General features: G+C 40.7%; 1 protein-coding gene and 2 pseudogenes across 6 annotated transcripts; 2 read left to right on the top strand and 1 right to left on the bottom strand.

The window, feature by feature from the left end:
• Nucleotides 1-69,006: 69,006 nt before the first annotated feature.
• Nucleotides 69,007-69,981, top strand: LOC110566335 (bis(5'-nucleosyl)-tetraphosphatase [asymmetrical]-like; annotated as a pseudogene).
• Nucleotides 69,982-82,627: 12,646 nt separating this feature from the next.
• Nucleotides 82,628-239,513, top strand: Tmem164 (transmembrane protein 164). Of its 6 annotated transcripts, none has more exons than XM_060374990.1 (7): nucleotides 83,276-83,459; nucleotides 84,174-84,835; nucleotides 152,006-152,055; nucleotides 169,577-169,643; nucleotides 203,153-203,231; nucleotides 233,377-233,477; nucleotides 235,188-239,513. In XM_060374990.1, the coding sequence occupies exons 2-7, from the start codon at nucleotides 84,449-84,451 to the stop codon at nucleotides 235,392-235,394; spliced, it is 891 nt and encodes a 296-aa protein (XP_060230973.1). In that variant the 5' UTR covers nucleotides 83,276-83,459; nucleotides 84,174-84,448; the 3' UTR covers nucleotides 235,395-239,513. The 6 variants fall into 6 exon arrangements, with proteins under 6 accessions (XP_060230978.1, XP_060230973.1, XP_060230976.1 ...); XM_060374991.1 differs by lacking the exon at nucleotides 83,276-83,459 and adding an exon at nucleotides 83,684-83,834; XM_060374992.1 differs by lacking the exon at nucleotides 83,276-83,459 and adding an exon at nucleotides 83,725-83,857.
• On the bottom strand, nucleotides 174,283-175,050 carry LOC110566338 (POU domain, class 5, transcription factor 1-like; annotated as a pseudogene).
• Nucleotides 239,514-241,151: the final 1,638 nt, after the last annotated feature.

The raw sequence follows: 241,151 nt of genomic DNA on the forward strand, positions 1-241,151 counted from the left end.
GGCTCAATTTAAAGGCAATTGGGAGATTTCCAAAAGGAGTAAGGTGACCTTTCATTTGATTGATTAGTGGTGACTCAGGAGGCAGGAGGGGATTTAGGATTGACTAAACATTTAGGAACTTTCCAGAGTTGCTAAGGACTTTTCCTTAAGTTTGCTGAATCGTTATACTTAGCTCAAGCCCATGTGTTAAACATTAAGCTGATTGGCTGCCTGCGAGTTTCAGTTTTTCCAGAAACTCTTTTTCTATGTTCTGAAAAACAGAAACTCAGGCCTAGCTAGGCAAATTTGAAAATGAAGCCTGTCATGGAGTCAGATTAGCCAAACAGATATGGGCCTTCCAGTGTTCTCTTGTAAGCTTTGGAGTTATTAGACCTCTCATTGGAACTTCAATCAGACTAAACTAGGACTCCTGGCTTTCCCATTAGAAAATAATTCCAGGAATAGCCAGTTTACAAAGCAGAGCTGGAGATTTTATTAAAGATGTTTTAATATAGGCATAAGCCTGAAGATTAGGAGAAAGAGAGGTGAACAAAACAATGAGCATCTAAGAGCATGGGAATAACTTCTCAAAGATGAGTCTCAGAAAGTATGACAAACCCAAAAGTGGGTACAGGCTCTTCAAAGGAGAGCCAGAGATCACTGTTCCAATAGCCATAAACAGGGTTTCTGTGGGGTTTGAAGTTATTATCTTATCATTAGGTTCTTGGGGTTGGGGCCCAAGGTAAAAGCCTAGCCCAAAGAGATAGAGGAAGGTGAAAGGCCATGTCTTTACTGTAAACTAAGTTAAATTTTGTTTGAGATTTTTTTCAAGCAATGTGTGGGGAAAGCTCCATACATTTTATCTTTTAACATAAAATATCTATATATCAAAGGAATATTAACTCTTACACAAGCAGCCTTTACAGCAAATATTGTTAATTTGCTAGAATTCTTGCCTTTCAGCTGCCAAGAGCTGTTAGCAGACCTTTGTATAATCAGCTCTGTCCTTTCTCATGCCTTTGTAATTTCTGTTTTTCTATCCCACCTCAGTCACATGTGCCAAATCACAGTATGAATCTCTTGCCTAAAGGATCCGGCAGTGGATCTTGCATGGAGTTTCGAGTCATCTTTGTGCACATAGCATCATAGTCATCCCTACCCTCTTTCTCTGCTGCACATCCTTGCAGAAGCGCTGGCATTCCAGCTCTTCAAAGATTACTTCCTAGATGAAAAGCAACAGAACAGAGAGCACCTGGACTGCAGAGTCAGGCAACTCCCCAGAGGGTAACCTCTAACTAAGCTTTGAGGAAAATGGGGACTCTGGCTGAGGGTGGGTTGTTTGTTTGTTATCTCAAATACTCTCAAGCTTGCCAAAACCTAGGCAGGCTTCCATGGCCAGATGGTCTATTATTCACCATGCTTTGTATCACCTGAGCCTCTTTCCCCTGCTGAGCTGCAGCAGGCTGTACTCTGTCAGTTTGTAAACCTGTGTTCAGATTTTTAGAGGGTTCAGAAAGGCTGAATGCAGAAAGACAGTCCAGTAAATAGCTCTCTGGGTGGATTATTGAATACTCTCATCTCCTGGGTCTCTGTGACCTTCCAGCCTGATCCCTGTCTGATCTTCAGTGAAGCAAATCAGAGTCTTAGTGATAGGAATCAAGGACAAGGTAGCCCTATTTCATAAGCAGTTAGTTAAGTGTTATGGCCCAGGAAAAACAAGAATGTCTGCATATCCTAGGCAGACTGATAGTCAGCTCTAATGAGCACCAAGGTTTTACCATAAACAATCAGATGAGCTTGAGCACTGAAATCCAAAAGGAATGGCTCATCAAAACAGCTGATAACCAATTGCCTTTGTTTTTTACATCCTGGCTCTTCCCCTTGGAAAATTTGGTGGATGTTTTTCCTGCCTGTGGGCCTTTCTGAACCTGCATAATTTCTTTCACCCAACACACCAAACAATCAGAACTCCCTAGCACATTCAAATTAACCAACCAGATTCATCCAAACTCGATGCCTAATTTGAATACTGATGGAACCAAAATGGCTGGTTGTCAGGATGTAAAAGCAATCTCTGATCCAGAATGCTATTTGACAACTTATTTTCAAGTCCTCTCTCTGCTACAATAAATTTTGTTTGTTAACCCTTCCTATGCTATCCTTCCATGTCATTTTTCATAATAATGAACTGGGCTCTGACAGAGGAAACAAAGAACATTAGCTTCAATTCCTAAAGGTGTGTGGGACACACTATAGTAGTCACATTTCTCTTTTCTACGATAAGCTTACCTGACAAAACAATTTAAGGAAGGAATAGCTCTTCGATATGAATTTGAAGTTCACCCTCATGGAAAAGTCATGGCTGCAGAATTATAAGGCACCTGGTCTCATTGCTTCTGTTGGGAAGAAGAGATAGATGAATGTTGATGTTCAATTCACTTTTTCTGATTCAGCCCAGAGATCCCAGCCCCTGGACTGGCTGAAGCTGCCCACATTTTTGGATGATTCTTCCTACTTCTGCTAACCTAACCTAGAAACTTTTTCACAATTTTGTCTTCTCAGTGGTTCCAGATCCTGTCAAATTGACAATATTAACTCTTACACATACCCACGGTGCCATACACTCTGCTTAGATCACTTGACAGGCACTCTCTTGAAAAGGAGCTCCTCAATTCCCACAGGAAGGATGTCTTTAGTAAGTTTGACACATGCATTTAGACATTAGTGTGTTTCAGAATCACTTGATGAGTTTCTATAAGCAGAAGCCCCAGAGGTTCTGGTTTGTTCAATTAGAGTAAAGCCTAGTGTGATGCATAGTTTAATGTCAATTTTATATAAGCTAAAGTCATCAGAAGGCAGAGAATCTCAGTTAAGAGGTGTTTCCTGTAGGATTTGGGGCTCTGATAAATGAACCACTCTGATCTTAAAAGGCACTTCTCCTCAAACTAAGATGTGCTTTGCTTGTATTTTGATGAAAGAGGAAAGGATGGAGAGAAAAATAAAAGTTTTTCAGTCCACAGACAGAAAAGTGTGTGACCATCTCTCTCTCACACACACACAAAACCACACACAATATGCACACACCCATTAGTAATGTCAAAATTGACTGACCACATGGTATAATTTAAGGTCTGTGAAAAGTATCACTTTCCTCATTAATCATTCCATGTTTACAGCTTCATTGCTTAAGCTCTGGAACTTTTCAACTTTCAAGTGTTCCTGTCAGAATTCAAATATGCTATGGGTTAGGAATGTAAACTCACTGGTGCTCACCTTACTTGGTATGTGTGATACCCTGGCTTTGAGCCCAAACACTTTCAAAACAAAAGATTTTTTAAATGCACTTTTAACATGAACCCACAGATATCCTTAAATTGTGGGTGTTGTTTTAGTATGTCTTCTGTCTTCAGATTAACCAAATGTGTTTAAACACATGTACATACTCCTGTCTGTTTGCAAAGTCTGGTTCTTTCAGTCTAGGAAATGTGCATTTTAAACAAAAATACCCCAGAGATTGTCATTAGGTCCATACTTCTAGACACCATACTTCTAGTATTAGGAAAATAGCTCAATGTTTGAATGTATGCTTAGCATATGTGAAATCTTGGTATCAAGCCCTGAGGTGGATAACACACACACACACACACACACACACACACACACACTATAAATCATGACACTCCCACAAAACCTTATTATTCTCCAGGTATTATTCTACTCCTTAAAAGTAGGTGCAAACCTGTAGTTACGTTACATATGAATCTATTTCCAAGTGTGGGATCTTACTTTTTATCAGATTCTAAAAGATTCATTGACTTGAAAAAGGAGCACAATTATTTACTCAGTTATAGTTCAGCAAGGAATGACAAAACAAATTCAGAGTATAGGGGTAAACAAGCAAGAAACTTCCAAGGTATAGAAGGGATCCAAGGCAGGAAAGGATCCTCAGTAGCAATGTTTGCATGTGCCAGCTAAGAAATGAGAGAAGTTATAAAAAAGCACCATAACTGAACTGCAAGACCTTTAGGCTAGGGAACAATACCTGCAACATATATCACAAACAGGTATTTTCTTTTGGAAACATATCTCAGTTAGTAGAGTTACATAGCATACATGAAGCACAGTGTTCGGCCCCCAGTACTGCATGAAAACTGAACATGGTATCACACATCTATAATTCCAGCACTCCGGAGGTAGAGACAGGAGGGTCAAAAGTTCACTATCATCCTCAATTGCATATGGATATCAAGGCCAACTTTGGCTACATTAGACCCTTTCTCAAAGGACCCAGAAGAACAACAAAGAATTATATCCTTTAGCATTTAAAGAACTACTGAAAATAATAGGGGAGTGGAAAATACACAAAACCCCAAGGCAAGAAAAAATATGGATGGGATTGAACAAATAGGTCTCAGAAAGGGAAATGTAAATGGATACTAAACATATGTAAAAATGGTTAATTTTGTTCATTATGAAAAAAGTTAAAAACATTATCCCAAAGAGATCTTGAGATGGTATCTGTTTTCTTTTCATTCCTTTCTTTCTTTTAACCCAAGGACTCATACTCTCTCACTGAGCAATATTCACAGCCTCAACAATATCATTTTTCATATGTCAATTTGAGAAATATTAAAAAGTTGGTAACATATGCTGATGTTAGATTTGTAGATTAGAAATTATCTATGGAAGACAACTTTACAATGTATACACAAACATGTACACACACATGCACACACATGTAAACACACAGAATTGGAAATTACAGTATCCAGAAGCAAATTTTATTGTTTTAGATTTATTTCTTTATTTTGTGTATATGGGTATTTTGCCTGTATGTACATCTACATACCAGAAGAGGGACTCTGATCCTGTGAGACTATAGTTAGAGACAGTTGTGAGTTGTCATATTGTGTTCTGGGAATTGATCCCAGGACCTCTGGGACAACATCCAATGCTAGTAACCATTGAGCCATCTCCAGCCCCCAAAATTTATTTTTTATTCATACTCTGGAATCTTTGGCATCGTTTGTGTGTAATACCCATTGGAAAGAACTAAAATACTTAAAAACCTAAATAAAAGCAAGCAAGCAGGCTCTAGTCAGTTGGGAAGCATGAGTTGGTACAATGTGAAACTGAAATAGAAACTCCCATCTCAACAGCATGGTCCACTATGGAAAAGGCTAGCCCATATCAGTGGCACTGTGATACAGCTTCTGGTTCACAACCAGGCACACTGGTTATTCCAAACCACTTGAGAGGTATATCATCTTCTTCAGCTGTGGTGATGCATACAATGAGATTGAAAACCCTTAGACCACAGGCCATGAGACCTTTAATGGAACAGCACCTCAACATCTCCTCCACACATTATTATCTACTTGTTCCAAAGCCTAGTTCATAGGGCAGATCCAAAGAAACTTCCTAAGCTCCCTTTTCCAAGGCCACAGCTTGAAGCCCTATCAGTTACAGCTTGTTTCACTTTTCTTTGTTCCGAAAGCATTTTTTCTTAAAGTGTTCTCACAACATTTAATGCTATTTACTGAATTGTTTAGGGTTTTTGGTTTTGGGTTTCATATTTTCTGTGTATGTCTGTCTGTATGTGTACCATTTGCATTCAGTGCCCGTGGAGGCAGAAGAGGACCTCAGGTCTCCTGGAGCTAGAATTACAGGTGGTTATAAACTGACCAACATGGTTGCTGAAAATCAGCTGACCCATTATTCCAACATGTGGCTTAGGTATTAATTGGTATAACATTCACTCCTGCTAGACTGAAAACACAAAAAGTTTGCTAGGGCACTCCTTCATTCATCCTTGCTGGGCCTCATCAAGACCCATGCAACATCCAACAGATAGAAGCTGGCCGACGAATATAGATGATAAACAGTCCAGGCAATGCTGCTATCAACACAGGGCAGGAATGTGTTCTAGATTTCACCACAAATAACTTCACTGGGCAACCTTCCTGGTGAATTACTTCATTCCCTCTGATGTTTGAAGGAATGTCCCTCACCAGAAAGCCCTTAGCTGACTCAGCACATCCCCTGCAATCTTAGCTGCCCTTTTCGGATTCCCCAGGCCTAGATGAGAACTGATTCTTTCACGCATACCTTCCCTCCTTGCCAACGCATTGCAGCCCTCAGTGAGCATGCACACACATTTTCCAGTGAGCCACACGTACTTTCAAAACTCCCTTAAGGTAGCAGCTATCTACCATTCAGCTAGGATCAGCACACAAAGTAAAACTTGTCTGTGATCCTAGATGGAGAAGATTCACAGCCCTTAGGATGGAACAGTCTTCTCCCTCATATATTACAGAAGGTCTCTCAGGGACAATGGCATTCTAGGTGTGCTGTACATGTGATGTGCCACGTATGAACACCTGGCACTGAATGGCAAGTCTACTGGCCTTAGAGTTAAGCTTTAATGAATGGTAATGAGCAAGTTTGCTCTACTGCTAACAGAGGCAGACAGATCTCAATAAACAGAACATCAGCCTAGCAAAAGCCTTAAGTCACTGGGCACCATTCCGTCTTTATTTCTCCTACCTTCCTATACTAATCAAACTGACTTTTGAGTTTGAGGAAGTAAAAGAAAAAGAGAAGCAATCAAACTCCTACTCAGATTCGTGTTTCAAACCAGGACTACTAGAGCGTGTCCTAAAGTCAGGCCACTTCTAGTGGGTGGTCTCAAACTGTGACAGATGTTTTGTCTCTCTTTGAACTCCCTTCCTTCTCCTGATAAACACAGAGACAGGCATGTAAACAGACAGATATACATACTTAAACACACACACACACACAAACTGCTGAATTGAAGCCAGTACTAACTGGGAACAAGAGAAGAGAGGCAGAGTACAGCATGGCATGCTTAAATCTTCCTCCTAGGCCTGGCCAATTTTCCATTGAGAACAGAGCTGGAAACCTATGTATTACAAGGTACATATTTGTTGGGGTCAGGTTACAGTCAAAGTGAGAAAGCACAGGTTATAAGTGATGTTTTTAAATATATTAACAGAAGGTGTGTGGTCTACAATCATGTCACCAGATCTCACCTTATTTGGAAGAGCCACCTGCTCCCTTCCACACAAAGCTACTTTTGATTTTCCAGGTCTATTTTCAGTTGGAGGTGGGAGTGGGGAAAGGGATGATACAGGATGGAACATGTAGGGAGGGTTTCTTTCCATGTTTCTTTTTTCTTTTTTTCTGTAACTACTTTAGGCAGCAAAATGGGAGTCAGCTAATACAGAATTACCAGTTCAAGGGTAACTACTGGACCATTAATAAAAGGCTGAAGTAATAATGGGCATAAAACATTTGTATCTCAGTCTTTTCTATTTTTCCTTTTGTTTTTGTTTTTGTTTTTGTAGTGCAGGGAACTAAATCCAGTGCTTACAGAATACCTGGAAAACACTTTACCACTGAGTTACCTACCTCTTCATCCCTTTTCTTTTGAATTGCTTTAAGTGGGTGGTAGATGATTCCACCATGAGAGCAATTTGGAAACAGAGCTGAAGGCACCAGCTCTCTGGCTTTTGCCCACATTGTATTAGTCAGTAAATTCTATCCATAGTCTGTTTCCTCCCTGAATATGTCCTGCTCCCTCTACATTTCTTTGTGTCAGAACTAACTCTCAGAAAAGGAACTGTGATATGTTAATTCCAACTGAGGTGTGACACTCTGGGAAGGCTGAATGTATTACCTCTTCCAGGGAGATTTGCATTTTAATAATAATAAAAAAAACCTAGTGCTTCTTCAATCAGTAGAATTCATAGAGGAGGGGAGCTACTCAGGCATAGTCTAGTGAGCAAAGAAGTTTTCTCCATACCTCGAGCAAAGGAGATTTGCTACTGTTTCACCACCCACATCAGGGGAATGATTGTACTATTAGTACTCTAGCCATGACATGATGGTTGAATAAAATAATTAATGACTATAAAGAATGTAGCAGTGTTTGGCATATAAGACCTCCCCAAAGATTAGATCTTTATTTCCTTTTCAATTTTTATTTTCTGTGCTGCTCGTGATTAAACCCAGAATCCTTGTGCATGTTAAATATATGCTCTGCCACTGAGCTGAGCTGCTCTCCTTCCCAGATACTTACCTTATAGGACTCATTCATAATACCAGCCCTGACAAAACCCTTATCCTTACCCTATATGCTGATAGACTTAGCTTTTTGTGTGTAAGTTGCATCTCCAGTAGCACAATGAGCTAGAGAATGTCTAGAGAAGTAGCCAGCTTGGAATCAAGGGCTATGAAATAATAGAGCTCTCAAAAGATCGCTTCCTTGTAGTGGAAAAGGGTAGAGAGGAAGCCATTAAAAATGTGATGCTTGATGCATGTAGGGAACAGTACAATATATTGCTTAAGGATTTAAGAGTCTGAAGTTTGAATTCTGGCTGTTCTACCTACTAGTTTTTATTTAAGGTTGTTTTGTTTTTGTTTTTTATGTGTATGTGTATATCTCTCTCTGTATACATATGTATGTATGCAGGTGTCTTTGGAAGCCAAAGGCTTCCACAATTGGTGTTAGATACAGTAATAAGCTGCCTGACATGATGATGAGAATCATTTACGTTCACTCAAGTGCTCTAAATCACTGAGCCTTTTCTGTATCACATACTTACCAGCTTTTTTTAAAGATGTATTTATTATGTATACAGTGTTCAGTCTGCATGTATGTAGGCACACCAGAAGAGGGCACCAGATCGCATTATAGATGGTATTGAGCCACCATGTGGTTGTTGGGACTTGAACTCAGGACCCGTGGAAGAGCAGACAGTGCTCTTAACCTCTGAGCCATCTCTCGGGCCCAAGTTTGTTTGTTTGTTTGTTAACTCAGACATGAGTTCCAGGCCATCCAGGGCTACATAGTGATACCTTGTTTCAAAACAAAAAACATCTTCATTATTTTTCCCTTAGCTAGATGAATGGTAAAAAGGGAAGCATTTACAATTTCATTTTTTAATTAAAAAAAAAACATTTATTTATTTAACATGTATATATTTGGCTCACATGTATGTTTCTTCATCGTTTTGAGTTCCTGGTGCCATGGATCCCCTGGAACTGGAGTTATAGATGATTATGAGCGACCCTGTATATAAGGAGAGTCAAACCTGGGTCCTCTGGAAAAACAAGTGCTCCAAACCATAAGTCATATCTCTAGTCCAGGAGATCCATTTTCAAGAGTTTACTTATTTGTTTATTTATTTTTATGTGTACAGGTGTTTGGCCTCTATATTAGTTACTTTTCCATTGTTGTGATAAAACAAAATGACCAAGGCAACTTATAAAAGATTGCATTTAATTGGGCTTACAGATACATGCTTGATGTTGACAGAGGTCAAAAGACAGTGTCGTACTCCCTAGAACTAAAGTGACAGATGTTTGTTAGCACCTTGTGGATGCTGGGAATTGAACTTCATCCTCTTGAAGAACAGCCAGTGCTCTTAGCTGCTGAGCCATCTCTCCAGCTCCATATCTGTGGTTTTTTAGGGTGATCTCTGTGACATACTACAGTTCACCTATGCTGTTTCCTGGCCTTCCTTTACCTGGTTGAGCCCATCATTAATGTCAGCTTGATACTACTTTCTCAGAAAATATTTTACTGATACTCTAGAAAGACTCCATTATTTTTGTGAAATATTTGTCTTCTACCCTAGTTAAAATTTCATATTGTCATATTCCTACCACAGGGGGCAGTGACCTGTGGCTTAAATCTATCCCAGTTTGTTTTTATAAAAAAAAAATAGAAAGAAAAAGAAAAGAAACTGTACTCATATACATTCATAGCAGTTTATCTACATATTATCCATGACTTCTTTCATGTTATAAGTAGCATATTTGAGCAGTTTAGTTGAAAAACAGAGCATATGGCCTAAAAACTAAAAGTAATTACTATGTGCCCTTCTATGGAATATGTCTGTCAGGCCTTGCCTAGATCAAAGATATTCAACAGATAATTATTTTATGAACATATATTATTTATGTCTGTAACACTGTCAAACACTGTTTTAAGTGTCTTATATTCATTAATTCATTTCTTGTAACAACTTAATAACATAAGTGATATTGTGATTTGCATATTAGCAGAGATAATGGGAAATAGACACATTTAGTATGTTGCCCAATGTCACAGATGTTGTAAAGGTTATAAAACTCAAGAATTCAGATATTGTGCTATATGCTTGAAATAGCACTTGAGAAGTGGAGGCAGAAAAAGTGAGAGTTTAAGGTCAGCCTCAGGTCATAGCAAGGCTGAAATCAGGCCACACTATGTAGACTTTGGAAGAACTGGAAGAACTTTGAGCTCATCTCAAAGAAGGGAATAAAAGAGAAAAGAAAAGAAGAGAAAAGGAAATAAATGAAAAAGGATAAGAAAAGAGAAAAGGCCAAGTACAGTATCACATTAGATAATTCAAGGCTAGAGGATCAGGACTTCAAGACCATTCTTGCCTACGTAGTGAGTTCAAGGACATTCTGGGATGTATGAGACCCTGTCTAAACACAAAACAAAACAGAAATTCTAGGTATTGAGTGAGGCTCCAGAATCCATGCAGTCAATTCTGTGTAAACAGAACAGGGATCTGGCATAGCTGTTCTGATGTTCTCATGAGAAACTTGCTTGGTTTTCAGAAGGAATGATGTGCTTAAAGTAACAAGAGAGAAAAAAAAGTATTAACTGGACACAGTCTCTAGGACAATTGTTCTCAACCTTCCTAACACAGTGACCCTTTTATACAGCTCCTCTCTTTGTGGTGACCCCCCCCAACCATAAAATTATTTCATTACTAGTACATAACTGTAATTTGGTACAGTTATGAATCATAAAGTAAATATCTATATTTTCTGATGGTGTTTGAGCATCCCAACCTACAGGTTCAGAACCTCTTCCCTAGGACTTGACTATTATCTACCTACTTGTGATTAGGTAGCACAACTGATAAAACTTTTTGGGTCACTCTGTTGTGATACCAGCTTCTTTTAACTTTCCTCTCTTCTGTTCTAGCCAACTATCTCCAACGCATCTAACCACAAAAGGGGACAGTAACAAATGGCAGGTTTGGAACAAATTTGTTCCCTTCTGAAAAACAAAAGGCCCAGAGAATACAGAGGTTGTGTTGAGCATCCCTCATCTGTTCCTGGACTGGTTCTGTTATATCATAACTCTGAGTGGGGAGAGCAACAAATGCTATTTAGTGCAGTTATGATGACAAGATCCTATCCTGGGCCACAAATAAATCCTTGCTCTTGGCTTGACCTTTTTATGTACTAGAAGTAAGAGATTTGTTAAGAAACAGGAGAACTGAGTATAACTATGTGGGAGCAGCTAGCAGATGCAGAGGGATATGGGAGGGATGAAGAATTCATGTTCCTCTTCTTAGCAGGGCGAGGGCAACAAAATCCCAGGATTCTGTATCAATTTTGGGATCCTGGCACTGGGACTCTGGATAGAACACATTGGGAACTTAAAGAGCCTAAAGACTGAGGTGATTTCCTAATCAGGAAAAAAGCTGAAGATGAAATCCAGATAGATAATCCAACATTATCTATCCAGGTAGATAATCCAACCAATTTCAATGAATACAACAAAGGGACAGAACTGGGACTCTGAAAAACCAGTCCCTCCCACAAAAAAAAATCTCACAACAGTGTGAGACCCTGTCTTAAACAAAACAAACAAGCAAACAGAACCCTTCCCCTTAGGCACAAGGAAGGCAGAGTAAAAGCTAACACAGATTCCCTGAATTCTTTTTTCAGTGATAGAGAAACCCTTCTTTGGATCACTTGACCTTGGCTTTGACCAAAACTGACCTCACCATCACCAGTACCACCAAAAAGGAATTGGCTTAGTTAGGTAAATAAGAGCACAGATTCTATCATCAGACTATCATTCTAGGTTACCAATGAGCCTTGTTTATCAGTTATGTGACCTGTGGCAACTCAATTTACCTCTGTACTTCTTTCTACATATACAAAAGGTAAGTAACAATGCCGCCCATTCTTACTATGTTGGTGTTGGGATCAGCAAGCAGGCACTTGGGACAGGCAGCCCCTGGGACCTGACAGACCAGTTATCAGGCATTTGAAAAGACACCCAGAACACCTGCTGACCACCTGGAACCACCCATGCATGCTCTAAATCACCCTATAAAGAGAACAGGAGCCCCCCCCTCTCTCTTCTCTGCCTCGCCTTTCTGCGACCCCTTACCCCCTTTTCCCTAATAAACCTCCAACGTGGAACGATCTCATGGTGTGATCTGTGAACCCGCGTGTAACCTCTATAGGCGCACGTCTCCGCGCACATTTCCTAACAGTTGGGTTCGTTAGCAAGAAGCAAATGAGAATGCAGTGAGGATCATTTTACAGATATAGGCTACATTTCCAAAGGGAATTGCTTTTATAGGGAACATAAGCTTTGAGGGTTGCTGATGTGATAGGGCAAAACCACATTTGATTATGCCTCTTAATGAAGATTCCTGGGAAGGAAGAATTATTGGAGTCATTAGAAATATCCTCTTTGTTACAAAAAAAAAATTGATTCTTGGACAGAGGAGGGGGATTTTCCTCAAAGTCCTGTGACATGTTGGTAACAGCTAAAACTGGAATTCAGATCTCCCCACCCTTAGGCCAGTGTTTTGCTAACCAAGATTTGTCAGCTATAAGCAAATGTGGAGTGTCCTGTGTGGAATACTAAGGTCTGTAGCTAGGGCAGACAGCAGGCCATATACTGGATAGAGAAGTCACAGTAGCCTGGGATAAATGTCAGATCTCTTCAGACATGGAATGGGGGACTTTCATGAAACATCAAAATTAGATAGAGAATTGGGTGAGAGACCAAAAGATTAAAAATTAAGATATTATTTAAGGCCTGAACTAACTGTGTGAAGAAGTCCAGGAGTGCCCTGAGGGGAAGGAACGCCTTACTGCATTCTTTCCCCATCCACTAGAGATACAGTTGCTAGGAAACTGGCCCATCCCCCTAGGGAGGGACACAGGTCATTAATGGTCTGGGGACCTTCCTATAGCCAATCAATTCAAAATGTAGCATTTTGGCCAATAGATGCTTGCCAGGCAGGAATCGCCCTGCCTTGGGCATGCTGGGAGGGACCAGAATCTTTAAATCACCCAACCAACCTGAGCACGGGGCGCTCAGCTCCCACCATTTCAGCGGTGGGGTGTGTGGGCCCAGGCTGCAGCTTGTAATGATTTATAATAAAAAGAACCTCATGGAACTCAGGAAACTAATCATCCATCAATGCAAAAATGCAAGCGGTTCTTCTTGACCATTGCACAATGGGGTCATCCCTGCTGGTCAGCTAGGAGTGGCACCGGGAGACAAAGATCTTAGGTTTTTAAAAGACACAAGGCAGGAATAACCTGGGGTTACCTTTTTGGCGATTTAGGATTGGATGAGGTGTTTAACTTTTAAAATAATTGGTTAGTTCTGGTCACCCTTAGGTCCAGTCAGCCCTGTCGTAAATATCTGATCTTCAAGTCAGTTTGGAATTTCCTGCCATCCATAGTTAAATGTGGGAGGGTGATTAACTCATCCTATGTCACATAGGATGAGTGGGGGTTACAGGCTTTGGATCAAAGGAGAAGGATTGGGGCCATTTGGCCCAGTTTCCAAACAAAGCCCATCTCACCGGTGCCAGCCGATGATTTTTTCTCCATTTAGTAGAGATCTCTGCTTGTTCTCTTCCTTATCTCTGCCCTCAGAGATGGCTAATGTCAGGAACTTTTACATTCCTTGGCTCTCTGGAGAAGCACTAAGAGACTTTAATTAAGATGGGCCTAAAACTTGCAAATATAAGTTATAAGGCAATTAAAAGAAACATAGGTTACAAAAAAAAAAAAAGAACCTCATGTATTTAGAGTGGAGTCTGTTTATTCCTAGTCTTTTGGGGTTCTCGAATGGGCAGAACATGGGCTCGGTGGTGCACACCTGTGATCCTAGCACTCAGGAAGACAGAAGCAGGTGAATCTCTGTGAGTTCAAGGTCAGCCTGGTCTGCAAAGCGAGTCCACAGCAGCCAAGGCTACACAGAGAAACCTCATCTCAAAAAAAACAAAACAAAACAAAAAGATAGGAGCTGGGTATGTAGCTCAGTTGGTAGAGTGTTGGCTTAGCATAAGCAAACCCCTGACTTCAATTCCTAAAATCATATAAACTGGGCTTGGTGACATATACCTCTAATCATAGTACTTAAGTGTTTAGGACAGGAGGATCATAAATTCACTACATAATGAATCTGAGGCCAGCCTGAGACATGTGAGACCACTCTATCTTAGAAAAGAAAAAGAACTGAACAGAATCAACCTCTATACTAACCATTCTGAACCGTTGTCTTCTTTCCTTCCACAGAATGAAGAAAGGCCAACATTTTGGAAAAATCAAAATCTTTGGAGTTGTATGGATCTTCTTTAATGGGCTTCTGGAAGCAAAGCATGTGTACTTAGTGGCCTGTTACTGAAGGTTAGATTACTAAGGAACATGAATCAGAGCTGGCAAATCTCAGTGGACTCCCATTTTTATTCTGCATGTTCCTTTCACAGCGTAAAACAGAAACAAGCAAACAAAGCCTCCTTGAACAAATCAAAGTCTTCCAGAGTTTCTTTGACAATACAGAAGGTTTAGTTTTTCAGTTATGACCACTACTAGATACTTACTGTCCAAAGTTGGTATCAGTGTAATTATCATCAACCTCAAGTCATTATGCACTAAGTTTATTTTCTAGTGCTGTGATAAACATGACCAGACTATAGTTTGTCCCCTGAGGAAAGTCAGGGCAGGAAATCAGGTAGGAACCTGGAGGGAAGAACTGAAGCAGAGACCATGGAAAAAGGTGAGAGGTGGAGCCAAAGAAATGGCTCAAAGAATGCTGTTTACTGGCTTGCTTCCCATGACTTACTCAGCCTGCTTTCTTATATTGCCCAAAACCACCTATACAGGGCTAGTACTTGGCCATCTCTCATCAATCATTAATCAGGAAAATGTTCCACAGACTTGCCTACAGGCCAATCTGATAAAGGCATTTTCTTAACTAAGATTTGCTCTCTCCAGATGACTCCAGCCTGTGTGAAACTGAAAAAAAAAAAAAAGAAGAAGAAGAAAAGAAAAAAGAAACCCACCAAACCTCACCAGGACACACATTTTTCTGTAGCAACTCCAACATCTGTTTTCACTTTCTTAGCTAAATAAAAGAAAAGGGAGATTTAATACATAGCTAAGGATAACCTTGAGGGAGGGTAGCCTTGAACTTTTGATCTCCCTGATTCCATCTGCTGAGTACTGGAATTGCAGGCACACACTACACAGCTAGCTTTTGCTTCCTTTATTGCTTCATCTTCCTGTGAGAGTTGATGGATGAGGAGGGATTGTTTGCCTACTATCCTTATTTCTGAGCTCAGTTTAAAAGGAGCAAATTGCACAATTGAAGCCTTCTGGAAAGATATCAAGGTAGCCTGGGAGTTTTGAACTGTAGGTGTTAAGCGTACTAGACAAAGGAAATGCCATTTTCATAACATTATCAGACACTCTACAGTTCTAATTTTGATAAGAACAAGACAATTGTTAAGTGCAGTTCTCCTCATTCAACCACTTAATCAGCCATAGCTGTAACAACCTCCTTTTTGCTTGGTCATCAATCATTTGTCTCCTGAGATCTTAAGAGGCAGAGAGCGAGAGCTCTTAGAAAGCAGGTACTGAAGAAACTTAAATTGTTTGGGCTGTTATTTTTCCTTAACTCTGAAACATATGCAGCCCAAGAGAACTGAGCATCCCCAGCTGGAGCCCTCCTACCTCCCAACCCCATTTCCAAGCAAGAAGATGAACTGGGATTTTGCCAGTATCGCAGAGGTTAGCCAAGAATGCTGGACTGTTGGAATCATCTAATAGCTTTTCTCCAGAGCTTTATCTATACATTTCATTATCCTAGGGTAGTCTTTCTCAAAGTATCGTTCTTGGAACATATCTGCTAGTATTAGCTGGAAAGCTTGTTTAGAAATGCTTCATCTCAGACAACTGAATTAGAATCTTTGGCAATGGGGTTCCCAGGAATCTGCATTTTTCCTCAAGTTTACTGGGAAATGTTATCCCTCAAAATAACTCCTATTTGCTAAGAGCAGCTCTAGTTTTTCTTTTTGTTTATTTGGTTTTGAGACAGACCGTATTGGATAGACTGGCTTCAAACTGACAGCAACTGAGAATGATCTTCAACTTCAGATCTCCCTATCACCAACTCAAGGTTGCTGATATTACAGGTATGTGCTTCCATCCTCAGCAGTGATGGGTATTGATCCTGTGGTTTCTGCACAGGGCAAGCATCCTATCAGACAAGCTGTCATAGGCCTTTGGAGAGCTCTGGTGTTGTGGTCCCTGAACCTTGTCCTCAAATCAAAACATGGTGGCAATGACTGGCACTCTGTATTTACTGAACAGTTATTATATGCGAAACACTATACCAAGTGCCTACCACATGAGGGAGAAAATATTATATGTATCTCAGTGATAATGGAACCAAGAATTTGAGAAATGAGGGGAAAACAAATAGCATGTTGCAGATCTGGGATTCAAATGGAAAGCCATATCTATCGGCGAAGGCTACGGTCTAAGCTAGCTAAGAGTTACTGTACTCTGCCTCCAGGAGCCCTTCTGAAGCTTTTTCTCACCCAGCTGGTAAGAATGAACTGTTAGAATCCAGCTTACCTCTGCTCGGGTCACAGTATCTGCAGCAGCCTGCCTCCTCTTTGGCATACTGTCAGGACTTTATCTGTGACTAACACCCTGGGGCCAGTATTTCTCACCTAGCCAGTGAGTTAACATCAAAGGAGACAGAGGCCATGTATTCTGCTCCCCATTCTTCTTCCTTGCCTTCTGTCTGGGAATCAGAGAGCCTGACTGCAGGCTTGTGCTGTGAACTTCCCCACCCTCTGAAATGTATGAAAAAGAAATGCCATTTTTTGACCCATGGGCTCTGAATCCTCTCTTCAGAGACACGACCTATGCCGTTTCTGGGGCTGGAGTCTGAACTCTCCTCTCATGCTATTGTCTTTCTGTGCGTCCATGTTATAATAACTTTTCTAATAAACTCCTTACGATCTCCCTGAAACCTACCAGGGCATAGTCATCCTGAATACACCATTGCGATGTAGAGAGATCACTACCGGGGGGAATGTACCCTATCTATAACATCCTTTTGTGAACCGATCTTTTATTTCTTACATTTTTCTTAGGCCTATACACAGTCTTTGGCATTCAGCCGTGTTTGCTGAAAGTAATTGGCTTCTCTGTTTACCTGAGTTTGCAGCATTCTGGGCAATGATATGTCTTTGGGTTGACACTGTTACAAAACTGCTTTTCAGGCATGCTTTCCAAATAACAGATTTTTTTTTTGATGTAGCACTGAGTGCTTGTCTCACAAGTGCCAACCTCCCCAACACACTGTATACTTCAGTCAGGATCTAACAATCGCCACTATTTACAAAGTAACTGTTAGATATTTGCTTATCTACTTAACACAAGTCCCAGAAAAAATGCAATTAAAAAAAAAAAGCTCTTAATTTTACTCAAATTGCTTAGCATTGGGTTCATCTTGAGATGTGACAGCTAGCTAAGAACAATATAAAATAAATATCATTGAGCAGAAATAACACTGTTATTATTGAATAAATTTGGTGCTATCATTTTCAGTAGACTGATCACAGCTTGCATCAATATCAAACCACAAGCTGGAGAGATGGCTTAGTGGTTAAGAACACTGGTTGCTTCTTACAGATTAGACCTGGGTTCAGATCCCAGGACCCATATGTCAGCTCACAACTCCAGTTCCAAGGCATCTAATACCTTCTTCTGCTCTCTGAGGTTACTAAGCATGCATGTGGTATACAGGCATACATGCAGGCAAGACACATAAATTTTTAAAAATTGTCTAAAAGCAAAAAAAAAAAAATATATTTTTCAGAGACATGGTTTCTTTGTGTAGCTCTGGCTGTCTGTCCTAGAACTCACTCTGAAGACCAGGATGGCCTCAAACTCAGAACTCAGAGATATACCTGCCTCTGCCTCCTGAGTGCTGGGATTAAAGGTGTGCACCACTATCACTTGTCAAAAAAAATTATTTTTTAAAAGTCAGACACTGTACTCCATGAGTATGCTGTCCTTTCTAGAAACAAAGACAAATTAGGTCTCGTATTTTTAGGAAGGGTACTCATTTTTGGCTTTTAATAATGTCAAGAATATAAAGAGTACAGCTCTATTGGATTACAACAGAGTAGGAATCTAAACCTGTGACTGAATGTACAGTCTCAGAAGAACCCATTCCTGAACCTCATCTGAAAGAGAGATCTTGGACTAAATAATAGACTTTTAAAGGCTTTCTTTCTATAAACATTTAAATCAACATACTCAAAGCCGGAGCTCAAGAGTTGGCTTAGCAATGAAAAGCACAGGCCGCTTTTCCAGAGGACTGGGGTTTGATTCCCAGGTCCAGCAACTATTTGTAACTCCAGTTCCAAGGACCAGATTTTCTCTTCTGGCCTCTGTGGGCACAGGGCATGTAAGTGGTGCAGAAAACACGGATGTAGGCAAAACACCCATAAACATAAAATCAAATTAAAATTAAAGAAAAAAAGAAACTATTTACTTGGTAATAGCCAATGAAGAGAAAGCCATTGAAGTGAAGAGTCATAGGGACAGTCAGACAAAGTGATTTGAATCCCTAGAATAACTATTCTCACCTTCTCCTATAGTAATAGGAGTTTTAGCTACATGGGACAGTATAGGTTAAGACTGTACTTCTCAGCATCCCTTGTATCTAGATGTGATTAAGTGATCAGGTATATGTCAGCAGTAATAACCTTCTGTCACTGATATCACTAAGCTCACTGAGCTCTAGTTCCAGCTCTTTTTTCTTTTTCTTTTCTTTTTTTTTGTTTTGTTTTGTTTTGTTTTGTTTTGATACATGGTCTCACTGAGTTACTCATGTTGCCCCTGAACTCTTTTTAACACAGGTGGGTCTTAAATTTCTCATCCTCATGCCTCCTCAGCCCCCTAATAAGGGATTATAGGCCTGTTCCAAGAGTCTGGCTTCTTTTTAAATGATTTATTCATTTTTATTTTATGTGCCTGCATGTAAGTCTATGTGTCAGATCCCTTGGAACTGGAGTTACAGACAGTTGTGAGCTGCTATGTGGTTTCTGGGAATTGAACCCAGGCCCTCTGGAAGAACTGCCAGTGCTCTTAACCACTGAGCCATCTCTCCAACCCTCCTCCTCTTCCTCCACTTCTTCCTCTTCCTCTTCTAACCAAGATAGTTTGTGGTCTTTGTTTTCAGAACAGGTGAATGTACAACAGTTGAATTATGATAGGCAGCTACTAGAAAGATTGCCCTGGAAAGCTGGGTATGTGTTATCCAAGCAGACATTTCTATGGAGTCAGATCAAGCTTCTGGCAGGAAGAGGTATCACTGATATGACTGAACTCATTACTACTGAACTCATTTCAGGCACTGATCCCAAGCAATGATAAAACTGGTTGCTCGTTTGTTTTGTTTTGTTTTCCTTGTTCATAGGTTTTTGTTTTGTTTAAGTTCCCCTTTCTCTTTAAATTGCTTCCTCCCCTTTGATCATCTGTTTTGTTTTTCTTTATTTTGTTGTGAGTTGTCCTGCTTGAGCCAGGTCTTTTTTATCTCGGGCTGGCCTTCAAGTCATAGCTTAGGATGATATTGAGCTCCTCATCTACCTGTCTCCATTTCCTGTGATTATGGGTATGTGCCAGCAATGCCCAATTTCTTGCTGTTCTGGGGAATCAAACCCAGGGCTTTGTGTGTGTTAGGCAAACAGTCTACCAATTGAACTACAACTCAGCCATTTTTAATGATTTATATCAGCATATTTTTGTTTATCCATATAGGATATCATAAAAATAAGGATAACCTTTTTAGTATCAGATTAATGTGATTTTGACCAAACCTTAGCCACACTGAGGTTTAGTTTCTTTGCAAAAATATAGTCAAATCATTGATTTCAAGAAGTAGTTGTAAGGGACATGTGAGTCAGGATCTTTGAAAAGATCTAGGCATACACTAGGCAATCAATGAGTACTGTTTTTACTAATAGTAACAATAACAAGCCAGGTGTGGCAGAGGCAGGCAGATAGCTGTGAGCTTGAGGCCAGCCTGGTCTACAAAGCAAGTCCAGGACAGCCAAGGCTACACAGAAAAACCCTGTCTTGAAAAGACAAATAAAAAATATATAACATATATATAATATAGGATATATGAATATATATGTATTATATATACATATGTATATATATATATATATAACATAGATACATTATGAAGTGACCATTACATATGTGCTTGGCACTGTGCTAGCTTCTACATAACTTGCTGATTTTCTTTTTTTTTTTTATTAATGTGTGTGTGTGTGTGTGTGTGTGTGTGTGTGTGTGTGTGTGTGTTTACAAGACATGGAAGCCTCCGAAAGCTGCTTGGTTAGAGCTTTTTGATGGAATGTGGATTACTGGTTTCACTTAGTAGAGAGCAGAACCTTGTCATGGATCTGTAAAGGCTTTGGGCAGGAGAGAGTGGCAGGGAAAAGTGAGTCCATTTATTCTAGTTTGATGCTAATTTCCTTTTCTGTCAATCAAATTCATTCACCGAGTTTTTCCAAAATGGCATCTGTCAACTCTCTTAAAGAACATCTGGCATCTCAAACATATAAGCCTGTTTCTATTCTTTTAGATTTATTTTATGTATTTGGGTGTTTTGTCTTCATGTATGTATGTATGTATGAATGTGCACCGTGTACCTTCACCTTCACGACTCCTGCAGAAGTCAGAAGTGACAAAAAAATCCCTTGGAACTGGACTTACAGACAGTTGTGAGCTACTATGTGAGTTGCTGGGATTTGAACCTGAATCTTCTGCAAGAATAACAAGTATTCTCAACCACTGAGCCATCCCTCCAACCCCCTCAAGCATGTAAGTCTGAAATCTCCTTAGCCATATCCCTCATTCTCTCCTCTCTCTAAATGTGAACTGACTATTAGTTTCAATGCCAGCCAGCCATTCACTGACTAAGCCTCAACTTCCTCATTTGTGAAATGAACTTATTAACAATATTCACTTCTATATTTTATGAAATAATGCATGCAAACTGCTTAGCATGGTGCATGCCACATAACAATCAGTAAGCATTAGCTATTTTCATTCATGCATTAATTCATTCACTCCATGAGTGTTTGTTAAGTGTTAAGCCTTCCAAAACTTTACAGTTTCACTGGGAAAACAAGACAAAACACAACCTATGAAACATTACGTCTATTTTTGGTTGCGAGCCTAGCCTTTAAAGGCTGAGCCACCTCTACAGCCTGAAGTGTTACATATAAAGTTGAGTGGGCTATGTGACAAAGAAATCAAGATAAGGGAAGAAAAAGAAGACATCATTAAGAAGCAGAATCATACTTCAGAAACTTTTTTCTTCCTTTATTCTCACTTCCACCAAACCTTAGAGCTCTTTATGGATCAGTTTGAAAGCCAGTGGACCTCAATGAATAGGGCTTGATTATGTAAAGGGGAAAGAACAACTTGGGCGGTAGTTAATGGAAAAACAGCAGGCTGGCACAGGTATTAAGGGTTTGAAATAACTACACACAGAACTTGTTCTCAATTGCCGCGGCTCAGAGTTTCCTAACCACTGTGCTAGGATTACAAGGAAAGCCCCAGAACAGTCAGCCTGAGGTGCAAGCAGCCTATTTTCATTTTCTCACAGAATGCCACAGGACTGTTATTGTTTGCTATGCTGGCCAGCGCCTGCAAAGGGAAACACAACTTTAGATTCTCAGAAAGTAGTATATCGAGGAAGATTGAAGCATAGCCCACAGCTAAAAGGAGGGAAAACGAAATTTGGAGTAGGTTATCGAGAGTTGCCTAGAGTCTGAATCATGCTAGCAAAGGTCAGATTCAGGGTCACTGTACCATTTTCCTGCACTAGCCATATATGGTAAAGAGCTGTTGCCCTTCAGCCTGCTCTGTAAATGCAGTGTAATCTTTACTAACAAAAGAAAGGAAAATCAAAATTCAACTCCCAATCACCCAAACCAGACCTCTGGTGAAAGCCTCTGTTTTAGTTTGCTTTCTGTTGCTCTAATAAACAGGGTGACCAAAAACAATTTGGGGAGGAAAAGGTTAGTTTTAGCTTACAGGTTATAGACTGCCATGGAGGGAAGCCAAGGCAAGAACTCAAGCAAGGACTTGAAGCAGAGACCTTTGGATGGAATACTGCTTACTGGCTTCCCCTTCAGGCTCTCTTTGTTAGCTTTCTTATATATCCCAGGTCCACCTTTCTAGGGAATGTGTGGCTCACAGAGTGCTGGTCCCTCACATATAAATTAGTAATCAAAACATCATATGAAAGAAAGGGGAGATAGAAAGACCTGAAGGGAACAGGAGCTCCACAGGAAGAGCAACAGAACCAAAATATCTGGGCCCAGGGCTCTTTTCTGCGACTGATATTCCAACCAAGGACCATGCATGGAGATAACCTAGAACCCCTGCACAGAAGTAGCCCAAGGCAGGTCAGTATCCAAGAGAGCTCCCCCATAATAGGACCAGGGACCATCTCTGACATGAACTCATGGGCTGGCTCTTTGATCACCTCCACCTGAGGGGGAAGCAGCCTTACCAGGCCACAGAAGAAGACAATGAAGCCAGTCCTGATGAGACCTGATAGGTAGGGTCAGATGGAGGGAGAGGAGGACCTCCCTTATCAGTGGACTGGGGGAGGGGCATAGGGAAAGAAGAGGGAGGGAGGGATTGGGTGGGGATGGGGAAGGGGCTACAGCTGGGATACAAAGTGAATAAACTGTAAAAAAAATGCTGACAAGCTGGGTCATGGTAGTGCACACCTTTAATCCCAGCACTAGGGATGCAGAAGCAGGCAGATCTTGGAGTTTGAGACCAGCCTGGTCTGTAGAGCAAGTCTCAGGACAGCCAGGGCTATACAGACAAACCATGTTTCAGAAAAAAAGAATAATAAAAAAAAGAAAATGGTAACAGAGAAATAAGATGGGAGATATTCCACAATTTAGCTCCCAGTTATTTATGGAGTCATTTTTGAGTAGCTATGACCCAGGAACACAAGTTTAAAATTACCCCACATTCTGTGTTCCAATGTAAAAGCAGTTTCATAAAAATTTTAGAGTTTTACAGAACAAAGAAAGTCATAAATCAAAGCATGTTTAAAATACACTGGTGGGCTCATGTGAGAGGCAGTTACATGACAGTGGAAGCTATTCTATAGGCCCAATACACTATCTGATCGCATTCTTAGTTTTGGGGTTGGTGGAAGCTAGAGGTCTGCTAAGTTAATAGATTACAAAAGGTTTTTATTGATAAGTCACAAGATATTAGTTCCAACAGAGAGGTGGGCAAGGAATGACTATTCTGGAGTGTTAGAACTAGCCCAAGATAAGGCAATTAGCCTCTCAACCTACAATATTCCAATCTCTCTATTGTACTGGAATTCTAATCAATCAATCAGTTTCTGCAGATATGGCTTCTTTTCATAGTTTTCATTTGCACTAGTCATCACAACCTTTGAAGGTAAGATCACTGTCTGTACATCTGGAATCAAATAAAAGACCACATCCATATGATAGGTTGGTTTACATTCTTTCTTTCTTCCTTACTCTTGGGAAAGGGGCTCCAGAGTTCTATTTCACTGTTTTTGTTCTCTTTTGTTTAGCTTATGAAATGAAATAGGTATTTGGTTCCTTCTTGACAGATATGTGTTAGGCTTTCTTCCCAACACTCTCTTTTTCTGTGTTATCAATGTTCTTGATTAGAAACAACAAAAATGAAAAAAACAAAACAAAACAAAAAACTAACCACTGTAATAAACAAAGAAAGCCAAAGATAAATTTGTTGAAAGGATGTCATGAGTTGATAGCCTTCCAAAATCAAGAAGATGCTGGAAGACTAGGATTGGAAGATGACATGAGCTAAGAGAGTTCCAGAGGCCATCAGAAGCTTTTAGCAGAAACAGTCTGTCTAGGACACTATAGTCAAAGCTCAGCATCCTCAAAACTTGTATAGTTATCCTTTTGAGTGTGTCTTATTTTACTTAATGTAATGATTTTCCTCTACGTGGTATAATTTCATTTTTCCTGTAGTTGAATGAATTACCATTGTGTATATATATATAGTACATATACATATACCACACTCACATATGTATGTGTGTATGTATACACACACACACACATTATATAATACTATAATACATATACATATTTTATATATATCAGTTTTATGTTATGTGTATGAGTGTTTTTCCTGCACCATGTGTGGGCCTCATAGCCACAAAGGCCGGAAGAGGGCATCAGATTTCTCAGAACTGGAGTTACAGATGGTTGTAAGGCACCATGTAGGTGCTGGGAATAAATCCCAGGTTTTCTGTAAGAGCACCCAGATCCATCTCTCTTGCAAGATAGCACATTTTTTATCCATTTACCTCTTAATGGACACCTAATTAGATTCCATCTCTTGACTTCTGTAAATGGTACGAATAGCTGTGCAGTATTTATGTAGTATGGGTACTGAATTTCCATCAATTACATACCAAGGAGTTGTATAGCTAGACCATATGGTAGTTTTATTTTTAGTTTTTTTGATGACAGCAAGTGGTAGCACACTATTACTTGCAAAGATGTGTTATCAAACTGTGACGTAAATTTTGTGCATATTTTATGAGCTTTTTCTTTAACTTTTAAGAATTCATAATTTGATTTGATTTTATAACATCCAGCTCCTAACTGGACCCTCAAACTTAATTATAACCAAGTATAGTGGGACATGCCTACAATACCTGTACTCAGGAAGTGGAGGCACAAAGGTCAGGAGTTCAAGGCCAGAATGAGTGATATAGTGAGCTTGAGGCCATAATGGGGACCTGTGTCACAAAAGAAAAACCAAATTTAATTATGATTGGAAACTGATTTCTATGGACACTACTCTCAAGTCCAAGAAAAGAGAAAGGCATAATTCAGTTCTTAATTTAAACAATAACAAGAAAAACACAAATACATACTTCATCATCTTAGTGATCCATTGTGCCTTCTCTCTTATCCTAATCTTCAGGTAACTTTGATTTGCTTTCCTACACTAAAGATTAATTAGTGTTTGCTTACATTTTATTTATTTTTTAATTTTTTATATTAATTACAGTTTATTCACTCTGTATCCCAGCTGTAGCCTCCTCCCTCCTCCCCTCCCAATCCCACTCTCCCTTCCTCATCTTTTCCTATGCCCCTCTCCAAGTCCACTGATAGGGGAGGTCCGCCTCCCCTTCCCTCTGACCCTAGCCTGTCAGGTATCATCAGGACTGTTCACATTTTAAGTAAGTGGAGTCACATATGGAATCACATATTCCATTGTGTGGATTATTTTACTTAGCATAATTATTTTGAGATTCATCATTGTTTCTTGCAGTAATAGTTCCTTCTTTCTGTTGGTGAACTGCATTCTGTTTTATGGATAAGACATAATTTGTTGATCTATTCACCTATAGATTCATATTTGAATTATGTACAGGTCCATTTTGTATCAAACATCAATCAGGTGTTACAGTGAAAGTATTTTGCAAATGTTTCTAGCCAATTAACTTTAGATAAGATTTTAGATCCTCTCCCTGTCTCAGGCTAGCTTTAAACTTGTTATGTCATCAAAGATGACTTGATCTTCTGATCCTGATCCTGCCTCCACATTCCATGTACCACGAAGTCAAGTTTTCAGCTTGAACTTCCTGATGGCCTACTCCATAGATTTTGGACTTGTCTATTCAGTCCCCACATATTCCTTGCTGTGAATTCCTTAATAACTATTTCCCACTAGCTTTGTTTGTGTAACCGAACACTGATTGATACATGTTGCCTCTAGCTTTTAAGCTATTACAAATAAAGCTCAGATGAGCCTTTGGGTACAAATTTTTCATGCCAAGTGTGAAGATGCATGCCTTTAAAAAAAAAAAAAACTTGATTGACATGGTTGTTCTGCCTTGCCTGTGTGAGGGTGTCAGATCCCACTGGAACTGGAGTTACAGACAGTTGTAAGCTGCCATGTGGGTACTGGGATTTGAACCTGGGCCCTTTGGAAGAACAGCCAGTACTTTTAACTTCTGAACCGTCTCTCTAGCCCCTGGTACAAGTTGTTATATGAATATATGTTACTCTTCTTATGGATAAATACTTCCGAGTACAATGGTAGAATCATATAATAGGTATATGTTTAAGTTTTCTGTACCCAAATTAATGTACCATGTGTATTTTCTTTCCCCTTCTTCTTTTCTTTCTTTCTTTCTTTCTTTCATTGCTTTTTTAATTTAATTTAATTTTTTATTATTAGTTACATTTTATTAACTCTGTATCCCAGCGGTATCCCTCTCCCTTATTCTCTCCCAATCCCACCCTCCCTCCCTCATCTCCTCCCTGCCCCTTTCCAAGTCCACTGATTGGGGAGGACCTCCTCTCCTTTCAACTGACCGTGTTTTATCAGGTATCTTCAGGACTGGCTGCAATAGTCCTCCTCTGAGGCCTAGCAGAACTGCTCCTCCCTTGGGGGTGGGGAGTCAAAGAGCCTGCCATTGAGTTCATGTCAGAAATAGTCCCTGTTCCCCTTACTATGGGAAGCCAATTGGTTACTGAGCTACCACAGGCTTCATCCGAGCAAAGGTTCTAGGTTATATCCATACGTGGTCCTTGGTGGAGTGTCACTCTCAGAAAAGACCCCTGTGCCCAGATATATTTGGTCCTTATGGAGCTCCTATCCTCTCCACGTCGTACTAACTCCCCTTCTTTCATATGATTCCCTGCACTCTGCCGAAGGTTTAGTTATGAGTCTTAGTATCTGTTTTGAAACACTACCAGGTAGAGTCTTTCAGATGCCTTCTGCAGTACACTCCTGTAATACGTCCAATGCACATCCCATTTGTCTTTCTAAGTGAGAATTGATCATCTTACCCCAGGTACTCTTTATTGTTTATCTTCTTTAGGTGTGTAGATTTCATTATGTTTATCATATCTTGTAGGTCTATATAAGTGAGTATATACCATGTTTGTCTTTCTCCTTCTGGGATACTTCACTCAGAATAATCTTTTCTAGATGCCACCATTTGCCTGATAATTTCATGATTTGCTCCTTTTTGATTGCTGAGTAGTATTCCATTGTGTAAAAATACCACAATTTCTATATCCATTCCTCCGTTGATGGACATCTGGGTTGTTTCCAGGTTCTGGCTATTACGAATAAAGCTGCTACAAACATGATTGAGCAAATGTCCTTGTTGTGTACTTGAGCAAAGTTTGCAGTGGTATAGCTGGGTCTTGAGGAAGCACTATTCCTAATTGTCTGAGAAAGCACCAGATTGACTTCCAAAGTAGTTGTACCAGTTTACATTCCCACCAGCAATGGAGGAGGTTTTCCCTTTCTCCACAACCTCTCCAGCATGTGTTGTCACTTGTTTTTCATCTTAGCCATTCTGATGGGTGTAAGGTGAAATCTCAGGGTCGTTTTGATTTGCATCTCCCTGATGGCTAAGGACGTTGAGCATTTCTTTAAGTGCTTCCCTGCCATTCTACAATCCTCTACAGACAGTTCTCTGTTTAACTCTGTACCCCATTTTTTAATTGGATTACTTGATTTGTTGCTTTTTAACTTCTTGAGTTCTTTATATATACTAGATATTAGCCCTCTGTCAGATGTAGGGTTGGTGAAGAACCTTTTCCAGTCTGTAGGTTATAATTTTGTTTTGATAACAGTGTTTTTTGCTCTACAGAAGCTTTTCAGTTTCATGAGGTCCCATTTATTGATTGTTGCTCTTAGAGCCTGTGCTGTTGGTGTTCTGCTCAGGAAGTTTTCTCCTGTGCCAATGAGTTTTAGGGTCTTCCTCACTTTTTCTTCTAACCGATTTAATGTGTCTGGTTTTATGTTGAAGTCTTTGATCCACTTGGACTTTAGTTTTGTGCAGGGTGATAAATATGATCTATTTTCACTTTTCTGCATATAGACATCCAGTTGGACCAACACCATTTCTGGAAGATGCTGTCTTTTTTCCAATGAATTGTTTTGGCTTCTTTGTCAAAAAATCAACTTTCCATAGGTGTGTGGGTTTATTTATGGGTCTTCTATTCGGTTCCATTGATCCACTATTCTGTTTCTATGCCAAACCATGGAGTTTTTATTACTATTGCTCTGCACTACAGCTTGAGATCAGGGATGGAGATACCTCCAGATGATCTATTGTTGTACAGGATCATTTTGGAGATTCTGGGTTTTTTACTTCTCCATATGAAGTTGATAATTTTTCCTACAAGTTCTGTAAAGAATTGTGTTGGTATTTTGATGGGAATCGCATTGAATCTGTAGATTGCTTTTGGCAGGATGCCCATTTTCACAATGTTAATCCTACCAATCCATGAGCACGGGAGATCTTTCCATCTTCTGATATCTTCTTCAATTTCTTTCTTCAGAGACTTGAAGTTTCTCTCAAATAGGTCTTTCACTTACTTGGTTAAAGTCACCCCAAGGTACTTTATGTTATTAGTGTCTATTGTGAAGGGTGTTGTTTCCCTGATTTCTTTCTTGGCCCTTTTGTCTTTGGTATACAGGAGGGCTTCTGATTTTTTTGAGTTAATTTTGTATCCAGCCACTTTGCTGGAGGTATTTATCAGTTGAAGGAGTTCTCTGGTTGAATGTTTGGGGTTGCTCATGTATACTATCATATCATCTGCATATAGTGAAACTTTGACTTCTTCCTTTCCAATTTGAATCCTTCATCTTCGTTGGTTGTCTTATGGCTCTAGCTAGGACTTCAAGCATCATGTTGAAGAGATATGGAGAGAGTGGGCAGCCTTGTCTTGTCCCTGATTTCAGTGGGATTGATTTAAGTTTCTCTCCATTGAGTTTGATGTTGGCTATAGGCTTGCTGTATATTGCCTTTATTGTGTTTAGGTATGTGCCTTGTATCCCTGATCTCTCCAAGACTTCAAACATGAATGGGTGTTGGACTTTGTCAAATGCTTTTTCAGCATCTAAGGAGATGATCATGTGGTTTTTCTCCTTCAGTTTGTTTATGTGGTGGATTACATTGTGGATTTCCATATATTGAACCACCCTTGCGTGCCTGGAATGAAGCCTACTCGGTCATGGTGGATGATATCTTTGATGTGTTCTTGGATTCGGTTTGCAAGTATTTTATTGAGTATTTTTGCATTAATTTTCATAAGAGAGATAGGTCTGAAGTTCTCTTTTTTGTTGGGTCTTTGTGTGGGTTAGGTATCAAGGTGACTGTGGTTTCATAGAATGAGTTCGGTAATGTTCCTTCTGTTTCTATTTTGTGGAATACTTTGGAGAGAATTGGAGTTAGCACTTCTTTGAAAGTCTGGTAGAATTCTGCACTGAATCCATCTGGCCCAGGGCTTTTTTTGGAAAGGAGACTGTTGATGACTGCTTCTATTTCCTTTGGGGATATAGAACTACTCAATCTTTCTACCTGATCTTGACCTAATTTTGGTAAATGGAATCTATCAAGAAAATTGTCCATTTCTTTTAGATTTTCGAATTTTGTGGCATATAAGCTTTTGTAGTATGACCTAATGATTGTTTGGATTTCCTTGGTGTCCTTCATTATGTCCCTCTTTTCATTTCTGATTTTGCTGATTTGCATAGTTTCTCTCTGACTTTTAGTTAGTTTAGCTAGAGGTTTGTCTATCTTGTTGATTTTCTCAAAGAACCAGCTCTTGGTTTCATTGGTTCTTTGAATAGTTTTATTTGTTTCTAATTGATTGATTTCAGCCCTGAGTTTGTTTATTTCCAGCCATCTGCTCCTCTTGGGTGTATTTGCTTCTTTTTTTTTTTTCCCTAGGGCTTTCAGTTGGGCCATTAAATTGCTTGCATGAGATGTCCCAAATTTCTTCTTGAATGCACTTTGTGCTATGAATTTTCCTCTGAGCACTGCTTTCATTGTGTCCCATAAATTAGGGTATGGTGTACCTTCATTTTCATTGAATTCTAGGAAGTCTTTAATTTCTTTCTTTATTTCTTCCTTAACCCATCTATCATTGAGCTGCAAGTTGTTCAGTTTCCATGTGCTTGTAGGCTTTTTTCTAATTCCATTGTTGTTGAGGTCCAGTTTTAGTCCATGGTGGTCAGATAGAATACAGGGGATTATTTCAATCTTCTTGTATCTGTTGAGGTTTGCTTTGTGACCAACTATATGGTCTATTTTGGAGAAGGTTCCATGAGGTGCTGAAAAGAAGGTATACTCTTTTGAGTTTGGGTGGAAAGTTCTGTAGACATCTATTAGGTCTATTTGATTTAGGACCTCTGTAAGGGCCTTTATTTCCTTATTAAGCTTCTGTCTAGATGATCTGTCCCTTGGTGATACTGGGGTGTTGAAGTCTCCCACTATCAAGGTTTTAGTAATGTTTCATTTATGAATGTAGGCGCTCTTGTATTTGGGACATAGATGTTCAGAATTGTGATGTCCTCTTGGTGCATTTTTCCTTTGATGAGAATGTAGTGTCCTTCCTCATCTTTTTTGATTAATTTTGGTTGACAGTCTATTTTATTAGATATTAGGATAGCTACCCCAGCTTGTTTTCTGGGCCCCTTTGCTTAAAAGACATTTTTCCGGCCCTTTACTCTGAGGTAGTGTTTATCTTTGTTGTAAAGGTGCGTTTCTTGGATGCAGCAGAATGTTGGATCCTGTTTCCACACCCATTCTGTTAGTCTGTGTCTTTTTATTGGAGAGTTGAGTCCATTGATGTTGATAGAAAATAGTGACCAATGAATGTTCATTCCTTTTATATTGGAGTCGGTGGTCTTACTGTGTTTCATTGCTTGTTTTTTTTTTTTTTTTTCATTTTTGTTGGGATATTATCTGTATGCTATGTTTTCTTGGGTGAAGTTGTTTTCATTGGATTGGAGTTTTCCTTTTAGTATCTTCTGTAGGGTTGGTTTGCTGTGTAGATATTGCATAAATTTAGTTTTGTCATGGAATATTTTTTTCTCCATCTATGTTGATTGAAAGCTTTGCAGGGTATAGTAGTCTGGGTTGACATTTGTGGTTTCTTAGAGTCTGCATGATACCTGCCCAGGCCCTTTTGGCTTTCATAGTTTCTGATGAAAAATCCGGTGTGATTTTGATAGGTCTACCTTCATATGTTATTTGGCCTTTTTACCTTGCTGCTTTTAATATCTTTTCTTTGTTCTGTAGATTTAGTGTTTTGACTATGATGTGACGTGATGTGTTTCTTTTCTGGTCTATTCTATTTGGTGTTCTGTAGGCCTCTTATATATTTATGGACATCTCTTTCTTTAAGTTGGGAAAATTTTCTTCTGTCATTTTCTTGAAAATATTTTCTGGACCTTGGAGTCTGGAGTCTTCTTTTTCAGCAATTCCTATTATAGATTTCATCATTTCATGGTGTCCTTGATTTCTTGGATATTTTGTGTTTGGGACTTTTCTGATTTTACTTTTTCTTTGAGAGAAGTTTCTATTTCTGCGAGTGTATCTTCTTCTCCAGAGATTCTCTCTTCCATCTCTTGTATTCTGTTGGTGATGCTTACCTTTATGGTTCCTGATCTTTTCTCCAAGTTCTCCAGCTCAAGGGTTTTCTCAATTTGTGTTTTCTTTATTGATTCTAATTCTGTTTTCGTGCCTTGCACCATTTCCTTCATCTGTTTGAATGTAGATTGCTGTCTCTCCTCAATGGTCTCTATTTTTTTGTTCATTTCCTCTCTATATGCCACTAATTTTATCACTACTTGTGCCTCTATTTGTTTGGCTATGTTTGCCTGTGTTTCATTAAGAATTTTGTCCATTTCCTCTTTCTTTACCTCCAATTGACTGGCCAAATGTTTGATAGATTTGTTCATTTCTTCTTTAACTGTCTGAATTTGCATGGTTATTGCTCTGAGAGAATTGTTTGTTTCCTCTTTATGAGCCTCAAATAATTGGGCAAGCATAGCTTTAAAGTCATTTTCCTGTGCTTCTGATGAATTGGAGCATCCATCAATTTTGGGGGTTGCTGGTGAAGTCATGATGTCCTGATTTATATTGGATGTGTTCTTTTGCCTATCTCTGGCCATTGGCTTATCTGAAACCTTCCCTGCTTGTTTTTGGATTCTGCAGTTCAGAGTGGTACTGTCTCTCTCTGCTGTCTGGAGAGTTCTTCAGGAAGCTGAGAGAGGTCCTCTGGCCTCAGTGTGTGTGTTGCTGGACTTGCTGTACCCGTGGGAGAAAAGTACGCAGGCACAAAAGGAGCAAATGCAGGCACATGCATGCGTGCATGCGTGTGTGTGTGTGTGTGTGTGTGTGTGTGTGTGTGTGTGTGTGTGTAAGTGTGCGTGGAAGTGTGCCTTGATGGACAGAGTGATAGATAATGTTGAACCCTTGAGTGTGTGAGAGGGGCTCTGCACTGTATATGTAGCAGGCGCTAGTGATGGTCGCAGGGCAATTTCTGGCATTAACTGCCTTAACTCCTCAATTGGACCCTCGGAGCAGGGGCTTCAATGTCCCAAGTGACCCTCTGTTTCCCAAAGTGGGTATGTGGGTGGGAGGGGTTCGATGCCTGGCTTCTGTTTTAGAAGGACCCTGGATCTGGAGCTCTGCAGATACTCAAAAGTGCACTCACTCTCAAGCAGGTCACCTCGGCAGGGATCAGGGTATCCCGGCTTTCTGCTCTCTGGTTTGACCCTGCTTAGTCTTATGCAGGAGGACTGATGTGCTCCACTAGCTCAGTGCTGCTACCGCTTCAAGGTTAGGAAGTCTCACTGCAGCTGGAGACTGGGATGCCAGTCCAGATGTCTTCTGGGAAGTCCTGGGGACCCTCTACTGTGCTCTCCAAGCCTGGGAGGCCCAGCGCCTGGTGTGCTTAGCTTGTATGGCTTGGTGTGTATATAGCTTAGCCTGCTTGGCTTTGATGAATATATAGCATATTATCTGTCACTGAGGGTTTTGGCAGGCTGTGAAGTCAGTGGCTGACCCTGTGGGGCCAATATAGTGGCTAGCAGACCCTGGACCCTGGGATGATGGTGCCTCGGGTCTAGACCCGAAGTGCAGGGGCCTCAATGTCCCAAGTGACCCTCTGTTTCCCACAGTGGGTATGTGAGTGTGAGGGGTCCGATGCCTGGCTTCAATTTTAGAAGGGGCGTGGATCTGGGGCTCTGCAGACACTCAAGGGCATACTCACTCTCAAGGTGGTCACATCGGCAGGGATCGGAGTAACCAGGCTCTCTGTTCTCTGGTTTGGCCCTAGTTGGTCTTATGCTGGAGGACTGATGTGCCCCGCCAGCTCAGTGCTGCTCCCCCGCCAGGTTGCAAACTTCCACTGTAGCTGGAGACTGGGTTGCCAGTCCAGATGCTTTCTGGGAAGTCCTGGGTGCTCTCCACTGTGTTCTCCAAGCTTTGGAGGCCCAGCACCTATTGTGCCTAGCTTGTATGGCATTTCTGTCTGGCTTTGGTGAGTATATAGTGTATTATCTGTCACTGAGGCATTGGACAAGCTGTATAGTCAGTGGCTGAGCGACCCTGCGGAGCAAGTATGACCTGCTTTTATTTTCAAGACAAGTTTTTCTCTGTGTAACAGCCCTGGCCATCCTCAAAGTCACTCTATAGACCTGACTGGCCTTGAACTCACAGAGATCTGCCTGCCTCTGCCTCCTGGTTCTGGGATTAAAGGCGTATACCATGGCCTGGCCATATGTATTTTCTTAAAGGAATTTTTGTTACTTTTTTTTCCTCTTTTCTTTTTGTTTTACTGGTGCATTTGTTTGTTTTTGAGTCAAAGTCACTCTGTAGCCAGGCTGTGTTACCTCAGCCTCTTGAGTGTTGACTTTAGGGATATGGACCAACAAAGTCAGCTCTTCTGTTGCATGAAGGGGGAAGCTAATGTCAAGGATTTGATACTTATCCTCTTTTCTACAGTGTCCTAAATACTGCTATACTAATAGCAGTATTAGTAGAGTAAATGCTATACTAATAGCATCTGTGTTTATATGTTGTCTTTGTTTTCATTCTGTTTAAAATATTTCCTAGTTTCCTTGCCTTCTTCTTTGACCCATCAGCTATTTAAAGAGTTATTCCATTTTTAAAGATGTAGAAGTTTTGTAGGTGCCTATCTGTTACCAGTGTGCTAATTAATCCCAAAGCGGTTAGAGAATACACATTTTATGATTTGAACTTTCATAAATTACTGAAACTTAATTTGTGGCCCCAAATATGGTCTATCTCAGTAAAGAATCCATGTATATTTGAAAGAGATTTTATTTGTGCTCTTGTTAGATGGAACATTCTATAAATGTCAATTATGCTCAGCCGATTGATGGTGCTATTGAGTTAACCTTATGTCCTTACTGATTTCCTGTCTTTTTATCTTACGGATTATTGAGAAGAGTTATTGAAATATCCAATTAGATCTATGATTGCTTATTTCTCCTAGAAATTTCATCAATGTCTGTTTCATGTGTGTTGAATCTCTGTTATTAGGCAGTTGGGCTCTGTCCATTTTTTCCAGTATATTCCTCTCTGTTATTCAAATTGGTTAATTTGTGTTAATTTTACTTTAAATCCACTAATTCTTCTTTTCATTTTATCCACTCTGGTACTGAACCCATTCTTTGACATGCTTATCTTTCTTTTGAGATCTTTGAATTCTAAAAGGGCACGTGGATCTCCTTTGTATATTTGCTTCTTACTTGTCAGACTCATGTTTGTAACTGTTTATTGAAACATTGTATGACAAATATTACAAACTCTTTATCAGATAATTATGACAAATAAAACCTCTTTTTAATTCTTCAGAGTAAGAATTTTTTGTTAATGTTTGAGACTTAACATAATTACAACCTTTTCTCTATCACTTTACTGCTTTCAAGCTCTCCCAAGTCCCCTCCCCTGCTCTCCTTCAAGTCCATGGCCTCTTTTTTCACTAATTCTTACTGTATGCATATATGTATATGTGCATACATATATATTACTAAATATAACCTGTTGAGTTTGTATACTGTTAGTTTTAGGCATGATTTCAGGGCTGATCATTTGACACTAGAAAATCAATTGGTATGTTCCTCCCTGGGGAAGAGCACCTCTCCTATTCTCAGCTTTCCTAGATTACCTATAGTTCATTGTGTAGGGTTGAGACTTTTTTGTCTTCTTCTCATCCACATTGGCATGTTCATTTTTCTCATCCTTATACATCTCATATTTGGATGATCATATTGGTGAGACTTAATGGATGTGACTTCTGATGTTACTATGATATATAATCTCACAGCAAACTCCCTGGTCCTCTGGCTCTTAAAATCTTTCACCTCCCTCTTCTGTAATGTTTCTTGAACCTCAGATACAAAAATGGTTTGTAGATGATACACCTATTATCTTGATGTTGGTATTTATTGACTGATTTTTACATTTAATTTGAGATCTTCCTAACTCTTAGCATGACACAATTTTTGTTTGAAATCTGAATAGTCCAGGTATTTTGTCCTACTACATATTATTTAAGCCCCTGTTTTCACTGGTTTCTTTCAAGAATCAATACTTGTGTACTTCCATATTTCTGTCATGTCAGGAATGCTATTTTTAGTTCCTCATTCAACCTCTGTTGACACCCAAGAATGGGGACTACTCGTTGGGTGGAAACAGGAAGTCCAGATCTCTATGGACCCTTCATTTATACTCTAGCTGAGAAAGATAAGAATGATTTGTTACTGTTGTTCACATGAACTCCACTGATAGAATAAGTAGGAGTAATTTTATTATCATTCATTGCCATCCTGACTCTTTGATAAGCCTCTTCTGATATTATTCACACTTGGGAAAAGCAGGCAGGTATTGTAACTCTGATATATCAATAGGGTAGAAACCCAGACTTTTCATATGGTTTCCACAGACAATGTGGATAGAGTTGTTAAAAACTAGCTCTGATGGATCCTCTTTCTCTGTGGCCTAAAGGCCACCTAGCCAGGGGGAGGTGATCAAAGAACAGGCTCCCCTTGCTAAGAGACCTGATAGGCTAGGGTCAGACAGTAGAGGAGAAGGACCTCCCCTATCAGTGGAGTAGGGGAGGGGCATAGGAGATGAATAGGGAGGGAGGGTGAGACTGGGAGGAAATGAGGGAGGGGGCTACAGCCAGGATACAAAGTGAATAAATAATAATAATAATAATAATAATGAAAAAATAAAAATTAAAAAAACCAACAAACCCTGATAGAAGTTTCAAGTGGCTACTTTGAAATCTTCTTGGCAGTGTGGATTGAGGAATCTAATTATTACCTTCTGAGCCTAGAAACAAAGGGCCACCAATACTCGTACAGGCAATGGTGGTATCGTAGATTTTCCAGTAGTGCATGACTAGTTTGGAGAACTTTCATATAAAAGTGTTCTGTCTTACTAGGCTACCTGTTTTTCTGATCCTATTGCTAGAGAGACCAGAAATTTTCCCTGTTAGTTTCTGGCTCCCTCAGTTATGAGAGACTTGAAGCTGAAGAAAAGCAAGGGTAACTAGACACCCCATAGTTCTTTGTGTTCTTTAGATCAAAGCCAATCTGTTGTCCCTATTTTTTTTAATCTTCTTGTATTTGTTTGTCCAGAGCTTTTAGTTTTAGAATGGGGAAAAGATATCTTCTCTAAATTCCTGAAGCAGAAGGCTGATAATCCTTTACTTTTGTTTTTCCAAAGCTGTTTTAACTTGGTATGGAATTATAAATTCACATTTTTTAACATTTTAAAGATGTTGCTTAAATGTCTACTTGTTTGTATTACTTCTGGTGAAAACCCTGTTATCCTTATTTTTGTTTTTCTGTATGGAATGTTTTCCTGTGTTGGAGATTTTCTGTTTATCACTGATGTTGAACAATTTGATGATGAGGTGCTTGGTGGTTACCTTTCCATTTGTTGTGCTTGAGGTTATATGAGATTATTATATCTGTAGTTTTATAGCTGTGATCAAATTTGAGGTTGTTATTTCCTCAAATATTTTTGTGTCTCTCTACCTTGCTTCTCCTTTGGACATCCCATTACACATATTGCTTGTCTCACAGCTCACTGCTACTCTGCTTTTTTTTTTAATATAAATTTTCTTCTGTCAGTGTGTTTCATTTTGAATCATTTTTATTACTGTGGAAAACTGCTTAGAAAATGGTTTTCAGTGATCCTCACCTCCTAGTTTTATGCTCTTGTTTAATACCCTCTCTTGTAATTTAGGCTGGATCTAGCGACTTTCTTCTAATGAATAAAGATTGCTTTTCTAAGATTAGGTTGTAAAGTCTCTGAGATTTCCAATGACAAGAGTCATATAAGAAGGAAAGGAAGATTGCTTCTGGCTAACCACTATTAATGACCCAAGACCCTCAATCCAAAATCTTGTGAGAAACTGTTCTATAAACTGTTCTATAAAGTTTGAAGACAGATGCTTCTCCAGTTGAGCTATAAAACAACTGTAGCCTGTAGGAGACCCTGAAATCTATTGAAGCTGTCAATGGAATCTTAATGTACAGATATTGAGACATTTTAAACAGTATTTCATGCTTCTATATTTAGGACTAATTTGTTATACATAAGTAGATACAGGCTAAAGAGCAGGCAGGGTACTAGGAGATATAGCCCCATTTATAAATACATGGGAAATTAATATCTGCTTTGGAATCTCAACATGGATGAAAACTGGAAGGCTATTAGAGGATCATGCTAATAATTGGCTAAATTGAATTGAGCAAATGGAGAATATGTTATTAGAATTTAGAGGAAGGGTGAACTTATTATGTGGAAACAAAGTTTAGTGATGTGATCATGGATAGCATAGCATATACTTAATAACCTTTAATTTCAAGCAATCTTTTGAAGATAGTACTCTGTTTCCTTTTCTCAGTTAAACAGTGAGAGAAGAGTGAAGAATTGAATGGAGATTTGTTTGTTTGTTTGTTTTCAGTTCTGTGAGACAGGGTTTCTCCTTGTAGTCCTGGTTGTCCTAGACTTGCTTTGTAGACCAGGCTAGCATCAAACTCAGTCATCTGCCTGCCTCTGCCTCCTGAGTGCTGGGATTAAAGAGATATGACACCACTGCCAGACCAAGTGGAGAATTTTTTAATATCTTGATTTTATTGATATTTTAGATTCAATTTCATCCCTTTCCTGTGGTCTTATTCCTTTACTTCTTCAAATTTTGGGTTTGATTTTTTTTTTTAATTTAGTCATATTGCTACTTTGCTTATTGGAATCTTTCAATATTTCCATCTTTTAACCGTTGAAGTTCAAAGATGATCTTGAACTTCTCATCTGCCTTCATCCACCTTCTAAGCACTGTGTCACCATGCTCAGTTTATGGTGTGCAGGTGATTGAACCTAGGTCCTTATATATGCTAGGTAAATCGCCTCTGCCAACTGTGCTACATCTCCAGCCAGGAGAGGAGAATTTTTAAATATGAAGGAACCAGAAGTAGATCCAGGGAGTGAAAGATACTGAAGTGAAGAAATGGTGTCCTGAAGCCATGGCGATTGTGATGGTTAATCTGTTTGTTGGCTTAGTCGGACCTTGAAACTATTAAGAAATGAACTGCCAGGCACACTTGTGAGGGAGTTTCTTGATCAGATTACTTGAAGAGGGAGAACTCACCCTAATCATGGGTGGTACCTTTCAGTGGCCTGAATAAAAAGAAGTAAGGGAAAAGCTTTGGTTTTTCTTTATTGCCTTAACCTTCCACTATAGAGGACAAGAATCCTGCCATAGCTGCCACTGCTACTGCTACATTCTTTTACTGCTATCAGAACCCAATTTCTTCAGGATTCAATTGTGAACTGAAGACCTTGCTAGGAAATCATTTATTCAGGCCTTTGGGGCCAGTCTATGGCTACTGAGGCATCCAGCTTCATGAACTGAGCAGGTACCATATCTTTAGGGTCTCCAATGTGAAAACAGCCATTTGTTGGACTACTCTCTATGGTGGATTGATTGATAGATGTCTCCCATAGGCATTTGAACACTTGGCCTCCAGTTGGTAGTGTTTGGAGTGGCTTAGGAGGAATGACCTTACTGGAAGAAATATGGCCCTGGCATAGACTTTGAGGCTTCAAAGTCCTGAGCCATTCCCAGAGTACCCTATCTGCTTCCTGCTGGTGGTTTAAGGTATGAGCTTTCAGTTTTCTCTTTCAAGTCCCCATGCCTACTTGTTGCCATACTCCCTTACTGTCATGTTGATGGGCTCTTATCTCTCCGGAGCTATTAGCCAAAATAATCCCTTCCTTCTATAAATTATCTTCATCATGGTGTTTTATCCCAGCCATAGAAAACTAAGTAATATATATACCACATCAGATAAAACAGTCAAAAAATCTCCTTTTAATATATATTCATTTTATCAACTCAGTTCTTCTATAGAACACTAATACAGTATCATACAGTTATGATTCAAGAATTCAAGAGACAGAGTTAGAAGGATCATTGAGAGTTTGAGACCAGCCTGGTCCTCATATTTTGATTCCCAGACCAAACAGGGCTGCACAGCAAGACTCTGAGAAATAAATAAAATAAACAGAGAAAGAAAGAGAGAGAGAGAAAAAAAGAAAGAGTAGAGAAAAAGAAAAGAAATTGTTTTTTGTGCAAAAAATGGTCCACAGATACATGAGTATACATACAGTTTTGTGACCTTTGTTAAGAATTGAAAATATTATTCAGTAATACTAAGGACCTATGAAAGCAATTAAATATCTGCTTGATGCTCAGATCTTCTCATTAAACAATAGTGGCTCTTACCACACCAGATAACATTTTCCTTGATCTGGATTAACAGAGTTCCAGTATAGAAAATGAAGTGAAGATGTTTTAGATTCAATTTCATTCATTTACAAACAATCTTCTGTAAGCCCAATTCCAGAGGGTCTGATGCCCTCTTCTGACCCCTATGCACCAGGATGTGATACACATATATGTGCAGGCAAAACTTTTAGACACATAGAAACAAATAAGTATATATTTAAAGATAATTGTAGGTATGATGTGTCTGTTGTAAAATTTAGTGACATTTATAAAAATTCCACAGACTCTAAAAATAAGGATATAGATTTCAATATTACTGGCAGTAAGTAAGCAGACTGAAGAAACTACACATTTGCAACCATGTGCTACTTTTTTTTTTTTCATTTTAAAATAAAGGAATATTCAGAGAATGGAAGCAAAAGCTTGTAGAATGGTGCCGACTGCTGTGGAAAATTATTCCCAAGCCATGAAACCTAATTAAGAAATGTCCAACAGTTGAAAGGCTGGATTTCAGAACTGCTATGGACCAAAAACTCCTATGTGGATCTGATTTCAGCCCATTTGAAACAGGGATACCTTAGCAGTTTTCCTATTCTGTCTGAATTACCTTTATCTGTGAGAAGTTTTTCTTTGTTTTGCATGGGATAAGAACCTATTTGCTTAGTTTTACAAAGTTCCAGATGTTACTATATCTGAAGAATTTCAAACACCCCTAAATCAAATTGAGATGACAAGGCTCTTGGGTTCTGAGCTGAACTGATAATGAGAACAGGTTTTGAGGGACATGCGGAGTAGGTGAATGAATTTTGCATGTGAGGGACATAAATTATTGGAGAAGCTGTGTGGAGAGCTGCTTATTTGTCAAGCTGATTTGTTATTGAGTATTCAGTAAAAAACATGTTCTCATCCTGGCCTTCCCCTTGAGACAGAGATAAGCAGGTTTTTTCCACCAAGTTCCTTAAACTTGTTTGTGTGAGCTTGGACCATATCTGCTACAGGGAAGTGGTTTAAGAAAACAAGTTTGGTGGTTCCATTAACTTCTTGTACTGATGTGACTTGTTCTTGCTTTGCCTATAAAAAAGGAATTGTGAGATAAACTTCTGACTGCAGTTCTTACTGACAGTCCTCTAGAGCTGATCCCTTGTGTTATTTATTTCAGTCCTCACTCCCCACTCAGGTACTGTTCAACTCCAGCAAAGCAGAGGGCAGACTGCAGATGTGACTCCAGATGATCCTGCTCCAGGTGATCCTGACCTCTATTATGAATGCCCTTCCTCTGGGTAGATGTTGAACCTAGTGACTTTTCCAAAGCAAAGAGTATTTAGAAAAAGTGAAAGAAGCCAGGTATAGTGGTGCATGCCTTTGCCCAGCACTTGGTGGGCAGAGAAAGGAATCTCTGTGAGTTAAAGGCTATCCTGGTCTACATTGTGAGTTCCAAACCATCCAGAGCTACATAGTGAGACACTGTCAAGAAAGAAAGAAAAGAAAAGAAAAGAAAAGAAAAGAAAAGAAAAGAAAGAAAGAAAGAAAGAAAGAAAGAAAGAAAGAAAGAAAGAAAGAAAGAAAGAAAAGATTGCCCTTCGAAGGTTAGCTTACAAAGCATTGTGTTATCAACTCTCTGTTTACTCTTTTGTTGCCCTCTCTCTCTCTCTTTCTCTCTCTCTCTCTCATTGACTTCTCTGCTGAAGCCAGGTGATACAGTATGAGGTTCCACATGGAGAGACTTATGTGGCAACTGGAGGTGGCATTGAGAGAGCAAGAGCAGAACTTAATCCATCTTGTTTTTCAGACACCATTTTGAATTGTCCTATCCTTTAGGTGACTCAAGTTCTCCCACCAGGAACTTGGCAAGTAAAAAAATTCACAGAAGGAAACTGGCAATTGAAAAATCACAGGAGGAACTTGACAAGAGCAAATAGGGCCACAGGAGGAACTTGGCAAGAATAATTAGGCCCTGCACCTGGAGCCAATCAGTGAAATAAAACTCCATACATAGTTCTGAGCATTGCCCATGTCAAGACTGTTTCCCCCTTACAGTTTGGCCAACTGGCATGAACCAATCAGTTTAAAGGTCAATCTATCCACACCCCTCTTACCTAATCCTGTAACACCAAGGCTTGGAATTCCCCTCTTGTGATTTTTCCATTCAAAAACTCTACCCACCTGAGGCTTGGGGCCGCTCTTTATGAATTTCTGCATCAGGGACAATTGAGTACCTAAGCTCAAGCTTGAATAAAGACCCTTATGTGTTTGCATCTGACTCATATTTCTGGTAGTCTCTTGGAGGGTCTTGTAATCTAGGCATAACAGCATATGGCCAACAGCCAACAAGTAACTGAGGCCCTCTGTCCAACAGCCTATCAGAAATTAAATTCCAACAACAATATGAAATCAGACATAGATTCTGCTCCTTTTAAACCTTCACATGATCAAGGTCCTAGCCAACATTTTGTTTTCAACCTTGTAAGAAACTCTAAATAGCAAATGACCTTGTTGTGTACTTGGGCATCTTTTAGATATATGCCTAGGTGTGGTATAGCTGGATCTTGAGGAATCACTATTCCTATTTGTCTGAGAAAGCGCCAGATTGATTTCCAAAGTGGTTGTACAGGTTTGCATTCCCACCAGCAATGGAGGAGGGTTTCCCTTTCTCTGCATCCTCTCCAGCATGTGTTGTCACTTGAGTTTTTGATCTTAGCCATTCTGGTGGGTGTCAGGTGAAATCTCAGGGTCGTTTTGATTTGCATCTCCCTGATGGCTAAGAACATTGAGCATTTCTTTAAGTGTTTTTCTGCCATTCTACAGTCCTCTACAGAGAGTTCTCTGTTTAACTCCATGCCCATGTTTATAGCAGCTTTATTCGTAATAGCCAGAACCTGGAAACAACCCAGATGTCCCTCAGTTAAGGAATGGATACAGAAATTGTGGTACTTTTACACAATGGAATACTACTCAGCAATTAAAAATGAGGAAATCATAATATTTTTAGGCAAATGGTGGGACCTAGAAACGATCATCTTGAGTGAAATATCCCAAAAGCAGAAAGACACACATGGTATATATTCACTTATATAGACCTATAAGATAGGATAAATATACTGAAATCTACATACCTAAAGAAGATAAACAAGAAAGATAACCCAGGGTAAGATGATCAATCCTCACTTAGAAAGACAAATGGGATGGACATTGGATGTAAGAGAAAACAAGTAACAGGACAAGAGCCTACCACAGATGGCCTCTGAAAGACTCTATCTAGCAGTGTATCAAAGCAGATATTAAGACTCATAACCAAATCTTTGGCAGAATGCAGGAAATCAAATGAAAGAAGGTGGAGTTAGTAAGACCTGGAGAGTACCAAAAGCGCCACAAGGACCAAATATATCTGGGCACAGGGGTCTTTCATGAGACTGTTTCTCCAACCAAGGACCATGTATGGATATAATCTAGAACCCCTGCTCATATATAGCCCATGGTAGCTCAGTGTCCAAATGGGTTCTCTAATAAGGGGAACAGGGACTATTTCTGACATGAACTCAATGGTGAGCTCTTCCACACACCCCCCCCCATGAGGGAGGAGCAGCCTTGCTAGGCCATGGAAGAGGATATTGCAGCCAGTCCTGAAGAGACTTGATAAGCTAGGGTCAGATGGAGGGGGAGGAGGTCCTCCCCTGTTAGTGGACTTGGAAAGGGGCAAAGAGAAGATAAGAGGGGAGGGTGGGATTGGGAGGGAATGAGGGAGGATGCTACAGCTGGGATATAAAGTAAATAACCTGTGATTAATATAAAAAATAAATAAATTAAAAAAGAAACTCTAAATAAGGAGATTCAGATGAATCATATTCATATTTCTGATCACCAGAATTTATATTTAAGAGGGAAGTGTGGTATGATGGTGCCCAGCCTGTAAAATTGGCTCTACAAAGAGTGAGACAGGAAGGTTGCAAGTTGAAGGCCTGTGTTACATAAAAAGTGTGAGGTCCAAATGAGCTATATAGTGAGGCATTGTTTATGAAAGTAGAGGTAAAAAGATAATAGCATGTGTATAATAAGGCTACGTTTTAGGGGTAATTTGTTAAACAGCAATAGATAATTAATAACTTGCTGCATTTTATTAATAGACAACTAATACAACTGCTGATTTTTTCCCCTATTACTTTGCACAGGAAGCTATAGTTTTCTTTTGTCTTTACTGGGTTTAGCTATGCGTGTAATAGTGGTTTTGCAGAAAGGCTTTGGAAGCCTGTTTTTTTCCTTTTATATTGTGAAAGTTTGTGGAGTATTAATACTAGGTGTTTGTTGTTGTTTTGTTTTGTTTTTAGTATGTGCATCAATCCAATGCTGGACTTTCCTTGGCTGGTAGACTTTTTTTTTCCTTTTAGAAAGGTCATACTTTTCCAAAAATATGTCCATTTCTCCTAGATGTTCCAATTTGTGGCATATAATTTTTCAAAATATCCTGTAATAATTCTCTAGATTTCAATGATATTTTTGCCTCCAATTTTACTTACTTGGACTGTAATTTACGTTTGTGATTAGGTTGTGGTAAAGAGAGAGAGAGAGAGAGAAAGAGAGAGAGCTGTTGGGTGGAGTCTTCTATACATGCCTATTAAGTCATTTTGACCGATATTGTTTATTTTTATTTTTAAATTGTGTTTGTGTGTGTGTGTGTGTGTGTGTGTGTGTGTAGCTCATGTGTACAGTGCTCAATGAGACCAGAAGGTGGCATCAGATTCCCTGAAGTTGGAGTTACAGGCAGTTGTGAGCTGCCTGTATTAGGAACAGAACTCTTGGTCCTCTCTAAAAGGGGTGTGCTGGATAGTTTTATGCCAACTTGACTCAAGTTAAAATCATGTAACAGGAGGTATCCTCAATTAAGAAAATACCTCCACAAGGTCAGGCTACAAACAAGCCTGTAGCACATTTTTGTAATTAGTGATTGATGGGGGAAGGTCTGTTGTGAGTGGTGCCATCCCTGGACTATTGAACCTGGGTTCTATAAGAAAGCAGGCTGAACGAAGTTATGGAGGCAAGCCAGTAAACAGCACTATTCCATGGCCTCTGTATCATCTCCTGCCTCCAGGTTCCTCCCCTGTTTGAGTTCCTGTGTGACTTCCTTCAATGATAAACAGCAATATGGAAATGTAAGCCAAATAAACCCTTCCTCCACAGTGTACATTTTAGGCCATGGTGTTTCATTGCAGCAAAAGAAACCCTAACTAGACAAGTGGTATGTACTCTTTTTAAAATTTATTTATTTTATATATATGACTACTCTATCTGCATGTATGCATGCAGGCAGGAAGAGGGCATCAGATCGTAGTATAGATGGTTGTGAGCCACTCTGTGGTTTCTAGGAATTGAACTCAGAACCTCAGGAAGAGCAGACAATGCTCTTAATCACGGAGCCATATATCCAGCCTGCAGTATGTACTCTTAACTGCTGAGCCATCTCTCTAGCCATACATACCTCCAGAGTTTAATGTAACTCTGACATTTCTTTGTTAACGCTTTGTCTACCTTATTTGTTGGTAAGAGTTGGAAACTGAAGTCATCCACTATTCTTGTATCGTGGCCTATCTATTTATATTCTGTAGATTTTGAATAATAAAATTTAGCTCAATGATGTTTAGTGCACATGTGCATATGCATTCATAGAAATTCTAACCACTGTATCTCCTTTGATTTCTCTCTTTGTTACTATGTAATGACTTTTTGTCTTCTGATTTTGGCTTTTTCTGATATGAGTGTATCTACTTCCACTTCCTTTTGGATTCCATTTGCTTGGACTATCATTGTCTATGTTTTTACTTTCAATTTGCATGTAGCTCCTGCTGGGAAGGATTTCATCCAGCCAGCTTATTTTTGTCTTGATTACTAAACCAATCATTTATCTGGTCTGTGTCTTTTAATTGAAAATTAACAGTATTTACATTCAGAATTATTAAAAGTCTCTCCTAATTCCTATCTTCTTGCTGCTTTTCTTATCCTTGCTTTGAAGTTCTGCTCATTTGTTTTTCTCTGTATTTTTTACAGTTGTGGTTATTTACTCAGTTAATCCTGCTTGATTATTTCCAATCTCTCACTTCTCCTTTTTATTATTATAACTTCACTGTGTCCTTTTTATCATATTCGATGTTTTTCATCTTTGTAGGAAAAAATTCATTTAAGTATCTTCTATACTCCTCATTTAGTGGTCACAAATTAGGTTTTTGCTCACCTTGGGAGACTTTTATTACTTATTTTATTCTGTGATATAAGTTTTCTGGATAATGTTACCAAGGCTGGCATTTCTTTTCTCTCAGGACTTGAAAAACAACATTTCATACCCTTCTATCTTTAAGAATTTATGTTGAGAAATATGCTGTTATTCTGCTGAACTTACCTGTTTGAATGACTTGAAACTTTTCTTTTGCATATTCTTTCTATGGTTCTGGTCTTTTGGCAGTTTAACTATACTATGACATGAAGAGGTTATTTTGTGATCATTTCTACTTGGAATTCTACATGTCTCTTCTGCTTCAATATACACACCTTTCTAAGCATTAAAGATTGGGCTGGAAATCTGGCTCAGTGGTTAAGAGTGCTTGCTGCATAACCATGAGGATCTGAGTCGGTGTGTTCTTTTATGTTCCTGGAACCCCAGCATTGTGAAGGGGTAACAAGAAGATTGCTGGGCCTTTCTGGCTACCAGCATAGCCTATATATATATATATATGATTTCAATTCAGGAATAGACTTTATCTCAAAGGAATACAGAAAAGATTCACAGAATAGGACATTTGAACTCCTCTTCTAGCCTCCATACATGTGTGTATACTCAGAGTTACACACACAATACATACAAATGTACTGAATAGATTTTCTCACATCAGCCATTGTTTAAGCTCTTTTGTTTATGCCAGGTATCATAAATTTGATCTTTGCTGTGCTGTAGATTGCTTGTCTGTGTTTTATATTCTATTATTGGTTCTTTATTTTTAAATTTAATAATTCATTAAACTTGTTTTTAATCCCTGGTCTTCTATCTTCCACTGTATCTAAGTGAGACCTTCAATTGAATGTTTTATTTGACTTATTTTGGAGACAGTGTCTTGTGTTTCCCAGGCTAGCCTCAAATACATCATATAGTCCACAATGACATTTGACTTCTAATCCTCCTGCTTCTACCTCCCAAATGCAGAGGTAACAGACTTGTACCATCACATCAGGTTTTATGTGGTCTAGGGGATTGAACACTGGACTTTATACAGTATAAGCAAGTACTACCAATTGAGTAATTAATTGAGCAAGTAATACCAATCTGTATTTTAAAATCTTATTTAACATTATATTTCCCTGATTTACATTTGTTCTTTTTCAGAATCCCTATTTTTATAAATTATTTTTTCATGCTCTCTAGCATCTTTCTTAATTATCTGAGTGTTCGTTTGTATCCTCTTTATAATCACAGATAATTTCTAACAATTTTTTTTAATTATGTGAGTGACATTTTGTTTGTTTCAATATGTGTAATTCCTGAAAAGTTCTGAATCTCTAGAGGAGTGATGTGGCCTTCTTGATTTCCTGTTTCCTGTGTTCTTTTCTGAATTTTTGTAATCAGTTGGGAAAGATATATTTTTCTATTTTAGCTGAGCTTTCTTCTCTTAAGGAGTGCCCAATTCCCAGTACTGTTTACAGAGGGAAACAAGTGGCTGAAACAACACACAAAAAATAAGACCAATTAACAGAGCTGGAAAGATGGTTCAGCAATTAAGAACACTGCCTGTTCTTCTAGAGGACCAAGGTATGATTCCCATTCTCATGCTTCACAGCCATCTGTAACTCCATTTCCAAGGAATCTGACATACTCTTTTGGCTTCTTCCAGAACAAGGCATGCACATGGTACACAAACGTACGTGGAGGCAAAATACTCACCCACAGAATACAATAATAAAAATACATGAAATAAACAAAAATTTTAATAGCTGTATCACAATTAGCAATAAAATATAACAAACTAGAGGGCTCCAAGACGGCAGGGAACAGTACACACAGTTTCTGAAGGGCAGAAGATCCGAAACTCTAAAATTAGTGAATGGATGGGCAGCTGAAGCCAGAGCATCAGCTATGAGGCTTTCCCTGACCAACCCCTGAGCTGGCACAGTTGGAACCAGTCCCTCTCCCCCACCCCACCCCAAATCCCAAATCCCACACCCGTGGACCTCTCAGGGCCTGAGAGCAACAAACTATCAACCCTCTACACTTACACTTACTTGCACCTTCCCTGACTTGGGCATCAGCTGCTGGGAATTCATAACCACATAAACGGGTGCCTACTTACTCTAAAGGCCAAACTGGTGACCCATATTTGAAAGTAAAAAACCATGGGCTCTCTTAGATTACTGCATAGGACTGCAAATGAGTTCACAGGCCCTCTGCTCTTTACATACATGCCTGCCAGTGAGTTAGCAGGCCCTCAGCTTTTTCCACACCACCTGCTAGTGAGTGCTTCTGTGATGGCTAGAGGCAAGCATAAGAACACATCAAACAAGGCATACCTGAAAGCCCTAGAAAAATAAAAAACAATAAAAGAAGCAGACACACCTAAGAGGAGTAGAGAATTGGGAATAATTAAACTTAGAGCTGAAATCAATAAATTATAATCAAATAAAACACTCCAAAGAATCAATGAAACCAAGAGCTGGTTTTTCACAAAATCAACAAGACAGACAAATACTCAGCCAAACTAACTAAAAGGCAGAGAGAAACTATCCAAATCACCAAAATCAGAAACGTAAAGGGGCCATAACGACAGACACCGAGAAATTCAAAGAATCATTAGGTCTTGCTTCAAAAGCCTATATGCCACAAAATTTGAAAATCTAAATGAAATGGATAATTTTCTTGATAGATTCCATTTACCAAAGTTAGACCAAGATCAAGCAAATATATTAAACTTTCCTATATCCCCCAAGGAAAAGTCTCCTTGCCAAAAAATCCCAGGGCCTGATGGTTTCAGCTCAGAATTCTACCACACCTAAAAAGAACTGACGCCAATACTCTTCAAACTATTCCACGAAATAGAAACTGAAGGAACATTACCAAACTCATCCTATAAGGCCACAGTAACCTTGATACCTAAACCACACAAAGACCCAGCAAAAAAAGGGAAATTCAGAACTATTTCTATTATGAACATTGATGCAAAAATACCCAATAAAATACTCGCCAAATGAATCCAAGAAAACACAAAAGATATCATCCACCATGATCAAGTGGGCTTCACCCCAGGCCTGCAGGGGTGGTTCAGTATATGGAAATCCATCAATGTAATCCATTGCATAAACAAACAGAAGGAAAAAAAAACCACATGATCCTCTTCTTAGATGACAAAAAAAGCACTTGACAAATTCCAACACCCATTCATGTTTAAAGTCTTGGAAAGATCAGGGATACAAGGCACATACCTAAACATAGTAAAGGCAATATACAACAAGCCTTTAACCAATATAAAACTAAACAGAGAGAAACTTAAATCAATCCCACTGAAATCAGGGGCAAGGCAAGGCTGCCCACTCTCTCCATATCTCTTCAACATAGTATTTAAAGTCTTAGCTAGAGCAACAAAACAACTAAAGGAGATCAATGGAATACACACTGGAAAAGAAGAAGTCAAAGTATCACTATTTGCAGATGATATGATAGTATTCGTGAGTGACCCCTGTATACAAAAGACAAAATGGCTGAGAAAGAAATTGAAGAAACAACACCCTTCACAATAGCCATAACAAACTACCTTGGTGTGACTCTAACCAAGCATGTAAAAGACCTGTATGAAAAAAAAAAAAAAAAAAAAAAAACAAAAACAAAAAAAAAACAAAAACAAAAAAACTTCAAATCTCTGAAGAAAGAAATTTAAGAAGCTATCAGAAGATGGAAAGATCTCCCTTGTTCATGGATTGGTAGGATTAACAGTGAAAATGACCATTCTGCCAAAAGCAATCTATAGATTCAATGCGATTCCCATCAAAATACCAACACAATTATTTACAGAACTTGAAAGAACAATTCTCAATTTCATATGTAAAAACAAAAAACTCAGAATTGCTACAACAATTCAATAACAGATATTCTGGAAGTATCTCTATCCCTGATCTCAGACTGTACTATAGAGCAACAGTAATAAAAACTGCATGGTACTGGCATAGAAACAGACTGGTGGATCAATGGAATTGAATAGAACACCCAGAAATAAACCCCCACACCTACAGATACTTGAATTTTGATAAAGAAGCCAAAACCATACAATGGGAAAAACAAAGCATCTTCAACAAATGATGTTGGACTAACTGGATGTCTACATGTAGAAAAATGCAAATAGATCCATATTTATCACCCAGCACAAAACAAAAGTCTAAGTGGATCAAAGACCTCAATATAAAATGAGACACACTAAACCTGTTAAAAGAAAACATGAGGAAGAGCCTTGAACTCATGGGAGTAGGAGAAAACTTCCTGAATAGAAGAGCAACAACACAGGCTCTAAGATCAACAATTAATAAATGGGACCTCATGAAACTGAACAGCTTCTGCAAAGTAAAGCACACTTTAGTCAGAACAAAACAACAGCCTACAGACTGAGAAAGGATCTTCACCAACCCTATATCTGACAGAGGGCTAATATCCAGAATACACAAAGAACTCAAGAAGTTAAACACAAACAAACCAAGTAATCTAATTTTAAAATGGGTTAAAGAGCTAAACAGAGAATTCTCAATAGAGGAATATGGAATAGCAAAGAAACACTTACAGAAATGCTCAACATTCTTAGTCATCAGGGAAACACAAATCAAAACGACCCTGAGATTTCACCTCAAGCACATCAGAATGGCTAAGATCAAAAACTTAAGTGACAGCACATGCTGGAGAGGTTGTGGAGAAAGGGGGACCCTCTTCTATTGCTGGTGGAAGCGTCAATTTTTATAACTACTTTGGAAATAAATCTGGTACTTTCTCAGAAGATGAGGAATAGTGCTTCCTCAAGATCCAGCTATATCACACTTAGGTATGTATCCATAATATACTCAAGTATACAACAAGGACATTTTCTCAACCATATTCATAGCAGCTCTATTATTCTTAACAGCCAGAACCTGGAAAGAATCCAGATGTCCCTCAGCAGAGGAATGGATACAGAAATTGTGATTCATTCACACAATGGAATACTACTCAGCTATTAAAAACAAGGAAATAATGAAATTTGCAGGCAAATGGTGGGAACTAGAAAAGATCACCTTGAGTGAGCTATCCCAGTAGCAGAAAGACACACATGGTATATATTCACTCACTCATAAGCGAATATTAACCACACAATATAGCATAAAACTACTAAAATTCATACTCCGAAAGACACTAAACAACAAGGAAGACCCTAGGGTTATTTTTAAAAAGTGAGTCAAATGATTCCTCCTTATTGACATACTTACATGGAAGAAACTTACTTCCTGGTCATCTAATATTTGTATCCACAAATATGAAGGGGCTGTGGGTCTCAATTGATATCTACTGTAATTCCTCTGTGCTTCCACCACAAAGTTTGGTCCTCTATTTTGGCTAAACCCTGCTTCTCATCCTTACTAGGCAGGTACAGTGAAATATGTGTTACTCTAGATAATCTATTAAAAGTATACACTCAGTCCTGGTATCACTCCAGCAATGTTCCACAGTGTATGGGCCAGGCACATAGCAATTTGCCGTAGAGGTTCCAACCATTCAAGCTTTCTAAGACCGTCTCTTGAGTCATCCACCCAGTTAGTATAGCAGGTTGCATCTTGGGATCCTGGAATGCTGTTTTCATTTTCTGAGCCACAGTATTAATTTGATCCTTAAGAATTCTCCTGGTACTAGCACTCTGAAAGACAGTGAACAGTATAACGGTTTTTTCCCCCTAATGCTGGGCTGCCATCTAAGAGTCACTTTTAGACCAAATCCTGATAACAGAGTTCAAGTTTCCAAGAACTACTTGTTTCTCCTACAGGGAAGACTGCAAGTCTTTTATTATAACTTGACTGCCTAGACAAACCCTTAGTCAAACTAACTAAAAGGCAGAGAGATATTATCCAAATCAACGAAATCAGAAATGAAAAGGGGGACATAACAGCAGACACTGAGAAAATCAAAACAATCATTAGGTCTTACTTCAAAAGCCCACACACCACAAAATTTGAAAATCTACATGAAATGGACAATTTTCTTGATCGATTCCACTTACCAAAGCTGAATCAAGACAAGGAAATTTAATTAAATAGTCCTATATTCCCTAATAAAATGGAAGCTATCATCAAAAGTATCCCAACCAAAAGAAAGCCCAGGGCCAGATGGTTTCAGCTCAGAATTCTACCAGACCTCAAAGAAGAGCTAACATCAATACTCTTCAAACTATTCCACAAAATAGAAACAGAAAGAACATTGCCAAACTCATTCTATGAAGCCACAGTCACCTTGATACCTAAACCTTACAAAGACCCAACAAACAAAGAGAATTTCAGACCAATCTCCCTTATGAGTGAGACCAACTTCCCTCAATATATGTAATCCACCATACAAACAAACTGAAAGAAAAAAAAAACACATGATAATCTCCTTAGATGCTGAAAAAGCATTTGATAAAATCAACATTTGTTCATGTTTAAAGTCCTGGAGAGATCAGGGATACAAGGCACTTACCTAAACATAGTAAAAGCAATATACAGAAAACCTATAGCCAACATCAAACTAAATGGAAAGAAACTTAAATCAGTCCTACTGAAATCAGGGACAAGACAAGGCCTGCCCACTCTCTCTATATCTCTTCAACATAGTTCTTGAAGTCCTTGCTAGAGCAATAGGACAATTAAAGGCGATCAAAGGGATTCAGTTTGGAAAGGAAGAAGTCAAAGCATCACTATTTGCATATGATATGATCATATACCTGAGTGACCCCAAAAAATTCTACCAGGGAACTCCTACAGCTGATAAACACCTTATTCAAAGTGGCTGGATACAAAATTAAAAAAATCAGTAGCCCTCCTGTCTACAAAAGACAAATGGGCTGAGAAAGAAATTAGGGAAACAACACCCTTCATAATAGCAAAGAAGGATATAAGGTACCTTGGTGTAATTCTAACCAAGCAAGTCAAAAATAAAAATAAAAATAAAAAACCCTTCAAATCTCTGCAGAAAGAAATAGAAGATATCAGAAGATAGAAAGATGATATCCCATGCTCATGGGTTGGGAGAATTAACATCCAAAAAATGGACCAAATATATCTGGGCACAGGGATCTTTTCTGAGACTGATTCTCCAACCAAGGACCATGAATGGATATAACCTAGAACTCCTGTTCAGATGTAGCTCATGGCAGCTCAGCATCCAAGTGGGTTCCCCAGTAAGGGGAACAGGGACTGTCTCTGACACGAACTAAGTGGCTGGCTCTTTGACCTCCCCCCACTCCCTGAGGGAGGAGCGGCCTTGCTAGGCCACAGAAGAATACATTGCAGCCATTCCTGATGAGACCTGATAAACTAGGGTCAGATGGAAGGGGAGGAGGGGAGCAAGGGTGGGTGTAGGAAGGAATGAGGGAGGAGGCTACAACTGGGATACAAAGTAAATAACCTGTAATTAATATAAAAAATAAAAATTTAAAAAAAAATAGTAAAAATGGCCATCTTACCAAAAGCAATCTACAGATTCAATGCAATTCCCATCAAATTACCAACACAATTCTTTACAGAACTTGTAGGAAAAATTATCACCTTCATATGGAACAACAAGAAATGCAGAATTGCTAAAACAATACTCTATAATAAAAGATCTTCTGGAGGTAACTTCATCCCTCATCTCAAGCTGTACTATAGAGCAACAGTAATAAAAACTGCATGGTACTGGTGTAAAAACAGGCTGGTGGATCAATGGAACTGAATAGAAGTCCCAGAAATAAACCCGCACACTTATGGACACCTAATTTTTGACAAAGATACCAAAACCATAAATTGGTAAAAAGATAGCATCTTCAATAAATGGTGCTGGTCTAATTGGATATCTACATGTAGAAAAATGCAAATAGATCCATACCTATCACCCTGCACAAAACTAAAGTCCAATGGATCAAAGACCTCAATATAAAATGAGACACACTAAATTGGTTAGAAGAAAAAGTGGGGAAAAGCCTTGAACTCATTGGCACAGGAGAAAACTTCCTGACTAGAACACAAACAGCACAGGCTCTAATGGGATCTCATGAAACTTAAAAGCTTCTGTAAAGCAAAAAACACTGTCATTAGAACAAAATGACAGCCTACAGACAGGGAAAGGTTCTTCACCAACCCTATATCTGACAGAGGGCTAAAATCCAGAATATATCTTGAACTCAAGAAGTTAAATAGCAACAAATCAAGTAATCTAATTAAAAAAAAAAAAACAACGGGTACAGAAGTAAACAGAATTCTCAATAGAGGAATATTGAATGGCAGAGAAACACTTAAAGAAATGCTCAATATCCTTAGCCATCAGGGAAATGCAAATCAAAACAACCCTGAGATTTCACCTTACACCCATCAAAATGGCTTAGATCAAAAACTCAAGTAACAACACATGCTGAAGAGGATGTGGAGAAAGCGGGACCCTTCTCCATTGCTGGTGGAAATGTAAACTGGTACAACCACGTTGGAAATCAATCTGGTGCTTTCTCAGACAATTAGGAATAGTGTTTCCTCAAGATCCAGCTATATCACTCCCAGGCATATATCCAAAATATGCTCAAGGATACAAGGACATTTGCTCAACCATGTTCATAGCAGCTTTATTTGTAATAGCCAGAAGCTGGAAACAACCCAGATGTGTCTCAGTTGAGGAATGGAAACAGAAATTGTGGTACATTTACACAATGGAATACTACTCAGCAATTAAAAACAAGGAAACCATGAAATTTGCAGGCAAATGGTGGGAACTAGAAAAGATCATCCTGCGTGAGGTATCCCAGAAGCAGAAAGACACACATGGTATATACTCATTTATAAGTGGTTATTAGACATATAAAATAGGATAAACATACTAAAATCTGTACACCTAAAGAAGCTAAGCAAGAAGGAGGACCCTGGGTAAGATGTTCAATCTTCATTCAGAAAGGCAAATGGGATGCACATTAGAAGAGGGAGAAAACAGGGAACAGGATAGGAACCTACCACAGAGGGCCTCTGAAAGACTCTAACCTGCAGGGTATCAAAGCAGAGGCTGAGACCCATAGCCACTTTGGGCAGAGTTCAGAGAATCTTATGAAATAAAGAAGAGATAGAAAGATCTGGAGGGGACAGGAGCTCCACAAGGAGAACAACAAAAAATTTTGGCACAGGGGTCCTTTCTGAGACTGACACTCTAACCAAGGACCATTCATGAAGATAACCTAGAACCCCTGCACCAATGTAGCCTGTGGCAGCTCAGTGTCCAAGTGGGTTCCCTAGTAATGGGAACAGGGACCGTCTCTGACATGAACACAGTGGCTGGCTCTTTGATCACCTCCCCCTGAGGGGTGTGCAGCCTTGCCAGGCCACAGAGGAAGACAGTGCAGCCAGTCCTGATGAGAACTAATAGACTAGGATCAGAGGGAAGGGGAGAAGGACCTCCCCTATCAGTGGACTTGGGGAGGGGCATGGGAGGAGAACAGGGAGTGAGAGCTGTGTTGGCAGGGCACTCAGAGAGGTCTAAAACTGTAATTAATATAAAAATAAATAAATTAAAACAAATAATTTTACTTCCTTCACTTTCCAGGCTTCTGCTTTCTCTGAGCTGTCTTTATGCTTTTAGTTGTTCTATGGCCTCCCTTTATTCTCTGAGCTCCTCTTTTCTTTTCCTTCCTGGTGTATATTTTCTGCTTTGTAGTTTTGACTTTTCTCATTGCCACAGTTGTGTGAAGGACACTTGTATACCACCATCTTCTAAGCTAAGGACCACATTGCACTGGGCAAACTATCTGACATCACCAAGGAAGACCTGATGCAATCACAAGTGAAAGGCAAATGAAGATGTTACCCACAGAAAGAGAAAGTAGGAATGGAAACAGAGTTTGAGGTGATACACTTTGAGATTAAAGAAGAGAGACCACCAGCCCAGGCATGGAGGTGGCCTCCAGCAGCTAGAAAAGAAAAGGAAACTCTTAAGCTTCCAAAATAAATATAGCCCATGATATTAAACTTCTCTCTTCTAAAATCATAAAGTAACATTTTTGGAGGGAGACTTTCATTTGATTCCAAGTTTGAAACAGGGTCTTCAGTACCCAAAACTAGTTTTTAACTTGCTATGTGGCCTGGAATAGCCTTGAATTTCTGATCATTTTGTGTCTATGGTTCCTGAGTGCTGAGATTGCAAGGCATGTGCCACTACAGTGGGTTTATGCTGGAGATTAAATCTAGGGCTTTGTGCATGTTCCATGTAAGAAATGAATCATTATGGTCTATTTTCAATATGAGGTGCATTTAGAGTCCATCAGCGGATCACAGATAAGCGGGAGACACTAGGCTCCTGTCTGTTTTACTTGGCAGCTGATGCCTGATTGTCTAGCTAGGTCAGTGGCTCTCAAACTGTGGGTTGCAAGCCCCTAAGGACCACATATCAGATATCCTGGATATCGGATATTTACATTAAAATTCATAACAGTAGCAAGATTACAATTATGAGGTAGCAAAGGAATAATTCTTTTGGGGGTTCACCAAATCATGAACAACTGGGCCACAGCATTAGGAATGTTGAGAACCACTGAGGTCAATACCCTCAGTTCATCCTGGGACTGAAAAGTTAAAGGAGTCCACTATGTGACTTAGCTCATATGTTGGAAAAGGAGGCAAACTCAAGCTCTAGCACATATATTAGGTAAAGCTTTGCATCCTGAACCAATAGGATGGGGAATTTGGAGAAGGGACAATGTTAGACAACTAGAATATTGCATTTCTCTGAAGAATTCCACTGTGGGGTAGGAGATAAATAGAAGTTAGAATATAAAAAGCACGTTGGTACACAGCTAACTTTGTATTTTCTTTAGTTCAACACCGAACTCTGCAAACTGTAAAAGGAACTGCTTCACTTTCCCTACTCTGAGATCCCAGTACTGTTTTTTTTTTTTATTTTATTTTTCTTATTAGTTACATTTTGTTACCTTTGTGTCCCAGCTGTATCCTGCTCCCTCATTCCCTCCCCAACCCCACGCTCCCTCCCTGGTCTCCTCCTCCTCCTCCTTGGAAAGGACTTGGACCTTTCCAAGTCCACTGATAGGGAAGGACCTCCTCCCCTTTCATTTGACCCTGTTTTATCAGGTATCTTAAGGGCTGGCTGCAAAGTCCTCCTCTGTGGCCTAACAGGACTGCTCCTCCCCTGGGAGGGTGGGGAGGTCAAAGAGCCTGCCCTTGAGATCCTGTTAGAAATAGTCCTTGTTCCCCTTACTTTGGAAAACTACTTGGTTACTGAGCTACCACGGGCCACATCCGAGCAGAAGTTCTAGGACCATCTATGGATATAACCCAGTACTGTGATTATGAAGTGAGGATCACTGTTTCTTGCATGAGGCAGGCACTCTACCAACCGAAACCCATCTCTGGGCTCTATTTGTTCCTTTTAAGCCAGTAGCTATGTGGTGATTTCTTAAAGCAGAAAAGAATACACCTGGAATTTGTATCAGTGTCTCCAAGTTCAATCCAATACCACAAAGTTCATTCTTGTTTTATTTGTATTTTACTTGTAACTCTCTTCACTGACAGCAGAAAAACCTGACTTCCTGCATGTGACTTTCTCCTTATCTTACACACAACAATATAAATGAATCTTACCAAATCTGTTTAGAAGAACTGATGCCAGTGAATGTAAACCACTTGCTTCCATTTAAAGGGAGATAGATCCAGAATAGAAGTAATAATTGAGCATAATAGAGGTCATTTTTTTCCCTGTTGTTCAGACTGAGAAGGAGCATGAGAACCTGGAAATATTCCATGTCTTAATATGACCAGTGATTACATAGCATATACCTTCATACATCCAAATTCACTGAACTCTCAGACATCATAAGTTTATATATATATATATATATATATGCATGCATGTTTAACTGTATATGCACATATGTATATACATATGTTAAGGCTAGAGGACAGCCTCAGGTATTATTCCTTAGGGCCTATCCAATTTTTTGTTGTTGTCTCTTCTTTCCTTTCTCCCTCCCTCTTTCCTTCCTTTCTTCCTTCATTCCTCTCTTTTTTTCTTTCCCTCTCTCTCTCTCTCTCTGTCTTTCTTTCTTTCTTTCTTTCTTTCTTTCTTTCTTTCTTTCTTTCTTTCTTTCTTTCTTTCTTTCTTGTCTTGTCAAGTAGGCTTGGCCCACTACCTAGTGAGCAGAATACTGCTTATCTCCTGCCTCTTAGCACTAAAATCACAAGTTGATGCTGCCATGCGTAACTTTTGTTATGTGGATTATGAAGCTGGAACTTGGGGACTCACGTTTTCAAGGCAATCACTTTACTAACTGAGCTGTTCCTCTCTCCCCGCAAAAATCTTATTAATCTTTAAAGATAATTTTGTTTTCATGCATGTGTTCATGTGAGTATATGCCACATATGTACAGACACTTAGGGTGGCCAGAAGAGAACATCAGGTCCCCTGGAGCTAGAGTTATAGGTGGTTGTGAGCTACCTGATGTGGGTGCTGAGAACTGAACAAAATTCCTCCAGAAAAGCAGTAAGTATGCTTAGCTGTTGAGCCGTCCCCTGCAGCCCCTTCATGAAAATATTTTTAGTGGAAATCACTATATTTTCAGAAATGTGTTATGATTGTGGCAGCTGATCAAAATGACCTTATGTCTTTCTGACAGTTTTACAACATTTAAAGCCTTAGAAGTTCTGCAATAACTCGTAGCTCAGTGGTAGAATCCTTGCCTCATATGTGCCAGAGTTATACCCACAGAATGAAGAGAAAATGACTTAATAAAAACAGTCTTATTAGGCTGAAACTATACCTTAGTGTTCATCTACTGGCCTATAATGTGGATGGCTCCCAGTTCCATTCTCAGCATCACAAAAATAAATAAGCAAAAATAAGAAAACAGCTTTATTAGAGCTGCGCTTGTAGTTTATTCAGTGGTAGAATGCACAGGTAGAATGCACCTTGCACATTTTAACCCTAACCCTAACTGTAGAGTCTGAACCTTAATACTAAAAACAACAGCAATAATTATGAGATATTTTCCTAATGATTGTTTACCAGTTAGAGTCACAGTCCTATACCAGTGGTTAAACACAACTTAAATTTCTCTCCACCCATCATCTTTACAATTGTCATCCTTGACAATTCTTAATTGAAGGATTCTCTTAAATCTGTTTTTCTATGAAGCCAGAGGTTATTAATACTTTCATGTTTTTTTAAATAGGCAAAATCTGTAGCTAAACATTTCTCTAGATAAAATATATATGTGGCTGATATGCACATGAAAAGATGGAGAGCATCCTGATCATTAGGAAAATGCAAATCAACATCATAATAATACTTCACACTCTCTAAGATATATAACAAAAAGACAATAACAATTGCTAATGAGAATATGCTGAATTTGCAACTATCTTAATTGATCATGGGAGTATAAAGTGCTACAACTAGTTTGAAAAGAAGTTTGTTAGTTTCCAAAAATGTTACATATGAAATCAGATGACCAGCAATTCCATTCATAAGTATATAATCCAAGATGACTGGAATAAACAAAGACAGAAGGCCCAGTGTTTAAGAGCACTGGCTTTCTTTCAGAGGACCTAGGATCAATTCCCATCACCCAGCAGCTCTCAACAGACTCCAGTTCCAATTCCAGAAGATCAAATGACTTTTTCTTTTCTGGCCTCTGAGAACACCAGGCACTCATGTGGTGCCCAGACACACATGAAGGTAAAACACTCACACTTGTAAAATAAAATAAAAATGTTTAATTAAAAATTTAAAAGATGATTGAAAATACATACTTATTCAAAAACTATACACAAGTAATTCTCAGTATCATTATTCCAAATAACAAAGAGAGAAAATTTTAAAAATCACATCCATCAATTTAAGAATGAACAAGTGGAATGCGATATATCCATGTGCTGGAATATTATTTGGCAAAAAAATAGCATTAATGTATTTTGCAATGCAGATATACTTTTGAGAACATATGTTAAATGAAAGAACTCAGACATTAAAAGGACCATGTATTGTCTCCTTCAAGGGTCCTTACAAAACACACACACACACACACACACACACACACTAAATAGTTAAATAAATAAAAGTTCTTGATGTGTTGTAGGAAGAACACAGAGCTCAGGAGACTTGCTTTCTATTCTTTGCTCTGCTGTGTGCTTCTTCAAGTATAGCTTGAACATATGTAATTTGACCAAAGGGGTTGGATGCCTATAATCCCAGCACTTTGCAGGTAGAGGCAGCAATCAGATGTTTAGATTCATCCTCAGCTACACCTTGAGCTCAAGGACTGCTTTGAATACAGAAGACCCTGTCTCAATAATATATCAAAAAATTGTTTTTACTATGGGTTTCATGAAGGTCAGGAAGTTCATGAATCCTTCACACCATTTTTCTACTATTTAAAACCGTAGTTGACAGAAGGAAGTACTTAACAATTATTTGTTGATGGAATAAGCAAATGAAATGATGCATACTGATTGGGTTCCTTTGGGAAAGATTAATAATCTGTAAGTACCATTATTTTCCTCATTTGTGAAATAAATTTCTATTTCTACTTATGAGGACTAGACATATGAAACAGGAGATGAGTTGGGAGTTGATGTTTATTTTGAAGTGTCTTTTCAGTGAGATATGTACATTTTTCATTATGGATGAGCAGGCCTTTTCAGTTCCTTTGCTGGAGCATTATTCAGGGTTTGTCTTACCTTCATAGCAAATATGAACTAAATATTAAGCACCTGATATTCTAATTACTGGTGAACAGATCAATGATTAAAGCAAAATCTCATTAGAAATTTACATCCTGGTGAGAGAGAGACAGATATAAATGAAAAAAAAAAAAAACATAACAAATCTGGTGGAGATATTGTTCAAGTGAAACAATAAGGTGGTTATGGGGAGGAGGGGATGGCGGGGATATTTGGAAAAGAGGATCAGAGAACTCCAAAGGACATTTGAGCAGAAATCTGTAGGAAGCAGATGTGAATAGTTTTATGTTTATTTTATTTACACTGTGCATACAGATGGACACTTAATGCAATGGCCCCCATGGTGGGAATAACTGTGGCATGTTTAAAGAAGAGAAAAGGAGACTAAGTGAAAAAGGAAAAATAATAGTGGCCTGAATCTTGTTATGGTAGTGACTGAGGGCAAGAGGCATTGTAGAGTCTAATGACGTCCTGAAGAAGAATCAGGCATACTTTGCAGATGCCTTTTTTATGGGGTATGGTGTAAAAATAGTGCCATGGTTTTAGACTCAGCAACTGAAAGCATAGAGCTGAGATCTGGACAAATGGGCAATTTTTGGAAAAGTGGGCACTTACGCATTCTATTTGAACACCATTGTTGTTCTGTTGTAACAAAATATCTGAGACTGGGCTAGAGAGATAGCTCAGCCTGATGACCTGATTTTGATCCCCAGAGCCCACACACATGGTATAGCATTGTGCATACGTGTGTGTGTGTGTGTGTGTGTGTGTGTGTGTGTGTGTGTGTGTGTGTAAGCCAGAGGACAAATTAGCAAAATCAGTTCTCTTCTTCCACTGTTTGGGCTCTAGGTGTGCTGGGAGGAACAGAGGGAAGATAGGATGCAGTCAGGATGTATTGTATGAGAGAATAAATAAAAAGGGGGAAACGAGGAAAGGAAATGCAACTTGGCGAACCAATGAATTTATATAGGGATTATTAATAAGAGTGGCAGTGCAGGGTTACAGGGTACAGGAATGACTCAAAAGCAGCTGCATTGCTAAAAAGCCCATTTCACCACAGGTGATGACTCAAGAACACTGAAATTCTGGAGCTCTCTGCATACCTTTCAGGCAGCTAAACAGTCTAAGAATCAACAGTGCAGCAGATCAGAGTCTCCTCCACCAGCACTTGTTCATTCCTCTTATAAAACTGAAGAAGGAGTATTCAAGAATATTCCCAGTTTCTGCTCTTCCAGGCATCTAAGGTTTTTGTTGACTTTTGGAGTTTCATGGACCTCCTTCTTCTTCCTGGAGGGAGTAGAATTTACTAGGAAACCGCCAACATACAAGTACCAAATATCAGTGTCACCCTATTACAATTATGTTTCATCGTAGGGTTGGCAAAACACCAAGGTAATTCTTTCAGAGTAGGTAAGGGACACTCTCATCTTACTTTAGCCAGCAAGATTCAAATGTTCTAATCTGGAATACTTGGAGAAGTATATAGTCTTTTTGGGTGGCTGATTTGTCTATCTTCAGAAAGATGAGCAGACCCAGAGGAGTAGAGAAAGATGAGCTACAAACAAAAATGTACGTTGACTTTCCAAGTCAGGTGACACTATTTAAACATTTTTCAGGCTGTATTGGCAACTAAAACACAGAATTCTGAGTGAAGACAAAGGAGAAGTGGAAGAGGACAGGATGAGGAAAAGAAAGCTAATATAAGCAAGAAGAATGGATCAATAAAAGAGATTTCGATTGTGTTTGAAAGAAACAGGAAGTAAAAATCCAGCACAGTAGTTACTTTTCTTGTTGCTATAATGAAAACACAGGACAAAAGCAAGTTAAGGAAGGAAAAGTTTATTTTGGATCACAGTTGTAAGGGTGTAAATTGTATCGGGCAACATCTGGATTCATGGCAGCAGGGGTATGTAGCTTGGGAGTCCTCAGTTCCTTAGATCTCAACAGAACAGGAAGCAAAGAAATTGGACAGGAAGTGGACTTGGCTAGAAAACCTCTAGTCCACCTCCTCCACATAACTCACTTCCTCCAGCTAGACCCAACCTCTCCAAGTTTCCACATCTTTCCAAACCAACATTACCAGTTAGGCATCAAGTGTTCAAACAAATGAGCCCGTGAAGGGCATTTCACACTCTAATCACAACACCCAGACTTATTCTGCTTCAAGCTAAATATTAGTGTTTAGCTCCTTATCCATTAATGCATCTCTGTTCATTCTGTTCCTATTTATGTGATCACACATATATTAATCACTTCTCTACTCACTGGGACAAAATAGCTGACAGAAACAACTTAGGAGATGAAGGATTTATCTTCACTCACAATTTCATGTTGGGAAAGGCATCATGGGAGACTGGCTCCTGTCCAAGATAGCTAAATTCATAAGGCAGCTTGCTCAAATCTGGGTGGGTGAGGAAGGAGAGCCCTTGGGCCAGAAGTGAGGCAGGGTTACAACTTACTGGCCCCTTCCATATGTCCCTAATGCTGAAAGCTATGCCTCATGTCTAAAATATTCCACAACCTGCCAAAACAGCTTTAATCATCTGGGACCAATTGCTCAAATATATGAATCCATGGGAAACATTTCACATTTAGACCATAGAAACCTACTTTAGGGGCTGGGAAGTGTGCTCAGCACATAAAGTAAGTGCTACATAAGCATGAGGACCCACATAAAGTTAGGCACCATAGCACACATCTTCATTCTTAATGGTCCTACAATGAGATGGGAATCAAAGAAAGGAGAATCTCCAGAAGCTTACAGATCAGCTAGCCTGACATATGCAACAGCCAACAATGCAATAGACCCTGTCTTAAACCAAATGGAAGACAAGGATAGAAACCCAGCATTTTCTCTGCCCTTCATGTGCATGCTGTGAAGCACACTCACATATGAACGCACACACATACCCATATAATGACACGTACATATATATCTGTACATACATACATATATATATATACATATATATATGAATCAGAAACACAGACACACACACACGCACTTTAACTTGTGACTTAAAATGTTTATTTCTGAGCAAGAAGAAAAACCAGAAGTAATTTCTTTTTGCTATGAAGCTGCGTTATACCTCTTGTCTTCCTCCTATGCTTGCAGGCCCTATGACCAATATAATACTCACAGCATCTACAATGAAGAACCACCTTGGCTGGCCTCCATTAAACATGCCATATATTAATAGAGCTCATGTAGTACAGTATTATGTTATTTATTTCTTAATCTAATCCTCTCCCTTTAGATACTGGAAATGAGAATTAGAGTCTAATCTCTCCAGGGATGTTTTTCTTTCCAGGCAAGCCTGTTCTGTCTCCTATACAAAACAGGACATGTCAGGAAAGGATAAGAAGAGAGACCAACCACACTGGAAGAAGCCCAGCAGAGGCAAACACCCATAGAATTCTGAGAAATCCCATTTTTCTAAAATCAATAGTTTGGGGCACACCTATGTGTGTAAAAGTTGACTTGACACAATCAGTCTCAATTGCTGATGTGGCTGTTTTTTAATAAGCTTTGGTGACTGCTGTGGACCCAAATGAAGTTAACAATATTGAATTATGATAAATAAGCAATGCCAGGGTTGTGGGTACAGGTGAGTGGTAGCATGCATTATACTCTGAGCACAATCCCTGGAACCACAAGGAAAGAGGAATAAAAAAATTAAAGAATTGGGAAGAATAAAGAATATCCCAAGGATCCAGGAGTAATGATACCTATCTTACATTAATCTCAGCACTGGGGAGGCAGAACCCAACAGATATCTGTAAGTTCAAGGCTAGCCTGGTTTACATAGAGTTTCAGGCTAGTCAGTGTGACCTAAGGAAGCCCTGGAATATGTTTGGGGTGGGGGACAGTTCTAGGGTCAGCAAGATGGCTCAGCAAGCAGGTAAAGGTACTTGGAAACCTGAGTTCAATCCTCAGGTCCCACATGATTGAAGGAAAGAACCAGAACTGAAGCCTACATGTTGTCATCTGACACAGGCACAGGCACAGGCACAGGCACACTACAGCTATAGAAAGCAAACTAGGGAATCTTCTTTTGCTTTAAACCTTTTGTTTTATAGTTATTTAGATCCACATGTAATTGTAAAAAAATGCTAAAGAAAGAATATGTATATCATTTAGTTGTTTTATAAATTTTTTCTTTGTTTCTTATTCTATGTTTAACCCAGGGCCTTGTATATGTTTGGTAAGCATGTCATCACAAGCCTGTGTGTGCTGCTGGGGAGAGTCTAGGGCCTTATACATGTTAGGTGAGTGCTCACTTGCATTTGGTTTTTAAAGCACAAACTAGAAGGCAGTGATGTGGCTCCTCCCCATAATCCCAGCATTCAGGAGGCTGAAGCAGGAGGATCAAAAACTAGAGGGCAACTTAGGCTACAAATCAAGACCCTGTCTTAAAAAATGACCAATTAGTTGAATGTCAGTCTCAGAAAAGACCCTGTGCCCAGATATATTTGGTCCTTGTGGAGCTCCTATCCTTTCCCCATCAGACTAACTCCCCTTCTTTCTTATGATTCCCTATACTCTGCCAAAGGTTTGGTCATGAGTCTTTGCTTTGAAAACACTGCTAGTTAGAGTCTTTCAGATGCGCTCAGTAGACTCCTGTCATACGTCCAAGGACCATGTATGGATATAACCTAGAACCTCCACTTAGATGTAGCCTGTGGTAGCTCAGTAACCAATTGGTTTCCCAAAGTGAGGGGAACAAGGACTATTTCTAACAGGAACTCAATGACTGGCTCTTTGGTCTCCCCACCCCCGAAGGGAGGAACAGTCCTGTTAGGCCACAGAGGAGGGCTTTGCAGCCAGTCCTGAAGATACCTGATAAAACAGGATCAGATGAATGGGGAGGAGGTCCCCCCTATCAGTGGACTTGAAAAGGGGCACGGTGGAGATGAGGAAGGGAGGGAGGGACTGGGAGGGAATGAGGGATGGGGACACGGCTGGGATACAGAGTTAATAAAATGTAACTGATAAAAAAAATTTTTAAAAAATTTAAAAAATGACCAATTAAAGTTTATGATAGTAGATCCCTTATTCTAATGCTCATGATTATATCCATGTAATATTATAAATAGACTGCCAAAGATAGCACCTTCCAAATCTAGGGAGATGGCTCAGCTAGATAAAATGCTCTCTTTCACTTAAAAAAGCATGGTGTGTTGGTTCATGCCTATAATCCTGATGCTGATGAGTCAGAAATAAGGAGGAGTCCTAAGGTTTGCTCCTCAACTACTGTGAATACCTAAGCTCTTGGTTCAGAGAGAGACCCTGTCTCAAAAAAATAAGGTTCAGAGCAATTGATGTAGACACTAGATACTGGCCTCTGGTCTCCACATACATGTGTATACAGCGGCATATATACCTGTAGACATACATGTGCAGATGTATACACACATACACATATACACACACAAAAAAAACCACAAGTCCGTTTCAAAGGAAGAAACAGAAAACTTGCATCTGAGTCTCACACAGTCTCCACAGCCCATTATTTACATGCCTTGATGACACACTGCACTTTTTCTTACAGAGTTCCTGCAAATCAGATTAAAGGAACTATCAAAAATGGAAAACCATGAAATCTATATTTGTTCCTTGGACTGATAGCATAGCTGTGCTGTCTGTGCTGTATATGCCTTACAGGGGAAGGTGGGTATCTGTTGATGCAATCTGGAGGAAAGAACAGATGGAAGGTTGATGAAGAGACAGGGTGGAGGAAGGTGGCAGGAAGTAGCCCAGAAGTTAAGGCTCTGCCACAAGGAATAGCATGAGATGAAGGAGGCTCTGGATGTAGCTGGGATCCATGGAGATGAACTAAGAATGGGTATAAAAGGTTCACTTCTGGAATCCCTAGTGTGTGGGCTGTGTGTGCATGGTGTGTGTGTGTGTGTGTGTGTGTGTGTGTGTGTGTGTGTGTGTGTATGACATGTTCTAAGGGGCAATCCAAGGACAAAAATGTGGGCACACCTATCTCTTAAAAATTCACCTAATCTTTCTGCCTGTTTCCTTAGGAACAAGTACATCAAATTCTGGAGAACCCCATTCAAGAGGGAGTTGCTCCAAAGATATTTAATCTCCAAGCTGTGTTTTGAAAACAGATGCAGATGAGTCCATGAAAGAGCCAAGTTATTTCTTGATTTGAAGCAATAAGTAAAAAAAGAAAATATTTTACCCTTCTTTCATCATAGAAGGCAGCATAACTAAGCTCTCAGATGGTTTAAATAATGAGGCTAGATCTTGGACTCAAACATCTGTGGCGTGTTAGCTTGTGTCTACCCATCCCCAAACAGCAGAGTCTGAACACCTCTCTACAGCCTGATCCTCCACACCTCATCAGTCATGTTGCAAAGAGCCACAGGTCATATGAGTCTCTGAGCAAGTGGGACCATGGTGTGAGGTTAGCTTGTCGTGCTGTGAATTTAGACAGAATTTAGACAGATCTGCTCTAGAAATGTGTCCTCCTACTTACTTAAAGAAGCTTGTCCTGCCTCTCTTTTTCCCTCTCTTCCTTCCTCTCCCGTCTTTCCTCTCCCTCTCTTTCCTACCACTCTTTCAGACCTTTCCAGGTTTGAGATAATTTAGCATGTCATGACTTAATACTAAATGGCTACTACTACAATGTTTGTCATTTATTAACCAGTTTAGACAAAGGTCCAAGTGTAACTTTGGAAACCAATTGCTACTTCAGTGTTTTTCCTCCAGAACTCTCACGAGAGGAGCTAAACGTGTGGTTTGGACCTTACAGCCATGTGCAAGGTCCTGGGTTCAATCCCTAACAGGAAGGAAAGAATTGTTTAGTTCACTACAAGAGGGAAACTATTATTAATCTCCTTAGTACTCGCAAGTGAACTAAAGTCTGTCTGCTTTTCTTGTCTGACTCCACTGCTGGAGCCATGAAGCTGAGTTCTTGGCCTCCCTTTGAAATGGGCCTGATAGCTTTATCCTTCCTCAGAACAGGGAAAAGACAGAGCCCCACATGCATATCTTTGCAAATAGTGTGGCAGGTTAGGAAAGGGGACTTGCCTAAAGCTGGCATGGATGCAGCCAACAGCTCTCAGAATCCTCCAGGGGTTCCCAGACAAGTTTTCTAAAAGCGCTTTCAGCATATTGATTTCTGACAGTACTCCGATCCAGAAAAAGAGCAACTACAAACTGCCAGCTTGCCCACAACTCCAAATCAATTGCACATGTAACAGATTCTTGGGTTTCTCTCTGCTTTTTTTCTTCCTCCCCTGCAGAAAAGTATGTGGTTTCTAATAACACTCCGCCATGTTGTGGCAGGACAGGATATTAGTCCCACCTAAGGCTACAGAGGTGAAAGAGTATTGGAAAGAAATCCTGGCATCATAACCCACTTAGGGTAGATTTCATTTTTGCCTTATGATAAAAACAAGAGTGTTTGGCATTTAAAGGGAAGAAGGACCTAAAGAAAAAAGTTACCGAGTGACTTACTTACATATACATATATATGTATTACCACATTGAACGTCACAACTATACTGCATGACAAACACTGTGAATAATATGTCATGTTTAAGGAAAGAAGCTCTGAGCGATTAAGCCACATGCCTAGGGTTGCAAGAGTTCACCATTGGTAAACAGTAGAACTCATTTCTCCAATTAAAGATTCAATTTGTTCATTTAATGTGTTATTCAAATATTGATCCATAAAATAAAATCGCTATTGGGTGGGGAACAGGATTTCTCTTCCTGGCTATCTTCAGGTTCACTGTGCAGCTAAGGATGACCATGAAATCTGGATCTCACTGTCTCTACCTTCCTAGTGGTATGACTACAAATGTGGATCACTATATTTGATTTTGTGTGGGGCTAGGAATAAAGTCTGAGGCTTTGGGCATGCTAGGCAGGCACTTCACAATGTGAGCTACACCTCCAGTCCCTATTTACACCTATATTACTTTCAGCAATCAGGGTGTAAAATATATCTTGTAGCATTCAGCCTCAGCTAAAACAAAAACATGTGGGGTGTGTGTGTGTGTGTGTGTGTGTGTGTGTGTATGTATCTTAATGCTTGAAGAGTATACCTTTTAAGAAATTTTAGTTATACTTATTTGTACATGTTAATTTGCAACACTCAATTCATGTTTATCAAAACAATAATGGTGACAGATGGATGGAAAGAAAGGAGGAAGGAGGACTCCAGGATGGGTTAGCCTGGGGAAGAAACCTTGTGGGCAAGGAGAAAGACCTCCAACAATGGCGTGAAAAAGCCCAGATGAAGAATAAAAATAGATCATGGCCCTGAGGGCATGAGGCTTGATCATCTTCTGAAAACATCTCATTTTCAAGGTAGACAACAGTACAATTGAGTTTCTGCTGCTGCAGGAGTCAGATGGCATTCATCACTGGACTCTTCCCAAAGGCCGTGTGGACCCTGGAGAGAATGCCTTAGAAAGAGCCCTGCGAGAGATTCAGTAGGACACAGGCATAGAAGCAAGCCAACTGACCATTACAGAGGGCATCAGAAGGGAGGTCAATTATGTGGCCAGAAAGAAGCCTAAAACAGTCATTTACTGGCTGGCAGAGGTGAAAGTGAGAGGCCAGAGAATTAAAAGTTAGGTTTCTTGGGTTACTGAGCTAAAGAGTTTAAAACATATCAGGCCAGTTGACCTTGCTGCTTCTAGGCAGATCCAGCCAACTGCAGGGAAGAGCTGACCTTGCTGCTCATTAGAGATATTGTTGCCAGGAAACCAGCCTGGTTCCAACTTGTAGCTTTGCCCCTGAAAATAGCACAGACTACCCAAGGCCAGCTGTCCCCCCCTCCCACCAACAAGAGAGAGAACAAAGAAAGCCAGAACTGTTTCTGAAATATAGCCTCCCCTTTCCTGTTTTAACCACTAGAAGGTTGCCAGGCTGGAATCCCCCTGCTTTGGGTGCGCTGGGAGATACTGGAACCTATAAATCACCCACAATCTGGAGCTCGGGGCTCTCTTCTGGATACCAACACCTTGGTGTCTGTGAGAGTCTCAGTTCAAGCTGTGAATAAAGATCCTCATGTGTTTTGCAAAGGACTTGACTCCTGGTGGTCTTTGGGGGGGGGTGTCTCATGAATTGGGTATAACAAAAGACTAAGATTTAAAGATCTGCCTTTCCCAGGAGCATCAGGCATACCACTGGGTAGGGCTGGATGAGGCCTGTCAACTGGCTCAATTCAAAGATATGAAGGCAACACTCCAAGGACACCAGTTTCTCTGCTCCACACTGGCCTGAGCTGACCAGAACAATTGCTTCTGTTGTATCCTTAAGAGTTTTTCTGAGATGAACTCACAGTCCCATCCATAGAAGTATGTGCTTGTCTTTAGGTTGTTACAGCCAAGAGCAGACAGGTTGGTGAAATTAAAACTAATTCGGCCTCTCAAGTGAGGGCAGGGAAGCCCTGGATTCAGTCCCTAGAATAGAAGATAATTGCTCTTAAAATAAGAGCAAACAAGAATTTTAGCAAAGTTAATAAGCAAAGGAGTGTTAAAATATTTACAATGTCAGCCCCAGGAATCATATCTTTGTACTTTATAAATAAACTTCAATCAGCTTACATACTCTTAAAAAAATTATGGTAACAAAAACAAAGAATGTGTGGAAATAGCACATGTAGAAATGAATCTTCTTCAAGAAGGTACATATCATCCATCTTTCATGCATCTGTGGCTAGCTTGAACTGGAACAAATCAGTTTATGTCTGTATTCAATGAAGCGATTCCTTCATTACTGTAGCGTATCATAGTCTAGACAGAAAACAGAAAAATGAGCTAGAAATCCATGTTTTGAACTTGCAGCCTAAATTTGTAAAAACAGCTCTTTCACACTAATCTTCCTAGTTGCTTGAAAAGAATTTTATTAAAACTAGAAGGGAATTCAGATGTGAGTGGCTGAAAGTCTGTTAGATTCTAAAAGAGAAATAGAAGCCCAAAGAGAGCATGACTGAAGCTAGTTGAGCCAACTCTGGTGTCCCAGCTCAATGGTTCATTTCTGTATAGTACTGCTGCTTTCTTTCTGATGTGACTTTCTGAAGTTTGTCACCTGTGATCAGTCTCAATCTAGAAATGATAATGGAAAATTCCAGAAGGAAACAATTTGTAACGTTTAAATTGCACACCTTTCTGAGTAGGATTTTGAGATTTTACAGTATTCCTTCCTACCCTTCCTGGGACATGAAAAAATTCCCTTGACACATTGCATCCACCTTACTCACTTGCTATTCTGGTATCACAGTGCTTGTGTTCAAGTGACTCTTATTTTACCTAATAGTGGCTCCCATGTGCAAGCACAGTAATGCTACAGTTTAAGTTTTACTTATGACTATTATTTGTGCATGTGGGTTAATGAGGGTGTTCTCATGCCACAGCATCTACGTGAACATCAGAGGGACAACTTTCAGGAGTCAGCTCCCTCTTTCCACTGGGTTCCAGAAATTAAACTGAAATCTTAAGGCTTGTGCAGCAACTGCTTTTACCCACGAACTACCTCCCTAGCTCTTAGGTTGCTATTTAGATATGAAAAGAGAAGCTGCAAAGAGCTTCCTTGAAATTGAACAGTGAAAGGCTGTTTTGTTGTTTGAGTCAAACAAGGTCTCAAGATGTAATTCAGGATGGCCTCTAACTCCTGGCTCTTCGCTACAGCTTCCCAAGTACCTTGGATTACAGATGTATGCCTTCATGATCAACTAAAAAAGGCAGAATTCCTTGACATGATAAGAAAGAAATGCATGCCTAGGGAAAGGAGAAAAAAAAAAAACTATGCTGAGATTGCTAAGATCTATGGTAAAAATAAATCTACCTGTGAAACTGTGAAGAAGGAAAAAGAAACTCATGTTAGTTTTGCTCTTGTGCCTCAAACTGCAAATGCCATGACCATAGTGAATTATACATGCTTAGTTCTGATGGAAAAGGCATTAAATTTGTACATGAACAGGAAAGAAACATAGCCATAATGGATTATATGAGTCAGTTTGGTTCTTAAAATGTATCCCTTGCACGTAAGAAAGGACCACTGTAGTTTCCATTACATTGTGATGATGTCTAACCAAGATTTCCCAGGCCATGCCAAGGGCAGGCCAAATCCTAAAAGGTTTTCTGCTTTGCCCGGTATTCTTCAGTAACATTTTTTTGGCTCCTCTTGAACTCATGACATTTAACCATAGACTTTCTTGAAATCCCTGGAAGAAAGACAGCTGTCTCACAGCTTGCTGATGTAAGCATCCAAATAATCCCAAACTACATTTCTGACAAGGTAAATGGTAGTGTGGGAATTTAAACCAAGAAAATATTTCATCAATAACAGTTGATAACTGGAATTAAGGAAGATTTAAATTTGGAAGCTTGAGGAATAATTTGCTAGTCTTTAACTTTGTTTCAACCTGGTTTGGGCATTCTAGATTATAAATAAAAGGTTTGAGAATGTCAGTGTGAGCCGGGCATGGTGGAGCATGCCTGTAATCCCAGCATTTAGGAAGGCAGAGGCAACCAGATCTCTGTTAGTTCAAGGCCTGGTCTATGAAGAGTCCAGGACAGCCAAGCTACACAGAGAAACCTTGTCTCAAAAAAGTGAGAGAGAGAGAGAGAGACAGAGAGAGAGAGAGAGAGAGTTAAAGTGTGTTTAATGTTGCTTTCCATTACACCAAAGCACCTTTTCAGTGTTTCCATCAAAGTTTTTTTTTTTTTTTAAGAATGCATATGACATGTTTTCCCCATGAAAGCATAACCTTCTCCTACTACTATAAAATTTGATGACGGCAGTTATCTTTGGAGCTGATAGGTCAGCAATATTGTTCAGAGCCTTATATGTATGCCAGAATGATAACACATGCCCTTTAGCCCTGACACTTGGGAGAGGTAGATCTCTGTGAGTTCCAGGCTAACCTCATCTACAAAGCAAGTTCCAGAATAGCCAAGAACTGCAAGATTCTGTTAAAAAACAATAACTCAGAGCAATGGTGGTGCACGCCTTTAATTCCAGCTCTCTGGAGGCAGAGGTAAGCCTGGAGTTCAAGGAGTTCTGGAGTTCAAGGTTAGCCTGATCTACAAAGTCAGTTTCACAGTTTCAGGATACCTAGAAATACACAGAGAAACCATGTCTCAAAAAAAAAAAAACAAAAACCTCCAAAACAAACAAACAAAAAAACCCAAAAACTCCCAAACTAAAAAGAGTCTTGTGTATGTATATATTATTCACTTTGGGAATATTTTTGTAAAACAGAGAGATGTTAGGATTTATGCCTTTCTGCCAACTATAAGAAAAGCAAAGCAGGAAGTGGGTTAGGCAAGTCAAGTACTCAAGGTTTGAACCTGGATAGTTTGTGTCTGTTAAGGGAATAATGTTTCTCTGTCTCAACTAGTGTCTGCTTTTGTATTAATAACTTGCCGCTGTGGCCAAAAACTGACAGGAAGCAACATAAAGGAGGATTTCACTTGGCTCATGGTTGAGGGAGATGTGGTCATCTTGGCGGGGAAGGCTTGGTGGTGGGAACAGCTTGCAAATGCCACAGTGGGAGTGTGAGGCAGCTGTTTAGATCATGTAGATAGTCAGAGGCAGACAAGGAATGTAGCATTCATCAGGCTTTCTCATTTTTACTTTTTAAATTCTTTCTGGGCCCCTAGCCAGTGTGGTGGTGTCCATCATACAAAGGGCTGGTTTTCCCTTTCAGTTAGTACTTTTTGGAAATGCCCTCACAGATATGCTCCAAGGTACCTAGGTGTTTTCTCAATCCATTCAAATCTGCCAGGCATATTGGCACACCTCCCAGCATTTGGGAGTCAGAACTCTGTGAGTTCAAAGCCACCCTTGTACTACATAATGAGTTCCAGGGCAGCCTCGGCTAGCTAGAGAGACCCTGTCCCAAAACAACAACAACAACAAATCCACTCAGTTCAACAATGAAGGTTATTCTACATAGCTCTCTTATCAGGAGATAGTGGGGAGTGAGTGAAAAAAGTGACTGCTAGAAGGCTCAAATAGGTAAGAAGTCAGAGATCTAAATACTAAAAGTGTGTGCAAAATACCTATAAGATGTTAGGTAACCATCCAGAGAAGTTAGCTTGATATCCATAGACTGAAGAAGACCCAGGAATAATGTTCAGATATTGAAGGAAACTGTTCTAGACAGAAAATCTTGAAAACTGGGCAGCAAATGTAGAGCTCAGTGGTAAAGAACTCAGCTAGCATGCATAAATCCTAGGATTGAGCCCAAACACCACAAAATGAAATAAAGCCAGGAATGGTGACACACACTTGTCATCCCAGGTACTTGAGAGGCTGAGGTAGGAGAAATAACCAGTCAACCCAGGTAATATAGTAAGATCACATTTCTTTAAAATGAAGGAATAAATAAAATGAACCCGCAAACAACATGTGAAGATTTTTAGTCTCTCCCTTTCAAAAAAAATTTTTTTTTCCCATAGCATTTTTTAGGTCCTGGGGATTCAAACCCAGTGCATATACACACTAAGCATATAGTCTACCGTTAAGCTACATCATAACTGTTGATTAAAGAACTCTGCTGGTAACAAGAGCCCAAGTGATTATCGCTTCTCTTTAAGATGTTGAAAAGCCACTTGTTTATTGGTTTGTTTATTTATTTATTTACGAAATTTTGTTCTTGTTTTTCCCATTGGTTTTTCAAAGCAGGGTTTCTCTGTGTAATAGCCCTGACTATCCTGGACTTTGTAGACCAGGCTAGCCTTGAACTTACAGAAATCTGCCTGTCACTGTCTCCGGAGTGCTGGAAATAGAGGCCTACATTATCACCACGCCCATGACTAAACCTAGTTAATACAGTTCCATGGTTTTGACTGTGAATGTGGAAACTACTTTAATCTTCTCCAAGGACAGATCCTCCAATGACTTTTGGACCTCCCTCTAGGTCCCACTCCTTAAAAAAGTTTTTTTTATTACAATTTATTCACTTTGTATCCCAGCTGTAACCCTCTTCCTCATCCCCTCCCAACCCTACCCTCCCTTCCTCTTCTCCTTCCACGCTCCTTTCCAAGTCCACTGATAGGGTAGGTCCTTCTCTCCTTCCATCTGACCCTAGCTTATCAGGTCTCATCAGGAGTGACTGCACTGTCTTCCTCTGTGGCCTGGCAAGGCTGCTCCCTCCTCAGGGGGAGGTAATCAAAGAGCCAGCCCTTGAGTTCATGTCAGAGGCAGTCCCTCTTCCCATTACTATGGAACCCACTTGGACACTGAGCTGCCATGGGCTACATCAGTGCAGGGGCTATAGGTTATCTCCATGCATGGTCCTTGGATGGAGTATCAGTCTCAGAAAAGACCCCTGGGCCCAGAATTTTTTGTTGTTGTTGTTCTGTTGCTCTCTTTGTGGAGCTCCAGTCCCCTCTAGGTCCCAACTCTTAATGGCCCCATCCACTCCTTCTACGTTATTACACTGTTTTTCCAACCTCTAACATATGAAGTCTTGGGAGACAAACTGCATCCAAAACATTGCACTGAGAATGTACTCTTGTGCACAGCCCTCTTTCCCCACCTCTTAGCCAAATATTGTGACCTTGAACCAGAAGCTGTGAGGATCACAATTCTTCTTTATAAGAAACAATAAAGTAAAAATAAATGAAATAAAAAAGAATTATTCCTGTGATCCCAAAGTCCATTAGGCTGAACTCTCTGTGGCATACACCTTTCATTTACTTGGGAGAATGGGATTCTATTGTTTCCCATGATGCATAAGCTTCATGTATTAGTAGAGTGTTTGAGTGGTTCTATAAGACTGTACTATAGAGGTTCCACCATCAGTATCAGCTATAAGAACACCACTGGAACTAACACTCCAGGGATGTGCAGAAGGGCTTCCCAGAAGCAATGCCCCTCCCCCATACACACCCTTATTAAAACCCTGTGCTAGCTTGATCCCCAGTGTGATAAATTTAGCATCTCCTACACTTTGTATTCATTTTTTGGTGTGTGTGGTTTGAGAAAGGGTTTCTCTGTGTATCCTTGGCTGTCCTGGACTAGCTTTGTAGACCTCAAACTCACAGAGATCCACCTACCTCTGCTTCCCCAAGTGCTGGGATTAGAGGCATGCACCACTACTCCTGGCTAGCATTCATTTCTGAATGTAAGACCTGATCTGGCAGGGCATCATGGTACATACCTGAAATACTAACCCTCAAGAGCTGGAAGCAGGAGGGTTTTGAGTTCCAGGTTAGCCTGGATTACACAATGAGATCTTATTATAAAAGGAAAACAATAACAAAACAGAAACCATTAAAAAAACAACAACAAGAAGAATGATTTTAATCATGCCTTGTGGCTCACATCTGTAATTATAGCACTTCAGAGTCTGAGGCAGGAAAACTGCCACAAATTTGGGGCCATAAAGTGAGTTCCAACCTGTTCTGAGTTACAATGTGAGACATTCTCTCAAAAGGGAAGGAGGGACAGGATGAGCTAGGAGGGAGAGAAAAAGAGAGAGAGAGAGAGTGAGTTTTGACGAATTTATAATACAGAATGTTGAGCAGAAGGAGGCAGTCACAATAGCAAAATGATTCCATTTATGTGGCATTCAAGGATAGGCCACATGAATAGTGATAGAAATCAGCGCAATGGTTACCTCTGGGGATAAGGACTGATTGGAAGGTGTGCATGAAGATCTGAATGGTGATTACAGGGGAGTATACAATTTGTCAAACTCACCAAGCTGTACACTTGACTAACAATGCCTTTTAGTGGATAATAATGCATCTTAGTGGATGTCAGGTAGCCCTGTATAGAAAGAAAAAATAATTAAGCGCAGTGATCTTTTCACAGATAGCTAGCCAGCTCTTTGACCAAGAGCCTTTGCAGTATTGTCGCTGTGGCATGATCCCCTGAGTGGCAATATGGTATATAAGTTCAGATCACTAGCTTTAGAACTTGCAGATATGGGTCAATCTGAGCTGTGGCACTTTGAGACAGTATGATCTGAGTTTCCAATTTTCTGTCCGTAAAACAGGAATCATAGCATTAGGAATTATGTATTTAAATATGGATAGTGACTGCGTCTCAGGTTGCTTTGTCATAAAGTTTAAATAAGATAATTTAAGTGAAGCATTGGATCACTTAATGGTGTTTGATCATCTATAATTAAAATGTAAGGATATTTTATTGCAATTATGTATTTATTTTATTTTGTGTATGTGAACATATCTACATGTCACATGGCACATATGTGGAGGTCAGAAGACAATTTTGGGGAGTCAACTTTCTCCTACCATGTGAGTCCTAGGGATTGAACTCAGGTAGTTTGGGTAGTAAGTATTAGTGGCAAGCATCTTTATACTCACTGAGTTTTCTTGATAACTCCCATTGTGTATATGGGGGAGGGAGATGAGGGTGGAACCAGGGGCCTTATATATTAGGCAACCACCACTGTACCACTAGCCAAATCCATAGCATATAGGTTTTTTAACTTTATTAACTAAACTAGTAATTTTCTTTCTTTCTTTCTAAGTCCCATTGTATGGTTTTATTTCCAGAGGTTCCGATTGGCCTGAGGTGTAACCTGATACTTGCATTTATTTTATTACATTTACTTATTTAGTTGACTGTATGTGCACACACACATTCAAGAACATATGTTTACCACAGTACACTTGTGGAAGTCAGAGGACAAATTGAAAGCATTAGTTCTTTTTCCACCGTGTGAGTCCCCCAGGCAGTCAAAGTTAGGCAGTCAGGCTTAGCAGCAAACACTTTTACCTGCTGTGCCATCTCTCCAGCCCAAGATTTGGTGTTTTAAAGAAACAGCCAGCAGGACTGGGGGGTGGGGAGGTCAAAGAGCCTGTCATTGAGTTCCTGTCAGAAATAGTCCCTGTTCCCCTTACTATGGGAAATCAATTGGTTACTGAGCTGCCACGGGCTTCATCTGAGCAGAGGTTCTAGGTTATATCCATACATGGTCCTTGGTGGAGTGTCAGTCTCAGAAAAGACCCCTGTGCCCTGATATATTTGGTCCTTGTGGAGCTCCTATCCTTTCCACATCATATAAATTAGGCCACAGAGTAGGACTTTGCAGCCAGTCCTGAAGATACCTGATAAAACAGGGTCAGATGAAAGGGAAGGAGGTCCTCCCCAGTCAGTGGACTTGGAAAGGGGCAGGGAGGAGCTGAGGGAGGGAGGGTTTGGAAGGGAATGAGGGAGGGGGATACAGCTGTGATTACAGAGTTAATAAAATGAACTAATAATAAAAAATTAGAAGAGAAAAAAAAAGAAAAAAAAAAGAAGCAGCCAGATAATTTTCAAGTGATCACCATGGGGTTAGATTAATTTGCACCTCCAAGTGGCTATAGATTACTTTAGCTTTATATAAACTACCCCTGTGCCACATGGCAGCTTGGGTGGGATTTGACCTGACTGTGGGTGCCAACGGCACACATACAAGGCAGACACAGGCACAGGAACAGAAAAGCTGGGATGCAGTGCCAACTACAAAAAGAACTTGGGACCTCAGCTTGTTTGTTATGTACAGCATGGGGAAGAAGAGGTAGTTAATCTCAGCAGGAGATGTCTGTATGTGAGCAGCCTGTTGTTGTAAACAACCAGGAGGAAGAAGTTGCACTTGCTACTTTTTGCACACATTGGCCAATTATTAGTAAACCTTTGGATTTGGACCAGAGGAAGGCTTTGCTGTTTCTACGGTTCTGAAGCGCTGGGTCCTTGACAGGGCCATGCCCATGTTAAAAAAAAAAAATACACTCTCACTGAGGAGTTTGTTTGTTCTTTACACATTCATGCCTTTACATATGGCTTCCATGGATTCCTACATCTCTGATTTTCAATTTTGTTTTGTTTTGAGACAGGATCTTGTTATAGAGCATCAGCTTCCCTGGTACATGCTATGCTATACAATTTGGCCTTAAAGGCCTGATGAACCTGCCTCAGTCACCTACTTTGTGAGATTAAGGCTAAGTGCCACCACACACAGATTTACCCTTGAATTTTTGCTGCTCCCCAAATCTTACCAGTGTAGTTCATTTGTTCAGGTGGGATTTATTCTTATCTGCTTGGCTTTATAGCCCCCTCACAGGAAGTATTGTTAATTTAACCTTTCTTGTTCATAAGAACTCTCTAGGGTGGATCATAAGCTCCTTCAGAGCAAGAATTGCTCACAGGTTCAGAACATTCTTCTGCACATTGCAGAGGCTCCCTGACTATGTAGAGAATAAATGCTGGTGTTGCATGAATGGGAGGGGGAGAAACAGAAAGGAGACAGACCAAAACAAAGGCCTCTCTCTTCATGTAGTTTATTATTTTTGCTTGCGTTTGACTTGCAGGTTTGTTACAAGCCTTTTCCTGAGGGAGATGTTGGCAAATACCTATTCCACCCAGATAGTGCATTAATAATAGACCAAAAAAAAAAATCATTTCACTGAGATCTAGCTTAGTGAACTAGTGAGTTTGTCTGGGCTTACTTACAGGAACATGGGTGAGTCAAAGGCCGCTGCATCAGTGAAAGCCTACCCCAGCATGGGTGACTACACCATTCAACCCACATCCCTGGATTTCCCTCACACAGTTTGTAGGCAACTGCTCTGGAGTCTCCTCTTCCCAGTGAAGTCTTTTACTGTGCACCTAACCTTGGGAAGCTGTCTTATAAATCTTGTAGCTCCTGAGTTTTTCCCAGCCTTGTATATTTCGTTAGCTTCTCCAGTCTTAAGAGCCTCCCTTCTCCCTCTGGGAGGAAATGTTTCAACTGGGAGGAAATAACCATACAAAACAAGGTTTCATTGTAGATAGAAGGGCACAAGTAGATTCAAAGTATCACTTGCAGGAGGAGGACGTTGAATGCACACGTTTAACTTGAGAGTCTTAAAAGAAGACAAGGTGCTGCCTGTGACCAATTCACTCCAGGAGGTCACCTGAGCTCATAACTGGGAAGACACTTTGGCCCAAAGAATTTAAGTGATTCTTTGTACAAGCAGAGAGGTGACTCATTCCACCAAATCAAGAGATCAGCTGTCTGTCTTAAGATCAAACAGGCCTGAGAAGACAGGGAGGTGGAGCTCACAGAATTATACCCTTTTATGTCCAGTAAGTTTCTCAGAGACTGTTGACAAAAACATCCCAAGAAGACTTGCATGTTTTTTGATCCCAGTATTCAGCAGGCAGAGGCAGGGAGATCTGTGAGTTCCAGGCCAATCTGATCTTTGAACCTGAGTTCTAGGACAACCAGGGGCTACATAGGGAGACTCTGTCTCACAAAAACAAACAAATGAACAAAAAATACCACAAAAAAGCAAAACAAAGCAAAGAAGTTGCCCCCTACACCCCCCAACTCCCTCTATTCTTGGCCCCCCTCCTATCTACATCACTCACCACCACCGTTATAAGCACATGTCCTTTAGGTACCACTGTCCCTCCTTACAGCATTCCTTCCATAGCCTACTCCTGCCTCCCACCTCCTGCCAGGCCTCCTCTCATAGCTGGCTCCACTCTGCTGTCCCCAGAGGCCCTATACCAGTCCCTCTCAGAAGGGTGCTTAACTGCTCAAACTGCTGGTGGATTCTAGGTTCTCTTTTAATTGTGTGCCACTAAGACTTCCTTAAAAGCCAATGACATGGATCAGCAGGTAAAGGTACATGCTACCAAGATTGAAGACCTGACTTGGACTCCTGGGACCTACAGGCTGAAAGAAGAGACTGGAACCAACTCCTGATTGTTGTCCTCTCACTTCCACATATGTGGCATGGTACTTGAGTGTCCAATGCTCATACATAATAAATAAATAAGTAAAATAATTTTTAAAATACCCTTCTTAAAAAGCAAAAAAAAAAAAAAAAGTTTCTTCTCAGTTTGGAAATAAATAGGCTCTCTCAGCAAAGAAATGTCTAGACATTCGTCTGAAGATTTTTGTTGTTGTTTGTAAAGTTCGACCCAGCACTTTAGATCAATGCGTGCTTGCTTCTTTACCTATGGGGAAAATAATCCCTTTGTATTTACTTGGTGTTTACTATGTGTCATTCTGTTAGGTGCTGAGGGGTTTGTTTGTGTAGAAAAGATTATGACCCTTCCATGCTGTCAAAGAGCTGGATGTGGGAGGCAGGACTCACAGAGAGAACAATGGAAGGCAGTATGTGATTCAGAATAAAATGAGTAGTGCAGGCAATAACTGCTATAGAAGTTCGGAGGAGGGAGAGAGATCTGGGGACTGGGTGGGGGATTGAGAAGAATGTGATTTTCCATGAATTTTCGAGGTGACTTTTTTCTGCAGATGTAGCTGAGGGCACAGAATTGGAGTGTATATGTCCACACACTTAAATGTACATGCAAATGCCTGGGTTGTTAAAAACAGGTAGTATTTAGTGGATAACTTTCCATGTATCAGACATTAAATATTGTTTTTACAGAATTCAACTCATTTGAATGTGAATTAGGTAACATTATCCTTCAATTAAGAGATAAGAAATAGAAGAAATGAAAGGCTGAGCAAATTATTCAAGGCTACAAAAGCAACTGGCATAAATAAGATTAGTTAGAATATACATCTTTTAATTTTATTTTAAAGATTGATTTATTTTTATTTTATGTGTATGGGTGTTTGGCCTGCATACATGTCTGTACACCATGTACTTGCTTAGTGACAACAAAGGCCAGAAGAGGATGTCATATCCTCTGCAACTGGAGTTACAGAAGGTTGTAATCCACCATATGGATGCAAGGTATTGAACCCAGATCCACTGCAAGAATAGAAAATACTGTTAACCATTGAGCCATCTGTCCAGCCCAGAATGAACATTTAAAAAGCATTTTGGGGGGTTAAATGGATGACTCATCAGTTAAAAGCACTGGCTACTCTTGCAGAAGATCCAGGTATGATTCCTTGCAACCATATGGTGGCTCACAACAGTCTATAACTGCAGTCTTATCTGGACACCAGGGATGCAAGTGGTGCACAGATATACATATAGTCAAAACACTCATGCACACATAATAAACAACAAATTAATAAAAAATTAAAGGGAAACCCACTTTGTCTACCTACAAAAAAGAAAAAAGGAATTTGTAGCTTAGGTCAGGAAGTTGGCCTGGTTCCAGTCATTAAAGACAGTAATTTTGTACACACAGAAGTGGCTAGGCCAGATTCCCTAGTGAAGGTCAGCATGGAAATGAGAGGGATTAATGAAGCTATTTCTGAGAGCTGTATCTTCATTCTTCTTTGAAGATAGTCACTCCAGATGCTACATTCCACTGCTAGAAGCTTTGTTCTTTGGTGGTATTGCTAAGATTTAGTAAAACACCAAAGGAGAGCCAGTGAATGCCTCTGAACTGATTCTTGTTTGTTGCCATTCTTTATTAATTAGCACTTGAAAAACATCATGCCTGTATGGTAAGTGCTTCACAAAGCTTGAAGTCAGACAAGCTTGCCTAGCTTTATTTGTTAGGTTGGAAAAGATGGGAGGGTATTGGCCTGATAATACAGTAGACTGTATTTTACATTTTAAGACTGGCATACAGCCAACATCTGAAAGTGTTTCCTAGGCAAGGTGCCTAACTGTGGTTTTTCTGGATAGTCTTCCAACTTATGTGAGTATCCAATAAATATTAAAGTAATATGAGGTACATTCTGAGTAGTTCTTTCCTTAATTCCTGGTCCTAAGAAGAGCCAACACAGTCACTAGGTAGAAAGTGCCAGAGAAAAGGGGCCCCCTGGACCCCAGCTAGCACTCACTTTGTCTTGCCTGGCTGCTCTTTCCAAGGCAGGGTTAGGAAGCAGCGGCTTTTTCTCTTTGCGGGGAGGGAGGACGGGTTGAAGTCAGGAGACGCTTCTTTTTTTCCAGTTAATCTGTCCCTGAAGGTGCTGATGTCGAAAGAGGGGGAGACTGAGAGAGGTTGGGGGGAGGGAAGGAGTTAGAGAGCCAGGGCTGTCTGTGGAGTAGGAGAGAGAAAACTATCAGAGCCTGGCTAGAAGAAGTCCAGGGCGAAGCCCCCAACTTAGGCGCTGAAGAAAGTGAAGCTGTGACTAAAAGGGTGAGAAACCATATTGCATGGTCTTTTATGAATCTCCCACTTCAAGGAAGAAGGGAGGCGGGAAGACTATACTCGGCACATTCCCAAAGCCAAAGCCTGTCCAGTAGTTTCACTGTCTTACTCCTAGAAGTTAGTGAGGGCCAGCTGAGCGCCTTGCATGTGCTCTGGTATATAAAGTAGTGGTCAGAGAACCGGGTCTCCGGAGGAGTTAGTCCACCCGACTTCGGCGGGGAGGCGAATTTTAGTCACAGTTTTGAAGGAGCAAAGCTATGCGCGCGTGCAGGCTCAGAGTGCAGAAGGAACAGGCGGGGGAAGGAGGAGGAAAGAGGCGGGGATGGGGCCTCCGGAGGTCAGCGGGGTGGAGGGGGAGACAATTGGAAGCAGGGCAGAAGGTGGGAGGCGAGGACGCGGTGGGGGTAGGCTGTGGAAAGGAGGATAGGCAGAGCTGCTGTAGCTTGAGGACTGTGTGTGGGGGTGGGGGTGGGGTGAAGTGGACCGTAGGAGGGCCGAAGGTGGAGGGAGTTGGCGGCGAGGGGGAGAGGGAGGGGAAACCGGAGGAAGCAAGCGGCGGCTGCTGGGGGAGGAAGACAGGGAGGAGGAGCCCTGAGCAGCGGCGGCGGTGGCGGCAGCTGCGGCGGCCGCCTAGGGAGCACAGCCGATTGCCTCCTGGGGCTGCCGCGAGTGCGGGGAGACTGAGCGATCGGTGGAGCCCGGGCGGCGGGGCCTAGCAGCGGGTGAGTGGAGCCCCAAGGGGACGCGGCGGCTCGTCCCTGGGGGCCGGGCGAAGAGGAGAGGGAAGATGCAGCAGCGGCGGCAGCAGGGCGGAGGGTGGCGGCCCCATGGCCGGGCCCCACTTCCCCGCCTTCCTTCTCGGCTTCCTCCCGCTGCCCGCCTGCGCCTTAGGGGCTGGTCCCGGGCGGGCCGAGGGCTGAGAGTGGCGCTGGCCCCGGAGGGCGGGAGTGAGGGGCCAAGGAGGGTGGAGCCGGGAGTTCGGGGGTGTACCAAGGGGCGGGAGGCTGGTCCGGGACCGCTCTAAATTGACTGGAGAGGGGGCCCCGTCGGCGGCGAAGTTACTAGCTGGGGGCAGAGGCGGCCACGCGGTTGCAGGAGTAAGACATCCCCCTTTCGTGGAGTGCGTGAGATGAGGAGTCCGGCGCTCCTGCCCTCCCTGTCGCCTTCCGCTTCTGCCCAGCCCTGCTAGCTCTTATCCTAGCCTCCCTGGGTCCCCTCTCTTTCACCCTGCTCTGCCTCCCGCTTGGCTCCCTTGTAGGGCCAGGTCTCCTAGGTCCCCGCCCTTAACCCTCTCGGCCTTCAAGTTCCCTCGACCTCTGCTTGCTTGGCCACCACTCCAGTTCCCCTTTTCTTCCCTCGCTAGTTATCCCTCCCCGCTTCGTTAATTCCCATGCAATTGCCTCTTTGAGACCTTTTTTTCCTCTCCTTCCTTTTAGATTGGCCAACGGCTCCTTTCAACCCTGCCTCGTTGGTGGCCACTGGAGAAGCGCGGGGGGCTCCCCAGACAGCCGTGGGGACAAGTTAGAGCCAGCACTTTACCCCGGGCCTCGCGTGTAGCTGTCCCTCCCCTGTTCTAGGTGCCCCAGTGTCCAGAGGGTTCGCGTGCGGGTGTGCCCTCCTTACATGTTCCATCGCCCGGGCAACCCTTCGGTCTCGTGTTCCATCTCGCTCTTGCTTCCTGTACCGTAGTCAAGTGGAGCCACTTTGCATCATGTCCCGGTATAGCTACCAAACTCTCCTGGACTGGCTCTATGGGGGTGTCGACCCCAGTTTTGCAGGCAATGGGGGCCCCGACTGTGCTGCCTTCCTGTCTTGGCAGCAGCGGCTGCTGGAAAGTGTGGTGGTCCTGACCCTGGCCCTGTTGGAGATCCTGGTGGCCCTGCGGCACATCCTGAGGCAGACGGAGGACGGTAGGGGTGGCCTTGGCAGCCAGCCACAGCAGGTGACCCAGCGGCCAAAGGAAGGCAAGGAGAGCCTGAGCAAGAATCTGCTCTTAGTAGCCCTGTGCCTGATCTTCGGGGTGGAGGTGGGCTTTAAGTTCGCCACCAAGACCGTCATCTACCTGCTCAACCCTTGTCACCTCGTCACCATGATGCATGTGAGTCTGTTGACTTTTTCCTGGGCAGCTTAAGTGATAAGAGTCATTTGTGTGCTCAGGACACTGTAGCACAGAACACTTCGTCCCCATAGGAAGTGGGACCCTTAAAAATGATTTTCCAACAGCGGCTGCCTTTGTACTAACTTCAGCCTTGCACAATGGGTCAGCCCTACAGTGGAGGGGAAGAACACTAGAAATGATTTACCCCTCCTTTCCTAGCTCTGCTGGGGCCTGGCCTTTTCCACAACAGGAAGTCCAGCCTCAATTTGGTTACCCTGCAGGATCACATCTGTGGCATCTCGTGGCCCAGCTCTCTTGCCTTTTGCTGTAGTTCCCAGGGGCTCTTTCCTGGAGGTGGTCACACAAGCTTCCTTGTCTCCACTGTGGTACATTGGGGAAATAGTTTTAGGGGTTTCTCTTAATGACTCTTTTCATTTGGGAGGTTGTGCTCCTATGGTGAGGTCTGCTTTTGGGTTGTGAGAAGCTTGAGCAACCCAAGGCTACTGAGAGCTCTCTCAACCCAACCCCACACTGACTTGAGAACATTAGGGTTGAAATTCTCCATCTGAGGTGAGAAGATATTTACTTTTTCAAACCTCTATATCTTACCACTCTGATTCCCCATCCTATGGACTTGATCCAAGGATGCTCAAAGAGCTGATTTCTTTTGCTTTCATGACCTCTACCCATTAGCTATGTTAAAACAAACAAATGGTATTGAAAGGAAGGATAAATTTCCAGCTAGAAACAAATAATTTGTGTGAGGGCCAAAGGGTGGGACTTTCTTTACTCAGTCTGCGCAGAGATGTTCTGAAGGTATAAATTCATGGAGAATGAGGAGACAGGAGAGAGAGGGAAAGCAATCAGGGGTTTTTAGATTACAGGCTGAGGAAAACTTGCTGTGTTTTTAACTGGGAGTAGTTTTTAAGCCTGTGAGCGTCTTTATTGATTTTATATTTGCTGAAGGTTGTTTTCAGGAGAACTGTGACAACCCTGCTTGGGGCAGGAGGTATTGAGATTATTATCCTCACTTTACAGCCCCTGCAAGGTTCCAGGATAGAGGTCACTTGCCTCAAGGCAAAAGATGGGGTGGAAAGCAAACCAACTCTCCTTTGGAGTTGCAAGCTTTCCGTCCTGAACTGGGGGTGGCAGAGGGTGGTCAAGCCATCCTGTAGGATTTTGCTATGTACTTGTCGCTAAGATATTTGCCAGATCTGCTTTCCTAGAAAACCATTTGGTTGCACTCTCTTGGCCTCAGTTTCCTGATCTATAAATGTGAAGAATGACCTTGGCCCCTTGGCATCTTGCAGATGGTAAGGAGGTGTAGATAATTCTGGAATAAAAAGGAAGTTACTGACTGGGCCACTAAAAGCATGGAAAAGAGAGGGGGTGAGCAGCTGAGCAGCGGTTTGTGTTTTTTTTGTGTTTTTTTTTTTTTTGAAGGACGGCAGGGGCTGGAGAGCAGGAAAGGGACCAAGGGACCACATTCACATCAAAGTCCAGGGTTGTCCTAGCTAAACCTTCTGTGCAAATTTGAGCAGTCGTCTTTCTTTCTTTTTAAATGAATGGGCTTTTATTAATGAGAGGAAACAACACATCTGAGCAGCTGTTTTGAGTGCTTCTTCAGACACGAGTGCTTCTTTTAAGATGGCAGGTGGTGAGAGGGTCAGAGGGTGCCTCTACAAAGGGGTCTTGAGGCTCTGGCAACTAAGGATCTAGAAGGTCAACAAAGGGCTAAATTCAGCCTCACTGGGACTGCTACTGGTGTGTTGACCTCAAACCTGGCAGCACTGTGGTTTTTAAAGGAAAGATTTTAGAGGCTTTTAGAAGACTTAGGGGGCCTGGAATTAATTAATTGTATGGCTTTGGGGAAAGTACCCTTTCTGGGCCTCAGTTTCTCTACCTGTAAGATGATATGGAGTTATACTTCTCCTAGCCCCTGACAGCCTGTCTGTCCTGGTGATTCTTTGTTCCATAATTGTGGGGGATTTTACAGTGCTACTTTGAAAGGCTTTTGACCTCCTTGTGCAAGAAAAGGGAAACTAGTCTCTGTGGAGGAGGTCAGGTAGCCAGCCAGTCCACCCTTAGCCTTTGGTCCATATGGCTCCCAGTAAAGTAAAACTGTCCAGGTGACCCTTGGGTCACATGCAGAGGATGATGGCCGGTAAATGCCAGATGGATGTTTGGAGAACTACTGGCCGATTTCCTGTTGTTTTTTTTTTCCCCCTTCGTAGTTTATGCCCTGAAGCTATAGGGTGAAGGCAGAGGAAGGAATCATGCTGATACATTCTTGCAATGTTCTGGGGATTGTACTTCTTTGTCTTGTATCCCCAATCACTGCTTTGTAACCTACTAAGGTTCTCACTTTGATGCATCCAATTTTCCAGTGTGTACTGTGTGGCTCTTAACTTAGAAGCATGGCTATGGATTTTTTTTTCCAAGTTGATGAGAGTAGGTAAAAACAAAAAAACAAACAAACAAACAAAAAGCAAAACAACAAAATTAACAGCAGATGGATGCAGCCAGTGTTCTGACTTGGAAGCAGAAAATGACTAATGATAGTTTGGATGACTACTAACACCTTATATTTATCTAGCACTTTACTGCTCGTAAGGCACTTTCATATGCATTATCTCATTCAAGGTTATGATAGATCACCTTAGGCCTGGAGAAAAAAAAAAACAGGTTAAAATGTTTCCCGTGGTTGTGTTTTTGCAAAGGGGAGATATTATGAATTCAGGAAACGCTTTTTGCAAGTGAATTAGCTGAATTAGGCTACAATGTAGCAACCGACTGGAGATTAGAAGTCTTGACCAGGCAGAGATGTTAACTGAAATGAAAAGGAGTTTTAAGGTGGGCATGTTTAAATTTGATATTGTCTCTTGACTCCAGCTTGGCTTTATGGAAAGATCTTTTAGTAGACTCAGTTTAAGTGTGTAACAGTGGCTATGTTACTTTAGGCCAGGAAGTAGAGGAGTTGGAGGGAAATTGGTATCTTTCTCCAGCTCTCATTTTTCAGTCTGCAAAATATTCATTTGCAAGGCCTTGTTCCACAGACCTTCATCACAGTCATGCTGCCTTTGGGTGCCTGCCAACTGTAGTAACATAAGGAAGGCCATAACTTGTGTCTGAATTCTGTCCATGATGAATATTCCTGCTGTTGAGTTTCTTTTTGGTCTCCTGTGATTTCTCTAAGGTTTGAGGATGGCAGACTGATAGTGGCTTGTAGGACTTCAGTAGTAGTAGCCTAGAGCTTGGCTCCAGCCAAAGATGCAAGTGCTCAGGTTAGCACAGCATTATTACACACAAACCCCCGTGCTAAATATTAGGTCTGTCTGCCAATAAGGATTTATTCAAGCATGGACACTCAATCCCCCTTTGCCTATGATTTTTGGCAAGTATGCATTACGGGTGGAGGAGGCTGGAGAGGGAGGGGCAGGCAGCAAGATGAATTTACTGAGCTATTGGGCTGTTTATCAAAACTCTCCCAGCAACTTAGTGGTACAGGTGGCTTTAAATCTCAGCTGCCACAGTGGGAATCTGGGATTAGTCAGAAGAGATTCTTGTAGTTGTTTAAGTCTGAGAAAAAAAAAAATCTACAGTTTCTCAGCAGAAGAATTAAAATAAAATACCAGACAAGCTAGATGTTGATGGCAAATGCCTGCAGTCTCAGCACCAGGAGGTTTAGGTACGACGGTAAGTTCAAGGCCATTCTGGACTACATAATGAGACTCTGTCAAATTGAAACAAAACAGTCTGGCTCATTGTGTCTGTAAAGAATAGGGATCTAGGAGTAACTAACTTCTTGGGTCTTTGTTTTCTTTCTTTCTTTCGTTCTTTGGATACATTTTTTCTTGAATCCAATTATGTTGTGTTTGTTTTAAGAACTTAATGAAAAGGTCTCATTTTCTGTGCTTTGTTTAACGGTTAAATTCCTGTGGGTTCTGCATGTGTCTGTATTAACATCTGATTAGGGACTGAACTTATCCAGGTACAACATATGCAGCTTAATCTTCAATGCCTGTACACAGGAAGCAGGCCAGGCATTTAACAAATTATAGTTCACGATAATTGGCCTGTAGCTCCCAGCCATTACTTTCTATCTTAAAATTTCAGTCAGTAATACTGAGCCCTTTTCTTGTTTTATTTTATTATTGTATATGTGTGTATGTATGCCTGTGTGTGTGTGTGTGTGTGTGTGAGAGAGAGAGAGAGAGAGAGAGAGAGAGAGAGAGAGAGACTATACACAAATACCACAGTGCATATGTGGAGGTCAGAGGACAACTTCCAGATGTTAGTTATACTAAACATCTGTTCTAGTTCTGGGAATTGAGCTAAAGTTGTCTAGCTTGCATGTCAAGCACTTTTATTCTCTGAGCCATCTCTGCAGCCTAGCTGTCTCTTTAGAATTGTGTTTGTTATTACATCTGTCTTCTAAAAATATAGTATGTTAGAGGTTTGATTTCCACCAGATAGGGCTTTTCTGCCTTGCATTTGCTAAAATTTATTTTTTTTCTCCCCCCTTTTTTTTCTTTTTCTCCCTCCCTCAGGTCTTCTTCTGCTTCTTCTTTTTTCCTTTCTTTTCTTTTTTTTTTTTTTTGCCACAAGAACGCACCAGGTCACTCTTGCTGGTCTGGAGCTTGTTTTGTAGATGAAGCTGGCCTCAAATTTACAGGCCTCTGCCTCCTGAGTGATGGGAATTAAAAGTGTGCTCCCCCCAACTTCTCCCCTTCTAAAAGTATGGAATGATATATAGTCAGATTCTGACTCTTGGGCTAGGCTGGAGCCCAGTTGCATGCATGGAACCCCAGGCCTGATCCCCAACACCTGATAAACCACACATGGGGTCACATGCCTGTAGACACAGTACTGGAGAGGTAGAGACAGGAGGAGTTAGAAGTTCAGGTTGTCTTCAGCTCCATGGCAATGCTGAGGCAGTTCTGTGATACACAAGATCCATCTCAGAAACAAAACCAAAACAATATAACCAAGCTTTTTTGTGGTACCCTCTGTGACTTACTGAACACTCACTGGTACACTTCCTTTACTGAATGATGGGTTTATTGAAGAGAAAACCTGACCAAGAGTTGAGAATGAGGATTTCTGTTTCTCCCTCGACTTGGGATGAGACACATCTCCTCATTCCACATTTGTTGCCTGGATCGCTGATTCCTGTTTCTACATGATATTGATGTTCATGAGTAATGGGTACAATGAGGGATCCCACAATCTGCCGACAGCTTACCAAATGGGCTGTGTCCTGTGCCACCGGGGAATTAATGTTTTATATAGGTCTCGGTATTGAGGCATGGCATTATTTTAGTTTATTTTATTCTTCCCTCTAGAGTAAATTGCAGAGACTTTCCCCATCTTTCATTGTCAGCAATCTTTAGGAGACTACATTCATTATAAATAGAGGTGCTATGGGTTGTTGGATTAAGTACATACATTTAAAATTGATGCATTGTTAGAATATTGAATATTATTGATAAATGTGGCTTTCTGTGGGAACCTGAGCAAACTGTTTAACTCTTTCCTTTCCAGACCTTCACCATGAAAATGAATACAGGGAAAGCAATACTTTTAAATCTGCTAAATAACTATATAGTCACTTAGCCAGAGAAGGTAGGCAAAGCTGATCAAAATGGCAGATGACCAATCTGGTTCTACTCTAAACTCAACTCCTTTTCACTTTTCCTGATGGTTACTGAGAGCCATTTTTCTTATAATTCCTGTTGCTTTTCTCTGGATCTTTGCCCATGTCTCCATTCTCTTATAATGCAGAGCATGCAAAACTGGGCACCATACCTCTTAGCAGAGGTCCAGCCCATACCACGGAGGGCTGCCTTTTCTTCTTAGCCTTTTATGCCAAGCACCTGTGAGTACAACCCAACATCATCATGTTTGCTTTTAAATAACAGTATGTTTCTGGCTCCTGCTCAGTGCCTGACTGCAGGCTCACTGGATTTTGTTCCCTTACCACAAATACACCACCTTTTCAGTCTTCATGGGGTTTGTTTTGGATTCTTTCTCTTTGTGAAGTTCTCCTCTGAGGATTCTTCTCTTTGAAACCTTTTCTAGATAATTCTGACCTGACTCCAGTTATTCTTGTCATTCTATTAAAATACTTTGTCCTCCTTTCCCAGCCTTCTCAGCACTTCTCAGAATATTGGGCAAGGGATTGGGGTACAGCTCAGAGGCAGAGTGTGTGCTGAGTGTCCTTAGTATGCATTTTGATTTTGTTTGTTTGGTGAGGGCTCTTGTTTTTGGATGCTACCTCAGTTTGCATTGTTAGTAGAAACAGTTTTGTTTGTTTGTTTGTTTTAAATAAGAGACGGCATGTAATAGCTTTAACTCCCTGCAGACCTGAGTATAATGATGTACAGGCATGCTAATTGTTGTGGGCCTGAATAATGATGACTATGTGAGTGACAGACTTGATGTTTTGTTTTCCTTCTCTTCCTCCACCCTCTCCCCCCTCCCGTGGCCTATGTCCCCTTGAAGTCTTATAGACAAGGTTCATAGGTCTGTTGCGCCCAAGAAGTGAGTCCTCTGTTCTGTTTTTGAAATGGCCAGAGGATAGAAGCAGATTCTAGGGTACACAAGTTCTAGAGTACACAAGTCTTGTAGAATATCTACCCCAAAGAGCTGGTAATTAAAACCATTGCCCACTCTGAATCCAAAGTAGACTTTCTTGCTCAGGAAATTATGCTGCTGGATCACTGTCTTTATCCCTTGGCAGACATATGGGCATGGCAACTTTAATTTCGGGCTTTAATATATAAATAAAAAATGTTATTAGGCCAGTGACTCACTTTTTTCCCTCTCCTGTACTTTTTAGTGATAGCTCATTGCCATTGTGTCTACTTGAAATATTCTCAACAAGAGCCAAGTTTTTTAGTTTGTTCTTGTCTTTCATAGCTTTATTATTGTCATTTATTTTGAAGCACTAGGGAATACACACCATACTTTGTGTGTACTAGGCAAGTGTCTTACCAATGAGCTATACCAAAGGCCCATTTTTCATTTATTTACTCATTTATATATTTATTTATTTATTTGCTGTACATATGTTTTATTACATTGAGAGTCTGTGACTCTCAATGGCCAAGCTGAACAGACATGAAGAGAGCTATGGATATGGAGAGTAGTAGTTATGTGGTTATAATATAGATGCCTGACACCTAAGCAGGTCCAAGGTTAAGATGGCATTATGATGTTTTGATTTTTTTTTTCTTTTTTAAGCCAGGGTCTCTATATGTAATTCTGGCTGTCTTAGAACTGAGAGATCTTCCAGCCTCTGCCTCCTTAGGGCTGCAATTAACGGTACCATGAAGGATTTGGGCTGGCATTCTGAGTACTTTTGTGTGTTGGGGGACCAATTGAGATAGGGTCTTACTATGTAGCTCTGGCTGTCTGGAAACTTACTACATAGATCAGTCTGGCCACAAACTCATAATGATCTGCCTGCCTCTGTCTCCCAAGTGCTAGGAATAAAGGCATGTATCACCACGCCCATCTTGGCATTCTGAATTTTAAAGACACTTCTTTGTAGGCTGGTAATATAGCTCAATAAGGTAAAATTCTTGCCCAGTATGCATAGTACTATGTAATCAAGTATAGTGGTTGTACCTGTAATCCCAGCACTCCAGAGGTAGACTGTCTCACAAAAACAAAACTACCCCTAAACTAAACAAAACCCTCATGGTTCTAATATTGCTCAGTCCTGGATCCCACTTTGGGAGACATCCGGTGGCTGAAATAGTAAGTGGGGAGATGGCTCAAGTGCTTCTCCTTGTTGCTGTGAAGCTAGGTAGCTTGTGGGCAAGACATTTAGGCTTCTGACAGCTGTGTATATAGGTTGGTAGTATAGGCTATGTGGGTAGTTTATGTAGTTTATGTAGGTAGTATGGCTTAAGTGACAGGATAAAGTCATCAAAGTTTTTGTGAGATGGGTTTTAAGGGAGTTGTTAGTCATTAGAATATTTCAAGTAGGCCTTGAAGTCACCTAGCTCTTCTTCATTCCTCTCCTCCAAACCAGTAAGTTCTTTCAACTGCCAGGAGACCATTTTGACAACTGATTGTTGCATGCCAACTCTCTTTATGTGAGACTCTTGTTTTAAATGGTTGTAAGAATTTATTCCTTCTTAATTGTTTTGAGATTTTTGTTTTATGTGTATGGATATTTGCCTACATGTATGTATCTGCTGTATGTATGTTTAGGCACCATGTGTGTGCCTGGTGCTTGCTGGAAGCCAGATGAGGGCATGGGATTCCTGAGAATTGCAGTTATAGATGGTTGGGGGCTACCATGTAGGTGCTGGGAACTGAACCTGGATCTTTTGGAACAGCAACTCCTGAGCCATATCTCCAGCCCCACATGTGTTCATTCCTATATTCATTTAGTAAACATTTATGAATGCCTGTTGTATGCCAAACATTGGAGTCAGGCACTGGAGATTAACAATATATAATAATCATGGTTGGATCTGATATTGCTCATGGTTTAGACGAGAAAGTCAGGATAGTAAGTCAACTAATTTACAATGTTATGTGTAGAGCCATACATGAATGAAACAGAAGGTGAATGTGTTTTCTATAAAATGCATTTAGGAATTTTTTTTTCATTGAGGTAACATTCGATTTGAGCTGGTTCACATAGGCATGTAAACTTCATAAGATCAGGGGCCCTTGTTTGTCTCGTTCTCTGTTTAAGTAACTAGAATGAGGTCCTACAAAGAGGGAAAGGACACAATATATGGGCCAATCATGGTATAATAACTAATCCCAGCACCAACGAGGCAGGGGCAGGCAGATCTCTGTAAGTTTTAGGCTAGCCTGGTCTACATAATGAGTTCCAGGATATCCAGGGTTACATAGAAAGATACCCTGTTGTGTGTGTGTGTGTGTGTATGTATGTGTGTGTGTGTGAGAGAGAGAGAGAGAGAGAGAGAGAGAGAGAGAAAGAAAGAGAAAGAGAGAAAGAGAAAGAAAGAAAGAGAAATGAATGTGTAAAGGGCTGAGGATGCCTAGCATGTTCAAGGTCTTAAATTTGGTCCTGACCCCTGCCAAAACAAAAAGCAAAAGATCTTAGACATAGTGCTGTTTGTTGTCTCCTTCATAGGACAGTGTCTCTACTGTAACCTGAGATATTTGCATCTTATCAGGGTTACATTTCCAGTTTCTTCCTCACCAAGACAAGCGAAGCTTTTAGAGTGCTTTGTCATTTCTGGGCCATGGATAGAAGTCACTGATGTTAATGAAGTTTCAGTAGGAGATATGCAAAACAGAATTCTCCGCCCTGTTCCAAGAAAGACCCATGCCATAAAGGACAGATGCCCAGAACATTGGGGTAAGTTAGCAGAGATTAGTGGAGGTTACATATACCTCCTGTGCAACCTTGAGGTGAGTATTGAGTTGTTCATAAAATGGTTGCCACCTTGAACATGCTAGTTTCACAGCAGAATTCAACCCATGGTCTTTTATCCTCCCTCTCTTTCTTCCTTCCTCTCTTCTCTTCCTTTCCTCCCTTCCCATTTTTCAAGACCTGTTGTTGCCTTCCTACCTTTTTTTTCCATATAGTCTTTCTTTCCCATTTCTCTGTCTTTCTACCTGACAACTTCATTCAAGTTGGCCTTTTTCGAGAGTATTTCAAGGTCTAACATAATGCTTTTTGCAATGTAAAATCCCTCTTTCAGGACTGGCAAGATGGCTCCAACAGATAAAGGCATTTGCTGCTAAGCCTGTTGTCTTGGATTTGATTCCTGGGACTCTTATAATGGAAGAAGAGAACCAACCCCTGAAAGTAGTCTTCTGACCACAAACACAAAGTAAATGCATGTAATTTTAAAAATCTTAATTTCATTAGAGAATGTGACATGCCTTCAGAAAGTGGGAAGAACATAACTCCATTTAAAACATGCACACTGAAGTGGGAATGGCATGTAGACAGACTCCATTGGATATCTGGGAAAGAATGAGCTTTTTAAAAATTGTGTTTTTCTCCTCTTTTTTCCAGTTTTAATATATTATCTTTCACCATTTTTTGTGACTTTGAAATTTTTTTAAAGATTTATTTATTTATTATGTATACAGTGTCCTGCCTGCATGTACACCTGTACACCAGAACTCATTATAGATGGTTGTGAGCCACCATATGGTTGCTGGGAATTGAACTCAGGACTTCTGGAAGAGCAGTCAGTGCTCTTAACCTCTGAGCCATCTCTCCAGCCTATGAAATTTTTTAGTATTTAATTTTTATTACATTTGTGTGCCATGTGCACGTGTGAAAATCAGAGGGCACCTTTGGGAGTTGGTTGTCTTCTCTTGCAATGTGGGTCCTAGAGATGAAACTTAGGTCATTGGGTTTGTCACCAAATGCCTTTATTTGCTAACCTCTCTCTTTGGCCCATCGTTATTTTATTTTAAAAAGCGAAAGAGCCAGGTTGGATATGGTGGCACACATCTTTAGTCCCAGAACTGGGGAGGCAGAGGCAAGCAGATCAATGTGATTTAGCTGCTGGCCTGGTCTACATGGTGAGTTCCAACCTAGCCCGGGCTGTGTCATGAGACAGTATCTAAAAACAGAAAAGAAAAATTAATTTTTTTTAAATGAAAAAAGTTGTTATGTTATTTATTTTAGAGATTCTCCTTTTGTGTTGTACTGTAAGTTGAGTTTCTTTGTCTTTAGACACAGGAGTGAGACCATATTAAAATTATTTTGAATATAAAGAAGGAAGAAAGCCTTTTATGCAGAGCTCCTTAAAAGGAGTGAAACAAGAAAACCCTTTCACTTCATGTGTTCGTGTAAGACATTCTGCTTAAATATTTGACATTCTGGGCTCTGGATTTTTCATGTTTTCTAATGTTAGTGTAAACAGAGCTGGTACACTCACAAAAAATGAATATAATTATTATTCCTCTTGCTAGTCACTGCTGTCATTTTCTATTATTTCTTTGTGTGAATTTGTTTAAAAGAAAGAAACCCTTTTTGTACTATTTGAGTTTAAAAATCAATAATCCTTACAAGGGAGTGGTAGCACAGGCCTTTAATCTCAGTACTCAGGTGACAGAGGCAGGTAGATCTCAGTTCCAGGCCAGCCTGGTCAGCAAACTGAGTACCAGGACAGCCAGGGCTATACAGAAACCCTGTCTCAAAAATAAAATAAAATAAAATATAAAATAAAATCAATAAGCTGGCCAGGCATGGAGGCACATACTTTTAATTCCAACACTTGGAAGGCATAGTCAGGAGGATCTATGAGTTTGAAGCTAACCTGATCTACACAGTGAGTACAGCCAGAGCTACTTAAGAGACCATGTCTCAAAAAACCAAACAACCAAACACTTACCCACCCTCAAAGAAATACCCCAAATCAATAAACCTCTTTTTTTTCAAAGAAAAACAATGAGAAAATTCCTAATAACCTGTGTTTCTTGTCCAGGTTTTCTGCTTCTTTTTTTTTTTTTTTTTTCCTGTCTTCTTTTTCAGCTAGTGTTGAAACTATCAATACCTTTTCTTGTTTATTTGTTTTTTTTTTTTTTTATTTATCTTATGTAGCTGAAGTCTTCATGTAGACCTTCATGCCAGAAGAGGGCATCAGATCCTAGTATAGATAGTTGTGAGCCAACATGTGGTTGCTGGGAATTGAAATCAGGACCTCTGGAAGAACAACCAATGTTCTTAACAGCTGAGCCATCTCTCCAGCCCTCTATTAATACCTTTTCAACCTGAAGTAGTATTGTTCTGTACTGGTTGGTTTCTGAGAGGATGTGGTTGGCTGGGGTTGGGTGGTGCTAGAAGTGTGGCAGGTTTGGCCCGGAAAGTGCAAATTGGCCTGTGGCAGGTGCTCAGGTGTGTAGGAGGTAGAGAATGAGATCATCTGGAGAGGAAAGTAGTCATGAGCCTATCATCATTCCATCCCAATGCTTTCCACCTCCCCATCTCCATCACACATCAGCAGTGCTGTCACCTTGGGGTATATTTTGACTGTGAGTGGAATGGCTTCTGCCAGTTCACCAGCTGTGTTTGCAGAAAGACTAGCTGACTGGGCTCTGGCTGTTGCTAGCAAAGAGACATTTCATTCAGGTGCTGATTAAATAAGGCAGAGATCCAGATTGCACATTAAGGCCCTTAACTGCGGCTCTGGGAGCCCTGAGTAAACATTTATTAGATGTTCTGGGCATAGCAGTAGCAGAGGACCATGGTGAAGTGTTAGCTTCAGAAATCGGGTTGAAGGAAATGGGAGCTAGAAGGAGATGGATCCTCTTTTCCTAGAGTAACCATACCGAATTGCTGGTGTGTACACAGAAGGACTAGAGAGTTTTTATCACTGGCATTAACTTGCTGAGACTGAACCTATCAGGATTTGGACACAGAGGGGTTCCTGACTAAGTAGGGCAATAGAAATATCTCCTTGTCCAAAAGTAAGTTGGGCCTAGTGGAGAGAGCATTTTTGAATTCTATTTCCTAGGTTTGGCTTTGAGTTTCATTACCATGTGACCTTAGGCTTGATATTTAACTACTCAATCAGTTTCACTCATCTTTAAAATAGAAGTTCTGACAGTACCTACCAAACAGGGTTGTTGTGAAAATTAAATTAAGTCATTTCAATCAATCATTGAGCAGAAGTTTTGGCTCACTATGAGCATGCAACTGAATGTTAGTTTTTACTGGCAGTAATTATGGTACTAATGTATTTCAAGGTTGGTATATGATGGGAATATTGGCTGAAGTGTTATAGTTTTGAGTTCAAATCCTTTTAGCTATGTAACCTTGGGTAGCTTAGCTTGTGTTTCCATATTTGTGAAATGGAATGACCACATATAAATATACCAGGGATGTGTAAAGATTGAGAAAATATCAGTAAGTCACTTACTGTAGTAAACGGTACATGCAGAGTGCACATTCAATATGTTTTAGCTGTGATAGTCGCTACTACCCTTGTTACCCCAACTACCATGATGACAACTGAAATGAGAGATGCCTTCATGATTATCATTGTGATTGCTGCTGTTTCAAGCTTGGGTGACTGATGGTAGGGATTTGACACTGGATTTAGAACTTTAGTTAACAAAAGTTTTCCGGGAGTGTTTGTGAGAGGCATGCAGTGGGCAGGAATACTGATTTTCATGAAGCTAGCACCTGGGTGGTAATAGTTATGGCTATTATGAAGGTTACCAGTCCTTTGGAAGAATGGTGAGTAGGAAGTTGCTCTGGTGGTTTCCATGGACCTCTTGCCTTATTTACTTTTTCTCCGTATCAGTGGGCTGACTTCGTGGTGCAAGCTATCTTGAGATTGGTAGTCTAGGAAACCAGGGAGGAGATGAACAGAAATATGAAAGGAATGGTTTATGGTGGGTAGTATGGAGCTAAAGACAGGTGAATGGATTTCAGTTTTATTTTTTTTTCTCAATGTCTTTTGATTGAGGGTTAGGTACTTAATTGTACATGGAGACTGAACCACTCACAGGGCTTAGAGAAAAGCATGTTTATATGTTTCTTTCTTTCTTTTTATTTTGTTGCCGAGCCTGGGGATGGAACCCAAGGCAGTGTGCATATTAGACAAAGTATTCTACCACTGAGCTACATACAGACCCAGGCCCAGAAAAGCAAGTTTAAAGCAGACTAGAATCTTAGCAAATGGAGAAGCACAGCATAGTGGAAAGTGTACTGCTTCTGGGTAAGACCCAGAAAAGCAAGTTTAAAGCAGACTAGAATCTTAGCAAATGGAGAAGCATAGCGTAGTGGAAAGTGTGCTGCTTCTGGGTAAGACTCCGGTTGCCTTTGCTTAATGTCCGATGATAGTGCAAAACAAACAAATCACAGCAACAGCAACAACACATCACAAATGCCTTCTACAGTTCTAGTGTTTGGTAAACCTTTTTTTCAAGAACTGCTGTTTTAAAATAGACTGTGCTCTAGAATCTAAGCTACCTGTCACTAGAAGAGGACCCAATTTAAATGCAGCTTAAGGGCCTTTTTATACCCTTTTGTCATGTGACTTTACAGCCGTGGGATAGGGAGTGGCCTCACCCCCACCTTGGAAGAGCCTCCAGTATACTCGAGAATTGATGGGGTAAATATGCAGGTTTTAAGTTGATTGAGGAAGTGATATTTTTCGATAGTCCTGGTTCCCCTGTTTGGGGCTAGAGTTTGTGGTAAACAGCAACCGAGGAGAAGGGCAGACATTAGAATTTCCCTTTTCATGGTATGCAATGCTGGCACACACCTTTAATCCCAGCACTTTGGAGGCAGAGGCAGGCAGATCTCTTGAGTCCAAGGTCAGCCTGATCTGTAGGTTGAGTTCTAGGATAGTCAAGGCTACACCTTTCTCAACCCCCTGCCCCCAAACAAAAATAGCTTTTCAAAACTCACTTTTCTGATACCTAGGAAGGATTGAAATAAAGGATCCTCTTCTTATTAGTACTTGCTTTTTATCTGTTAGCATTTGTTAAAAGTTTCTTTTATTGCTTCAGTCACGGGTGTGTGTGTGTGTGTGTGTGTGTATGTGTGTGTATGTGTGTGTGTATGTATGTGTGTATGTGCCTGTCACTGCACTTTTATTCTGTTCACTGGACTTTATTCTCTGCACCCTGCAGGAATGTTGCTGAGGGTCATGTGCACAAGGGTCTCATTTCGAACATTTCACTCTGGGCCACCTGGGCTGCCTGCTGCTCCTCTTCCCCTCTATTTCCCTCTCCCCATCCCTCCCCTTTCTAAGTATCTCTCAGTTCTAGCAGTAAGCAATAGGAACACCGAGAGGACAGTGACTCATTTTACCTATGTGTCTCCATTCTGTGTAATTTCCCCATCCAGCTCTCCTATGAACAGCCTTGTGAGATAGCACCAGCCAAGGCCATGTGTCCTTGCTTGTGAGATTTTTTTGGCTCATAAGTGAAGAACCTGACCTCCAACCCTGTGTCTGTCCTCCCTGGAAAGGCCTCTGAGAGAGAACTTTTGTCTTGGGCCAAGGAGTTAGGAATGATCTACTGTTCAAGGTTGAGTTGGATTTGCCAAGAATGTGAAGGCTGCTGTGTGCCTGGGTCTGCTGACCAGCCTGTTCCTGTTTGGCCATGTTTCACAGCTAGTGGTGTTTGCTCAGATGGCCGTATGTGGAAACCAGGCTCGGATGGCTTCCCAAATTTCTTACTGCCTGCTTTTGGTCTGTGCTGAAAAACAATTTGCAGAGTACATGGTTGCCCACACCTGTTATCATTATTTTTTTTTAAATCTTTCTTTTCCAATTCACTGTAACCTGGAATTAAGTTCTGAATCCTGCTGTGAATTGGACCCCTTTTGCCAGTGGTTTAGTTTCATTGATAATAGAACTTAAAACTGATTCAGAAGGAAACATAAGGAACATTTTATTAGAGTTTTCTTTGAGATGGATGTTTTCGAGTAGCTACATGGACAGGGCTGGGGAACATCAGAGAAAGAATGAAAATAGTGTCAGGACAATTATATGTAGGATTGTATATACTTAAGATTTTAACTGTTATCCCAAGAAGTAATGGAGGGGAGGTTATGCTTTTTGAGTAAGAAACCAAGAAAGCAGCAGACAAACAAGTGCACTGAAGAAGAGTCTTCTGGGAGATGTAAGTTCATTGTCTCATTAAAAGAGAATAATTTAGTTCTCCCATCTCCTTAACATGTTTTCAGTTTTCCAGACGGTGATCATCTTGTCCACTGGCAGGCACAGGTGGATTAATGGTTAAGGGCAGGGGAACAATAGCATGTTTTATGATGTTACAACTTTAGGGGGCAATTAAAAACATTGTTTCCACTCTGAGCCAGAGGTAGAGCTTAGATCCCATTCTCAAATCACAAGCTTTAAGGAGATTTATCAGGAGGAGATAGCTTTCCTGTAATGGGCCTTAAGAAAGCTCTGCTGTCTCTGCTTTCCTTATGTATGGCTTCGTAAATTTTAAGGAGGAGAAACTGTGATGATTCTCTTTCTTAAAATTGTATTATCAGAGAAAGAAAGATAGAGTCCAAAGCTGAGCAAGACTGGGAGGATTCATCCTCCATGACCTCCCCATCTGATGGTTGTCTTGCTATCCAGTGTTTCCACATTCTTCCTGTCTCTCCTTTGTTAATGGGTTTCTCGTTTTCTTGTTGTGTACTTCAAACATAGCTGGGTCCCAATTCTGGGATTACACGTGCATGCTGCAATATAACTGCATGATTATTGTACAGAAACTCTTCTTGTCTTTTGAGCCTCCTGCAGATCTTTGAACTACTACTGTAAACTAGGAACAGGTCTGATGGACAAAGAAGTGTGAGATTTCAGAGGAGAAGCTCATTGTAATGTCTCATTATCTTGCACCCTCCTGGAGAAGTTGACAGTAATAATAACACTTGTGACTTGTGTTCTAGACAAGTGTTTTGCTTTTTATGTAGTCCAGATTCTCCATGCACTCAGGAGCCTTCTTCCTCTGCTTCTGAGTTCTAAGATTACAGGTGTGCATCAACATCCCCCAAAACAATCTGTAACATTTTTGAGCACTCGTTAAATATGCTGCAGTCTTGGTGCTAAGTTTACTGCCCGTGCATTACTTCATTTGCAGCCTTCTACAAGGTCACTTTAGGTTTATCTAATTGCTTCATTTGCTTCTAGTTCATTTCCTGTTTTGTTGACTTGAACACATAGGATACTGTAGCAACACTCTCTTCAATTGTTGAAACAGCTGAGTGGTGGGAAAAAGAACTAAGAAACCATAGCTGAGAGGTCTCGATCCTTCATTTTCTAGGTGAGTAAATAACTCAGAGAGGGGAAATGACTGCCCAAAGTTCAAGCAGCAGAGTAAATCAGAAAGTGAGGTCCAAATTAATATATGGACTCCATTGGCTGTGAGAAGAATTGGAAACCCCTTCACCAAGATCAACATGTTAACAGACTTACAAATAAACTACCTCTAACTGCAATACAGCAGGGATGCCATTGAGCTTTCTTCTCGCCCAGCTCCATTCTTCTCTTGGAAGTGCATTCTCTTTTGATCACATCTTTCATTCTGTCATCCACATTTCTCTGTCCAATCTCTTGTTTGGGGACACAGGCACCTAGAACTGTTAGCAGATGCCCAGTGGTTATGTGCCAGAGTTACACAATTAAATGGATTCCAACTAGTGCCTTATTGTAATACCATGTATAGCCTCCTTACACTTCTAACTGCTGTGATATAAAACGAAACTAGATGTTTGCTTTTGCCCACTGAAAACTTGTCTGTGGCATGCAGTATTAAACTCTGGGCTTTGTACATGCTAGCACTTTACCTCTAAGCTCTATCTCCAGCCCTAGAAATCTTGGAAAATTTGAACATTGCTATCTACAGCAGTTTTCAAAACGAGGATCCTTTATCCACCTGTGTACCTTGCTGTTCTGCCCCTGCCCCCACACACATCCTTTTGTTTGTTTGTTTGCCTATACTTCTCCATAAGAGAGCCTGGTCTTGATGCCAGCATTGCTTGTTGCCTGTCATAGGAGCTGTGTGAACAACTGAGCCTGTGTGTAGAGCCAGTGCAGCCTGACCCCAGATGCTGTTTGCTTACAGTCATTACACATGCAGCTGTGGCTAGAAACAGGTCGTTCCTTATTTTCTTTATCGAAGAGACTGGCACCTGAGACCCAGATAAGAAGTTAGGAACTTTGTTAAGCATAAGCAACAGTGTCAAAAAAAGAAAAAGGTCAAGATAATCTGCTAGTGCAGTGGCCTTGAACAATGCGCAGTAAGAGAAAGTACTAGGTTAAATTTTGGGTCCTGGTTTTGGCTTTATTACTAACTGGTTGACAGCACTGAATTAGTTTGCCTTGTCAAGTAGCTTGTCTGTGCTTCAGTCTTCTTATAGAATGAGACATATGGTGGCTAGTTAAACATACAGGTCTCAGAGCCAGAGTAGCTGGCTTTGAATCCCAGCACTGCTGCTTTCTAGCTTGGCTAAGTTTGTTGATATTTCTGGGCCTAGTTTATTTTTGTTTCCTTTTTCTTTCTTTTATTTTGAGGTTTATAAAGCTCATTCTTTTCTCCAGTTTGTTTCCAGACAAATATACCTGAAGTGATTCGAAACTAGATGTTTGCTTTTGCTGTTTTCTTAACTATGTAATGGCAATTATACCAGTGTTTCTTTCATGCATTTTTTTATTGTTGTTTTGTTTTTGTTTTTTTTTTTTATTTTTGAGACAGAGTTTTTCTATGGAAACAGTTCCTTGCTGGATGTCCTGGGACTCACTCTGTTGACCAGAATGGCCTCAAACTTAGAGATCCCTCCTAAGTGCTGGGACTAACTGTGCACCGCACCACTGCTCAGCAGAATTTTTGTTTTGTTTCATTGAGACAGAGTTACTCTGTGTAGCCTTAGTTGTCCTATACTCACTTTGTAGACCAGGCTGGCCTTGAACTCACAGATACCCATCTGCCTCCCAGAGCGCTACCACCTTGCCTGGCCTCAGCAGAATTTTTAAATGTATATATATATATATATATATATATATATATATAAATGGTTTTCCTGCTTGTGTGTTTATGTGGCTTATATAAGTCCAAGGAGGCCAGAAAAGCACAGTGGGTCCCTTGATATTGGAGTTACAGTTAATGAGCTGTCTGTTATGTAGGTGCTGGAAATTGAACCCCAGTGTTAGGAAGAATAGCCAGTGGTTTTAATCCCTGAGCCCTCTCATGAGGTTCTTATAAGAATTAAATACAGGACTGCATGTGAAGTGTTTAGAATGGTCATGTATAGTAAATGTTCAGAGATAAGAGTTAGGGCTGTTTTCTGGAAGGCGTGAATGACCTCTGCTCTTCTTTCTCCAAAGGGTAAACATGGAAATCAGGTGAAAGGAGGTATGTGCACAGCCTTATAAAAATGCGAAGCAAGAGGAATCATTCTTTAAACAAACAAACAAAAGTAAACTTTTAGTTACCATACAATAATCAAAGAGAGGTGGCAAATGTAGCAATTGTTTAACTAGGATCACTAGGTGAACTGTGATGGCAAGGACTAAGAAGGGAACATTCTGGGAAGACTATCATAATCCATGCTTTTCTTTCCAGCTCTTCCAGACGCTTGATGTGAGATGTGTTACTTTAAAAGGCTCCCTTCAGGACACTGTGAAGGCAGAAACAGGCTCAGCATTGCCTGACAGTTACAACGTTGAGATAACCTGACTCCTTTTCTTTCGTGAGTTCTTTTAATTTTTTTTCAATCCATCTCTTCTTTTTCTTCTGACTCCTCCGTCCTAGTTTATCTAATTCTTCTTCCTCATCTTTATCTTCTTCATCATCATCTATATCAGGTGTTTCAGGTATCTTATTACAGCAGCACCCTGATGGATATTCTCTGCTTCGAGTATCGTTCCTGCCAGAATGATACATTCTTGAAGAACCATCAACTGCTCCCAATTGCCTTTTGTAGGGATGGCAAAGAGGTGCACATACTTTATGGTGTTCTTGGCTGATGATGCTAATCAGTCATAGGCTTGTTTCCCAGGTAGTATCTGTGCAGGTTCAAATGTTCATCCACTTATCACGTCAGTCATAGACAGCACACAGACAGGCTCAGTGAATTCACAAATCCTCTGGGGAATCAATGCCTGAGCTCCATACATTAAGATCTAGGGTCTGCTGTGATTTTTGCCTCCATCTCTTTCAATCTTGTTTTCTCTTACATGCTTCTTTGTCCTTCCATGCTTCTCTGTTTGTTCATGTTACACCCTCAGCCACACATACTCTTTTCTTCTTCCTGTTGAAATGCTAGTCATCACTCAAATCCTAGCCCAGGCACTCCCCATGAAGCTTTATTCAGGCCTCCAAGTCTGATTTCACCACTCGTGTCTATTTTAGCATGTTATTTTGCCTTATGTTATATAATTGTCTATGCATTGGCCTCTCCTGAAAGTTTGTGTTTTTTCAATGTGAGGTCTTGTTCTTTTAAATCAGTTTTTCTATGCTTTACATTCTGGTGCACCATAGGTCAGCTTCTATCTCTCCTTTCCTTCTTTCTTCTGCTCCTCTCTTCGTCCATCTCTCATAGTCCAGAGAGCTAAGGCTGGCCTTGAACCTTTGATCTTCCTGCTTCGATTTTTGACTGGATGGGTTTACAGGCATTTTGAGGTTATAGCTATATACTACTATACTTATACTCAATTTGGGTGGTACTGAGGGCTTTGTACAGTCTTCCAAACACTGTTAGCTATGCTATAGCCCTGACTTCTTCCTGTTTTCTTATAAGTTGGCTTTTTAGTTAACTGAGTTTAGTCTACTCCCTTTGCTTTTCAGATGAGAAGGTTGGTTTAGAGAAAAAGGGCACAAGAGCAATTTGGGGTTTGTTTAAAGTTTAGATATTTGAGACATTTAGACCTCTGAGGCTGGAATATTCTCAAGACAATTGAGGTGTGGTTAAAACTAGAAATGTCAGTTTCAAAGGCATTTGCCTTGAGAATATACAGGAAGAAAAGATGAGGGGCATTCTTCAGTCTCAAGTGAAAATAGAATATTATAGGGTATGTTTCTTTTTAGGAACAGAAAGGTTCAACAAAGCAGCAGCCATATTGGAAGTGGAAAGACACCCAAGGAAGTGGGGTGTGGCCCAAGAGTGGCAGGAGTTTTAGGAAAAGGGCTGGTCCTCTGCCAAGCAATGCTGAGACAGGAAGCCCAGAACTCAGGAAAAGGCTTACCCTCTGCTGCCAACCACTACACCCACCTCTAAATATTTACCTTATAAATGTTATTGTGTGAAGACTTTCTCTCTTTCTCTCTCTCTCTCTCTCTCTCTCTCTGTGTGTGTGTGTGTGTGTGTGTGTTTTTACAGCAGTTGGTAAGCAGAGAGCTTTGGGAGAGTCTATCAGTAGCCTAATTATATATCAAGTCAATTAAAGGGGGTATTCCGTAACCACTTTGAAAGCTGTTCACTGTACATTGCTAAAACTAAAACAGTTACAGAACAATATTTATGATAGAAACACACCCTTTATAGGTTCATTTTCTTTTCTTTCTTTTTTCATCTTTTTTTTTATGACCACACTGTAAGAAGTCTGGAAGAACATATACCAAAAAGTGCTTATTTCTGAGTAGTTGGAGGAAGGGAGACACTCTTCATCCTCTACTGTGAATGTGCTGTAAGCACAGATTTTTATCAGTAATTAGGAAAAATATTAAGGCTTATGAGTGTAGTTCTGGGGTAGAATACTTGATTCACATGTGTTAGGCCCTGGGCTGCATTTCTACCAAAACAATAACTAGAACAACAATGGTACCTTCGAAATATTTAAAGGAGAAGAGAGGTGTGTGGGGTATAGCTCAGTGGTAGAGCACATGTTTAAAGTGCATGAAACCATTTTGGGTTTTATCACTAAGGTCTAAATAAATAAATAATTAGGAGTAAAGAAAGGAGCTGATTGGTGCAGAGTGTTTATCAAGGAGGATTCAATGGATGAAAGAGGTCAACTCATGGGAAAAGATTTGGCTAGTGAGAAAACATCATGTGTGGGGGAGGCTGGACCCCAGGTGCCTTGCTGCCTGTGTGGTGCATGGGGTGTCAGTGGTAGAGTTACTCATTATCAGGGAGTTCAGCCAAGAGGAAAGGGGATTAGTAAAAGAGTAGCAAAGTGCCATAGATGCAAGCAGGGCCTAAGGCAGAATTTAAAAAGTAAAGGTGTGTGTGTGTGTGAGAGAGAGAGAAAGACAGAGACAGAGAGACAAACAGAGATAGACAGAGAGACAGAGAGACACACATAAATACACTCAGAGCTGAGAGAAAGAGAGAGACTTTGTGCTGTGAGGTAGGTATACAGGGATCTCGGAGCACTCACCACTGAGGAAACAGCATGAAACAGGGTAGAGAAGTTGAGAAGAGATTCATAAAATATTAATTTTAGTACTATAAAAGCTTCCAGGAAAGGAAGAGTTCTCAGGACAGTTTAGTAGTCTGATCATATGTAACAGTGTGGTATAGGCTATAGGAGCTAATAACCTTTTCTGATTAATCTAAGGCTATGAATGCAGCTCAGTGGTAGAGTACTTGCTGGGAAAGGACAAATTCCATCTCAAGCACTGTCAGGAAAAGAAAAAAAGAAAACCCCCTTGTCCAGGTTTTTAGGCATTACCACTTCTGTCCTACTGGGAGTAGAGAGCAGGCCTGAACTGGAATGCTGGTTCCTCTTTCTTGTCCTCAGAGCCACCTGCTGGACCGGACAGCAATTTTGGAGAAGATGGAAGAGAGGATTGTCAACTCTCAGTCAACTAAGGCCAAACTGAATAAGAAAAAAAAATTCTATGCCTGCTCCTCTAACCTACTCACTCTTTTTCTTTTCTTTTCCTCTTTCCCTTTTCTTCCCTCCTTCTGGCTCATTTTCCTTCCTTCCTTCCTTCCTTCCTTCCTTCCTTCCTTCCTTCCTTCCTTCCTTCCTTCCTTCCTTTTTTTGTTTCCCTTTCTGAGACATGCTCTCTCTGTGTAGCCCTAACAATTCTGGAACTCCCTATGTAGACCAGTCTGTCTTCAAACTCAGATCAGTCTCTGTCCCCTCCCCCATCCCATGTGCTGGGATTAAAATCATGTACCACCATGTCTGGCTTTCTGCCTTGCTCTTAAATATATCTGGGCTGAGGCCTGGATATAAGCATCTTTTAAAGTTCCTTGTACAATTCTAGCTAGCAAACAGGGTTAGGAATCCTTCACTAGTGTAGAGACTGGGTTAAATATTCAGAGCTGAAACTGAGAAGAGTGTGTGTGTGTGTGTGTGTGTGTGTGTGTGTGTGTGTGTGTTTAATAATATCTCAACACAGGTGTTTCCTCCTCTGCATTCTCAAAGCCTTTGGGCTCCACTGTTAGTGTAAGCTGTTTGTCTCATTGCATGCTAGTGAGCTCTGCATCTGTTTTGAGTGAGGTCAGGCCTGTGATGTCAGATTCAGGAGTTCTTCCATAATATAGCCTCTGTCTTTGTGGGGCCTCATATTGATTCAGGGTGAATACCTTAACTGATTCATTCTGAGTCATACAACTTGTAGGATGGGTGATATACCAGCATGCAGGCACAGATCTGTTCTGTACTGGGTAAAAGAGCAGAATTTGTGCTACCTAGCTATTAGATCACTGTCATATAATATGACAAGGAACTTTGTTTTCTTGTGCAATGCTTCTTTGTATTAAAAGCTCAGGGGTGGCAAAATCTGCCATATTTAAAAAGTCTGGTGGGAGAGAGGTGTGAGGAGACCTGTTTGGCATGCAAAAAGCTTCTTATATGCTAAGTACTGTGTGGTGAATCTACATCATTTAACAGTTATTAAGCAATTACTCTGGGCCTGGCATGGGGGTGTGTGGGAGAAACCAGGGTACATGCTCCTGCCTCCAGGGAGTTTATTGTCAAGGCTCATTTGTAGTGCAATTTCTACATTTTTAGGTGGCAGGTTTGTACTGAATTCTTGTCCAGAAAATGGTAGAGATAGGAGTGAGCTGAGTTCCTGTAGTTCATGACCTTTGTTTTACAGATGGGAAAGATGCTCAGAGAGGAAGCTACTTGCTCAAGGCCACACCGCTTGGGAGTAGCAGAGTCATGACTGGTCTGCCATGCCATCACCCTTTGAGGTTATATGATACTCTGTCTCATTTGAGGGATGAGTAAACCTAATGTCTTATATTAAAAGTTTAATGAGAATTCCATTTTGTGCTTTATGCCTGCAGCCTTCCTTGTGGTTTGGGAAAGGGAGAAAGGAACTGAAATGTCTTTGTGTGTGTGCTTGTGCGTGTGAGTGTGAGTGTTACTGGTTTTTAACAGTTTTATATATGTATGTAATGAAAGTTCTTTTCACCCTTCATTCTCCTTGATGACTCTCCCTCTGTGCTTTTAAAACCCATCTTTCCAACAAATATCTCAACTGTTTTTTAAGTCTTTCTGTGTCTGACCAAGAGTTTAATTAGAGCTCCTTGCATGTGTGTGGGTGAGAGGTTATTTACTAGATCGTGGGCAAATCTTGGTGGTCACATCACTGAAGAAAATGACACCCCCTCCCTAGGCAAACATCTCTTCTCTTAAGACATTGCCAGAAGAGTTTAGCACTTTCTAATCAAAGATCATGCATGGCTGCTTTCCCCTTAACTAAGGTAGCTGGGACTCTGGATCCTTCTAAGGCCCTTTCCCAGCCCTGTTGTGTTTCTGACTCGCCTATCCCCAACTGCTATATATTTTGCTTTTTGTGAAAAGTGCCTTAGAAACTGAAGGTTCCTGGTTTTGTGTGGGCCTGAGAATGAATGCAATGGTCCTAGCCCTAAATTCAGAACCAAGTTTGGGACTTTTCTGAAATAGAGATGGCAGAGTTGAATTTCCTGAATCTTTGCACACAGAGTAATGAGGATGTGATAATAGTCCCAACTAATATTTGTTGAATAATACCATGTGCCAGGCATCCTGAGAAATACATAATTTGGCATTTCCAGGTTATATACAGAAAACAAAAGCCACATGGGTTAAATAACATGTCTGAAGTCACAGAGCTAGAAAGTGGCCATGCTGCCTGTGTGGATATTTAACATCTGGTTGATTGCAAAGCCAGTGTGGTTAAGTAGCAGTTGACTATTTCAAATGTACAATTCTTGGCAACAGAAATACTTTACATTTGTGGGGTTTTCAGATTTTGGATCTCTTTGCAGATGCACACAAAAAGATTTGGAGTTTGGATATTTATTTGTTTGCATTTTGGATTACAGTAGGTCAGTATGTGGTAAATTAATAGAACCTATCACTGAACGATGTTCACAATTACATTTTTTTTTAATCTAAGACAAGCCTATCGACAAATTTTTGTAAGCTTTTTTAGAGAATGGATCTGTTCTGTACCGGGTACCCACTGTTTCAGGAGACCTACCCATTACCTGCAATGTCAATTTAAGTCACTTACCTTCCCTGAGACCCAGTCTCCACATCTCGGCAGAATTGGAGCAGACAGTATTGACACAGCTTTTCAGTGATGACTTTAGTTCATTTTTTTTTTGTTATTTTATTTTTTAAGTTTTTTTATTTAATTAATTACACTTTATTCATTTTGTATCCCTCCATAAGCCCCTCTCTCCTCCCCTCCTGATCCCACCCTCCCTCCCCTTTCTGCATGCATGCCACTCCCCAAGTCCATTTTTTTACTTTTTAGTAGAATGGAAAAACCAAACTGTATGGGGGAACCAAATGTGCTAGAAATGTAAAAATGGGCAAGACATTTTTTGATTGTTTAAATTAATTAATTAATTAATTACAATTTATTCATTTTGTACCCTCTCTGCAGCCCCCTCCCAGTCCCACCCATCCTTGCTCTTCTCCCCCTATGCCCTCTCCCTAGTCCCCTGATCCCCTGATAGGGGAGGTCCTCCTCCCCTTCCATCTGACCCTACGTTATCTGGTATCATCAGGACTGGCTGCAATATCTTCCTCTGTGGGCTAGCAAGGCTGTACCCCCCAGGAGGAAGTGATCAAAGAGCAGGCCACTGAGTTCATGTCAGAGACAGCTCCTATAGGAATAGTGCTACCTCCCAAAAGATGCCCCACCATTCAGTTAGGACGTTTGCTCAGCTATGTTCATAGAGCTTTATTTGTAGATCTGCCAGACTGGAAACAACCCAGATGTTCCTCAACGCAGGAATGGATACAGAAATTGTAGTACATTTACACAATGGAATACTACTCAGCAATTAAAAACAAGGAAATCATGAAATTTGCAGGCAAATTGTGGGAACTAGAAAACATCATCCTTAGTGAGATAACCCAGAAGCAGAAAGACACATATGGTATATATTCACTTATAAGTGGATATTAGCCATATAATATAGGATAAACATACTAAAATCTGTAGTCCTAATGAAGCTAAACAACAAGGTGGACTGTAGGAAAGATGCTCAGTCCTCATTCAGAAGGGCAAATAGAATAGACATTGAAAGTAGAAGAAGACAAGGAACAGGACAGGAGCCTTCCACAGAGGACCTCTGAAAGATTCTACCCATCATGGTATCGAAGCAGATACTGACACTCATAGCTAAACTTTGGGCATAGTGCCAAAATCCTTATGGAAGAAGAGGGAGATAGAAAGACTTGGAGGAGACAGGAACTCCACAAGGAGAACAACAGAGCCAAAATAACTGGGCCCAGGGGGCCTGCAGACACTGATACCCCAACTGAAGACCATGCATGGAGATGACCTAGGCCCCCTGTTCAAAGGAAGCCCTCAGTTTCCAGGTGGGTTCCCTAATAAATGGGAAAGAATTTAATGATGCATTTTATATGGGTAAGTCAGCATCACATGACTTGAGCATTCTCAGCTAGTTACACGTTGCTTTGGGTTTCCTGTGGGACTTTTATAACAAAATGGAGTTTCTTTGCCTTTAGCCCATGTCAGAAAGTGTTTTCTTAAAGTGGCTGTTATTATTTAGTTTCAGGGCTGTGGTCTCTAAAGATATTTATAAACATGAAATAAAGGCTGTAAGTTAACAGGGTACTTACATATGTATGAGATACTATTATTGTATTGCTCCATGTTAGAATTACAAGAATGTGTGTTCTGTTTTACAAGAGAGCTTTACTTCCAGAAGGGAAGCAGTCTAAACAACTGGCCATGAACATGTTTATCTCCTGGCAAGCTTTTAAGAGTTAAGTAGCTACATAATTAGTTCTAGTGTAATTTTCTTTTCGTTTTCTTTCTATTTTCTCTTAATCATCACCAAAGGGGATAATCTGTAACACCTGACACTCCATTTAGTTTTTTCCCCTCCTTTAAGACAGGGTCTCACACAACAAAGTATGGTCTTGAACTTGTTAAATGGGTAAGGATGGCAGTGAACTCTGATCCTCCTTTGCTCCACTTCTCAATCACCGGGATATCAGGCATGTTCCAGATTTATATGGCATTAGGGGTAGAATTCAGTGCTTCCTGCATGCTAGGCAAGAACTCCACAATTCAGGTTCATCCCTAGTCCTGTGGCTTTGACTTAAAGAAAAGAATGTTGTTAAGGGGTGGAGGGTGTTCTTATGCCCATAAATCATTATTTTTAATAGACAAATTGGATTTAGGGAATTTATAACTTATAATAAAGGACTGGTTTCAAAGGTGTCAGCCCATCATGGCAAGGGAGGGTGGTCTCTTTTATCCTCTCTTGTTGCCTCATGCACATCTTCAAGCTCTTTTTCTATAATGCCAGAGGCTTATGTTGTGAGAAGGAACAAGATCGCCTACCTGAGGAACAGACATGGAAGCTCACATCTGGGTTCCAATGAAGTGCTTCCTGGTACATATTGCAAGTCTATATACCCCCTCAGGTTATGGGAGAACAGAGTCAATGTTTCTTTTCGAAAATTTTTTTGGGGGGAGGATATATGGTTATTTGTCTGTGAGTGGGTATGTGCATGTGAGTGCAGGTGCTTGTGGTGTCCAGAGACGGCATTGGATCCCCTGGAGCTATAGGAACAGTTGATTGTGAACCTCTTGACATGGGTGCATGGAATCAAATATAGACCTTCTAGACAAGCAGCATGCACTCTTCATAGCTTGAGTCTGTTTCCCACCCAAGAGTTAATATTTTTCTAAAGCCCCAAGCATGCTATGTGAGAAGTATTAAAAATATATCACAACTCCTGCTTATAGAGTCAGTAACATCACCTTTTTTCTAATAACCCATGGGCCTAACTGGCTTTTTGTCTGAAGGGTGCTGATGAGATACGCCTTTTCTTTAGATAATGAAGGGTATCTACCAGGAAGTCAGGATTTTATCTTCATAGGAAGCTTGATGTTGTTGACTTTTGCTGCCAGTTATAGAGCTGGTAAGATTAGGGCAGAAATCTCCAGAGAGAGGGTGTGTTCTTCTACTAATTACTCTGTAGACAGCAGGGTGTGTGAGTAATGAGCTGTATGCTGGGTGTGGTAGCACGGTGCCCACCCTTTGGGAAAACATAAGCAAGTTTCACTGGCTCTGTGACAGGTGGCTCTCTGACTATCTTCCCTAGAGATGTTTTGCAGTCCAATAGAGCTGTGGAGCTCTGGGTGCTAGGCCTACTAGCTGCTTCTTCACAATCATCATAATAGCTCTATTTAGTCATTTTTTTACCTTGTGCTAGGCACTGTTACCCAAGTACTTTATGTGCCTTAACTCATTTGTACTCATTATAGCTCTTAAAGAGAATTAGCTTGTTCAGTGTCATCTAACTAATGAGTTATAATTTGAATTAAAAAACAGATCTTTACTCAGAGCCTAGGGTCTTAAGCAGATACTCATTTCTGTTTCTCTTTTAACTGGCAAATAATTTTGTCAGTGGCTGGTGCCTAGAAATATTTTTTTTTTTTGTTCATGATTCTAGCTATAAACCTTGCCAAGTACTTTTTAGTTAATGATAATTAATTTACTTGGGGATTCTTTTGAGTTATCTGTGTAGGTAACATTTTACAAGCGACACTTTTGGCTTTATTTGCAGCTAGTCTGTATTTTTATAGTTCTGGGTTTTGTTTACATTTATGTATTTTACTTTATATACATGAATGTTTTGCCTTCATACATACATGAGTACCATGTGCATAGCTGTTAGATTCCCTAGAAGTGGGCTTATAGGCACTTGGGAGCCACAATGCAGGTGCCAAGAATTCAATCTTCATCTTATGTAAGAGCAGAAATTGCTAACCACCCAGCCATCTCTCCAGACCCATTATTTCCCTGTGTCCTCTTACTGTTCTGGTACAGTATTCAGTATAAATAGCAGCAGCTTTCACCTTTATCTTGTTCCTTGCCTTAAAGGCTATGCTCTGCGTGCTGTGCCATTCTGTGTGGTGTTGCTGTGGATTTGTTCAACGATACTCATTAGACTCTAGTCAATCCTTTTATTCTGATTTTGCTAAGACAAAAAAAAAATAATGGGTGTTGCATCTTTAACAAACAATTTTTTTTTTGAGATGACCATACTGCTTTTGTTTTTAGTCTTTAAATGTGGTAGATTACATTGATTGATTCTCTACTAGTAAACTGATTTTGCATTGCTGGAGTCAAGTCGCCTTGATGTTCTTTATTGTTCCTGGATATGGTTTGCTAATGTTTTGGTGATTTGATAGCTGTGTTCCTTAGTGAATTTTTTTTTTTTTTGAGACAGGTTTTCTCTGTGTAGCCTTGTCTGTCCTGGAAATCACTTTGTAGAACAGAAAGGCCTTGAACTCATAAAGATCTGCTTGCCTAGGCCTCCCACGTGCTGAGATTAAAGGTATATACCACCACAGTTCCAGTTTTCTTTTCTCATCTTTCTTCCGTCAGGTTTTGGTATTACGTTTATGCATTAGCTTCGTATAATGAGTAGTATAAGTGTTTCCTCCTTTTCTAAATGTGTTAATAGTTTGCATGGCATACTGTTAAAGAGATCCTTTTCTTGATTTTATTTTGGTTAATATTTTATAGAAATTACTCAGTCTAGCAACCACTTGGAAAGTTGTTAACGTTTACTGTCACAAGGGTGGATTTAGACTTTTTTTATCTTAGTCAATTTTACTATATGCATCTTAAAACTGTATTATTAGGTGCATAAGTTATTATTCACATTTCTTTTGCCATATCCACTTCTCAAATATTTCATATAGTAGTCTCACAGAAACTTGATCTGTATAAAATCAATAAGGGTGGCATTCTGATAGCAAAAGCATCCTTCTAGGTCAGCTGGGTAAATTGGATTTTGAGCCCCAGGGAAGAAACACATTTAAAGTTAAAACTGCACATTTTCAGTTCAAGAAGTCTAGTAAATTCTTAAGTTGACACTGCCAAACAAAATTAAGCCCCTTATACCCTAGAAGTGTCTGAGGCTGTCAGACACCATTGAAAGCTCCACATTTCTGGATTTGGATGTGGAGTTCGGGGGCAGAGCTTTCTTGTTTTTAGCTCTTAGTGACTTGGAGGTTGAAGCAGGTTTCTAGGCTTCTTCCTACTGCTTGTCTTTGTGTGTGTGTGTGTGTGTGTGTGTGTAGGGGGGAGGGGCTTGACCCAAATCTTGTGACTTCTCTGTCTTCCTTTTAGGTTTGGGACTATAATTGTGTGACAGGTGTGAGGTTTGGAAAAATTGAGATAATAGTTACATTGGTATTCTAAATAATTCATCTCTTCGGCTCACTCTGCTGAGAAAGAAAAACTATATACAATTTGTAGAAGACAAGTGTTCACAAAGACCAAGCAACAGGAATGATCGCAATTTACGATCTCTTTTTATTAGATTTTTGAACGGAATCAGACTATGTGAAGTGGGAAGTCCTACTGAGAGGCAAATTGCATTTGGGCACATCCAGGCGGAAGTTTTCAGTTCCTGCTCTTGAGCCTACAGGGTACTGTGAAATCTTATTTTCAGGCTCTGTTAGGGCAGCTTCTAGTTTGGATTATATTTCCCAAATAAGCTCTCGCATGTCATATTCCTTTCTAAGCAGAGCATTTTTGGGAAGCAAGAACAGGTGAGCCACTGTCTTTTCACATCAGCACAGTGATCCTACATTTTTTTGCTCTCTTGGTTTTTATGAAGTAAATCTTTATTTAATTTTGATTACAGAAGCAAAACTATCATAAGTAAAAATAGAAGAGGGATAAATGAAAAGAGACGCTCCCAGAGATCTATCTATTTGTCCTGTTGTCTCTACCTTGGCAAATGCTACTTTGCATTTCTCATAAAAATATAGTATGAGATGAAAACCATTCCATTTGATAGAGGGAGGGTATTGCAGATATTACAGACCACAGCTACATGAAATAAATTTCAGGGCTTGAAGGAACAGGAATTCAAAACAACAATTAGTCATGCATATTTTTTTAACCAGTGGATAATCTTTAAGCCAGAGATTCGGTTGTGGGTACACAGACTGTGATCCACATGTATTTATATGTTTTGGGGGTGGAGGGATGGGTGGCCAAGAGGTACAATTTACATTAGGTCAGATTTGTGAGGCCATGTGGTAAACTATAACATGGCCCGCATGTTCACCATTACCATTCACACTAGCACTGACTGGCACGTGATCTCTCATTTGCCTGATATCATCACTGGACCATTGCGTAAGGCACTGACAAAATATCTCACGACTCTGTTGTTGCTGTCATTCCAGCAGCTTATTTATTTAATTGCCCTTGTTACCTTATTATATACCACATTGAAAGGACAGAAAATCAACAGTCAGCCTCAGGAAAGAAGGTACAGAACAAGTGTCACTTCTCTAGTGATGTGTATAGATAAAGAACTGATGGTGGGGCAGGGTGTAGCAGAACCATTATGTGCAGCACCTTGCCCTGCCTTGAATGCAGTAAAGTAAGCAATAGTACTCTATAAAGTGTAAAACTGGGTAATGATGCCAAGGATGGTTGTCATCATGACTTCCAAGACTGTTGGCACCCAGTGACTTTACTGTGATATGCTTGCAAGCGGTTCCTGAGAGGTTCTGTAAACCCCTTTCCCATACCGGTGCCAGGAAGTGAAATACTGTCTTCTGATGATTGTAAAAGCCAGGCAGCTAGCTAAGTTTAATAAGACATTTGTCAAGAAGATGGAAGATAATGACCAATTTTTGGTAGACAGATAGTTGCCTGCTGAAACAAAGCATATATTGAACTATTTTGGAGTAGAAAGAAGCATTGCTATGACAACAACTTACTTATATTTGATTTAGAAGGAGAGCAGTGCAGCTAAATGGTTCAGAAAGCTCATGAGAACAATTGCTGGTACGGTCTGTGTTAAAATATAAAATGTTAAGTATGATCTGTTAAATAATTGAGCATCTTGGTGTATTCTGTATCTTTTCTCTTTTCAATAAAGTACAGTATAAATAAAATTAAACTGAAAAAGTGAGCAGAGTCAAATGCAAATTGTTCCACTTTTTAAGAAATGAAATCCACACCATTGGTTTGTTGAAATACAGAAAATGGTGTTCCTCATTTTCCCAACGATTAATATTTTTTTTTCCTTGTGAGTGTACGTAGTCTGCTTTTTTAAAACAGAAACTGCTCTTCAGATCGTTTCTATCCCTTTCCTGTGCTCCTTGCTTAGAAGAGGGTAGACAGTGATTTGAGTCAGCTGCTTTTGTGCGGTATATCTGGGGAAGTGGGTTCGAGGCAGGTGGTGAAGGCATGGCAGGTCTAGGGGAAGGATGCCTGTGAATATGGAGGCTTTCCTGCTTGAAGACAGCACTTGCTGGTTCCTAAAAGTGAAACTAATCAGATGAGAACCCAGCTCCTTTGCTGGGGACAGGTGTTGGAGCCTGTGAGACTGGGTCCTGAGGGTTCCCTGAGGGCTCTTGAGATAGTAGGATTGAATTTATTTTTGTTCTCTCCTTTTTGCCTCTTCTCTTGCTCTTCTCTGTTTTCTCATTCACTTCTAGATTGTAAAATAGGAAATAAGAAAACCTTGGAAATGGGCTTTACTTGAAACGTCATCCTAAACTTTAACTCCATCGAGACCAGTGGAATTTCCCCTCCAAAGAAGGGGAAAGTATATGTGAACCCCTTCTTTGCAGGGGAAGTTCCATTGGTAGTTGATTTAGGGAGGAGGTTAGTTGATAAAGGGAGGAGGCTGTGTCACAGAGTTCATTCAAAGGAGGAAGTTTGAAAATAGTAATATGCCAAACCTGAGGCTAACCTCCCATAAATGAGGAGTGGCCCCGGATCACAGCAGTTGATGAATCATAGACCATGCCAGGTACACCATTTAAATTCTATCTTCCTAGATGACAGGTTTTAGTGTTTTATTGGCTGGGATCATGTCCTATCATGTCCCACCTTCTTCAGAAACTTTTAGTGCTCTCAAGTGTTATTCTGAAATCGTTACCCTGTTCCAGAAAGGCCATATATTTCCCATAAATGGGAAATACACCTTTTAGAGAAATGCTAACACAGTCATTGGAAAATAGAGAGACTTGCAACCTTTTCCTGTAATGGGCTTCAGTAATAAACATTACGAAGATTGTGGGCCAGGTCACAAAAAGTCAACACTGTTCTTGAAGCACAGAAGCAGTCACAGGTAATGGGAATATGTAAATGACTGTCTCTGTGGCTGTGCTCCAGCTATACATTATATATAATCACTCAGAGAGCCAGATTTGACTTGCAGAACATAATTTTCCAGTCCCTGACATACAAAATCAAAAGTAATAATGATCTCATCACTGAGATTTGAGCTTTCTTCTACTCCTTCTTTGCCCATGTTATTTTACACAGTTGTAGCAGTACTGTATCTCATCAGCCTTGGCCCCATATTTTGTGATTATTACAAAGATTGTATATGTTGTAAACCTATGACAAGTTCTACTGGTTGTATAGTATTCCATCGTATAACTAGATCATTATGTACCTGATAATTTCTTCTTATTCTTTGTAGTCATAAAGAACATTACAAAAAGCTCTTTCTGTATAAATCTTTCTGTTTCAGATGATTTCTTAGATCTTTTCCCATGAAATGACCACAGTAATGGCTGTTAACATTCCCACAGTAATGAGAACAGACAGAGCCTATGCTACCTTTTCTTGTTAGCACTAGCTATTCTGACTAAAACTTTTTTTTTTTTTCAACACAGGGATTCTCTGTGTAGCCTTGGCTATTCTGGAACTCACTCTGTAGACCAGGCTGGCCTCAAACTCCTGCCTCTGCTTTCTGAGTGTTGGGATTAAAGGTTTATACTATCATCATCCAGCAAAGCGTCTTTATAAATGGTATCTAAATTAATGTACAGTTATTTGATTACTGAAAGGATTTCAAATAATTATTACTTTTTGTAGTTTCTTTGGCTTACTTTTCCATAAAGGCACACTGGCTCTAATTTACTTCTCCTTTTCCTTGGGTGTTTTTTACACTTTCATTCTTTTGGCTCCTTTTATCTCTGTTTTATTTGCCCTTTTGTTCCCATTCTAGAGCTTAATTGAGCTACAGTGGTATGGCCCACCCTAGTTCCTCCCACATGATATTACCTCTCTGCTTCTTAGCTTTGTAGCATAGTGTGACTTTGTTTTGGCACTCATCTCTTTCTGTCCTCTTGGTTTATATGTATACCGACATTCCCAGGGGAGGGACTGGGAGGTGGTTTGCTTTGCTCACCAGAGCTTAAGAGAGGCCATAGTATGTAATGAACAGACTAGTTATTCTCTTAGTGCTTTGCTGAAAGTAGTATAAGGTTTTGATGCTTGTTCCTTTTCTGTATGCCATGTTGCAACTACTTGGAACACTTACAGTACTCGTTGGAATTAATGATAGGAGATGGGAACTTGGCGGACAGCTTAAGGTGGGTTCTCTTCTAGATCCTGGCTATACTTTTCTATGAAATCTAGATTATCAAGTTTAACAAGCCAAGAAAAAAAAATAATTTTAGTATAACCCATGACTACTGTTTAGTCACACATGTAGACTTGTACTAGAAGTTTCTGGTTTGGTTTTGTTTTTTGGACATGGTCTCTGGCTGATATCTCAGATCAGCCTGCTTCTTCTGGGATTAAAGGCACACCCTGAGGTGGCAGGTTTTTATGTGTTTTATGCAGTGCAATAGCTACTAGTCACATGTGGCTATTGCATATGTGTTTACTGCAACTGAAGTTTTGATTATTTTTTTTTCATTTTATTTAGTTGAAGACACTTTGAGAAAGGCTTGTAGCTCTTATATTGAGCAGTGCAGGATTATGTAGAACATTTACTGTGCTTACTTTTTATGTCCAATGGAAGCTGAATTTCTTTTTGAGACAAAGTCTTATTACCCTGTGCTGACCACCCTATAACCTTGAACTCACTGTGTAGTCAAGTATGACCTTTGAACTTCTGATCATTCTTCTTGTACCTCCTAAGTGCTGGGAATATAGGCCTGAGCCAGCACACCTGACTTATGAAATAGTTGGCAGCTAACCAAAATCCTGTATCCTTGTGTATGTTGGGCAAGCACTGAGCTTTATTCCTAGCCCAGAAGCCAAGTATTTACAGACACTAATAGTCATATTGAAATTGTGACAGTCTAGAAGTTTTAGCTCAGCTCTACATAGAACTCTGGAGAGAGGAAAGAAAACTATGGTTTTGCTTCAAAATAGAAAAATGATTGTAGTAGATCTATGATGGCAGAAAAGGAAGATGGTGCCAAATGGGTAGAATAGAGGCAGAGAATATCACGAGGGGGGATTTGATCTCGGTATAGTCAGTCATGGAAGAGCATTAAATAAGATTCACACAAAGAGGAGTAACAGATGAGAAAGGAGTTGCAAGATCTTCTTGGCCAGACACATGTAAGCTACTGGGATAGAATGTGGACTGTTGGGTCTTGAATTGGATAAGGTTGGACAGGAGTGATTCACAGACTCCATCAAAACCAGTCTCATTAGCAAATGCAAACTGTTTTCTTTCCAATTAACTTCCAGTTATTCTGTTTTCCTTTGGCTCATGTACACCTCAGCAGAGACCGCTGAAGTCTGGCAGTTGAGGAGTGCAGAGAGTGACTGTCTTGGTAGAAGGACGCAGCATCCCCTCTTCTGCTTGTGGCAAGACATGCCCTTAGTAACTTGCTGTTTTGATAGGTGGGTGACTTCAGAAACAAACAGTCTGGGCACCCTCACACTCTTTTCCCAGTTGCCTGCATCCTATAACCGTTATTTTTTTTTAAACATTGCTCTTAATTGTCAGAAACAACAGCAGTAATCAATTAATGCCATATCCTGTATTACAACACTAACTAGCCGGTCTTTAGTACAGTGCTTCTCAACTTGTGGGTCTTGACCACTTTGGGAGTTGTGTGACCCTTTCACAGGGGTTGGCCTAAGACCACGGGAAAACATGGGTGTTTCCCTTATGATTCATAAGAGTAGCAAAATTATAGTCATGATGTAGTGACAAAAATAATTCTATGATTGGGGGACACCATATCTTGAATAACTGTATTAAAGTGTTATAGCACTAGGAAGGGTGAGAACCTCTACTTTAACAGGTTGAATTTATAGATATTCAGTGACTCTGGACTGTTATTTTCTGTCCTGCTTGGGTAGAACTTCTAAGACTGCAGTGTGTCTATGTGGGAAGAGAGGAATGGCTCAAAGAAGGAGGGTTGTGTAGCACTGATGTGGAAATATGTGAAGCTGAGAGAGCTGCCCTTGTGAGGATTTTAAAAAAAGACGGGGCCACCATGACCATTCCAGAGGTATTTCCTCGATAGCAAGTAAAATGCTGTGAAGACTTCCTTCTAAATGCTATCTCAGAAGTTCTCACCCTCAGCCATACTTATGCCCTAGACCCTTTCCTTGGTAAGAATGAGAAGAAACATTCTATTGAAAGATTGTGATACAATCTCTTTGTGAAATCCTGCTTGAAGGTTAAGACAGGCAGCCGAAAGTAAGGAATTCTGAGAACTTTTTAGGCAAACTCCTTAGTCATTGTAAACTGTGGCCTTCAAATTCTTGGTGATTCAGTAGTTTTATTTATTGGGTATACTTCCGGCTGATTACTTTCCTCCCAAATTACAAGCTCATTTCATTGGAGTGATTGAATATGTTCCTATTCTACCTATCCGGTGAAATGGAGTTCGTGTCACAGTCCCCTTCATGTATGTCTGTTAAAGTTATTGTATAAAATTTTTGTTTGTTTCTCAGTTTCTCACTTAACCCAAATAATTTATACTCTGTTATATTTTTTCAACGAGCTTCACAGCACAATATCTGAGCAGTTATTACTGTCTTCTTAACACTCTAAGCTAATCTGGATTTCTCCAGGTGTAAATCTCAGCAATAGTTGTACTTGATGGCTTTTCTGCTCCAGTTCTTCTTTCCTGATTTCTCCTGGACCTCATTGGTGGCTGAATCCCCTACTTCCTTCTCTCTCCTCTTCCCTGGCTGGCAGGAAGTCCAATCCTATTCTCTCCCTCCCCCACTCAGCAATTTGCTGTAAGCTGCTTTATTGGCATATCAGGGGACAATTAGGGAGCAGTGTTTACACAATTTAGAGACAAGAGATTCTCAAAATAAGGACTGCAACCAGATATGGGGGCAGGAACAGAAATCAGCATTTGAATTACACAATAACTTTATTCTTACATTTATCCCTAGTAGCTAAGGCCTGAAAGCAGTCACAGCAACTCTACTAGTTTAGCTATTAGCCTTTTCTCTGTATGAATTTTTAAAAACTATATGCATTTTATTATCTTGTGTGTATGGGTGTTTTGCCTGCATGTATGCCTGTGCACCATGTGCATGCAGTGCTCCCAGAGGCCAGAAGAAAACGATGGATCCTCTGAAACTGGAGTTACAGGTGATTGTAACCCATGAGAAAAGCAGCGAGTATAACCACTGATCTATCCACATCCCCCCACCCCCCCACATCTGAAGGAAGTGTATACAGAGTTATTTTTCATAGTAACAGCATGTATGATGATTGCTTCTTAAGCAGCAAGAACTGAATGAGTTCTTGGTGTAGGAGCTCCTGCCATTCACCTTTCTTCTATGCCCATCCTCCTCTCCGGAGTTACTTGCTGCTTGGTCTCAACATGTGAGCCTGAGCAGCAGTTAAGCATATTGACTTACAGGCTGGGGGACATACTTCAAAATTGATGTTTTGGGACCTTCACTTTTCTAGCCAGTGCGGTTGGACTCCCAGAATTTTAACTAGCCACTATACATTGGAGAATAAGACTAACACTGGGTTTTGAGGATGCAGAGACAATTGGTGGGGAAAGGAGAGACATTTTATCCAGTGGTATAACTACCAGTAAGTTGCTGTTTCTTTAATCTACCCTAATGAAACTCACTGAGTCAACAAAGAAGAAAAAGAAAAATAGGTATTAAAATAGAAGTGGAGCCGGGAGTGGTGGCTCACGCCTGTAATTCCAGTACTCAGGGAGGCAGAGGCAAGTGGATCACTGTGACTTGGAAGCCAGCCTGGTCGACAGAGTGAGTTCCAGGACAGCCAAGGATACATAGAGAAACCTTGTCTCAGAAAAAATAAAAAGGAGTGGGACTAGCTGGGAAGAGGAAGAGAATCCAGTGGGAGGGGCCAAGAGAGGGCAGTAGGGCTTGCAAATGATCAAAATACATTATAAGCATCTGTGAAAATGTCATAATGAAGCTCATTGTGTATAATAAATACATGCTGGTAAAAATCTTTAAAAATAAGTGAATACTGTTAAGAGTTACAGGAAAGCTCTTAAAGCTACTCAGGGAAAATTAAGAGGGAAGACTGCACATAAAATATGCATCAAATTCTTTTAGGGTGCCCCCGCCCGAGACTGGTTCTTATGTAGGCCATGTTGTCTTTAAGCTCACCCTGTAGAGCTAAGGATGATGTTGAACTTCTGATTCTCCTGCCTTTACCTCCTGAGAATGCTGAGATTCAAGTTTTGTATCACCATGCCAAGTTTTTTACAGGCTGGAAATTAAACCCATGTTTCTAATATAAAATGAATGCAAATAGATTTTCTTGTTCTGTTCTGATCTGTCTGTTTTCAATGGTTGTCAGTGTCAGTGTTTTTTTTTTTTTGTTGTTGTTGTTGTTGTTGTTGGCACTTGTCACTAGTGAAGCCCCTATTGAGTTTCTCGAGAGTAGCATTTGGTATTTTGATACCAGAGAATTGATAGGAGAAAAGAAGGTTCTGGGGGAAGGGTTAACAAAGGGGTAATAGAAGTATGGACAGCTATTATTAGGTGGCTGTCAACATAGCACGCTTTACTTTCTAGCATGTATCCCTCCTGGGAATGAAAGAATTCAAGAATGATAAGCTCTCAATTGCCATATGTCAGTTTGTGATGCTGCTTGTCTCATTCTAGTTAACATTGAACACTGACCTCACATGGCATCTGGTGGAACTTAGAGGAAGATAAGGTGATCATAGGGTGTAAAGCAAATGGACTAAGTGTTTGTAGAAAGATGGGCTAAAGGCCAGTGGTGTCGGTTTATCAGCATTTGTCTGTCTTATGCTCTTATTTCTTCCTTCCTTCCACTGGGGGAGCTGGTAGCTCATGTTTCCCCCTTGATTTGACTTGTGTAGGTTATTTTAATAGTTTAATGAGGCTTTTTTAATAGGGATGAATAGACATAGTTTCCAGGTTTGCAGTGAAATGCTAGCTTTTTTTTCTTATATAGCTAAGAATTAGAGCTGTGTGGTGTGGCTCAGTGGTAGAATGTTTGTCTAGTGTGCATGCTTCTCTGTGTTTTATTCTAAGGATAACACACACACACACACACACACACAAAGGCAGAGACAAAGAGCCACAGACAGAGATAGACAGAAACAGACAGATACAGAGAAATATCACACACAGAGATAGAGACTGAACATCTCACACACATGGGGGTGGGTTGGGGGAAAATATTAAGATTGTAGGTGTTTGAAGTTCAAAGGTAGATACTCCATTTTCTTCTAAATTATGTGCTAGGTATTCAGCATGTAGAATTTAATGCTCTTTCTGGCCATTTTCCCTTTAAAGGTAAAATGTGTTTTGTTAGTTGTGTTGGGGTAGAAGGTCAACAATCAATTTTGCCAGAGAGCTTGCCTTCCTGGCACAGTTCAGTTGAACTAAGAGTGGGCCACCTGTTTCTTTGATAGACCATCTATCATGTGTTGAGAGGAACACAGGCTTGACAAGATGAGCCTGTGCAATTTGTATTCCTCTCCCAGGAAATTAAAATTGGGACTGTAAGAAGCTGATGATGGCAGTTTGCAACAGGGACAAAAGGTAAACTGGAAGACAAGCAATCATGATAATCCCTGCCCATGTTGGTGCTGTGAGGAGATAAACTGTGAGTAAAGAAAAGGAGTGAAAGCAATCCCAAGAGACAGGAACCTTTCCCAATAGCTGCCCAGTTCTGAGGCCAGATTTCTGTGAACTACCTTCATCCTCACCACAGATTTGCCTTCTCTGAAGCCAGCCTGCTCTGGACTTCATGTTTTCACAATCAATGTAGTCAGATGAGATCCAAACCCCTTCTTCTTTCTTCCTCCACAGATTGAGCCAACAAGCACTCAGATACCAGCTGGAGCCTCACAGGAATTGCTGAGGACATTGAAAGTATTACAGGGAAGGGTGGAAAAACACAGGCTCCATTCTCTCCAACTCAGTACTGATGCTCAGAGCTTTGTGGCCTAGTTCCTGGTAAAAAAGAGCAAATGAAACTAGGCAGGGATCCTGACCATTCGTTTATCACCTCACAGCTCCTCACCAACAGGGGGCCTTCTTTATTTCATTTAGTCTCTCAATAGAGGATTTGCCTTTCACATATTCTTCTCCCCAACCTAGTCTTGATTATTCATGTACTAGAGAAAAGTGTTAATGTGAATTATAGAAAACCATCCTACCTTGGCCTTTCTTCCTTGTCACAGCGGCATTGAGCCCTGGAAATGGAAACACAGGTGGAAACATCTAATGAGAGGTAAGAGGCTGAGATGAATTGGGGTGGGCCATGCAAATGAATGTTTTTAGCACATTTTCTTTTCTATTGCTTTGTTTGAAAAGTTCCCTGTTGAACTTTTTCTGGTATTTAATAGGAGATAACATGAACATCCGGCTCTTAGGAACTATTCTCAGTTCAGGATTCAGGGCCTGGCTGGCTAAAATACCCGCAGCACTGCTTGTCATTGCATAGCCCTTGACTCTGGTTTCAGAGTCTCTTTGGGTGTTAAAGATGATGATTCTTGAGTGCTGCTGCAGCCCTGGCAAGGCCAGATTCCAGGCAGAAGAAAGGGAGCTAGTCTGTTTATGAATACAGTATTTATTTACTGAAAAAAGAATTTCACTCTTGAGTTCACCTTGGCCTGGAATGCAACCTTCAGTTTGTTACAATCCTCAGCCCACTGAGTCCTGGTATGGCAGGCACATGTCACTACACGTCTCAGCTATGAATATAGATTTTAATCCACTCTTCTCCAGGTGATAATTATGCACACTCACTTTTGAGAAGAACCACTGTGCAATCACCTGAGGAAGACTGCAAGGAGAGTGGTTCTGGGAAATGAACCATAATACCTCTGGATCATTTACTACTAGTAAATTGGGAATGAGGAGGGAAAAATGACATTCCAGGTGCCAGAGGGGAGAGCTAAGGGATCTTTATTAAAAGAAAAGTGGAAAACAATAGAGAAGCCTCTGGGTAAGATCAGATGGTACATGGCACTCTCATCTCTGCTTAATTAATGCTTGGGTAATTGAGAGTTGATTGTGCAAGGGCACAGGAAACCTATGTAAATTAAGGGACTTGGCTATCATCCATGTTGCCTTCAAAGTTACAATATCCTCCTCTTTGTGTTGACTTCATTTAGAATGAAAACAGCCAGTCACTTTTAACTTATTTGGGGGTTTGGGAGTGATGGCAATTAAAATATATAGTAGATACTACATAATGCCATTTAGTGATCCTGTAGTAACTCTACAATCCTACAAATCAAGATGAGGATATAGTGTTTTCATAGTGTTCTGTGTTTCTTTTCCTTTCTTTCTTTCTTTCTTTCTTTCTTTCTTTCTTTCTTTCTTTCTTTCTTTCTTTCTTTCTTTCTTCTTTCTCTCTCTTTCTTTCCTCTTTCTTTCTTTCTTTCTTTCTTTCTTTCTTTCTTTCTTTCTTTCTTTCTTTCTTTCTTTCTTTCTTTCTTTCTTTCTTTCTTTCTTTCTTTCTTTCTTTTTTGAGACAGAGCTTCACTGTATAGCCCTGGCTGTCCAGAGCATTGTTCTGTGTACCAGGCTGGTCTTGAACTCAGAGATCCACCTGACTCTACCTCCTCAGTTCTGAAATTAAAGCCTGTGCCACCACATCCAACTTCAGTCCTTTTTCAATACTGTCTCTGTGAGGCAAAGCAAGGTTTTGTCTTTTATTGCTTTCCAGGCATTTGCGAACAACTGTTGAATGGATTTGTTTCCAAAAGCTTCTTTGGAAGTCTGTTTAGAATTCAGATTGCATTTTCCCTTGAACACAATATTCCTCTGGTGGGTCAGGTTCCCAGAGCAGTGTGCAAAAGCCTAGTTAATGTGGAGCAAACTCCAAGGACAGACCTCCTACACCTCACTGGTCCTAAATGAGTTTTAAGTGGAGAAAAGAGCCAGTATTCAGCTCTGTGAGCTTAGGCACATGCTAGCTTCATTTGCAGCAGAATCATAGCACTTCATTGGTGGAAGGAACAATTTCAACTCATTCACGTAGCCTTTTAGGTTTTGTGTGACCTGGCAGCTGCTTACCTTTCCAGTATCATGTCTTTCCATATTTTCTTGGCATTGGTGTCTAAGCAAAAAGACTACTTTGTGTTCCTTGAGTGTGTTTTTATAACTTCTGGACCATTAAGTTAAGCTTTTATCTAATCTGTGTTCCCATCCTGGAATCTCTCCTCTAGAGTGCCAGTGCTTCAGTCTTTCAAAACTGACCATAGTTCTTTTTTGTTTGTTTGTTTTTAATTGCAAATTGTTTTCATACTTGGGTAATTTCTCTTAGACTAAATAGTCCGAAAAAGCAAATACCTTTTCTGTTACTAGCTTCACTATCCCTACTTCATAGCATAGTGTCTGGCAGCTAAGTATGTGGTAGGCAAACAAATGATATCTACTTCAGGATTTGTTTTCAACCTTCATCCTTTTTGTAAATGGTCTTCATATGCTCAGTATACTTAAGTCATAGCTTATATTAATACAGTGATATTTAGGTTATACAGAATCTCTGACTGCTTTTGCTGTAATGCAAGCTTTTTCTCTCTGACTCAAGAAAACGTATTTGGAATACACGTTAGAAAGGTTTTTAATTATCATATTGTCTGCCCTCAAAATGTAGTTCTCTCCTCAACATGAATAAGAGATAGTTTTTTTTCTAGAACCAGTTATAAGTGAGCAAGGTCCAGGAGAGTAGGACTAGGTCACCCCAGATTCCATACTTCTCCATGGAAGCAGTTTCATGGACAGAGAAAGTCATAAGTCAAGGCAACTTTGAAAGTAAGAATTTGTAGATGATTACGTCATATCATGATGTCAAACGTATGTCTATGTCTGTAAGTTTAGTAAGAACTTATTCTGGCATTTAAACTTGATTCCCAGCTATTGCATTTTCTTCCAGAGTTGTAATTTTTCATAAATAAAGCCTGAGTATACTGGAACCAACTAATTCACACGCGGATGTTTCAGGTAGTCTCAAACACATGGCTGGCTAGGGTTGTTGCTGGTGATGGGAGGTGCAAACTGGAAAATGCCTAATGCAGAAAGTGTCTCCTGACACTGTGGTTTGGTTCACTTAATGTTGAGCCTAGAGGAGAGCTAAAAGAGAATAGCTCAACCAAGACATTGCATACAGTCTACACACGGCAGGTGCTTTTTTATTATTGTAGGATGTCACATCTGTAGAGAGTATATAACATCACTGCATGCTTAGTGTAAATATTTCAATCGTGTACTTTGCTGACATCACTCAGTATGCTGACAACACTATTTAGAATTTATTTTGCCTATTTTTGCATTTTATAAACATGTGGTTTGATAAAATTTATTTACTGTGTAATACCAGTGCTTTCTATATAAGCATGCTTATAGAGCTAAGAAACTACTTTAGATCATTTACCTCAGTTATTAAAACAGATAATACATCTTGATCATCCATAATATGAAGAGCTGAGATGTGAAACTTTTTGAGTACTTATATGATGCTGAAAATGTTTGTGACTTAGTGTTCACCTAGCAGCACATATTCTCAAATTGGAATGATAGAAAATTAGCTTGGCTGTCAGACAAGGATGATAGGTGGGCTGGCGAGATGGCTCTGGGAGTGAAGATGCTTGCTGTGTAGTGTGCAAGCCTGGTGACCTGAGTTCGATCCCTGGAAGCCACATAAAGGTTTAAGGAGAGAACCAACCAACCAACACAGACATGCACCCCCCATTCCCCCCCACGCTCTCTCTCCCGAGTATACGTGCACACACACAAATTAATACATCTTAAAAAGAGATCCTTGGCAAATCAGTGATGCATTCTCTGTTTAAAATTCCTTTTGTAGGGAATTGAAGGAGAAGATTTAGAAGGTATACCAACAAAAGCGAACAATAAATGTTTAAAGAGACGAAATGCTAATTGTCCTGGTTTTGTCATTGCATGCTATATGTACACTGCATTACCATATTCCACTTCCTCAGTATGTACATGTAAAATAATTTTGAGTGAGGAAGACAAATAAACATTAAGAAAAAAAATATTTTCAGCTGCTTGTGACGATGCACACCTTCAATCCCAACACTCATCCTGAGGTAGATGCAGGCAGATCTCTGAGTTTCAGGTTAGCCTGGTCTACATAGGAGTTCCAGGCCAGCCAAGAGCTACATAGGGAGGCACTATCTGAAACAAAGTAAAAGGAAAAAATGTTAAAAATTTGGAGCATTCTGAATGTCTTCTCTCCAATACTATCCGAGGCTTCTTTCTTTCTTTTAGGGCTCTGGGTTACTTCCTTAATAAGGAGAGCTAGACAGTGATTACAATGTCAGATTTCCAATTTAGAATTAGGGGTGCTTATCTACTACACTCTCTGCAATTATTCCAGAATCTGAAAAAAATATCAGCTATATTACTAATTGTGGTCTCTCACATGAGTCGTACTCAGCTTGTGCCTTAAATGCTTGCTGTCAAATGCTCTTTGGTTTCTCTGTGGGTCTTCAGAGTTCGCCATGTACAAAACAGAATTTGTCAGTAGAAGGCAATGGATGGCCTTTGGATAATGCACAACTGTTAATGCGGAAGCTCCATTAAAGAGAGGAAATATCAGCGGCCTCTGGAAGAAAAAGAGAGGACCATGTTGTGAGTGCAGGCTTTGGATTGAGAGTTGCCCTCCTATGGCTGATTTGTGGCTACCTGCAGGGGATGGCACAGTTCATTTTTCCACCTCGTTTACAGTGGGATCCACACCTGGCATTTCATACCACAGTGCATTTTTTTCCTGTAGTGAAAATACCAGTTGGCCAGTTATGTAAAGAAAATGATTATAAGTCTCAAAGCCAATGTTAAGGGCTATGAGAGCTAGCATTCTCTCTGGCCTCGCAAATTCCTTCATAGCTAGTTGTTCAACAACCTAATAAAGGTGAGAACTAGCCACTACTCCAGCCATGTGGAGGTAGGGTGTGCACCTTTAGACCAGCAGCAGTTTGTTCTACCACAGACTTGCTTCTATACTCTTTCCTTAAGGGCACTCTCATGTGTTTGCCTTAATTGAAGGAAGAGAGCAAATCTAAAGGAGCTTCTCTTAGAGTTACCCATTTGCTTCTTTCTGGTGGCTGCCAAACCACCAACTTTTGGTCCATTTGCATCCCTCTTACTTTCTTCTCATAACACTGCAAAATGCGGCCTGGTGTGGGGTACAATGTGAAGCAACCCATTGTGAAGTAAATGTGGAAAGTGTTGTAATTTGAGGTATTTTTTCAAAGAACTCCTTCTGATACAAAAAGGCTCCTTTTCCTTTCTTTTGTCTTTTTTTTTTTTTTTCTTTTTCATTTATGCTTCATCACATATTCTCCAATTCAGGCCCTCACTGGAGTTTTCCTTTTGATGTCTGCTTTCTAGAATAGTCCCTTCCTGGGGCGGGGGTGGAAAAAAAAGAAAGTACAGAAGAAAAGAAGAAAAAGCCAGCTCTCCACCTTTCAATTTGTAACACCCCTAGCTCTTTCATCCACCTTGGTATTTCCCTGGTTTAGGAACAAAACCCGAACACATGTGGATTTCATGTCTCATTGTCATCCTGCTTCACAATTGGGTCAGGTACATGAGGGGAAGTGTGAGTAGGACTGAGGGGTAAATGGATGGTTAACAGCCTCTGTAAAAGCTAACATTCCTATTTTTTAAAAAAATAAGTTCAGTTAAGAAGAAAACCGTTTTAAGGTTTTAATGAGCTAATTTCAGTTGCTGTAAGCCTGTGGGGCATCGGTGTGGAGATGAGAGTTTGCACTATGGAACAAAGCTTGCTCTGCCAACATTGTAGTACTTCCTCTCCCAGGACCCCTTTGTTCTCTGCTTTCCTCTCCATTTTTCTGCAACTGTTTTTCTATCTCTTTTATTTTCTGCTTCCCTTGGTTGCCAATCAAGGAAGATCTATTTTTGTACTTCTGGCTTATTGTCTTTATTATAAACCTGCCTTTGAGGGGAATATATTGCTTAAAGATGATGTTTTTAATGTTAAAGTTTTTTTAAATTTTTATTCTTTGAGAATTTTTGTACATTGTATTTTGATCATATTCAGCCCCTCCACCCACTCCTCCTGTATCTATTCCCATTTCTTTCCATATCCAACTTTGTGTCCTCTTTTTTTAAAATCTAGTAAATATTGTTTGTGTCGATCATATGTGTGTGTGTTTGTGTACACTCTTAGATATTAGGTCTTTCATTGGAGCCTGCTTGAGCTACTAGCTGACTCTCCCTCTCCTAGCAACTATCAATATATCCAAGACTGATTAATGCTCTTTCTTTCTCTGAGTTACTTCCTTACTAAGAGGTGGTGGACAGTATCACACAACAGAAGTCACCAAGGACACTTTAAAATTAAGACATCCAGATAAGGAAGGATGTTGAGGTGTGAAGCCTAGGAATGAATTTCTGTTTTTAAATTAAACTTTTGAGGTAATTCTCATGTACACTGAGGATTTAGAGCCACCGAGTTACATGGCCAAGCCTAACAACCAGGTTCCAGGCAGTTTGATTCACATAGGAGAAGCACAAGTAACTTTATTTATTCATTCATCCATTCATTCATCCACCAATTAATTAATTTACAAGAGCTAACTGTAGGCTAGCTTAGCCTCCAAGCTAGAGTTTCCTGTCTCGGCCTCCAGGGATTACCTGGTTACTCACTTAACATTTCTGTATCTTAATGTTTCCAGCCAAGCAGACAAGACACCTAAGGCTTGACAGGTTCAGTGTGAGCTGTCATCTATCCTAGTGCATCCACACAGAGGTAACTTCCCTTCCATAATAGCCAGGTAGCCAGGCATCTGTGTCTAGTGGCAGTTTATGACAGTGTCAGAGATTAAAAGAAATCGTTTCAATTGCTTGAAAGAAAGTACTGCTTAAAATGGTTTGCCCAGAACTTTCTAGGTTTTTGAACCTATCTCACTTTCCATTCAACTCTCCCTTCATGTCCTCAGTGCCATAGTTTCATTTTTCTTTGTTTAACTTTAGGTAGGCTTGCTATGTAGTCTAAGTTGACTTGGAACTCCTCCTGCCTCAGGTTTCCAGTTGCTGAGATATAAAAAATGTGCAGACACCCACCCATCTTGCTTTGAGCTCTAAATGGAGCAGATCCATCTTACCTGGTATACCTCTTTTTGGGTGGTCATAGTTTAAAGAGTCAAATAGTTTAAAGGAAAGAGACTAGAACACATGATTCCCTGTAATGCTTGATCACCAACTTGATAGTTCATTTCCCTAGAAACCACCATTACTAGTTTTTTAGAAAACTTGACAAATACCATATGCACTGGAAAAATAAAATGTCGCAAATAATTTAAAGTGCATTTTGATTAGGTGATCAAGTTTATACATTTAGTATATATTATATAATATGGAGACACATGTCTATTCCATTGATCATTCACCAAGTATCTGATGAGCATTTTTTGTATGATACAGATACTTTAGATGTATACAAGAACCTCACACAACCTGCCCTCCAAGATACTAGGGTTGTTTAACAAAGAGGCAGTTACCTAGAAGTTAGAAATGGTGATGGGTATTGTGGAAGAATAATTTCCATGCTTTATTTCTGTAGTAGTAATTGATGGCGTTCTTTTTCATCCCTAGTTTGTCTCCCCCACCTTCTTATCTCTCTGTGTGTGTCTGTGTGTGTGTGTGTATGTGTGCGCACAAGTGCATTCATGCATGTGCATACATGTTTGTGTGCTCGCAGATGAGTGTGTATGCATTTGTGTGGAGGCAAGAACTTACTAAACCTTAAGGCAATTAACTGGTTAAACTGGCTGTTCCAACAAGCTCCAGGAATATACCTGTCCTTCCGTGCCCCTCAGTATTTAGGTAGGTTGTAAATGAATGCTGCTGGGCTGCTGTACATGAATCTGTAGTGAGCCGCTTGCTCATAGGAGCTGTGTCCTCTGTCTCTATATGTGTCTATAATACCAACTGCTTCAATACCGGGTAGTTGTATTATGTGTGGGTTTTTTTTTCATCAATTACACTTTATTCATTCTGCATCCCCCCATAAGCCCCTCCCTCCTCCCCTCCCAATCCCACCCTTCTTCCTCCCTCTGCTTGCATGCCATTCCCCAAGTCCACTGATAGGGGAGGTTCTCCTCTCCTTTCTGATCTTAGGCTATCAGTTCACATCAAAAGTGGCTGCATTGTCCTCTACTATAGCCTGGTAAGGCTGCTCCCCCCCAGGGGGAGGTGATCAAAGAGCAGGCCAATCAGATTATGTCAGAGGCAGTCCCTCTTCACATTACTATGTAACCCAATTGGACTCTGGACTGCCCTGGGCTACATCTGTGCAGGGGTTCTGGGTTATCTCCATGAATAGTCCTTGGTTGGAGTGTGTGGGTTTTTTTGCTTTCTTTTTTTAGTGTTTTGTAGTTGCTAGGCAAGCACTACACTACTGATCTAAATCTACAACACCTTATTTCAGATTTTCTTGCATGCTCTTTACGAATTGAGCTATTTCATGAGTCCTTTCCCTAGTTCTTTGATCTAGAGGTTTGGAGGTTGCCAACAAAGCCATGGAAACAAAGGTAAATACACATCCTAGCTCCTTATTCTGGCTAGAAATTTCCATCTTTTTTTCTTACCTGTCAGGATTAGTTGCTGGGAGGTAGGTTAATTAATGAACCATCTTTGTCATTGTTGTGTTACATACCCCAGAATGGAGGACCTTTGCCAGGCAGTCTGTAGGCTTCCTATAGACAGGAACTATGTTCTGGATCTCTTGTGTGCCTAGAACACAAACTGCTACAGGTAGTGGGCTGTGGCTGTTTTCTCTCCTCTTGCTTTGTTTCTTAGGAACGCCACATATGATATAAATTCTAGTAAAAAAGAATTATGTCTTATTTTTAATTATGTTTATATATGTGTGAGAGGGTCGGTTGCATGCATGTGAGTGTAGGTGCTTGTGGAGTCCAGAAGAGAGGCATTAGATGCCCTGAAACTGGAGTTACTGGAAGCTGTGACCAACCTGACACAGGTGTTGGAACTGAACCTGGGTCCTCAGCAAGAGCAGTAAAGTGTTTGTAAATAACCATTAAGCCATCTCTGTAGCCTATCTTATTTTAATGCTTTTTCCCCCCAGTGCTGGGAACCAAACCCAGCCTTATAGGTTCTGGGCAAGCTATCAACCACTGATCAAAATCCCCAAACTCTTATCCCTATTTTAAGAGGTAGAATCAGTTTGGTCTTAATGAGTGCTTGACTAGAATGCTCCATTATCTTATAATCCAGCTGTGGTGGTACACATCTGTAACTCCAGAATTTGGGGGGTAGAGGCAGGAGGATGCAAAATGCAAAGATTCCAGATCATTCTTGGCTATAAATAAAGTTTGAGGCTAATTTAGAATACATAAGAGCTGGTCTCAAAAAAGAAAAATAAAGGAAGAAGAAGAAGAGGAGGAGGAGGAGGAGGAAGAGGAGGAGGAGGAGGAGGATTAGGAGGAGGAGGAAGAAGAACAAGAAATAATAATAATGGAAAAAGAGAAAGAGGCCTGAAGATGTGGGGAAACCTCTTTCCTTTGTCTATGCATTTTCCTACCCAACACCTCCTGCCTAAAAAAAAAAAAAACAAAAACAAAAATAGACCCTTCACTAATATTGCACAGTCATAGCTAGCTAATTATCGACAGAACACTGAAAATGTACTGGTTTGCGTGGCTTTGACCCTGATCCAGTTGCTTACCTTCCTGCAGGGGGACTGGATACCATCCAATGTCTCCTACAGGTTGGTGTAACCTTGGTTACTTCAGAACTCTCTTGAAGTTCCGAGGCAACCAGGTCATTTTGTTCTAAATATTTTTCTGGGATTGAGGTCCAGGCATCAGTGTGATACTTTTCAAGTGGGTCAGATGAGAACTCTCTGTACTCCCTTGAAGATCCAGTCCTCCATCCTCTTTCAGATTGCATTCCTGGCTGTGCTCTGGCAGTGGTGTCCTGGGGTGTCTCTTCTTGCCTGACACTGTTGTAGGCACTATGGAGAATGTACCATTATTTTGTGCTGGAGACAGGAAGTAGTAATGGCTATAAACATGACTGTTGCAATTAGGTAGCTCTGGGGACAAGGCCTAGTTCTTTTGAGAATGGAGGTGTAGCCAGGGCAGACTTTAAACTGAACCTGATAGACTTTAAACTGACCGAGGAGCCAAGGATGACCTTGAACTTCTATTCTTCGTCCCTCCATAAGTGAACACAAGTTAAAGTGCAAAGCCCAAAAATCACAGACTGTACTGTGATTTAAGAGGAAAGGAACATTTTTTATTTCCTGCCGATAGGAAAGTATAGCTTTCAAAGATGCCCTGCTCTCCTCCATCAAAGAAAGTGTAGGGAACTGATATTGGGGAGGCACTTTGGAAAAGGTACATTCCTACATAGGCACAGTTTAATATACATACAGACTGAGTTAAGGTCATCATTCAAGAAGAAAATCACGGCAAGAAAGAATTCCCCTATAGACACTGAAGTGATGTAAAGGTGGTGGAACTTTTGGTCACATCTGGCTTCCATCATTAGTTATTAACAACTACAATGGATTTGGAGGGAGAAGACAAAGCCTGAGACAGCCAGCCTTTTGGAAGAGCTAAAACAGGCCCTAGCTGACTAACTGTTTTCACTAAGCCCTTCCCCAAGCAGTGTCAGCTTGCTTGCATTCTGTGTAATCAGAACCAGTCCTCAAGCTTCTTATGACCAAGGGGAAACACACCCTTGAAGTAGATCTACTTTTATGCCTTCTAAGACTGCCATCTCCCAAATTCTGGGGTTACAGATTACAGGTATGCAATACCACACCCAGTTTATGTATTTTTATTTTAAATACACATGGCAAAAGGTCTGGCTCTTTGACTCTTTAGTGGTGTGACCTTAGGGAAGTTACTCTGCTATAGCTCTTTTTCCCCATATGTCTACTGGGGTGGGGTGGAGGAGAGGGCAGGTATCACTTGCATAGCAGGATTGCTAGCATGTAACATTGTAGCTCTCATGTCAGGTTAATATCAAGTGCTTGATAATGAATCGCTGCTGCTTTTGTTACTAACAACAGCCTGACAACAGCAAACATATTACAGTTGTTTTCCTTCACATGTAGTTTCTCTTGCAGTTTTAGTCACCTCCAGTCAATTGTGATCCGAAGATATTAAATGGAAAACTCCAGAAATGAATAATTCATACCTTTTGAATTGTGTGCCGGTCTGAGGTCAAGGTTGAGAAGCTTTCTGCTCTATACTGCCAGGATACAAACAATCCATTTGTCCACTATCTGTATATTATGTATGCTGTTTGTCAGATAGTCATCTAGTAGTCATCTCAGTTTTCAGCTTCAATGTGATGGTATCCCGTTTGTTTGAGAGATCTCATTTGTCTATGTTTATTGTATTATGATAATTATTTTATTTTGTTGTTGTCTTTGATTTGTTACTGTGTCTCAATTTTGATTTAAAAATCTATCATAAGCTTCTAGATACAGGGGGACACACCGTCTCTAAGTTTGGTGATACTTGGCAGTTTCAGGTCTTCATTGGGGAGTATTAGAATGTATTCCTTGTGATGAGGTGGGGACTGCTTTTTTGGACAGTACCAATAAAAACTAATGGATTTGGGAAAAAGAAGGAGAAATTTGGGTGGGTATGCAAAAAACATTCCAAGAGGAAGCAGAATGAAATATGCAAGGTGAAGACATGAAATTGGGGATCTGAAGTGATCTGGAGTAGGAACAAGGTTTGACATGATTTGATGCCCACCAGGCTGCCTGTCACTATGACAATCATCTCCAGTCCTTTGTGGCTGTCTATTTGAAGCCTTTTCCATTATTATATACAATATAGAAGAATGAAGTTAGGGCTCAACATGGTTCTTACAGCTGAGCTTGAGGGTTTCTGTGCTTTGGTGGACTTGACATAAATCCTAACTCTGAAAATTGGTTTGTGGGTTCAGAGTGCCATTTATATCATCTTACTCAGGAGCTTCTCAGGGGCTCACCGATAAGTTCCATGGCCCATAGATGGGTTGACGATGAAACAGACCTGCATAGAGATGGTAACACTGGCTTAGCGGTTTCAAATGGCAAGATTCCGGAAGCCTAATTTTAGAGTACCTTGTTTTCTAATCTCAAATCCCTTGAAAGACCCCATGAGAAAGCCCATTTTGTGACAGGTAGGCTACGGAGAATTGTCCCTTTCTCTTTGTCAATCATACCTTTGTTGTATGACCTGAATGTGTTTTGCTTTTTCCATTGTTGCAGATACATCAATAATTTTGGAGAGTTACTGTTTTCTGATTACATGTACAAATGGTGTATTCTTCTAGAGTTTCTTTGCCATGCCTTTTCTTTTTGAAACAGAGTTTCACTGTGTTGTCTAAGCAGGAGGATCTCCATAGATATTCATCCATGTATATAGCCCAGGCTGGTTTGGTGTCTCTGATGCTCTTGTCTCAGCCTCCCAAGTGCTGGGATCACAGGTTTGTACCATAATGCCCAGCTTATTTTTGTGATAAGATTTGGAAATAATAATTGTTACAGTCATTTTTCCCCTCAAATGCTCTTTTTGGCTTTATTCCCAAATTCTAGGTGTGTTTCCATGAAGGGCCTCCAAGATTGGCTATGCACTACACAACCCTAGGAGAGGGTGCCATTCACATAGATTATAATTGAATGGCGCCACTAGGGTTGTGCAGTGCACAGCCTGTACAGCTATACTCGGCGGTCCTGGCATAAAGAATTATTGTATTAGTGCTGTCTTCATCAAGGGTGTGGTTTGGGGGAGACATAGAGGGTGGTATAATTTGGAAGTGTTTACAAGGGGTCTGAAACAGAAAGTAGCTACTATAACCAGGGACAGGAAAAGAAGATGTAAAGTTGTGGTGGTGGTTGAGGGGGGGTCATTATTCTCTGTCAGAGGCAGTCATCACATGGGAGAGAAACATGGAGATTGGGGATTTTGGGGGTAAATGGGTAATGGGGAATGATTTATCTTGGCTGTATAGAAATGCATGTGAAAGCAGTAGGGAGCAATAACTGTTGTGGAGAATCAAATGATGAAAGGGTAACATGATTGCTAACTGGAAGCCTTTGCCTTCATGCAGCAACTAATAAGTAGCTATTCAAAGTTTGTGGGTTTCAAAGGCAACTTTATTGAGATCTATCCACATAGTCTATAATTCACTCATTTGAAGTGTATCTTTCAGGACTTGTGTATACCTGCAATCTCAACACTTGGAAAACTGAGGCAGGAAAATTAAGAGCTCACTACCTGCCCAGGCTGCAATCTCAACACTTGGAAAACTGAGGCAGGAAAATTAAGAACTCACTACCTGCCCAGGCTACAATAGTGAGACCCTGTCTCAAGTAGAAGTAAATGAATGACTAGCTAAATAAAGTACACATTGAATGATTTTTAATACATTCATGTGACTATGTAATCATCGCTGTAGTAAGGTTTAGAACATTTTCATTAACTCCCCAAAGAAATTTCTTGCCATTAGCTTCTCAACCCCCTACTTGTCCCTCTTGTAACCACCTACAAAGCACTCAGTACTTTTTAATCTATAGATTTGCGTGGTTTTGACATTTCATATAAATAAAGTTATAACATGCCTTTCTGTGTGGCCTTTTTCACTGTGTGTGTCTGTAATTACATGCTTTTTCTTTTTGCAGTGCTGAGGATCAAACTTCGTCTCATTCATGCTAGGCAAAGGGCTCATTCACTGAGCCTCACCCCCAGATCTTGGTATGACATTGTTAAAGTCATTCATGTTGTAGCATATACATTGTTCCTTCATTCCTTTTAAGCCAATGCAATATTGTCTGGTATTGATGTGCACATTCTGTGTATCTTTTTATTCAGTGATGAGTATTGTAATTAATCCTCTGTTTTGGCTATTATGAATAATGATATATTTAACCTCTGTGCATTAGCTTTTGTTCTCATTTCTCTTGGCTGTAGGAGTAGGATTGGGGGCTGGCAAAGTGGTTCAGCGATTACGAGCACTGGCTGCTCTTCCAGAGGACCCAGGATCAATACCCAGCACCCACTTGGAGGTTCACAACCAGCTGTAACTATAGTTCTAGGTGACCTGATGCTGTCTTCTGGCCTCCTTGGTCACCACACCTGCATGAGGTGTACAGACACACATGTAGGCAAAACACCCATACCTATAAAATAATATAATACAATTAAGAAAGAAGTAGAATTACTGGGTCATATATATGATGTCAAGCTGTTTTCCTAAAATGGCCACAGTATATTATATCCCTAGTAATAGGGTAGGAGAGTCTAGATTTCTCCCTGTTTTGTTTAATACTGATAATTGTCATTTAAAAAACTTTGAAGGGTGTATGTCCCAGTGTGCATGTGTGTAGTTTGCACGTGTGTATCTGCTTATTTATGTGTACATGCATTGAATGCAGGTATGTGGAGGTGCCACTGTGCTTGTTTGGAGGTCAATGGACAACCATGAGTGTCATTCCTTTCCTTCCACCCTGTTTGAGGCAGAAACTATTTTTCTATGCAGTATAGGCTGGGCTATCGTCAGTGCCTGCTTTTGTGGTTTCTCCTGTCCCCATTTCCCATCTTCCTGTATGTGTGCTGGGATTACAGGTACATACTCCCGAATCCATCCAAGCTGATGTATGGCCCAGGGATCTGAACATAGTTCCTCATGCTTTTAAGGGAGTTTGTGCACTGGGTCATCTTCTTGGTGCTGATCGTCTCTTTTATTTTATTTATGCTGCTGTTGGTAGTGTTCCATCACTGTGATTTTGATTTGCATTTCCCTGATATCTACCGATGTTGAATGTATTTTTATATATATATATATAAAATCATTATATATATGGACCATTTGTATATTTTCTTTGGAGAATTATTTACTCCAAATATTTAGCAAATCTCCTATATTTCAGCCTTTTTTTTGATACTATGCCACCATCATGTTATTTGTCTTTATGTGTGTTTGGATGTACATACATGTACACAACATATGTGGAGGTTAGAGGACAAATTGCTGGAATCAATTATCTCCTTCAACTATTTGTGTCCCAGGGATCAAACTCAGATTTTTAGTTTTGGCAGCAGGTGCTTTATAGACCTGGATACTAGATCATTGTTGCATACATGGCTCGCAGCATGGTAACTCTCTATTTGATTTTTTCAATATCCTTTGAAACACAAACTATTTTAATTTTTGAAAGGTCCATTTTATGTTTTTTGTTGTTTCCTAAGGATTTGGTATAATTTTAGCTTATTCTTTAAATATGTTCATATACATTGGGCTGGATAAATGGCTCAGCAGAATACTGGATACTCCACTAGAAGACCAGGACTCAGTTCCTAACATCCACATAGCCACTCATTATTGTCCATAACTCTAGTTCCAGGGAAGCAGGTGCCCTCTTCTCATCTCTATAGTCATAGGCAAATACGTGGTGTATGTACATATATGTAGACAGTACTCACAGATATTTTTTTTGAAAAAAAATAGGAGCTGAAAAGATGGCTGAGTGGTTAAGAATGAATATATTCTTGTAGATGATCAGAGTTCAATTTCAGCACTCATGTCAGGTGGTGCAAACTACCTGTAACTACTTACAGGGGATCTTATGGCTATTGCTGGCACCTGCATTTACACATATATACCCCTCTCTGCCACATATTTTAAAATAAAATAAATCTTAAAAAAAATTTCATATGTGTATTCAGTATATTTGATCATATTCACATTTACAGTCACCCCTACAACTCCTTCCAGATCCCCTCAAGTCTCTTTCCCCATTTAATCTCTTTTTTTGAAACAAGGAAGGTCTCATTATGTATCTCTGGCTGATCTAGACCTCAATATGTAGAACAGGCTAGCCTCAAATTCAGAGATATCCACTTTCCTCTGTCTTCTGAGGGCTGGGATGAAAGGTAAGCACCCCCAAGCCAGGCTTTTTTAAAAGAGTAACTTACTTAGTCCAACTAGAGCTGTACATATGCCCTTGTGTGGGGCTCTTCAAGGGAACATGGACAACCTACCAGTGGCTGTATCTCTGAAGAAAAATTGCCCATAACAAGTTGGCCAAGGCTGAGGACTCAAGAGGACCTTTCTAATGGTGTCTATGTTCTGCTGTCACATCTTTTTGGTCATTGTCAAATCCAACACATCAAGATTTATCCCTGTGTTTTTCACATTCTTTATAAGTTTGTTATCACAGCTGCATCTCTGATTTTGAATAAACCATTGTCAGTGGTTGTATGGTAAGAGATTCTTTTGCATGTGAATAACTAGGTGGTCTAACACTATTTGCTCCAGAGAGTATTTTTTTTTTCAGTCTTTAAATGATCTTTTTATTTCCTGTGAAATCAATTGTGAGAGTTTACTTCTAGACTATCAGTTCTGCCCCATCATCTGAATGTTTATCCTTGATGTTGATACCACACTGCTTTTGTTCCTGTTGCCTTGGTTGGAGTTTTGGAACCAGATGGTGTGAGTCTTATTTGCTCTTAATTTACAGGTTATTTTGGCTATTGTAAATTTGAGAATCAGCCTGTCACTCTCTGCAATCCCTGGGATTGTGATAAGGATTGCAGTAAATTTGTCATAAAAAATTCTTAAGAAGTGTAATGTCACCAAACACTGTTTCAAGAGTAAAAATATGATAATACTTGGAACTAGGGTAAAGTGGGAAAGATGTTGGAGGCCTGGAGTTTAGTGAGGAAAAATTAGGTGGCAGGTGAAGTAGGTGATATGGACGCAACTAGGGAAAGATATGAAGGTGGACCAAACCCACAGAAAAGGTTATAGTGGCAAGATGCCAAGCCTCAGGGTCTTCATGTGAGGGTTCAGTTCAGAAAGATAGGAAACAGCTCTGAGGTTGAAAGAGAAGCTGATTGATTGGCTCAGAGGTCCTTTTCTTCTTCATCTTCCTCTTCTTCCTCTCTCTTCTTCCTTTCTCTTCCCTTTATTCCCTTCCTACTCCTCTTCTTCCTCTTATTTCTTCCTCTGTCTCCTTCCTTTTTTCCTTTCTTCCCTTCCTCCTCATCTTTTTCTTCTTCCTTGTTCTTCCTCTCTCCTTCCTTTTTCTTTGCTTTTTTTCCCCTTCCTCCTCCTTTCTTCTTCTTTTTCCTCCTCCTCCTCTCTGCTCTTTTTTCTTCTCCCTTTTAAAGACAGGGTCTCTCTTTTATGTAGCTCTGACTGTCCTGGAACTCACTATGTAGACCAGGCTGGCCTTGAATTCCCAAAGATCCATCTGCTTCTGTCTCTCAAGTGCTGGGATTAAAGGCACGCGCCACCACTCCCCGCTCTTAATTTTGCTATTTAAAATGATTGCAATCTATAGGAAAGTTGCAAAGACATCTGATAGATGTCCTGTAAACCTGCCAACCTACTCCTCCAAGTGTTAGCATCTTTTGTAATTATAGTACAATGTCAACACTGTTAGTGTTGGTACAGTATTATTAACTAAACTATACACTCTGTTCAGGTCCCACCGGTCTTTCCAGGAACTTCCTTTTTCTTCTCCAGAATCGTGTCTAGAGTCTCACATCACCTTGAGTTGTCCTGTCACTTTAGTCTCCTCTGAACCATGATACTCTTCCAGTCTTTCTTGTGACCCTGGCAGTTTTGAAGAGTAGTAGTCAGTTTCTGTGGACAAGTTCTTTAGGTTTAAACTGAGATGATATAGTTTGAGTCAGATTATTGCAAAGTGACATTCTGTTCTTTCTCTCACAATAAGAGAGAGATACATGACAACATGCCTTGTTAATGTGATATTACATGTGACTTCCTGCTTAGGGTGGTATGTGTCAGATTTTCCCACTGTAAATGACTGTTTTAGAAATGGTAGCACTTCTTTTCATAACTACTGTGTCTCAGTGCTTCTTGCTTGCAACAGTTATAGCTTCAGTGTTGGCCTATCAGCAATTTTGTTTCTCTCATTTTTTATATCTTTCTTAGTGGGAAACCTGCCATATGGAAGGACAAGCCCTTCTCTCCCATTTTTTAAGTGGAGTCAAGGAAGGAAGGTAATAAATTCAGATTTAGACATGCCCCATCTGAGGTGCCTGTATAACATCTCCATGGAAATCTCCAGAAAGAATTTGGTGCCTACATGAGAACAGCAGTTGAAACTCTGACAGGGCAGCTAATTTCCATTATTTTTTCCTTTTAGAAATGCAGAAATGGAGGTTCATTAGAAAATACCAGCAAGGTATCACCAGGAAGCCACGTTGGTGAGGGCCTTGATCATATTGCTGTGGGCTTATTCCGTGGCTCATTTCTGCCAATCTGAGATTTGTCAGGAAGGAAGCATTAACAACCAGATCCCAGCTTTCAATTTACTGTGTCACTATGTGCAACTGTGTGTAATAATAAATAGCCACTTAGTATCCCAAATTAAATGAATCCAATAACAGGCTGTTGGGAAAGAGGGGTGTGATGGTGGTATCTGAAGTTACTGGAGAAGGTAATGGAAGACATAAAACTTTACATGGGCTTTGGTAGAATTTATAGTACAAGGACAATGGAAAGGGATGTTCAATAAGGGTAATGCTCTCCATAGGTCATGTGTACTTTATTCTTTACATTATGCCATCCATTGAACTCAGTAATCTGACATTCGATTCTGACACCTACTTTATGAGATAGTGCTATTGTAATTTCCATTTCACAGATGAGGAACCTGAGCCTAAATGGTTAAGTATTTTCTCCCTTCAGGCAGTGGGACTAGGGAAGGCGAACATACACCAGAATGTTATTAATGTGAGCATAGAATTAGGATAAATGAAGTAGAGTGGATTGTAAGCTTAATATTAGCTGTTGCTGATACAGTTCACTCTAGGACTGGGTTTTCTATAGATAGCAGATGTATAACTTATCTATTTAAGTAGGGCTCTGTGCTAGGCATTGTGCCAATACTTTTGGTTGTTTTTACCATGTTTGATTCTCTCTGAGACCCTGTGAGACAGATCCTATTTTCAGTCTCATTTTATAGATTAAAAAAAAAAAAAATCCTCTTCTCTCTTTTCCAAGGACACAGGATTAGTGAGTCAGCATGTTGATCCAAATCTGCCTTGACCAGAAAACTCGTGAACAAGCAGAGCCAGGTTGTGCGTGCCTGGAATCCTAGATTTCAGCAAGCCAAGGCAGGAGGATTATGAGTTAGAGGTAACCTGGGCTATTTTGTGTGCTCCCATAAAAAATAAAAAGTACCTGGCCTTTCAGTCTGGGTGGATTTGCCAGTTGAACCAGAAAACATTGTTTATGAGCCTGAGAGTGGCTATTGTTTGAGTATGGACATTATTAAACATGCCTTTGTACCTTTCCTTATACCATACCCTAGTTGTTGTCAAGCCAACCCTGGTAACTTTTCAGAGTTCATTCATAGCAGGTTATAACCTGGTCCTTCAGGTATCTACAGGTTTCTTATATTTGCCTAATTCTTGAGGGAAGCTTGTTTGTTAAGTTTATTACACTGACAAAAATGGCAAATTCTTAGAAAGAGTTAAATTGGGAGAACTGTTGAGAGGACTGGGGAGTAACCTTTTTTTGCATACAAGCAAATACTTTTAATGGAAGTTTTGACATTGGTGATGATAACAATAAAGTCATTTGCTGAGAAAGACTATACTGTATATATTATATCTAATTATGCTGTATAGACTTTTTTTACTATTAATTACACTTTATTCATTTTGTATTCCCCCATAAGCCCCTCCCTCCTCCCCTCCCGATCCCACCCTCCCTCCCCCTTCCTCATGCATGCCCCTCCCCAAGTCCACTGATAGGGGAGGTCCTCTTCTCCTCCCCCCTCAGGGGGAGGTGATCAAAGAGCAGGCCAATCAGATTATGTCAGAGGCAGCCCCTCTTCCCATTACTATGTAACCCACTTGGACACTGAACTATCATGTGCTACATCTGTGCAGGGGTTCTAGGTTATCTCCATGAATAGTCCTTGGTTGGAGTATGAGTCTCTGGGAAGACCCCTGTGTTCAAATATTCTGGTTCTGTTGCTCTCCTTGTGTGGTTCCCATCCTCTCTAGCTCTTAATATTTCCCACTTCTTACATAAGATTCCATGCACTCTGCCCAACAGTTGGTAGTCTGCAGGGCAGAGGCTTTTGGAGGCCCTCTGTAGCAGGTTCCTAGGTTGTTTCCTGTTTTCTTCTTCTGATGTCCAACCGCTTTGCCTTTCAGGATGGGGATTGAGCATTTTAGTCAGGGTCCTCTCTCTTGCTTAGTTTCTTTAGATGTACAGTTTTTAGTAAGGGCATTTGCTCAACCATGTTTGTAGCAGCTTTATTTGTAATAGCCAGAAGCTGGAAACAGCCCAGATGGCCCTCAACTGAAGAATGGATGCAGAAATTGTGGTACATCTACACAATGGAGTATTACTCAGCAATGAAAAATAAGGAAATCATGAAATTTGCAGGTAAATGGTGGGACCTGGAAAGGATCATCCTGAGTGAGCTGTCCCAGAAGCAGAAAGACACACATGGTATATACTCACTCATATAGACATAACATAGGGGAGTAGCCTTTAACCATGGGTATGTATATGGGAAAGTTCCCCGGGGAAATAGTGTTATTTTTGCATTTGAATAAAAAATTAGTAGTCCCAAGATGGAAATGTGTCTTGCGATGCCATTCAGGAATAGTGAGTAGTACCAAAGGGAGTCTCTTGGTGTTGCAGATCAATCATTTGATTTATTTACTTTTCTATTGCTGTAATAAGACAACAGGAACAAGGTAATTTATGGACGAAAGAGTTTATTTGGCCTTATGGTTCTGTAAGGATTAAGAGTCTACAATGTCAGAAAGTAGTAGCAGGCAAAGGAAGCCCAGGGCTTATATCTTGACTCACTAGCAGGAAGCAGAGATAGAGAACTGGCAGTAAGTAGATGAGGCCTTTGTACTATCAGAGCCTGCCCCTAGTGGCATACTTCCTTCAGCAAGGCCATACATCCCCAAATCTTCCCAGACAGTGCCATCAAATTGAGACCAAGGCTTCAAATGTCTAAGAATATGTAGGACATCTTATCCAAAGCACCAGTTTTACTCTGTGGTCCGTGCTGCCTTCAAATTCACTATGAACCCTAGACTGGCCTGGAACTCATCCTCCTATCTCAGTTTTCTCAAATACTGGGATTACAGTTCTGAGCTATCACAACTGGCTGGTGTTGTAGATGTAAAAATTAAAATTAAAACTGTAAAAATACTAGGAAAACAATAGGTGCGTCATTTTATAATGCCAGGGTTGTAAAAGAGTTTCAAAACATGTTATCAGAGAAGCCATAATATATATATATATATATATATATATATATAAATTCCATAATGATTAAAAATGGTAGCTTCTGTATAACAAGAAACTACTATGGGTCGAGTTGTTAAAGGGAAAAAAATGTTTCCAATAAAAGTTTGTGTAGTCTGGATTAAGTGTTTTTTGTTTTTTTTTGAGAAAGGATCTATTGATAAGGCTGACCTTGAACTCAATGATCCTTCTGTTTCCTGCTGGGATTACAGTCTGTGCTGCCACGCCCAATTCTAAATGCTATTAACATATAGGTAGTTTTTGTGACTCACTAAAACAGAAGCACACAACTTGAAATAAAAGTAAATAGCCACATTTCCCCCCAAAGGAATGTTTATAGTAGCCAATAAATATGTTAGAAAGAAGTTTAACATTTCCAGTTGTCTGAGACATGCAATTGAAAAATTTTAATTGCTTAGAGCTTTTAAAAATGATAGTTATCATTTGATGCAAATGTAGCAGAATACACATTCTTACATGTACCTCGAAGGGATTATCAATTTAAATAACTTTTTTAGAGGATAGTTTATCATTATGAAATAAAAAAAGCCTTTAAGTATATGTGGTTGGCTTGGACTATATCTTTTGGTTCCATACCTAAATTCTTAACCAACTGCAGGACAAAAAAAAATTTCTTTTTGGTTTTTCAAGACAGGATTTCTTTGGGTAGCCCTGGATGTCTTTGACTCGCTTTGTAGAACAGGCTGTCCTCGAACTCACAGAGATCTGCCATCCTCTATGCTGGGATTATAGGCTGGTGCCTCTGTGCCTGGCTGACAAAAATATTTTTTGAAAAAAAAAATCCATTTGTATTTAAAACGTGTGAGACAGTTTTTTTTCCCTTAACATTAGCCCCCTAATGATACAGTTTAACAGATATTTAAATAACATTTACATTGTATTAGGCATTATAAGTGATTTAGAGATTATTAAGACTATATAGGAAAACAAAAGGTGATATGTAAATGCTATGGCATTTTATATAATGTGGTTGAACATCCACAGATGTGGGGATCTGAAGAGGTTTTGGAACCAATTCCCCATGGATAGGGAAGGGTGATGTTCCATTTCCTTGGACCTAGAAAGTATCATGTAACTGGACTAAGGAAATGATAAAGGTACTGGATAAATTAATTGCACGAACACGTAATTGAGTAAGGTTAAGCTATTAGAAATTAGGCTGTAGATGGGTCTGAAGAGATGGTTTCAGTTTAGAAGTGGTTGTTTTTGCAGAAGGCCCAGGTTAAATTCCCAGCACCCACATAATGGCTAACCACCTGTCTGTAACTCCAGTTCCTGGGGATCTGATGCCTACTTCTGACTTCTTTGAGCATTGCACTCATGTGGTGCACAGACAATACATATAGGCAAAAATAGCCATGCTATACGATACAACATGATATGATACATTGAAGAAGTACTTTAAAAAAAAATAAAGAAATCAAGTCATAGAAGCAATGTATTATATGTTTACGGTATGGTTGGCATAATGCATGTTTGGATGATAGATGGAGCCTGGAGCACAGGTGTTCTTATCTCCTTTGCTTTTCTTTAGGCACTGGCCAGACTTGGGAGGACTTAAAATCATACAGCAGGATAGTATTTTAGATAAATCCTTCTTGTAACGTTGTGCCTGATGGTGATACAAAGGGCAGAGATTGTCACAGTGGTCCAGATAGAAATAATGAGAACACAAAGGTATGGATAGGAGTGAATAGAGTTTCAGAATAGATTTTATATAACCGTGCAATTTGATCTTACCTATGATAAGTATCACTCAAATGCAGGTGTCCTTAGGAATCCCTAGATATCTGAGTGTCTTCATTGGAAGTGAAACCAAGGAAACTGGGGCCAGTGGTCTAGGACCTCTGGGTTATGTAGGCTACACATCAGTCTCCTGTGCCTCTTTCTCTTGATTTCCATTTCATGTAGTTCAACCATGCCCCTTCAGTACTTAACTGGGCTCATTTAGGAATAGTCTTTGGTAAACTTGGGGCCAAAATGATTGGGGACAAGATAGGGAGTAGGAGAAATGATGGCTGAGAGGATGGAAAGGCAGGGGACCTAGAACCACAGTGGATGGTGGACCTAGAACTACAGAGAGAGAAGATGAGACAGTAACTGGGTAACTGGAAAAAATGAAAAGTTCTGTTTCTGGGCTGGAATTGTGTGGAGATTTTTTTTGCAGGGGATTAAAACTGGTTTTCCAAAGCATCTGGACATTTTTTTTCCAGGAATGACTAGCCACAAAGACTTCACTTTTGTAAGGGTTTGTGAATCACACGTAACCACCAGACCTGGGGCTGAGATGAGTTTGAGCTAAAATGAGCTTGTGTGGGCATCACTAAATCTGTGATGGTGGGCTGCCCCCCTGGGTGTGTTTCGAGGTGTTTCATGATGTAGAAAATAGATCTCATGAATGTATGGTAGTACTGGCATAAAACTATTGAGGTGTTCTCTTTGTGCTGTGAATTCAGTGAATGGGCAGGGTTGTAGTGGGAGCAGGATGGCCTGATTTATGAGTGTGAGGTTGCAATTACTTTGAATTTCACCAGAAATGCTTGTGGAAACTTTTCTCCCTCAGTCTCTTCATCTATGAAATGGGGTTAAATAACCTGGCTCCGCCTGTGAGGGGATGTGTTGGCATCTATTCTCATCTCTCATCTTCTTTGTTTGTACTTCTAGGTGTTTTCTCCTTCTAATGTTTACAGCTCAAGGAATGCTTTAGTTTTCCATCTGCCAGTCTAAAACATATACCATCAAAATTTAGAGGTGGTTGGAGCCACCCAATGAAGAAAGCAAGGACAGTCAAACCATGGCTGGTAATCCTTGGGCTGATAAGTTAAAATGTTACTTTTACAATGCATGATTGACAGAGAATGACTTTAACCTGAGGTTCAATTTCAGGAATCTTTCAAGTGGCTGAAGCAGGTTATAGATTTCCTAGAAATGGAATATGTTGAATATTGAGGGATTTTTGTTGTTGTTGCTAAATCTATTTACTACATTTGATTCAAAGATTGCTTGTAAAAAAAAAATCTGTCTTGGTGATAGGCATAAACAGGCAAGGCAAGAAAGGCTGGAATGTCAATTAGAATGTTTTGGCCCCGTGAAAATAGCTGTTGGCAAGCTCTTGGTAGAATCAAGACTAGACTAGTTTTTGTGACTTGTGGAGGATAATAGGAGAATAGATTGCTTTGAAACTGGAGGTTTAATTCTTATAGTAGGTTTCTGAACATCTGCTGTAGAGAAGGACAGAATCAGTCAGACAGATATTTGTCCCCTCTAGGCTATAGTAAGTCTTACTTTTCTTACTATAGAAAAGTAAGACTTCATTAATTGTGAGGTCCACTCTAGCAGTTTTACTTTCTTTTTGGCATGTTGCAAGTGTCTGGGTATTTAGAAGCTCAGGGGGGCTGCTGGTATGACTCTGGAGTATTCCTGATGAACTGGAGACCTTTCCAAGGTAGTTGGGACTGGTTACCTCTTTGTACTGTGGCTTCAATGTATAGGCTTTGGTGGGCCTGATGCCTCCAAATTGGTCCTTTGCCTAAGGTGAGTAAGCTTCCTGCTCTGTCTGGGGAAAAGAACCCTAACTTCGGTTTGTTCTTTCTTGGATTGCTCCTGAGGGCCAGACCAGGGTTTGGGGAGGAACTAATATTTGAAGAATCAAAATTTCAAGTATATGATCCTTATTCAAAACCAGTCGAGTTAGAAGTAGTTCAGAAATAAGCTTCTTTGTTATTTTAGAAAAGCAACACAAATGGATGGTTAGTTATTTACATACACTCCCAGCGCTGTGTAGGGCAGCACCCCTCAGAATGAAATTTCTTCTTTCTATGGGAAATATATGAAAATTCCCCATAAGTAGAATAAAGAGAGATCTAACTCCATTCAAGTCATGCTTTGAATAAGCACGTTTTCTGTTTTACAGTCTCTGGAATTTGGGATTTACCAGCAGAGGATTGTGGACCTGTAATTATCACTGAGTTTGCACTTTAATCAAATTGACTCACAGAGAAATGGCATGGTTTGGGCAATGGTAGCTCGGTCTTTACATGGAGGGGTTCTCTTATGTGGTATTGTGGATGATGGATTCCTATTGGTGTTCTTCTTAAGATACTGTCTTTTCCACACTCCGTTCTTTTTCTTTTAGCAAGGATTCTAGCTGCCAAGCAGATGCTTTCCCTATAGTACAGATGATTCTTTTCAGTGTAGACTTCAAGATAATGGAGGAACAAAATGCCAAAGCACAACACTTGGCAAAGCCGACAAGCTCATACTGCAAATTGTCAGAGCTCTCAACATGACAATGACAGCCATCGATGAGTTTTTTAAACTACAAAATGAAATCAGTGTGTATAAAGGAACCCTGCAAACATAAGATTTAAGCATTTGTTAATCTTGAGTCCCTTGGAATGTCTTTGGTCCTTAGCATAGTTTGGTCTAAGAGCAAACACATAGTATGTGATGTTACCAGGAATGGCTGACTTGGTTCCATCTGGAGCTTTTATTCAGCATAGAGATGTGGTGGGGTGGAGAGGGCTCAGGATTGCAGATCAGAATGCTTTATGTGAGAATCCAGGAATTGCATGATCAGCAAATTTTGTAAAGGCTGTTTCGTCCTTGATGACAGTTGAAGACTGACGTATGGGCCAAACAACTGTAGGTTGTCAGAGGCTGTAGTCCAGGCCTGTGGCACGGCCAAGATCAGGGAGCTGATTGCTCTATTAAAATGTAATATTCTTGCAATTTTGGCTGTCATGATAACAGAACCTTAAAAAGTCACCTTTCTCCAAATCCTCTCCAGGCAAATGGATGGAACTAGAAAATAGTATCTTGAGTGAGGTAACCCAGAAACAGAAAGACATGCATGTTATATACTTACTTATAAGTGGATATTAGCTATATAATATAGGATAAACATACTAAAATCTATACACCTAAGGAAGCTAATAAGCAAGAAGGAGGACCCTAGGAAAAAGTCTTAATCCTGATTCAGAAGGACAAACAGGATAGATATTGCAAGTGGGAGAAGACTGGGAACAGGACAGGAGCCTTTCACAGGGGACCTCGGAAAGACTCTACCCAGCAGGGCATTGACGAAGATGCTGACACTCACAGCCAAACTTTTGGCAGAGTGCAGGGAGTCTTGTGGAAGAAGGGGGAGATAGAAAGATCTGGATGGACAGGAGCTCCAAAAGGTAGACCAACAGAACCAAAAAACCTGGGCTCAAGGGGTCCTGCAGAGACTGATGCACCAACCAAGGACTGAGCATGGAGAGGCCATAGACTCCCTATTTAGATGTAGCCCTTAGACAGCTTACTTTTCATGTGGCTCTCTGAATAAGGGGAGCAGGTCCTGTCTCTAGCTTGAACTCGGTTGCCTGTTCTTTGATCACTTCCCCCTTGCAATTCGGTTTTGACAGCACACAGAGGAAGAGGATCCAAGCAGTCCTGATGAGACTTGATAAGAGAACTGCCCATTTCAGTGTGCTAGGGAAAAGGAATGGGGGGAAAAGGAAGAGAGGGTGAGACCTGAAGGAGATGAGGGAGGGGGCTAGAGTTGGTATACAAAATGAATAAATTGTAAAAAATAAAATAATATTTAAACAAAAAAACAGTTTAATCAACTCAAAACATACAATTTTACCTTTCTAACTTTTAAAATTACATTTTTTTGTTTCAAAGTTTTTAAAAATGTTATTAAAGTAACATCAAGTCTCTGTGCCTAGTGTCTTGGTTGCTAACCATTCTTAATTCTTCAATTGCAGATCTTCCTCCTGGCCTGGCCTCCATGTCCGGGAACTGTAGTCATCTTCAAGTAAGAGAAAATTGTTTTTTACTCTGTGGCCCTTTGTTTTCAGGCTGTTCTTTCCATTTGACGACAAAGGACAACGTGGTGTCAAGCCCCTGGCCTGTAACTCCTTGGTCCCCTAGCCTTTATAAGGAATAAACATCTGTTAGGATCCATTGAATTGGCATGTACATGTTGCATGTGGGTTGTAGCTTTTGTTGAGCCCTGGGAAATCCTACTGAACCCAGTCTTTGTGAATGATTACACAGCCAAGGCACAGTGGCTGGGCAGCCAGTTGTCCTGCTTAAGTTACTTTGAGAGCTGCTGCAGGTCACATAGCTTTATAGTGATCCCCTCCTATCTCTTCATTGAGGACTTTGGTCCTTTGTCTTAATGGCCATTTTATTTTTCTTCACGTACAAAATGAAGTGACAGGGATTTTAGGAACTGACTCAGGTCTTTATACCTGCTGTACAGTGTTCTAACACAGAGCCATATCCATAGCTGAGTAAATCTCGACTTTCTTTAAAATATCAGCAAGTATCAAATCCATTAAAGTATACTCCAGGCAAACCATGTATCTCTGAAGGTTGGTTTACTTAAATTAAATTAGTAAGTGTCCCAGAACCCTCATTTTAGTCATGAGTTATGATCATCTCCCTCATCAGACCTTTTATTAGAGTTGCTAATGCAAAGGTAAATGAGGTGAATTAATTTCCTCTCCCCAGCCCCACCCCCATGTTGGAGCTATTCTGAGTAGTGAAATGGCCAGAGGGAGGGAACAGGAAGTAATAAGCTTAGAAGATGCTTGGGTAGTTGATGGGGGAGTAAATGTTTTTCTGATTTACTTAAGTCATTAGAGTATTAGGTAGGGGGAAAACTACCCCATTTGCTGCTGCAAACACCTCCTCCGAATAGCCACTTAGTCTCTTGCCTTAGGTGAGTAACTTTCTTACAGGAGAGGGGTAATGGATCCTGACTATATATTTTATGTGGACAGCTCCCACAGAAAAAGGTTATTCAACCTCATTTTCCTCCATTTCCTTTTCAAAATGAGCTCAATTGTTTGGTGTAATTTTTTTAAAGCAACATGCATTGATCTTATTTGATTAGGATGAAAGCAGCAATTCTTATCAGAAAATAAACACCATGTCCATCCTACCTTCAAGAGATAATTTTGGTCATTGCTTTTTTATTTTGGATAAACAGAAATCACATTGTTTACTCATCTTTACTATTTATTTTTCAATTTAATTTCTTTTACTAATGTTTTATACTCATACAGAAATAAGTAAATATGATTACAAATTTTTTCATAGTGGTCCTTTGCATTTTCTTTTTTCACTTGGCTTCTAACTCACACCATCCCTTCTGAATATGAAACCAATGTGCACCTTTCTGTATCTTTCTTCACGTATATTGGCAGGCTCACGTGACTTGTAAACAGTTTTTGTTAATTATTTTGGTTCTTTAATATACCCTAATTTTCCCCTAATCAATATCTGGAAATCTATCAAAGCCTACTGGCATAAGTCTTATTTCAGAAGGCTACAAAATATTTTATAAGTACATAATTTATCTTGGCAGTTCCATATGACTGGGACTTTTCATAATGCTGTGATAACCATTACTATATACTAACCTTGTATATTGTTGCATTCAATTCGTGTGTATGTGAATGTCTTGCATAATTCTTTTCTTTTTTTTATACAAATAGTATTCTTATATAACTTCTGCATTTCCAGTTCTATTTAACGTTGCTTTACCAAAAATGGATAACCAGGTGTACTAGAGCAGTATACTACATATTCCCAACTTTTTCCTGTAAACTGTGAACATCCATCATTGTCATCATTGTCAGCTATTAAATGTTTTATGTACTAGGCATGAGTCATTGATTCACTGTTTTCTTTCATTGGTTTGTGAACCAAGATCATAGTCGCTTGAATACATTAGTTTAAAATCCATTTAGCACTTTCTTGTCAATTTTTTTCTATTTATACATTTCAAAGCTTTCTTTTACTCTATATTCCCCTCCAGTTCTACTAGGATTCTAATTAAAATTACATTACATTGGATTGAACTTTTTAATTATGTAGTTCTTTTTAGCCAAGAAACTGTATTTCTTTGCATGTTCACATCTGATTTTGTATTAATTAGATCCATTCTTTTCTTCTTATCTATTCTATGCTTTTTTGATTCATATCTAAAGAATTAATAGCTCTTTTCCTGTTGAGATTTGAATAGCTTCCTCATCTCCATTGCTAAGTGCTATTTGCTATCAGGGAAAGTGATTATTGACATTTTACAAATATTTATTTTATGTTTACCTATTTCATAGTGTTCTGGTAAATTTCATGTCTTTCCTGTTTTTCAATACTTATATTTTTGTTGAATTTTGTAGAAACATGGAGAGCTAAATAGAAATCATGTTGATGGCCTACATGGACTAAAGATTTTTAAATAAAAATGTTTTCTGCATTCTTTATATTTGCTATTGGCATTTGTTTATTTGGTTTTGAATTTTCTTGTTTTGTATTTCTACATTTAGTTATGGGATTGGTTGCTGTATTTTATTGGCATGTGAGTCAGTTTGAAATTTTGTTTTTCTTCTAAGGTTTTTTTTTTTTTGTTTGTTTTTGTTTTTGTTTTCCTGAAGCACATTACTCAGTTCTGTACTATTGAACTATTCCCCTAGCTCTCATCAAAACAGTGAATTTTGTTGATAGACTTTCTTGTTTTGAAATACTACTATATTACTAAATTAAGCCTGCTGATCATACTGAGTTATTATTTTGATACAGAGCTGAGTTCTGCTCAGTGTTTTTATTTAGAACATGTCTTCAGTATTCCTAAGTAGAGACTGAAATTTTATGTCTTTTTTTCATTAGTTTGAAGATTAAATATAAAATGGGTAATATATATTATTTTAGAAAAAGTTTATTTTTCTTTGGCCTATAGTATTTTGATTGCACTCAGAAACTAGATGTTCTTTGAAAGTTTGATGAAACTCACTTGTAAAGCACATCTGGACTTGGTATCTTTCATTATTGTAGAGCCATAATTACATATACAATGCATACATATACAATGTGAGAACTAATCTATTCAAATCTTTTGGCTTTAATTTTGGTCATTTGTATTTGGGAAACTATGTACTTGTTCTATAGCTTTGCCTTGTTGCCATAAGTTTGGTTGCATATGTAGTACTCTTTATCACCTGAAGAATATCTCGTCATGTAGTTATGTTTTGTTTCTTGAATTTAATCTTGTATGTTCTCTGTCATCTTGACTATATTAACATTTTCCCAGCAAGTACAATTTCATTTTTTTTATTTCTATGTAGGATAAAGTCTTAGGTTTGTTCATCTTTTCTAGATAGAAAGTGTTAAGACCATGAACCTATGTTATTCCAAAGTTCAAACATCTCATTGTACGTAAATAGGCTCTGCTGTGGGCTCACTGACTAGCACTATCTGCCCATTTCTTATTTTCCCACTGGTGCTTTGTAAGTTTGCTAGCTTCCCAGCAAAAAAAGAGATTGGCTTGCTCTTTGCTAAGACAGGCCCAGTCACTGCAGGAAAGGGGTTATGGTGTGTACAGAAAGCTGCATTACCCCATGCTGGGTTCTGGCTGACAGGTCTTTTGGTGGTGGCCAAGGGGCAGGATTCTCTGCAGGGGTCTCATGGTCTGTTTCACAGGGGATAAATGATAGTTTTTCAGTGTTCCACCTGGGTCGTGACTATTTTATTTACACACACCTCTGCTGACATGCAACTTGCTAAGTGCTGTTTGCTGTATCCTGCTGCTAGAAAAGCTGCTTGAGCAGAAACCATGTGTCTGAGATGGAGAGCTAGAGTTGGCAGGATTTCTCCTTGGCTCATCCCACAGCAACCTTGGGCACGGTGGTCTTATGAACTTTAATCTCACCAATTTCTGGAGCTCCTCTCTGGAAGCATTCTGCTTCTGAAAGCCCTTTATCTTCATGTTTCTAGCTGTCCCTCCTTCTCTATAGATGCTCAGCTATCAGCTCCAGCATTGCTTGTTGTATTCTATCTGTACAGGCAAGTCTGTTCTCATCTCTTTGGATTTGAGCCACTTTGCTTTGCTCATTTGGAATAGCTTTTTCCTTAAGAGCAGACTGCCAGTACTTTCTATGGCCACCTTATAAAATACTTTTTCTCATTTAGGATTGAATAAAATGAGTTCAATCTGCCTTATGTGTTGAAGTCCCACCTCCCCAGATTTAACCAACTACAAACTGTTTTGTTTTAAGTTGCATCTGTTCTAACAGGAGGGGTAATTTTTTTTTTTTTTGTGTGTGTGTGTGTGTGTGCCTCCTTTCTGGTTCTTTTTTTCCTTTTGAGCTAGGGTCCCACTATGTATCTCTGAATGGCCTCCAAGTTATAGAGATCCACCTACTGCTTTTGCGGAGAGCACTGAGATTAAAGACGTGAACCACCTTGCTAAACCCACAGTCTTAACAATTAAGATTTCCCCTTGATAAAGAAAAGGAGAAGATAGAGAACCACATTGGAGTAGCCAGGGAGTCCCTCAGCTCGTCTAAGCATCTCACTGTGGCTTCTTTTTTCCCATTTTTTTCAACCCTTTATTATAGCAGATTTCAGATATATACATTTTACATTTATTCTCATGTTCTTTATACATTTATATAATTTCTTCCATCAACTACCAATTCATGTTGAAAAATTATATGTATATGAAGTCTAGAAGTGTATCTTTGCAATAAATGCTTTCCCTTTTGCCTTTCATTTGCTTGTTTGTTGTTAATGTCAAAAGAAACTTACTTTATTTCTATTTCTGTGTTTGTGTGTATGTGTGTGAGCATATGTATATAGGTGCCATGGAGGCAGGAAAGTATCAGATCTCCTGGAGGTGGAGTTACAGGTAGTTGTGAGACTCCTGACATGTGTTGTGGGACCCGAACTACAATCCTCTGCAAGAGCTGCAAACTCTTTTAATCACTAAGAAATTGCTCAAGTTTTTTATTTTTTTTTGAAGTTTAAGACAAATCTTGATATGTATCTCAGGTTAGTCTGTGTATCACTGAATTTGAACTTGCGATCATCTTGCTTCCGCCCCTTCAGTTACCGGATTACAGGCATTTACCACTATGCCTTGCATATGTTTTAATACATTTTTTTTTTGAGACAGGGCCACACTATATAGCTCCTGATGGCCTCAGACTCACAGAATTCTGCCTGTCTCTACCTCTTAATTACTGGCACTAAAAACATGCAGCACATACCCCATACCTTTGAACTTTTTAATGAAGTATTTGCTACACATCAATTTTGCTTTTTTCTTGGTCATGAGTATTTCTTATGAATGTATGTGTGCATGCATGTATGTGTTTTGAGACAGGTTCTTATCCTGTAGCCCAGACTGGCTTGAAATTGACTGTATTGCAGTATACCCTGGAATTCTTAATTCTCCTGTTTCATTCTCCCAAATACATCACCACAACCAGCTTTCTTCCTGTATTTTAAAGCCAGAAATGAATTTTTTTTCTCATTGGAAGATTAGCTATACAATCCAGTATTATACTTGTAAAAAAATATTTAATGTGGCCATTTAAAATTCATCCTATGAACAGGGTGAAGTATGGCTGTAAGTAATTTTTTTGCTTGTTTATTGATTATTAATTTATTTCTGGTGTTTTTTTTATTTGGGATGGTTTTATGTTTGACATCATTTGACTTAGGTTAGATGTTATAATATAAAGAAAATATTTTGTTCTTAAGTTCACTTAAAAAAAATCAAGAATTCTATCTATCTGTCCATCCATCCATCTATCATCTATGTATGTATGTATGTATGTATGTATGTATGTATCTATCTATCTATCTATCTATCTATCTATCTATCTAGCTAGCTAGCTAGCTAGCTAGCTAGCTATCCATCATGGCACTAGGGCTAGAACCCAGGACTTTGGATATGCTAGGCAAGTGCTTGACTGCTGAATTACACCCTCAGCACATAGGTGGCTGATGAGTTTAGTCAGTGCTTTCGGGGTAAAAGATGTTGAGTGGTTCATTTGTGCTTTTTCACTTCGACCACCTCATCTGGTATACTATAGCGACAGAATTCCCAATTGCAGCCTTTGCAGGACTGCTAATGTAATATCTTCTTTTCATCTGTGTGGTTCCAAGAGACTCAGATTTGGCTTCCTTCCCATGAATTTAATTGAATTTGCTGTCAACCTTGCTATGAAATTTTATTCTTTAGCATTTTTCTTTACTTCTCATCTCAGCTTGTTTTTCCTTCCCAGTGTGCCTTATTCTGGTGTTTTTTACACCTGCTTCCTAGAGTCCAGGTTCTCTTGCATACTATTATGGATGCACTCAGTTTTGTAAAATCCTTTCTGCCTTTCTGGTTCATCCACTAAATTCAGATGTTTTTGCTTCTCCAAGTCTTCCAAATTATATGTGTTTCCCCATGTGCTGCCAGACATTTTCATAGGAACTGCGTTGGCTTTTTGTATGTCTATGCATATTCAAAGAAGGATCTACTATTTGTCAAAGACAGATTGTGTATACTGCCTTGAAATATTTTTATATTCTCTATGGGATTGGTTAGGACCACTTTTCAGCTCCATTCTTGGCTGGCAGGTCGATGCACACAGCTTTTAACAAATTTCTCACAGTCTAGTAACTATTCAGATTATCCACCCCAAGCTCTCAAATACTCTGAACAAAGAAATTATGTAAAAATTTATAGTCTCCCCCAGGTGTAACTCTCAGAGTTTTCCTCATGAAGGCCTCCCTTCTCAGCACTCAGTTTGCCAGCACCAGTCACATCATACTGTACTGTTTTGACCTGGGAGAATTGTTTACAGCCTCTCTAATAGATAGAGATGGCTTCCATGAATTACTGATATCACCTGCAAGCTGTAGCCAGGGAAGGAAGGCTTTTTCTGACTTACTGATCACTAAATGAACTTCTGGTTTGCCAGCCATGAGATAATCAGAGCAGAAGGATTTGGGATCTTTCTATCTTCTTTTCAGGGTTTTAGAAGCTGCTGCATGAATTGGCCACAATTTTTTTCTCCTTACTTTTGCACCACCCATATTAGTGACGAAGATTTCTTGTAGATTCTGGATGTCAGTCTGTCTCACCATTAATTTTTACTGATTTGGGGAATTTGATCTTTTTTTGGAACCTGATAGGTATTTGGGTGAGAAGTTGGTAGAGGCTATGTTAGTATGTTAGCCTCTATGTTGGTAGAGGTAATACTCTGTTACCTCAGAGTATTTTAAAGTAGAAAGTTATGGTATGTTTTGGTTTGGCGTGACTTTTTAATATAATAACGGGTGAAATAGCAACATATTAGACCTTAGGGCCTCACGACATAGAAAAACATAATCACTGACCTTGAATAACTTTCTTTTGATAGTAAGAAAGGAGCTTAGAAATATGTAAAAAAAATGAGTATGGCTATGCTCCAGTCAAGTTTAGCTGTATAGACAGGAGGACCAGCGGCAACAGTTGTATAGTGTCATTACTCTTAATGCTGAATTGTAGAAATAAAACAGTTAATATAGGGAATTAATGATAGATATTTTACTATACCACCAAAAGCAAGAGTTGGACCATAATGTGCTAACCCTTTCTTTAGAAGAGTTAGATCTAGTGAAAAGAGTCCACACTTGCTGCAGCATGAGTTTTGGACTGTATAACAGTAGAGTGTCCTTGTTAATTAGATGGCAGTAGGTGATTTATTGTCTACTTAAAATGAATACCTTGATGAACAGTTCTTAAGAGCCGAAGTTGCTCCTAGTGACACTATCCTAAGGTCATTAAGGTCGGAATTAGTCTTTATGTGTTCACAAATATGTGGAAAGAGAGAACCAATTCCACAAAGTTGTTCTCTGGCCCTCTATGTACTATGGCAAGCATGCATCCTACCCCACCCCCAGTAGTTAAAATATTAAAAAAAAAAAACAACCTCAGACAGTCCTTCCTGATTATACTACATGTACTACCTATATATGATCATATACTACCTGTATATGGTCTCATCCCTGACCAAGGCAAGAAAAACCTGGTTCTTAAGTTATTGAGCACAGTTGGACTCAACAGATAAAAGAGCAGATATTGTCTGGAGCCTCTTGTTCCTGTAAGCTCAAGGTGAAGATTCTTGCTTGTCAGCTGGGGATCTGGGCCTTTACATCTGGAAATAGCACTGCCCTTCTGAGCCGATTGCCTTTTTCTTGGTGGTGTACACAGGATATTCTCTAACTCTCAACTCTGTCTTTACTGTCCTGTTTGACTATGAATAGCCTAACTTTCTGTTATACTCTCCAGTTTATCCCGGAGTCAAGAGGTGAAGAAATGGGGTCTGGTGTTGTTCCTGGAACACAGTAGATCCAGGTCTATTTTTCACTAATCTTGTGATATTCGAGGAATGCTAATGTCTCAAGGTTAGAAGCCAAAGAAGTCATCAGTCCTGGGCACTGAAGTCCTGTGAATGCAAACCACCTGAAACCACATAGCAGCTTCAGAGTTCCTCTGTCTCTGTTGGATGTGTTAGCTAGGCTAAAGGTGGTGTTGTCATCATATGGTAGAAGGGCTTTTACCCCTTCCTGGTCTCTGAATCCTATGGCCACAGTAATTTTCAGCTTGTTTTTTGTTGCCCTGGTTACTGTTTTCTTTCTTCCATGCATCTAATCTATCCATCTTTGGGTCTTGTTGTATTGTATAGTTTGGCCTTGAATGCATGAGCTCAAGTGAGCTCCCTGCTAGCCTTTCTCAGATGCTGAGACTTACAGGAGTGGTGCCTTGGTTAGCTGGTTGCTCGTTTTAGAAGGCTTCACAAGGGCCTTGGAATTTTTTAGGGTAACTGGCCATTTAGGACTTGCTCTTTCTTTCTGTTGGTATATCCCAAAGCAGTGGAAGGAAAAGAGAATGGCAGCTAAGATTTTGTAAGCTTCGGGTTATGGTCTGATCTTTTCCTTGCATTGTACACATCCACCCACTACTTAATGTGATATGTTATCCAAATTTGCATCAAGAGTGTGGGAAGTTCAAGCCCTAAGTGTGTGAGCTCAGAAGTTTGAATGGCTACAAACTCCTCCACCCACCTTGTATAAGAAAAGTGGGTAGCGGAAGGCTTACCAATAACCTCTGCTTCTGCAAGCCTAAGGTATGGCTGGTTCTGAAACTCTGAAAGCTGCTAATTGTCTTGAGCACATAGAAAGCAGAGGAACTGTGATGCAAGTGAGATTATCTGGTCATGAGTATCTGCTGACTCAGTCTGGGGTGGCTTTTGAATGAGAGGAGATGAAATTTCACCCGTGCTTCAGAGAGCAGAGGTGTACTGCTGGATGGAGAGTGGACTATAGACCAGGTGTGAGCCAAGGTAGGTAGATGAGGGAAATGTGGGGGTGGGTGAGGGTAAGAATTAGGATAGCCTGACATGTGATCATAGCATTGCAAGACAGATACTTTGTTGATCTCTGGACCACACGAAATTAGGATAAATTCTGTAGCCTGCTAGCACTCTCTTTTCTAGATCCTACTTATAGTTTATTATATTTTCTGAATTAAATATTTTGTTGATCATAAGTATTGAATTATAAATAGAACACCTTTCTCCAGTAAGCATCACATATCTGTAACTGCTCTGAGGCTGTGATATGGACTTGTCTTGAACCTGTTGGTTTTGTTGTTTTTGCTTTTCTTTTCCTTTCCTTTCCTTTCCTTTCCTTCCCTCCCTCCCTCCCTCCCCCCTTCTCCCTCCCTCCTCCCCCCTTCTCCCTCCCTCCCTCCCTTCCTTCCTTCCTTCCTTCCCCTCATCCCCCCTCCCTCCCTCATCCCCCCTCCCTCCCTCCTCCCCCCTTCTCCCCCCCTTTTTCTTCAGTATTAAAGACTGAACCTAGTGCCTCATGCATGGGAGGTAGGCATTTCACCCCTGAGCTCTAGCCCCAGCCCTAACCTGTTGTAGCTTACCGAATCAGCACTGATTTTCCCAGTTCCCAGTGCTCATCAAAGGAGCAACCTTTTGACACTTTTGCCATGGAGGTGACTGATTTGGGGCTTAGTTTTGGAATCATTACCGAGAAAGGTGTTTAGAACATGGCTTCTGACCTGTGCAGCCTTATTAAGAGTTTGTCTTAGCAAGGGAGAAAAATCTGTATAGTTGATAACTACACATTTAAAGGAGAAGAAGACCAGAAACCTATAAGTTGGCAGTAGTTCTGGGAAACCATTTCCTCTTTGATGTGATATTGAGTGCAGTTACCTGCTTTCCTAAGGCCTAATTGTCAGGACCCTGCTTATATTCATATACATTCTCTCCTTAATGCTTTGAGAAGTGAAGGATCTTTCCAGTTGATTATATATAGTTCTCTCTTCCCCTCCCATACCCATACCATAAACTGTCGTCCTCTCCATATGTGCATATTCAATTTTGTTTTTGACAAATCTCCTGGGAAGTTCTTATCAAGTAGAGGCTCCTTTTGTATTTTTTCTTCCTTTTCTTTCTTCTGTGTAGCTGTGCTTTAGAACATTATGTTTGGGTATTCGTCATCTTTAGGAAAAGGAAAGGCTATCACTCCAGATAAACGTTTCCCATCTTGAGAAAACAAGTGTGGACTCTTATGTGTTATGTATTTGAAAAAATAACAATACATTTTAATTAGATTTGGACAAGGTGTATTTAAGCTATGGAAGCAGTACTGAAAAAGTAGTTATGCTCCATTCTTATAAAAGTCATGTGTGCTTATTTTACAGACAAAATGAAACATTTCATAAATAAAAAAATATAGTAGGAATAACAGGTAATACCTGTTAGTAGGATAGTATATTTTTCTTCCAGTTTTTGTGATGCATGCACTCAGAAATAATGATTATTCTCTTCATGCTTTATAATATTTTAGACGCTAATAGGGTAGATGTGATGGTACATGCCTATATTACCAACAGTTAGGAGGTGAAATCAGGGTATCAGGTTATATAGCAAGTTCAAGGCCATCCCTGGGCCTTGACCCAAGGCCAGACCCTGTCTCAAAACACACACACACACACACACACACACACACACACACACACACAAAGAAGGCAAACAAATGTTAATAACCACAATTAGTTCTGTATTTTGGTTAATATATTATAGTTGTTTCCCTGTCTTATTAAAACTTCTCTAAAATTATTTCTAATGGCTATATAATTACCTGTAATTGGATGAATAATGTATCATAATATAATATAGTACACTTAATATAATATGAGTGTATATAAGCAGTGTTCTGTTATTTCAGCATTTATCTTCTTGGCTTAGATAGGTGTTGAGGAAGTCTTGAGTAATACAGTGTAATTTCATGACCTGAGCTATATGTGTGCTTCTGCTACTTACTTTTTAATCCAGAATGAAGATGAAAGCCTCAGCCTCCATTCCTTCACTGTAAAGAATGTACTAATGTGGTTCACTCCTTGGATGCTGGTAACAATTAAAGGAGCTGACACCTCGAGATCTTTTAGTTGACAAAGACTAAGTACTCAAACATCCAAATTTATTCTTTAAGTACTCAGTAAGTGTTACTAATGATACATAGCATTATCCTCATCTTTACCTTTCACCATCTCTCGCTGTACCTCACTTTTAAAATTTGAGATTTAAAAGCGCTTTCATTTAGATAAATAGAATTTCAGAATAGAAATTACAGTCAGCTAAGTAGCCTCTTTTTACCAGTGGAGCCATTTTCCAGATGGAAGCCTATGTCAATTTCATAAGAGGTGGAAGTGTTCTGGAACCTTTGCAATTATGTGATCCCATTTGTTCTAAAATAAGGTAGTGGGGAATTTAGTGGCTGCAGCCAGAAGAATGTTCTTTGTGCCCACAGGCAAAGCTACCAAAACTTTCCTCCTGTACATACTACCATTTTTTAAAGACTTCATGTGATGTTTTTTTTTAATGTTCCATTTTTCATTATGAGAAAATTTGGAACTTTCAAAGAAATGACGAGAACAGAATAAATGCATGCATGTCCTGCTTGAGATTTAGCATTTGTCACACTTTCTGATCTGAATCCTAAAATACAGATAAATGTAGCATTCCTTGTTATACCACATGCATGTACTGTGGAACCTTACACAGCTGACCAAAATGCCATGTCTCAGACACCGAGGTTAGAGAAATTGAAGGCCATTGTAGAAGGTCTCTGGACCCTGGTATAACAGAAATAGGTCAATCAAAAAAATAAAAAAATATTTATTATTTATACAGCATTCTGCCTGCGAACCAGAAGAGGACACCAGATCTCACTATAGATGGTTATGATCCACCATGTTGTTGCTAGGAATTGATCTCAGGACCTTTGGAAGAATATCCAGAATTCTTAACCTCCGCAGCCCTGAAATAGGTTCATTTTATCTGTAATACAAATCATAGAAAGTAAATCTCAACATATTTGGTCACTGGGAAGAGAATAAATTTGGATGTTTGTAAATATGAATGGAGAAATAACCTGTGGACTAAGATGAAATATAGAACCAGTTTAAGTGCCCTTCACTTAAAAAAATATATATGGTATGCACATACCATGGAAAAACCACTCAGCAACAAAGAGGAGTAGATGACTGATACAGTCAACAACATGGATATATCTCAGACATTTGTCTCTCTCAAAAGGCTGCATGCAGCAGTATAAAAATATGCGGCAGTGCTGCTTGTATTAACAGGTAAAATTAGAAGAAGCCATGTAGAGTAAAAATGTAGTTTGCAGAAACTATATCATATATCTTTGTGACTATACATATGTAATGGAAGCATAAAACAGCTCTGTACATAGTTTGTGAGTACATACAAATGTAAAAAAAGGTATAAAGCATGAATAAGGAAAGTTGTCAGAATTGAAGTTGAAGTGTGGTAAGCAATACTATTCAGAAAGCACATACAAATAGTTATTTCTGTTTCGTATTTTCTTTTACCAGGTGGCCAGTCAGGTGTAGCTAAAGAGGAGATAGAAGAGAAGGTGAAGAAAACAGTTTATTTTATTTGAAAGGATCTAGTACTCCAAGTAGGGCCACATGGAAAAGACATGAAGAGGAAACAGTCAAGAAAAAGCAGAGACAAAGGGAAAGTTTATGTCACTGTCATTGAACATTATTTGGAAAGGCAAGATAAGGCAGGGCTGGATTGACTAGTTTAAATCATTTCTATAAGCTCTAACTCTGGAGTAGATTTTACTTGGATAGCAACTGATCCTGTGATGGCCAATAGGGAGGAGCATGCATAAAGGAGTACAGCTGTGGACTAGTTAACTTAATTATCAACGACCTCCCTACCATTGAGCTCTTCTGATTCTAAGTCTGATCCTCTGGAAGGGGCATACTTTGTCTAGTCAGTGGTGTGTGTGTGTGTGTGTGTGTGTGTGTGTGTGTGTGTGAACTGAGACTAGAACCCAGGTCTGCACACATGATGCAAGTGATATTTCCTCCTTCCTTCTCTCTCTCTCTCTCTCTCTCTCTCTCTCTCTCTCTCTCTCTGTCTCTCTCTGTCTAACATACATACCAACAATTAAAATATTTAAAAAGAACTTCAGAAAGTTTTTCTAGATCATAATACAAATAGTAACTAATTATACAAAACTATGTAATACTCATGCCATGCATAAGATAAGTACAGTGGCAAATACATAGGTTTGAAATTTGACTTACCCATGTGATATTGGGCAAGCCAACTATTTGAAGTTTTGGTTTTCTCAGTTACATGAAATGAAGAACATAATGATCATTATCATAAAAAGTAGGTAAGCTGCCCATGGTGCTGTTCGTCTTTAATCCCAATACTTGGGTAGAAGATGCAGGTGGATCTCTGAGTTCAAAGCCAGCCTGTTCTACAAAGTGAGTTCCAGGACAGCCAAGGCTACTGTCTCGAGAAAAACAAATAAGTAAAAACCAAAACAAAAAAACCTAGGAAGTTTGAATTAGATCATATATTTGAATACTTAGTCCAGTGATGCTCAATATTTTTGTAATATTTATGCAAGTCTTTTTATGTATTAAATATAAGAATTTACTCCTTACTGCTCCTGTCACACACCTTGTATAACTGAATTTTGAGAAACCAAACAAAGCATGCCTTTATAGAAAATTTTGTGGATCTTGAAATTAATTTTTCTTTATCATTGGCTTTCCATGGGTTCTTGGAATCTATTCTGTCATCTCTAAGATGTATCTTTTGATACCCAAATGTCTAACTGCCCTTGTCTAATTGTCAACTTTAGTTTGAGGTCAGTGGAAAAGCCTGGCATCAAATTTTTGTGATACAGGGATCATGGATGTTGTTTTTTCTCTCCCAGCATGAACCTATACTGTGGCTCTCATAGGAAAGGGCCAAATGGCTATCCTAGGTCAGAGATGACTTAAGACCTAAGATCAGTTTTTCAGAACATAGGTGTTTGAATGGCCTTTTTGAACTCAGCTGGTCAGCCTGATGCAAAAGGGGTGCCAGTGCTTTGGTCTGCCTACTCTTATTAACATGTATGTGTGAAGAGTGTTTCACCACAAAAACCCCCTCAAAGTTATTTTGAAACAGGGCAGATGATTCAGGATGAAGTAGAGAGATGCCTGAAGCCAAATAAGGCAGAGGCACTTCTCAGTTTTCTCTGACGTCATATTTGGAAGAGAGCGAAGCACTGATAAAAGGCAGTGAGAATGATGAGAGTTTGAAGTCCGACGTCAGATACATTTGGGTATGAGTCTTCACATTGACCCAGGTCACCTTACTTTTTTAAATGAATCTGGTTTCCACATCAAAATGATGGAAAAGTCACTGTATCTGTTTAGAATTTTGCTATGATAATTAAGTGAAAGGGTTCATACAAAGCACTTAATTTGATACTTTCCTGAAATGCATTAAGTGCACATCATAGTCACCATCATTGAGGCTTTGGTGACAAAATAGCAGAAAGAAACAGATTAGCAGGGATGAAAGGAGTCTCAAGACTTCTGTGCTGTCCTGTGGACTGCACTTGCACATTTCTTAGTTGTCTGGCCAATTTCATGAGCTTCAAGAGAGGAGGCAAATGTCTAGGTGCAGGTGTATTTAAACTTTTGTTTAACCTAGAACCCTTGCACAGATGTAGCCCATGGCAGCTCAGTCTCCAAGTGGATTCCCTAGTAAGCGGATCAGGGACTATCTCTGACATGAACTCATTTGCTGACTCTTTGATCACCTCCCCATGAAGAGGAGCAGCCTTGCCAGGCCACAGAGGAAGACAATGCAGCCACTCCTGATAAGACCTGATAGGCTAGGGTCAGAGGGAAGAGGAGGAGGACCTCCCCTATCAGTGGACTTGGAGAGGGGCATGGGAGGAGAAGAGGGAGGGAGGGTGGAATTGGGAGGTTATGAGGGAGGGGGCTACAGCTGGGACACAAAGTGAATAAACTGTAATTGATAAATAAATAAATAAATAAATTAAAAAAATAAACTTGGTGCTGTAACATTGCCATCTAAAAAGTACTCTTTTGAAAGCCACTTAGTTGAGTTAAAGAAACAATAGCAGAAACATAGTCATTATGTTATAAATTTATGAATCTTTTTTATTTAATTATTTTTATTTTTATTAATTACAGTTTGTTCACTTTGTATCCCCCCCGTACCTCCCTCCCTCCTCCCCTCCCAATCCTACCCTCCCTTTTTCCCACCTATGTCCCTCTCCCAGTCTACTGATAAGGGAGGTCCTCCCTTCCCTCTGATCTTAGTCTATCAGGTCTCATCAGGAGTGGCTGCATTGTCCTCCTCTGTGGCCTGGTAAGGCTGCTCCTCCATCAGGGGGTGGTGATCAAAGAGCAGGCCAATCATTTCATGTCAGAGACAGTCCCTGTCCCCATTACTATGGAGGCCACTTGGACACTATACTGCCATGAGCTACCTCCGTGCAGGGGTTCCCAAAAAGTCTGGACACAGGGGTCTTTTCTGAAACTGATACGCCAGCCAAGTTTACAAATCTTTATTGTGCCACATCCCTAGAGCCTATGGGCCAAAGTTTGACACATGGTCGGATTCGGATTTGTCTTTAAGATATTCCATTGTCCTCGGACTTTGTGTGTGTGTGTGTGTGTGTGTGAGAGAGAGAGAGAGAGAGAGAGAGACAGAGACAGAGACAGAGAGACAGATAGACCAAGAGAGAGACAGAGAAAGACTCTTCTTCCTCAGCTCATGCCTTTACTGTTGTGTGTCTGAGAGGTACAGTTCAGTGATGGATGTCTATAACCCATCAAATTGGCTTTTTTTCTGGGAGGAACAAGCTCATTCTTTACCTCTCTCTCAAATAAGAACCATTTGCCTGAAATGGTGAAGAAAGCTGCTTAAATCCCTCCTCAGAGCGCTCACAAGAAGGGTTTGTTCCTGGGTTAATTGTTCTTGACTTAGGCAGGACATGTAGCATGCATTTTAATAAGTCTGGTATTAGGACTGGGAAACACTATCATTACTTGGATGCTCTTCTTTTTCCTTCCTTCCTCTCCCTCTTCTGTAATGCTAGCGACGGAACGCAGGGTATTGTGTAAGCTAATCAAGTGCTCTACAACCAAGCTAAGGCCCTAGCATTGCTTAGCTTTTAAGCTACGAACTACCATATACAAAATAGATCAGAGAAAGCCTGAGGCTTTTCTTGTTTGCCCTCCTCACCTTGCTGCACAAAGTGGGAGGTGTTGCTGAACAGCAGGAAAACACTCTGCACCACACTGCAGTCAGATCCTGTTAGTTTCTTTGCCTGTTGCTGTGCTGAAATACACTGACAAAAACCTAAGGGAGAAAGAGTTTACTTGGCTCATAATTCCATGTTATAGCCTCTCAGTGTAGGGAGGTCAAGCAAGCAGGTCCCTGAGAGAACTGGTTACATTACGTCCACAGCCAAAAGCAAGGAGCAATAAGTTAAGAAATTTTCATCTCTATTTTAATACAGTCTATGATCCTGGGCCCAGGGAATGGGCCAGCTCACAATCAGCATGGGTCTTTCCACCTCAGCTGACCCAACTTTGACAGTTCATCACAGGCATTCTCAAACTAACCTTACTCTAGATAGCTTCTCACAAGTGTTCCTGGAACCTTGCCTCCTAGATGTCAGGTTGACAATACAGACCCTCACAGACATCTCCCAAGCTTGCATTAGCCCTTTCTATTCAGGCTGTTGGCAGAAAGACTGACTATGTCTTGGTAATCAAGTAGCCGCCTTCTAATAAATAGGCTTCTATAGTAAAGTGAGCACCTAGCTGTTGTAGTTCCCATTTTTAAATGCTGCAATAGTTCGAGCCATCGGGTGGGGCTGATTGAATGTTTAGGAAACAGAGTTTGGTATATAATGAGCTGTTGTAACCAAAGTGTGTTCAGGAAGTGTTTGGGGATTCTGAGCCTGCATGTGTTTCATAATAAACATAAAGTTTACTGATTTTCATTTACTTTGCATGTAGGTGAGTTCTGGGGCTCTTTTACACAGAGGGTTACTTATCCCACGTGGCCTAGCTCAACCTCAAATGTTTCCTTCTCTCCCATGACCTGTTGATTGTCTTTCTCCTCTAGGTTACAGATGCACATGTTGAATGGAGCTCTTCTGGCATTGCTATTTCCTGTGGTAAATACTCGGCTGGTAAGTGGTTTCTTCTAGAAATGCAACATGTAAATCAGTATACGTTTACTCCTTTGTTATCCAGTGTTTCTCCTCACTCATTGCCCCTAAGGGCCTGTGATTTTAATTTGTGTATGTTAATGCTGATGGTTGACACAGTCTCTCCTGGGGTTAATGGAGGCTTGTGGGACAGGAGTAGTTTGCTAGACATATGCTACAGCATGGGTTTAGAAAAACAGAACTAAAAAAAAGAAAACTTTATATAGAAATTGGAGAAGTTTGATGGAACAAATTGATCTAGGACCATACCCTTAGGCTGATACTTTTAGATGTTCTAAGGGGCATATGATGTAGAATAACCTGGTAGGGAGCCTCAAACCTTCTCTATTTTACTAAGGACCCTCTTGAGCAAGCGTATTTCTTCTACATTCACCCAAATCCACAGGACAGAGCAAGTCACTTCCTCCACCTTCAGGTATAGCAAGAGCCTGCAAAACGGTAGGAATAGTAAACTGTCTAGACTTTTTACATGTGTGACTTCTGAGAACTTAACGAGCCAGTTATTGAATAGGAAAAATTACCTAGAAAGTTGGGTAATATGGCTTAATGCTTTCATGACTTAACTTTTCCCTCTAGATGAACATCATAAATTAACTCAGTGAAATTTCCTCTTTTGGACAGATTTTGTAGTTTACAAAATCTTTTTTTTTTTTTTTTTTTTAGTTAGGTAGACAGGACAATTATTACAGCCTTTTGTTTCACAGAGGAAGGAAGTGACATTCAGGATGTCACCTGAATTCTAAGTGGTAAAGGCCAGAGTCTGAGCCTCTCAGTTCTAAAATGAGGCCATACACTTCTCTTTCTGAACAATGTGATCATCTTCTCTCCATAGATATTCCTCAGTAGTATAAGTTTTGCTATTGTAGATTTGCATAATACAGTAGTAGAAATTAAAAGTAAAAGTTCATCCAAAGCAATGATTTTTGAACTTTCTCAATATGCTCTGTACTCATCAGATCATTAGCTAGCTGGGCTGTGGCTTTAGCTCAGTACTAGGGTATCTGCCTAGTATATTCAAAGCTCTGGTTCCATTCCCTGACACCATGAAACAAAGAAACAGGTAAACAAGGTGTGCCAGGTTCTACTCCTGGAACAACTGATTGGTAGTAGCAAACAGATACCCAAGTGATGTCAAAGTGGGGCTCCTCAGACTGATCCAGCAAACCCATGTTAGGCACTCATAATTCAATTACTCTAAGTGTATATAATTCAAATTGTGGCCTGAAATTAAGCACCAACTGGGTGTTGCTTGTTAAAAATATTGAGGTTCAGGCTCCATCACAGATTTACTTTATCTGAATCAACTTAGATGGTAGCTTAGATGTGTTAAATCTATAAAAGAATGAGGCTGTCAACCGATCTTCTATGCAAGAGGTTTATTAGGTCGGTATGGAGGGAAGGGGGGAATAGGACATGATGGAGAGAGAGAGAGAAAAGGGGAGAAAAGGGAGAGAGAGAAAAGGGTGCCCCAAGAGAGAGAGAGAAGAACGAGAGAGTGAGAAAGAGAAGAAGAAGAGAAAAGCAAGAGTGAGAGAGCGACCATGTGTCAGGGTTGTCCCTTTAAGGGGCAAGGTAACCACGCCTTCCAGGTGTGGCCACCTGGCCGATGACACATGATGACATCATAAGTTGGTAGGTAACCCAGAAGGAGGTTGTGTTCCAAAATACTAACAAGATGACCTAAGATCCTTTCCTCCAAGGAGCCCAAAGCACCTTCTTCATGGACCATTTAGTTTATGGGAAATGAGAACTGTTATGTGAAGTGAGAAATGTTTCGGATTTAATAGGTAGCATTCATTCTGCTCAGTGTTCTCTTATGAGATGGCATGAGCAGGCATAGGTTGCACCATGGGTACTGTTTTCACTTCTGTGTCCCCCATAATATCATTTGCCTGACTTTTCCTGGTAAATTGTAGAATCAAAACTCATGCCTTGAACCTCCAAGTGTAGCTCAATAGGATAACATGTCCTTCTGGTATACAAGACACTGGATTGTTTGCTCAGCACCAAACAAACCATCACAACAAAACACCCCTCTCTTGGCCCTCAGAACAGCGGGCACAATGAATCACATAATGGCATAGATAACCCAAATGAACAGAATAAACTTGTACTTTAAATACATAGCTGATTTTGTAATCCATTGTTCCCTACTGGCTGTGGCTCAAAATTGTGAAGCAGAAGTTGTCCTCTGCCTGTGGTGGGAACAGCTAAGGCTTAGTACCCACTGATCTCTTATCCAATCCCTCTCTTCACGTGATTCTGGCTCCCAGGAGAGACCAGGTGACCAGAGAGCTGCTGTCTTAATTTTCTTCAGCCCCCTCAGCTACCAGGACCAGGGTGAGGCCAACTCAGAAAATCATTCCCTGAACTAATAGAGCAGGTGCTTCTGAGTTTGAAGGTGGCTAGCAGGCCCAGAGCACTGGCCAACCCACTCCTGCCACTTGCAGTTCTATTCTCAGTAAAAACCATGGAACTGTATCCTTGTTGCCTCCTGAGCCCTTGGCAGAAGTTAAGACTACCTACTCTTGAGCAAGTAGGAGAATGAAAACCTCAAGAGGTTTGGTCACACACCTGAGCGCATTTAGGAAGCTGGTGGTGAGGTTCTCATTGAAACACTATAGCAATTGATGTGTTTCATCAGTTCTCCTGAGGTGTTCCTAAGCTTGTTATTAGTAACTGCAGGGGCAGCAGCATCAGCTGCCACTGCTTGAGTGCCTATTTTGTGCTAGGTACTGCTGTAACTGTTTTGCATGGGTGGATTAGTTAATCTTTACAGCTTCTGAGGTTAAGTTCAATTATCTCCAAGGTCAAGATGCCGGAAGAATTGGCTTTGGTAGGTCTCTTTCTTTGGCTTCAAGACCACAGCCATCATTATTCTTATGATTTCTTAGTGTGGCCAACTATTATTTATGCAGACATCTATCATGTCGGGTCAGAGTACATTCTTATAGTCTACTTTCACCTTAATCTCTTCTTTAAATCCCTGTCTCAAAATGTTTTTCAAGCAAATGGACCCAGAAAACAAGCTGGGTAGCTATCATAATATCTAATAAAATAGACTTTCAACCAAAATAATAAAAAAGATAAGGAGGGGCACTTCATTCTCATCAAAGAAAAAAAATGCACTAGGACGACATCACAATAGTGAATATCTATGCTCCGGACACAAAACCACCTGCATTTGTAAATGAAACATTATTAAAGCTGAAATCACACAATGATCCCAACACCTTAATAGTGGGAGACTTCAACACTCCCTTCTCACCAAAGGACAGATTATCTAGACAGAAGATAAATAGGGAAATAATGACACTTACAGAGTTCCTAAATCAAATGGATTTAATAGATGTCTACAGAAATTTTCACCAAAAATCAAAAAAGTATACCCTCTTTTCAGCACCTGACAGAACCTTCTCAAAAACTGACCATATAGTCTGGCACAAAGCAAGCCTCAACAGATACAAGAAGATCAAAGTAATCCCTTGTATCATATCAGACCACCATGACCTTAGTAAAATTTGATACCCCTTTTATAAGATAAATCTGAACAAAGCTCATATCTCCTTTTGCACTTGTCTTTTCAAATTTGCAGTGGTCTTTCATGTAGTTGGGGCTCTGGAGTAGCTTTGGCCTTATGGCAGTTGGCTTTGCAGTGGTTGTTCAGATAGAATTCAGATGAGACACAGAAAGGCTAGAACTTTTTAAATAAACCTGATGATCCAGTTAGGCAAGAAAACTAGCTTTGACTTCTCTTTTGCATTTCCTTCTTTGCCCTTTATCTTTTAAATAATTTTCTCCTCAGTAGCAGTAATAGGGAAGCAAGAAAAACAACTAATGAGTGGTGCATGCATACTATGACAGATATGTACTTGCATACACAAAGACAGGGTGAGAGGGAGTTGGAGGAAGTCTCCCCAGTTAGCTAAAGGATTTGAGGTCATCAGTGATTTTCCATGTGAACTCTCTGGCCTGTGATTGGCACCAGGATTTGCAGACCTGCTAGGAAATGCTCCACCTTCAGTTCTATTGGTTTCTTTGTCTTCAGAGCTGACAGCCTAGAAGAAGGACCTTTTTTCCAATGGACCAAGTTACAATTAAGTGCTCCTTATAGCTAGGATCCCGTTTGAGATGAATCACCTTCAAGGCAGTTAGGTTAAGTGGCATGTCCTTTTGCTTATTAAGGATAAACAGAGAAAACACGTTATGGGACCACTGGTTAGAGCAGTCAGCTTCTCCAAGTTCATGTGATTTGATTTTCTGGAAAGGAGATTTCCTTCCTTCCTTCCTTCCTTCCTTCCTTCCTTCCTTCCTTCCTTCCTTCCTTTTTTCCTTCCTTAATGGTGTTCCAGGCTTCTTTATTTTAAAACAAAATGGTGAGTTATTGGCTCATCATCAATGGCATCACTGAACTTCCTCTTTCTTCCTGCTACCTCTCCCAGTACTTCCTGTCCCCCATCCTTTGTGGTTCCAATCCCTCCTCAGTAAATGAAAACTTCATCCCAAAATGCTGGTGGTTCAGGGTTCAAGTTTCCTTTATCTAACCTCTCCACTCCTTTCTTCTTCTCCCCACGTCGCTAGGCTAGGCAGTGCTGTCACCTCAGTTTGAATGTATAAAAGAGCTCAGAGCAGTGACAGGAACAGAGGGAAAAGCTTCATCCTTGGGAAAAATTACGTAAGAGTAGAACATGGTGAAGTGGGTGCCCCTGTAGCCTGAAGCACCAAAATTGTGCCCTGGGGGCAGAGGAAAAGATAGAGGCCTCCCTTGGAAATGAAACCCTGAAACCTCATACTCCTCTCATTGGGAATTGTATGACGGTTTGCTATTCTGGCAATTACAGAACCACATCAGACTATATCCTTTTCTAGTTCATGCTGCTTGTCGATGATGCAGGGTGGGCTTTGGACACTAGAGGAACATGTTTTCCTTTTTGTGTAGTTCTCAATACTCCTGTTTCTCTTGTGGGCCTGCATCAGGGTCTCCACTTCTTACAGCTTTTGAAGGTTTTCCTTGTTGACTTTCTCCAGCCATGTCTCCAGCAGGGGCCATCGCTGACACTTGTTCTTGCAGCTGAGCTGCAGGGCCTTACAGTAGCAGATGGTCATCATGTTGAACCTTTCCAAAGAGAACACCTAGGGTTAGCCCCACGTTAGCCTGGGTGTACCCAAGGTGATCCTCTTCGGCTTTAGCACTTTTGCAGACTGCTCTAGTTACTTCTGTAGGGCTTTCATGTCTTGGAATTCCTTGGGATTTGGCTGCACACTCTCCTACTCTGTATAGGATTCAGGAGAAGCGACCCTCCCCCCACCCCGCCTCTGAGTTTCTCTTCACTCCAGTTCCTTCCTGGCCATCAGGCTTCAAGGTCTCCATTCCAAACTGATGTCCACAGTATGCCATCCCACCACAGAATTTATACTGCATGGGAAATCCCCACATTTCCAAACCTGACCAGAACCCTGGCCTCAATTCTGGGCCTTGGGAGCTTCTAGGTTTGAGAGTCTACCTATCCTGGCTCCATACCATAGTGGGGGGTGAGAAGGCCAGTTTTAAACTCAGGTGTCTGACCTGGTGAAGGTAAACACCTCAGTCCACGGACCTGATAGAAGGAGGGTCCACCTAAGGACTGCACTCTTAGGGAGATATCTGTGGTTAGATGATTTGCTGAAGAAGGAGCCATGCCTAGATCCCAGGTCCAACTCACTCCCACTTCTCTTCTGTGATGAAGCTTTAGAATTGGGTGTGTATGCTAGCTGGTGAGACAAGCTGTATACAATACTTTCTTGCTTTCTTTTAGCCGTAAGCATTTGATCACAGGACTTGATGAATAGCACAGCAAATGAACAAATATTCTTCTTTATATTCCTGGTGCTAGGGATTGAACCCAGAGCTTTGTACAAAATAGACAGTTCCTCTCCCATTGAACCTTAACCACCAAGCACATATTTTGGTATACAGTATGAGGAGGGAGATAGACTACGACCTCCCCTCCTTATCCTTATCCTTATCCTTTTTCTGCCCATTCAAGGTCTAAAATTATATTCCCCTGCCCATGTAGATCATGGCTTGGAAACGAGTTGTTTTGTGTATGTTGCGTATCTCTTGTCATAGCCATGAGACTTTTGTCCTGATGGTGACACTTGGTTCCACATTTGTACCTATGTCTTTGCAAAGAATGTTATGTAAACCTGATTAAATTACCTTCTTGAAGGTCAAGAAACCCAAAAGTGGCAGATAGATGCATAATTATGAGAAGAGTGATAATGATCATTTTCATCAAGCTCCTTATTTCTCCAAGGCCGGAGCCTCCAGCCTATGATTATCTCATTATTGAATTGCCCATTATTGTGTATCTTTCTTGATTCATTTCTTTTCCTACCCTTCCCGTCCTTTCCCACTTGCTCTTCTCTCAGGGTAATTCTTTGGAAGTTCTCCCTATTCTCAGGCCCAACAGAAGAGGTGAGTAGTGCTTCTGTGTGGCTAGGACTGTGGCCCTCCATTCAGAAACATTGTCTCAGCTTTCTTAGGATGCAGCTTTGCTGCTGGCACACCTCGTCCCCTGTGGGTTGCTGCGTCAGCTTTGATGTCATCAATGCAAATAGGCTTGGAAGTTCCACTCTTTGGTAATTGGTGCATTAACGTGTGCTAATTGACCTGAAAGAATTATTTATGTGACTTATAAAATTTAGCTGTTTTAAAAAGTTATAGTTTGAATTTTAGACTTGAGTTGAAGACAGAATATCCTTTGGTTTCTCGAGGGTACTTAAAATATCAAAAGCTGATTTCAAAAGAGGCCTTAAATGGCTGAATCAGTGACTAAAGCAAAATTGTGCTTTTTCTTTCCTTTGTGGATGATGTGAATTGAATCACATCAATGCAGTGTGTCTGAGCCATGGGGTCTATTGAAAAGGGTTTGGGGTTCCCATGTTTAAGCAAATCCTATGAACTATTTTTGAGTTACAAGTATAATGCTTAATAAAAAAACCAGTCAGAAGAATATAAAAAGGGGCAGTTGTTTTTTTTACTCTAACAACTGTCAGCGTTATCACCCCGGGAATAAATTGGGTTGAAGGCTTATGTCTCTGTCTTTTTACACTTCTCTCTCGCTCATACTTTTCTATTAAATATTTTCATAATTTTTTGGATTTCATAGTTTTTCATAGTTTTGCTAGATTATTTGAGATTTTCTTGCACAGTTGAGATTTTTTGATAAACATTATTCCAATTTTTTCTTTAACCTAAAATTAGGCAGTCAATAATTTTGTTAGGCACACACATAGCTCTTTCCCACTGGCTGCTTGATGACTGGATTGGATCATACATCATAAGCATTTGCTGTGAAGATGGACAGTGTTTCTTGCTTTATGCATAATCTCTGCAGAGCCTCATACTTAGAACATCATAGAAACCACAGATAAGAATGATTGACTCTTTGGGGTCTGGGAACACAGGCCTGGATGGGGCTGAGGCATGAGGATCACAAGTTTAAGACCTGTTTGGGTTATATGCTGAGTCTGAGGCTAGTCTGAGCAGTTTAGTGAGACCTTGTCTTAAGGCAAAAATAAAGAAGACAGTTGATTCAGTGGTAGAATGTATGGTTAACATTTGGGGTTCCTAGGTTTATGACCCCCCCCAAGGAAAACAACCCTGTGACATTGGGAGGTAATATGTTGGTAGGAACATAGTGGGGATGGGCAGGGGAAATTGGAGATAGATGTGATCATATACATGTATAAACTTTTTTTGAATATTTATTTTTAATGGATAAGATTGGTGATTCCTTTTTAAATTATTATAGTTTATTCACTTTGTATCCCATCTGTAGCCCCTCTCTCAATCCTCTCCCAATCTGGCCTTTCCTCTCTACCTCCTCTCTTCCCATGTCTCTTACCTAGTCCACTGATAGGGGAGGTCCTCCTCACCTTACATCTGACCCTAACCTATCAGGTCTCATCAGGAGTGGCTGCATTGTCTTCCTCTGTACTCTGGTAAGGCTGATCTCCCCTCAGGGGGGAGGTGATCAAAGGGCCAGTCACTGAGTTCATGTCAGAGACATTCCCTGTTCCCATTACTATGAAACCCACTTGGATACTGAGATGCCATGGACTACATCTTTGCAGGGGTTCTACGTTATCTCCATGCACGGTCCTTAGTTGGAGTGTCATTCTCAGAAAAGACCCCTGTGCCCAGGTTTTTTGGTTCTGTTACTCTCTTTGTGGAGCTCCTGTCCCCTTCAGGTCTAATAATCAAGAAAATTTTAAAAAGAAAAAGGAAAAGAATGAATCAGTAAAATCTTTCATAATGAGAAAATGGAGAGGTTTCTTACATGTGTTCTGGGATCTTGGGTTTGAAGAAAGAAAGGTGGTAAAGATCTTTTCCAAATGAATTATTTTTCTTTTTAACCACTTAAAATCGTATTAATTTTCTGTCATCATAATGAAAGTCAAAGTTATTACTGAAAATACAAGTAATACAGTAAAATATAAAGGTTACCACTAATACATAGATGGTTCCCCACAGAGATTTTTAAAAAATGAAGCCAGAATTCTTTGTCTCGTGTGAGTGTGTGTATGTATACTACATGTGTGGATGTGTCAGAGATTAAACTTCATTTACACTGGGAAAGTGCAGCCATCATTCAGAATAGGCAGTGAACCTTTGAGCTACACCTAGAACTTGATTTCCCTGCTTGTTTTTCTATTTTTTCTTTTGTAATAGGGTTTCACTCTGTTGACTAGGTAGGCTTGAAATTGGGACCTTCTTGCCTCCATCTTGTTGAGTAGCTAGGATTGTAGTCCTGGACCACCTGGCTTAGATATATGATTTTTTTTTCTATAAATGTGACATATATACAGTGCAAGGGGAAAACAGGAAAATATAGAAAAATAGCCAAGTCAAACTGAAATTATGGGGCAGTAATGACTGCTAATATTGTTTGTTGTATGTTCTAGAAGGGCCTTTTTTTCCCCTCTGTAGATGGTAAGGGGTTACAAGTGCCTTCTTTGGAGCCAGGCCGTCTATGGATTTCTAGTCAGTTTCTGTGTGCACAGCCACATGACCTTGAATAAGGTAGAGGCCTTGTTGTCCTCATTAGCTTATCTGTAAGTTGTGCTGTGCTGAGTGGTCACATGAGGCACAGACTTAGCTGGGCCTACCCCACAGGAAGCCATGGAGTGGTGTGACTACTATTGCTAATATTATCTCAGAAATTTTGAGGCGGCCTACTGTGTTTTTGATGTTATTCTACAGAGCTTTGGCCTCAGCTCCTGGAGTTTCTCAGTGCCATGAAGGGGGCTTTGTTTCTGAATTAGCCTTGCTGAGTGAGATTAAAATTCCCTGGCAGGAATTCTTGTTCTTACTGATGAACGCTACTTTTATATTTTGCATTTGGTTCAGGGGCAGTAGGGAACTGGCCAACCCTCCCCCTCTCTTAGTCTCTTGGTCTCTATCTGTTTCTCTTTTTCTTTCTCTCCTTCACTTCCTCCCTCTCTCCTGCCCTCTCTCTAAAACAAAATAGGCAGACCTATTTGGTAGGTCGGTAGGCCCAAGCCAGAAGCTAAGAAGCCTGTTCAGGGACTGGTACAGTGGGAGCCATGTGTCAGCCTGCTTGCCTTCTGAGCTTCTCGGTGGCTTGCCTTGGCTCAATAGAACACAGTCCTCCAATAACTTTGGTCTTTACCCTGAGCTACTTACTATTCTAAGTGTTGATTTTTTTTCAGGCAGTACATAAGATCTTACATATCGTAGGTTGGTCTGAAGCTCACTAATTAGCCACAGATGACCTTGGACTCCAACTCTCCCATCACACTTCTCGAGTGTTGAGATAATAGCCATATATCACCACATGCAGTTAAGAGATGCTTCTTTGTGTAATGAAAGTCTTATTTCTGAAGTTATTTCCTTCTTTCCAGTCTTGAAAACAAAGGACTGCTACCATTTTAGCAAGCAGCCAGATTATTTGTGTTGTTCTAGTCCCAGTTTGTCTTGGCTGGAACTTGGGACTTTATGTTATTTGGGGCTCTTGTGACGGGTGTTGTTTCCCTAATTTCTTTTTCAGTCCTTTTGCCTTTTGTATACCGGAGGGCTCCTGATTTTTTTGAGTTAATTTTGTATCCAGCAAGTTTGCTGAAGTTGTTTATTAGCTGGAGGAGTTCCCTTGAAGAATTTCGAGGTCACTCATGTATACTATCTTATCATCTGCAAATAGTGATACTTTGGCATCTTACTTTCCAGTTTGAATACGCTTGATCTCCTTTAATTGTCTTATTGAAAGGACTTCAAGTACTATGTTGAAAAGATAGGGAGAGAGTGGGCAGCTTGCCTTGTCCCTGATTTCAGTGGGATTGATTTAAGTTTCTCTCCATGTAGTTTGATGTTGGCTATAGGCTTGCTGTATATTGTCTTTACTATATTTAGGTATGTGCCTTGTATCCCTGATCACTCCAAAATGTAAACATGAATGGGTGTTGGACTCTGACAAATGCTTTTTGGCATCTAAGGAGATGGTCATGTAATTTTTTTTTCTTTCAGTTTGTTTATATGGTAGATTACATTGATGGATTTCTGTACATTGAAACTCCTCTGCATATCTGGGATGAAGCCTACTTGGTCATAGTGGATGATATATCTTTGATGTGCTCTTTGATTCGGTTTGTGAGTATTTTGTTGAGTATTTTTGCATCAATGTTCATAAGGGAGACTGGCCTGAAATTCTCTTTCTTTGTTGGCTCGTTGTGAGGTTTAGGTGCCAAGGTGACTGTGTTAGAATGAGTTTGGTAATGTTCCTTCTGTTCCTATTTTGTGTAATAGTTTCAAGAGTATTGGTGTTAACTCTTCTTTGAATGTATGGTAGAATTCTGCGCTGAAACTATCTGGTGCTCGGCCTTTTTTTTGGATGGGAGACTTTTGATGACAGCTTTTATTTCTTTATGGGATATAGGACTACTTAATTGATTTACCTGGTCTTGATTCAGCTTTGGTAAGTGGAATCGATCAAGAAAATTGTCCATTTCATTTAAGTTTTCAAATATTATGGCGAATAGGCCTTCCCCATCTCTTTTGATTAATTTTGGTTGAAAGTCTATTTTATTAGATATTAGAATGGCTACTCCTGCTTGCTTCTTGGGTCATTTGCTTGGAAAACTGTATTCCAACTCTTTACTCTTCAGGTAATGTTTATTTTTGTAACATAGGTGTGTTTCTTGTAAGCAACAGATTATTGGGTCTTGTTTATGCATCCATTCTGTTTTGTGTCTTTTTATTGGAGAGTTGAGTGAGAGAGATTAATGACCAGTGGCTGTTAGATCATTTTATTTTTATGTTGATTGTGGTAGTGTGTTCTTGTGCTTGGCTACTTTTAGTTCCTGTAGTGAGGTTATTTATTTTTTCTGTTTTCTGTTTTGTTTTGTTTTGTTTTCCTTGACATAGTTAGCTTTCTTGGGTTTTTCCTTCTAGTGTCTTATGTAAGGCTGAATTTGTGGGAAGGTATTGTTTAAATTTGTTTTGTCGTTTAATATCTTGTTTATTTGTTTTTTTTTTTTCCATGTATGAGGACTGAGAGTTTTGCTGGGTATAGTAGCCTGTGCTGACATCTGAGGTCTCTTCGGGTCTGCATGCTATCTGTCCAGGCCCTCTGGCTTTAGTATCTTCTGTAAGGCTGGATTTATGGATAGGTATTATTAAATTTGTTTTTGTCATTAAATATCCTGTTTTTTCCATCTACGATGATTAAGAGTTTTGCTGAGTATAGTAGCCTGGGCTGACATCTTTTTTCTCTTAGGGCCTGCATGATATCTGTCCAGGCCCTTCTGGCTTTCATAGTCTCTGTTGAGAAGTCAGGTGTGATTCTGATGGGTTTGCCATTATATGTTACTTGGCCTTTTTCCCTTGCAGCATTTAGTAATTTTTCTTTGTTCTGTATACTTACTGTTTTGAGTATTATGTGGAGGGAGGATTTTCTTTTCAGGTCTAATCTATTAGGTGTTCTATAGGCTTCTTACATGCTTATAGGCCTCTCCTTTAACTTGGAAAATTTTCTTCTATGATTTTGTCGAAAATATTTTCTGGGCCTTGGAGTAAGGAATCTTTTTTTTTTTTCCTCTATTCCTATTATTCTTAGGTTTTTGTCTTTTCGTGTTGTCTTGGATTTCTTGGATGGTTTGTGTCAGGAATTTTCTAGATTTAACTTTTTTTTTTTTTTGATGGGTATATCACTTTCTTCCATTGTATCTTCCATACCTGAGATTCTTTCTTCCATCTCTTGTAGTCTGTTGGTTATGCTTCCTCTGTAGTTCCTGTTTTCTTCCCCGAGTTCTTCGTCTCCAATTGTTTCCTCTGTTTGTTTTCTTCAGTTTTTCCAGTTTTATCTTCAGATCTTCAGAACCATTTTGTTGATTTCCTTCACTTGTCTGACTATATTTTCCTTCAGTTACTTCACCTGTTTGTTTGAACATTCCTCTTTTTCCTTTATTTCTTTCAGTAATTTCACTATTTCCTCTCTGAATTTCACTACATGTTTGACTTCATCTTCCTGTATTTGATTTTGGATGGCCATAATTTGTTTGAATTTATCTTCTTCTATTTCTTTATGCATTTCATTTGTTTCCTCCATTATCCACTTCAGAAGCATAGATGTAAGGTCATCTTCCTGAATTTCACTTCTGTTGGGGTATCCAGGGCTGCTTGCCTCTGGATAACTGGGTTCTGGAGATGCCATATTGCTTTGGCTTTTGTTTGTTGTGCTTTTACACTGGCTTCTACCCCTCTGGCTATCTCAGGTGTTGGCTGCTAGTTTCTGATGCTTGCTGGAATTCTGAGGTGGGGAGAATCCACTTGGAAGGAGAGTAGTTGTTCCTGAATCAGGCCTCCTTAGCTTTTTGGGTATAGTCACCAGATGGCCAGTTCTTCTCAGGGAATTGCCACAGCTCACCTAATGCTTATGGACCGGTGGGATAACTGGTCATTAGTAGTCAGTGGGGCTCTCCTCTCACCAGGAGAAGTCCTGGAGACAGCTGCCCCACCACTGGGTTTCTTGCTCTGAATTTAGTGAGCTGCTGCTGCTGCTGCTCTTACACTTTGTTTGCTGGGTGCTGTCCTCTTGAAGAACCAGGGTGCCCCGTGGTTTTGTTACTTTAGCTAGGGTGACAGGTTTCCCCTTGAAGCAGTGCCTGGGGACTGATCCCATGGATCCTAGGCTTCTGTAGGTCTGAGTTTGGAGCTCTCTTCACCAGTACCTAAGCAGTAATCAGTGGCATGTGAGAGCAGTGCTTAGGCCTGTGGCATGAGGCTAGACCCCCTGATCCCTTGGGAACCCAGGAACTTTCCCGGGGATTAGCTGGGTGTCTTGAGGTCACACCTGATGTTTTCCTCACTGTAGGTTTTCTTCTGGACAGGGAGACCCATTCTGTGGTGTTTGGAGTCCACAGTTTAGTCTAGGATGGTGAGTTCAGCAGGCAGGCGCAGGCAAGTGCTAGCAGCTGGCTGCCTGCAGGAACCTGGGAACTTTTCCAGGGATCTTTTTGTGGTGGTTTTGAGAAAGGGGTGTTCAGCTGGGTGCTGTGTGGTTGGACCTGATGTTTCCTTCACCATGGCGTTTCCTCATGTCAGAGAAACACAGTCCCTGATGCTTTGGTGTTCAAATTTCTGGTTCTGTTGCTCTCCTTGTGGAGTTCCTGTCCTCTCCAGATCTTACTATTTCTCACAAAAAGTGAGAATTATAAGATTCTATGCACTCTGCCAAACAGTTGGCCATAAGCCTCAGCATCTGCTTTGATAGTCTATAGGGCAGAGCCTTTCAGAGGCCCTCCATGGTGGGTTTCTAGCTTGTTTCCTGTTTTCTTCTTCTTCTGATGTCCTTCCTCTTTGCCTTTCCGGATGGGGATTGAGCATTTTAGTCAGGGTCCTCTCTCTTGATTAGTTTCTTTAGATGTACAGATTTTAGTAGGTTTATCCTACATTACACGTCTATATGAGTGAGTATATACTGTGTGTGTCTTTCTGCTTCTAGGACAGCTCACTCAGGATGATCCTTTCCAGGTCCCACCATTTACCTGCAAACTCCATGATTTCCTTATTTTTCATTGCTGAGTAATATTCCATTGTGTAGATGCACCACAATTTCTGCATCCATTCTTCAGTTGAGGGGCATCTGGGCTGTTTCCAGCTTCTGGCTATTACAAATAAAGCTGCTACAAATATGGTTGAGCAAATGTCCTTATTGTGTACTTGAGCCTCTTTTGGATATATGCCTAGGAGTGGTATGGCTGGATCTTGAGGTAGCACTATTCCTAGTTGTCTGAGAAAGCGCCAGATTGATTTCCAGAGTGGTTGTACCAGTTTACATTCCCACCAGCAGTGGAGGAGGGTTCCCCTTTCTCCACAACCTCTCCAGCATGTGTTGTCACTCGAGTTTTTAATCTTGGCCATTCTGATGGGTGTAAGGTGAAATCTCAGGTCGTTTTGATTTGTATTTCCCTAATGGCTAATGACATTTGAACAGTTCTTTAAGTGTTTCTCTGCCATTCTATATTCCTCTACAGAGAACAGGAAAATACAGGTTTTTTTTTTTTTTTTTCTTTTTCTTTTTCAAGACAGGATTTCTCTATATAACCCTGGAAGTCCTGCACTCGCTCTGTAGACCAGGCTGGCCTGGAACTCACAGAGATCTACTTGGTTCTGCCTACCTGAGTGCTGACATTACAGGCGTGTGCCAACATGTCTGGCTCATTAGTCATGTTAAAGGGAACCCATTCTGTCTTTCACCCATTAAGTAACTTAGGTGTGAAATATTTGTAGCTGTCTATATCACATGAGAGAGTTAATACATGTTGCTAGTGAACTGAGTCTGATGTTGTTTAATATGGGGAAAGCTAGTCATGCTGAATTTGAAATAGGTGAGAAAAATATCAGTTCTTTGAAAGGGAAGTATTATGGCGCATCATGGATCTTGAGCAAGCTGTGTCCAGATTAAAATGTGGAATTTTGTGTGGAACAGTGCTGCACACCTGTAATTTTAGCACTGTGGAGAATAGAGGCAGGAGAACTATGAGGTTGTGGCTACCCTAGACTCCATTCCAAAATCTTGTTTTAAAAACAGATTGTAGGGGGCTGGAGAGATGACTTAATAATTATGAGCAATGGCTGCTCTTCCAGAAGATCCAGGTTGAATTCCCTGCAACCGCATGGCAGCTCATAACTGTCTGTAACTTAAGCTCCAGGGGATCTGACACCCTCACACATACATTCAGGTAAAACACCAATACACATAAAATAATTTTTAAAAAACCTGAGATATATAAGCGTGCGTAAAAGATTAGTGCAAGTTAATAGTTCTGTGTAGTATTGTACTAAATTCTTATGAGACACTTAGAGTGAATTGAAGTGACACTTCAGGACTGGCATTTAGTTGATCTCAACACAGGATTATTATATAGCCGCCATCTTTAGCGGAGATGTAGGAGTCAACTTAGGCTGCCATAACAAAATACAACTGACCGGAGGGCCAAACAAAATTCTTATACTTTTTGAAGTGTAGAAATATTTTTTGTTTTGTTTGTTTGTTTGTTTTGAGTGACAACATGGTAAAGGCTTCCTCTGTCTTGGAGGGGTTAACTTTACACAGTGGCGGAAAAACGTCAGCAAAAACATGTCTTTGAGGCTCCTGGAAAGGACACCAATCCTGTGTTATTTGTCTGTGATAGGTCTCTGGCAGAGATGGAGTACCTGAGGCAATCTTTTTTTATGAAAAAACAAACAAACAAACAAAACAACCAACAAACATTTATTTTGGTGCAATAATTCAGAAGTTTGAGTTCTCATGGTTGTTTGGCTCCTTTACTTTTAGGCTTCTGGCAAGGCACATGGTGACAGTGTGGGGTGGTGCAAGAGTTTACTCATTGCTTGGCAGCTAGGAAATGGGGAGAGAGGAGAGAAAAGAGAGAAGGGAGCATGAAGAAGAACAAGAGGAGGAGGAGGAGGAGGAGGAGGAGGAGGAGGAGGAGGAGGAGGAAAAGAACGGAAGAGATACCAATATTTTCTTCAAGTACAAGCCTCTATTGACCCAATTTTCTTCCTTTAGGCCAGTCATTCTCAACTTTCCCATTGCTATGATCCAGTAATACAGATCTGCATGCTGTGGTGACCCCCAATCATAGTTATTTTTAACAGTGCTCCATACCTGTAATTTTGCTACTACTGTGAATCACAATGTAAATATCTGATATACAGGATGTCTGATATGTGACCTAAGTAAAAGAGTCTTTCAATCCCCCAAATGGGTCACAACCCACATTGAGTACCACTGCTTTAGGCCCACTTCCTATGACTATATGACTTTCAATATAGTCATAGTCTGGTAACTAAGCCTTGAACTTATGAGACTTTGGGAGACATATTTCCAAATCACAAGTGATGTATAGCCAGTAATACTTACTGTTACATCAACAGTCCCAAACAAATACTGTTCCTATATCTCCTGTTGTGTAAGTAGGATGCTCTGTCCCATACATCTAAGACCTAGAGCCAAGTGACTTGAGACTTGAGTACAAACCAAGGCTTTAGAAATTCAAACAGGAAAGAAGTCCCTTACAAATCCTGCGCTACTTAGGCACACATGGAAAAGACTTTGTGGTGGGATGAATAAGGTCCAAGGAGCTGACCCAGGAAAGAAGTTTGAGCAGAGAAATGTGTGAATCCAGGAGGCTCTAGAAAGCCATACAGATAAAAACATGGATGTGTATATGTAGTGTTGTCTATCTGATATAGTATTTAAACTGTATGAATGCACAGTGTAATTTGATTTGTGCACTAGTGGTATGTAATGGTCAAATTGTGGTAAACAGTATTTACATCTCAAATATTTAAAAAATTTCAGCCAGGCAATGGTGATGCGTGCTTTTAATTCTAGCACTGCAGAAGAAGAGGCAGAGACAGGCAGATCTTTGTGAATTTGAGGCCAGCCTGGTCTACAGAGTAAGTTACAGGACTTCCAGGGTTATATAGAGACATTGCCACAAAAAAAAAGAAAAAAAAATCATTTTCTAATGTCATATAATCATATATATTTCTGAGGTACACTGACATTTTGATACACACACATAATATGTTGTGATCCAATTGAGTATTTAACATTTCCTTATGATCACCTTATGTTTGGAGGATTATACTATAAAAATTGAAAGTATTTGTAAAAAAGGATAGAGTATGTATTCTTGTGCATCTATCACCTGATTTCAACAACTGTCAGCTCTTGGCTCATGTTTTGTTTCATTAGTATACTTCACTCTCCCCCAGGTCTACCTTTAACCAACATAAATATCTATCCCTGAATATCTTGAAAAAATCATGTAATTTTAACTGAAAATATTTTATCAAATATCTAAAATGTAAGGGTGCACACAATACAATACCAGAATTATAGTTTTAATAATAGTTTCTTAGCATCATCAAATGTCTATTTAGCAGAACATATGCTTTCAATCTAGCTTGGCTGCTGTTCTGGGCTTTCTTCATTTTTTTTCATTAATTAATTCAGTTTTTTATTTTATATCTCTAACACAGCTTCTCCTTTCTCTTCTCCCAGTTCCTCTCTCTCCCCTCCCTCCTCAGAAAGGGTAGCCCTCCCATGGATATCAACCCACCTTGGCATATCAAGTTGCAGTAGGAGTAGGCACATCTTCTATTGAAGCTAGACAAGGCAGCCCAGTTAGAGGAAAATGATCCAAAGGCAGACAACAGAGTCAGAGACAGCCCTTGCTCCAGTTGCATGCTTTCTGGTTGGTGGTTTAGTCTTTGTGAGCTCCTGTGGGCCCAGGTTAGTTGATTCTATAGGTTTCTTGTGATGTCCTTGGCCTGTCTGGCTCTTTCAATCCTTCCTCCCCTTCTTCAGCAAGATTCCTTGAGCTCTACTTAATGTTTGGCTGTGAATCTCTGCATCTGTTTCTATCAGTTTCTGGGTAAAGCCTCTCAGACGACAATTATACTAGCCTCCTGTTTGCAAGTATAGCAGCATATCATTAATAGTGTCAGGGCTGGGCTCTCTCTCACGGCATAGGTCTCAAGTTCGACCAGTTATTGGTTGACCATTCCCTCAGTTTCTGCCTGGGCTTTCTTCTTTAGCACCAATAACTTTCTCATAGTCATTATCATACTGTAAAATGATGAAAATCTTATGATTGTTAATTGTTCAGTAAGGCAAAGAATGTGAGGTATCTATTCCAAGCTTCATACACAGTAGTAAATGTTCAGGAAAGATTACCCAAGGTAATTAGTGATATACAACACATGAACTGCCATTGAGGTGCCTTTAAGAATGGTTTCGATTCATTATTTTTTTTCTCCTTTTTTTCTTTTGTTTTTATAAGACAGGGTTTCTATGTGTGGCCTTTGCTGTCCTGGACTCGCAGGCTGGCCTCAAACTCACAAATAGCCACCTGCCTCTGCCTCCCTGATTGCTGGAATTACAGGTGTGCGCCACCACCCAACTCTGCTGGATTTTATCCCTGACCAGTTTTTTGTTTTTGTTTTTCGAGATAGAGTTTCTCTGTGTGGCCCTAGCTGCCCCGGATTTGCTTTGTAGACCAGGCTGGCCTGAACTCAGATTCGCCTACATTTGCCTTCCTGAGTGCTGGGATTACAGGTGTGTGTCACCACTGCCTGGCTGGTTTTGATTTATAATCAACAGTCATAAGTAGAGCAGAGCAAAAGGATTCTTTTTGAAAATAATAGTAGAAGTATTTAAAGTGACACCCCCTCCTCAAAACAAACAAACAAATAAACAAACAAAACCCACCAGAGAGTACTGGTATACACTGAGAAGTAGATGTAGAAACAACAGGGTCCTTATCATTTCCATCTGCTGTTTGTGGTTTCCCTCCTCCCTGGGGTTCTGATTCACCATGGTCTATGACATACATATTAAAACTGTTATCTTTTTGTGGAGGAGAGAAGAGTGTATATTCATGGGGGTTGCCAATACTGTAAGGTACTTAAGGTTGGAGAGGTCACTGCATTTGAAGAGATAGTGGTTCTCAGAGTGAGGGTCCATGCTCTCTCTTGGGCATGAAGTTCCCTCCTTGAGCCACCCTGATTTCTGGCATGGACTCTTCAGATGTGAAGTAGATTCACTTTGTTATATCGTCCTTGGAAATCCCCTTTGCATCAAGATAGCTTGCTCTAGGCATCAGCTGAGAGCTTTTTAATAAAAATGAAGCTCAAAGGAGAAAAGATAAGGTATCTGATTTTAACCCAAAGGGAGAACAGCAGATGTTTCATTCTGTCTGAGGGTATGAGGGAGAAAAAGCAATTAGCGGCTGCTTCTGATTTAGCAACAGACACCTGCTAAATGAAAATCTGTAAACCCGGCCAGGCTTGGCACCAAAAGCGTGTATACTGCTTCTCAAGCATTTCTGGGAATTGTAAATTATGCCGGCTTAAAATGGCAAGCAGGGGTCTCAGAGAAGCTCAATATTTACATCTGGACCAAGAAATTAGTTTTCTAAGATGGCAACGACTTAGATACAGCCTCTTTGATTACTGGAGAGAGAACAAGAGTTTTGAATGTAAAAGCAAGATGCCTGGTTACTTTGTTCTTTTGACCTGGCTAAAAGCTACCTTTTAAGGGAATCCCATAAGAACAAAGTGCTGATGGAAGTGCTGGGAATTCACCAAGCAGTATGCCTACTGATTCTGACAAAGGAAATGTCTCAAAATAGGATGAAAAACCTAACTCTGGATACTCTTAGCTCTACTTCAGCCCTGTCATTATTGACTTTTCATGTGAACCGACCACTTATTTAACTGTTGCTTTGTCATGGCTGGGAAGGAAGCTTCTCCATGGCCTTTCGCCTTTCCAGAGTCTTTTCCAAGTTTACTATTAACTGCTGATCTCCATATCCATTTTCCTGAGATCTACAGTAACCACAAACCTCAGGAATAGAGGAGTCCATGAAGAAGGCTTTTTATGTCAAGTATGTTTATGCATGTTGGGGTTGAGGAAGCAAGCTTCCACATGGAGGGGTAGTCAGGATATGTGTAACTTGAAAGAAGGTCAACTTGGTAGGTTGTCTGCTTGGTACTGAAACAATTGGGTGACTCCCATTCCCATTCCCATTCACAGCACATTCCCTGTGTGTCTCTGCCATTTCTAAGGCTAGAAAGTCACCTGTAACTATGACAGAAGTCTTCTCTAGCAGGGCAGAAGTGATAAGCCCTGTGTAAGTAAAACACAGATATACTGAAGCTGTGTTCCCATTCTATCCTTGACTCAAACCTTCATGACTGCTGCTATTCAGAAAACTCATCGGCAGTAGAATTACTGTTTTTCTTTTAGAGTGTTAGAGCTGTCTCTACTGCTTTGAGGAATCTTCTGCTAACCAGAGGGAAGATGTCTTGTTACAACATGGTACGTTCGAAGAGGCCCTAGGTGATATATAGTCTTTACTATGTATGTTACACTTTTGTTGGCATGACAAGTACCTGAGAGAAACAGTTTAAAAGGTGAAAAGAGTTTGGCTCATGGTTTCATTGTGTGCTTGGCTGAATCCATTGCTTCCTAAGCATTTGGTAAGGTAGGGTACTGTGGCAGAGAGGCATGGTAGAGAGCAGAACTGTTCATGGTGACCAGGAAGCAAACGAGCAGAGGCAGGAAAGAAGGAAAAGAATTTGATGACAGTGTAGCTTTCTGGCTTTGAACAAGGCTGCCCTTGAACTCACAGAGATCTGTCTGCCTGTGCCTCCTGAGTGCTGGGATCAAAGGTGTGCGCCACCACCCAGCTTAAGAATATGTTTCAAAAAACAACTAAAAGAGGCTGCTGTGTCACATGTGGACTACTACATTTTAATTTAGGTTATGACCAGCATGTTGGGAATTTTTTCCTTTTTGTTTCCTTTGTGGCTGTCTTTTTTTTTTTTCCTTAATTCACGGGCATGTGCTCTTCAAATAAGTCGTCTTATTTGGCATTGTGTATATATGTGTGCACATGTACTTGCACTGATGTGCAAGTAGAGGTCAGAGGACAGTTAGTGCGAGTCAGTTCTCTTCTCCTACCATGTAGGTCTGAGGGATTAAACCCAGATTATCAGGCTTGGTGGCAAGTGCTTTTAAACCTTCACCTGCTGAACCATCTTACCAGTCCTTTCTAACACTGCCTTAGTAATTGCTTTAAAATTCACACAGTGAAGTCTATCCACTTAATCTAAAAGTTCACTGCTTCTTAGTATATTCACATTTGTACAGCCAAACCACACTACATCTTAGGATATTTGCGTCAACCTTAAACCTATTTCCTTTGGCTAATGTTTCCATAGTGCTCAGAATCTCTGATAAGTATATGCAACAACTCGTCTATTTTCTACCTCTGTAGGTCTGCGTGTTTGGTGCACTGTGAACAAATGCAGTCATGTAGTATTTGCCCTTTTGTTCTTTCTTTCACTCAGCATGCAGCTCTCAAGGTTCTTTTTTTTTATTAGTAATTCAATTATAGGATATACCAGTCAAGTGTATGAATATATCATGCCTTTCTTTCACCAGTTGAAGGGCATCTTCATTGCTTTTACTTTAGGCTATTATAAAGAATGCAGCTGTAACTATGGTAACCTTTTGGGGATAGACAATTTTGGGGGTTTTGGTTTTTGTCTCTTTAGTATATGTCCCTAGCAGAGTATATTAAGTAATCTTACTTATTTACATGTAGGCCCTATAATATTTAATTAGCCAGCCTCAACTTAGATATTTGTTTTGACAAATAGTTTTATTCTCTATTGTTTTAGCTTTTCTTTTCTTTTTAGCTTTTCTTTTGAAAAAGCATTGCATTGTTTTTTATAATCAATGTTAATTTAATTTACCCACATATTTGTCCCCACTTTTACTCACCACTATGATTTTGATAGGATTTGGAGAGCTTTTTTCCCTGTGCCAAGGCTTTATGTACAGAAAGTTAATTCTTGTTGTGATATATTGGGATAGTGGAAATTTTATCTGGCTGTGATGTTGTAGGTGCAGAACCCTTTGAAAATAAGCGGCTTAGAGTATAGTGCCTATGGTTGGATTTTAATGGCTTTATACGAACAAAGGCTGGAATACCCCCTGTCCCTGCTCTGACTCTTGCTAGGCAAATCTATTTCTTGTGACTGTGCCAGCAAGAAGGTCAACTGTAGATAAGGTGCCTAAATCTTACACCTCAGAAATATTAGCAAAATTAAGCCTTTTTCCTTTAACAAGTAGCTCGCCCAGTTCTAGTAATTTCCTTAGTCATGAAAAACTAGTACAATTGGCATTTTTTGCTTTACCTCAGACCTTCTTTCTGGCATTACTTTATGCTTACCTTAGGAGCCTCCCACAGAGGGCCTCTGAAAGGTTCTGCCCTGCAGACTATCAAAGCAGATGTGGAGACTTATGGCCAAACTTTGAGCAGAATGCAGGGAATCTTATGAAAGAAGTGGGAAATAGTAAGATCTGGAGAGGGCAGGAGCTCCACAAGGAGAGCAACGGAACCAGAAACTTTGAACACAGGGGTCTTCCCAGAGACTCAAACTCCAACCAAGGACTATTCATGGAGATAACCTAGAACCCCTGCACAGATGTAGCCCATGGCAGTTCAGTGTCCAAGTGGGTTACATAGTAATGTGAAGAGAGACTGATTCTGACATAATCTGATTGGCCTGCTCTTTGATCACCTCCCCCTGAGGGGGGAGCAGCCTTAACAGGCCACAGAGGAAGACAATGTAGTCACTCCTGATGAGACCTAACAGACTAGGATCAGAAGGAAGAAAAAGAAACCCTCCCCTACCAGTGGACATGGGGAGGAGCATGTGTGGAGAAAGAGGAGAAAGAGAGGGATTGGGAAGGGAGGAGGGAGGGAATTAAAGGGGGGGATACAAAGTAAAGTGTAATTAAAAATAAAATAAAATTAAAATTAAAAAATATATAGTGTTTAGATGATGATGATGATGATGATGATGATTATTATTTGGTGATGATCTGCTGATGGTAAAACTCATAACTGATATATATAATCCTCTATTCTTGAAGTCTTTTTATTTACATTTTTTCTTTTTCTTTTCTTTTTGTATTTTTTTTGTTTGTTTATTTGTTGAGACAGGGTTGCTCTGTGTAGCCCAGGATGGCCTCCCAAGTTACAGAGATCTGCTGCCTCTACCTCCCAAGTTCTGGGATTAAAACTGTGTACCGTTTCCTCCCCCCCCCCAGCTTCCAGCTGTTTTGAAGTCTTTCATTGCTTCATTTTTTTCTAGGTTCATATTTCCCCTTTATAATGAAGATATACTTTTCCTATATTGTGGTTTTTACACTCTTTGCTCTGAAAATGATCAGTGTTAACTTTTACTAAAACAATCTTTTCTTTTTGGTCACTTTTAAGCAATTCTCAGTGTTTGATGATGTCCCGTAGTTTTATTACAGTATTTTATTTTCCTTGCTTTTGGCTTTTAGTTTTTCGACACAGGGTTTCTCTGTGTAGCCTTGGATGTCCTGGACTTGCTTTGTAGACCAGGCTAGCCTCAAACTCACGTAGATCTATTTGCCTGACTCTGCCTCCCCAGGTGCTGAGATTAAAGGCATGTGCCACCTGGTGCCTAGCCTATGGTATGTATTGATGTTAAAATTTCTTCATTTTCTTGAACTTTCTCTTCTGTTTCTATTTCCCCCCTTTCCCCTTTTCTCCTTCCCTCCTGCAACTCCTTGAAACTCTAGATGTGGCACACATCAGATCATCAAACTATTCTCTTGGCTCCTCTGAGCTGTTTAAGTTTCTGTGTACATGTCTTTTATAAGGTTTTTGAACAGTCTAGGGTACAATACCTTCAAGTACTGCCTTTGCATTCTGGAACAATATTTTGAGGAATATTATTCATTCCTGTTTTTCCAGCTTAATCTTCATATTTTTTACTTCTTTGCCTTGCTGTGCTGTATTTTAGATCACCTCTTTAGTTCTGTAGTCTGTCTCTTAAGTTGTACCCAATTAGCACTTGAGTTTTTCTTACACTTACTATAATTGTTTTAACATTAAATGGTATAAGTCTATCGTATGAGGTCTTGAAGTCATCTTTAGCATGTTTCTTTGTATATTTAGGTTTTGTGTTTAAATAGCATTGTTGTTTTACTGTAAGTTTTTTCTTTTCCACAAGATCTTTATTTGTGGAGAAATTTTTTTTTTTTCAATGCAGTTTATTCAGGAACATTGAACAATCCTCGGACCCCGGGGAAAGCCAGCCCACAGCTTAAATAGCCTCTGGGTAGCCAACCCAGGCGTGCCACGGGGGCAATGCAGATAGGTCCACATACATAGAAGCAAGCCAGATCCTCGGCCTTAGCCAAATGTGGAGTTGTTCGTGACAGAGAGCACTCACCATCGGGAAGGTGGAAGGCGGAAACCAGCTCCATCTTTAAGGCATAGCATTCCGCAGCTCTCTACAGTTCCCCCTTTTTGTTTTAGACGCATCAGGCAAGAGTAGAGGTCTGATCTCTGATATTAGAAATAAATTGGGACTTTGTACAGATGTTCATTTAGGTGTCATCCACCCAAAGAGCATCAGACCCGTCCGATACCTTTTTCTCAGAGGCGGGACCTGGGGCATCAACCCGCATGCAATCAGACATGCTCTTCTCTGGGTCGAAAGCGGCTGACCCTGAGTGCAGTGCTTAGCCTCGCATCCTGAGCGTATCATTTTAGCTTTTTATGGTATCCAACCATGCTTGGGGAGAATGTCCTGCTTCAATGGCTGTAAAGGCCTGAATGATCATGGCTGCATCACACTGTTGTGAGACTCTAATCTTGCATATATACCACAGGCAAACCAAGGAGACCAACACCAGAAGGCCTGCTAACACTCCCATGCCCACCCATTCCTTCAGATGATTCATGGCTGCAGCAATCCATGTTGATAATCCTGTGGCTAGTCCTGCGTTCACTCCGGTAGAATTTACTGTGACAATGGCCACTCTCAGCTGCTCCATCGTAGTATCGAATTCTCCAGTCCAATTACCTAAAATATAGCTCAACAATTGTTTAGACAGATTTGCAGCGCAGGAGAAATTCTCATGTTGTATGCTAGTGACACAAAGTCCAGCATACTTTCATTGACAGCCAGGTTGAGCGATTTGCCATAGGGTATCAATTTGCTCCTGCAAGAGGTCAAATCTGATTGAACACCATCAAGCTTCCTTTTAGTTGAGCATTAATTCCTTTATGTACAACTAAGGCATGAGCTACATTGGCTAAATGATTATTCAGGGTCTGAGCCGTCTGCCCAGTATGACTCATGGCTAATGCCCTGGTGGTAGCTCCAACAGCCGTCAATGAGATGGTAGTAACAATGGTGGCTGTAGTTCCAAGATCCCTTTTCTGTCTGAAGAGAGTCATAGCGTGAGGGGCATCACTGGGCATAGGCACCCAGTGAGGCATGCGAGTAACCAGGGCATACCTAACTTTACTAGCATTCCAGCATTGGGCAAAAAATTTTTAAGTGTTAAGTTTCTCAAAAGAGAACTTGACTTTGTTCTTGCTAGTCATGTGAGGGCTCCTAGTTTGGAGATATGCCATATGAAACTCTCATTCTGTGGATTTTGGATTGCCCAAGTAGTGTATATTCAGATTGTGAGGTGCCTTGTGGTTTGGAGGTGCTTGTGGACAAGCCTCAATCACTCCTACTGACTTATTAAAATATGAAACTGGGCTGCCTTCTTACTGTAAATGAAGAAATGATTTATGTTTTTCATGAACCTCTATAGTGAAGTATAGCTCTTTGGGGGGGGGTTCTCAGCTTCATGAAGGATAACTCTCTTAGACTCTCTGCACAATATTTGTCCATCCCTATTTCTCATTAGTCTATAAAAACTTGGAAAACTAGATAATGTAATGGACCGTAATTATTTTATTGGAGCCCTATTTTCACTTGTTGAAAATAGCCAGAACATTCCTTTTGTTTCAGATTTTTTTGGGTGTTGTACTGTAGATCCAATTCCTGGCCACATGCATGCTAGACAAGTGTTCTGAAATTAGGCTATACCTTCGTCTACCAATGGTTCCAAGTGTTTAAAAACAATTCAAACAATAATTTATGCAGGACTTTTTCAGTGGAAGATATCTTTAACAGCTAATATTTGATTGATTGGAAATGAGTGTGTTGATCTTGTTTTTCAACCTCTTTCAATCCTTTTTTTATAACCATGTCCTTTCCCTTGGTAGTTAGGAGGATAGTCTATAGGTTGTCCTTGTTTTGAAGTAGGTTCACATCAGTCGAAAAATACCTACATTGTGTCCAGTATTTTGCTATATTCTGTGAGGTTTAGCTTATTATGCAGCTAATTAAACACTAATAGCAGTGACCTTGAGTCCTTAAAGCAATGATGACTTAAACAAAATTTCTACATCATAGAATTAGCTTGTGAGGTGAGTGTAAGGTTTTAAAGTTCATGAAAGCAAGACACCATTTGTATTTTTCTGATAGTGGTTGTCATAAAGTAGATACTCAATGCATATTTTCTAAGTGAATATGTTGGGGTCTGGGAGGCATGGAGATAGATTCCAGTGCTGATCAACTCCCATAGAAGTAGATAATTCTCAATCTTAATTCACATGGTTGGAGGAGGGAAAGAATAAACAGCAAATGTCAAAATATCATTTACTTTGTAAATCAAGTTTACATGTATTCCTGTGTATGAACAGAAGGCTTCCTATAGGTGGTATGGTTAAGAACACCAAATCCATATTCAGCTTATCTAGTTTACTTACTGTTTCCATGAGTAACATTGGAACAGTTACCCAATTCATTTCTCCTTTCAGTTTCCTTGTATAATAAAGGAAATATTTCAAACCTTAATATATAGAAGGTTCTCCAGCCAGTACCTGGCAGAGCACTGGTATATAGCAGCCGTTATTAATTGTCATTGCTGTGATTTTGACTTTTTTGTTGTTTTGAACACGTCACATCACTATTCTAGTTAATACATTTTCCTGGCATTCCATTTCCTGCCTTCCATTTTCTTTATGATCATACTTCAGAATTTCCACATTTACTATTCAGTGATGAGGACTTTTTTTTTCTCTTACGTGTACATTGAGCATTTCCACACCCAAATATCTTTAGGGAGGCTTATGAAAATAAAAATTACTGAGTTCTAGCCAAAGAAGATTATTTTGGTGCCAATATTGATAAAAATTGTACACATTGTATGTTGGGCGAGCCAGGATCTATCTTCTCAGATATTAAATTTAGCTGCTGTCAATGTTGATGAAGAATCTTAGAACAACAGCCTTGAAGCCTGGCAGGAGTCAGAGAATGAGAGAGAGACAGGAGTAAAAGAGATGTAGAAAGAGAAGTCAACAGAGTCTGATGGTGAAAGAGTATAGTCAAGTCCCATTCACCAATTTGGGCCTCAATGGAATACGGGAACATTGACTTTCACGGGTGGACAGAGTGGGCATCTTGGCCGAAGCTAATAGTGGGGGCTATAGCATAAGTTAAGGGAGATGTTGAAGGTAGCAAGACTGAGAAACCTGCTGCACAATGAATGCTGGCCAAAAGTAAGTTTCCAACCCCCTTAAAAGGTGTCCCTCACAGAGTAGAAGATTAATTAGATTACCTGCTTGACAGCTGTGAGGTAGAGGGAAGGTTGAGTACCCTTGAGCTGTTTTGGCAAGACTTAATGGCTTTGGTCCTTGCCTTTGATTTAGTGCTAATAGGCTGACCTTATCTCAAGCCACTTGATGCTGAAGTCCTTTGCAGTCACTAAAATATGGAAGCAGGGGGTGGGATGTACCATAGATGGTCTAGGCTAATAAAGAACTAACTGGACATTGGCTTTCCATGGGTTAGATGGTTAAGATAAAATCTGCAGCCTGAGACAGAAAAGAATGACGTTTGGGTGGTGAGTGGTGGAAAAGCCCCTTTGAGCCCCTTGCCAAACAATAGGGCCAGCCATAGGTAGGTTAGTCTGTATGTGTAGTTTGGTTTCTACACACAGTCTGATTGCCCTTTATCTCACACTTGTCCTCTGTTCCTCTGGAGGGCTTTTAAACTGTCTTCTTGTGTTAGCCTGTTCTTTGGGTTGTCAGGGAGAAACACTGACTTTCTCTCCTTGAGTGAAAAACAATGACTTCATTGCTTGACTTGAAGACCAGAAGTACACTCTTGTATACTCAAAGTTGCCTTTTAGATTACATCACAGATGATCTGGAGTAGGTGAATTTCTGAACCTCTGTGTCCACTCTTGTGGGTAGTGCTTATATCATTGTTGTCAGGTAGGACAGGACTTAGAGTGTTGCGGTCTCACCGGTAACCCTAACTCTTTTCTATCAGTAGAGTAGTGTAGGGAATGGAAGAGACCACAGTGGTAGAGATCATGGGTTCTGAAGTCAGGTTCCTTGAGTCAAAACCCCAACTCAATCATTTAATAAGCTAACTGGGTGTACACTGTTGGGGTAATCACATTTATAGTTGTGGGTTTGTAGCATCTCCATCATTCATCCATGCATGGTTTCTGTTAAGTTTATTTGTGCATGCATTTGTTTACAGATCATATCATTTCTATAAGCCTTCGCATAAGAACTAACCTAATGTGCTATCCCTCCAATCCTGCTGCCACTGTCCTTTCCTCCCCCAGGAGAAAACTGCCAGCCCAAGTTTTGGTTATTATTCTTTTGCTCATTTTGAAAAAAAAAAAAAAGAAATTATTCCAAAGATTTTTAGAAGGCAGGAGCAGTGGACATATGCAGCAGAAACAGTATTTGCTGGACATGACAAGGCTGTTGCATACATGAACTCATGGCAGCTGAGACTGTATGCATAAGACCTGCACCAGAATAATAGCATGGATGGAAGAAGGCCTTATGAAGCCCCACCTGACAGCGGAGAAACTATTCGCAATTGATAGCTGTTAAGGGAGGGAAAGTATATTTTTATCAGGGATGTGGCTTTTGAAAGGTTGGCCATGCTCCAGTAGACTGTCCTACACCCATGCACATACATGCAGCACTAAGTGTACTCAGTTCAGAGACAGAGAAGGAGAAAGAGCTCACGTGAAGTTGGGAAAGAAAAGTGGTAGAAGGCATAAAGAAAGAGAATATATGGAATTTCATGAATACATATTATATGCATGTGTAAAATAAAAAAATAGTTTTGTCTCTCAGATGTACAGATATGTCTATAAATATGAATATGTAATTATAGATTCCTAAATAAGATGTTATTCAGTTTTAGTTGTTTACTGGCATTTAAGGAGACAGTATTATGTATGTGATTTTCTGGAACTTTATTGATCTGAACAACAGTTTGTTAGCATGCCTCATTCTTACTATGGAGTGTCTTGTCTATGTCAGAGTGACATTCCATCACATAAGTAGACCAGTGTCCTTCTCTGTTCTACCTGGGATAGCCCTCTCTCTGCTTCAAGTTCTCCAGAATGAAGAGAGTGGCAGCTAGCTGTGGCATCAGGAATATCGAGCAGCTGTCACCTTGCATCCAGTCAAGAAGCAGAAGACAGTGAATGCTGTTCTCAGTTCTCATTATCCTTTTCGCATTTTTTATTCAGACTAGAACAACAGCCCATGTAACAGCATCAACATTCAGGGAGATTCTTCCCTTTGCAACCAGACCTCTTAGGGAACACACATATAGACAGCCTAAAGCAGTGGTTCTCAACCTGTGGGTCATGACCATCGGAAACTACATATATTTGGTAATCTTAGGAACAGAGACACTGTCTGGTAGCAATATTACAGTTATGAAGTAGCCACCAAAATAATTGTGGTTGGCAGTCACTACCATATGAGGAACTGTATTATAGGGTTGCGGTATTAAAAAGGTTGAGAATCACTGCTCTATAGGTACGCTTTCTAGGTCATTCTAAGTCTAGTCAAGCTGAAGATGAAGATTAGACTCCACAGTTGGCTAGGGTATTAATTTGCTAGGACTTCTGTAATAGGGACTGTACCACACACTGCATATAGAGATATTTCTCACATATCAAGGGATCAGCTGAATCATTTTCACGTTGGGTCCTCTCTTGCATTTGTTGATGGCCTTTCATGTTTTTCTCTGTATTCTATCTTTTCCTCTCTGGAGGATGTTGGTCCATTGAATGATGACCTAATGATAATTAGAGCCCACCTGTATGATCGTTTTCAATGCTCCATCTCTAGATACAGTCACATAATCAAGTATTGGGGATTATGACATTAATACTTGAAATTTGGCGAGACAGTTCAATCCATTAGAGTTTGGAAATATTAGTCATTAAGATCATTATGTTCATTCTTTTCGTAATTAAAACTCAGGAAAATGCAACAGACTTTGTTATAGTATATTCCCTAGGAATGTTCCATTGTAGCTGCTGTTGTTCCTGCTATGGTTATTATTGTCATCACTAAGCATCATTATACCATCAGGGCATCTTTTTGCTTTACCCTTCCTTTAGATGTGACTTCAGGTACCAGCAACAGTTACCCAGAGTGTTATTTAGTTATTTCTCATGAGGACAGGTAGCAGCTCCAAAGTCAGGTATAGGTGGAAGGACAGGAACTAAGAGTTCATTTTCTTTTATCTTGGTTAAAGTAAAGAGCTAAATGACTCTTTGCAGAATATCTCATGGCTAAAAGGGCTAGAACCACCATTCCATACAGTACTATGAGCCTGTCCAAACAAGATAGGCAAGTCAGGGCAGCCATGTCTTTCACACCAGGAAATAGACTTACCCCAATTGCTATGTCACCAGAGGAAGTAGCATCTTTCATGGGCTCAAAATATCTCCTTTGATACTAAGGAGCGTACTAGGGCCAGCCATTATAGCAAGTATAACTGTGTTCCTGTTTGCTGAGACTTGGAGTACAAAGAAGTCAGGGGTAGTCCTGGAAGAAAGACCCATGCTCTGCCATGACTTACTCATTCCACCTTCTTACCATGTTGAAAAAGGGGTTATGTGCATCTCACCTCAAAAAATGCTTATTAGTAGAGTCACCAGGAAAGATATGATACCACAGGATTTGGGGGGGTGTCTTCCCTTTGCTATATATATATGTTGTTGTTTTTTTCTGTGTTGAGTATCAATTCCCAAGGCCTTGAGTGCTGTTAGTAAGAAATCTATTACTACTGAAGTTCATCTCCAGCTCCGAGCTCTGAAAGCTCTTTTTAAAACATGGTCAGATACATTGAAGGAAAGAATTATAAAAGTAAGAGAAAATATGAGCTCTAAATCATCATTAGTTACTTAATGCATCTTTGGCTAGAGTCCTCTCTATCTCTCTCTCTTGCCCTCTCCCTCCCCCCTCTGTCTCTATCTCTCTCACTCTCTCTCTCTTTCACACACACAATATTTAATCTGGGTGTGGTGACACATTTCTTTAATCCAGTGGTTCTCATCCTTCCTAATGCTGCAACCCTTTAATACAGTTCCTCATGCTGTGGTGCCTCCAAACATAAAATTATTTTCAATTCTACCTCAAATATAAAATTATATTCATTGCTGTCTCAAAACTGAAATTTTCTTACTGTTGTGAATTATAATATAAATATCTGATTATGCAGGTTATCTGAAATTCAAATCCCAAAGGGGTAATGACCCACGGGTTTTGAACCACTGCTTTAACCCCAACACTTAGGATGTAGAGGTATTTGGATCTTTGGGACTTCAGGGGCAGCCTGTTCTACACAGGAAGTTCCATCAGTACTAGTACTAAACATGAATTTAACCAGTCTCAGATTGACAAATATTGTGTATTTTCTTTCTCCTGTATGTAGTCCTTACATTTTATGTAGTAACAAAAACAGAAAACACAGAGAAGAAGAAGAAGAAGAAGAAGAAGAAGAAGAAGAAGAAGAAGAAGAAGAAGAAGAAGAAGAAGAAGAATTATCTAGGAGGAAAAAGGGAAGAAATGAGAAGGGGAGAAGAAGAGAAGGGTTGGGGAAAGAATACGCTCAAGATGCAATATATACCTGCAGAGAAATTAACTAGAAAATAGAAGCATGTTCTATACTCTATTCTTCCTATTTCTGCTAACAATGATTGCATTCATGTAGCGTTGGCTTTCTCATGTCTGGCTTATTTCACTTAGTATAATATTCTGTAGATTCAACTAGATGGTTTCAAATGACAGGCCTTCATTATTGTTATTTTTTTATTTTATTCTTTGAGACTCTCGTGCATATAGGAATAGGATATGAAATATCATATCTAACTTTCCATTTCTCCCTTCTGTTCCCTGTGGATCTCCTTCCCTATGTCTACCTCCCAAATCCATGTCTTCTTCTTCAGTTTAAAATAATAGTCTACTAAATCCGTTTAGTGATGCCTATATATGCATGGTATGGGGTTATCCACTAGAGCACGGCCAGCCTATCAGTAGCCACATCTCCAAAGAAGAATAATTGTCCCCTCCCCAGCATTTAGCTTCTCAGTAAGGGGTGGGTGCTAGTGAGTCTGAATGCTATATACTGTACATCTATATTACTGCATTTTCTATTTTTAGGAATTTTATTTTATTTATGATATATGTGTATCTTAGTGTGCATATGTCATGCTGTGTGTGTACCCATGAAGGCCAGAAGACTGTATTGGGTACCCTGGAACTAGAGTTACAGGTGGTTGTGACACTGTTAACTGAACTCAGGTCCTATAGAAAAGAACAAGCTCTCCAGCCCCAATATGTCATATTTTCTTTATCTTTACATCTGTTGATGGACACTTAGGTGGATTCTATACCTTGACTATTGTGAATGATGCTGTAACAAAATAAAGTGATATATTATATATAATTATATATTTTTATTATGTCATTTATATATAATAAAATATCATAAATTATACAATGGAATAAAATATTATCTATTATAGAATATATTATATGTAATATATAAAGTGTTATATATTACACACACACACACACACACACATAAATAAAATTCCTCTCCTTCTAGAGCAGCAGTTGCAGTTAACAGTGTGAAGTATCCCTCTATTGATCATTTTATGGCTTCAAACTATTTTAGTTATGTGATTTAGTACTTGGCTATTTTTGATTTACTATAAAATTTATGTATTAAAAACATATAAAGTCTAAAGTCAAGGTCTCTTCTTCCCTGTACAAACTATTTTCAATCATCTCCCCTACTCAGTTTGGTAAATTGGCGTGCAGTCATTTTTATACACATTAACCTTCTGCTGGAAAGCATGCATACAAATTTTTCATTTTGTCTTCTATACAAAAAGGATCACATTTCATACAATATGAAGTTGTTCTCTTTCACCTAGAAGTGGTTAATGGCTTCTTCAAAAAAAAATGCAGTAGTATATTTCATGTTTCAGAGTATTTCATTTCCTTCTTTTTCTCTTGAATTGTGAAGGGAAGTGAATGGACGCAGTGCTGAGGTTGCCATCTCATGGCTCTTGCAGGCCAAGGGTGTCTGGGTTCTGAGCAGAGTCTAATGGACCAAGTGTTCTGAAATGCCTCTTTCCATCTTCTCCCCACAGCTCCCCTTTGAACTGGAGATTTACTACATCCAGCATGTTATGCTCTATGTGGTCCCCATCTACCTGCTTTGGAAAGGAGGTAAGGCCAGCAAACTGGATGCCTGTGGCATCCTCACAACTTTTCTCTCTCTCTGTTTGGAGGAGTCACACCCTCTTGGGTGCCTGCTAGGATGTTGGGGTGACGCTTGGCTGGGTACCTACAGCATGCTTAATGTCAGGCTTCAGGCACTGGGCAAGTGGGCATGAATGAGGCCTTTAAAGAGTCTGGGGGCTGTTCAGAATCATCCCTTGTAGGTGAGCGTGGTACTGCTGACTGCCTGTCATAGGACCTAGATTTTGGGTTCTTGATGGTGTCCTGGGGTTTGGCATGGCACCCAGCATACTGTGCCATGCTTATGCTTCTATACCCTCTCCTTCCTCTGTCAGTGTGCACTTCAGAGTAGGAGAAAAGGAAGTACTCCACCCTCTCAAGAGAGGGACTTTTCATTTTTGCTCTTTGTATATCCGTGGTCTTAGACCCAGAGATGCTACTTAAAGGGTGACAAGTGCACAGAGTAGGGGATTATAGAATGGAAGAAAGGGGCAGATGAAAGTATCATCTTCGATATAAATGACTACCAATGTCACTTAGGCCAAGAGGGAAGTAGCAGTGACCTCGTAGAGACAGGCTGCAAAGGAAGCCAAAGCTCTGGCGATCTCTGCTGCAGACCGAAGGAAAGGACAGTTTCTGTGCTGTCTGTGATTTCCTGAGGACAGTCCCTGTGCCGTCTGTGATGTCTTGAAATTCTCTAGAAATGGAGGATTTTTATTTCTACCCAGGCACCAGAACCTGCCTGTCCAGGTTGCTGGGACCTTCTGGGTGACAAACCCTAACCTACTGCACCTCAGGCAGCAAAGTTCCATTTCTATCACTTTAAAATGGTCACATGGGACCACATGGGGCCACATGGGACCTTGAGCTCACTTGAGGGTCCTCTTGCTGCTCATCTGCCTCATTCAGATTTGTCTCCTCTTCCCTGTTTACCTCAGGTCTGTTTTCCACACGTTGACTGAATGTTCTTTGTGGCTGCTTTAACTGATGATACCACTGAAGGGCTCATACTGCCAAAGAACTCTTCCCTTTAGTTTGATGTTTTGTTTTTTTTTTTTTTCCTACGGAGCTTCCAGAGAAGTCTGACATTCCTATACCCAGGAGACTCCTGCTGCTTCTCAGCTCTGTCTGTGGTGGCATAGGCAATGGTCTAATAACTGTCAAATTGCAGAAGTTCCTGCATTCCGAATGGAACTAAGACACACAGCTCATAGGAAACTCATTGGCCCTTTCTTCTGAGATGGGTGCTGGGAAGTATGGCCAAACTCAAATGCCTGTCATTGAAACCACTTTGTACTCTGAGATCGCCATCAAAAGCTACTCAGTAGCTGGGTAACACTGGTCTAACATGGAAAAACATCAGGGAGCCAACCCACTTTTTTGTGGGGTGGGAGTGGGGATTCGGGGAGAGACTGCCTGGGATGCTTTACCCTCTAAACAGGGTTAATTCTCCACAGATCTCTGTTTGGTCACTGTGTGTGTTCTTTGAGGTGCTCAGCTGAGGAAACAGGGATTCTGAGTCTTTATGGCAATTTTCTTGCTTTTTTTTAGTGACTCCTTCTCTTCCCCTTGGGAAGAAGCTGTGGCACCAGCAACAGTAGGAAGAGCCACAGTAAATAATAGTAACTCCCTTTTTGTTGATGACTGGTTTGTGCAGAATCTGTGCTATGCATGTTCTTTTTTATGTGCACTTTTGAATAGTCTATTGGTGAATCCTGCTGTGGACAAGAAACTTCAAGCTCTCTCCCACATACAATACTGTCCAAAAGGCCAGTTCTCTTTACCACACCAACCTGGGAGTCTTGTCCTGTGTGTGTCCTTTCTCACCTGCTTCGATTTAACAATTGGGGTTTCAATTCAATTCAACAATGTGGATTTGGTGAGCACTTCTCATGTGTCAGGCATTGAGAGTTGTGAATGGGGGACCTGGAGAAGGTAGAACGTTGCAACACAGCATAGTTAAGTGCTGCAGAGGGGAGTGTATAAACAGAACGGCACTTCCAAAGGTCAGCTCATTATTTCTGTACCATTTCCAAGAAGATTATTGTATATTCTTAGTGAAAATGTGCTGTATCTGAGGTCCCTGACTCATGAGATGCAAAAATAGGACCATAAGAAGGGGTGTGTGCCCTTTTATTGTTTATTGTCACCTGAGTTTGGTGAGGATTTAGGTGACAATACAGAAATAATGTTGTGTTCTTCACTTCAGGTCCTGGGTAAGAGCACCTAACCAATCTATAGAACTTAAAAATGCTGTCTGGATGGTGTAGAGCTATTTCCAGGACGGGTCTTTTCTCTCTCTGTCTCTCTCTGTCTCTCTCTTCCTAAGTCTTTGCTGCCATCTGCTGTTAACTTGGGAATTGTGTGCTTAAAGAGAAAATTCTGAATTTCTTCCAAAGTAAGCTTAGTGATGCTTTTGGTCTAAGGCTTGGGCTCTACTCCTTCAAGAGGAGGCATGAATCTGGAGAGATGGGATGATAAGTCCCTTGTAAACCAAGAAAACACAGTTTCAGGTTTCTATTCTCCCCAAGACTCTGGGAATTTTTCTGAAGTAATCGCTTGGTAGTTTTAATTCAAGATTGCTATCCTGTAGGAATCTCTAGTGCTCAAGAGTACTGTTTGGCATGGGCACAAAGCTCCTGTTCCTGGAGCTAGGTGTAGTACATTGAATGGGAATCCCAGTCCTTCCCCATTTCCACAGAGGCCACATGGCCATTTTTGTCCACAATGTTCATTTTTTCCTGCTCCATCCTTGCCCTTCATTTCACAGTTTCCTTTTCTCCCAATTCTTTGCCTTTGGTATCCTAAACTAAATTTCTTTTTTGTTGTTGTTGTTGTTGTTGTTCTTGTCTTTGTTTTTACTTTTGGATTTGTCATTAACATTTGTGCATTTTTCTTTATTGTATCTTGAACATTGTAGTTATGTATGCACATAGGGCATGCTGTGATGCTACGTACACTGCAGAATGATTGCTACACATATGGTATAAAAGGATTTACTTGTGCTAATCAAATGTCCTTCCTTGGAAATACCCCCTACCTGGCCCGCAGCTCTCTACAGATTCAAGGCTGTACAGTGTATCCTGCCCCATGTGTTGCCTGGTAACTCCACTATCTCCTCTAGGTCATTGCTTCATCTGGACTTCTCCTTTATAATTCTTTCTGCCACCACCACCTCCTCCTCTTACCATCTCCTTCTTCACACTTCTGATTCTCTTGTCTCTACCTTCTGAGTGTGGAACGAGAGGCTCCTGTGCATATCGCCATGCCTGCTTTATGTAGTGACAGAAGCAAACATGGGACCTTGCGCTTACTCGGCAAGCAGTCTGTCACCCTAGCTGGATGCCCAGCCCTTCTGTAATAATTAACCTTTGTCTAACTGAAACTCTCTGGCCCTGGAGACTGTTGACTGCTACCTGCTGGAAGGCTCAGGTTTTGGCCTTCCCAAGTCTCCCTTTCTTTTGGCTTGTTCTCCTCACTGACTATGCTTTCACAAGGTCCTTTTCTGCGTCTTCTGGTACATCTGCTTCCCAAGAGGCACATTCTCCCTTGGAGATTCTGGCACCATTTTGAGTATTTTCATAGCTTTAACTGTCAGATGGTGTGTGAAGCTGGCTGCTGCCACCATCTGCAGCCCTGACTGCAACTAAAATCTATCACCACCACCACCAACAACAACAACCACCACCATCATCCATCATTATCATCTCATCATCATCATCATCATTTATATGTGTGTTTGTGTAGGGAGAGGAAGAGACATATATTGGGGGCTGGGAATTATGTGCCATGCATGCATGTGGAGGCAAGAGAATAGCTTCTGAGAGTGGTTCTTTCCTTCTACCTTTATGTTGGTTCCAGGCATTGAACTCAGATTGTAAGTCCCATGGGAAAAGCTTTTTACCTGCTGAGCCATCTTGCCAGTGGGTCATTAGGCTTATTTTTTTAGAATGCTCATCACCAGTTGTACCTGAGTGCTTCCAACCCACCTGCTTCAGCCTGGCTGCATTTTTGCCCTTTTCACTTCTCCTCCAGAATTTCTGTTTTTCTTATCTTACACAATGACACCACAAAGTCAGTCCAGGTAAAATCTTGGAAGACCCCTGCCCCCAGGATCCCCTCTAACCATCCATCCATTCATCTACTCTCTATTTAGTGCCTTCTTTCAGACAGTCTCCTCATTAGCCACTGAGGTGAGCTAATGAGCAAACTCAGACAGTCCTTCCCACTCAGCTGTTGTGAGCTGGGGCTGGATAGAAATGATTCAGTTATTGAAACAGGGTCAAACAAAGATGAGTGCTGTGAAGGAAGGAAACACACTCTTATAAAGAGAATAAGGCAAAGCAAGTGGATCTTGTCTGGGGCCTTGAGGGAGAGAGAGAGAGAGAGAGAGAGAGAGAGAGAGAGAGAGAGAGAGAAAGAATTCCCTTGAGGAGGTAACACTTAAATGGAGACCAGAAGGATAAGTGGGAGTTTATCAGGCACATAGAGCTTTAGGGACCATGAACTCTTGTGACTGGACAGAATGCATTTTGGCAAGGCTGAGAGTGAGGGAGAAGTCTTGTGACAGTGGATCCAAGCGACAGGTGGAGTCAATAATAAAAAGGTTTTGTGAACCAGTAGAGGTTGGTCTTATTTATACAACACAGGGCAGGCAGTGAAAGTTTTGAGAATGGGCATAATGCTGGCTTATTTTACACATTAATTTTTTTTCAAGCTCCTTTCTATAATTTACAAACCTTAGTTTAATATCTAAAATACAAAAAACTGATACTAAAAGTGTCCTTTCTTCTTCTGTTCCACCTGAGGTAACAACCACTTTGGGGTTTGGCTTATTCTTCCACTGTTTTCTTTCCTACAGTTGACCTTCTGCGTCCACGGCCTCTACTCCATTTGTTTTCTTATTTATGTGTATGCATGTGTGTGTCACAACATGCATGTGGAGGACAGAGGTCAACTTGCAGGATTTGGTTCTTTCCTTCTGCCACATAGAGGTGGGGCTGAGGATCAAACTCAGGTCCCCAGTTTGGCAACAAGGGCCTTTACCCACTGTATCATCTCACCAGCTCCCTGGGTTCTCTTTCCTTCTACATCCCTGGGTTCAATCAAACGTTATTTGAAAATATATTTTTGCAAAAATTTTCTGCACAGAACATGTACAGACTTTTCTCATTATTGTTCCTTAAACAATATAGTATAACAATGTTTAGTATAATGTTTATACAGTATCGGGTATTGTAAATTATCTAGGGATGATTTAAATTATATGGAAGGTTTGTGTATGTTATGTGCAAACAGTGTTCTGTTTTGTATAATCATCTCTAGCACTGCTTATTTTGGTATCTATGTGGATTCCTGGAACCAAGTCCCTTGAATATCAAGGGATAACTATACAAGGAAATGGAAAAAAAAAATCATTCCTTATGACAAACACTTAAAAACAGCATGTCCGCTGCTGCTGTTGTTATTGGGGCTGTTGCTCTGTTTTAGCTTAGAGAACTGTTTCAGCTAGGCTTACAGGTATTTTTCCCTTTGTTTTACATTCTATATTCTATAATATTGGTTTACATTTTATATTCTATAATATTGGTGATAGAAGGTAATGTAATAAGAATAACAGTGCTTTCTCTAACACAAGTAATGCCAGGTATTCCTTCAAGAGTTAGTGCATTTGATCCCAACAACACTTTTAGGGGAGGTATCTCTGTTATCTTCCATTTATGAGGAAATAGATGTTTAGTCAAGACTGTGGGTTGAGGTCCCTTCCCTTTAAATAGTGACATGGGGTTAAAAGAGTGGACCTTAATTTATTTTTTGTTGTGCATTTGGGTTGTTTCTACACAGATTTACTAAGACAGTGATATTTCCAGTCTTTTGTATTTTTGCCTATCTGGTAGGTGAAAAAAGAAACCAAACAAAAAACTATATCAGTTCAATTTTATCAAAAAAGTAATCAGTTCAATTTTATTTTCTGTTTCTTTTTCTTTGAGAAAAGTTAAGCACTTTAGAAACATGTTTGCTTACTGTCTGCTGGCTTTTCCTTCCTTGCTGGAGATGGAACTCAGGGCAGTAGTTTACCACTAAGCCACACTCTTGGACCACCTCCTTCTCTGCACCCCTTTCCCACCCGTGGTTTTTGTTTGTTTTTTTTTTTTTTTTTTTGGTTTTTCGAGACAGGGTTTCTCTGTGTAGCCTTAGCTGTCCTGGACTCATTTTGTAGACCAGGCTGGCCTCAGACTCACAGAAATCTGTCTACTGCTACCTCCCTGAGTGCTGGGATCATAGGCACGTGCTACCACTCCCTGCTTGGAAACTTTTTTTTTAATTAAATTTTTATATTAATTACAGTTTATTCACTTTGTATCCCGTCTGTAGCCTCCTCCCCTTTTCCCTCCTAATCCCATCCTACCTCCCTCTTCTCCTCCCATGCCTCTTCCCCAGTCCACTGATAGGGGAGGTCCTCCTCCCCTTCCCTCTGACCTTAGCTTATCAGGTCTCAACAGGACTGGCTGCAAAGTCCTCCTCTGTGGCCTGAAAAGGCTACTCCTCCCTCAGGGTGGGAGTGGAGCTTTCTTATATATATTTCGGATTGAAGTTGATTCCTCCTTCTTTGAACTCTGTGCCTTCTCTGTGCACTAGCTTTTCTATTCTGTCAGTCTTCAGATACATTGCGTCCCAATAGATCTTTACATGTGGATATTCAGGGTTAGCAGACATTGTGGTTTTAGTCATACAGAATTTCTTTGTAATTTTAATTTCTGTCTTTAATTCGATGGATCCTGGATTTTGAGTTGTGTTAAGAAGTCCTTTCCTTCTCCATGGTGATATATAAACCTATAGTAATCCTCCCTTATTTATCTGTGGGGTATACAGGCCAAGGCTTCCAGTGGGTGCCTGAAACTTCAGGGAGCGCCAAACTTTGTATACACTGTGTTTTTCCTTTGATAATTTCAAATTTCATTTATAAAGTAGGTGTAATAAATAGCTATTACTAAAATAACTATAACAGTTCCTGCTATATAGAACCATTCCTTGGGGTCCATCCCTGGTTGTCACCTTCTTTGGTGATGAGAGTTTTCCATTTACCTTAATACTCCATTCTACTAGATTCGACAAATGTTTCCCTGTTTAGAAGCTTTCAGTTGTTCCCATTATGTCTAGTGCACATAAAGACCTCACATAACCTGGCCTCTAACTTTTCTCCTACCCTATCTGTTTTAGCCTCTTCCTTGCAGTTTGATACTTGATGATACCAGAATCCTTTGTGTGCTCGGAGCTTCCAGTTTGCAGGGCTGCACCTACTGTTGAGAATGGTCTTCTCCCTGCCAGCCTGTGGCCTGGACAATATTCTCTAAACTTCCTTCAGCAATGGCCTTCTCCAGGAAGTACACACAGAAACTCCACCCCCCACTCCATTGGCTGCTTCCTTCTCTCTTGCAGTCCTTCTTCGTCCAACCTGCTGCACAGGTGTCTCTTGTCCCTGTATACTCTGGGCCCCTGAAGGACAGAAAGTTTTTGTTGTTGATTTGAGAGCGGAGTGAGTGAGTGAAGGCTCTGTTTAGACTGTATTAATGCACAGGCACGTACATATAACAGACCAGGCATCTTCTAAGCTGATTTTTTCTTGTCTATGAGCTTCACACTTTCTTTTTACTTTTACTTGTAGAATCCTGATCTCAGTTTATCTCTACCGTCTACTAGACTTATGGGAATCTAGCACACCTGGGGCCCACAACCTTGAATGAAAAAACAAAACAAAAAAAACCCCAAAAACAACTGAATTAACTCCAAGTGAAATGAAGTGTTTCAGTCAGCCATTGAATAACAACAAGAAGCTACAGTTTCTACAACTCTCAAGCATATTTTTCTTAATATAAATCACTGATCTCCTCTTATATTACTTTTGCTGCAAATAGCCCAAAAATGTGTTCTATTTGTCTCAACTTTGAAATGTATATTTTCTATTTGAAAATATTTTCATAACTAGATTTTAATATGATTGATTCCTTTTATAAGTCTCCATGTTCTATGCTTAAAAATTTTATTCAAAGCCAGGCATTGTGGTGCATACCTTTAATCTCAGCACTTGGGTGGCAGAGGCAGATCAACTCTGAGTTTGAGACCAGCCTGGTCTACAAAGCAAGTCCAGGATGGCCAAAGAACCCTGTCTCGAAAAACAAAGAAAATTCAAGGCTGTGGATGTACCTCAGTTGATATGTGGCTTGACCTACCAGTATATGAAACCCTAAGTTGAGTCTCCAATACGACAAAAGCCAGGTGTGTTAACACAATCTTGTAATCCAGCACTTGAGTGGTGGAAGCAGCAGGATAAGGACTTCATGGTCATCCTTGGGTACATAGTGAATTTTGTTCCAGACCCACTTAGGCTACTCAAGACCCCTTCCCCATCTCTCCCTCCCTCTCTCGCTCTTCATATATATTCATATATATATATGAAGAGTCTGTATGCATGTATGTATTCATTGTGAGAGGGAGGAATAGTTATACTTCTTTAAGTGCCCCAAGGAAAACTGAAGGGTGCTTTCTGGAGTTTATTCTGGCATTTAAAAAGAAACAGGCAAGCTGGCTTCTGCACAGCATAGAATCATTAGATTTGGAACCATGGGTTCAAAAATTGATATTGTCAATTGCTAGGGGGCTCTGGCATAAGGGGTCGTACTTTGAGGCCTCTGTATCTGTTTGTCACTTGCAAGCTAGGGGGTAGGACTAGGACCTACCTTCTTGATTATCCTGAGGATCCGCAGAGCTGATGTACATGACAAATTCATACTCCAGCATCTGGTACGTGAGGTGGTTTCCCCTTACTACAGTTATTATTATTCACCACTAATTCTCTTGTGTCTTATGAATTTACATGTGTGTCTTCTTACTAGACTGTGGGCTCCGGGGGTAGGAGGTGGGGATTATGCCTTGATCAATCCTAAAGCCACAAAAGCCTGCAGGGACAGATTGCATGATTAGCAGTGGATTTAGCAGCTTCTGTTCCCTTCTTTGAGATGCTGATTTCTCCCCAGGGCCAGATGCTCCTATCTCCTGACTCTCCTGCTCTGGATGAGCTTGTTGCTTGGGTGTCTCTGCTTTGCCCACTCTAGAGGCTGGTTGCCTGTGGACAGGCAATGCAAACTGGGAGTGCCACAGGCACTTCAAAAGAATATGGTCAGCATGTAACTCCTCACTTTTAGACCCCTTCTTCTAACTTGTTCTCCTTCCTCATCCTCCTTCATTTCCCTTTCAGTTCAGTGCACTCTATTGCAGTCTTCTCCACTGACCAGTTCAGAAGTTCTGGCTTCAAACTCCTTTAAAAGAATGGATACCTTCTGGTCCTTCCTCTCCAGTTCTGCCCTCTAGCCTAGTGTATTTGTTTCCTCACATGCATTTCTGCCTTTCCCATATCCTTTCTGCCGTCCACCATGTCTGTTTGTCATATCATCAGAATGAGCTGTCTAAATCAGCAGCTCAGATCAGATTTTGTCCACTGTTTGTAACTCAACTCTCACCTCGGATATTTCACATGCCTATTTCTCCATGTGACATTAAAGATCACTTAAAGTCTGACCTTGCATAGCTTGATCTTGTTTCCCATCACTTGAACTCTGACCCCAGTACCTAGTCCTTTTGAAATAATCAGTCTGCTGTTCTCCAACCTATTATACACACACGCACACTCACACACACTATAACCTGGTGGACTCCAGGCCCTCCTTTATAAATTAGTTTAAGGGGGCTGACTTTTTTTTTCTGGACGTGTCTTTTATTTAGGCAGTTGGAGAGCATATTTTCCCTTTTATGCCTTTTTCTTTGCACTTTTAATATGTGCATCGAAGGTAACAATTTTGCCACGGTGAGCAGATGTTTATCTGTGTTTCACCACCAGGTGGCGGCAGTCACACATGTTTAATTTCGAACTATGACAAGTTTGGATATTTGTTTTAAATCATTAAATAAATAATAAACATTAAGATCATAATTATTTTTATAATTGAAATGTTGTGGGAGCAAGGGTGACAGTGAAGTCCACAAGACTTCTAGGATTTGGGTCTACGTGACAGGGTAAGATAACAGAGAGAAGATATAGAAGGCAGGAGCATATTTTAAAAAGTGACTTTTTTCCCCTGAGTGCTGTAGCAAAAATACCATGCACTAAATAGCTTATGAACATCCGAAATTATGGTTCCATTCTGCAGGCAGGGAAGCAAAAGGTCCAGGCACCAGCAATCTGTTGAGGGCCCTTTTCTTTATGAGTGCCTCTGTTGGTCTACATACACGCATGTGCCACAGATGAAGAGGTCCTCTTCAACTTATTTTATAAGGACACTGTTCCCATTTAATGCCCCAGGTTTTAGTCGTATCACATTATCAGTGAGGTTTCAACAGAGACTTAGGGACACATATTTGATCTGTAGCAGAAAGGAAATGGTTGGAGTTTGAGTGCTTCTAACCTATTCAGACTGAGTTGTACAGAACACAGTAGGACAGAAAGTTCCAGAAGTGTTTGGGGAATTCTGGGAAGGGTTTGACTTCAGTGTCATTGGTATAAAAGTAGTGATAGAAGTTTTATAATGGATGGGTTCAGCCAGGGGAGCTATGTAGCTGAGGAGGAAAAGGAACCGAGGAGGTAAAAAAAACTCTTGGGGATAAAACAATCTCCAGAGGGTGGACAAAGGGGAAAAAAACAAGGCAGTCAGTAGATTGTAGGAATGGTTGGAGCACCAGAAGGACAGTTTAGTTTTCCTGAAGCTAAGACAGTAGAAGTTTCAGCTGAATGGCAGCAACCAAACCACAGGGGACGAAAGAAGTGCAGCATGACCCAACCTATGGAGAAGACAGGAAATAACAAGTGTCAGCGTGAGGGTCTGTGGACATCACAGAGCCAATGGAAGAAGTTTTCCTCTTCTGCACTTCCATTTTCCCCTCCTGTTCTTCTTTCCTCCCTTCCCTCCATGGTCTCTTCTCCCCAGGACAAGGGCAGTGGTATGAGAAAACTTTGAAAGTATTAAAGTGAAGCAGGATTCAGTGAATTACGAGGTTATGGCACATGCTGAGAATGAAGGGGTTTGGGATTGCATTGGAAATAATGACAGGAGAATTAGGTGATGAGCAAAAGGCAAGAGGAGTCTAGGTTCTTTAAGCACCATCCATGGAACTGGTGTGTGCGTGCGTGCATGCATGTTTGTGTTCTCATGGGTACATGTATGTGAGTGGGTGCATGTATACAGTACATGTGTGTAAGTCAGAGTTCAACCGCCACTGTTGTTCTTTAGGCATCATCCACTTTGTTTTTTGAGAATAGGTCCCTCATTGGTCTGACACTTACCAAGTAGGTGAGGCTAGATAGCCAGTATGCCTCAGGGATCCATCCCTCTCCACCTCTTGATATTAGAAACTTACGCAACAGTACTTGTTTTTTCTTTTATTTATTGGAAATATATTTTATGCTATATATTCTGATCATGGTTTCCCTCCTAGAGTCTTAATACTTTCTCACCCACCTAAGCCAAATTCATAGCCTTTCTTTTTTTCATTAGAAACAAACAAGTAATTTAGCACGCACACACACACACACACACACACACACACACACACACACACACGGAAAAAAAGCCAAAGAAAGAACACAAGAAGCACACACAGAAACCTACACATTCACACTCAAAGAAATCACATAAAAATATAAAATTAGAAACCAGACAAAGCATTGAGAGACAAAACAACAAACAAACAAAAACTCAGAAACACCACTGAGTTCATTTTGGGTTGGCCATCAACTGCTGAGCATGGGGCCTGTCCCTTAGTGTGATTTGTGTTCCCAGTGAGACTCCATTGGAGAGAACTAATTTTTCCTTTGCAAGCACCTATCAATTGGAGATTGATAGCTTCTGTGTTACAAGTGGGGGATTGTGCCTGCTTACCCTCTCAGTGCTGAGACCTCATCTGACCCAGACTTGTGTAGGTGTTATGCACTCTGCCACAATGTCCATCAGTTCATATGTACATCAGTCCCGTTGTGTCTGGAAGGTCTGGTTTCCTTGGTGTCTTCCATCACCACTGGCTTTTACAATCTTTCTGCCTCCTCTTCTGCAGGGTTCCCTGATCCCCTTAAAGAGAAGATGTATTTGATGGAAACATCTCATTTAGAACTGAGTGTCCCAAGGTCTCTCACTCTCTGCACGCTGTCTAGCTGAAGCTCTCTCCATTTGTTCCTGTCTACTGCAGAAGGAAGCTTCCTTTGATGATGGCTGAGCAAGGCACTGATCTCTGAGTATAGCAGAATGTCATTAGGAGTCATTTTATTGCTTTTTAATTTTAGCAGAACAGTAAACACCTGAGTCTTACCTTTTTGTTTCAGCTGTTATATCTGTAGACATGCCAACCACTAACTTCTGAGCAATTGAAATGTTGTGAGTGGGATTGAGGAGTTGAATTCATAACTTGGTTTGAAGTTTAATTTGTGGCAGCATATGGCCAGGTGTCACTGCATTTGACAACCTCATGCTAGAAGATGGGAGAGCAACACAAGAGTGTTCTGAGTCAGAAATTTGGGCATTTTTCTGGTTTCCCTCTGAACCACTCAGCAGCCTGAGTGGAGGAGAAGAGCATCTGGCTTGGAGGGGCTTTTTAAGTCGTACTGATTCTGTTGAATATCAGAGACATAAGGGATGTTCGGGACTGGCAATCTTGCCACCACCTTTCGGCATTGGACAGGTCATCCAAGGAATGACAGTGGAGTGGAACACTGGGTAGCATTTATTCATGTAGCTAACAGATTCCTGCTGTCTACACAGAGGAAAAAAACGGTGGATCCAGCTAAAGTAGGTCCTGCCTTATTCCCCGCCCTGTCAGTAACACTGAGTAGTAGAAAGGACAGACAGGTCTGTCTGTCCAGAGACAGGCTATACTGACGTGTGCGTGATAAAAGCATATTCTGTTCACTATTGAAGTTAGATGACCTGTTTACAAATTCTGCTTTTACAACTTGGCAGCCATGATTGGCCATGTTCCTTAACTTCTCTGTACTCCAGTTTCTTTGCAAAATAAGAATAATAGTTCTTTGCAAAATAAGAGTAATAGTGGTCCTTCCTTATAGGGGTCTAATGAACATTACATGGCATCATATGTATGGAGTGTTTGCAGTAGTGCCTGTTGCATAGGTATGGATGGGTAAGTTGTTCAGTATTATGGAGATGACATCTGCTTATCACTGTGTCAATTAGATAGGGTATAAGCAGTTTCTTCAGCACCCACCTGTAGCATGGGATACCTTGCAGTTACCTACTCTAAGGATTATAAGAGTACAAGGAGAAGGATGAAAAGTCCCTCTGCCCACCAGATCAAATTAAAGGGCTGGTGCCAGAGTTTAAGGTCAAAAGAGTCCAAGCTGAGCTGGGCAGAAAGGAGACCAGGAGTGGAACAAGTAGGTATTTCCACCACCCACCCCCCGTCTCTTTGTCTCTCTTTCTCTCTCTGTCTCCCTCCCTCCCCCCTCTCTCTGTCTCTCTCCAAGGTTGTGGTCAGATAATCCTTGCCAAGGTGAGGCCCATACAAGTTAAAATGGATGGTTGTGAGTCACAATATTCAGTAGACCTGTGGAGGTTCAAGATGCCACAAGGTGAGGATAGCGGAAGAGGCACCCACATGAATGTTGGCATCCCCCTGAATGCTGTTGAGAAAGAGGGTAATGCGAAAAGGGAGTCAAGTGATGTTACTCTTGAGTGAAGATGGTGGTGACTCTGAGGAGGTCATTGGTGATAGTGAGACTTGAAAGAGTGAGATCTTGAAAGGATAAAAAAAAAAAAAGTAGAGTAAGTATTTAGTAATACAGAGGGCCACGGGCATCATTTTCCCCTCTGTCCAGAGGCTGACAGTAGCAATGAAAGTGTTGGAAGGAGCTAGCCCTGCTGAGAACTGCTTCCTAGGGAGACAGAGTCAGTCTCCTTAATGTGAATGGGACTTTGGAGAAAGGTATCAGATTCAGGATTAGTTGCTGGTGGCCTGTTATTCTTCCCTTTCCTGATGTAATTAATGGATTGTTGGGAGGAAAGCAAGCCACAGGGTTGGTGGCTAGAGTATCTGCATACTTTTAACGTAGGCTTGGTCCTTGTCTACTAGGCTGGTGACCAGCTCGGTAGCCCTCCTCATTTAGCTCTCTTTCTTCATCCTGCAGTATTGAGCAGTTGAGTCCTTTGGGTAGTTGTTAGAGCTTTTATTTAGGCACAGGTTCTTAGCCCATGGTCCACCCACAGGATTTAAGGATTCTCCAGATTTAAAGGGGGTGGGGGTAGGGACTTGCAAGCACCAAGTGACCAACCTTTAATGACATCTGTGACACCTGTTGTCCCTGGCCAACATACTGTGCTCCCTACCACACAATAATACCTGAGCCACCTGCAAATACTGCCAATGCTCATCAGCACTTTGAAATTAGGGTGCTTGTCATATTTGCTGGTAAACCTTAGAGCATGCATTTATAAAGTAACATACCTGAATCACAAACCATTATAGTTATTTGGGTGATTCTTTTAACTGTGACACCTTTTGTAATTCTTTACACTTTATGTTTGGGGGAGGACTTCAATATCTCCACGTTGTTGTTCCCTCCTCTGCTTGGTCTCTAGGCTGCAGGAGCGCCCTCTTGCTTGCACCAGAGGGCGCTCTAACTTTAGAATTGGCAAACAAGGTCTTACTGGTGAGGAAGAGGTTGTTTTGAAGTATTAACAATTCTGCAGCCCTTTGGGGGGACAATTCTAGAGACTGGAGTTTAAGAACCCTAGTGTTAGGAAAAGCTACTTTTCCACTTGGTTTTCAGCTTTGTCAGCAGCATGAGAAATGAGGCACAGCACCTACGCTACTCGGTTTCCAGGAACTCCCTGAACCAAAGCTCTTTGTTTGCCTAGGAGCTTCAACACTGATGGAAAGATCATTAGCTTCGGGGTCTACGTTGGGTCTCCTGCTTCTTTGCACCCATCCTGACTGGCAAAGGCTCTGGGAAAGTTCTTAGCATTTAGGCTTCCTGACTCTGTTTCTCTGGACAAGGCTAGAGGAAAGGCTAAGAAACACAGACAATGCAAGAAGGCTCCTGAGGTGGTGGAGGTGGTGGTGGTGGGGGGGTGGAGCTGAGCGGAGGAATTTAAAGTGCTCTGGCCTTACATAATAGGGCAGGTAGGGGAGGCTATAGAAGCCATTGAATTTTCCCTGCTAAGAAGGATGTCACTGGGTCTCCCTGGGAACAAAAGCTTAAGTCGCGCATTTTCTATCTTAATTTTATTACCGTCCAGAAAACACTGCTGTTCCCACCTGGCTATATTGTTTGATCCTTTACTGGTGGCTTTCCCCAGGCCTCTTGGTACAGCCTCAGGTTCCAGGGTTCTCCTTACATTGTGGACTTCCTGTGTTGTCACAAAACCCGAGTTTTGCATCACCCTGAGGTGCTTATCACTTCAGTAGGAATTACAGGCTCCACAGCTGCCTCCAGGGTTCCAGGCCCAGGAAACAGTGTCAGCTGAATCCTGTTATACACTGATAACAATGCAGGTTCTTAGATTCCAGATTGGAGGCCAGCCGCTCCTCAGACCTACTGAATCAAAACCTGCTGTTTTCATCAGTCATCCAGGGAGTTCTATGTTATGGGAGACTGAGTCTCTGCCCTCAGAATGGTTGATACAGAATGAACATTAACCCTTATTGCCTCAAATGATCCAGTAGTCGGCTTCCCCTTGCTCACAGCTCACCAAGGACTCACTTTGTACACAGCACCCAACATGCCTGTATAGCTGTATGTTATGTTTAAATAGCACTTCTGTTCGGTGTGTCTCCATGCTGTTAGATTTTCCATCCCTGCAAGATGAGGGGGAGGGGTCCAGAAGTTTCCTGCTAAAGCGTCCCTCAGGTTTTGAGAGGTTGTAACATGCAACTTGGAAAGAGTGGAAGTTTAGAGCTGACTCTTCAGACTCTAGAACTTCTGTACCTACTCAGAACTCTTCCTTAAGTACTGACTGTGATACTGAGATGAATGAAGATGGGCTTCTAAGATGCCTTAGCCACAGGCCCAGCATGCAGTCAGCCCCCACTGCACACACTGAGGGAAAAAGCTTAGCCTATGAGGGCTCTCTAGCTTTTTGGGGTAGGTGTTGAACACATGCACCTCCTTTGTAAGCACACAGCACACAATTCTCCCCGCCCCCCACCTTTGTAATAAATCATACTAAGTATAGCCCTCATTTGGACTCACTAGGGGCCTAGGTGAAAGGAAATCTAGCACGAGCCTGCATTCAGTGGCTAAGAATATCGAATCTTGTATCCATAGTTATCGTGGAGTTGTATAGGAAGATAGCTTCTGGGTAATTAAAACTGCATTCTTCAATTTGTGTTGGTCACCATGACAAAATACCTGAGGAAGAAACAGCTTAGAAAGTGTGAAGATGAATGTATTCAAATAATGAAAAAAGAATTTTAAACCTCAAGCAGGTCATGTTATTTACTAAATTAAGATAACATCTGCCATCTACGCTTTTAAAAATTATTATCCATTTTGTATACTGGCTGTGGCTCCCTCCCTCGTCTACCTCCCAACCCCACCTTCCTTCCCTCTTCCCTGCCCATGCCCCTTCCCCTAGTCAGCTGATAGGGGAAGACCTCCTCTCCTTCTATTTGACCATAGCCTATCAGGTCTCATCAGGACCGGCTGCATCATCTTCCTCTGTGGCCTGGCAAGGCTGCACCCTCCCCTCAGGGGGAGGTGATCAGAGAGCCTGCCACTGAGTTCATGCCAGAGATAGTCCTTTGTGAAATAGTTCCTGGGTAATTAGGATATTAGGGGAATCAGAAGATCCAAATGATGCATCACCAAGTTTTTTGTATATCATACTCCACATGATACATCTCTATTATGCCAATTGATGTGAAAATTTGGGGAACAATTGTTCCAACACTTAAAAAGGCTACAAATTTTAATTGTATATGGGCCTGTGCATGATAAAGCAGGTCATCATGGTAGAGAAGGCATACATAGTGGGGCAGAAATGCTCTCATCCTGTGATGACAGGAAGCAGAGAAACAAAGAAAAGGGCCAGAGAAAAAGATAGATCTTTTCAGGGCATCCCTTCGGTGAGCCACTTCCCTGCATTAAGTCCACTTGATCATGAATCTTTCAGTGGATTAATGTATAGATTTAGGTTAACAGTATCAAGGTATAGTCATGACACTGGCTCCACCCACACCTTTGGGGGAATACCGCATATTCAAAAAATGATAAAACCTTACAAAGGCGTTAATGGAGCTGTCTCATCTGTAGGACACAGATGGTAAGAAGGCAACATTGTCTGGAGCTGAGCTTGTCATTCTCTTTCTTAGGTTTAAACCTTCAGCTTTCCCAAAGTTTCCAATCCTACTGAGTAATTAGCTTATTATCCAGGCCAGGAATCTAAAGTTAATCAGCAGCTCTTAACTCTTTGAGGTCCAACTTCCATTTAGCCAGTCAATGATCAAATCCTGCCAATTTCACCTCTTGATCCTTTCTGATTCATTCCCACTAGACTTTTATAGTTTAGATTAGATCATCCCTGCTCAGTCTCTTGTTGCAGTTTTCTCCCTGATCTTCCTAATTCTTTTCTGTCTTTCAGTCTACAAATTCTAGTACTTACTGGTCGAAGCATAGTATGAGCCTTAGTAGCTCCAGGGAACTATTTAGGTATGTGGAGGCTCTCACTCTGCCCAGACCACCCTCATCAGAACCTACATTTTAACCCAGTCTCAACGTGATCTGTGATGCCCTAAATATGTAAAGCTGGATTCTTCTTGAACTGCCCTTAATCCCTTAATCTGTCTCCATCACACAATTCTAATGAAGCATGTTAGACTATATGTAGTATTTCAGCATGCTAGCATACTCATGCCATTCTTTAAGTCAATATTTTTGGAATCCCCACTGGTGTCTGGCAGTGTAGTAGTTACTGACTAAAACACAAAGAGCGAAACATGTCAGTATTCTTTCTTTCACGAACATTACATCCATGTGGGAGGAGATAGACAGTAAAGAAATAGAGAAACGGTACCGAAGTTAGATGTCAAGTGCAAAGCAAGAGTAAAATACGCGATGCTGCCACATGGGCACGGAGGGCTGCTATTTTAAATGATGTTGCCTCATTTAAAGGGAAGGTTTCCCTGACAATGTGACATTTGAGCAAAGGCTAGCTGGCAAAAGAACAAGCCCTTTGATCTCTATTGGAAAGATATGGCAAACTGAGTTAGTAACAAGTGTAATGGCTACAAGGCAGAAATGTTTATAAATGATTCCTGCAACTATGTAGAAACCATTGTGGCTGGTTCCATATGAAGAGGGGAAAACAGTGGGATATGAGGTTATAGATGATAATCACTTTAAAAATAGGTAAGACCCGTCTGATACCTTTTTCTCAGAGGCAGGACCTGGGGCATCAACCCGCATGCAACCAGACATGCTCTTCTCTGGGTCCAAAGCGGCTGACCCTGAGTGCAGTGCTTAGCCTCGCATCCTGAGCGTAACATTTTGGCTTTTTATCGTAGCCAACCATGCTTGGGGAGACTGTCCTGCTTCAATGGCTGTAAAGGCCTGAATGGTCATGGCTGCGTTATGCTGTTGTGAGACTCTAATCTTGCATATATACCACGGGTCTGATGCTCTTTGGGTGGATGACACCTAAATGAACATCAGTACAAAGTCCCAATTTATTTCTAATATCAGAGATCAGACCTCTACTCTTGCCTGATGCGTCCAAAACAAAAAGGGGGAACTGTAGAGAGCTGCGTAATGCCGCGCCTGAAAGATGGAGCTGGTTTCTGCCTTCCACCTTCCCGATGGTGAGTGCTCTCTGTCACAAACAACTCCACATTTGACTAAGGCTGAGGATCTGGCTTGCTTCCATGTATGTGGACCTATCTGCATTGCCCATGTGGCACGCTGGGGTTGGCTACCCAGAGGCTATTTAAAGTGGGCTGGCTTTACCCAGGGTCAGATGATTGTTCAAGGTTCCTGAATAAACTGCATTGAAAAAAAAAAACAAAAAACAAAAACAAAAAATAGGTAAGACAAATGGGTGAAAGTAATAGGTTTTTTGAGGGAAAGATCTGTGAGTCTAATTTAAATTTTTAAAGGATTTCTTGTTTGCTATGCTGATATTAGAATGCAAGTGTAATGGTAGATGCAGAGAAAAATGTAAGTGCTTCATGTGATAATGTAGAAACTGGCTGATGGTGACCTGGAATAGGATGGAGTAGAGATAGGGAAAGGGTGTTGGGTTCTGAGTACAAGTGAAAGGTACAGCCAACAGTTCATGGATGAATCAGATATAAGATGAGAAAGAAAAAGAAGAAAGGTAAAGAGTGAATCTAATGTCCTTGTTGTATACTTGAGCATATTTTGGTTATATGGCTAGGGGTGTTATAGCTATATCTTGAGGTAGCACTATTCCTAATCATTTGCTTAACCATATTCATAGCAGCTTTATTCATAAGAGCCAGAATCTGGAAACAACCAGATGTCCCTCAATTGAGGAATGGATACAGAAACTGTGGTACATTTACACAATGGAATATTTCTCAGCAATTAAAAACAAGGAAATCATGAAATTTGCAGGCAAATGGTGGGAACAAGAAAATATCATCCTGAGTGAGGTATCCCAGAAGCAGAAAGATACACATGGTATATACTCATAAGTGGATATTAGCCATATAATATAGGATAATCATACTAAAATCTGTACACCTAAAGGAACTAAGATTGAAGGAGGACCCTGGGTAAGATGATCAATCCTCATTCAGAAATGTAAACATGATAGACAGCAGAAGAGGGTGAAAACAAGGAACATGATAGGAGCCTATCACAGTGGGCCTCTGAAACACTCTACCCAGCAGGGTATTAAAGCAGATGATGAGTCTCCTAGCAAAACTTTGGACAGAGTGCAGGGAATCTGATGAAAGAAGGGAGAGATAGAAGACCTGGAGGGGACAGGAGCTCCACAACAAGAGCAACAGAACCAAAAAATCTGTTCCCAATGGTCTTTTCTGAGACTGATATTCCAACCAAGGACCATTCATGGAGATAACCGAGAGCCCCTGATGTAGCCTATGGCAGCTCAGTGTCCATGTGGGTGCAGGGGCTGTGTCTGACATGAACTCAGGGGCTGGCTCTTTGTTCACCTCCCCCTGAGAGGGGAGCAGCCTTGCTAGGCCACAGAGGAAGACAATGCAGCTAGTCCTGATGAGACCTGATAGTCTAGGGTCAGATGGAAAGGGAGGAGGACATCCCCTATCAGTGGACTGGGGAAGAAGGGTCATGGGAGGAGAGGAGAGAGGGAGAAAGGGTGGATTGGGAGGGGATGAGGGAGGGAGCTACAGCTTCGATACAAAATGAATACATTTTTATAAATAAATAAATAAATAATGAAAAAAAGAGTGAGTCTAAGGTTTTTGACCTGGTCAAACTAAATGGACGACAATTTTATTGAATGAAGGCTTTTGGTATTGTGTATTCCTTCTTGGGGTGGGGGAGTTGGTGTGTGTGTGTGGCTATTGTTTCAATTAAGTACTGTTAGGTAATAACCATCCCTAAAACTTAGTGACTTAGAATTAGTTATTGCAGTTGTATAGATCCACTGGTCCATTCTTTATGGACTGATGAAGTTCATCTAAGATCATTCATATGTTGAACCTGAGCCCCACAATAGGATGATACTTCAGAATTGCATCTTTGCGATATTGTTAGGGATAGAGGAAGTCATAAGATTTTCTTTCATGATGGAATCGATGCCCTTGTTAGAGAGCAGACCTTCAATTGGCAACCCACCCTCTCTGTGTCATGTGAGGAACACATAGCCAGAAGGTGGTATCTATAAACCTAGAAGTTACCCCTAAGTAGAAACCAACTACCTTTGATACTTTGATTGTGGATTTCTTAGCCTTCATTGCTGTATGGTGGTTTGTGAAAACAGCTTGAATTCTTCCAGTCTTCACTGGACCCAGCTGAGACCCTGGAATTGTTGGGCCTCTATTCACCCAGCTGTTCATGGCATTGTGGGTGTCAGGGTAATATTTCAAAGAGGGCAACCTCCAGTGCTCAAGTGTGTCTCAAACCTCCTATTAAATTTTCTTTCGGAGGTCCCATTGTCTAAAGCAAGCCATGTAATGGAGCCCTGTTGGTCACACACACAAGTTGTTGTGGAGTGGTTTGGATTCTGAGAAACTATAATTTACCTGCAGCCTTAAGTACAGTGATAAGCTAAGACAGAAGTTTCGCTTAAGGTTGAGACACCCAGTAGCTGTTGATTTTAGAGTTTAGGGTGGAAGTCCATGGTAAGGCGTAAATTTTGGAGTCATCAGCATGTGGACCATATTAAAGCCATGAAGTTTGTTGACACCAACTCTATATGGTAAAAGTAAGCAGAGTTCTGAGTTCTACAGCCTGATCATGTCTATCATTTTGAGGTCAGCACCATGGGGGAAGAAATGTCAAGGAAGGCTGAGAAGCAGGGAAGGAGGCAGGAAAATAGCTGAGAGTAAGCAGTAGCCCAGAAACCAAGTGCTTTAAGAACTGGTACATAGAATGAGGTCTACAAGTTGGTTATTGGATTTAGAAATGAAAAGGTCATTTGTGACTTTGATGGGAACAGTTTGTAGTGTAGGAAGAGGAACCTGACATAAGTGGGTTTAAGAGAGCAGGAAGAGAGGAATTTGGAGTAAGAATAGACCAGAGAATCTAATGAAAATATATGGTATGTATGTAATTTCAGGTGTTCATAACCACATTAAAAATAGGTAAGGCAAACATGTAGAATTAATATTATTATACAAATTATATAACATACAAATTATATAATATTGCTATATAAATTTTGTATAATAACATTATTATACAAATATTATTATACAAGTTTGTCCAAAACTACTATTCAGATGTAACCAATATAAAATTATGACTAGAGTATTTTAGTAGATATACTTTGCTATCCAGTGTCTACACCAAGATCACAGCTCAATTCAAATGAACTCTGAGTGACATGTGACTAATAGATCCTGCATTGGCCAGTCCAGATATAGCCAGTTCTATGTGTTGTAAAGATAGTCTATCTTTGTTTCAAAGGAGAGAAGCAGTTACTGGAGCTCTGGGAAGCTGTCAAGTACTTGTTTTCAGATGAGAGCAATCTCTGTACGTTTAGTTTGTTTTCATGTCACAGGAATAACCCAGTAGGGAAGCAGAAACAAGGGTAGTAAGAGAAAGAAAAAAACCTAGTTGGAGGGTAGGTAGATGAGGGAGTAGTAGCAGGGTTCTAAAGAAAAATCTGTCCTTGACTGAGTCCCTCTCTTCACAGTTCTGAGTCACAGAGATGAAGGCAGAGCAAACCCAGCAAGTGTTAATGTGTGTAGGTGTTTAAATGTGCTTATGGGGGCTTGAGATGTTTTGTGTAATTTCCCTTTTCTAGGTGGAGGAGGAAGTGGCACCCAGGTCATCTTTTGACAGTGAGGCTGGGAGGAAAGTATTAAAGGTTCGAGAAGAGAGAAGATGTTAAATCATGACCCTAGAAAGAGAGAGTGTGAATGGGCAGGAGAATATAGTGTGATTGCCTGGCAACATGAAAGATGCACTTCAGATCTGTGACCTCAAATTAAACATGAGGATACTCAGTGCCGCTGCTGTTCTCCAGCCATGTTAAGCTGTGGAGGGACACGCAAGGGGAGAAAGATAATGACATTTAACTGGGGCAGAGTTGTTTTTTTTTTTTCTTTTCCCAGCCATAGTGAGAGGAGACAAAGATGTCAGCAAAGGATAATCAGAATAACAGGGCATGGGATTTAAGAAAGGAAGGAGAAAGTGTTGAATGAAAAGATGGTAGGATCACAGATTCTGTTGTTGTAAAAAAGACCAGGTGGGTTCATGGTTTGAAGAAGTGAGCAGGAAAGGTAATAACGATGGCCAAAGGGGGAACGCTTGTCTTTGAGATCTGAAAGAGGATACAGCTGCTCCTTATCACAGGGTCTCAGGCTTGACCATGAAAGTGAATGGCCGTAGTGTGGCAATGGGAACAAGACCATAGAGCTGAATGGATCCTGGAAGATTCTTCCAGGGACATGTAGCAATGAGCAACAATTAAGACAGGAATGGTTTTGTAGAGAGTGGTACCAAGCAAGGTACCAATATTTTCGGAGCAAAAGGGCCATTATCCATCATCTATGGTTGATGGCCAAAGGGAGAAATGCTATGCAGTACAATAGTAGTTGTGTGGATTTAGGATGAAGGGAGGACCAGCAGTCTGGAAAGAGCAATGAAAAGCAAGCAAGTGCTGCTTTATCTACCACAATGCCATGGGGTTAGAGAAAGGGGACTGTAGAGGGCTGCCAAGGCAGCAGATGACTTGTAGGGACAGGTCTGTTGTGAAAGAACAAAAAGTTGAGTCAGATGTGGTTCACACCTATAAACCCAGACCTTGAGAGGCTAAGGCCAAGGAATTTCTGCAAGTTCAAGATCTGGCCTTGGTTACAAGATTCTGTCTCAGAAAAAAAAATGTAAAAGAAAATTACAGGAGGCTGCAAGGAGGCATTCAGAGAAGAGACGGAGAGTGCAGGGTGACTGGCCCTATCATTTCTATGTGGCATTATATTCTGACACCTTTTCCTGGAATTCACTTCCTTGCTTTGTTTGACAGGAAAATATATTTGCCACTTCACTCTTTTATAGCTCCTCTCTTGAAACTGTCATAGGAAAAGCACCAGTGGCCACCACATTTGTGAACTCTGGAATGTGTGTCTTGACTCTGTTAGACCACCCCCACCCCCAGGAGAAGGGTATCCTCACTGGAATCTTCTATGATCATGAAAGTGGTTTATGCCTGCACTGTGTGATATGGCAATCACTGGGCATATGTGGCTATTGAGCACTGGAATTGTGGCTTACATGAGTGAGGAAACAGATCTTTGGTTTTATGTATATGCATTTAAATTATGCTACTGGATGTATCTTCTAGCTAGTAGCAATGACAGAGCATTTAACATAGCTGGCCCTTCTTTAACTCTGTTCTCCCAACTTTTAGGGTACCTGCTTCTGCAGTTTCATCATCAAACTCATCTTCTTATGGGTTTTTCTAGCTGTCTAAGTATTGCTGTTTTCCAGATCCCTGTTCTTAGAACTGTAGCCTCATTTTGTGGACTCTTTGTGAAATTTTCGCCACAAACCAATCTGTGTTTCCCTCTCCTAAGCGCTAGACCTGGGAAGCCATAACTCAATGGAGGTATCTGCCACTGTAGCTTATAGTATTCAGTGTTGTGCCCTAACCTAAGCTCCTCTCTCCCCTAAAACTCCTGTTAATTCCTGAAGTTAGAGACCTGGAAGTTCCTGTAGATGGCCCTTGGCAAGGGGCCAAGCCATCTGTGTCAGCACAGCAGTATCTGAGCCTTTCTTCAGTTCTGCTTCCCTCTGGCCCACTATCTCCAGTGCTTTGGGAGCCATCCAGCTGGCCGAGACACGTATCTGACCTTTTTTGTCTCTTAACAACCCTTCAGTAGCCTCTCATTGTATAGTGGATAAAGGCCAAGTTCTTTGGCCTGGATAACAAGGTCTTTCCTATGTTATGTTCTGTTTTCTTGTCTCTCTAGCTACCTACTGACACAGGACTCCTCTTGCATTCTTGTGCTCTCCCGTAACAAGGAACTGCACGTAATTGCATGCAAATAGTATGCCACTAACACCCATATACCTCTCCTCCGGCTACACCTCCAGCCTAGAATGTTTGTTCTGTCCTGTCAGTTGCTTCCTGTCGTTCATATTTCCTGAACTCTGACCCTCTCCAGTTTCTTCTCTTATTCAGTATCCCCAGTCACCATGTTAGCTCCTCCTCCATTTGTCACCTGCAACTTGTCAACTGCAGTAGATTGTAAAGGGCAGAAGATAGCCAAGATTGTATCCCTACTCTTGTCATAGAGTCCAACCTGCGTCATAGATATTAAATGAGTGGGTAGCACAAAAAAGTCAGTGAGTTGAAGGAAGCAGGAAGATGGGATGATAAGTCCTTGGTGTCATCCTCCATGAGTGAGTGTGTAGGAGGAGAGAAAGATCTCTTGGGAGGGCCTCTGGGGGTCCTTGCTACTGCTGGAGCAATTGCCTTGGCTCCCAGTACTCCTACGGCTTCCTTCTGGCAGAAATCAATTTTACAGAAACTATTTTCTTGGTTTCTCCCTACCTTTACTGATGACGTGCTCCTATCCTCCTGGGACAGAAAATGCCAGCAGAAAAATGTTACATACTTTCTTAAAGTGGAAAAAAAAGATTTTTATGATTTGTTGAATTTTCCCGAAAGCAATTCAGTTTCTATTTTCCTTTTGAGGAAAACTGTTTTTTTTTTCCCCAGGATTATCCCAAGGGCCATATCCAGGTCTCCAGCAAAGAGAATTATGTGAGTTTGTATACAACTTGCATATATCTCTATGGGCTGGGTTATCAGTGCATAATGTGTTTTTTAACTGTGGTTTTTGAAGGAAATGGAATATAGGATCATATTTGCCATAGGCAGTCTCCCTTCACAGAGGAGGTGTCCACCTCCCCATTGCCCTAGAATGTCCCTCCTCTTCCTGCCTATGTATGAGTTTGTATGCCTGTGATCCCTGGGGTGAAAATTTCACCATGCTAGGCTAGCTGCTGCATCTGCTTTCTGTAATGTCTTACTCCACTACTCAGCCCTGAGGAATGGATGCTGCTTCTAGTTCCTATACAGGAAAACAACTTTAAAGGAAGTGTGATCTGCTCAGGCTCATTCCCATGGGGAACTTGAAGCTGTCTGACCCCCCCATCCCCAGGCCTTTGCTTTTAAGCTATTACATTGTGTTTTCTCTCATGTCTGTACTGTTTGATGTTCTGCCTTTTATACTTGTTACTCACCTGGAATGGTTTCTTCATGCATGGGCAATCTGATTGCCATTTGAATGGCAGTGGAGTATTGCACAATATGAGGTATTATAGTTTACCTAACCTATCTCCCTAGTTGGTTTGTTTCCAGTTTCTCAATATTATGGAGAAAACATGTATAAATATCTTTTTGCAGATAAGGGTGCTTTGTGGGTTGGATTTTATAGGTATTCGATGACAGTCTTCATGGTACTAGCATTGAATGAAAGCTACACTTTTATGATTTCTTAGCAAGCCTGTGTCAGCTCTTTGCCCACGTAGTGAGCATTGCTTGAATGTCCACAGTGCATGTAGGGCTGAGGTAAAGAGGGGCTTTAGGGAAGAGTCCCTCCCTCTGTCAACAGTCAGTCTGGTTGGGAGAGATGATGCAACTCAGAAAGGATGATGCAAACATGGGGCTCTGTGAAGGGTCAGTGAGAACACTGAGAAACATGTCTTCTGATATTATCTGAGTGATCCTTTCTTGCCAGAACACAGAACACAACATGGAATTATCAGAGAGAAGGAACGGCTGTTATGTGCTTGAATCCTCATCTCCTCCTTCCCTAGAACTGTGGTTGCTGAGCTGGCTACTGGCCAAGGACAGACACCCACATTCATGTCCACTCCTGCCCCACCATTTGTTTCCTGAGACATGTCACTACCACTCAGATGCATTGGGGTGGGGTCCTTTGAGCAGAAGTCAGAGGGAATAAAAAGACTGCCGAGAAAGTGATAGATGGAGGCTTTGGAATGTGTAAAAGCCTGGGCACCTGTCAGCCTTCCAGGTCTCTTCTTCCTCCATGTGGCCTCAGAAACTGGAGTGACAAAATGGTGTCCAGCTCACACTCACTTATCAGGCAGACCAGTGTTCACATTCCCAGTATATTGTTCAATGCATTCTTACCAACCAAGTACTGTCTTGGCTATTGGAATGACATACAAGGTTCATGACTTTGTGGAATATTGGGTTGGGTCTCAAAGGCGTGTCCAACCCATGGGCCAGATGTGGTCAAAGACAGCTATAAATATATCCCGACACCAAATCATAAACCACAGATATTTCAACATGTCCAGAATGAACACTATAGAATATTCCCTGGCTTCAGTCACTCCACTTATCTCTTCCTGCTTACTCCCCCTTCTAGCACTTGTTCCTTGCTATCTCACTTTTGGTCTTCTTACTCTCTCACTGTGTACATGTTTCCATGATTTTGTTTTCTTCAGTGTACGTATGTTTCCATGACTTTGTTTTCTTCTGTGTACATGTTTCCATGACTTTGTTGTCTTCTTTGTGCTGATGTATGTCACCCATCTTTTTATGTTCAACTCATCCTCTTTTGTGGTTCAGATCATAAAAGTAACAGGCATTTGTTAAATCCCTGGTACCATATTATAACTGTGTCATCCGTTTGACCGACAGCTCTGTGAATGAGGTAGTGCCTTTTCCATTATACGGATGAGAAAAGCCGAGTTGAAGAGAAACCGAGATTTGCCCAAAGCTCTAAAATCCAGAATTTGAATAGCATACCTTCTAGGCTCTGGGTGTCCATAGTGTCACCCATCATGCTCTATGTTCTAGAGCATATGTGGTCACTGCAGGAATGTTTTCATGTGGGTATTTCACAGACAGGTACTCTATTTTCAACATGTATAAACTAGTCTTCATATTTCCTTTACCCTTACTTCAATTTGCTGCTGCTTCTCTTCTTCATTGCAATAAATGGCATCATCAATCTAGTGATGGTCAAGCAATTAGTTAAAACTCCAAAAGTCACTACTGTCCTTCCTCTCCCTCAACTATACCCTCCTATCTTTTACCCTATCCTTCTGATTTTCCACCTCCTCTCTTCCGGAGGTATCCTGCTTTTTACCACCAGACACTGCCTTGTTCTCTAGGCCCCTGGAGCAGTCCCTCCGCCAACACCCCTGTTTTTACTCTCTGCATTATTATACTGACCCTTACCCTAATCAGAATGGCCAGCATTCACATTCCTCAAACTTCCTGCAGCTTTTAGTGGCTCTGTAGCAGAGTACAAAGCTGGCCTCCCAAGGACTAAAATACATCTGGAATACATGTTTTGTTTGGTCCATTGAGCATTCTTAAAACATTTTGAATAATTGCCTGCATTTAAAAAATCAGACATTCCACATAAAGTTTCGTGCTTCTAGCTTTTCTTTGAAAAAGCAAGAAACAAGCACCTCTTGAGCCATATTCTTGCAATGCTGTGTCTGGCAGAGCTGAGATGTAGCTGCATTCTTTACAAGGGCATGTGATTTCTGCTTACAAACCTGTAGTGTTCCCAAGTATCTCTTAGTCTTAATCATGCTCTGGCTTCCTAGAACCACTGTGAAACATGACACATTTGACTTTGCAGTTCTGTTGTACATATGTAGCCCAAAGCCCTCAGAATAGCTTCGTGACGCCCACATGGCCCAGCTTGGACAGACCAGCTTAGCTAATATTGTACTCACCGCCTCCATTATACTCTCCCTGTGACTTTACTGGATTTATTATTATTATTATTATTATTATTATTTTATTACTTTTGTAAGTTATATGTGCACATGAGAGAGATGTATATACATGAGTATGGTCATGCCTGTGCCATAACATGCATGTGGAGTTAGAGGACAACTTCTGGGAACTGAGTCTCTTGTTCTACCTTGTTTTGACGCATGGTGTCTCTTGTTTATGTTGTGCTGCATTCTCTGGGATAGCACCGCAAACTTTCAGGTGATTATTCTGTCTCTGCCTTCCAGCTTACTGTAGGAATATTAGGGCTATAGATATACACTACTAAATCTGGCTTTTTTTTACTTGTGTCCCACGGTCAGGTCATCAGGCATGAACAATACACAAGTTTACTTGTTGAGCCATCATACCCCAAGCCACGCCACCACCACTAAACTCTTACCTTACATGTACCACTCCGAATAGTCTGTTTCATGTGTGTCTGTGTGCAGATCGGAAGACCTAGGCCCCTTCTGCAGTTCTATTTCTTTCTCAGGACTCTGCTCCAATGCTGCCTCTATCAAGAAACACTCCTTACCCCACCTCCACTCCTGACTCCCAGGCTGAGTTCTGTCTTCCCATGACAGGAAGGACTGATCTCCATCACCCTACCCCAAGTCTTGCTATGTTGTTATTGCTGACTATATTTCTCAAACTGTGGGACCTTATTACAAAATACTAGATATTTACAATTGTTGGACAAAGGGAAGAGTCAGTGGAAGATTCTGCAGATGGTGTCACCCCTATGTTGGGGAATAGGAAGGTGTATTTTGGGTCACTTTTTGAAGCACCTCTTCCAAATAACCAACCAGAGAGACATCTGCAGCATTGGGTATAACAAGTCCCTGCTCTGTAAGCTCTGAAATGCATCCAGGCCTACAGAGATGATAGTTCCCAGCAGCAATAGGAGTGGAAAGCTATTATTTGGTGTTCCTGGGAAAAGTTGTTTAGTAGTTGAGAAATGGCACAACCACTGAAGAAAACATTTATAAGGGCTCTAGATTTAAGAATGACAGTAAGAGAACATTGATGCTCATTGAGCCACCATGTTATGCCAGACCTCATGGTTACAATTATCCCAATTTGGTGGACAAGTAAGATTTGCAAAAGTGTTAAAAGCTTTTCAGAACCAAACAGTTAATGAATGATAGAGTCAAAATTTGAACCCAAATTTATGTGACTTCAATATAAACATTTTCATACTATTTAGAATCAAGAGGAAATAAATATTCATAAAAACAGTTATATGTACAGATATGTAGTACTAATTAAAGTATTAATTTTAAAAATTAATCCTGAGGTGTGGAGAAAATGGCCAAGGAGACACAGCAATGTATTAGTGAGGATTCTTTTCTAGTAGTTGAGTGCTAGGAATGCTCTCCTTCTTTGCTTCTATCTTCTTTCCAGTTGTTTTAAATTCTAAATCACCTTTAATATTCATGAATTACCTTTAGAATGAAACAGAACCATTGCTTTCTAATGGTGCAACATCAGCTGGCATAAGCAGGTCAAGAAAGGGCTATCATGGCTCCTAGCTAAGCATGAGGGTCCCTTGGGAGATGCTATCATTAATAAATAAAAGAGACACCAAGCTTGCTACAGCTGTGGCCATGACCTCAGCACTTGCACTCTTGTGAGCAGAGGAGGAAAAGTGGGTCACTATTCCTCTCGGCTCACCATCTCCCCTCTTCCTCCAGGTGCTTACACCCCAGAGCCCCTCAGCAGTTTCCAGTGGGCTCTTCTCTCAACGGGTCTCATGTTCTTTTACCACTTCAGCATCCTGCAGATCCTCGGCCTGGTAAGTTCACTTAGCTCCCTCCTCTCCCGTCTGTTTGGAGTTCTTTATAAATCCTGATAATCCTGGTTGGTGCTGTTGTATTAATTTGTTTTGAAAAAAAAACAAACAAACAAACAAACACGATGCTAAAGGCAAGTACATCAGGTTGTTGTATATGGGATACTGACTTTTGATCCAAAGTCTTGGCCTCTCCAAATAGTTCAGTAATAGCTGTTCCTTCATTTTTGGGGAGGCAAGGATAACCTGCATTCATGGCTACTTGGGTCTGAAATAATGACCTGTAACTGGCAAGTGCTTTGGACCTCATGGCATTAGCATGATGGTCCTGGGCCTTATGGTGGCCTCTTATGTTGGGTCTACTCTGGGTAGGTTCCCAGGTTCTTCAGGAGACCCTCCCTTCAACTGTGTGGTCAGTGGATGTGAGGGGTTAGGAGCCCCAGAATATTTTGTAGTATAAGAACTGCCTAGAATATGGACAGTAGCTGCCCTTAATGTTGAATTATTCAGAGTCCAATAGCACAGATAATGCAAAGGTATATATCGATGTCTAAGTGAGGAGGGAAAGATCATGGCTGGGTGAGGAAAAGGAATTTTCTACCTCACTGTAACATGATACAAAAGTCCAGCTTCCTTGACAAATAGTGAAGACTTGTCTTTTTTGTTTGTTTGTTTGTTTTTTGTTTTTTGTTTTTTTTTTTTTTTGATGCAGGGTTTCTCTATGTAGCCTTGGCTGTCCTGGGATCCCTATGTAGACCAGGCTGGCCTCAAACTCACAGACCACCTGCCTCTGTCTCCTAGAGTGCTGGGATTACAGGTGTGTGCCACCATACCCGCCCAGTGTTAAGGGTTTGTTTTAAGAGCTCTGGAAGGCAGGCTTTCTGGCTGTCCTTGGGGCAGGAGTGCCGTATTTGGTTTTGTGCAATTGGCATTAATGTAGTGTTAGTCATGTGGAGCCTTGTGTGGCCTTGTTTGATAAGGCTGAGTAACTGAATGTTCCCAATGCCTTTGTAGAAGTGCTCACTTTGTCTTCCTTGCTCTGGTCTACTGGAGGTAGCCAGAGATCTTCACCAGTAGTGTGAATGCTGCCTGTGCTTGTGGGAAGGAATGATTCTTCCCTGCACACACCTCCTTAGGTCTTGCTGCTTTCTAGTGATATGCTGGATTCCAGGAGTGTCAGTATGCTCATATCATTATACATGTTGTGTTCTCCTACATGCTCCCCCCCTCCACAACCAGGAAAGTTCTACTCACCCACTCCTCGCCATAACCCCTGTCCATCTCTCATGAGTTTATTCAAGTGCCACTTCCTTCACACCTCTGTATACTCAAAGCTTAGTGGGCACCATCTAGTTTGAGGTCATATGCAGTAAACTGATTTTCCTTGCTACTTGGAGAAAGAACCATGCAGTTAACAGCTTTTCCTTTTTTAATCCCATAATCTCTCCAGGAGCTAGGCACACAATAAATGTGTAGGAATGACAATGGACTCTGGGCCCAATTGGAAAGCAAGACTGAGCAAAAGTGAATAGCTTTTGCCCAAGACAGCGACCTATATCACCCACTCAGAAAGCCTAGAGCAAAGAAGCTCCTTTGATGAACAGGTCAATCCCACCTTGTCCAGTTACTACTAGGGAGAGATGGCCGAACTGGCGATAGCCAGAGGACGCCTCGGGATGGCGAACGCTCACTCTACTTCCCTTGTCCCTGCAGGTCACCGAAGTGAATTTGAACAACATGCTGTGTCCGGCCATCTCAGACCCATTCTACGGCCCCTGGTATCGCATCTGGGCCTCGGGACACCAGACTCTCATGACCATGACCCACGGGAAGCTGGTCATCCTGTTCACATACATGGCTGGGCCCTTGTGTAAATATCTGCTAGATTTGCTCCGGCTTCCAGCCAAGAAAATAGACTGAAGGTGCTTGGATTTTGGTTTTTTATTTTGTTTTTTTGTTTTGTTTTGTTTCTCGCTGAGAAAGCAAGTCCTGATTTGACCCAGAGAACACCCAGTTCTTGACAAAATCATGGGAGAGGGCAATAGTATCCTTGGTCTATTTCCTTTTTTCCTCTTCTCTGTCCCTTTCTTCCACTCTTCCCTTCCCAGATGCTCCCCATGGATAGCTTTTTGTATCCAGGGAAAGTGCTGGTGATGGAGCTTCTTCCTTTCTTCCCCTGGGCTCTGGGTCCCCACTATGCCCCACTCTCTGCGTGGCCTTACCCAGGGAAACGGTAGTCAGTGGCCCCTTTCACACTGCTTGTTGGTGCTTTTAACAACAGCTAGTTGAGGAAGCAGGGAACAAAAAGCAGTAGTTCTTCCAGCATCCCAGCAGTGAAATAATGTTGGGTTCATTTCTCCACTGCCAGGGACCTCCAGGCTCATGCTGGGATCCCCTTTAATCTCCAGCATAGCCCCCACCAGAAGGGGACCAAGGCCTTGTTTCTATACCAGTGGCAAAGCCCAGAGCCAAGGGACTTCCCAGCTCATAGTCAAAATAGATTCTTCCAGTGACTAGTGTCCCATGACTCAAAGTAAGGAGCCACCGAGCCAATCCTTCTAGGCGCTGCCTGGGATGGATAGTGATAGCAATGTACAGCCCAAGGGCAAGATTCTGTAGAAAGGTGTGTTGAATGTGAAGTAAGAGGGTAAAGGTGTACATAGTACTAGGCAGGACCCCCCAAAAAAATCCTTTACTATGAAAGCTGAGATCAGATCCACATCCCAGTCTGAATCGAGCACAGAAATTAAAAAATCAATGAAGTTGAGTGGCAACTTGAGAAAGCCATGATCTGAGTCACACTCTATGTTACATTCGTTATTAATAGGCAGCAGTCTAGTCTCAGCTGCCCCTTGGACCATCCTCATTGTCTCTGTATGTGTCTGTCTGTTCCTCTTTGTCTGAAGCTGCTTCAGGGAGGAGTGAGCTTGTGTTGGGGCTTGGGTGCTGTTTGGCAGTTTGTCTTTTGGATGTCTGAAATGGGGAAACCCTTGCATTTCAGAAAAGTACTCTCGAGCCATTCCTGGCACTTACAGGACATGTCCATTGCTCCTGAAGGCAGTTTCAGGAAGGTTAGATGTCTTTTGTGTGGCTAGACTCTACAGCTTGACAATGTCCAATGCCCATCTGTAGATTAAAAGGGAAACCACCAGTGGATCAAGTCCTCTGAAGGGAGGTGCTTTGGTTGAAAGGTACTTAGTCATATGTGGACCTGAAAGGTACTTAGTCATGTGTGGACCACAAAATGGGTACAGGTGTCTTTGTAGTTGCTGACGCCTTGGCAACCTTTAGTAGGAAGAGATTTGCTTAAGAATAGAGAGAAGTGTGTAACATGACTACCCCAATACCCTGTGCCAGTTGCAGTATTCAGTGTGAGTTTGTGGTATTAGGCCTAAACTGAGCTTCAGTGACTTGGTGGCCATGATTTTACAAAACGGATTTGCAAGGAAAACAACTGCAGGAGAGTCTGTCAGAGGAAATGGAAACTAAGGGAAGCCTCTCTGGGAGGAGCCACCTGACCATGAGGTGATCTAGTCTGAAGTACTGAAAGTAAGAACTCACAGTATGCTTCTTCCCCTTGAGCTCATGCCATGGCATCTCCCCTCTCTGCCATTTGTGAGGGCCATGCCAAGCTTCCCTTTGCTGTCTCTTACCCTCACTTTTTCAGTTGCTGGTTTGAGAAGTCAGGGGATGAATAGAATGTGTGAAGGCCTCCCTGATCCTGAACCTCTCTATAAAATAAGAGTGTGGAGAAGAGGTCATAGGAAAGGAGTCCATGAGACTTGACTCGGCTCCTGCCACAACATGGAGCTGCTATCTGCAGTGATGTAGGGCCTCGGCTGAGGGGATCAATTCTAGAATGCCACAGAGGTGGGAGTACCTCACATGCTTCTTCCCCATCTGAGGCATCATGGCCCAGGTTGCTAAGGCATCTTGGTTTGCCCTGCATTGGCATTCCTCCAGTAGCCTGCCTCTGCTTTGGCACCAGCTCAGCAGATGATTTCTGGTAGGCATTTCCTAGTGCTCAAAGAAAGAGAGGAAATTCAAAGCCGTGTTGCCTGGCATGGCCAGGCCAGAGTCAGACATACCTATTGGGAAGAAAATGAAAGGGGCACACAGGGGCCTAGGTTGACTCATACATAAGGAAGTTAAAGAAACAGATTGTGGCACCTTTAACAGATTCCGTAGGGAGCCTTAGCCTGTATTTAAGGTGTTGGAGAACAGGGAACCTCTTCACTGCCTAAATCTCACTCTTACCTTGGTCTGAGCCCAAGGTAAGGGAATAGGTCTTAGCACTTTGTCTTAGGAGTTGCCCCCAAGTATGTCCAAAAGCCTGCACTTTACTGTCTGTGGTACAAGAAAAGAGAAGACAGTTTGCCCTGACTTTGTAGCTCCTCCTCAGGCCTCTCTTGTCTGCAGGAAGGCTGTTTGTTCCCTAACCACCTTGGCCAAAGTTCTATGTGCAATCTACCAGCATATGAGGGCTCTGTGCCTGTGTGAGAATGCTAGAGAGATGGCCAGTAAGAGGGAACTATGCGTCCTCAAGCCCTCCTTGTCCATGGTCATGGGGCTGGGTCAACAAGTTTAGTTGGCTAAGCTGTCTTCCCTGCTTAAAAGTCCCCACCCCCAGTATTCAGTTGGGTATGTATAAGACTTGGCCCACTATCCTCTCAGAAGCCTAGCAGCATGTTCTTGTGTCATTCCGTGACATACTGTGGGGTTGGGGAGCCACCACCTCTACCTTTCTAAGTCTGTCCTTCGTCTTTCTGTGGACTTCTTTGTAAGTGTGGGGGTGGTCTACGGGGTCTACATGGGCTAAATGGGGTCAGCAGTGCACTTTTTTCTATGGTTCCTCAGCCTTCCTGCCAGACTATCCCTTTTGATATATAGCCTCTGTCATGGGTTTGCTTTGTGTGATCATGGATGATTCAGTGTTTTGTGATATAATTACACATTTCTCATGGATAGATAAGTGTCAGCAGGGTTCTATGCAGTAGAACTGGGGTTAGGTAATGCCCAGAGTTGGGATGGGTGTTGAGGAGATGGTAAAGGGCCCTTTAAACGCTCCAGCTTCTAAATAGACTTCCCTGGAATTCTGTCACTTGTCTTCTGTGGAAGAAGAGTTTCTTAATTGTTTCTACTGCAAGCAAGGCCTGGAGGGGAGGAAAACGGGGGGGGGGAGGGGGCTTCTGATGCTGTAGGACAAGATATTGCTGCTGGTTTTAGTGAGCCAGGACGGGCCTCTCAGGTAACTTGGGAAGATCCCAGACCCAGAAGAGGTGTCCTGTCTCCTCCTGGCCCTGCCCTCTCTGAGGGAGGAGCCTATTAGAGGAGTCAGTCTTCCTCTGGCATATGCAATGAGTTCATTGTGCACAAGAAGACCAAAGCTGCTTGCTCTTGCCCTTGTCTGTGACACTTTTATACACTGAATTGCTACTCATGGCACTGAGCAGACCTCCATCCCTACTCAGTGAAAAACAAAAACAAAAGTCATTTTGATGTTTTGGATGATGTTTTTGGAAACTCTTGATTGATTTTGGTGTCAGTGTTATGTTAGATTTTAAAGCATTTTTCATTTATTTGATGTAATTGTGGTGAAGAGAACAGGATTGAATGGTGTACAATTATTTCTTCTGGGACATTGGTGAAAGCCTACATCCTTCTCAAGCTGAGCCTGCCATGTACCCTCATGTGCAGGGCTCTCCTGGGAGCCAGTCTCTGAAATCCCTAGATGGCAGCAAGATGGAGCCTCTTTGTCAGGCTGCTTCTGGGGTGTTCCTCCCCACCTCCAGTCTACCTCTCCTCTTTGGGTGTTTTTGTAATGTGTTTTCTCTGTTTTGTAAAATCTCTTTGATTGTACTAAAGTGGTTTCTGCAGCCACCTTTGGAAATAAATGGTCCTTAATTTGTGTACTTAGCATTTTGAATTTAGCCTCAGGTGTTTCTGCTGTTGAAGATCCCTGAATGAAAGGAACCCTCCCCATGGGACTTATTGTTACAATGTTTTCTTCATTTACTGTTATTAAAAGATTTATGAGAACTCAGGTGCCATGGCCTTGCTTCTCAGAACCCTCTCAAGAAGGCTTTGCAGAATAGACAAAAGTGATCATTTGTTGGCCTTGTGTGTCATGAAGTAGCCACCCTACCCCCCCACCCCACCCCAAAGCCAGGGCAGCTGGGCTCTCAGCACAGCTTGACCCCATGGACAGAACAGTGAATTGGTCTTGATTTCCCACACATTGTGTACTTCCACCAAGGTTCCTGGGGCCTACCAGGCCATTTACTCTAAGGGGAACTCATCAGTTAATGACATAGGCTCTCTCTTTGCTATGGTATACAGGACATGGCTAGGCTAGATGGCTGAGGTCAATAATACAACGTTGGGGCTTTGGAGATGAGCAAAGTGTTTGTTGGACAGGCAAAAGCACCTGAGTTTGAATCACTAGTACACATGTAAAAGTCAAGTAATAGCAGCATGAACTTTTAACCTTAGCTCTTACTGATGGAGATAGATTCTAGGGCCTTGCTGGAATCTCTGTCTAATCAGTGTGACCTCTGCGTTTAGTGAGAGACAGTGTTTAAAAAAATACAGTGACAAGAGAAGATAAATAAAGATACTGGTCATTAATTTTTGACCTTTGCACACAAATGTGGGTGAGCACATACACACACAAGGAAAAATGCAACTTTGAAACATGTTGACATCTGGCCCACAGCCTTCAAATGTCCTTTAAGTTAGCAGTGTCCATGCTGTGTCAGGTGGTCCCTTGAAGAAGAGTGAGCAAGATAACAGTGAGCTTTGGGAACAGCCAGCTGATGCTGCCACTTCTAGAAAGGATGCACAGTGACAGTCAGTGCAGGTAGATCCCCTTCCACCCTCCACCCCCATTCCAGGTGTTGGCTCTGAAGCATGCGCGGCCTTACAGTCCTAGACTAAATGCTGTGCATTTATGGCCTGAGTGGCAGCGGCGAGGGCGGAGAGTAGGGGGTTGAGTCTGTCATTGCTGAGGCCTGACTCAAGCTCATAATTCCAAGCAAACCTTTCTGTTGTTCTTACTTTAAGCTTCCAGGTTCTGAGTCATCTCTTTGACCTGACAGTCTATACAAATGCTTTTATGAAGCCTTTTAAGACATCTAAAAAGCATAGCTAAATCCAACTTCTGGGAATGAATGTTACCAGTGCAATTGAAGCTCTCCCTTCCTCCAGACAGTTAGAAACCATTCTTCCACACTTGATAGATTCTGAGGAGGTACCTTAGAGGGCTCCTTCTGGGGATGAGGGATAGGGAACAGAGCAGTTGGTCTCTGTATTTCATCATATAGCTTGTCCTCAGAGTAGCCATTAGCAGCTACTGGGGGTTTTGACTTTGCTCACCCGCTGTGCCTTTATGTGCCCTTTGTTGTGGAAGTCTGTGGAGGTATGGTGTGTAGAAGAGATGATATTTTCATTTTTAATGGATTTTCTCTATTTCGTTGGCTCTAAGACATTTTTAGTCATGTTTTAATAGCTCTATAAAGCTGAATGTACCTTGTGATCAATGACATGCAACTTCATTCTCTTTCAGTGGTATAAGAGACATAACCTAAAGTGCTTTAGAGTAATTTTAAATACTGTGGGATTTTTTTCCTCTTCCCTCCTCCTTCAAGGAAGTCACCTTCCTGCTACAGAAAACCACAT

The sequence above is a fragment of the Meriones unguiculatus genome, chromosome X (genome assembly GCF_030254825.1).
Source record: "Meriones unguiculatus strain TT.TT164.6M chromosome X, Bangor_MerUng_6.1, whole genome shotgun sequence".
Classification (NCBI taxonomy): Eukaryota; Metazoa; Chordata; class Mammalia; order Rodentia; family Muridae; genus Meriones; species Meriones unguiculatus.

Coding starts and splice junctions, on each gene's coding strand:
- Tmem164 (XM_060374990.1), top strand. CDS start 84,449: ATGTCCCGGTATAGCTACCAAACTCTCCTGGACTGGCTCTATGGGGGT. Junction 169,644..203,152: donor CTGTGGTAAATACTCGGCTG/GTAAGTGGTTTC, acceptor TTCTCCCCACAG/CTCCCCTTTGAACTGGAGAT. Junction 203,232..233,376: donor CTACCTGCTTTGGAAAGGAG/GTAAGGCCAGCA, acceptor CTCTTCCTCCAG/GTGCTTACACCCCAGAGCCC.